The following is a 288,358-nucleotide window of genomic DNA, read 5'->3' as shown; positions in this document are numbered from 1 at the left end:
GAACTGCTCAACCAAGAAGTTTCAAGATGGAGGCAGAAAGGTCAGGAGAAGGAAGGAGAAGAAAGGCTGGAGCCGTCGAAGGCACGCATGGAGCCGGTCCCGAAAGATCAAGCCAGCCGGTCCCCGTGGAGGGCCGGACCCGGGCGGCAGGCCGTCCCCCCGCCTGACCTCCCTGCAGATCATGCCGGTGCCGGGACCTGGGGAGTCCAGCCAAAGAGGGGAGCAGGGAATGGCGATGGGCCCGCCCATCGGGCACCCGTGGATCTGAAGGGCGTCCCTAAGGGTGCTGGCTGCCCCGGGTCCCCTCCGAGTCCCGAAGGGGAACAGCAAGACAGAGCCAGACAACTGCAGGCAGAAAGGCGAGAGATCGCGGGGCTGACACGACAAATCCACAGCCTGCAAACCCAGGAGGCGTCTTTGCAGAAGGAAACTTCCCAGCTGGACAGGGAGATTCAGCAGCTGAGGCTGAAACTTCAGAACCCCCTGGATGAACAGGACCGATACATCCTGCAACTTCACAGAAAAATGTTTCAGGCGGAAGCTCAGTGCTTGGAAGTGAAGAAGAAACTGGCCGACGTGTGCAGAGAAATGAACTTCACGTGCGAGACGCACAACCTCTACAAGAAGATGGCCCAAGAGCTGCGCAAGGAGCTGGAGAGAACCACCTCCTACCATCGCAGGATGGTCCTCTTCCATCACGACAGAGTCACAAAAAGCTGGGTGAAAGCTGTGTTCAGAGAGAGAGAGTTCCAAGAGCTAAGGAAAGAGAATGATCGCTTGAGGCGGATGCTAGCCGACGCGGAGTCCAGCTGCCGGCCGGTCCCGAGGGACCCTCCGGGTCCGGCTGCTCCGCCCACAGCCCCCGCAGGCCGGGAAGGGTCGGGGGGTCCCTGGGGTCATCGGGCTCCCAGGGGGGAGGGAAGGCCCACCGTGAGGGCCCCGGGCCCCGGGGTCGCCTGCAGGGCTGACTGGGCTCAGGGCAGCTGGGCTCTGAGCCGCCACAGCCCGGCTCAGCATCTGCACAGAGCCCTGTGAAGAAGGTCTGACGGCTCTCTCTCCGGTGAAACGGCTACTATTTCGGAACTGACGCCACAGTGACTCTCCGCGGGAGAGCCGTGTGACCCCATCGCGGACTGTGCACATAGAGCTTCGTTCACATTGTCGTGACTACACAGCTTCCCGCCGGACGCCTTAGAACTCTAGGCTCTAGGTATGGTGTTCGGATTTATATTAATGCCACTGGGCCTGAGGACATCCTCTATCGTGGAAATGGATAGAGACTTTCAACAAGACCACTCCCGCGCTCTAGGACTAGGGTTACAGTTCCGCAGAAATGACTCAGTATTTATGTGAATAAAAAATGTGATTGCCTTAAAAAGAGAGAGAGAAAAAAACTTAACCAAAACAACATCCCACTCAAACTGTATAAAATAGTTAGTGTAGTCCTAAACCAAATTTTAGTCCTAACTCATATTTTAGTCCTAAAGTCAGATTTTAGTACTAAATTCAAATTTTAGCCCTCAACTCATATTTTAGTCCTTAATTCTTATTTTAGTCCTAACTTCATGGGATTAGTTTAATCTTAAATTTATAGATAGGAAACCATAAAATCTGCAACCATTTCTTCCTTGTTCTGTGATTTTTTTCTTAATCTTTATTATTTTGTTTAAGAAACTATTTATTGTTTAACATTTACGAATTTTAAGCTGTCAAAATACAAAGTTTTCTCCCGATGACAAGCATACACTCCCATGCACGTGGGCATGGGCACACACGCACACCCCAGGATGCAGAATCCAGACTATTGTAGTTGCTTTGTGAGTACCTGAAGATGTAAAACTAGAATTGACAATTTCATTAATTGCTTGTAGATAAATAAATTACTGAAAGGAAAAAAACGTGTGTGTGCGATGTGTAAAGAGAGGACAGGCTCCTTGATGTTCTGCACAGAGAGCAGAGTGTCCCGATGGACCAGGGAAGATCCCAGGTAGGAGCCCTTCTCCGACACGGGGTGCGGCGGAGGAGGAGGCCAGGGGACAGTCCCCAGCTGCAGCAGGGAGAAGGGCAGGACCAAGGAGGGGGCTCCCAGCCTCCATCCACAGGGGGAGGCGGTCCCACCCCTGGGCCTGCAGGGAGGCCAGGGAGGTGGCATCGGCTGAGCCCAGTGGGGAGCAGTCCCGGGAATGGGGCAAAGTGCCCCCCTCTGCCCTCCAGGCCCCCGTGGACTGCTGGTGCAGGGCAGCCCCCAGAGGGCCTGGAGAGCAGACAGGAGAGTCCGCCTTGGGCACAGGGCAGGCAGAAAAGGGTCCAGGAGCAATTTGGAGACGGACCCACACACACAACTCTATTTGACCCAAAGTGTGCCTGTGTGTGTTACCGCCTGCATTCGCACCCACATATGTAGTGAGAATCTCTGCAGCTTCTACGATGTCTCTGGCGCTGTCCTGCCGCGAGGGGCGAGGCCCGAGGACCCCCAGGGCTTCCGTCCTAGCGAGGGGCAAGGCCAGGGAATCCAGAGCAAGGGGACAAGGAATAGCAATCTCTGCTCAGCAGAGAATTCGAATAAGGTGACGGCTACCGGGGTCAGGGGCCACACCCAGAGGGTCGTTCAGGCTGAGATGAAGGTCACGGGAGGTAGGCTGGGAGGGCAGGGGGGCAGAATGTTCCAGGCAGGGAGCACAGGAGTATAAAGGCCGAGGCAGGGCTGTGCTGCCGGGGCTGGGGAAACAGGCACAGGTGACAGGGAAGGGGGCAAGCAGCAGGGGCCCTGCCCAGAGCTCTCCTTCGTGCAGGGTAGAGACACCGGGGCAGTGTAGACCTGGAGACAGGGGTGGTGGCTGGGCACAGGTGTGATGTGTGTTCTGCACAGATCTGCGTGGCTTTGGGGACAAGGGAACGAGGGGAGGGGGAGACGGGGCTGGATTCTGGGAGGGGGGTCACAGGGTCTGCAGGGAGCACCAGGGGCTGGCACTGGGGTGGTCATCGTGGGGATGGAGGGGGAGGACAGATCGGGGCTGTGTTTGGGCAGTTGAGGGGTGAGAGGAGAGGCAGGAAGAAAGACTCCCACCTTCTGTAAGATCGCTGTGTGTTGTCTGGGCGTCCTCAAGGAACCCTTAAAAAAATCTCTGCGTGGGGCCCTGAGGAGACTCAGCAAGGCATGGACCCACTGCACGCAGTGGGGAGCCCGCTTTCTGAGGGGTGCGGCGTGGAGCAGGCCTGTCCATCTGGGCTCCCGCCAGGTTTCCACCGTCCCCGATGGCCCTCCTGAGCAGGTGGTCTCACCTCCCAGTTGCACCCAAAACAGGGACCCCGGGGGCAGCTTCGGGAGGGGCTGGAGTGCAGGGGGGTGATTTCCAAGGGGGCGCACGTCCTACCTGATGGAGCCAACGCAGCTACCGGTGGGAACCACGACAAATTTCAAAAGAGAAATTTTAAACAGAGACAAAGAGAAAGATCGAAAGTGCATATGAATCACTTGAAGACCTTGTCACAGAAGATTCGGATTCCTCAGGTCGTGGAGCTGAGACCCTGCTCAGCCCCCATGTGCCGTCTATGCTGGGAACAGATGGGGAGTAGCCAGGATCCTTAGATGGTGATGGGATCAGAGTGGGGGCAGTCGGGGGGGCAAGGGCATTTCTGGCAAAAGGCCCATCACAGGCAAAGCCCCGGGGCACAAAACAGCCTAGTCTGGTGAGCAAGGCAAGGTTGTACAGTTAGCTTTCTGGAGCCCAGAAACTCAAAGCTGGGAGGGTGGGGGCAGGAGGCGGAATAGATGCACACCCTGTGCATCCGTACTGTTCCCACTTACCCTGTCCTCACGGGCAACCTTGTCCCTGGAACAATGCCCATTTCAGAGGAACACAATGAACCATAGACTTGAGATGCCTCTTGGGGAGGCCAGCCATGGAGGAACCACTTTGCTCAGGCACAGCGACAGCTCTGCAAAGAAGGAAACTCTTCAGCTTGAAGATATGTCAACACCTTCACACCACATGCACACACGCGCGCACACACACACACACACACACACACACACTCATTTGTCCCCTGAGCAGTGTTCTGATAACTCAGTGGGCTATGCACTTACGGACACAGCAAATGCAAACACAGCTTCTAAGGTTTTGGTAACAATGTATATTTTCACCTTTTGGGGTTAAGGAATATGTATTTTACTGTTGTCCACCTCAACTGAAGAGTAGAAATACAGATATTTAATACGGTTTTTGAAGCCTTACAAAATCTATATGCTTTCTCATTTCAAGCAGCAAATTCTCTGACAATTCCCGCAGGTACAAGTTTCAGGGACTGCTGCCAAAAAGACTGTGTGTACTTCGTAAAGTGTGATATGCTGGTTAGACTTTTATTTTTCATTCACTCACTTGCTCACTCGGGAATGATTTATGAAGGACCTTCTGTATGTGCCAGGCACCAGGCCGACTTGGGTACTGCTAAGAACACGACAGACAAGGTCCCAGCCTGAAGGAGTTGACCTTGAGCAAGATGCAGCTGGTGCCCCAGGCCCTTCCCGGGAGGACGAAGACCCCGTGCCAAGGTCCCTCTCCGGTTCGGGTTCCCGGGAGCTAGGGAGTACAGCACTGTCAGGGAAACTTTAATAATTAGGGTTTATTAGACCAGATTACAGAGCCGGAAGAATTGAATCACGGATGGAACAATGGAAACAAACAAATAGGTGAAGCCACGCATTCACCCAGTTCTTACAAAATTCCCAAGAAGGACTGCCAGGATGGAAATCTCCAGCTCGGGCTCTGACCTCAGGCTTCTTTCTCAGGAGGAGTCCGATCGATCGCGGCTCCTCGCACCCTGAGCCCAGAGCGGTGTGCACGAGGAGGCAGCTTCGCAGAGGCCAAAGGCACAGGATTGACTGGGGCCACATGACGTTCGTTCAAGGAGCCTCATTTACTTGCATGTGAAACCAGAATAAATCATTCTGGCCATGCAGGGCTGTGCCCAAGGGAGAAATCACACTTGTGTTGTTCTCCAAAAGGGTAACTTGGTGCCAGGCGCACCGCTGTGGAGCCCGGGCAGCAGGGAGAACAAGAAATTCAAGTCCTCTTTGTGTAAAATGTTGCCATTGTGCTCATCATGGGTTTTCTGCATAAATTTTCCTCTTAAAAATAATATTGCATGCAAATATTTATCTTGATTACTGAGTCTTCTTGGCATACCTTAAATTTTTATTATTATAAAATATACATATATAATTTACCATTTTACCTATTTTTTTAAAGATTCATTTATTTATTTTAGTGAGCATGTGCGAGTGGGAGTAAGGGGAGGGGCAGAGGGAGAGGGAGACAGAAGCAGAGAGGCAGACTCCCCACTGAGCATGGAGCCCAGCTCGGGCTGGATCCCAGGACATGGAGATCATGACGTGAGCCGAAGCCAAGAGTTGGAGGCTTGACCGATGGGGCCAGCCAGGTGCCCCTACCTGTTTTTAAGTGCACATTTCAGTGGCATGAAGCACATTCCCGTTGTTGTGCAACCACCCCCACCATCCACCGCCAGAACTGTTTCGTCCTCCCAGACTGAACCTCTGCCCCCAGGAAACACACACTCTCCTCTCCCCGCTGCCCCCCGCCCCTGGCACCCTCTATCCTCCTTTCTGTGTCTAAGAGCCTGACTGCTCCAGACACCTCATTTAAGTGGGATCACACAGGGTCCGTCCTTTGGGACTGGCCAGTTGTGCTGAGCGTGATGACTTGAGGGGTCATCCACGCCGTAGCAGGGGTCAGAATGTCAGGATGTCATTCTTTTTTAAGCCTCGGTAAGATTCCATGTGGGGCTAGAGCCACATTTCTTTCACCCACGTGTGCATCGACGGACATTTTCGTTCTTTGCCCCTTCCCGTTATTGGGAATGATGCTCCTGGACCAGTGGTGTGCAGGTATCTGTTTGAGTCCGGACTTTCAGTTCCATGGAGTGTGAACTCAGAAGCAGAATCACAGGATCCTATTGACAGATGAAGGGATAAAAAAGAGGTGGTATATATATATATATATATATATATGTATATATATATATATATATATATACACAATGGAATATTATGCAGCCATCAAAAGGAATGAGATCTTGCCGTTTGCAATGACATGGATGGAACTGGAGGGTATTATGCTGAGTGAAATAAGTCAGTCAGAGAAAGACATGTATCCTATGACCGCACTGATATGAGGAATTCTTAATCTCAGGAAACAAACTGAGGGTTGCTGGAGTGGTGGGGGGTGGGAGGGATGGGTGGCTGGGTGATAGACATTGGGGAGGGTACATGCTATGGTGAGTGCTGTGAAGTGTGCAAGACTGTTGAATCACAGACCTGTACCTCTGAAACAAATAATACATTATATGTTAAAAAAAAAGGAAGATAGTAGGAAGGGAAAAATGAAGGGGGGGCAGTCGGAGGGGGAGACAAACCATTAGAGACGATGGACTCTGAGAAACAAACTGAGGGTTCTAGAGCGGAGGGCGGTGGGGGATGGGTTAGCCTGGTGATGGGTATTAAAGAGGGCACGTACTGCATGGAGCACTGGCTGTTAAACAATGAATCATGGAACACTCTATCAATAACTAATGATGTAATGTATGGTGATTAACATAACAAAATTAAAAAATATTAAAAAAAAAAGATTCACGGGCTCCTATGGGAACTCCAGCTTTGCTTCTTTGAGGAAACTCCCTCCTGTTTCCCACAGCGGCCACCACATTTACGTTCCCGCCAGCAAAGGCACAAGGGTCCCAGTTTCTCCACATCCTCACGGACACTTGTTCCTTTCTGCTTTTGTTCTCCGATGACAGCATCACAATGGGCCTGAAGAGGACACCCTCTCAGACTTTGTGCCCGAGGTGAGGTGTCCCTCACCCCACCCAGCCACAGCTTCCTGTCTCCCATGGGTGGCCCAAGAAGAAGTCCCATCCCTGTTCAAGGATTCGGCTTTTGTCCTGATGGAACCCCAGAAAGGGGGCTTTCCTGTGCCCCCACAAGGACCCGCTGACTTTTTGGTACCTTGGCTAAGACCACGTCTGTGTCCCTGAGCCCAGTGGTCAATTCCCACAGATGTAGGTGAGCCATCGGAAACATGGGAAGGACTAGGGTCCTTCAAGGCAGGGCCTGACCTCTGACAAGCCGCACATCCTCAGTTTGGTGACCAGAGTGCCATCTAACAAACAAACTGCTGAACACCACTTAAATTAAAAAAACAAAACAAAACAAAAGGTTTTGAATAATATCATCTCGTACATGTCCTTCTGCAACTTGATTTTTGGCTCAGTCGTCTGTTCTGGAGAATTGTTCACATTGATGGATGTAGCTCTAGTTCATTCCTTTGAGAGAACTAAAGAGAGTCTTGTACACAAAGACCTCCTTTACCAGCCCCTGTGGGCCAGACGGGTTGTTTCTAAAACTGCGTGCCCTGTGCCCGACCCCCCCGGACTCTTTCTGGGTGGATTTGAGAGAGGATTTCCTCTGGGGACACGGACAGTCTCATGCGTGGGCACAGCGGAGACACCCCCAGCCGGGCAGGACAGACAGACGAGCTCGTTATTACCCTCATTCCATGCGGATGGGAGATGCACACAGGGGTGCGTGCCCTAAAACCGAAAACCAGAAACACAAACGCCTGAGGGATCAGGGCACAGAACTAAGACAGGAAGACGGGCAAGGGGGACTCAGGATGCTCTGTATATGTTATGGGAATGCGAGAACTCAAAATCCTGGCTCCCAAATTTGGCCCTGAGCTTTCTGGGCCCAGCAGAGAGAGAAACCCAACCAGGGAGAAAACACCCTTCCTGAAAGAAGGAGGGACTTGCTCAGGACTAGGCTGTCAAAGAGCCTCCCATGGGGCCCACACCAGAGACCCTGGTCGTCACGGGCTGTGTCCTCCTGTGATTCCTTCGTACACCCATCTCAAAGGAGGCATCCAGGACCCCTCGGGGACAGCCCTCGATAGGGGGATTTGGGCTCCCTGTGCTCCCAGCACGCAGGTCTCACACCCCACCACACAGGTCCCCTCTGTCCTCCATGAGGTGTCTGTCTGTCTGTCTGTGCTCAGCAGCGGCCCCTCTGAGGGCAGGAACTGGGCTCTGCAATGTGCAGGCCGCTCAGAAAGGCACAGCGCCCGCCCAGCGGAACCGGGGTTCACCCGCAGCCTGGAGTTGGGCTTCTTCTTGGTGGGGGCGCAGGGGGTGGGGGAGGGGCGACAGCAAACACCTCCGGCTGCTCCAGTCTCTCTGTCCACGTGGGGATGATGGGGTCCAGCTCCTCTGTAGGACGATTAATCACCGCCTCTCTCCAGCTCCCTGCTCCTGGTTAATCAGAGTCATAAAACATCTTAATGTTAGGCCACGTCCTTCTGCAATCCTGGGTAAGTCCCTTTGCAAAGAGAGCCTCTGCCAAGCCTCCTGACGTGGATGCCCTGGGCCTCAGGGGGGCTTTCGGCAACTATCCTGAGCGGAGCCGTGTGAAGACCCTGCCTCCCCCCTTGGCCATCTGGGCCCAGCAGCTGCCTGGTGAGCATGGGACCCACCTGGAGTCTGGGTGAGTCACCTAGGAAAGACGCCGTGCCCTGGCCACCAGCCTGGGGAACCGTGTGCCTTCCCTCCTGAGCTCCTGGTGATGGCGTGCTCTTCAGCCCTGGTCCCCGCCAGCGTGGAAATCAGAGGGCCGGCCCCACACCCAGGGCAGGGAATTTGTACCTGGCCAGGCGGCCGGGTCAGGTCCTCAAGAATCGGAGACCAAGGCGGCAATTTCACGGTGCTCCACCCACAAGGTGGCTCAGCCTTGTTTGTAGGGCCGTGCGTACTCTCCCAAAGGATGTTTGGAAAAGGAACTTGCTATCTGTCGTTTTAAGCTGTGTAAGTGAGGTTGCCGGGAAGTGACAGCTAGGGACAGAGTTGGGCCGGGTTTTTTCGGAAAGGACAGCGCCGCTGTGAAATGTGAAACCCAAGCTGTTGTTCAAGCTCAGGGATGGGAAGACAAGTGCAGAAATTCTGGACTCGCTCCACTATTTGGGGGTCGCTGTCAGGATGCGGAGCATGCCCACAGAAGGAGCGGGAATGACAAGTCACCCCTGCGGGACTGGGCCAACAGACGCTGAGGGGCACGGGCTCCTTGTGCCGAAAACCCCAGGGAGGAGAGGTGCTGCTGGCTCGCAGCTGGGTCGCCCTGGTGCTCTCGGGAGCCCCGTTCTGCCCCTGCTGTTGTGACGCCTGGCTGGTGGCGGCGGCAGGCGTGTGGTCCGGTCCACAGGACGGGGTGGTGTCAGGGGAAGAGCAGATGGAGAACAGGGAGCGCTTTTCGGTGGCGACACACAGACTGGGATAAGACGCTGAGTATGTTCTGTCCCTGAAGCCCAAGCCAGCAACGGCTCAGGTGCCAGAGGACGCCAGGCCCACATCCTCTGTGTCTCCGTGGACGGGCTGCCCACCTGAGCCAAACGCAGAGTTGACAACCCCGCGCTCATTTCCGAGGCAGGCGCAAAGGCTCCAGTCCAAGGCTGGGACACACAGCACGGTTCACAGAGCCGGTGAGGCCAGAGCAGGATTGGAACCCGCGTCTACGGAAGAGCGGCTCTGGGTCCCTTGCCTTCTCTGATTTGCCCACGCACGGGCCGTGTCTCCGCTGGCCTCCTGCCTCCTGCTCTGCCCTCTCCTCTCTCCACCCCGCTCACCCTTTCCTTCCTCGCCTCCTCTTCCCGCCTGTCTGCCCAGAACCCGACCCAGTCCGGCCCGGACCGAGCCTGGTGCCGGCGCTGTGCACTCGGAGACACCTGAACGTGCTCGCTCACTCGGGAGCACTTGCAACAGCCTCGCTAAGTAACACGAAAGAGGGTAACGCCCCGTGTTTCCCCTCAAAAATCAAGGGAGCGGAACACTTTACTCATCTCTCTTTGGCGGGTTTCCAGCTCCGGGTGACATTCACTTCATGATTTCTGACAGACCCTGCGCAGCCTGGATTCAGGGAGGGGGCTTCCGGAGAGAGGGGCCTGCTGGGGGTCTGAAGACGTGCTGGCGGGTGGGACGGTGAGGAAGGGGTGACCAGGTTTCCTGGGGTTCAGTTCCAAGTCGGCCCCTTGTTGTTCTGCGTCCCGGGCGCAAGGTGTCCGCTCTGCGAGCCTCCGTCTTTCCATCTGGTAAGTGGGGGGGATTGTCAATAGCGACCTGACGGTGTGGTCATGAGCGTTCCCTGAAAAGCACAGGGCAGACTCACGGCCCAGCCCGGCAGGTAGGCAGAGCTGCGGCTCCCTTCAGCAGGCCAGTGAGGCCCACGGACCCCTTCCCAGAACTGTATGTTTAGATGCATAAAGTAAAATCCAGAAGGATGACAAATAACATACAAATACCAAAATGGGTATTGAATTATAATTGCAGAAAGCAATGCATGTGCATCTTTACTAAAGCATGTGTAGTAAGATCCAGGGGCAGGTCTAATGACTGCTGTGATTTCAGAGCAGAGAGGAGCAGGGACAGAGGCTCCAGATCCCATCACAGTAACAAGGTGCTACGACATTTCTCTGATTCCCCTGGTGAGGACACCCCCAGGCCTGCTAACGCTGCTGTAGTTTGTTGCTTCTGTTCCATAATGAAAGGAGATGCTAGACTCCAGCTGGAAGCTCGTGAAAAAATAAAAACACAGCTTTTCCCACCCAAGTTCACTCACGGACCTTGAGGAGCCACTTCTCTGGGCTCTGGGTGGCCCCCCAGCCTGAGGCAGCAGGGTCTGGACGGGGAGAACTCACGCTTCGTCAGAGCTGGGAACCTCGTGGGCAGTGACGATGTCAGAGAGGAATTCTGCATTTTGCTTCGTTTTCCTTGCTGTTCTCCTAAGAAACACGAGCCAGGCGACCAGCCTTACAGGCCTTCCATTCCTAAGCGTTCCATTTCTCCACCTGAATAGTAAGTTCTCAGGTACTCTCAGGCCTCAGCAAAAAGACATGGGCGGAACGATCTTTGAAATGTCAAATCTGAAATGAATCTGCAGGATGCAGCCTGGAGAAAGCTCTGGGTTCTCCAGTAACAGCCTATTCTGGATGCAAAGGGACGTGCAAGCCCTTCCTTGTCACTATTTAGGTAACGTTTTCAAGTTTTCAGAGTTGTGAGGTTGTTGGTGTGCAGGGGTTTTTAGAAGCTCTTTTCTTTTTCCCTGTCAGTATTGCTCCTCGGCCTCCGCTGGTCCCTGTGTGTAAGCTATCACCAGGTTCCTCCGTATGTCGTCCCATCGGGGAGGCTGGTCTCCAAACATCCAGGAGTGAAGGCTGATGGTGGGTTCACCCAGCATCTCTGCCCCCTTCTCCTGCCTTCTGGGAACCACTCTCCTCAACGTGGGAATGACCTCCAACCCCGCAGTCCAGGGACAGCCGTGAGACCCCAGCAGGCCCAGGCCCAGGTCCCTTCACCAGACAAATACAGGCACTAAGAAAGAGGGGACTTCTCTCCTTCTGAAAGCACAGGCACCAAGAATCCTGGAATGCCGGGGTGCCAAAGGCCATGGTGTCCCTTTTGGAGATACTCTGTTTGAGCACTAAGTCACTGCAGAGAAAGCGGTAGAGCCAAAAGACAGCAAGGAACAAAATCTTGATACCTGGGCCCTTGATTCAGCTGTTCCCCAGCTTCTTTCCTAGTCTCAGAAAGGACCTAACCTGAGTCCCCTTTGAGGCTTAAGCAGGTTGAGATGAGTTTCTGCAACCTGCACGTGAAAGAATCCTATCGGTTCTATTTTATAACAATTCTGCTGGTGAGCAAACACCTGAGAACAGACAAGGAGAGACAGCTCACAGGTTCAGTTGGCCACACTCAGGCGCCTACCTTACAAGTATAAGGACGGTGACAAGCTTCCCTGTTTCTGGGATTGCAGGGCCTTCTCCCTCTGGGGTCCCCCACGGCCCATGACAGTTGTCCTCTCCCTGGGTGGGTGTGGGGACATTGTTGTGCTCTGCTTCCAAACCTCCCCAGGGGACACAGCAGGGGGCATGAGTTGAGGGCCCTTCGTTGGCCGCTGACCCAACCTGGGCTTGGGGTTCCCGAGCTCCTGTGTGTGCAGGGGCACCTCCCTCCCAGGTCAGCTTCTGAGAGGTACCACCCCTGCCCTGGGGAAGAAGGAGGCTTCGGGGCAAGACCCAGGCCTTTGCGGCCCCAGCAGTGACTCTCTGCATTTCTGAGCGAGGCTCCCTCCTGGGCCTTGTAACCCCAGACCCGAGGCCTCGCCTGTTCTGAACGTCGGGAGCCCGTGCCTCGAAGGGGCTGCACAGACAGGGCTGCCCGTGCCCCGCGGTCTCTTCCCTGGGCACCCCTGCAGGGCCAGGAGGGAAGAGGGAAGTGGGCCCTGACTGGCACCCCCATCCTCAGACTCCCGAAAATCTTATCCAGCCCTGAAGGAAAGGGGCCCCAATCAGCAGATCCATGGATTGCTCCTGTCCTCCGTGAGGCACTTTTGCGCTCTGCCCCCCACACCAGCCTCTGGTAAGCGACCATGGCAAATGCTCACGAGGGCAATTTTATCCTTAGATTCAATGGTGGCCCATTTGGGGCTGGTTGTGTTCTTTGAATTTTCTCTCCTGTCCCCACTGCTGATGAAATTTCCACCCCCAGGCCCTCCTTGGAAGGCACGGGCTGTAGATGGAGGGCCCTCTGAGGGAAACAGCCCGGGTCACTGGGTCGCCTGTACCAGAGTCACCCCGTTGCAGGAACACGTGCATTGAACACGGACAGGCTGGCTCCACAGAGCCCACGGAGGTGTCAGACCCAGCCGGTTCCGGTTGATTTCTCCTGAGTTGTTAGCACTGGAATCCTGCTCTCTTAGGTAATAGCTTTGGGGACACCCTCGGTCTCAGACCCACAGTGACCTGCCAGCCCACAGTGACCACACAGAGGAGGAAGGGAACCTAAGGGAGGGAGCACGTGGGACCTTTGCAGACAGGACCAGAGTCCTTGCAGCCCAGGGAAACTTCAGATCAGGAGAACGGGCCTCGCCCGGGAAGGAGGCCTGAACACTGTGCCCTGATTCTCTTGTGCACACAGACGGACCTGACCTGGCCCTAACTTGATCCCCCAGGTTTGCTGCTGGGCCAGGTGGGCCCAGAGTGCCTGAGCTCCGGGCTGGGATCAGCGCTTCCCACCTCCCCCAGGGCTTGTGTGATTGAGACAACTTTCTACTTCACAGCAAAGTCAGGGAGAACTGTTTTCTGGAACCTGGCTGGCCTCCCCCGGGTGGCCGCCCCTCCCCCGGCCCACCTACTCTGCCCTGGTTGCCGGGCACCGGTTGACCTCACAGCTGGAATTCTCCACAGGGTTCTGAGTGGTCAGTTGTGGCCACAGGACACTGGCCCTCGGAGGCAGAGCTGTGGAGCCCGACGCAGCCATGGAGGGCCCCCCGTCGGCCTCCGGATCCCTTTGCCAGCTGGTGTTGGAGCATCTGTGGGGGGCACTGCTGGTGATTTCTGGAAGTCTCCCCGTGTTGTCCTGGGCAGTGCTGGTATGGACTGTGCTGCTGGTTTTCCTAGTGAAGAGACGACTCACCCGAAGAAGCATGAAGGCGCTGGGCCACAGGGACTCTGCCCGCCGCGAAGTGTGTGGAGCAGGCGGTGAGGAGAGTGGCCCAACCACACAAGCCGAGGCCGCCCTCAGGCCACCCGGGGTGGTGGCCAGTCCTCCCCCGAGAGAAGCCCTGTGCTTGTCAGCAATGAGCACAGACCTGAGCAGGTTGGTGCTTTGGGACACTGTCAACTTTCCGAAGAAGGCACCGAAGAGCCAGCCTCCCGACCTTCCCCAGGTCACCGGGGAAAAACCCATCCTCCGAACATCAGAGAAGGATGGAGAGCAACTTCTGAGGAAAAGAACGAAGGATTGGCGTGAAAACACTCCTTTTCCAGAAGGACCAGAACTGCTCAACCAAGAAGTTTCAAGATGGAGGCAGAAAGGTCAGGAGAAGGAAGGAGAAGAAAGGCTGGAGCCATCGAAGGCACGCATGGAGCCGGTCCCGAAAGATCAAGCCAGCCGGTCCCCGTGGAGGGCCGGACCCGGGCGGCAGGCCGTCCCCCCGCCTGACCTCCCTGCAGATCATGCCGGTGCCGGGACCTGGGGAGTCCAGCCAAAGAGGGGAGCAGGGAATGGCGATGGGCCCGCCCATCGGGCACCCATGGATCTGAAGGGCGTGCCTGAGGGTGCTGGCTGCCCCGGGTCCCCTCCGAGTCCCGAAGGGGAACAGCAAGACAGAGCCAGACAACTGCGGGCAGAAAGGCGAGAGATCGCGGGGCTGACACGACAAATCCACAGCCTGCAAACCCAGGAGGCGTCTTTGCAGAAGGAAACTTCCCAGCTGGACAGGGAGATTCAGCAGCTGAGGCTGAAACTTCAGAACCCCCTGGATGAACAGGACCGATACATCCTGCAACTTCACAGAAAAATGTTTCAGGCGGAAGCTCAGTGCTTGGAAGTGAAGAAGAAACTGGCCGACGTGTGCAGAGAAATGAACTTCACGTGCGAGACGCACAACCTCTACAAGAAGATGGCCCAAGAGCTGCGCAAGGAGCTGGAGAGAACCACCTCCTACCATCGCAGGATGGTCCTCTTCCATCACGACAGAGTCACAAAAAGCTGGGTGAAAGCTGTGTTCAGAGAGAGAGAGTTCCAAGAGCTAAGGAAAGAGAATGATCGCTTGAGGCGGATGCTAGCCGATGCGGAGTCCAGCTGCCGGCCGGTCCCGAGGGACCCTCCGGGTCCGGCTGCTCCGCCCACAGCCCCCGCAGGCCGGGAAGGGTCGGGGGGTCCCTGGGGTCATCGGGCTCCCAGGGGGGAGGGAAGGCCCACCGTGAGGGCCCCGGGCCCCGGGGTCGCCTGCAGGGCTGCCTGGGCTCAGGGCAGCTGGGCTCTGAGCCGCCACAGCCCGGCTCAGCATCTGCGCGGAGCTCCGTGAAGAAGGTCTGACGGCTCTCTCTCCGGTGAAACGGCTACTATTTCGGGAACTGACGCCACAGTGACTCTCCGCGGGAGAGCCGTGTAACCCCATCGCGGACTGTGCAAATAGAGCTTCGGTCACATTGTCGTGGCTACACAGCTTTCCGCCGGACGCCTTAGAACTCTAGGCTCTAGGTATGGTGTTCGGATTTAAATTAATGCCAATGGGCCTGAAGACATTCTCTATCGTGGACGTGGATAGAGACTTTCAACAAGACCATTCCCGCGCTCTAGGACTAGGGTTACAGTTCCGCAGAAATGACTCAGTATTTATGTGAATAAAATGTGATTGCCTTAAAAAGAGAGAGAGAAAAAACTTAAACAAAACAACATCCCACTCAAACTGTATAAATTAGTTAGTGTAGTCCTAAATTAAATTTTAGCCCTAACTCATATTTTAGTCCTAAATTCAAATTTTAGTCCTCAACTCATATTTTAGTCCTTCATATTTTAGTCCCAAATTCATAGGATTAGTTTAGTCTTAAATTTATAGATAGGAAAACTTAAAAATCTGCAACCATTTCTTCCTTGTTCTGTAATTTTTTTCTTAATCTTTGTTTTGTTTAAGATACTGTTTATTGTTTAACATTTATGAATTTTAAGCTGTCAAAATACAAAGTTTTCTCCCGATGACAAGCATACACTCCCATGCACGTGGGCACGGGCACACACGCACACCCCAGGATGCAGAATCTAGACTATTGTAGTTGCTTTGTGAGTACCTGAAGATGTAAAAACAGAATTGACAATTTTATTAATTGCTTGTAGATAAATAAATTACTGAAAGGAAAAAAACGTGTGTGTGCGATGTGTAAAGAGAGGACAGGCTCCTTGAGGTTCTGCACAGAGAGCAGAGTGTCCCGATGGACCAGGGAAGATCCCAGGCAGGAGCGCTTCTCCCACACGGGGTGCGGCGGAGGAGGAGGCCAGGGGACAGTCCCCAGCTGCAGCAGGGAGAAGGGCAGGACCAAGGAGGGGGCTCCCAGCCTCCATCCACAGGGGGAGGCGGTCCCACCCCTGGGCCTGCAGGGAGGCCAGGGAGGTGGCATCTGCTGAGCCCAGTGGGGAGCAGTCCCGGGAATGGGGCAAAGTGCCCCCCTCTGCCCTCCAGGCCCCCATGGATTGCTGGTGCAGGGCAGCCCCCAGAGGGCCTGGAGAGCAGACAGGAGAGTCCGCCTTGGGCACAGGGCAGGCAGAAAAGGGTCCAGGAGCAATTTGGAGACGGACCCACACACACAACTCTATTTGACCCAAAGTGTGCCTGTGTGTGTTAGTGCCTGCATTTGCACCCACATATGTAGTGAGAATCTCTGCAGCTCCTACGATGTCTCTGGCGCTGTCCTGCCGCGAGGGGCGAGGCCCGAGGACCCCCAGGGCTTCTGTCCTAGTGAGGGGCAAGGCCAGGGAATCCAGAGCAAGGGGACAAGGAATAGCAATCTCTGCTCAGCGGAGAATTCGAATAGGGTGACGGCTACCGGGGTCAGGGGCCACACCCAGAGGGTCGTTCAGGCTGAGATGAAGGTCACGGGAGGTAGGCTGGGAGGGCAGGGGGGCAGAATGTTCCAGGCAGGGAGCACAGGAGTATAAAGGCCGAGGCAGGGCTGTGCTGCCGGGGCTGGGGAAACAGGCACAGGTGACAGGGAAGAGGGCAGGCAGCAGGGGCCCTGCCCAGAGCTCTCCTTCGTGCAGGGTAGAGACACCGGGGCAGTGTAGACCTGGAGACAGGGGTGGTGGCTGGGCACAGGTGTGATGTGTGTTCTGCATAGATCTGCGTGGCTTTGGGGACAAGGGAACGAGGGGAGGGGGAGACGGGGCTGGATTCTGGGAAGGGGGTCACAGGGTCTGTAGGGAGCACCGGGGGCTGGCACTGGGGTGGTCATCATGGAGATGGAGGGGGAGGACAGATCGGGGCTGTGTTTGGGCAGTTGGGGGGTGAGAGGAGAGGCAGGAAGGAAGACTCCCACCTTCTGTAAGATCGCTGTGTGTTGTCTGGGCATCCTCAAGGAACCCTTAGAAAAATCTCTGCGTGGGGCCCTGAGGAGACTCAGCAAGGCATGAACCCACTGCACGCAGTGGGGAGCCCGCTTTCTGAGGGGTGCGGCGTGGAGCAGGCCTGTCCATCTGGGCTCCCGCCAGGTTTCCACCGTCCCCGATGGCCCTCCTGAGCAGGTGGTCTCACCTCCCAGCTGCTCCCAAAACAGGGACCCCAGGGGCAGCTTCGGGAGGGGCTGGAGTGCAGGGGAGGATTTCCAAGGGGGCGCACGTCCTGCCTGATGGAGCCGACGGTGCTACCAGTGGGAACCACGACAAATACTACGTGTCCTCCCACAGAGTCCCAGGCAGCAGGAGAGAGAGGCTCGGGGACTGGAAGTGCCCCTGAAGGTGGCATGTGCCCTCATTGCTGGGCCACCCGGGCTCTCTAACTGTCCCTGCTGCAGGCTGGTGTGGGGTGGCAGGGCAGGGGGGCTCTCCGGAGGAGGAGGCCTCTGAGTTGAATACTGATAGATGAGCAGCAGTTCCCGATGGTGCTTTCACACTTTATAAAGCATAGGAATTGTGATGCCTGGGTGGCTCAGTCGGTTATGCGTCTGACTTCAGCTCAGGTCATGACCCCAGTCATGGGGTCAGGTCGAGTCCCACATCGGGCTCCCTGCTCCGTGGGAGTGTGCTTCTCCCTCTACTTGTGTTCTCTCTCTGTCAAATAATAAATAAAATCTTTTAAAAAATTAAAGAGCATATGAATCTTTTGGAGACCTTGTCACAGAAAGATGAGGATTCCTCAGGTCATGGAGCTGAGACCCTGCATGGCCCCCATGTGCTGTCTGTGCTGGGACCAAACAAGGAGTAGCAAGGATCCTTGGATGATGATGGGTTAAGAGTAGGGGAAATTGGAGGGGGCAGAGGATTTCCAGCAGAAGGCACAGCATAGGCAAAAACATGGGGCACAAAACAGCCTAGCCTGGGTGAGCAAGGCAAGTTTGTGCAGTTAGCTTTCTGGTTTCAGAGGTAGTTTGGAAGGACATATATTGTTAAAATGTTCTTGCTACCTAGATCAATCTACACATTTAATGCAATCCCTATTAAAATACCATCAATTTTTTTCACAGAGCTGGAACAAATAATCCTAAAATTTGTATGGAACCAGAAAAGACACCAAATAGCCAGAAGAATATTGAAAAAGAAAACCAAAACTAGGGGCATCACAATTCCAGACTTCAAGCTCTATTACAAAGCTGTCATCATCAAGACAGTATGGTACTGGCACAAAAACAGACACATAGATCAATGGAACAGAATAGAGAGCCCAGAAATGGACCCTCAACTCTATGGCCAACTAATCTTCAACAAAGCAGGAAAGAATGTCTAATGGAAAAGGACAGTCTCTTCAACAAGTGGTGTTGGGAAAATTGGACAGCCACATGCAGAAGAATGAAACTGGACCATTTTCTTACACCATACACAAAGATAAACTCAAAATGGATGAAAAACTTCAATGTGAGACAGGAATCCATCAAAATCCTAAGGGAGAACACAAGCAGCAACCTCTGTGACCTCGGCCACAACAACTTCTTGCTAGACACGTCTCTAAAGGCAAGGGAAACAAAAGTGAAAATGAACTATTGGAACTTCATCAAGATAAAAAGCTTTTGCACGGCAAAGGAAACAGTCAACAAAACTAAAAGTAACTTGTGGAATGGAAGAAGATATTTGCAAATGACATATCAGATAAAGGGCTAGAATCCAAGATCTATAAAGAACTTATCAAACTCAACACCCACGGAACAAATAATCCAATCAAGAAGTGGGCAGAAGACATGAACAGACATTTCTCCAAAGAAGACATTCAAATGGCCAACAGACACATGAAAATGCCCCACATCACTTGGCATCACGGAAATACAAATCAAGACCACAATGAGATATCACCTCACACTGGTCAGAATGGCTAAAATTAACAAGTCAGGAAACGACAGATGTTGTCGACGATGCAGAGAAAGGGGAACCCTCCTACACTGTTGGTGGGAATGCAAGCTGGTGCAGCCACTCTGGAAAACAGTATGGAAGTTCCTCAAAAAGTTGAAAATAGAGCTACCCTACTACCCAGCAACTGCACTACTGGGTATTTACCCCAATGATAGAAATGTAATGATCCGAATGGGCACCTTCACCCCGATGTTTATAGCAGCAGTGTCCACAATAGCCAGACTGTGGAAAGCGCCAAGATGTCCATGAACAGATGAATGGATAAATGGATATACACAGATGGAACATTACTCATCCATCAAAAGGATGAAATCTTACCATTTAAGTCATTGTGGATGGAACTGGGAGGTATTATGCTGAGCGAAATAAGTCTATCAGAGAAAGACAATTATTATATGATCTCACTCATATGTGGAATTTAAGAAACAAAGGGAGGATCATAGGGGAAGAGGGGAAAAATAAAAATAAAACAAGATGAAACCAGAGAGGGAGACAAACTATAAGAGACTCTTAATCATAGAAAACAAACTGAGGGTTGCTGGAGGTGTGGGGTGTGGGAGGATGGGGTAACTGGGTGATAGACATTAAAGAAGGTACATGATGTAATGAACATTGGCTGTTATATAGGACTGATGAATCACTGACCTCTACCTCTGAAACTAATAATATAATATATGTTAATTAATTGAATTTAAAAATACAAAAAGCAAACAAAAAAGTGCATATATTAAAATAAATTTTGTAACATTTATCATTGGCTCATAAAATTACAAATTACAAATGACATTTTTCTTCTCTGTGACTTTTTCTTAAAGTTTTTAAAATTGATTATTGGTAATCAGCAGAAAGAAATAGGCCCTGTATCCCTATAGGTCTTAGATAATAGCCCAGATTCTAAATCTTTGGAATATCCTAAAATAGGCTTCTTCCCATTTCTCATTTCTGAAGAAATAAACATGTAACAGTGAGCCCAGAATAGCAGGAACCTAGAGGGCATCCAACAATTATTGGTTTCTTTGCTTACTTCCCCAGGTTCTTAAGAACTACTCTCCTATCATTCCTTCTTATTAAACTTTCTCTTATCTGCTTTCTATGACTTGATTTCAATTTTGTATGTGACATTTGCTGTACCTCCGGCTTTGTCCAAGCTATTGACAGGCGGTCCCTGATAGACACTGGCTCCAACAATGAGAAGCAGACACATCTTTCTATAAGGGGGAAAGGAATAAAAGGAAGGTCAGCTCCAGCATTTTACAAAATGCAGTATTCTTAAGCCCAAGAAAACCCCCAGGATATATTAAAGCCAGTCAGGAGTTAATCGTTGCATCATACCCCTACTGTTCTATTATTGTACAACCTACTTTCTGATCACTGGATCTCCAAAGGGACTGGAATCACTTGCCCTGCAGCAACAAAGCAAGTATGTACACCATTCACAACTTTGTATATTAAATGTTTTGTCAAGAAGGAGGTCCAGACAGTGAGGGGTTAAACATAAGTAAATGGAACAAAAAAACAGAGGTCACAACTTGTCAAACCAGAACTTACCTTCTATATTTCTCTCTTAGATGCTACATTCATGGATACAACTGCCATTTTTTACAAATTGAGTTATAAATTCCTAGAGTGAAGTGAATAGCTGTTCATTGACTCCACGTATTTTTGTTGAATGTCTGCCCCCCATCATCTGCCTGAAGACAGCTCCTCCAAAAGGACCTCGGTCATCTTCAATCCCATCCCGGGAGTGTCTTCAGCAAGGAAGATGAACTCTCGTCACAGGAGACAAGAGTAGAAGTTGGCACCCCACCCAGACACGCTGTCCCAAACTGTCAGAGCCACCCCCCCATCGAGTCTTCTGAGGGTCCTTCTGCTTTCCTACAACTATTTGCTCTCCCCCAAGTTGGCTACACCCCTCCCCTTCCCCTATGAAGACATATATAAGCCTTCACATCTCACCCACTCTGGGGGATTCTTTTTTCCCAAGATGCCCCTGAGTGCATAATATTAAAGATGAATACATTTGCCTACCTTCTCTGCTGTTAATGTGCCTGTTGTCTGTTTATTTCATACACCAAGCTACAGAGCCTAGGAGGGTAGAGGAAAGTTCTTCCTCCCCTCCAGAAGAACCTCCAGGTTCCTGACTGTTGGTGATATCAGGTTACCTCTGTGGCTGGTGTTATTTCCTTCAAATTGCTGCAAACACTTTGTAAATTCTCTCTCAAAACCTGACAGAAGGAAGGCAGGAGAGTGGAGAGCACCCTGGAATAGGCATCGGGCGGCCTGTGTGTTACCACTCCCCCTGCAGTTACTGGCTCTTCAACTTGGGGCAAATCTCATAGCCCCTCTAGGCTGCCATTTCTCATCTGTGAGAAGGATGGGTCTGGGGTGGGTGGAAGACAGTGAGTCATCTCTCAAGTTTCTTACTGCTCAAAAACCTCAATGAGCCAGTTCCTGAGACATTGGTGGAAGCAAGAGATCCTATCTGTTGCATCACTGGTCCTACAGTCATACTGAACAGCTGGTTGGATACCTATTGAATTGGTGTTTCCCCATCTTCCTTTCTTTAAATGATCTGCTCTTGAATTGCTTATCCTCTTTTAAGTGGGTATTAGGGAAATATCCGATGTTTTCTTCCTTGGCTTAGAGCCATGGCTTCTTGTCCCAGAGTTTTCTGAGCCTGTGAATAATTACCTGATGTAACTTATGGATACCCTGAAGGTAATAACATAGATTACTCATGATTCAGTTTTGCTTATACTTCCCCGTGCAAAGTTCTCCTTGTCTAAAACACTCTGGAATGAGAACATTACCAACAATACTACTTACTTTAAATGTATACAAAAATTTCTACTAGAGTGTCTTTCATGTTCCTTTTACCAATGATCAGTGCAGTCTTTAGCAAGGAGTGAGGAAAAGTAAATATCTTCAGTAATGTTGGAAGGACTCTTTAAAACAGTTTTGTTACTTTTTACATTTCATTTCCAATTTTTTTGTGGCTAATATATAGAAACAATTGATTTTTGTATGTTGACCACATATTCCACAGCTTTGCTGAATTCACTGATTAGTTCTAATAGATTGTGTCTAAATTTCTTTGGATCTTCTATGTATATAATCATGTGTAAATAACACTTTTACTTCTTCATTGTCAAACTATATGCTTTTTGTCTCTTTCTCCTTCCCTTCTTGCACTGACTTGAACCTCTAGTATTATGTTCAATCTAAGTGGTCAGAGCAAATATTTTTTCTTCTCTGACCCCAGAGGGAAAAGCATTTGCTACTTCACAATTCAGAATTTTCCATATTAGCCAAAGGCCTTTGTAGATACTTTCACCAACTTGAGAAATATCCTTCTCTTCCTACTTACTGTTTTTGTGATTAAAGGTATAGAATTTCACAGAATGACTTTTCTGCAAAAACATCTACTTTGTTTTTTCTCCTTTATTTTACTAGTGATTTTTGGTTAATAAAAGCTTTTCAAATGTTAAATGTACTTAGTAATGATGTGTTCACCCTTTTATAAATTGTTGGATTTAATTTGCTGATGTTTTGTTTAGGATCTTAGTATTCATCAGGGATATTGGTCTGTAACTTTATCATATTTTTGTCAGTTTCTGTTACCAAAGTTATACTGGCCTCATAAAATGCATTAGCAAATATCCCTTTTTCCTCATTTCTGTGAAAAAGTCGTATAAGATTAGTATCATTTCTTCCTGAAATTTTTGAAAGAATTTACCAGTGAAGTCACCTGAGCCTGGAGTTCTTATAGAGGGACTATTTTTAATAACTGGGATTCCATTTCTTTAAAAGATATGAGAATATTTAGATATTACATTTCTTCTTATATCAATTGGGATAAATGGATTTTTTCAAAAAATTTCTCCATTTAATCTAACCTGTCAAGTTAATGTTGTTTTGAATTTCTTTCTATTATGTTCTCATATCTGTAGGATCTGTGGTAATATCTCAGTTTTCATTACAGCTATTGATAATTTGTGTTTTCTTTTTTTTTTACTCATCAGTCTGATAAATGTTATATTATTTTTATTAATCTTTTTTAAAAGACTAACTTCTGGTCTTGTTGATTTTGTCTATTGTCTGTCTATTTTTCTATTTCCACACTGATTTCTGTTCTTGAGTATTTTTTTCCCTCTATTTTTTTGGGTTAAATTTGGTCATATTTTTCTAGCTTTTTCAGGTGGAGGTTTAAATAATTGATTTTCAGTGTTTCTTCTAATTTATTCATTAAAGCAATAAATAAATTCTCTTCTGTTTTTTTTAAGTAGGCTCTATGCCTAACGTGGGGCTCAGACTCACCAAAAGTCACATGTTCTACCAACTGAGCCATACAGGCACCCCATAAATTCTCTTCTAAGCATTGCTCTAACTACATCCTCCACATTTTGCTAGATTGTATTAGTAATTATTATTTGAATTCAAAATATATCTAATTTTCATTCAGCTTTTTGTTTGATGGGTTAGTTGGGAATGTGTTGCTTAATATTCAGATATTACTGGTTAGTTTTTGTTATCAATTTCAACTTTAATGTCAGTATAGTTAAAAAATATTCTCTGTGTGACTTCAGTCCTTTGAGATTTGTTAAGAATTATGTGTCACTTTATGGCTCAGTATATGGTTTATTTTGATGACCGTTTTATGTGTGCTTGAAAATAGTGTTATTAGGGGTGCCTGGGTAGCTCAGCCAGTTAAGCACCCAATTCTGGATTTCAGCTCAGGTCATGATCTCTTAGTGGTGAGATGGAGCCCAGCATCAGGCTCCAGAGCATAGAGCCTGCTTAAGATTCTCTCCCTGTCCCTCTGCCCCGCCTCCCAATCCCCACCCCACCCCCACTTGCATGCGTGCTTTCTCTCTCCCACCCCCTGAAGAAAGAAAGAAAGAAAGAAAGAAAGAAAGAAAGAAAGAAAGAAAGAAAGAAAGAAAGAAAGAAAGAAAGAAAGAAAGAAAGAAAGAAAGAAGGAAGGAAGGAAGGAAGGAAGGAAGGAAGGAAGGAAGGAAGGAAGGAAGGAAGGAAAGAAAGAAAGAAAGAAGGAAAGAAAGATCATTCATTTCTACAGGATGCACCTGGGCTTGTCCCTGCCTCTCCCCTTGTGCCACTGTCACCATGGGGCTGAGCTTTCCTCCCCTGACCACCTCATGCTTCCGGCTTGGCCTCCCTGCATCCCAAGGTTGTCTCTGTCCAATTAATCCTGCAAACAGCAGGCTTCGAGCAATCTTCTGGAAATATAGGTTTTTTTTAATCATATTAAGCCAGTTCAGAAATCTTTGGTGACTCCACACTGCAAACATAAGAGTCCAAAATCATGAGCCTGACACTGACAGCCGGCACCCACCTTTCCCGTCATGTCCCTTGTTCTTGCCTCATGCAGTCTTCAGAACTAAACCATGGACCACAGCCAAATTCTCTTCATACTTTCTCACCTCTATTTCTTGTTCATATTGCTCTCTTTCCTGCCTTGAAAACTCCAAGCCCACTTGAAATTCTACCCATCTGTCAAGGTTGATTGAAACCCTAAATCTTCTGTGAAAACTTTCCCAATCATCTCTGCTCTGGTATTTTTTCTGCGATATATTAGCACTAATACTCACTTGACTTACCACCTGCATCATCTATCACCTATTTTAAGCATATTTTTTGGTAAATCGTAATTACACTGTAAACTCATTCAGGACAGGACACCTGTTCCATACTCCTTTCTAGTCTTCACAAGAAGCAGTACCACACCTTATTCATTGTAAGCTTCAATACTAACTAGCTAAGCAATTTCCCCATAAGAGACTTGACATATAAAACAGCATTTTCTAATACTTCCTAATCTCAGTGAATCACCCCATATTCTAATTGTAGTTCCTAATATGAAGAATCAAATATAATCTTGATCAAAGAATCTGTATTTTACTATTTCTACCATGACATCCCTTTGGGGGGAAGAAAAGAGCTTTAAATTATTTAAATGTAAAGGTTACATCTTATTTGTCAATTGGAGTGCTCTTATATCCTGCCAGGTGAGTGCTGTTAACTGTTTGACTCGACTGTTGGATGTCAGCTTGTGGCCAAGCCCATTGAACTTAAATGCTTGTTTTAAATGTTTTCATAATGGGGTAATGAATTTTATACTCAACATTCACAAAATACTCCATGCTCACACTGGCAAGTTTTCATTAATGAAATCTTAAAGCATGTTACCTTAATTTTCTTTTTTTTCCCCGAAGGGATAACTGACACATGGTCAGCCCAAGTCTTCAGTGGCCAGCTTGATGAATGTTCATACGTGTGTCTCCTGTTTGACCACCACTCAGATTAACACGTAGAGCATTTTCAGCACCCCAAAAAGCTCCCTCCTGCCCTCTTCCAGTCAATATCTGGGTAACCACCCTGCTCCATTTTCTGTCATGGTTTTGAGCTTCACACAGAATCATATAATCTGTACCATTTTTGTCTGACTTTTTCACTCTGTGCTGTGTGTTTCTGTAGTTTGTTGTTTTAGCATTGCTGCAAGTCACGTTACCTTTGTTACTGTCTACTTTTTTTAACTCACAATTATTTATTTTTCTTAAAGTTTATATATACGTATTTAAAAGATTTTATTAATTTATTTGACAGAGAGAGAACACAAGCAGGGGGAGTGGGAGAGGGAGAAGCAGGCTTCCCATGGAGCAGGGAGTCCAATGCAGGGCTCGATCCCAGAACCCTGGAATCATGACCTGAGCCGAAGGCAGACGCTTAACGACTGAGCCACCCAGGCACCCCTATATATACATATATAAATATATATATTTTTAGTAATCTCTACACCCAACGTGGGGCTCAAACTCACAACCCAGAAATCAAGGGTCATGCGTTCCACTGACTGAGCCAGCCAGACACCCCAGGCATCCTGGTTACTGTGTACTTTTTTTGCTGCAACCAACAAGTTGACTATATATTTATTTAATAAATATGTTGATATTTCCTTTACATTTGCAACATTTATCTAAATTTTATACATTTAGATGTACTATACTTGTGGGTTTAAAACTTCTCATTTTGGGTGGCTGGGTGATAGACATTGGGGAGGGTTTGTGTTGTGGTGAGGCTGTGTATTGTGTAAGACCGATGAATCACAGACCTGTACCCCTGAAACAAATAATACATTATATGTTAATAATAAAAAATAAATAAATAAATAAAATTTCTCATCTTACCCCCAGGTAACAGCAGCTGATCAAATGGATGATCCATAGCAGTTATGAAAAGCAAAATCTGGGACTATTTCAGAAGACATGAGCAATGGTTTTTACCTTAATGAGCCAAAAAGAGACTTAAGAATATTACTAATATGGCCTTTAATGTGTAATGTGAAATGCTGGTGAGTTTTGAGGATAGATTGTCTGTAGATGTTATCCTAATTATTGATTGATTAGCATTAACATTAAGCAAGTTAAAATATATAACTCACCTTCTTTCCCACACTTCTTATGTTTGGCCAGGAGAATGTAATATTTCTAGTGTTCTGAGCATCATAGAACAATCACCAAAAATTCAAATTATCATACTTGTTGGCTTTCACTAAGTTACGCTATAATAACAAATCACCCCAATGCTACAGCATCACTTTGTTGTAACAAATCTCAGTGTTTTGCTACAACTAATCGCTCCTTCATAATACGTGTCTGTCTTATATGGCTCTGCATCACATATTCTTTATTCCAGGACCTAGGCTAAAAGTGAGTCTCTATTGAGACACGCCAGACTCTAGATGGAGGGAAAAGAGATGTGATGGCTCTGAATGCTTCTTCTGTGTGACACACAATCCTTTGGCTGAAGCAAGTCCTATGGCCAAGTGTGCTATAGAAGGGGAAGGAAAATCTTCCTGTAGGATGAGCCGTACAGGAAAGGAGATGAATACATTGACTGAGAGTTCAGTCTACCTCAGGCAGTATCTCAATATCATCATCACGATCTCCACTACCATGCATGGTCTATGTCATGTGAGATTTTACCTGCATACTCATCCAAAAATCTGGAACTGCTTCATTAATGAAGACAACTCCCCACAAGGATGGATAATTAAAAGTAACATGTGGATACCCCAACATGTAAAAACATTAACTCATTTTCTTAGCATTTGCCTTTTCATGCAGGTGTACGAATCTTGGGTAAGCAGCCATTAAGGAGGACAATCCATATCCAAATCCACAACTAACACCAGCAACTGGTCTTTACAGAAGGAGAAATAGTACATTTGAACTAGCAGAGCTCCTACTGCTTATGTATTACCTGGCTATCGGTTCAAGAATAAATAAGTTGAATGAGTGAAAATGACTGCCAAATAGCCTAGAAGATGTTCCTGGTCAAATTGACACAAATCTCTCCCACAAATGGAGAGATATTTATGATGTTAAGGTGTGGAAAATACCTATACCACCTGTCCAAAGTGAGACTATCAGCTTTAGAGAGAATGAACTTGAGGTCACCTTGTTGTTTGAGATTAGTTGGTCACTAGCTGCTATGTAGAACTGATGGGTACCCTTGCTTGACTTTGTCTTGCAAGACACCCAGGCTGCTATGGATAATGGATGCCCTGTATTTGTCTAATTCCCAGGTTGACACCATGTCTTGGCTTTTCCGATTGGAAGCTATATTGTTTAAAAGGCAAAAAGAAGCACCTTTGAGAAATATTCAGAGATCCTAAGGTGTTGGTGTTTGTTATAAATACAGCAGAATGTACCTGGTCTTTTATCCAGTTGTATTTTCCTATTTTAAGTAAACCTTAGAAAGAAAGAAGAAAAGTTGGTATAAAACCAGTTGTGGTCTAAGATAGGGGTCAACAAATTTATCAGCAGAAGACCTGATAGTAAATATTTATGGCTTTGGGAGACAACCAGGCTCAGTCCCAGGAATTCAGCTCTGCCACTGGAGTATGGAAACAGTCAGAAAATGCATAAGCGAGAGGATGTGGTTATGTTAAGCAAAGAAACCAACAACAACAAAAAAAACACACACTTTATTCACAAAAAGAGGCACCAGGCCAGACTTGACTTGCAGGTTGTAGTTTACCCACTGTTGGTATAAGATAATGTATGGAGGGCCAGCAATAAGATAACCTTTGGAAGACAAAGTTTTAGGCAGTCTAGAACTCTAAAATAGGGAGTAAATGCATGAAAGGAACTCTGAGTCAAGTGAGGATGGTAGGTATGCCTCAGTGCTGTAGCCCCATCAAGAACACAGTCCAGGGACTACTCCTAGAAGGGAGAATACCTTTTCCCCACTTCTGTTTTCCATAATGAGAGATTTTCCCCTAACACTAAGGAGGTGGAGCTATTACTTTGATTAGCAAACTTAAGAAGATAACTTCGCATGCTTGGCTTGGCTCTGCCCTATCTCTTCTTGAGAGAAAGTTGCTTACAAGGACAAAACATTCTCTGCTGTGTTCTCATGCCTAGACAGTACCCCCCCATAGGGAGGTTCAATCCTATCCAGGACTACATGGTACTAGGTAAGAAAGTCTGCCTAATCTGAGATTTAATATTGCCAAGCTAACTTGTTGAACAAGTCTCAAGCCTTGTTTGCTAGTGTGGCCTGCATTATTAAAAAAGATAACAGTTTGGTCTTCTTTGTTTTTCTTCAAACTGTTTACAAGCTGAGTAGGGGAGAGTGGCATTTATTGGGCACCACTCAGAGGCCTCAACATATAAAACAAAAAATTTTAATTTAATACTCTCATTTGAGAGACAAATGAAATACTATAAGTCAGGTTGGGGACTACCAAGATAGAAAGATGAACCAGAGGTGGACTGAGTTTTATTGAACCTGTAACCCAACCCTGATCCATCTCAATTCCCAAATGGATTGTGACTGGTTCCGCACCCTGTATATTTCACATAGGGAAAATAAAATCCTCTGTGGTAGAAGAGTATATCACTTTTATATACAATGTCTGACATATAATTAAAAAATAATTATATATAAATATACAAATAAAAAATAATTAAAAAATAAATTTTCAAAGAGACAAGACTATCTAATTAATAACCGATAAAAATATAAATAAACAATTGAAGCAGATCAACAAATAGTCCAGGTATTGTAATTAGCAGACAAGGGCTTTAACTATGAATACTGTGTAAAAGTAAATGGAGGAAAAGATGGATAAAATGGGTGAAAAATGGATAAAAATGACTTTCAGTGTAGGATTCATTTTAGATTGAATTCTATAAAAAGAAACATGGACATTTCAGGACTGAAAAATATGACTGAAATTAATAACTTATGAGAAGAATTTAACAGAAGACTGGACCTAGCAGAAGACAGAAATAATAAAATAAAAGTGAGATCAGTAGAAAAAAATCCAAACTGAAGCTCAGGTGGAAAAAAACAATAGACCTTGACATAAGAGACTTGTGGGACACAGCAAAAAGTCTCCCAAATATACAACTGGAGTCTCAGATGGAAAGGAGAGAGAGAACAGGGCAGAAGCCATAGTTGAAGATATAATGCTTGAACATGAAAACATTAATCTACAGGTTCAAGAAGCTTAGAAAACTGCAAGCAGAATAAATACAAAGAAATTCATATTTAGTTACATTATATCCAGACTACTGAAAACCAAAGACAAAAAGAAAATACCAGTTAGAGTAGAAAAACAAAACAAAACAAAACAAAAAAACCATATCTTTAAGAACCTACAATTAGACTGACAGCTGATTTTTCAATGAAAATATGGAATCCATAAAAAAATAATGGAGACACATCTTCAGAGTGCTAAAAGAAGAAAGAAACCTGACAGCAGACTTCTATACCTAGTGAAAATATCCCTTAGAAATGAAAACAATGCAAAATCATTTTCAAACAAAAATGGGGAGACTTTGTCACCATCAATTCAGTATTCAATGAAATGTCATAGGAACTTCTTGAAATGGAAGGAAAATTATCACTGAAAGGAGACTAGAACTGCCAGAAGCCCTGAAGATCACTGAAATGGCTAAATAAAAGAAAATATAGGGATGCCCAGGTGGCTCAGAGGGTTAAGCATCTGCCTTTGGCTCAGGTCATGATCCCGGGGTCCTGGGATCGAGCCCCACATCGGGCTCCCGGCTCAGTGGGGAGTCCACTTCTCCCTCTCCCTCTGCTCTCCCCCTGCTCACGCTCTCTCTCTCTGTATCTCTCTGTCTCAAATGAGTAAATAAAATCTTAAAAAAAAAAAAGAAAATATAAAGTGTTGTTGACTGTATAAACCAATAATAATCCTGTCTTAGGGGTCCTCTGCCATACACAGGAGGACAGTACATGACCACAATAGCAACAAAGAGAGGAAAGTAGCACAAGAGTGAAGGTGTCATGAGGTTCTTGCACTGTTCATAAATGGGAAAAGTACGAATTCAGACTCAACTGTAATAAGTCAAGTCAAGGATGAATGATGTGATCACTCCCTAAAAATTATATAAGAATAGCTAACTTAAAAGATATAGAGGAGAAAAATGGAATATATGATGGAGATGATGAGTGGTTATTTCTGTTGGGAGAGGGGCACAAGTCAAGCTGATGGTACGCCGGAAATATTTTATATTTTGATCTGAGTGGTAGTTATGAAGGATATATTTAAATCATAAATGTATGTATGTTATATATGATATACATCCTTTATTCTACTGTATCATATATAATTTAATATATACAATTATATAAATTTTACAATTCATTATAAACATGAACATATATATGAGATATACTATTATATTTATATTACATATAAATATTATAATATGATGTGATATTTAATAGCATCAATAGAATAAATTCATTGAGCTGTACTCTTATGGCTTGTGTATTTTATTACGTTCAAATTAAATCTTAATAAAATTTTTAAAATATGTCAGGAAAATAAGAGAAATCTTGTATCCATGAAACAAGAATAGAATGCTTAAAATGGAACAGATTGGAGAATAAAAATGAGTTTTTGAAAACTATAAGTATGATAGATATAAATATATATAATAGCAAAAAAAAACCAGTAAAAGAGCTGAAAGATTAAGTCTAAGATATCTCTATGAAAGTAGAACAAAAAGAATATGTCCCACAGGAGAAAAAGGTAACAAAATTAGAAGCTCAATGTGGAAGCTGAATATCTGGCTAACAGGAGTCCCAGAAAGACCAGAGAAAATGGGAAAAAAAGGAAATTACTGAATAAATAGTTCAATGAATTTTCCCAGAACCAAAGAACATGAGTCTCCAAATGAAAACTTCCACTGAGTGTCCCTCACAATGAATGGAAAAAGACCAACATCAAAGAACACCATGGTGCAATGTCAGGACATCAGATAGAAGAAAATATCCCAAGAATTTTCAGAAAAAGAAAGAAGGTCACACACAAAAAGTCAGGAATTGGAATGGAATTCAACTCCTCAACAAAACACAGATAGCTATAAGATAAGGAGGCAAAAGAAAACACACGATCCAAGAATCGGGATCCAGCACAGGGAGATGCCCTGGGTATTCCCAGGGTGGTGATGGAGGAAAGTCCCAGTTAATAATTGTGCAGTAGGCCCGGGGGCATGCAGTATACACCAACTCAGGTGGTCAGAGAACTCCACACCAGGTGTCCTTACAAAGAAAATGCTACTAATAGAGATTACCCGGGGGAAAATGACAGAGTGGGATTTTACAGAGCTGTTATTTTTAGGTGAGAAAACACTTAATAGCTCCTAAAAAGCAAAGCAAATGAAGAAATAAAGCAATCAAGTCCAATATAAAAGGTAATTTTTACAATACAGGAACTGTAATCATTATATACTCTTTTGCTAATCATATATGGTCCTACCTGATTTAGTTATAATAGTGAAAATGTTGAATAAGGTACCTAACACAAAAGAGCTAACATTGTCACCTACTATACCAGAGGGTTATTAGATCTAAAATTGTAGGACTCGAGAACTAGCAGTATCTGCATTTATTTTTAAAATGGGAGGTGAACACCAGAATTAGCAGCTAAATAACACTGAGAGCAGGTATCCTGGGAAACAGGAAGTGGGTAGAAAGAGAAGACCACGTTTTTTGTAAGGAGACTTTTTACACTAACCTTTTCTCTTTTTTTATTTTGAAAATTTTCAAATCTCTATAAAAGTTAAAGAGTAGTACAAGGAATACCCCGGTACTCTTAACCTGGGTACCACATCAGCTTTATCTCTCCCTTTTCTTTTTGCTGAACCACTTGAAGTGAGTTGAAAACATCACAATGCTTTCTTCGTAAATACTCCAGCTGGTGTCTCCTGAGAACAAGGACATTCTCCTCCACACTCAGAATATCATCAACATATCCAAGGAAATGAACACCAATCCCCTGTGATCTCCTGTGTGGACTGATACACAATCCACAGTCAAATATCCTCAATAGTCCCCAAATGCTGTTTATATATATTTTTTCCATCAGGATTTAATCAAATTTCGGAGTTTGCATTGGGTTGTTTTATCTCTTTGAAATTTAAATTATAGAATAGTCCCCATCCCCTCAGGTCTTTCTTGTTTTTCTTGACACTGACTTTTTTGAATACAGGATGGGACTCCAGTTGTCTTGTAGAATGGCTCACATGCTAGATGCTTCCTCATGATTGGATTCAGCTTCCTATGGAACTATTCCCATGCACCTGCATTACTGTGGTAAACAAATTCAAATGGAAAAAAAAGGCGATGGTATTTGTTTACACTTACTGAGAAGACGACTCTTTCTCAGGTCACCTTCGGCTGGAGTTTGCTGCCTTCCCTGTGTTAATTGGGTCAGCAGGTGCTTACTAAGTGTTCCCTAACACAAGTCACTCCAGGAAGCAGGTTAAACACCTTTTTCAGAGAGGCATACATTTTCACAGCTTTTCATTTTAAATTTGTTCCCAATGGGGATTTTCTTCCCCTCATCCCCCCAAGAAATTCCGTGACTGAAAATTCATGTGTCAGTTATCTCAATTGCAAACGGAAGTTGTTTTTGCCCAAATCCCTCGGTAGCTGAATAGATTTGATTCTCCCATGTGATAAAGCAAGACCCAAAGACAGTGCTGCAGAGACGTGGGTTCTGTGCCCGGATCTGCCATCAACACCTAGGGTGACCTTGAGGAAGCCCTTGGCTTCTCTAGGCTCCAGAGTTCTTATCTATAAAAAGAAGGGGGCAGAATGTGTTGATAATGAAAGGTACCTTGCAAAGCATGATTCTGAAGTGAGCAGAGAGTTCAAGGACTGGTAGCCTTGGTGATGGGTCAGGGGGTGGCCCTTTTTACCCTCCTGCCACTCAACTCGGCCACCCTCTGCACCCAACAAGTTGTCCATGATGGGGAGACGAAAAGGTGGGGATGGCACTGAGAAGAGCAAATCAAGGGCAATGGTGCAAATTACCAGTGCTAAGGGGGACAGCAGAAAACCCCACTTCCAGGGGAATCTATGTGATGATAAACCAAGAGGCAGAAAAATATTCTGAGAAACAAGTCTAATGTTAAAAGTAAAAGAAACCTCAAAATATTCTTGTGACAGAGAAGTACTCAACAGATGCTTAATAAATTTAATGGCAAAGGACTTCAGGACATGCCACCCCAATACGTGCCGCTTTGGTACATTGATTACATTGAATTGAAGGCACTGGAAAAAGCAGATGCGGGGCGAGGTTCTCTCTGATCTCCCTCATCTGCCTGAAGACAGCTCCTCCAAAAGGACCTTGGTCGTCATCAATCCCCTCCCAGGAGTGTCTTCAGCAGGGAAGATGGACCCTCATCACAAGAGATGAGACTAGAAGTCGGCTCCACACCCAGACACACTCTGTCCCAAACTGTCAGACCCCCCTCAAGTCTTCTGAGGGCCCCTTCTGCTTTCCTACAACTATTTGCTCTCCCCCAAGTTGGCTACACCCCTCCCCTTCCCCTATGAAGACATATATAAGCCTTCACATCTCACCCACTCTGGGGGATTCTCTTTTTTCCCAAGATGCCCCTGAGTGCATAATATTAAAGATGAATACATTTGCCTACCTTCTCTGCCGTTAATGTGCCTGTTGTCTGTTTATTTCATACACCAAGCTACAGAGCCTAGGAGGGTAGAGGAAAGTTCTTCCTCCCCTCCAGAAGAACCTCCAAGTTCCTGACTGTTGGTGATATCAGGTTACCTTTATGGCTGGTGTTATTTCCTTCAAATTGCTGCAAACACTTTGTAAATTCTCTCCCAGAACCTGACAGAGGGAAGGCAGGAGAGTGGAGAGCACCCTGGAATAGGCATCGGGCGGCCTGTGTGTTACCACTCCCCCTGCAGTTACTGGCTCTTCAACTTGGGGCAAATCTCATAGCCCCTCTAGGCTGCCATTTCTCATCTGTGAGAGGATGGGGCTGGGGGTGGGGGGAGGACAGTGAGTCATTTCTCAAGTTCCTTACTGCTCAAAAACCTCAATGAGGGGCGCCTGGGTGGCTCAGTCGTTAAGCGTCTGCCTTTGGCTCAAGTCATGATCCCAGGGTCCTGGGATCGAGCCCCGCATCAGGCTCCCTGCTCAGCGGGAAGCCTGCTTCTCCCTCTCCCACTCCCCCTGCTTGTGCTCTCTCTCTCACTGTGTCTCTCTCTGTCAAATAAATAAATAAAATCTTAAAAAAAAATTAAAAAACAAAAAAACAAAAAACCTCAATGAGCCAGTTCCTGAAACGTTGGTGGAAGCAAGAGATCCTATCTGTTGCATCACTGGTCCTAGGGTCATATTGAATAGCTGGTTGGATACCTATTGAATTGGTGTTTCCCCATCTTCCTTTCTTTAAATGATCTGCTCTTGAATTGCTTATCCTCTTTTAAGTGGGTATTAGGGAAATATCCGATGTTTTCTTCCTTGGCTTAGAGCCATGGCTTCTTGTCCCAGAGTTTTCTGAGCCTGTGAATAATTACCTGGTATAACTTATGGATACCCTGAAGGTAGTAACATAGATTACTCGTGGTTCAGTTTTGCTTATACTTCCCCGTGCAAAGTTCTCCCTGTCTAAAACACTCTGGAATGAGAACATTACCAACAATACTACTTACTTTAAATGTATACAAAAATTTCTTTTTTTTTTAAAGATTTTATTTATTTATTTGACAGAGAGAGACAGTAACAGCAGGAACACAAGCAGGGCGAGTGGGAGAGGGAGAAGCAGGCTTCCCGCTGAGCAGGGAGCCCGATGTGGGACTCTATCCCAGGACCCTGGGATCATAACCTGAGCCGAAGGCAGACGCTTAATGACCGAGCCACCCAGGCGCCCTATACGAAAATTTCTACTAGAGTGTCTTTCATGTTCCTTTTACCAATGATTGGTGCAGTCTTCAGCAAGGAGTGAGGACAAGTAAGTATCTTCAGTAATGTTGGAAGGACTCTAAAACAGACATCTCATTTACTCCTAGACCCTAAAATTTTTCCTAGATCAGAGCCATGAAAGCCTGGAGAAAATAGAAGAGGAAGGAACTCAGACGTATAGCACTTTTTCAGGCAGAGGGTAAAATGCTGAGTCAACTACATGGTCTCTGGTTCTAGGTCAGACCTACTAGAGGGTGAGGACTGAGGAGAGAGAGATGTATCAAGGCAATGCCCCTAGATTTAAAAAGTCTTAAGAGATACATAATCAGTCACAATGAACGGACGTGTTTTTGGATCCTTATTCAAACAACGTGTTTAAAAAACAATATGATCAGGGGAATGGAGTACCGACTAGATTTTGGTGAAATTTAAAAATTATTTTTAAGATGTTATAATGATACTGAGGTTCATATTCTTTTTGAAAAGTGTGTATCTTTTAAAATAATTCCAATAAAATAAAATAAAATAAAATAATTCCAACTGGGGGTGCCTGGGTGGCTCAGTCGTTAAGCGTCTGCCTTCGCTCAGGTCATGATCCCAGGGTCCTGGGGTCGAGCCCCGCATCGGGCTCCCTGCTCCATGGGAAGCCTGCTTCTCCCTCTCCCACTCCCCCCTGCTTGTGTTCCCTCTCTCGCTGTGTCTCTCTCTGCCAAATAAATAAATAAAATCTTTTAAAAAAAAAGAAAATGAACAAGTTACATTCAAAAAATTAAAAAAATAATTCCAACTGAAGTGATAACTGAAATGATAATGAGGTCTGGTGTTTGCTTTAAAATAATTTGAGTTGGGGGACTGGGTGGGGTTATAGGTGGAAAAAGAGAGGCCAAAAGCTAGTGAGCATTGAAGCTGAGGAATGAGTCTAGGGAGTTCATGCTATAATTCTTCATTATCTGTTTGAAATTTTCCATAACAATTTTTAAATAACTACCAGGAAAACAGATCTTTTCACAACTGAACAATAAGAGAAGAAAGAGAAGTCGGATTGTGCATGTTCCATTTTACACTAGGCAGCCCCTTGGGTTTTTTGGGTAGAAATAAATTTTTGCATTTTAAGGTAAATGTAAGGAATGGAAATGGGAGAAGGAAGAAGAGAGAGTCCTGATGCTTTATTTTCCCCAATAATGCTAATATCGTTACACATTTTAATAATGTTTTATAATCTCGAAGTACTTTATATCTCATTTGATCTTGGAAAAAGCCTGTATGTATATTTGTTGTCATATGTGACATCTGATAAAATATCATTGTGTTTTCACGTTTGTTTTTTTTTAATGATTTACTTCAAACCTCTGAAAATATTCTTATTCTTTTATTAGTCTCTTAGTTGATACTTAAGGATTTATTTCCTGTTTGAGTTTTGCATGGAAAACTCAGTCTGAATGTCTATTTACAATATTAGAATTCTTAAATATTCCCCTATCGTGATTTGGAGCATTTTTATTTTTCCTCTTAGTTCCTATTTGGGGGAATGTACAGGGGAAATGCCATTCTTATTTCCTTTGAGTCCATCCAGCTGTTTTATTTTGTGTTCCCTTATTTCCCATGCTTCCAGCAGGAGTGTGAAGCCATCAGAAGTGTTCTGTTCTTTTTAATACTTTATCAGCTTTTCCTTTATTAGCCACATTATCCTTTATCTCTTTCCTGTGAAAGCTTTTAAAATACAAATTGATGAAGCCATGTCTTTTGTTATTTAAATATTATACACATCAACATTTACAAGTGTTTTACAAGAAGATTTAAACACAATATCCGACCCTAATTATGACAAACCCACACATTTTTTAAAAATACAACTTTCCTTTTTTCTTTTTTTGTGTACCTGGGGTTCCAGGATTTCACCCTCTTAGTGCATGAAACTACCAGAGGCTCTGGTATTAAAATTCCAAACTGGTCACAGACCTTGACAAGGTCAAGAGCGGTAAACGCCTTATCTTTATAAGGGCAACACATTCTTAAGTTAATAGGAAAGACCTAGCCGGCATTGGTCTTTATGCAATCACAGGACCACCATTTAAGGGTGCAATGAATTTATATGCCATACGAAGATTAGCCTTTAAGGGTCTCTAAGCCGAGCACTGGTAGAGAAGGGATCCTTTGGGTGAAGGCTTCCCTGGGCTCCAACAGGAGTCACTCTGTGACTCTGCAAGTATTAAATATAGCTACATGAATCACACTACAAAATTCCAGTCCCGAAATCTGGTGTCAGGCATAACAATTTGTTCTCTCTCCTTGCTCATGAATAACAAAGAATCAATTGAAGAAATTTGGGTCTGTATAAAAAATACTCTGATGCTTTTTTCCTCCCTATAGGAGACACATTCTGTATTTGACATGACATATGCTTCTCAAGTGTTATTTTGTGTTTATTAATCTTTGAACTAAATTGTCAGTCCCTGTAACTAGAAAGACATTTCCCCAGAACCCTCCTGACTCATGCTAAGGGTACACAACAGCTGATAAACTCTAGTGACCTCTGAAGAGACAGATGGGCAGTGTGGCTTTCAACACCCACATGGCTTTCTGGACCATGGATGACAGCATAACCCAGGTTAAAATGCTTGGCAAAAATGCTCAGACCTTTTTCATATGTATCAGGTCAATAGTACGGGTTGAATTACCTGTTCTATTGTTCTATCAAATCTCTTTATTTTACTTTTCTTTCTCATTTGCTTATGCCTGTATGCATTTCTCTTTTAATTTACAAAATAATCCATGCTCATTGCAAGAGTAACAAGAGCTAACATTTACTGATTGCTTCTAAGGTGCCAGGCACTCTGCTAAAAGCCTAAAACTCTTCTTCATTTAATCTTCAAAACTCTATGGGATAGGTAATATTATCACCATTTTACAGATTAAAAAAGCATGGACATACAGGACTCAGAAAGCTTATCACCCATTCATCCTCCTTGAAAAAATTTCCTTTGGGGAAAAAAACAAGGAATCCAAGAAAGGGAATAAAATCCAAAGTTTGTAAAAATGGTGAGAAAAATAAACGAATAAAATTTATACTTAAATCTTAAGGTTAAGACGTTTAAGAAAGAGTTTTTAAAAGATGAAAGACTAATGTGAAAAGAACTCTAGTAATAAACTGGAACTAAAATTTCAGATTATTGCTACAAAACATGAGTTGCTTTAGATCTTATCTTGTTCCCCCAAAAAAGTTACACTGACTCATTCTAAATGTTTGTAGAAAGCATGTTTAAAAGCTTTTATTAAAATTTAGGGCTATCTCCAAAAATTGTCAAGGTCATCAAAAACAAGGAGAGACTGAGAATCAGTCACAGCCAAGAGGATTCTAAAGACAATTGAGGAGCAGATAAAGGATATTTGAGAAAAGCTGAAGAAATATAAATAAAGTATAAACTTCATCTAACGAATGTATCAATATTGGATCATTAGTTTTGACAGATGTGCCATATTGAGTATACAGGAACTCTCTGTACTGCCTTTGCCATTTTTCTGTAAATCCAAAATTTTTCTAAAATGAAAATTTTATTAAAAAAAACAAAACCAACCTCGTAAAATTGTTGTAAGGATTAAATGAGATAATCAAAATAAAAAGACCTGCACAGAGACTAGAATATAGTAAGTATTCAGTAAATACAAATTTTTAATAATGATTTAAAAATTAAGGGCTGTCAGTAAAAGAAAAGGGATAGTATGTATACTTTTCCAAACTATGAGAGGAGGAGGAGATTTAAGAAAAAGAAAATTCAATCTATCCAATAAAAAATAGAAAAGTTAAAGGGCAAAGAAAGCAATGTAAATAAAAAACATAAAATAAGACATAAGGAATCAGTGACTATATTAAATGTGAGTTAAACTCGTTATTAAAAAGTAAGTTTCCACATTCATTAGGATGGCTACTATCAAAAAAAACCCCAAAAACCCACAAAAACAGAAAATAGCAAGTATTGGCAAATAAAGTGTTCTGTGCCCAGTTCCAATGTGGGGCAGGGTGGGGAGGGGTTCCAAAACAACCACCAACCGATTAACTCAATTCTAATAGTATCTCCCTGGAGTTAGCATCAGATCCCACAGGAAAAGGGTTCAGTCCCACAAGACTAGCATCCCCTCCTTGAGAAGCCAATCACAAGACCAGGTTGTCACCTGTACTTCTGATCTATTGGCCATAGATGAGAGGTTCTAATGACCCTCTCCTTGGGTTCTATTAATTAGCTAGGAGTGGCTCACAGAACTCAGAGAAACATTTTACTTACCAGATCACTGTCTTATTGTTAAAGGTTATAATTCAGGAATAGCCAGATAGAAGAGATGTATAGGGCAAAGTACCAGGAAAAGGCTCAGAGCTTTCATGCTCTCTCTAAGCATACCATTCTCCCCAAATTTCCAAGTGTTCACACGCTAGGAGCTCTCCAAACTCAGTCCATTTGGATGTTTAATGGAGACTTCATTATTAGGCATGATCAATTAAATCATTGGCCATTGGTGATCAATCAGTTCAACCTCTAGGCCCTCTCCCTTTCCTGAAGGGAGCTAGGGAGGGAGTGGAACTGAAAGTTCCAACCTTCTAATCACATGGTTGGCTCTACTGGCAACCAGCCCCCATTCTTAGGTGGAATCCAAAAGCCACTGCATTAACATAACAAAAGACCCCTTTACAGAGCAGAAAAGGAAATTCCTTAGGAAATCACTTAGGAAATTCCTGAAAAGGGGTCAAAGACCAAATATAAATCACAATATCACAGTGAAGATGCAGAAAATTGAAACACTTGGGCACTGTCATCAGTAATATAAAATGATGCTACAACTATGGAAAACTGTATGGCAGTTCCTTAAAAAACTGAAAATAGAATTACTGTATGAACCAGCAATTCTACTTCTGGGTATATACCCCAAAGAATTGAAAGCAGTCTCAAAGAGAGATATTTGCACACCCATGTTCACAGCAGCATATTCACAATAGTGAAAAGATGGAAGCAATCCAAGTGTTCATTGATAGATGACTAGATAAACAAAACACAGTATATACATACAGTGTAATACAATGGTTTATACATACAGAATTAAAAAGTAAGTACATTCTGACACATGCTATAATATGGGTGAACCTGGAGGATATTATGCTAATTATTATTCAGTTTTTAATTATTAATTATTCAGTGCTAAAATAAATGAGCTATTGAGCATGAACAGACATGGAGGATCCCCAAATGCATATTACTAAGTGAAAAGAAATCCAATCTGAAAAGGCTATTTATGCTATGATCTAAATATATGACACTCTGGAAAAGGCAAAACCATGAAGGTTTTGTTATGGTTATGGTTATGGTAGGTTAAGCTGGCCGTGCTGGGTTGAAGGAAACAGGATTATAATTCAGGAAGGCTGAAGCAAGGGAAGAGCACTGGATAGTGTGCCAGCAAACAAGACAGAAATGAAGTTGCCATTTAGGACCACCCCTGGAAGCTACACAGTAAAATTCTTCCACATTCTATTGGTCAAATCCATCCTAGACCCACTGGATTCAAAGGGAAGGATAGATCTCACCTCTTGATGGGAATACTAGCCAGGTCACATCATAGAATATCCTGTGAGAAGGAAGATATTTTTGGAGCTATCTTTGGAAAATACAGTATGTGACATAAATTAGAAATCAATAACAACAGAGAAGATTTGAACAATGCAATTAAAATGATGTAATTAACTTATGTAGATCATTGTATATATATGACTGTTAAGTACAAAATATCCACCTTCTGAAGTATTCATGATATCTTTACCAAAAGTGGTAATATGCTGAGCCATAAGGCAAATCTCAAGAAATTTCAGAAGATAATTATATAGAGAATGTGTTCTGACCCTCATGAAACTTATCTCTTTTTTTAAGATTTTTTTTTTTATTTTTAAGTAATCTCTATACCCAACGTGGGCTCAAACTCACAACTCTGAGATCAAGAGTCGTATGCTCTACTGACTGAGCCAGCCACCTGCCCCCTTGTGAAATTTATCTAGAAATTAGTAACAAAAAGATAACCAGAACATCCCTATATGTTGGAAAGTAAGCAACACACTTCTAAATAATTAATAAGCCAAAACAAGAAATCACAAAGGATTAGAAAATATTGTAATTTTTAAAATCTGAATCATTTAAATCATGATCTTAAAAACAGTGTATATCAAAACTTGTGAACCTTCTGCATTGTGCCATGAGGTAGTAAGTGGTACCAGTCTAGTCTTCCCATTCTACCATAAAGGGCTAGAAAACTTTAAAATATATATAAACCAAATGCTGTCAGATATCACACAACAGACCGTACTGGACTGTGAGCTCTTAAAAAAAAGAAAGAAAGAAAACAAGCTTGTCATGAACCATGGTGCCAAGAGGGGGGAAAGTAGGTTATGATGGGCTTGCTGGGTTGAAGGAAACAGGGATTGTAATTCAGGAAGGTTGAAGCAATCGGGAAGGACACTGGAGAGGAAGGAGCTATTTAGAGAAAGAACTCCTGAGATTTGTGTGAAGGCCTTGTCCAGTCTTTGTTGAGCACTAGACTGGATCCCCCCACTACACAAAGAGTGGCCAGAGAATTGTAATCTGAACCATGCCCAGAGCCCACACAGAGCTGGAGGACACTTCCATCTGGCCATCCAGATTAGAAATACCAGCAACATTCACTGCAGACATAAAAGTAGCATTGGGGCTGAACTAGTCCTGGAAGAAACCTAATCTACATAGGTCAAGCAAAGCTTAAAAACAGGCCTTGGAGGGTATGAGCTGATAGCTTCAAGTAAACTGCCTGCTGAAACAGTCTTTAAAGATAAGTCAATCCAACCTCTCTGTAATACACACAATAGCCACCGTTCAATTTAAAATAACATACGCAAGAAAAATGTGACCTAAAACTGGGAACAAAATCAGTCATTGGAGACGCAGCAATGACAGATACGAAGGAACTAATAGACGTTAAAACAGATAATATAACTAAGTTTAAGAATTTAAATGAAAAAAGTATATAATAAGTGAGAAATTTTAAAAAAGGAACTTCTAGAGGTGGAAATGCAATATACAAAATTAAAGTTTCACTATCTTGAATTAAAGCAAAATTAGACACTGTAGAAGAAAATAGCAGGAAACTTATGGACACAGAAACAGAATCCATCTAGAATAAAGTGTATAGAGAAAAAGATTGGGGAAACAGTGAAGTTTTAGGATCTGCAGGGAATATAAAATATAAGCCAGTTTAACACACATTTAATTGGAGACCCTGAGAGAAAGGAAAGTAGTGGGCTAAAAATACATTTGAAAAAAATAATGGCTGAAAAATTTTTTCCAATTTGAAAACGATTAACACATAGATTCAAAAAACTCACTGACCTCCAAACAGAATTCACACACACACACACACACACACACACACACACACACACCCCCACACACACTGAGCCAAATGCATCAAAACCGAATTGCTAAACACAAATGATAGAGGGAATATCTGAAATTCAGTCAGAGGGAGAAAAGACAAAGGACAGAAGGTAATATTATAGTGGACTTCTTGTCAGAAACTAGAAAAACCGGAAGGCAACTGGAAGACACCTTTAAAGTGTTTGTTTGTTTGTTTGTTTATTGGGGGGGAGGGAGAGCATGGGACAGGGGACAGAAGGGGGAGGGGCAGAGGGAGAGGGAGAGGAAGACGGAAAGAATCCCAAGCCGACTCCTTGCCGAGTGCAGAGCCTGATGCAGGGCTCAATCTCACGACCCTGAGATCATGACCTGAGCTGAAACCAAGAGTCAGACGCTCAACTGACTGAGCCACCCAGGTGCCCGGGAGGACACCTTTAAAGTGTTTTTAAGAAACTGTCAATGTAGAATTCCACATCTGGCAAAAATATGCTTCAAAAATGAAGGTGAAATAAAACTTTTTCAGGCAAATAAAAGCTGACCAAACTAGTCACCTACACACCCACATGAAAATATTTAAAAAAGAAAGCATTTCAGACTAAAGGGTAAGGATACCAGATGGAAACTGGAATCCAAACAAAGGAATAAAAAGCACTGGAAATGGTAAATATGTGGGTATGAATTAAATATGATTTTCCTCTACATTTAAATCTTCATTAAAAGGTAACTGACTGCCTAGAGCAGTGATTCCCAACTTTTTCATTACCACCCCCCTAAGTGACCTTCTCAGGTATTTTGATCTAATCACCCCCATGACAGGGGAGCAGCGTCACTCCTGTGAAGGATGTATGGTTTAGCACAAAACTAATAATAACATATTGTGGAGTTAATAATATATGCAGAAGCAAAATGCAGGACACTAAGAGCCCAGAGGATGGGAGGGGGGAATGGAAGCTTCTTTCACTATAAGTAAAGTGGCATAATATCAGCTGAAGGTGGACTGTGATAAGTTCAAGATGAAAACAGTGACCTTCAGGGGCCACTGGCTGGCTCAGTCGTGGAGCATGTGACTCTTGATCACAGGGTCATGAGTTTAAGCCCCACATGGGTGTAGAGATTACTTAAAAATAAATAAACTTTAAAAAAAGAAAAGAGGGACGCCTAGGTGGCTCAGTCAGTAAGCATCTGCCTTCAGGCTCAGGTCATGATCCTAGGGTCCTGGGATCGAGCCCCACATTGGGCTCCTTGGGGAGCCCAGTTTTTCAGTGGGAAGTCTGCTTCTCCCTCTGCTTTCCGCTTCCCCTGTTCCTGCATTCGCGCACTCTCTCTCTCTCTCTGACAAAGAAATAAATAAAATCTTCAAAAAAGAAAAAGGTAAGCTTCAGTAATCCACTAAAAAGAATGTATACGTTATCCAGAAATACATAAAAAGGGTAATATATCATTACTGGGTTTTATCACACAGAAATATTTTATCATAGTACATTCATCAGGCATAAGAGTAAAAATAGCTCTGAATTATATTTGGTGGTACTTTAAAATTTTTCATCTACAAGTATACATGATATAGGTCCACATATTTTTTTTACTCTTCATTCAGCTTTGAAATTAAATATAAGCAACAGATAAGAAATATCTTACGCTATTATAATTATAAGGAATCCTATGTGATCATGGAATGTTTAGATAAGTATTTCCCAAACTGTTTTGCTTTATAGACCAGTAAAATATACTGACCAAACATTGTTTGTATTGTTTGGTATTTGGTTATTAATTTTTACTTTGCCAGGTATGACTTCTTTTTTTTTTTTTAAGTAGGCTCCATGCCCAGCACGGAGCCCAATGTGGGGCTTGAACTCACAATCCTGAGATCAAAACCTGAGCTGAGATCAGGAATCAGATGCTTAATCAACTGAGCCACCTGGGCACCCTAGGTGTGACATTTTAAAAGTGATAACAATCACTTATATCTCCAGGATTTCATTAAAAAAAAGATATCTTTTAAATTTTAATTCCAGTATAGTTAACATACAGAGTTATATTAGTTTCAGGTGTACAATATAGTGATTCAACAATTTTATACATTATGGAGCGCTCATCAGACAAGTGCACTCCTTAACCCCCATCACCTATTTCACGCCTCCCCCTACCCACCTCCCCTCTGGTAACCATCAGTTTGTTCTCTGTAATTAAGAGTCTGTTTCTTTATTTGTCTCTCTCTTTTTCTTTCTTTGCTCATTTTTGTTGTTTGTTTCTTAAATTCCACTTATGAGTGAAATCATATGGTCTTTGTGTATCTCTGATTACTTCACTTAATATTATACTCACTAGCTACATCTATGTCATTGCAAATGGCAAGATTTCATTCTTTTCTATGGCTGAATAATATTCCATTATATATCTACATACCACATTTTCCATATCCATTCATCTACTGATGGACATTTGGGCTGCTTCCATAATTTGGCCATTGTAAATAATTCTGCAATGAACACGGGGATCTATGAATCCCTTTGAATTAGTGTTTTTGACTTTTGGGGGTTATTTACCCGGAAGTGCAATTGCTGGATTGTAGGGTAGCTCTATTTTCAGCTTTTTGAGGAAACTCCATAGTGTTTTCCACAGTAGCTACAGCAGTTTGTATTCCCACCAAGGTGCAGAAGTTCCTTTTTCTCCATATCTTTGCCAACACTTGTTTTTCTTGTGTTTTCTGTCTTAGTAATTCTGACAGGTGTAAGGTGATATCTCATTGTAGTTTTGATTTGCACTTCCCTGATGATGAGTGATGTTGAGCATCTTTTTAGGGGTCTGTTGGCCATTTGTATATCTTCTTCTTTAGAGAAATGTCTGTTCACGTCTTCTGCCCATTTCTTGACCGGATTTTTGTGGGTTTTTTTGGTGTTGAGTTGTATAAGTTCCTTATATATTTTGGATACTAACCCTTTATCAGATATGTCATTTGCAGATATCTTCTCCCATTCAGTAGGTTGCCTTTTAGTTTTGTTCATTGTTTCCTTCTCTGTGCTGAAGCTTATTATTTTCATGAAATCTCAATAGCTTATTCTTGCTTTTATTTCCTTTGTCTCGAGAGACACATTTAGAAAAATGTTGCTATGGCCAATGTCAGAGTCATTTCTGCCTGTGCTGTCCTCTAGGATTTTTATGGTTTCAGGTCTCACCTCTAGGTCTTTAATCCATTTTGTATTTATTTTTGTGTATGATAAAAAAAGACATGTTTAAAAAGATTTTATTTATTTATTTATTTGACAGAGAGAGAGAGACACAGAGAGAGAGGGAACACAAGCAGAGGGAGTGGGAGAGGGAGAAGCAGGCTCCCAACTGAGCAGGGAGCCCAATGCCGGGCTCCATCCCAATCATGACCTGAGCCGAAGGCAGATGCTTAATGACTGAGCCACCCAGGTGTGCCTAAAAAAAGACATTTTTAACTTCAAAACTTTTCACAATAAAAGACTATCCTTTTAATTGTCCTTTATGACAATTTCACTTTGGTGCACTGATTTTTTTCATTTTTTTACTAATAGGTGAAAACTTTGGCACAAATTGATAGTGGTTCACACTGCAGTGTTTGTTTCCTCTGTGTTTGACACTTCTCTTCTTTACCAATAAGCTGTTTAATTAGCCAGAGGTGGTGCAAGTGTCCACTGAAATGTACTTGTTCCCCCCAAAAAGTACCCTCCACCTTTGTAGATAGTCTTCTTGGTCACCCCCTACCTTTGTCCATGTTTCTTGAGCCTCACCTTTTCCTAGAGACCCACCTCACATCTTTTATTCTATCTTTCATGATCTTCTTTTCAAGAGATGCATTTCAGAGAGTCTCCACTCCAGTAAGCTGTGACTACTTGTATTCACCTGTCTCCAACCTTACAGCAGCAATTTGCCCTGTGTTGTCCCCTTTATTATGGATCCAAAAAGAATTGTTGATTTTCTAGTCTGTTCAGCTTTTTACTTATTAGGATGGAGTGGTGACTTCCAAACTTCTTACATGCAGAACTGGAAACTTTTAAGTCTCACTCTTACATTTCTAATATTAGTAATGTGTGTCTTCTCTTTTTTTTTCTTGGTTGGCTTGGCTAGAGGTTGATCATTTTATTAATCTTTTCAAAGAATCGGCTTTTGGTACTGTTGATTCTATTGTTTACTTGTTTTCAATTGCATTGAATTCTGGTCTATTTTTATTATTTCTTTTCTGCTTCCTTTAGGGTGGAAGCTTAGATTATAGATTTTAGATTTTTCATTTCTAATATATAGAGTTCATACTATAAATGTCCTTGCATCCCACAAATTTTGATAAGTTGTATTTCCATTTTTATTTTGTTTAAAATATTTTAAAATTTCTCTTGGGACTTCCTCTTTAACCCATGTGTTATTTAGAAATGTGTTGTTTAATGCCCAAATATTTTAGTTATCTTTTTTTATTGATTTCTAGTTTAATTCCATTGTGGCCTGAGAGGACCTTTTGTATGATTTCTATTCTTTTAAATTGGCTGAGGTCTGTTTTATGGCCCAATACATGGTCTATTTTAGTGAATGGTCCATGTGAGTTTGAGAAGAATGTATATCCTGCTATTGTTAGATGAAGCAGTCTATAGTGGGCTTAGAAATAACCCAAAACACGTGTGGTCAGTTGTAACAAGAGTGCAAAGTCAATTTAATGAGGAAAGAATAGTCTTTTCAACAAATGGTGCAGGGACTCTAGACAGCCACATAGAAAAGAATGACGTTAGAGCCGTGACTCACACCATACATAAAATTAACTCAAAATGGATCAAAGACCTGAATGTACAAGCTAAATTATAAACATCTAGAAGAAAACATAGGAGTAAATCTTCATGACCTTAGATTTGGCAATGAATTCTTAGATATGATACCAAAAACACAAACAACAAACGGAGAAGTTGCACTTCATCATCATAAAAAACATCTGTACTTCCAAGAACATTATTATGAAATTCAAAAGACAATTCAGAATGGGGAAAAAATACTTGCAAATCATATATCCAATAGGAGATTTATACATAGAATATGTAAAGAACTCTTAAAACTTAATAATAAGATAAATAACCCAATTTTTAAAGTGGGAAAAGGACTTGAATAGACATTTCTCTAAAGAAGATGTGCAAATGACTGGTAAGCACATGAAAAGAGGCATGACATCACTAGTCATTAGGCAAATGCAAATCAAAGCCACAATGAGATACCATTTCACATCATTAGGATGTTTATAATAAAAAAAAGGCAGGTAATAACAAATGTTAGCAAGGATGTAAAGAAATTAGAACCCTCATAATTTACCCATGGGGGAATATAAAATGCGGCAGGTGGTTTGGCAATAATTCAAAAAGTTCAACATAGAGTTATCATATGACCTAGCAATAAAGAGTTACCATATGACCTACCAATTCCCTTCCTAGGTATATGCCCAGCAGAAATGAAAACTATATATCCACACAGAAACTTGCACATGAATGTTCACAAAAGCACTATTCATAATAGCTGAAAGGTAAAAACAATCTAAATGTCCATCAAGTGATGAATGAAAAAAAAGAAGGTGATATATCCATACAGTGGAATATTATTCAGCCATAAAAAGGAATAAAATACTGATCCAAGCTGCAACATGGATGAATCTTGAAAACATGATAAATGAAAAAAGCCACATATTGTATGATTCCATTTATATGAAATGTTCAGAATAAGCAAATCCATAGAGACAGAAAACAGATTTGTGGTTGCCAGGAGTTGGAAGGAGAGGAGACTGGGAACTTGCTAATAGGTACCGAGTTTTTCTTTGGGGATGATGAAAATGTTCTGGAATTAGATCGTTGCAATAGTTGCACAACTTTGTGAATGTACTCTGAACTTCATTTTATTTATTTTATTTTATTTTTACTTTAAAAGGATGAATTTTATGGTATATGAGTTATAAAAATAAAATTTTTAACTAAGAAAATATACCTCTGGTAATTCTGTGTGCCTTACGGTGATCCTCACATGTATGGGACAGGAGTATGGAAAAGCAAGTGGTTTCTCTGAACTGTTTATTTGAGTCAGATTGTACTTCAACAATCATATTCTGACAAGGGTCTCTTAGAATGTTTTAGGTGGGTGGGAGGAAGGTATTAAAAAGAGAACAAGGAAATTTTTAGGAGTGATGCATATGTTCATTATCTTGATTGCGGTAATGGTTTCAGTGGATATATACTTAGGCTAAAACAAATAAAATTTTATACTTTAAGTATTTAGAGTTTATTGTCCAACCAGTTATACCTCAATAATGCTGTGAGGGGGAAAAAAAATAATGCTGTAAGGGGAAAGAAAGAAGAAATTGTCCACCACAGAGGAGACACTAAACAACCAAGTTCAACAAAATTACTCAGCTTGTTGATATTACAGAGCCTTTGTCACTGGTCACTCCAACAGGTGTGATGAGTGTCTTAGTTAGTTTCAGCTGCTATAACAAATTACCATAGGCTGAGTAGCTTAAATAACAAAAATTTACTTTTCACAGTTCTGGAAGCTAGAAGTCCAGGATCAAGGCACTTATGTATCCAGTGTCTGCTGAAGGCCATCTTCTTGTCAGAACTTCACATGGTAGAGAGAGAGAGAGAGAGAGAGAAAGCCCTCACGTGTCTTGTCTTTTGAGGGCACTAATCCCATTATAAGGGCTCCAACCTTATCACCTAACTACCTGTCAAAGGCCCACCTCCAAATATCATTACACTGGGAACTAGTCTTCAACATATGAATGTTGAGGATACATTCAATCCATAGCAATGGAATCTGAATAAGAGTGCCCCTTGCACATACGGAGTCTATGTGAGTCCAGTCTAGCTATTGAGACTTCTAAATGTCCAACTGCCAACAACAGAGGCCAATTCCTCCATAAGAGCAGCCAGTCTTCTAGGGAAAGTTGTCTACACCGGGTCCTGTCCACCTGCATGATTCATCCTCACAGCACAGATTTTATCCCGAATATGATGGGTTCACATTTTCTGCTGACAAGCCCCAGCCTGCATCACTATCTGGGAATACAATGGATCCAATCAGGAACCCACTTTACAGCAAAGGAGGTACAGTGTGGACCCATGAACATGGAGTCCAATGATAGAATCACAAACCACGCCATCCGGAAGCAGTTGGCCTGATAGAAATTGGAATGGCCCTATTGAAGGCGCAGCTGATGACCAGATCAGAGTCAACCTTCTATGAGACTGTTGAAAATGTAGCAGAGTGGCAACTCTCATACACGGTATCTAGAAGGAGTGTCAGTCACTTTACAGAGCAACTTATAGGAATATATGGTAAAGCTTATGATGCAGCTGTTCCACTAATGTGTGTATATCCCAGGAAAATTTTAGATTAGGTACAGAATGAGACATGTACAAAAATATTTTTGCAACATTATTTTTAATAATAATATATTGTCAGCAACTTAAAGACCCATTAACAGGAGAATGGATAGTAAAGCAAGGACTATTCAGACGGTGGAATACCATAGCGGTTAAGTTGAATGAACTAGAGCATTATACCAGTATGGGTAAATCTTAAAAACATCAAATTAGGAAGAAAATAAGTTGTAGGATACTATGATAATGTTTGTTTTAAACTCATGAACATGAAAACCAACGTTATATATTGTATTTTTATATGCAGTATTGTTATATATGGATCCATACATTGTAGTAATTATATAAAAACATGTATGGGGACAATAATCACCAAATGCAGAATAGTCCTTGCCTCTGGGAAGGAGGCAGATATACTAGACTAGGGAGAGGTACCCGGAAGCCTTTAAATCTAGCTACAATATTTTAATTTAAAAAATAATCTAAAGCAGATATGGTAAAACGTTAGAATTTTTCAAAGCATGCAGTGGCTACATGGGTGTTTGTTATCACTAAAATTTCTATGTCATTATTTGTTAATAAAGCAATTTTTTCCAAACCTCACATCATTTTGTTTAAGTGGTTTATGAAGTCAGCTGTGTGGTTTATAACAAAACCTTAAACAAAAGAGAGAGTATAATAGAAAAATGTCACAATATTTGGGTAAAAAGTTAAATATTGTCTTGTATAACTTTCACTTCAGGGTTTACTGTATAGATTTATAAAATGTATTTCTTTTTGAGGGTCCTAGACCAAAATATTCAAAAGCCATTTATTTAATATCTGAAGTTATTGTCCAAACATACTAAATAGGTGACACAAGATTTTTCTTATGTCTGACCTTAAGCAATTTTACTGTTAGTCTTAAACCATTAAATTATGTATAACAATATTAAACTTTGTCTCAAGCCAGTAACATCTACAGAAATACAACCCATAGAAGAAATTTTGGTTGAAAAGCATTCCTATTTTTCTTTAAAATATTTAAATTCATTTATTAGGTATTTAAATAAATTTAAATATTCAATATACTTAAATATTTTATATATCTAAATTTCTTTAAAACATTATTTTAAGGTCTGAAATTCACAATTTAACTAAAATTTAGCTTGGCTTGAGGATGAGAAATGATGGGAGGCCTGATCTAGGTTTTACTTACTGATATTACCTTGTCTATAAAAAAATATTTCACTGTGGAAAAATGATGCCAACTATTGATTGGTTTATTGATTCAGCTATATTATTTGCCTTATTTTTTTGTGGTGTAAATATTTCATATTAACAAAAAGATTTTTAAATGCCAACCTTGTAATTCTAAAGTTTTAGTTTCATTTAATTCACGAACACCTGAAGATGTAATGAAGTGGGTCATTAAGTTCTGGAAAGGAGAAATGGTTTTGTTTTTTAGTCTTGATGCATTTTGATGACAAAAATGTCTTTACAATGACTTCTTGTTTCCATGAGGTAGAGAGTGGGTCTTTAGTCTTTGGAACCAACAAAGCCACAACTTAGACCATAGAAAGCACTGTTTTGAGTACACGTGTGTTATCAGAGCAAAAGCCTACCATGGAAAGACCCATCAGGAGTGTACTGTTGAAAAAGTCCAATCAAAGTAAGCACCACCCTCGATCTGGGAAGCTGTAGATGCAAAAAAGGAGCAAGTGGGACTGATGGAGCAAAGGGACACCACCAATGATAAAGGAGGGGACATTCCGAGGCTAAAAGGGAAGCTGGGGACTTCTGGTCTCAGATGTGGGCCCCCCAATGTGTCCACAGTGTGAGAGTAATCATAAAATCAAGACCGCAATGGGTCATGCAAGGAGCGGTTGGTCCCCTTGGGTCCTCTGACAGAATATACTTTGGTTCCCTTGAAAATGGGTTGGCAAGGGAGTGAAATGGACAATACACTTAAAAGGAAAACTAAATATTTCTCCTCGGATCCACACCCCCCGAAAAGACACTCTTAACCATAATGAATATATAAAGAATCATCAGCCTCTCTTGAATACTCAACAAGCATTCTCCCTCCTCCTCCCTCCTACTCACTCCTCTAAATAAGAAGGTATGCACAGACACAGTGAGCTTTATGGAGACGGTGGAGAATTCTCAACATGCTTTATTTTCTGACACATGTTTTCAACCTATCTGGAAAATGTTTTACTTTGAGTGATGTTTCTTACTCTTAAATTCACCAAATAATTTTTAATAAAATAAAAACTACTAAGTATATCGTGCTCATTTTGGCAGCACGTAGACTAAAATTGGAACGAACCAGAGAAGATTAGCATGGTCTCTGTGCAAGGAGGACCTGCAAAACTCCTAAGTATATAGTTAAATGTGGTTTGTTTAAATTTAAAAGAAATCTATAGATCTTAGACTATTTTATTTTAGATGGTATCATCAGAGATGAGTTGAACACAAGATGCTATTTTCATTCAAAGGAATGGGGTCATAAGGACATGGCATGTTTTTATTCACATACTAGCTACATGCTGCATGAGACCCACTCCTGCCATGGGTGACTGACTTTAGAGTCTTACTTTTAGATCGCTAATTTAAGAAGCTTCTTCTTACTTTTGTATGTTGATAGTTTCATGTTATTTCAGAGGTATTCCCCTGAAAAATTTTCCATCCTTATTTTTAGAGTTTCTTATTATGGAAAAATTTAAATATATACAAAAGTAGACAGACTAGTATGAGGAACCCAAGTCACCCATATGCAACAATTATCAGCTCAAGGTGAGCCTTGTTTTATCTATGCCCTCACCTACTTCCTGCCCTCCAGTATTGTTTAGAAGCAGATTCTGACATCATATAATTTCAGGCATAAATATTTCAATGTAACTCTAAAAGACAAGGATTCTGATTCTTTTGTTTTATTTATTCAATTTATTTATTTAGTAATCTCTATTCCCAATGTGAGGCTCTAATTCATGACTCCAAAAGAGTTGCATGCTCTTCCGACTGAGCCAGCCAGGCACCCTGACAAGGATTCTTTTTCATTTTTTATTTTATTTTATTTTTTAAAGATTTTATTTTTAAGTAATCTCTACCCCCAGTGTGGGCTGTGAGCCCACAACCCTGAGATCAAGAGTTGTATGCTCCACCGACTAAGCCAGCCAGGCACTCCAAGGATTCTTTTTTACAGAAAACAAATCCATAGTTCCATTTTGCACCTAATAATGAAAAATAATTTTATAATTTCAAACATAGTCAACAGATTATATTATAGTCAGTGATTCACACCAAATCAGTTTTTGAGGAAAGCTCTCATTTTGTACCATAAGGAGGACAAAGTGGTTTGTCTTCCTGTCTACAGAAGGAAGGGATTCGAGTTAAAACAAGGATAGAGATAGGCAAAGGGAAATGTGATCGTACCTGGATGATACCTGGATTAGTGAGGGCTCTGACTGCAGGTCAGAGTTGGAATAAACCGTAAAAGAACCCTTATTTCAATGATACTGGAGCATCTGATGGAACCGAAGTGCAAGAGGTCAGCTGGGGCTCAGAAGTGATCTGAACTGGGAAATGGGATGGAGTCACCACAGGGGGACCCTCTCCATCGTACACCTCTCCTCTCTCTCACCTATATTTCGTTCCTCATGTGTGGGAAAAAGCTATGCTCAAGCCCCTGAATTTTCTCTACTTCTCTGTATAAGAAACCAGCCAACACTGGAATGGGAATATCTTAGTTATAATTGCAAGTTTCCAAGAAAAGGGGCTCTGATTGGGTCAGTTTGGGTTAAGTGTCCACTCTTGGTCCAGTCAGCAGTGATTGAGGGGGTGGGTCACATGTCACAAATATGGCTGTCAAAGTTTACCCATGTGGTCTGGTGAGGAGTCAGAATCTTCCAGAGAAAGCTAGGGGCCATTGCTCATGGGCTGGGTTGTTGCCAAGGAAGACTGAGAGCAGAAGCATCTCTGGAAATAAGTAGTCAATGGTGGATCACTGTGTGTAGGGTCTCACAGGCCGGAGGCATTCCTCTCTCCCCGTGCGACAGTGGACAGGTGTCCTCACTAGGGAAGGGGTTCCATTCTGGGCTGGGTTGTCAAATTCAGTCAACTCTGTGCTTCTCTCCCTGAAGGTTTTAGAGCACAGACTCCCCAGCAAGTTTTTTCTCCAGTGATCCCAAAGTGAGAACCACCCTATAGGCCAGTGAGCAAGCTAGGGTTAGTCTGCCTCTAGCTAGGTCTTGTCCCATGGCTGGGGCGTTGCAAGAGAAAACCTTTAAAACTAGGTCCCCCGTCCACCACAGGATCTGAGAGCAAGGCTGAGGCAGGTAAAGACGAAGGCACAGTATGAGATATAGAGATGAGACAAAGTTAGAGGTCTAGAAAGAATCAAAGACTAAATTCAGTTGAGGTGCTTAAGGCGAAGGCTGACTAGGTACATTCATCTTCATCTTCTTCGCTGGGCCCTCCTTATTCTTTCTCTCTTTCCTTCCTTCCTTGCTTCCTCCCTCCCTCCTTTCATTCCTTTTTTCTACTACTTTCTTGCTTGCTTTCCTTCCCTCTCTCTCCTCCTTTTTTCAATGTTCCTCCATCTGTGCTTTGAGGACCATCAGCACAAATCACTTCAGAGGCTCCTTCAAGATTCAGACTCTAGCCCTTGTTCCTAGACGTTCAGTTTGGCAGCCTTGGGGCCTGGCCTGGGAATCTGCCTTTTTCACAAGTCAGGAGATTTTGATACACACCCAAGTTTGAGCACCACTTGCTCTGAGCAGAAACATTAGTCAAGTTGACCCCAGAATATTCCATTCATTCCTGTGCCTTTAAACAAGATGAATTTTCCTAATATAATTTCCCCACATTTCTGTGGTGATGGAGATGTGTGTAGGCAGCATACCACAGTTGTTAGTGGAGACATTTAAGTCTACACCCTGAATACCTCTCCTCCTGCCCTAGGAGCTGCCCTAACAGCTGCCTGGTTCAAGAAAAGCTCACGAAGCTCTCCTGGGCTCCCAGTCATGCCACCATCACCCCAGATTAGGGAAGTGGTTTGTTTGCTTCCCTCGATTCAATAATGTATTCACACTCTTGACCATGGCATTGGTACTGTGAGTTGGCTAACAAAATAATAATTATGTTTACATAGAAATTGTAAATTCTAATTTTTAAACGTCACCAAGCCTGGTTTGATATAACGGTATCTAGATTCGTATGTCAAAGCGCCCTAATTGGGAGAGAGTCTCCCATGTGGAAAGTATAATAGCTACCATGTTGAGGCAACCTGGGGGTATAAAGTCATCTTGGGCTGGTCCTGAAAAACCATTTCTTATTTTATTCTTTATTTTTTTTAAGATTTTATTTATTTTTTTTGAGAGAGAGAAAGCGAGAGCAGAGGGTAGAGTCAGAGGGAGAAGCAGACTTCCTGCTGAGCAGGGAACCCAATGTGGGACTTGATCCCAGGACCCTGGGATCATGACCTGAGCCGAAGGCAGACACTTAACTGACTGAGCCACCTAGGCGTCCCCCATTTCTTATTTTAAAAAACAGCTTTATTCTTAGCCTTTTGGCTAAGATCTAGCATCTGTTCTTGTCAGTTTAATATCTGATATGACCTTTATCCAAGGACAATATATTAAATGGATTTGGGGAGCAGGGGGATGGAATAGAGCTTGCTCCATCCACTCCATGCATTGAGCTGGTACTGCAGTGCCTCCAGGAACGGGCACCCCCTCGGGGCTTCAAACTTGCAATGGTGTTGGGGTGCCTGGCTGGCCCAGTCGGTAGAGCATGTGAATCTCCATCTCAAAGTCATGAGTTCGAGCCCCATGTTGGGCATGGAGCCTTCTTAATAAATAATAATAGGGTGGCTGGTTAAGTGTCTGCTCTTGGTTTTGGCTCAGGTCGTGATCTCAGGGTCATGAAACTGAGCACCTCGTCAGGCTCTGCGCTTGGTGTGGAGTCTGCTTGAGATTCTCTCTCTCTCTCCCTCTGCCCCTCCTGCTCATGCTCTCTCTATTTCTCTCTAAGATAAATAAATCTTTTAAAATGATAATAATAATTACAACAATAAATTAAAAGCAGCTTTATGGAGATATAACTTACATACCATAGGGGTGCCTGGTTGGCTCAGTCGGTAGTGCATGAGACTCTTGATCTCGGGGTCCTGGTCATGAGTTTGAGTCCCATGTTGGGCACAGAGTTTGCTTGAAAAAAATTTACATACCATAAACTCACCCATTGGGAGGATATGGTAGATGCATTTTAGCGAATCTCTGTATTTACATATATATTATGAATGAATCCAATTTTCCAACACTTCCACCCAACCAAAAGGCTCCCTTCACCTGTTGGCAGTCACTCCCTGATCCCACCTGCAGCCCCAGGCAACCACTGATCTACCACTGATCTATAGAAATTTTCTATAAATAGACTCATACGCCATATAGTGTTGTGTCTGATTACTTTCACTTAGCGAAATGCTTCTGAGGTCCATCCCAGGCTGTTGTGTAGATCAGTAGTTCATCCCTTTTCATTGCCAAGTAGTATTCCATTGGGTGGATTATTTTAAGGCCTTAATTTAAAGTGTTTTCGCATTGATATAATTGGAACTTCTGTATGACTAGAAACTCCAAACCTAGACAATTTTTTGCTGTCTCTGTGCCGTCAGAGGAGAGGAAACCTGCAGGTCATTTCAATTCCAGTAGCTGGCAAAGAACACAAGAGGATAGTTTTCGGAATGTTGCTTCAACACTCAACTCGTGTTCTCAGATTTCAACCGATGATACCTATTTTTCAGTGAAAAAGCATTGCACGTCTTTTACAGGATGTAATTGTTGAATGCAGGTTTTTTCTGAAACTTGCTAATGTCATTGGTTAGGTAAGATTTATAATATGCTTGTGAGCTTAATCACAATTTTATATGTATTTTACTGTATAAGAAGATCCATGTAAAACTACATGATCTATTGCAAGCATACCAGTCTGTGGCACACCTGTTTTATAATTACCTTAATTCTTGGGTTCACAGGAATGGACTGTAGCCCCTAAATGTGATAAAAATGTGATATTCTGTGAATGTGCTCCATGCATCTATTTTGGAGTGCGTAGCCTCTGGTTCAAATATCTTTGTGTGTGTATTGCTTTGGAAATACTTTCTCAGCTTTGGAGGCATTCTACAAACACTTTCTGACATAGCCCACATTCCGGGGTATTTGCAGAAGAGCTGCCACTCTCCCCCCCACGATCCATTTCCGGATGCACAGCTGAGTGGCCCAAAGAGGAAAGAGTATCTAGTGGTTTGGAGAATTTAGTTCAGTGGGTCCTGAAGGTCTTTATTTTTAACAGTATGATTAAACAATATTTCTGACAGCACAGGAAATTAGACACATGTTTATGAAGTGCTTCTTTTGAAAAGGGCACAATGCCAGGGTATAAAACAATGATTTATATACTTCATTCATTAAAAAGAAATTTTAGCAGCAACTATGGGCTAGGTGTGGTGGGAGATGGGAAGTTGAGTAATTCTCATCTTCAAGCATGTACCATCTTAGGAAATACGACCTTGGTGTTATTCTTCAGGTGATCTGTGTTTGCTGATGAACTTTGGAAACCTATGTGCTTTCTTTGGCTGGGTTTGGCAGAAAAATAGTTTCTGAATTATTCTGGAGACAGAAATCTTTTGCTCCCGGGGTGCCTGGGTGGCTCAGTCATTAAGCATCTGCCTTCGGCTCAGGTCATGATCCCAGGGTCCTGGGATCGAGCCCCGCGTCGGGCTCCCTGCTCCGCGGGAAGCCTGCCTCTCCCTCTCCCACTCCCCCTGCTTATGTTCCCTCTCTCACTGTGTCTCTCTCTGTCAAATTAATAAATAAAATCTTTAAAAAAAAAAGAAAGAAGTCTTTTGCTCCCCCCCGGATACAAGTTTCTTTCCGATCCGAAGAGCATGAGTTAAGTGGATCCAATTGTTCAGTGAAGGTGCATCTGCAGCTTATGAGATCTTTCATCTTAACCTTGATGGTAGGAAACTTTTGTACCTGTCATGGAGGGGACACGGCATGTTCCGAAGGAGCTCTGACCCAGGAACCAGAACAACCTGGGTGCTGATTCTGGCTTTGCTGTTAATTAGCAGGGTGATCTTTGGCATTAATGTTGATTTCCCCAGGGTCTCGGTTGTTTCTTCTAGAAAAGGAGGACACTTGTGGCGATAAGTTTTTAGGTTCCTTTCAGCAAGAAAATTCCATGAGGCCTTTTTCACTGAGGAAGCAAATCCCTGGCAAGCCCTTGTCTAATAATTACTGTTAGGTAACTCTCCTAAGGGTTTATGACTTTTCCAATCTTCAGGTGGTACACATTTTTTTCTTTCCTTGGGTTTATGATGGAACAAAGTTAACAAGCATGTCATTGATACATATTGAGGTATTAAACATTAATTTTTGCCTGAGTAGTAATGAGAAAATTAACTTTTGTGTTTCTTTTTTTGGGAGGAGGTTATTGACCCAACGCCCTTTAAAGACTGATTTATTTGAGGGGGAGGAATAGAGAGGGGCAGAGGGAGGGAGAGTCTTAAGCAGACTCCACACTGAGCGCAGAGCCCCACGAGGGGCTCGATCCCACCGTCCTGAGATCACGACTTGAGCTGAAACCAAGTCAGACACTTAACTGACGGTTCCACCCAGGTGCCCCTAACTTTTGTGTTATATATATATATGTATACACACACACACACACACACACACACACACACATACCCTTTCTACCGTGAAAATGAGAAATCAAGTCATTAACATAGGCAAATTAGAAGTGAGACTCTGGAGTTTTAGTGTTATTTCTCCTGTCCTCCTCCAACCTCCAATTCCAAGACTGATAAACTATGAAGATGGTGACAGAGGTCATGTGACATCCACATCCCAATATCCTGCTGTTCTTAAATAAAGGAAGGATAAAATCCCTGTCTTTTTTATGTAAAAAGTAGTATTTGTTCATCTTTTAGGTTTTAATGATTATTTCTCAGTTATCTGCAAAAGCTGTGGTAAAGTCTTTATGAAGAACAAAGGATGTTCTTCATAACAAAGGACAACAGACACCAAAAACATAAAAATTAAAGATTCGGTGTTTATCCTGCCTTCTGGATACATGATGCGAAGCAACTACGCATAGGGAACCCTGGTATGTTTTGATAAAATTCAAATATCAGGTCTTAGAAAGATCTATGAGTCTTTCTTCTCACGAAACAAATAATCTGTTCTTCAATTTTAAAAAGGCATATCAAGAAAATTGACCTCAGAGTTTAGATACGAAGTTTAGGTGTTAAGTCAAATCTCCAATTTCGTTAGTCATGGAAAGTATGATGATCATATAATCAGAAAACAGTTCCTTCTTGTCCTCAGCTGAAAATGGAAAATAAAGTGCCTGCATGTGATACAGGCTTGGGACAAAAGGCCAGGGTTGGGGGGAGGCAGGATCTAGCCCAGACACACAGAGGCAATGACCAGGAAGGATGTGATAGTACATGGGTGATTTAGATTAAAGATGAATCTAGTAACCCTCCAGTGGGCATAGAGTTTTACAAAGCTATATGTAAGCAATATAAAAGTAAGTTTTAAAAAAAAGTAAGTTTCAAGCAAATGCTGAGATTAGGTCCTGCTGCAAATGACAGAAAACCCAAAGTAACAGTGGCTTAAACATGATTCAAATATTTTCTCTAAACAGTTGTGTGAAGGGTGCCCCAACCAACAGGAGCTCGGGTTCCTTCTACCTGGTTCCTCACATCCTCACCGTGAAGCTTCACCTTATGGGCCAAGACAACTCTTCAAGCCCCATCTAGGCAGCAAAATGAAAGAAGGGGGAAGAGAACAAGCTCCTCTATTTAATGATACTTCCCAGAAGTATGCTTACATCCTGTTGCCTAGAGTTAAGTCACATGGTCACAACTAGATGCATGGGAGTTTGGGATTCTGGTGGAGGTTGGGTTTCTTGATTGGGGGTACTTTGTGCTCAGTTAGAAATTGGGGTTCCATTGTTGCAGAAGAGTGCATCTCTGTGCCAGAGACTTTAACCTTGCCCAGATAGCAGTCTGGCCCTGGCCTTCCATTTCTGATAGGTTGTCAAGCTCCACGGGAGTGTGTAGACTGGGGACTGCCTTGTGACCAAGTCCATGTGATTTAAGGTCATTTAGGTTGGGGTCTTTGGGTCATGAGGTAGTAGTTGAGGTTCAAGTGGGGCTTGGGACTGAGATCAGATATATGGGAAACCAGCACAACTACATGATGGAGCTCCAACAGAACTCTGGTCCCAGAGCTTGGATGGGTTTCCCTGGTTGGCAGCACTCTCTGTATCTTGCCAACTCATTGATGCCAAGGGAGTATGCTGCCCATGACTCCATAGGGAGAGGACAATGGAAGCTCCACTTTGGGTACTTTCCTGAACTCTGCCCTCTGTACTTCTTCCCTTGGCTCATTTTAATCTGTATCCTTTTGTTCTAATTAACTGTAACTATGGGTACAACAGCTTTTAGTGAGTTCTGTGAGACTCTCCAGTGAACGATTGAAACTGACGATGGTTTGGGGAATCCCACAAACTTGTAATTGGTCTCAGAAGTGAGAGTGGTTTGATGCTACCTTCTTAGCACCCCAACCATTCCCTGGTAATGGCACAATGGAGCAAAAGGGCAGGGCTGCTTCTGGCCAGAGGCTCTACACATGCCAGGCCTTACCTGCCTGGCCTGAAAATAAAGGTTCTAATACCTGAATAAACTTGTAATTCAGTCAGGACATCCCAGCACACTGCAACAAAAGACATCTTCTATCAAAGAAGGGGAGAATGTTGGAAGAGAAAAGCAAGCCACCACAAAAGCAAACTTGTCCTTTCAGCCATCCAAATATCTACACACCTGTCTTCCAACATGTAGTACCAATTCATACCTTTTGCAAGAGCAACAACCCCAAAGTTCCATTCAGGCACATCCTTCAGCTCAAAAGGTGGCATCTTGGATGGTGTCCAGAGCTCTTCATCAGTGCAGAGGGGCTCCTTGTGGTCTGGAAACCCATGCACCTAAAGAAAAGTTCTGCTTCAAAATGAGCAATATACAATGGTTCAGTAGGAAAAATAGTTACAGCAAAAACCCCCATTTGGAAAGGGGAGTCATGGAGAATACCCAGCAGTCCTTGACCCACAACAGTGATCAAATCCTATGGGAACTGGAATGGCGAGGACCCCCTTCTCTGGTAATAGAGTAAGTTATTTGGTTGGCCCATCTGAATACCTCTGGCTCTGGAACAATTCTTCTTGCCCAATATCTTCCTGTCCCTGCCCTGTAGGAGGACTTCCTTGTCCCTCATCTTTAAAAGCCCCATCAGAAGTGAGCATTGGAGGGTATTTGCTGCCTGGGAGCTGAACAGATATAGGGTCCTAGGAGTTGCTTTAGGGATTGGTCAGTCACCTGCAATTTGGGGCTAGTTTGCAGTTTCTTTATCAATATGATTAATATCCTCACAAACCCCTGGGTTTCTGATATGCTTGTTTCTGGTCTGTTCCACTTTAGGATGGCCAGATTTAGCAAATCCTAAGAAAACACAGGATTCCCAGTGAAGCCCGAATTTCAGATAACCAGTGAATGATACTTTGGAAGTAAAATATTTGAGACACCCTTACCCTAAAAAGTTATTTGCTCTACTCTCCTACCCGCTTCTCTTCAATCTAATGACCACTGCCCTCAGACCATACAAGGCAGACTATAACCAACCCTCAGACCATACGAGGCAGACTATAACCAAGCCCACCATACGAAAGGGTGGGCTTGGTTAAGAAGATAACGCCCATATACAGATGTTTGCCTCTGGACTGGCTCTCACTGTCTATAGACAGAAAAACTGAGATAGGAAGCTCTTTGTGAAACCATGAGGCCTCAGTAAAACTGCTTACCCAGGCTGCCTTTGCTTGGAGTATAGGAGCTTGGGTTTTTTAATTCAGCAAGACTCCAGATTATCAGGTTATGAGTCAAATTACATTGTAGACTCCAGACAGAGAGGGCTTCCTTAGCAGAACAAATTCTTCATTCTGTTTCCAGGCTGCCTGGCTTTTTTCCCCGAGCTCACCTTTCTTTTGGACTTTTTAGGAAGTGGCAGGAAGCAGCTGAATGTGCCCCAGATTCTGAAATTTTCCAACCATTTTTTTCTAACGCTCTGCCTTAGTCAGCAGGCAGTATGCCTTCTAAAGCAGCAATGGGAACATGCGACCCAATGTCTCATGGCCATGTACTCAAGGTCATCATTTTTCCTACCTGCCTACTGAGTCCTTGGCATTCAACTGCTTGATCAGTGCACCATCTTAGGTTTTGTTAGGACTGGAGTTGGCTGCGGGCATCAGAAGTCACAAAATAATAGTCAGGTATATTAGTTTCTCATGTTACTGTAACAAATTGCCACAAACTTAGTGCCTTAAAACAATGCACATTTATTCTCTTATAGTTTCAGAGGTCCGACATTGGAAATGAGACTTCTGGAACTAAAGTCAAGGATCTGCAAAGCTGGTTGCTTCTGGAGGCTCCAGGGGAGAATCTGTTTCCTTGACTTTTCCAGTTCCTCTAGGCCACTCATGCTCCTTGGTTTACTATGTCCCTTCTTTCCATTTTCAAGGTGAATCCTTCCAACCTTTGCTGCTAACATCTCCTCCTGTCTCTGACATTTCTACCTCCCTTTTACAAGCACCCTTTTGTTGACCTGGGGCCAGGCCAGATCATCTCCTCTCTCAATGTTCTCAAATCATCTGCAAAATCCCTTTTGTAAGGTGACATATTCACAGTTTCCAGGGATTAGGATGTGAACATCCCTTTTGGGGGGAAGTAGGGAAGGAGTATTATTCTATCAACTATAACAAAGAAGAAGTTTATTTTTCTCTCACATAAATGGAGGTAGTCAGGGTCAGTATGGGGGAGGCAATGATCATGAGGAGCTCAGGCTCCTTCTACCTTATCCTGCTTCCGTCCTCAGCAAGCAGCCTCCACCCCATGGTCCAAGAGGACTCCTCAAACTGTAGCCAGCACATCCAAATTCTAAAAGGCAGGACAAGCAAGGGGAAAAAGAAGGACTTGCACCCTCTTTTCAGATACTTCCTGAGGGTTGCACTCTTGGCTTTCATGAACATCCCTTTGGCCAGGACTTGGTCATAAGGCCACACCTAGTGATAAGTGTGACTGAGAAATGTAGACATTATTCTGGACAGACACATGCCCATCTAAAAAATATTGGGGTTTGGGGCACCTGGTGGCTCAGTCAGTTAAGCGTCTGACCTTGGTTTCAGCTCAGGTCATGATCTCAGGGTCATGAGATCGAGCCCCATGTCAAGCTCTGTGCTCAGCGGGGAGTCTGCTTGAGATTCTCTCTCCCTCTTCTTCTGCCCCTCCCCCTACCTCTCTCTAAAATAAATAAATAAAATATTTTTAAAAGTTGGGGTTTCTACTGTTACAAGGGAAAAAGAAGATATCTTTTGGGGGACATCTAGTAGTCCCTCCAGTGTTCCTGACTAAATTTCTAAGATTGTACGTACATTTTGGGTGGAAAATGAATTTAATTCACATGCAAGTGTGCTAAATTCCAGAAGGCAGATAGTTCTTACCTAACTGCTACTAGTCTCATGCAGATCTTTGGAGTAATGTAGCAAGTTCTCTGTTGAGCAATGAGACCAATGTTCGAAAGAAAGAAAGAAAGAAAGAAAGAAAGAAAGAAAGAAAGAAAGAAAGAAAGAAAGAAAGAAAGAAAGAAAGAAAGAAAGAAAGAAAGAAAGAAAGAAGGAAGGAAGGAAGGAAGGAAGGAAGGAAGGAAGGAAGGAAGGAAGGAAGGAAGGAAGGAAGGAAGGAAAGAAAGAAAGAAAGAAAGAAAGAAAGAAAGAAAGAAAGAAAGAAAGAAAGAAAGAAAGAAAGAAAGAAAGAAAGAAAGAAAGAAAGAAAGAAAAGGGAGAGAAACATTCATATAAATACCTTCCAGGGAAGAAGACCATGAAATGGAAGTTCGATGTTCCAGAAATAAACAAAGAAGTTTTTCCTCCAGAAGTTAGAGTGTACTGAATGATCTACCGATTACCAGTGAGTGGGTAATTTCAGTTCTTACTGAATGCGTGTGTGGTGGCTGGAGGAGGCGCATCTCAGAGTAGAAGCAAGGCACCCGGGCATGGAGAAGCAGAAATTGGGGATGCTTCCCTGCTCTGACCATAAGTTTCATGAAGGCCACACAGGCACACCTGTTGGGAATGGGGTTTGGGTGAAACCCCATTGGGGATCCTGCCCCCTCATCTACAGGTAGAAACCCTCTTGCTCTCCTAACTCACACCCCTTCAATAATCAAATCACATTGGGACTAGGCCCTGAGATGTCCTCTCTTGACCCACTTCTTTCTTCCTACATTACTGCCATGATTATTGTCCAGTCACTATTATCTCTTGCTAAGATTTCTACAAATATTTCCTAACTGAGATGTTTAGTGAGATGCTACTCTCCAATACATTCTGCACATTGCAGCCAGAAGGATCTTTCTTGAATGCAAAATGATCATCTCATGTTATAGGTTGAATTGTGTCTCTGCAAAAAAGTTATGGTAGAGTCCTAACTCCCAGGAGCTCAGAATGTGATCTTAGTTGGCGATAGGGTCTTTACAGAGGTGATCAAAGTAGGACAAGGTCTTTAGAGGCCCTACAATAGTGACTCTTCATGCTGCTGGAATTACTCAACCCTCTCTTCCCTTCTAGGCTGTACGCTACATGGAGGGAAAACGTTTTCTGTTCCCCAGTAAGACCTCAGGATTTAGCGTGATATATACTTGGCACCCAGTAAATAGATGTGGGACAACTGATCAAATGAATGAATGATATATCTTCCGTGTAAATTTTGTATTTCTATTTCCATTTTTACCCCAACTTTTATTTTAAAACTTTCGAATATAGAGTTAAGTTGAAAAAAATATAGAGTGAACAGACATCCATCAAACACCTAGATTCTAGAATTAATGCTTGGCTATGTTTGTTTTATCACATGCCTATCCATCCACCAATCTCTCTTTTTTTTTTTTTTTTTTTTTCATCCACCAATCTCTCTTATTTGATGATGAGTTTCGAATCATAGATGTCCCCAAGGTCCCTGGCAAACATGCCTGTTCAGTTTAGTAGATAGCCCTAAGAGAGAAGACCACAAATACTACTGAAACCTATATCCTTAGTCCTTTGTGCTAATGCCATGATCATATGGATTTATAACTGGAATTTAAAGGTGGAGTTCTGTGGAATTATCCAGTGTTTCCTTTATTCTAGATCCTTACTTATTTCCAGATTAGGTGTATATTTAAGATTAATATAGAAACTGCCCAGGTAAACCAAGAAGAGCTCTGTGATGACAGAGAGGCTAAACCAATGGGTCCATAACTGAAAAGGACAGAGGACATCTCATCTGGAAGGTTCTGCCATTGTCCTGCTCAGCCAGGGTCAGAGAGGGTGAACCAAGTTGTGGAACTTCCCTCGGGGGCTGTGGTAGCACCTGATACCTTCTTACCACCCAGCCCACCTGGGATTCCAGGAAAACGCAGTAGTACACTCCTGCAGCTGATAACGGATACATCGTGGGGAGTGCGCCACCACCATGTCTAAACCGTAATGAGCCCCATCCCTGACATGCTCCTAGGCATTCATGAACAATGGTGGGAAACCAAGTCAATTTCCGTGATTTCCTCCCAGACATCATCTTGTTCTACTCTTTTCAGAGCTATTAGCCTTACTCCATAGTACACATTCTGGGGGGCTTGTTTTGCATAAGTTCTGGCTACTTTCACTTTGAAACCTTTTTTTTTTTTAGTGGATTTATACTTTAGAGTTTTGGGTGACTCCCGTACACAAACTCTCAAGGCACGATGGCCCCTTGGGCTTTGCTGCAGGAAGTTTACAGATGGCGCATGCGCAGTGTCTCTGTGGGAAAGATACCCCTCCTAACGGCAGATAAATAGCAAACAATACAACCCAGGAAAAGACCCGCGTGGCACCAAGTCTTCACTTTACCCACGCTGAATTATTGGAAGGCTGTGAAAATGAAATTAATGTAAAAGATAAAATATGTGGTTTTAACAAGTTTCCCTTCCCGCACTGCCTTTTTAATGCTGAAAGTGCTTATCATGAAGTATTCATCGATTTGCCTATTGGAGAGAGATTTAAAATGTCTGTCCTATGAATGGTAAGGATCTCCCGTAAGGAAGAACATCCAGAAATGAGTAAATTAATCTTGTATATAACTTAAAACAGCTCCGTCTTTGACTTCAGTTAGAAAAGCCAATATGTCCGTGGTTTTAAATTGGTTCCTGACTCTTGCAGTTGGAAGAATCTTGACTCCGCCCTTATGAATAAATTCCTCTTCCCTCTTCTAAAATTTAATGACAATATATATATGTAATATATATACATTTAACATTCATAGTAAATACTTTGAAGATTTTTTTTTTTTTAAGTAATCTCTATGCCCAGTGTGGGGCTCAAACTCACAGCCCTGAGATCGAGTCTCTTGCTCCACTAACTGAGCCAGCCAGGTGCCCCTTAACTTTAATAGTAAATACTTTAAATTTGATGGTAAATAATTTTGAAATCATGCATATTTGTGAGAAGAGCAAAGAAAAACAAAAGGTACCTATGTCCTAAATACCCCAGTATAGGCACTGTTGATAGTCCGGGGGCATTTGTTTCTCTGCTAGGTTTTCTGTGCTTTTTGTTTAAGTTAGAGACTTATGTTGCATGTGCTTTCTTTACTTGTTTGTTTGCCTATTTTTCACAGCAGTAATCATATAGATAAAATTCTGTATTCCGTTTAAACTTTGATTTTAACACAATCATTTTCTAATGTTAGAATACGATCTTCATAACTATACGATTTAGTTTTGAAGTCAACTTATGGAAGTATAATTTATACTATAATAAAATAAAACACATCTGGGATGCCTGGGTGGCTCAGTCGATTAAGCGTCTGACTCTTGGTTTCAGCTCAGGTCATGATCTCAGGGTTGTGAGTCGAGCCCCGCATTTGGACTCTGAGCTCAGCTCAGAGTCTGCTTAAGACTCTCTCCCTTTGCCCCTCCACCCTGCTCTCTCTCTGACTGTCTCTCAAATAAATACACAAAATCTCTTTTAAAAATAAAATACATCCACTGTATATATATATATACATAAATATACATAAAACATATATATGTATATATAAATAAAACACATCCACTGTGTTTGTGTGTGTGTGTGTGTGTGTGTGTGTATATATATACAGTTTTAAAACTATATATAGTTTTATGAATTTTAACACATGGATAACCTGTGTAAGTACCTACCTAATCAAGACATGGATTTTTCTATCACCTTAAATGTACCCTCCTGACCCTTTGCAGTCAGCTCCACCACAGCCTCCCCCCAGCCACCTGTCAGACATCCGCTCATCTGTTGTACATTACAATTCATTAGTTTTGTCTACTTGGAACCTAAACTAAGTATACAGGTTTTTATGGCTGGCTTCTTTTGCTCACTGTATCTTTGGGACACATCCATGTGGTTGTGTGTATCAGTAGCTTGTTCCTTTGTATTGATGAGTAGTGCTTTATTGTACGGACATACTACAATTTGTTTATCCATTCACCACTTGGTGAACATTTGGGTTGTTTCCAGTTTTTCTCGATTATAAATAATGCTTCTATGAACATGCAAGTATAAGTCTTTGTGTGGACATATGTTTTCATTTTCTTGGGTAAACACTGGGAGTGAACATGCTGAGCCATTTATTAATTAAGCTGTTTTATTATGGATTTTAAGAGGTTTTTTAGTATATTCTTATAAGTGTACTTAGTCAGATATGTGTACTGCTAATATCTTCTCCCAATGTGCTGCTTGCCTTTTCATTTTTTTAGTGGTGTATTTTGCTTTTTTGTTTTGTTTTGTTTTTATTTTTTTTAAAGATTTTATTTATTTGAGAGAGAGAGAATGAGAGATAGAGAGCACGAGAGGGAAGAGGGTCAGAGGGAGAAGCAGACTCCCTGCCGAGCAGGGAGCCCGATGTGGGATTCGATCCCGGGACTCCAGGATCATGACCTGAGCCGAAGGCAGTCGCTTAACCAACTGAGCCACCCAGGTGCCCTACTGGTGTATTTTGAATAGTGGAAGTATGATTTACCATTTTTTTTCCACAATTCAGAATTCTTATGTTTAGTCTAAGACTTTTTTTGTCTACCTCAATGTCAGGAAGATTGTTTTCTATGTGTTCTTTCAGAAATTTTATCCTTTTAACATTTAGGTCTATGATCTATTCCAGGTTAATTTTAGTATATGGTGTGAGGTAAGGGTTGAGGTTAATTTTTTTCAAATCAATTTTTCATCATTTTGTAAATATCTAGTTGTTCCAAAACCATATGTTGAAAAGATTTCCCTTTCCCCATCAAAATTACCTTGGCATCTTTGTTGAAATTCATATGATTTTGTTGACTACATATGCATGAGTTTATTTCTGGACTCTCTATTCCATTGATGTATTTGTCTATCTTTAAGCCTTGACCATTGTTTCATTTTTATTTTTAATTTTTTCTGACCATTGTTTTATACTAGGTTTTAAAGTCAGGCAGTATAAATCCTCCAACTTTGTTCTTCTTTTTCAAAATTATATTTGCTATTTTGGTCCTTTGCATTATCATATACATTTTTTAATCAGTTTGTCCATTTTTAACAAAAAGCTGCTGGGATCGTTGAATGAGATTGCATTGGATGAAAGAATGGACATCTTAATAATATTGAGTCTTGTACTCCATCAATGTACAACTTATTTTATTTCTTTCAGCATAGCCATGTTTTTAGTGGCAGATAATATCTCACTGAATTGGAGTTATAGTTTACCAAACCATGCCCATTTTGTCAATTAGGTTGTTTCTACTTTTTTATTATTAATAATTTGCTGTGAATATCATGGTGTTTAAAGATTTTTTTTTAAATTTAACGTTATTTTCTTGAGATAGATTTACAGCAGTTAAATTACTTGGTCAAAGAATATAAACATTTTACAGGCTTTGGTATATATTACCAATTTTTTTTCTCCTCTGTTCTCTACAGATTTATGATATCTTTTACCATATATTAAAATCTCATATACTAACAAATTGGAATCTGTTCTGAGCTACTCTGTCCAATTGATCTTATGCCAAAATGATGCTATTTTAACTTTTTTAGCTTTACTATGTTTTATGCCTAGTAGAGCTCTTTTCCCTACGATTAACTTTTTAAAAAGATATATCAATTCCATTATTTTTTTAAGAAAAATTTTCATTAAATTTCCTCATTAAAAATTACATTGAGGAATTAGTTAAGCCTAAAAATTAATTTTTAAGACTGGACATTTAAAAAAAATTAGATTTCCTCTTCAGAAATACTGTACATCTCTCCATTTTTCATATTTTATATTTCTTAATTCAGCCTTATAGTTTTATTCATGTAACTCAAACATATATTACATTCAAATTACTCTGAGTATTTTATATTTTTATTGCTATTGAACATACAATCCTTATTTTCATTTTATTTTCTAACTGTTTACTGCTCTTACATAAAAATGCCTATTGATTTTTGTATATGTAGCTGTTTTAAAATCTACAGGCACAACACATAAATGGTCAAAAAAGCTCTCCAGCAACCATTTCTTTTTTTTTTTTAATTTTTTATTGTTATGTTAATCACCATATATTACATAATTTGTTTTGGTGTAGTGTTCCATGATTCATTGTTTGTTCATAACACCCAGTGCTCCATGCAGAATGTGCCCTCTTTAATACCCATCACCAGGCTAACCCATCCCCCTCCCCTCCTCCCCTCTAGAAACCTCAGTTTGTTTTTCAGAGTCCATCATCTCTCCTGGTTCGTCTCCCCCTCTGACTTACTCCCCTTCATTCTTCCTCTCCTGCTATCTTCCTCTTTTTCTTTTTTCTTAACGTATGTTGCGTTATTTGTTTCAGAAGTACAGATCTGTGATTCAACAGTCTTACACAATTCACAGCGCTCACCGTAGCACATATCTTCCCCAATGTCTATCACCCAGCCACCCCATCCCTCCCACCCCCACCACTCCAGCAACCCTCAGTTTGTTCCTGAGATTAAGAATTCCTCATATCAGTGAGGTCATAGGATACATGTCTTTCTCTGATTGACTTATTTCACTCAGCATAACACCCTCCAGTTCCATCCACGTCGTTGCAAATGGCAAGATCTCATTCCTTTTGATGGCTGCATAATATTCCATTGTGTATATATACCACATCTTCTTTATCCATTCATCTGTCGATGGACATCTTGGCTCTTTCCACAGTTTGGCTATTGTGGACATTGCTGCTATAAACATTGGGGTGCACGTACCCCTTCGGGTCCCTACATTTGTATCTTTGGGGTAAATACCCAGTAGCAGCAACCATTTCTGCTGAGGGTGGGGGGAAAAAATCAATGTTACTATTTAGGTGGAACTCAGTTGATAGTATATTACATTCTCTTTTCACATCCCCATTCTCCTTCTTGCCTTCTCCCTGAAATAGTCTATCTAGGATGGGAAGAGGTGTATGGTTCAAAAATGCCACACATCTTGGCCAATATCCCAGCTGGAACAGTTTGCAGTCCCGTCCCAGCACAGGCAACACCATGCTAGGGGGTTTGTTAGAATAAGCCATTTCTGACTCAACCTGCAACTCACTCTTGCAGGGTCTTCTAATCCTCTGCTCTTTCTCTCAGGCTCTCTGCCTTTTTCTGTCCTTTTCTATAGCCTGGCCCATTCCCATCCTCAACTGGGATGGTGACTCCAGATGACAGGCAGCCAGACCCTACCCCAAGATGTACTTTGCTCTGCTCTCTTTTTGTGCCTTTTCCTCTAGATCAGACACATGTCATGTCTTTGGCAAAGTGCTCTTTATCACACATTTCGTGATCCAGGGCATAAATTTGATGGAGGGAAAGTTGGGGGGGGTGCCTACTAGGAATTACAGGACATAAAAAAAATACCTTGGCTAATATTTCAACAATATTGTCTCCTTCTGTTATGGAATTCGAACATACAGAAGAGCACAGAGAATAGTATAATAAAGCTCCATGTCCCCATCACATTCAGCTTCAATAATTATCAACATCTCTCACCTGTGGCCCTGCCCCAACCACACCTCCTCTCTCCTTTTTTCTTCCCTTCCTCCTGGAGTTAATTTAAAACAAAATCCACATATCATGTCATTTCACTGTGGCCAAATATTTAAAGTCTTTTCTAATAATTTTTCAGGGGATTTTTTCTTTGATATATCCCACAGGCTTTGGTATGAAGCATTCACACTTTCTTATTTTTAGTTGGTTACTGTATTTTTATTTGCTCCTTGACCTAATGTATTTGGGGGAGTTTGTCTAAATTTCTAAATAGCTAAAATTTGGGTGGTTAAAGGATCTGGACTGTACTTAGTTAATTGCATATGAGATTATCTTTGTGGCATAGTATGCAATCAATGCTTATAAATGCATACAGACACTTGAAAAGGTGAATATTTGTGATTCCATTATATTTAATTGTATCTCTTAATTACTTTGTTAAAATCCTCTATGCCTTTATTGTTTATGCACTCAATCTCTGACAGATTGCGTTGTGTTAAAATCTTCTACTAACTGTCCATTTATCTAAATATTTTTGTTGTATATACTGTTGTTATATATTACAGGTTGAATTGTGTCCCCACCAAATTCATATTGTGAAGTCCTAACCCCCAGTGACTGTAATTGGAAAGAGGGTCTTTACAGAGGTAATCAAGTCAAAACGAGGTCATTAGTGTGAGCCCTACGCCAATAAGACTGTGTCCTTATAAAAAGGGAGCACTTGGAGAGAGATGCCCATGCAGGGAGAACGTAATGTGAAGATGAAGACACATAAAAGGAAGGCAAAGTGAAGAGTTGCAGAGGAAGACAGCCATCTGCAAGCCATGGAGAAAAGGTGGAAGCAGAATCTTCCCTTGTAGCCCTTGAAAGGAACTGACCCTGACCGTGCTGACACCTTGTTTTCAGACCTCAGTCTCTAGAACCAAGCAAGAGAGAACAGTGTTCGTTGTTCTCAGCTGCTCATCTGCAGTACTTTGTGATGGCAGCCCCAGTAAGCTAATATGCCGTACAACTCTCCTATGGCTCTTACGGTGTGTCTTCACTATCAGTTTCTGTAAAATTGCCTTTGCCTCTAAGTTGTACCTCTGCTTGATTTTTACATTTGATTGGCAATCCTTTGTCCGGTCTTTTCATTAAGACGCTGTGTCCCCTTGCACTAAGCCCAGACATTTGTCATGTGCACATATGGAGCATGGTGATTGGTGATTGCACATGTGAGCTCTGGTCAAAATGGGTGGCTGCCATTTAGTTACTACATGGCTCTGGGCGAGTCCATTAATCCTTCTGTGCCTCAGTTTTTCCCTTTTGTAAGGTGAGGGAGCTGTAGTTGTCCTTATAAGGATAGAACAAATTAAAATATTTAAAGAGCTTACAACAGTGCCTGGCCCACAGCAAGTACTTAACATATATGTGAGTCATTATGAATCCTGTCAATTTTATAATGAAGGTACTGAGATCATTTTACAGAGGCTCAGAGGAGTTAAGTCAGGAAGCTGGTGTGACAGGATTGTTGAAGGTTGGGTTGCCAGGGGGGCAGGCCCTGAGATGGAGATTAATGTGCAGGAAATATATTAGGGGGTACGCTCCAGATCAACACATGTGGGGGTGGAGGTGAAGCAAGCAGGATTGGGTTGGGCAGAGGAAGAAGTTTAATTGTGATGCAATCACAGCAAAGGCTCCCCAGCCAATGGGAGCAGAGTGCCATGCTGTGAAGACTCCCAAGCAGCCTGTGGACAGTGAGAAACTGAGGGCTTCAGCCCATAGCCACATAAGGGTGCCATCTTGGAAGTGGACCCCAGCCCAATCCAGCCTGCAGATGACTGTGGCCTTGTCTAACATCTTGGCTGTGACCACCTGAGACTTTGAGCCAAAACTACCCAGGGAAGCTGCTCCTGAGTTCCTGACTCACAGACACTATGAGATTAAAAATGTTTGTTGTGTTAAACTACTAATTGTTGAAGGTAATTTTTTACACAGCAATAGATAACTAATATAGGGAGCTGACTTGTCCTTCAGAGTTGTTCCAAAGTGGGCTGAGGGGAAGAGGTCTTTATATCCTAAATTGACTGGTCATTAGATGTGGGCTGTCCCCCAAACCTCCCCCCCAGCCCGAAAGGACCATGACTTTGGGCAAAGCAGTTTTCTTCACCTAAGGGCAAGTTGTGAAGAGTGACTGAGCTGACAGCTCTTGAGAGCAAAACTCTCAGCAGCTCAGGAACATGTCCCTCAGTCCTGAAAAGTCTGGGCAGAGCATCACAGCCTCCACTGAAAGATGTTTAGTGGGATCTCTCCTACTGTCCTGAAATGGGAATTAGGCTCACAGCTGAAATAAGCATAGTGCCCTACCTTTTAGTGAAAGATGCCTACAATTGGAGCCACTTTCCCGCGGATTAATAAAAAGCTGCAGATCAAGCCCTGCTTCCATCAAATACTTACCAATCCTCTCCGATTCATTCTACATAGGGAGGGAGAGGAAAGAATGAAAGAAGGCAGTTGGCCTCGTGAGAGTGCAATGTTTCTTGTGGGAAGTGATGTAGAGGGGGAGGCTGCAAGGTAATCTCTCCTTGGTATTGGTTGGGCCTACTGGAAGGCAAGGTCTTCCAGTCACTCCTTGCAAATCTGTCTGGTCAGCATTCTTGCGGAGTTATTCCTGTCTGCATTTCAGGAGACAGCAAGAAGATTGAAGAGAAACAGGGTGGAGAGGAGAGGCCTTGGGGCAGCTTCCAGTCCAGCCCTTTTGTGTGGTAAGGATGTGTATTTCTCATGAGTCACGTGGACCCCGTGGAAGATAGACCGTCTTGAGCTGCCTGTTGAACCCTCAACAGGGGGTGATGGAAAAGATCAAGCTGGAGCTCAATCTCCCATGGAAATGTATGGAAGGGAAAAGGCCCACAAGGCCTTCTCATATGTGTCCCCTCAAAGTTTCAAGCAAGGGTCAGTTATCCATACAAGCAGGAACCAATTAAGAGAGAACTTTGGGCAGAGGCCAGTTAAGCGATGCTTGCCTCAACACAGATGCCAGGCCTGAAGAGGATGAAGTGTCCAAGAGCCAGAACCATGACTCGAACCTTCCCACCCCCACTAAGGATCTGGTCTCCCACTGAAGTCATGAGATTGGCACTTTGACATAGTCTGATTTTTACTAACTGAAATTGACCAGAAAGTTAGGGGTATGGTCTAAGGTGTGGTTAAGGGATGGGATTCAAAAGATTCAAAAGAGCAGTGATTGGAGAAAACTGGACTGTTTCATGTTTGGAAGCCATCACACAGAGAGGGCTCAGAAACTGATTACACTGATAATTGCTGGAATAAAACCTTTTTGCCCTGCACTAGCATTCCATAAAGATTGTGTACAACCTACAAAGATGAGTAAAACATAGCATACCTGACCTCAAGGAACAAGAAATATTCTGTTGTAAACTAAGTATAAAGCACGTTTGCTGAGCAAACAAGTCTAGAATGTGGATCCTTATGTTTCTTTTCCTGCTTCCCTGCATTGTCTACAGAGATTGATATTTTACCAAATGGAAATGATGGGTGAGTCTGGTGGAGAGGGATTCATTTCCTGAATTGCAAGTAGACTAGACTGTGATTATTAAATCCCTAATGAATTGTTTTAGAATTACTGAGTTTGGGTTGCAGGAAGACATCCAAGAGAGATTGAAGCCCTGAGGGCAGAGAGGAAGGAGCTGAAACCGGAGACCTGAATATTGCGAAATACCATCTTGTAGCACCCTTCAAAAGCAATTGTAGCTACAGCATCATCACTGTCGTCCTATAAAATGCTTAAATTCTCAAGAGGGAGCCACCGGTGATACTGACTCATGAAATTGTTTTACAGAAAATTTCTAATGTAATCCTAAAAGTGATGCACTCTAAAACAGACATCAGAACTAAGGAATTTAAAAACAAAAAGCACTTCTTCACCGCACTGTCAGTTACCAAAATAACGAAAATTTACCTATCTGCTTATTGCAAAAGTCCTGGTTTAAACATCTACAAGGAATTTTATTTCAGTCAAAGCAGTGTGTTGCCTAGCACTGTATTGCTGCCCTGCCTGGAGGCAAGTCTCCGCCCAAACCAAGCTAACGTCTTGCGTCTGGTTCAATCGGCTCTGGCCGGGAATGAAAAGGAGACTCGGCAAGTCCGCCCCGGCTCCGAGGTTCTCCCATCCACCGGCCGCCGGGACCCAGGGCCTGCGGGCCGCGCATTCCCGCATTCTGCGCACCGACATGAATATTCAGTACCGCGTTCCAGGGCGCGCGCCGGGGAAGTACCCACAAGCCCCCGCGGCCCCGGGGCTGCGGGGACCCAGCGCCGTGGCTCGGAGCGGGGCGAGGTCACCCGGCGCTCCCCGAGACCTTGGCCCCCGGCCCGGCGGCAGAGGCGGAGGCGGGCCGGCCGGGCCGCCCGCCAATCGGCGCCTTGCGGGCCCGGAGCGCGAGGCCGCGGGAAGGGGGGTTAGCGCCGCAGAGCCGAGGACGCTGGTCCTCAGAGCCCCCGGGAGAGACTGGTGGAGGACTAGAGATGACGAGAGGAGGGAGAGTGGGGCGGGAACGCAGTCACAAGCTATGACGGCCTTAACGCCAACTCCATAGCGCAGCGCCTGTGCACCGCACAGCCTGACGGGAGCCTCACCTTCCCGGCACAAGCAGGGCCCGTGCTGCGGCCTCGGCACCGCCCACCACCGCGGGGCACGCTGGGAGAGAGCCGTTTTCTCCCACCCTCCAGTAAACGAGGGAGAGGAGGATATTTCCGGTGGTAAGACCGTCTTTACGGAAAGGGTGGGGCCGGCCTGGTTCCGCCCCTCACGCCCGGCAGGGGCGGGGCGAAGGGTGACAGCTTCTCGGCCTGCGCTAAGGCCCGCCCCTGCACCGGAAGAAGGAAGGCGGGAGAGTCGATCTGGAATGGGGAGCGAGAGCTCCTGAAACGACTGCAGGCGGCGAGGAGAAAGGGGGCGGGGCCCGGCTCGGAGGGGCGGGGCGACTCGCCTTCCCCTCGGGTCACGCGCGGCAGGAAGTCGCGTCCTCAGCCGAGTATCGAAATGGGGACCTCCCTGGACATTAAGATTAAGAGAGCGAACAAGGTTTATCACGCCGGGGTAAGTAGGGTGGGCGGGTCTGCAGGGTCCGTCGTCTGCAGGGCCCCGCGCAGTTCTGGGTGTCCCTGGGCCGGGCAGAGCGCTCTGCCAGGTGGGTCCCCGCCAGGTGTGCCCCGCGCGCGGCCCGCAGCCCTTCGGAGGACCCCGGTCCCCGCCACGTCCTCGGGCGTACGGGCCGAGGGGCCGGCGCCTGAGCTGCAGCTTTAACCGCTGGCCCTTTGAACATCCGCTCGGCCTTGGGTCCAGAGCTTGAGCTGTCCATTGAGGGCGGAGGAGCTTGGTGTCCACATGCCCCGTTCCCTCACTCCCGACGTGACTGCAGAGGTCTTAATGAATGAAAGGCAGAATTCGCCTTGAAAAAAAAAATACGCCTTGAAAAAAAAAATACGTCAGCTCTAACACCATGGAAAAGTTTTTCGTTTTTTTACTCTTTGAATGATGTACAGAGGGCATGGCATATTAAAATGCAAGTACAAAAAAATAAAAATCTTGATGACGGCATTAACAAGTTTTGTGCTACTCTCCAATCATTTAACCTCCTCTGGCCTCAGTTTCCTTATTTGCAAAACGCGGATGATGCAAGGTTCCTGTAGCTCAACCCTACTCTGCATCAGAATCAGTCACCCTGGGAATTTTAAAGTATGATTGCCCGAGTCCCACTCCCAAAGATACCATTGTAATGTGCAGCCAGCGCTGAAATCACAGCTAGCTCACACTGGAATAAAATTGAGAGTAGTGGTTGGTCCCATAAATGCAGCGCAGTCTCAAAAGGGATTGAATACCAGGCAGGCAAAGATCATGAACAGATGCTAAACCCTTTTGAGTGCAACACTTCTGGGGAAACCTGATGTTTACACAGACTCAAATGGTCACCTCCCAAATTATTAATTTTAGAGGGAAAAAGCTACCTTCCTAATGGAGGAATCAGATCATCCATCACCAGTCTAGCCACGCTCAACAGTGAGCATGACCTCACTGTCACCACTAATGATACTGCTGACAGTATGTTCTGGCATGATCATAGAGGGTCTGGCCTGATGTGCTGAAAAGGGAACAACTCTTTTATGTAGTATTCCTACCAAAAAGGTTCAACTTAGATCAATTCATAAGGAAACAATCAGGCATTTCCAAATTGAGGAACACTGAAATAATTGGCCTGCATTCTTAAAAAATGTGAATGTCATGAAAAAGGAATTTTTCTAGATTAAAAGAAACTAGAGGGATATGACAACCAAATACAGTGCATAATTTTTGAGAAATAAGTTTGGGTATGGGCTATATATTAAATAATAGCTTTGTATTGAATTTCCCTAGTGTGATATTTGTATTTTGGCTATGCTATGTAGGAGAATAGTCCACATACTGAAGTATTCAGGAGTAAAGTATGACAATAACTGAATTTTGAATAGTCCAACCAGATTGTGTGTGCATGCACGTGAGAAGAGAGAGAGCAAATAGGGCGAAGTGTTAATAATTGACAACTCTAATTGAAAGCTTTATGAATCTACTTTATATTCTTTTTTAATAACAGTTTTATTGAGATGTAATTCAGATACCATAGAATTTACCCATTTAAGGTATAGAATTCAGTGGTTTTAATATATTCACAGTTGCTCAAATAATTACCACCATCTAATTTTAGAACATTTTGATCCACCCAAAAAGAAACCTTGTACCAATTAGCAGATATTCCTCATCCTCCTTACCTTTCAGCCCCTGGCAATCAGAGATCTTGCTTTCTGTCTCCATGGATTTGCCTATCCTGGAAATTTCATATATATGGCCTTTTGTGACTGGCTTCTTTTGCTTAGCATAATGTTTTTCAGCATAATGTTCATACCTGTAGCATGTATCAGTTCCTAGTTCCTTTTTATGGCTGAGTAATATTCCATTGTATGGATAGGCCATCTTTTATTTACCCATTCATCTGTTGATGGACATTTATTTGGGTTGAAAAATGAACTTTTCAGCTTTTATGAATAATGCTACTCTGAACATTCTAGTACAAGTTTTTGTGTGAACATATGTTTTCATTTCTCTTGGATATATGCAGAGGAATGGAATTGCTGGATGATATGATACTTTTGTGTTTAACTTTTTTTTTTAAGAGAGCCAGCACATGCATGAGCTGGAGGGGTGGGGTGGGCAAAGGGAGAGAGAATCTTAAGCAGGCTCCATGCCCAGCACGGAGCCCAATGAGGGGCTCTGTCTCATGACCCTGAGATCATGACCTGAGCCAAAATCCAGAGTCAGACACTTAACTGACTGAGCCACCCAGGCGCCCCGCTATGTTTAACTTTTTGAAGACCCATCAAACTGTTTTCCAAAGCACCTGTGCTGTTGTACATTCCACCAGCACTGTGTGCAGGCTCCAGTTGCCTTTCTACTTTGTATTCTCTGTTTCTTCTTTGTTAAGAGATTAACTTTTCTGTAGCTTGGATATTCAGAATAAGAACTGGGGGAGGCAGTGATAGGAGACTATATACATTTTGCTTTAATAATTATTATTTCATCAGAAACTCAACATACTCCATTCATAGATGTTCTAGGTGAGATGTTTTCTGTGGTTTTAAATAATGGTACAAGTAATGAAAAGTACACTGAGAAAAGGTGCAAGAACTGAAGTGGTAAAGTTGACCCAGCCGGAGGGCCTCGTGGTTGGGAGAGAGCTGAAGGTGGTGTCAGCTTTGCTCAACCAGTGCTCGTCCCTTGGTACCATGAATGGGAACAGAATCTGCAGTGGCTGGCTTATGGCTGTGTTTCTTAATCTTGTGTTGGGGGACCTTATATGGCAATTATGAAAGAAAAATCAAGGTAATTTCTCCTGAACAGATGGTTGCTATATGTCATTTAGAAGCCAAAAAAAAAAAAAAAATGTTACTAGACTGAAGTCTAATCAGTCAACAAAAGTTATGTATTTGGACCTATGTGCCTATGGCTCAGGTATTAGACTCTGTCATCTGTGGTTCAGGATAGGTGGAATAGGTGGCCAGCGCTGCCCTGGCTGCTTCCTAAGCTCCAGGTGGCAGGACCCTTGCTGGCCAGTTGCTTGGTGGTCTCAGTGCCTGTGAACGGTGTGTGTTGCAAGCATAGTTTGTGCCATGATTGTGCAAGGGGTGCCTCTCTTTTCCCATTCTCCCCACTCTTACTGGCTACAGGTGGAACTAATGCAAGTTTTCGATGTTCTCTGTACATCTTAACAGCATTGGTAAAGTTTCCGTTACTAAGGATTAGACTTCTCAGCGGGCACCTGTAATTGTCATAGTTTGACGTGGCTGCCACCCACGTTAGCCTGATCTTTAGGTCATAAGTGAGTGTCGTTCACGCGAAGCACGTTTGCCTGTGTAGCCACATAAAGCAATCTTCTCGGGACGCCTGGGCAGTTCAGTTGGTTAAGTGTGTGACTCTTGATTTCGGCTCAGGTCATGATCTCAGGGTCCTGGGATGGAGTCCCGCATCGGGCTCTCTGCTCAGCGGGGAGCCTGCTTCTCCCTCTTCCTGCCACTCCCCCTGCTTGTGCTCTCTCTTTCTGAAAAATAGGTAAATAAAATCGTAAAAAAAAAAAAGGAGTCTTCTCTTGCACTCAGAGGTGCTTGGGAAGCACTGGCGTAGAGTTGCGTTAGCCAGGCTGCGTCACTCCGTTTTACTAATGAGGAAACTGAGGCCTAAGCGGGTTGTGGAATTTGCCCAAGGCTTCCCAACTCAGACAGCCTGGATTCTAGCTCAGGCCAGACAGCTTTGTGCTTCCAACAATCTGTGATACCGCCTCCTTAAGAGTGGCCATTTTTGTGCAAATGGAAGAATTTATAATGTAGAAATAGTTGTTATCAATTTCCTAGGAGTGCTTTAAATAGCACTGTAATATTTCCATTTAAAAAGCTATGACTTTGGGATGCCTCGTTGGCTCAGTCGGTTAAGCATCTGCCTTTGGCTCAGGTCATGATCCCGGGGTCCTGGGATTGAGTCCCTCATCCGGGCTCCCTGCTCAGCGGGGAGTCTACTGCTCCCCCTGCTTGCGTGCTCTCTCTCTCTCAAATAAATAAATAAAAAAATATGTATTTATTTGTCAGAGAGAGAATGAGAGACAGAGCACGAGAGAAGAGGGTCAGAGGGAGAAGCAGACTCCCTGCTGAGCAGGGAGCCCGATGTGGGACTCGATCCCAGGACTCCAGGATCATGACCTGAGCCGAAGGCAGTCGCTTAACCAACTGAGCCACCCAGGCGCCCCAAATAAATAAATATTTTTAAAAAATTAAAAAATAAAAAACTATGACTTCTACTCAGAAAATGTACTGATTCTGTTACTATGCTTTTCAGTGTTTTAGTTGTCATGAAAGCATTTGAAAATGGCTTTCATTCTGTGGATACCAGAGAACCTAAGTTATACTTGGGTTTAAAATTGGTGTTTGGGTTTTTTCCTAGGAAAAAAATGCTTATTGACGAAATGATGGACTTGTAAAAAAATCACTGTTGAATCATTTAAAAAATATATAAATGTAATACATGCCGTGTGAATGACTTAACATTTTACAAAAGGCTGGAAAGTGAAGAGTAAGTTTTTCCTCCTCTTTCCCCGTTTTCTGTCCCTGGAGGTGTCCGCTGACACTTCGTGTACTATTCCAGGTATTTCCTGTGATGAATGGTGTACGTGTGCATACACACACACACACACACACACACACAAGCATGCGCGCACGCACAGCTTGTTCTTTCTGCTTAACGGTGTATCTTTATCTTGGACATCTGTCAATCTCATTCTTTTGTAGGTTTTTATTAAATCCAACCAAATTTACTCAGCCAGTTTCTGATGATCTTATGAAGCTTGCAGGTCGTAAAGAGAGACAGGTAAATACATAAACAAAAGGTGATCAAGTGCTCAAATAGGAGCATCTGTGGGATCTGATGAGCACAAAGCAGGGCATCGACATTTTGTGGGGGGAAGATAGGGTCCTCTGGAGCCTCACTGAGGTTGTGATGCTTGCACCTAGTTTTGAAATGTAAGCGCCAGGCTGGGGTCTCCCTCCCACCAGAGACCAGAGACGCACCTGTTCATTCCCAGCAGGAGGAGCAGACCCGGCGGCAGAGTGAACAGTCCGGGCCCAGTAAAAGCTTTTGTTTCCTTTGTTTCCCAGGCTTTTCCAGGCACTTCTAGAATCTCATTTGGCAGCAGTTTTTTAAAGGGATTTCACTTTATCATCTTTCCAGATATTTATTCTCTTTTCCTTGAATTTATTCGGCTCTTTTCCTGTACTTCTGTTTTACCTTCCTAAGTTGGCTGTTCAACTTCTTAAATTGTAGCCTCCTCTTTTTTTTTTTTTTTAAGATTTTATTTATTTATTTATTTGACAGAGAGAGACAGCGAGAGAGGGAACACAAGCAGGGGGAGTAGGAGAGGGAGAAACGGGCTTCCCGGCGAGCAGGGAGCCCAATGTGGAGCTCAATTCCAGGACCTTGGGATCATGACCTGAGCCGAAAGCAGATACTTAACGACTGAGCCACCCAGGCGCCCCTGTAGCCTTTTAAAAATGCAGACATTTCCCTCTAAGGACTGCTTTAGCTGCATCCCGCCGGTCTTTTGTTTCTAGTGGGTTGGCTGGAGTTTCTGTAAAGCAGACACCCCTGTAACCCCACCCAGCTCCTGCCAGAGAGGGACAAGGCCAGGAGCGCCAGGGAGATGGGAAGAAGTAGAACTGCTCTGCCCATGAGCTGTCTGAAGTCGCTGCTCCAAAGGACCCTGCTGAGGCCGCCTGGTGCAGCAACCTCACGCTCTGTGGACATGGGAAGACCCCAAAATAATGCTCTACTTCCCTGTCTCATGAGATGTGACTTGTGGCAATTTTATAATTGTACTAAAATGTCTTCCAATTTCCATTATGGCTTTTTGTTTGACACCTGAATTGTTTAGAAGTGTGTGTTTTCATTTCCGTTATAAAAACAACTCTCGGGCGCCTGGGTGGCTCAGGTTAAGCCACTGACTCTTGATTTCAGCTCAGGTCATGATCTCAGGGTCGTGGGATCGAACTCCACATCAGGCTCCCTGCTCAGCGGGGAGCCTGCTTCTCCCTCTCCCTTTGCCCCTCCTGCAGCTTGTCACTCACTCTCTTGTGTGCACACTCTCTCTCTCTCAAATAAATAAATCTTAAAAACAACTCTCATAGACTTACAATAATGCTTACATTTAAATTTAAATTTTAGAAAATTCCTTATGAGAAGAGTACCTTGAACGGGAATGTGAGGTCACAGTGGAGCAGAGAAATGTCGGGTCCAGTGGTCAGGAGAAGACTTAATATCACGGAAAGTTTTCAGTAATTTGGTGGTAACCTGTAATACGTTAGCAACACATTTTATATATTCTTCTGTCATTGCACTGATTAAACTTGTAATTAATATGTTCTTTGAGTCTGCCTAACTAAAATACTGTTTTGTTTATATTTATATACCTAGGCCTATCAGTACCTGCCCACTCAGTAGGCACTCAAAAACTTTATTAAATGATAGTTGAAGCCTTAAAACATTTAAACAAAATTCATAAAGCTAATAGTTTTATAAATGCATTGATCAGAAAGGGAAAGCTAGGTCTTATAGGTATAGTATAGATTTTCCTTTGTAATTACAAATAATATTTTAGGCATAAATTCCAGACAGGTGTTGGTAAGATTCTTATTTTGACATAGCCCCAGAGCTACACACGAACCCCCCATTACTTGTATTTGCTCTAGGACAATCATTTTTAAGAGAATGATTCAGATAAATATGGGAATGGGGACTTCCAAATTCCTGTCAGTGTGATTCTCTTCAAATTCAGATATAGAAAATAATAGAAAACTGTCCAAAATTTGTTTCCTGGCGTCTTCACAATTTACACAGTTCAGAGTAAATAGACCTTCCTCAGAGCCTGAAGCATCCTTGCCATCCCACTCTGAGAGTCCTTCTCATTGAGTCCAGAAACTTGACTTGTGTTTCCAAAACCCCATGTATGGTACAAGATCATCAAAAAAAAAATTCCCTAATTCCATATTTCTAGTGCATGTTCTAATATCCCATGAGAGCACTTAACTAATATTGTTTTATAATAACATACTAGTATGGCCCTTTCCAACTCACTCCAGACTGCTTTAGCCCCCACTAACACTGAAGAATCCCCCCCTTCATTTTATGGTTCAGAAGACTGAGGATCAGAGAACTCACTGACATGCCAAGGGCACTGAGAAGAATAAATCTTTGAAATCACACTTCTGTATGCCTTCTCCAGGTCTTAATTTTTGTCATCTGGAGGATGGAGCTGATACCTAATGAAAGGTTTTGTTGTGAGATTAAATGAGATAATGTTTTAAGACATTTGATTGTAGTTAGCAGGGGCTCAGATGGTGAGTGTTGGTATCGGTGTGCTTTTCGGTAATGTCTATTCACTCAGAATTGCTGTGTCTGCCATGATGTGGATCCGGAAGTTAGTACACTGTCCAAGTAAGTGCCTATCAGATGCTTCTCAGATCGTCGGATGTCTGTCCACGGTGGACTTGGAGGAAGGAGGGCCAGTGCCCTGGGAACCCCGATAGGGAGCACCAGCGGGTTTGGTCACTGGGAGCCGAGTGTGGTTTGGGTGTGCCTGTATGCTTCTTGCATGGTGCAGGAGAGGTGTTCCTGATCAAAAAAGTTTGACTCAACTGCATCATAAAGTATGTTATGTTTTCAGTGGACCAGAGGAGCTTATTGGTTGAAAGAACCCTGCAGTAAATCTTTTTGTAATATAAATATGATTCATTTGTTTTTACAGATTCAGAATGTTTTACATTCTAAAATCCTGGCACATGTACTCATGAAAGTGACACTGTTAAATATCGTGTTTGTGAAAACCATAAATAAGAGCTTTGCTATCCAGTGTAACCAGGTTATGGTGATAAGGAATCTGTGCACAGTGGGCTGGTTACGGTTCCCACAAGAACCTCTAGATTTCCATTTTGGCTTATTTAGCTTGCATGTAATTTCCTGTTGAAAAATTAAATAGGAGGGCCGCCTGGGTGGCTCAGTTGGTTAAGCATCTGCCTTCAGCTCAGGTCACGATCCCAGGGTCCTGGAATTGAGCCCCACGTGGGGCTCCCTACTCAGTGGAGAGTCTGTTTATCCCTCTCCCACTGCCCCTCCCCCCACTTGTGTTCCCCCCTCTCTCTCTTAAGTAAATAAAATCTTTTAAAAAATTAAAGAGGAAAAATCCTATATGTAACAGTTCATTATTATGAAGAAAAATTGCAAAACCAGAGTGGTATGGAAAAAAAGCGTAACTATTGTGCTTTGTACTGTTGGATTCTTGATACATGAATGGTCAGTCCGGTGAATGCTGTTGCAAAGTGCTTAGGGTACAAAAATGAGCCAGGAGGGATCCCAAGATAATTTGGGGGAGCTATGAACCTTTTAGGAATCGCTGTCATCTTAACTTTGAGTGGGCCTCTTCTCTCTTGAATAATTGAACGCTCCTGAAAAGGCCTGTCTCCGAAATCATAACCTCACCCTGATGCAATGCAAGAGAGTCATTTTCAGAATTATCCAAGCCTGTTTGAAAACTGGGTGCTGTAAAATGAATCATGTAGTTCTCCGTTTGGTGTTTGTGACAGCACGTTTTGTACCGGCCTGAGCATTAGTAAAGCTTGTCTGACCGCTGTGGGCATGTGGGTTGCTAGACTCTGCAGCAGAGGGACCCTTGACTCCCAGCAGGCTGCTCTGACTCCAGCAGGGTGGTTGGGTTTCCTCTGCCTTCCTCTTGATGCTAGTCCCGTGTGGACCTCCCGACCTTGCAACATCCTGGCTCTGCCGGTGGAGCCAGCCACACCCTCAGCCTGCATCTTTGCATCTTTGCCCTGGCCTGCTTCCAGCGGGTGATTGTCCCCCAGCGCTGACCTCCTAGCAGTGCTGGTCACAGTCTGGGGAGCCAGTGGCACGGGCAGGTTTCGGGGAGATGGCGCCTCTCTTCTCCTCTTGTTCCCCCTCTTGACTCCTCCTCTACTACTGCCCCAACCTGAGTTGGCAGAGCCCCGCTGGTCTGTCCTACGGACTTGCAGTCGTGCTAACCCTCCTCCAGATGGTCCCTGCTCTGCCTCCCTTAGCTCGCCCGCTCCTGGTTCTCCTCCTGTGAATGGGGCGTCACTCACTGCCTCAGCTTTGGGCCACGCTGACCTGACTGCTTGGCCGTCCCTTCGCCCTGTCCTTGGCCCCTCCTGCCTCCATTGCTCTTCCTGCACTTGTGCTCACCCTGCTTGTTCTCCGCCCTCTAAGCACAGGCCTGTTCTGGAAAAGTTGTGATTTGAAGTCAGTTTTCCATTTGCTTTCCACTTTCGTGTCGGCTACACTTTGGGAGTTTTTAACCCCCTAACTCTGAATATCTCTTGTTCTCACTCAATGTTCTTTTTCATCAAGTAGTCGTGATATATAAATGGAATTCTTTCAGTAAACAGGTCTATGACCTCACCTCCACCCCTGCTTTGTTTTCTTGGCTTCAACTTTTGTTCAGAAAACAGTCATTTGTTGGGCGCCTGGGTGGCTCAGATGGTTAAGCGTCTGCCTTCGGCTCAGGTCATGATCCCAGGGTCCAGGGATCGACTTGGGAGCCTGCTTCTCCCTCTGCCTCTCTCTCTCTCTTTCTCTCTGTCTTTCATGAATAAATAAATAAAATCTTTAAAAAAAAGAAAAAAGAAAACAGTCACTTGTGAGCCATTGGGCAGGTGGGCTGACCTGTTTCCCCTCCCCGTGAGCAGATGAAGACGTGGAAGTTCCAGAAGAGCATTCTTAACAAATCAGCAACCGAGAGTATCATGCCAACAAGAAAAGCACAGTGTTCTGAAGCTCAGAAATAAACCATCTGGATGGAGAGGTTAAGGAGCCATCAGTTAGCATAGTGGCTTGCTTCAGAGCCACCAGGATTCCCACATGTGGTTGGAGATCCAGGGTGTTGGGCTCTCTGGTGTGTTGGGCACTGCTGCTCTCTGACTGTGGGGTTCTGGGTCCTTTCAGATGCTTTCCGTACAAACACAAACAGGTAAAGGGCCAACTTTTGTAAAAATACTTTCGTGAAGTGAAGAATGCCTATCAATTTCAGTTATTGTCTTCTACCTGAACACAAGACTTTCTGGACACATTTATATGGTGAGCAACTCTTTTTTTTTTTAAATTTTTTATTGTTATGTTAATCACCATACATTACATCATTAGTTTTGGATGTAGTGTTCCATGATTCATTGTTTGTGCATAACACCCAGTGCTCCACGCAGAACATGCCCTCTTTAATACCCATCACCAGGCTAACCCATCCCCCCACCCCCCTCCCCTCTAGAACCCTCAGTTTGTTTTTCAGAATCCATTGTCTCTCATGGTTCGTCTCCCCCTCCAATTCCCCCCCTTCATTCTTCCCCTCCTGCTATCTTCTTCTTTTTTTTTTTCTTAACATATATTGCATTATTTGTTTCAGAGGTACAGATCTGTGATTCAGCAGTCTTGCACAATTCACAGCGCTCGCCATAGCACATACCCTCCCCAATGTCTATCACCCAGCCACCCCATCCCTCCCACCCCCCACCACTCCAGCAACCCTCAGTTTGTTTCCTGAGATTAAGAATTCCTCATATCAGTGAGGTCATATGATACATGTCTTTCTCTGTTTGACTTACTTCACTCAGCATAACACCCTCCAGTTCCATCCATGTCGTTGCAAATGGCAAGATCTCATTCCTTTTGATGGCTGCATAATATTCCATTGTGTATATATACCACATCTTCTTTATCCATTCATCTGTCGATGGACATCTTGGCTCTTTCCACAGTTTGGCTATTGTGGTCATTGCTGCTATAAACATCGGGGTGCACGTACCCCTTCGGATCCCTACATTTGTATCTTTGGGGTAAATACCCAGTAGTGCAATTGCTGGATTGTATGGTAGCTCTATTTTCAACTGTTTGAGGAACCTCCATACCGTTTTCCAGAGTGGTTGCACCAGCTTGCATTCCCACCAACAGTGTAGGAGGGTTCCCCTTTCTCCGCATCCCCGCCAACATCTGTCGTTTCCTGACTTGTTAATTTTAGCCATTCTGACTGGTGTGAGCTGGTATCTCATTGAGGTTTTGATTTGGATTTCCCTGATGCCGAGCGATGTGGAGCATTTTTTCATGTGTCTTTTGGCCATTTGGATGTCTTTGGAAAAATGTCTGTTCATGTCTTCTGCCCATTTCTTGATTGGATTATTTATTCTTTGGGTGTTGAGTTTGATAAGTTCTTTATAGATTTTGGATACTAGCCCTTTATCAGATATGTCATTTGCAAAATTTTCTCCCATTCTGTTGGTTGTCTTTTGGTTTTGTAGACTGTTTCTTTTGCTGTGCAAAAGCTTTTTATCTTGATGAAATCCCAATAGTTCATTTTTGCCCTTGCTTCTCTTGTCTTTGGCGATGTTTCTAGGAAGAAGTTGCTGCGACTGAGGTCAAAGAGGTTGCTGCCTGTGTTCTCCTTTAGGATTTTGATGGACTCCTGTCTCACGTTTAGGTCTTTCAACCATTTGGAGTCTATTTTTGGGTGTGGTGTAAGGAAGTGGTCCAGTTTCATTCTTTTGCATGTGGCTGTCCAATTTTCCCAACATATATGGTGAGCAACTCTTAAAAAGACTGTCCGGGTCTTTTGTTATCTGTATTGAAGAGAAAGTCTACTTTCTCACTGACAGGTAGAAGAACATTCAGGCTCAGAGCAATGTACCTTTCTCTAGGTGATGGAAAATGTATATTACCTTTCATCTCGAAAACTAAAGTGAGTTTATAAACAGCTCAAGAAGATGAACAACATTGTTTAGGATGAAGATTTAAAAAAAAAATACTAAAGCAATGAAACTTTTTATTAAATGAAATATTATATAGAATTCTAATATATTAGGGTGCCTGGGTGGCTCAGTCGTTAAGCGTCTGCCTTCGGCTCAGGTCATGATCCCAGGGTCCTGGGATCAAGTCCCACATCGGGCTCCCTGCTCAGTAGGAAGCCTGCTTCTCCCTCTCCCACTCCACCTGCTTGTGTTCCTGTTCTTGCTGTCTCTCTCTGTCAAATAAATAAATAAAATCTTTAAAAAAAATTTAGAATTCTAATATATCAATTTCTATATGTGTTAAAATAGTCTGTCTTATAACCATATAAAATCAGAGCTTTTCCATTTGAAGCGATTCCCACCCTGCCTTCCCCGACTCATCCTCAAATCCCAAAGTGTCTGCACGGGCCTGGGGCCCAGTGGCTCACAGTTTGAAAAGTATTGGTTGTACGATGTAGTGACCGGCCAGAGCCAACAAGGTTGAAGTTCTTCATACCATCCCATTTTATTTTGTCTTATGCCAAAACTTAAAAAGTTCTCTTAACTTTCAGATACAATGCAGTGCAGGCAACCAAGCTGACAACACTTTGCTTTTATTCACTGGAGAATTTAAATCAGAAAAGATAGCCCCCTACTCCACACAGATTACCCACTCCACACAGAACCCACATTGTTCGTTCATCTTCTACCAGTTTCCTCCTTGACAACCTGCTCACCTGGGGTTCTTGGGCCGGGAGTCCCAGCAGAAGCTGGTGGGGTCTGACCACCCTCACTTTTGGTCTCCTTGTCCTGGGAAGGGCAATGTGAGATTGTCGGTAGCCCTTGATTCTTGCTAGGAACCTGTACCTGATCATGCTTTTCTGATCCCAGATGCTGATGCTCAGAAAGAGTGTGCCTCTGAGAAACCGAGGGCTTACACCAGCTGTCCTCCTGGCTATTGGGCAGGATCTCCTGGTGTGTGACATTGGCACGTGTGCTTCCTAATGATGGCTGGGTTCCATTCATCCTCACCACCCTGTCCTCTGTGCTAACATTCTTCTCTATGCTTATGGTTTTCTGTCACACACCTGGCATGATGGCAGCCAAAAATTGGTCTGCCCTTTGTTTTATCAGAAAAGATCATTTAAGGGCGCCTGGGTGGCTCAGTTAAGTGTCTGCCTTCAGCTCAGGTCATGATCCCAGGGTCCTGGGATTGAGTCCCTCATCGGGCTCCCTGCTCAGCGGGGAGTCTGCTTTTCCTTCTCCCTCTGCCCCTCCCCCCGCTCATGCTCTCTCTCTCTCTCAAATAAATAAAATCTTAAAAGAAAAGAAAAGAAAAGAAAAGGTCTTTTAAGACCATTACTCTAAAACCCAAATCACCATCTTTGGGAAAGGAACAGGAGTCCCATCAAAGAAAAGGGATAAAAGGGCAGAAATTCCTCTCTTCAGTAATAATCAGGAAAAAAAACCCACCTTTTTTTAATTTAAAAAAGCTCTAGTAGTGTTCATTTGATCATACTTTTCAGATTCGTTCTGTAAATTTAAAAAATGTGCATGTTTTCACTTGTTAAGAAAATTCAAGTAATCAGAAGGAGTATCAGATAGAAAGTAACATTCCCCGTCCCCCTCCTTCACTGCTCCATAAACACACTCGAGAATTGGCACTTGACATTCCCAGCCTCCCACAGCGTGGTCCTGGGGTCGCCATGGTCAGGGTGTCTGCCATGCCATGGGCATGGCGCCCGGGCGCCACTGGGCCACGGGGAGCAGAGGCTGCTGCCGCCATCCTGTCGGGCCGTGCACTCTCTCGTCCCCCTCCTGCCTGTCAGCAGCCCTGTGGGCTGTGCTCCACCCACCTCTGGCCCTCTCCTCCTGGGTCCAGGCTCTGCCTTGGACTTGATCTACTGTTCTCTTTCATACGTTAGTTCACTCTGCCCGGGGTGCACTTTGGTGGCTGTAGGAGCTGTTCATTATGTAAGTGGGTCGGCTATAACTCCCTGTATTCCACGGCCATTACTTTGGCATATAATTAGGGCAGCTCCCAGCCTCCTGTAATCGGAGCTCACCGAAACTCCTGGTTTATAGTCCCCAGTCTTTACGTTCACTTATGCCAGTAGTTCAAACAAATGTCAGTGCTCCAAACTTTCCATGAGTTTTATGGTTATTGAAATCTAAAATCCAGTAATCTCCGTTAACTCACAGTTTTGCTAATATGTAGTATCCAACCGCTGAAAGCACACAGCTAATGGAACAGGATTCTAATGGAACACTCCTGCACGAAAGACTCCATATTTACTTTTAAAAGTTTTACTTTTTGTGACTAGGACTGGCAATCTTATTTTGCCCCTTTGAAACTTTTACTCAGGGGCTCAGATTTCTTTTCCAGACTCTCAAGAAAGTTTCAGAACTGGAAATTTCAGAGACATCCACATTGGACAATTGCCGCAAGTTTTGTCAGCCCGTTTTACTTAGTATTTACACCTGTACTAATACGGTAGCATACCTAGGAAAACCTGCTGTCTCCCAGCAGAGTAGAACAGCATCAGAATGCAGTAGTGAAATGTGAGCCCCTAGGGGCGCCTGAGGGGCTCAGGCGGTTAAGCATCCAACTCTTGGTTTCAGCTCAGGTCATGATCTCAGGGTTGTGAGATTGAGCCCCCTGTTGGGCTCCATGCTCAGCGCAGAGCCTGCTTGGGCTTCTCTCTCTCTCTATCTGCCCCTGCACCCCTCGCACTCTCTCTCTCCTCCACCCAAAAAAATAAAAACAATAAATGAATGAATGAATGAATAAATCGAAAGTAAGCCCCTGAGAGCAAGGGCTTTGTCTCTTTTGTCCCCTGCCCTGTCCCTAGTACCTGGAACAGTATTGATATTTCTGCTGTTTTGGCGGTATGTGTACGTAAGCCAAACAAAATTAGTATCTCAGTATTTTGTTGCAGTTCTGTTGCTAGTGACCTGATTGATTTTCATAGATTTTTACTTAAATATTAACCACTTTCAGACTGTGACCCTGTTGTCAAGAAAGTAGAATGACTGTATTTCCTTCTATACTTGATTATCTCTGTGGCTTTCTTAACTGAGACCATCACATACAATACATTACTCTCCAGTGTAGAGTTCTTTTGAGACCATAACCACCACCACAATCCAGATGTGGAACAGTTCGGGCCCTCCCCGAAATCCCCTGTGTCCTCTATAGTCCCCTTTTCTTCCCTCACCGCCCCCCCAACCACTGGCAAGTTCCAATCCACTTTCAGTCCCTCTGGTTGCCCATTTCCAGAATATCTTGTAAGTGGCGTAAGTGTGATTACATGATAGGTATCCTTTTGAATCTGGCCTTACGCATAGCATAATGCCTTTGAGACTCATTCAAATTGTTGTGCGTATCAGTGGTTTGTTCCGTTCTGTTGCTGAGTTGTCTCCCCTGGGTATGGATGTACTGCTGTGTTCAGCCATGCGCTTGTTGGAGGACATTCGGGTGATTTGGAATAAAGCTACTAGAAACATTTGGGTACAGATTTTTGTGTGGACATAATCTTTCATTTCACTTGAGTAAAATTTAGGAATAGAATTGTTGAGTAGCATTATGGGTTTTAATGACAGATTGGAGATGATGCAGTCTCTTCAAAATTCTTTCTAGAACTTCGGTAAACACCACATAATATTGGTCATTACTGACTATGTGGAGAAATATTTGGTAATCATTTGTTCTCTTTTTCAAACAAGACGGAAAACAGTGGTGATACAGAATTGTGGATGTGGGAGTACCTAACAAGTTGAAATCTCTCTAATGTTTCTGATTTCTGTTTTCCAACCAAAATAGGTCTCTGAGTGCTACTAAGAAAGACTAGTGTTTCAACAATTGTCTTAGCAATTAATCGTTTGACTTGTGTTTGCCCACCCAGCTCACTGATTTACCCTGTGATTTTGTTGTGCATTTGATTCTCTGTGGGTAAATGAAGGGACAGCCCACTACTGGTGTACCAGATCTCCAGACCAGATGTAGTGGGAGAATCCCAGGTGATTCTGAGTACTGCCGCAGTGTTAGGAAGGCGGGATGAGTTTGGGTACTTGGAGGCCTCTTGAGAACAATGATGGCTCCTCTTGGTGCTGGGACCATCAGAAAGGAAAGATATTGGAGAGAGAAGGGCTGAGGCATTAGATAAGAGGCTTTTGCTTCTCTGGCAGTTGTGTTCAAGTTCAAAGCAAGAGATAATCTCCAGAAATGTGACTTTCTAGCACACAGTCTTTAGATCTTTTCCCAAGGCGAGCAGTATGCCCTTGGGTTATCAGAATTTAAAGAGCTTAGATCTTTGGACATTTAGGTCCAGAGGCCACCCATTCTGGGACTGATCTTACTTTAAAATTGATTTATTATTAATTATGTTAAAAGTTAATTCGCATGGTTTAAATTCATGAGTTTCAAGATGGACCCATCTTCCCCTCACCATCCATCAAGGTCCTCTCGATGGGGTAACCAAAAGCTATCAATTTCTTGTGATTCCTGCCAAAGATATTTTATGCATATATAAGTAAATATGTACAAATGGCAACAATGTTTTTTCACAGTGATGCAATATACAGCCTTAAAAAAAAAAAGAACATGTGTATACTAATGTGAATGATCATCAGGATATCGTTCAAGGGAAAAACCACCATTTTCCTATTGTTGGAATTTAGGTTATTACAGTCTTGTTATTACAAACAGCATTGCCCTGAATAACCATGTTCATAAGTCATTTCACCTGTACCAGTATATCTGAGGAAAATTCCTAAAATGGAATTGCTGGGCCCAGGTGTTTGTAAAATGTCTTTGGTATTGCCAGATGTTCTTTATGAGGTCATGGTATTTCAGACTCCCGCCAGAAACATCTGAGAGTACCCATTGCCGCCTCCCCTAACACAATATCCTCAAATATTGTGGTCTTGGTAATCTGTTAGGTATGATAGTTTTAATTGTTATTTCTCATATTATTATTGAGATTGGGCATATTTTCATATTTGCCTGTTACACCACGTTGCATTATTTCCCTAGTTTATCATTTATGTAAGTGATACCACTCCCAATCACTTTTAGGAAACAAACTTTATTTTGGGTTGTATTTGTAGTAGTATTTATTCAGAGTTTTGAGTCACTTAGCTATGCTAAAAGTCATCCCGAATGGTTTCTTCTAACATTTTGGTTGTTTGCATAAAAACGTTGAAGTCTTTGATGCATTGTGAACTATCCATGTATGAAGGTTTGCAGTATGGCTCCCACTTAATGTTTTTTTTCCAGTTCTCTGACCAGTTTTCTAGTATCATTTAGTGACTATTCCATCTTTTCCTGTGGACTTAAAATGCTACTTTTATCATCTGTTAAATTCCCCTACTATCTGGGTCTATTTCTGGTCTCCTCCATTTTGTCCTATTGACCTTTCAGCCTGTACGTGCCCTGTACCACACGTTGTAAATTATCGTGGTGATATAACATCTCATAGAGCTAGTCTCCTTTCTCTTCTCTTCAACATTCATTGACTATTGTATAAGAATTTTCAAATCAGCTTATCTGGTCTATATCACCATACCACATAGCACCAGAAAGAATTATTTTCCTTAGGATTCTGTTGTCTAAATTTATAGACTTAACTTGGGGCAAGTAGACACATCGAAGGTGTTAAAACTTTGTATTCATGGGCCCCTGGGTGGCTCTGTTGGTTAAGCGGCTGCCTTCAGCTCAGGTCATGATCTCAGGGTCCTGGGACCGAGCCCCACTGGGCTCCCTGTTCAGTGGGAAGCCTGCTTCTCCCCCGCCCCCACCGTGCTTTCTCTCCCTCTCTCTCTCTCTCTCTCTCTCTCTCAAATAAATAAATAAAATCCAAAACAAAAAACAAAAAAACTTTGTATTAAAAAACATGGTATGGCTTTCCATTTGTTTTATGCCTCTCAGCTGTGTTTTAAATTTTGTCTTATCAGTGTTTTTGGTCATTTCCTGTTAAATTAACTTATAATATTTTAACTTAGTTTCTTTTGAAAATAAAGACTTTTCTTCCAGGCTATTTTCTCATTGGTTGTTTTTTGTACATGATGCCTTATAAATTTCTGCACATTAATTTTGAACCCAACTGTCTTCTGAAATTCTTCTCTTCGTGTTGATAGTTTTCAGTGAATTGTGCGTTCTTTTAGGCATACAGTCATACTATCTGCAGATAATGACCATTTTACTTTCTCCCTTTCAATTTTCATACTATTTCTCTGGTTACATTAACTAGTACTTGCCGTCCATTAATAGTGGTGACAGTGTTCATCCGTATTTTATTCTTGATTTAAAGGCAGCATATCTCATTTCCCATCAAGTTTGGTGCTGGCTTTTGGGAAAGATCGATCTATTTTGTCGTGTTGAGGAAGTATCCTTCTTAGGTTACTAAGAATTTTACCAAGAACAGATATAACATTTTAGCAACTGACTTTTCAGCGTCTCTAGAGACAACTGTGATTTTTCTTTGGAGAGCTATTAATATAGTGAGTTGTATTAATAGTTTTTCTCAGTAATTGAGCTATCCATTCATTCGGGACTAAATCCCATGGGATACGGTGTGATATTCCTTTAAGTTGTTCCTGGATTGTATTTGTTAATATTTTATATAGGACCTTTGGATTGATAGTTATAAGTGAGAAAAATCTAGCTTTCTGTGGGAATGAGTATGTGTATAGATTTTGTCTTTTGGTGTCATTATTTTATTTGCTTTATTTTTTTAAAAGAAGCTCTTTTTCTGTGTTTTGGAGTAGTTTAATATTGGAATTTTCTGTTCTTTCTACATTTGGGGATGATCTCAGAAACTCTCTGGGCCTGGTGCTTTGAGCGGGGGCTTATTTATAACTTTCGCTACTTTTTCTGCAGTGACCAATTTGCTTAGGTTTCATGTCTCCTTTATAGTTAGTTTGGGTTAATTATATTTTCCTAGAAGAATAACTCACTTTTTTTTTTAAGATTTTATTTATTTATTTTGACAGAGAGAGAGAGAGAGAGACAGCGAGAGAGGGAACACAAGCAGGGGGAGTGGGAGAGGGAGAAGCAGGCTTCCCGTGGAGCAGGGAGCCCAATGTGGGGCTCAATCCCAGGACCCTGGGATCGTGACCTGAGCCGAAGGCAGACGCTTAACATCTGAGCCACCCAGGCGCCCCAGAATAACTCACTTTATCAACTTTTCTGATTGACTCACATGCAGTTGAACAATGCATTCTCTTACTGTTCTTTTAATTACTTCTGTATCTCTGCTATTTCTTATTTTGGAAATTTGTGTTTGCTTTCCTCTTTTTTTTTTTCTTGATAAGTTGAATAATTTGCTTTGCTATTTTTTTTTCCAAAAAAAAAAAAAAAAAGAACTGTTGAACTTATTTACAGGCCAGTTCGGTCACTTTTTGTGCATGAACTATGGACACGAAAAAGAGCACAGCCCCCCAGGGGGTGGGGTTCCACGTGTGCCATTAGTCATACCTTATTGGCGCGTCCTGTAGGTCCTTTATACCTTTTCTTCTTCTCATCCTTTTATCTGTCATGAGCTAACAGGGCAAATTAACATCTCCCACACCGATGTGTTTTCCTCAGTTTCTGCTGGTGTCCCCTGTAGTTTCTGCATGCGAGCGTCAATGCCACGTTATTCGATCGCAGGGAGTCGTGCCGTGGGTCTTCGCCGCGAGCCACACTGCTGGCAGTTGCACAGTGCCCTTCTTTGTCTCGTCCCGTCCTTCCCGCCCTGAACTCAGTCTTGTCGGATGTGCAGATTACAGCCTGTGATTGATTTCTTCGCTCTTGCTTCAGAGTCCTTTGCTTAGCCTTTCTTCTTCTTGTAGGTGCTTCTCTGTCATACAACAGAAAATTCGGTTTTACTTTGAGATAGAATCTGAATGTCTGTTTTTAATAGACATTAATTTAGCCCATTTATTAATCTGACGTGTTTGGCATGAGTTCTGTCACTGCTGCTTTGGTGTCACTTGAGGGGATGGTTTTTTAAGTAGCTTTTAAAACTTCTTCCTCTCTCCAGCCTTCTTTTCTTTGCTTTCTGTTGTTTATATGATTTTCTAATACTTTGGAGTTTTATTTGTTATAATTGTTACCCTTACAACTTTTTGTTGTGCCCTACATCTGCTGTGTTTTAGACGTTATTTATTAACCCCCTCTCGTGAGCAGTGATGAAATTATTGTATTTCTCCTTCTTTCCTTCCTCCTCTCTTCTTTCTACCAACTGGTCTTAGTTACTTAAAAATATCACCTTCACTGGTGTTTACCTTTGTGAAGTTTATTTGTACTCTGTGATTCGATTTGCTTAGGGCAGCACTGTCTAGTAGACCTCTCCGTGGTGATGTGTGTGTCCTGTTCATCTGCCCTGTCCGCTGTGACAGCCACTGGCCATAAAGTGGTTTTTAAGCACTTGAATATGTGGCTGGTATGACTGAGGGGCTGAACTTAAACTTTATTTAATATTAAACAATATAAATTTGAGTTTAAATAGCCACATATGGCTAGTGGCTGCCCTCCTGGGGAGCATGGGTTGTCTTTTTTTTTTTTTTAAGTTTATTTATTTATTTAAGTTATCTCTACACCCAGCACGAGGCTCGAATTCATGACCCCAGAATCGAGAAACACACGCTCCTCTGACTGAGCCAGCCAGGCGCCCTGGAGAGCATGGTTTTCATGGAGTATTTGTAAGCCCCAGCTGTGAGAGTCAGGGCAAGCATGGACATTGTGCTACCTCCCACGTTCTTGCTCCATTCCTCTCCCGGCTAGTGTTAACCTAAGTCACCTCTACACTGTTGGGCCTTGTATTTTGCATTCTGTTCTGCTGCCATCATCATCATGTTTCTCCTCGTCTTATTATTAGAGTTAAATGGATTCAGTCTTCACAAGTGGTTGTTTGTTTTTTTTTTTTTGACAGTTTTTCTAGCCATTCCATGGATGCTTATAGTTCACTATGTAGTAAATTCCTCAAGGAGGATTTTCACGGGGTGCTCCTTGGGGTTTGTTTCTGCACATTTAAAACTCCTTTATAGTGGAGTGACTGTTTAGATGGGTATAAAATTCTGTGTTCGTTGAGCATTGTAATGGCCATGGCTGTACCTTCATTTTGAATTCTGTCTTGCTATGGAGAAGTCTGGTTTTTCTCCCCTCTTATGAGTGACTTGATCTTTTTGCCTGACTCCTGAAGGATTCTTTCTTTTTGAGATAGAATAATTTTACTAAAATCTGTCCTTTTCTTGACCATTCCTGATTCATTTGCCTTTTCAGTATTTTTTTTTTTTTGTAAGATTTTATTTATTTGAGAGAGAAAGAGAACGAGTTGGGGGGAGGGGCAGAGGGAGAGGGAAAAACAGACTCCCCGCTGAATAGGGACCCCCCAGTGCAGGGCTCAATCCCAGGACCTGGAGATCATGACCTGAGCTGAAGGCAGACGCTTAACCAACCGAGCCACCCGGGGGCCCGACCCTTTGAGTATTTTAAAATTATTTCAGTGAATATGTGTTCTGTTCCATTCTTTCAGTTTCCTCATTTGGGAACTTCATTATGCACATGTTGGATGTTCCTCACTGTCCCTCATATTTGTCCCTTTTTTGGTGATTCTTTTTAATACTTTATTAAATTTTTATTTACTTTGTTTGCATTTTCTCACTTCTGCCTGTATGTACTTTTTGCCTCTTTCAGTTTCACCTCCTTTCCTGTGATGTTTTTATTTTTTTCCTTCCACTTCTTTCCTGAGTTTTTCTTCTACTTTTATCTCTTTCTGTGACCTCTTCATTTCATCATCCCTGAGCCCTTACAGCTCTGTTTTCTGTCCATCTTTTATATAAGCAATTTAAAACATTCATGGTGAAATGCATGTTCACAGTTTTCATCTGCTTGATGGTACTCTTTTTTTCTGGTGAATGGTCATTTATGAATATTGAATATTGAGTAATGAATATTCAGTAAGCATTCATCAGGGTCCTGTTCTCACAATCACTCGAACCTGTGGAGTTTATATTTCAGGAGTACAGGTCATCTATAAGAGATCATTACTTATGTATATTTTAGAAGGTGACAAGTGCTCTAGAGCAGAGTTGAGGAATGGGATAAGTGAGTGTTGGGAAGTGGGCAGTTTTAAAGAGGATGGTCAGGGAAGCCCTCACTAAAATGGTGTCGTTTGCACAATGACTTGATGGAGTTGAGGGAGTGAATGTTAAAGAAAAAATGATCCATGATACTTGTTAAAGACATCAGGCAGGCTTTTTCAAGGGGAACTGTTGTGGTGGGTGTGGAGACCTCTGCAGTGGGGCCTTGCAGTAGGAGAGAGAACAGACTCAACTCTGAGTACAGCGCGGGCAAGGAGCTGAGGGACCAGGGGACGTCAGTGGGTGGAAAATTACAGAGAGGAGACATTGGGGACAAAATCTAAGAGTGGATTCTGGCTAACCAACCTAACAAGATTCTTGCTGAAGGCAGGCCAGGGTGACCGACCTCATATGGGGCACTGGGGGAGGATGAGAAACCCGAGCAAGGATGATCAGATATAGGGGCTGGCTAAAGCAATTAGCAGAATTCTTGCTACAGTTGGACCATGCAGAGACAAACATGGAAGTCCAGACGTTTAGCCCTGGTTGAAAAACAGCTCTAGGAAGGCTGAGTAGCATTTGGTCAAGGAGAGAATTTTTGTCACAAGCCACGTGGGTACCTGCAGGAGGAGCATCCAGGTGGAGGGAAGAACACGTGCAAATGCCCTGGGGCGGGAGTTTGCAGGCACCTAAAGGATTAGCAAGGGGGCCAGGGAGGGAGGAGTGAAATGAAGTGACTGAGGGGGCGGGTTAAGAGATGAGGCCAGACTGGTCAGGGGAGGGGCAGACCCCCCCTTTGTAGGCCATCGAAATGACTTTGGCCTTTCCCCTGAGTGACATGGGGAGCTGCCATAAAGTCCCTTGCAGTAGAAGAGTGACATGATCTGTCTTGTGTGGCTCCCATCATCTGCTGCTTGGATTTCTCTCCCGTCCCTCTCTCATGTTTACATCGATTATGTCTCCTTCTTGTAGGCCTTGAACTTATCCCTCGACCAGGCTGACTGAGGTTTGATGTGTGGGTGTCTTTGTCCTTCACTGCTCTTCTGCTGTGGCTGAAGCAAGGGGGCGGCGGGGTTCACAGTGGGAGGGCCTGCATGCCTCCCCCTGCTGCAGAGGCTCCTGCTTCCCGCTGCCTGCAGGGACCTCTTGCTGGGGCTGCCTCCTCGGCTCCTCGGGTCCCGAGCAGCTCCATCCAAGCCTGCAGCCGGGGCCGCTGCCCCCGACGTGTGCCCTCACCCGCCAGAAGCCGAGTGCCACGGCCACAGGGCCTTGCTTCAGCTTTCTCCTGCGGGCCCCCGCTGGCTCCTCGCCTTTTTAGCAGGCCTTTCACCTTTTCTTGGTCCTCACCTGTCTCCTTGCTTCACCAAGAATAGAGGCTGTGGGATTATTTCTTGTTCTTTTGGGTGGCTTCCAGGAGGCTGGCACGGGGATGCCGACTTGACACCACCATCTTCAAACCCGGGGTCCAAATTATGGGCGTGGTATTTCATTCTGGGGAACCCAAAAGAAAAAAGTTGTGTTGTTTGGAAGTGGCCTTTTCCACTTAGAGAAGAATGAGGTCTCTGAATGGAGTTGGGTGTCGTTTCTGCCCAGAAGGCCAGTGTGGCTGAAACTGGGGTGCGACCAGTACCTTCTCGGTGCTTGTACCAGCCTGAGCTTTGGTTTGCAGCTCAAGACAGCTGCTCTAGGCCCTTCTCCAGACCTGGCTCCTCCGGGCCAGAGAGTCGAGCTGGCCCAGTCATGAGTCCCCATCAGCGGAGCCATGCACCTGAAGCAGGGTCTGTCACCTTGAGTCTTCTCCACGCGTGCAAGTGGGGGTCCTGCATCACTCACGTCTGTATTTCTGGGCCTTTCTCAGGCCCGGGGCCCCCTTGATGCTGTGATGACAGCCATGGCCCTTCTAAAAATTAGCACCTGTGCATGTGATATTTGTGCATCGTTTCTGGGATTTGCTCCCATCCTTGAGTCTATGAGTGACCCCTGCTAATGACGTTGGGTGATGTATCAGCACCATCCGGAGCCATAGTCTTACTTTCTCCCTGTTGAGAGTTCTAGATGAAAGTTGGGAGCACGTTCTTGGTGAGGTCTTGAGTTTTCCCTTAGTTTTAGTTATTCAAGCTCATTCTGCGCTCCTTTGCCAGAATTAATCAAGCATTGTCTGGGGTGCCTACAACTAATAAGGTGTTATATGTCAATTATCTTTCCATGAAAAACAAAAGAATCGGTTCCTATTACTATGGGCCTTACCTCTTTGTTTAACTGTCTTCTGTTTCTAAAATTCTGTTTCTTAAAAATAAATAAATAATAATAAAAATTTCTGTACCTTGGCTTCTTGGGCTACACTTGGACAAATTCTGTACCCCTTTTTTGTTGGTGGGGATTGAACAGACCTGCCAAACTTACCTACAAATGTTTCATTAATTTTGTAGTTCTACTATATTTTCTTTCCTTTTTTTTAAGATTTTATTTATTTATTTGAAGGAGTGAGAGAAAGACAGCGAGCACAAGCAGGGGGTGGGGGGGGGCGGGTGGACAGAGAGAGAAGTAGCCTCCCCACTGAGCAGGGAGCCCAATGTAGGACTTGATCCCAGGACCCCAAGATCATGACCTGAGTCAAAGGCAGACGCTTCACTGAGTTCCCCAGGCGCCCCTCTACTTATTCTTTCTTAATTAAATCAAAGAATGATGAAAGAGTCCCTTGGGTCATGAAATATTTACTCTGCTTCCTTCCAAGGCACTTTACTTCCTTTTCCTCCTTATGCTATAGGGACCAGGGAAGGAAGGGTTGTCCTGATGTCACGACTATAATATGCCGATCAGTGGTCAGCCCAGATCCGTTCCCATGAGATTAACTGACAGTGTGATTAGATAGGATCAGAGTGTCCCAAGTGCTGCCATGCTGCCATGTCGTGTAAGTGATAAAGTTCATGAAATTGTTTTGGCTCATTTTATTACTTGATATTAGTCAAATCAATTTTTAAAAATATACCAGTGAATTTAAATTTTTAAACATTAGACTTCTATTTGATTTGGGTTGTACAAGTAATAGAATTAATTTTAATTAAATTTAAAAGTTAAATTATTTCAGAGGACTTTTAGTCTAAATTAAACCATGAGAGACTATGGACTCAGAAACAAACAGGGTTTTAGAGAGGAGGGGGGTGGGGGGGATGGGTTAGCCTGGTGATGGGTATTAAAGAGGGTACATATTGAATGGAGCACTGGGTGTTATATGCAAACAGTGAATCATGGAACACTACATCCAAAAAAATAAATAAATAGGGAAAAAAATTATTGGCTTATGCACTTTTTATGGGGGAGAGGAAACAAAAACAAAATACTTGCTCATTTAAGGGACACAGACTTCTTCCTGCTCCCCAAATTCTTCAGACTGTGAGAACTTGGTACAAGTTCTTTCACTGGGTGACTAGAGGAAATAAGATTTAAACACCAATAGGACAGATGGTTTTTAATGCTTTGATCTGCAGGCCCCTTTTAATTTTGCTGTATTTCTTTTTTTTTTTTTTTTTTTTTGGTTTGGTTGTCAGTAATTTGCAGCCATCATATTACCATTTGACAGCAGTTGTGCTACGTTTCTGAAGGTCATTTCACAAACATGTTGTTTGAATTTATTGTGGATTCTCTTTCCGCTCTGGAGGACGCCGTGTCGTCTCCCGAACTTCCTTTTCCACCCCAAACCCCTGTAGCAAATTGAGACCGCCGAGTTCTATGGTGACAGGAAGAGACTGCCATCCAGGAGAGAGGATAATGTCCACATTCTGTTACTCCGTAATTATCTTCAGATAGATGAATAGATGATCTGTTGTGAAATCTTTCCTAAATGATTCATGATCCAGGGAAATCTAGGCTCGAATGTCTACAGAGAGAGCCGGGCCGTGGAGAGACTGGGGAAGACTTAGCGAAAGTGGTGGGGTGCCCTCACGTGTTCTGTGGACAAGCTCCAGACCCCTCCTCAGTGAGGCTTCCTGGGCCGAGGGAGCACCGGGCCAGCAGTTGTGTTACATTATGCATATGAAAACGTGTAGTCGTTTTAGCATAATTGAGAAAGAACCCAAAGGAAAGGGTTTTATTTTATTGTATTCTTTCTGAAGAGGTCATTATACATACTTGTGTATAATGTGGCCATGAACCTGCTATTTACCTCTGGCCCTGCTCTTTATCCTTTTTGGAATCATACATTTGTTGGGATTCTCCCAGCCGGGATTGCGGACGTGTCTGGAAAGCCCTGATGGCCTGAGATCCACTGCACCCCACCCCGCCCCGCCCCGTGCTCCCCAGAGGTCTGGCCCCGCCCGCATCATCCGCCCCTTCGGGACGCTGTGCTTGCTCCATCCCAGCATCCAGGTGTCTGGTCTGCACTAAGTGCTCAGTGAATGTCTGCATCTTTGAACAAATTGCTTATTAAGGAGACCTGCTTTTGCTAATAAACAAGGTGAATGCAAAGACGTGTTAATTTGACTGGTGGCTGTCTCTGCTCCCCTAGGAAGTGCTCTCGGGCGTGGTGGTCATATCTGGTAAGGATTCAGTCCAGCACCAGGGAGTGTCTTTGACAGTGGAAGGAAGTGTGAACCTCCAGCTCAGTGCCAAGAGTGTGGGTGTGTTCGAGGCATTCTATAATTCCGTTAAGGTAAGAACGCTGACGTTGCACATTTTTAGTTCATTATCCCGATGTGTGTGGTGGTTTTTACTTGTTTTCTGGCTTTATTGTTGTTACCTGTCGATACTTTGCAAGGCATAGCAGTGGTCCTACTTTTTAATACTTGCTAATCAAACCGCCAAAAGATTCAGGTATTTTGACTCTGAATATATCCTGCTATTGCAAGTCTGCCTGTTTTTATTCCTGTAAGATAGGATTAGGAGAACTATAAGTAGACTGAATTCAGCCTTTAAAGACACCAGCGCTCTTCTGAGGAGTGCCTGGCTTCTGGCACTGACCTTCCTAAAACAAAACTGTTATTTGGACTGTGTACGCGGCAGCTCTTGGAGTTGGTACTCAGGTAAGACGCAGATAGAGCAGTGGCCATTCTTTTCCTTTTTGTCATTTTGGGTAGAGGTGTGTGTTCCAGAATATAAACTCTTTTTCTGTACTTAGAGTTTCCTTTTCCGGAAGGACATATTAACTCTGAGTTTTGAGGGGGAAGCAGGTCAGAGGGAAGAAAGGGTCTCATTAACCGCATTCAGATTCAGGGCCTTCCCGTGCTCTTCCCCAATCTCCGTGTTTTCTTCCGGAAGCACTCAGAGACTCACTTCACAAGTGGTAGATTTTCTGAGTGATGATAAACCAAGGCTTCAAATACATGAACTAGTTAAGGAGTGATAGCTACCTTTGGGCAGGGTCCCAGTGTAACAACGGAGGCACCCAGGGCTGAGGACAGACCTGCTCCTCCCCATGCGGCGGGCGGTGGGGAGGCTCCCAGGAGGCTGGGGTCTGAGGCGGGCACAGGCTGGTGAGGAGCCCCCGGGTTCAGGTGGCAGCCCTCCTGGCCCAGTGCCTTGACTGTGGCACGTCTGCTGCTTTATTCTGAAGGTAGGAGTGCCTGGCAGGAGGGTTGTTAGGACAGCGAACAGAGCTTTTTGGGGAAAGGAGAGGAAATACGGCTTCGGATGTGCACCAAACATCTAAGCATCCGGTCCTGTGAATGAGCCATAATTGCGCCAGTGACTGGAGCCAGCTGGCTGCTCGTCTGCAGACCCAGCACTGTGCTGGCCAGGACACGGGGAGGGTAGCCTCCAAGGGCTCGGGGCTCGTGTCTTTCAGGAGATCGTTAATAGACACGCTAATTGGAAAATGCATCCAGAAGCCCGTGTTGATGGATGGAGTTGCTTTTTCTTTACAGCCTATCCAGATTATCAACAGTACCATTGAAATGGTGAAGCCAGGGAAATTTCCCAGTGGCAAAACGGAAATTCCTTTTGAGTTTCCCCTGCACGTGAAGGGCAACAAAGTTCTGTACGAGACTTATCACGGTGTGTTCGTCAACATTCAGGTGAGTTTCCTAATCCCATGCAGTTCATTTCCTGCCTGTCTTTTCCTTTGCAAAACGGCTCCGTCTTTCTTTCACTGAAAGTAAATAGGGGACCCAAGAATTTAATACTGTAATTATGCCAGGACCCCCCATGTATATTCTATTTTGATTTCTCATTTTGCTTTGCAGAACACATTTAAGGGGTGGCCATTATTTTTGATAGGAACCCCAGAGGACCCCTGCTATGCCTTCTTTTAAAAAATCCCGTTGTTTCTTTTGGGCCCTGTTCCAGCCACACTGACACCGTGAGGGGTGCTGTTAGTGTTTGGTGCGCATCTGTGCCCTCACTCCTCTCTGGCACCCACGCTGATTGTCTGTTTTATATGCATAAATATCTCTTTGTTAGATATCCGAAGGCTACTACTCTAACATAGGCTAGTATTCTTTATTGAACAAACCCTGTAAATGAGGGGAAGTGAATTTATGACTTCCTGTCTACCTCTGCTGGCCCAGGACGCCTTTAGCCACTATTGTCTCCAGCACAGTTTGGAGTCATGATTCAGAGGGAGCGGGCGGGAGAGAGCCTTTCCTTTATTCAGTGGAAAGAAAGGTACTTTTGTGATACCAGCTTTGCAGGACTCCCCTTGCCGCGTGAGACAAAACCATTTTGTCTTGCGTATGTGCAACAGGGTGGAAAGTTAGGAAGTTTCCTGATTTATTAACTTGTAGCTGATAATTTGGTCTCGGCAAGAGACCCTTCCTCTGCCTAAAACGCACCACTTATTTATTTATTTTTAAAGATTTTATTTATTTATTTGACAGAGAGAGACACAGCGAGAGAGGGAACACAAGCAGGGGGAGTGGGGGAGGGAGAAGCAGGCTTCCCGTGGAGCAGGGAGCCCGATGCGGGGCTCGATCCCAGGACCCTGGGATCATGACCTGAGCCGAAGGCAGACGCTCAGCCGACTGAGCCACCCAGGCACCCCTAAAATGCACCACTTTAAAAATACAGATCCTCAAAACACTTGTGAGAGTTTCAACTCAAAGTTTGCGTGCGAGTTCTACGAAGTGCTGGAAACATGGGGTGAGCAGAAGCACGGGTCGTGTGACACCCTGCACCGCAGTCATTGTCTTTCCACCCAGAAAAACTGCATCTAGTCCTTCATTATTGGTGCACCAGTTTCAGGCAATGTGTGCACTAGAGGCTTTGGACAGCACCCAGAAGGTGACAGGAATGACCAGCTTCCTAGGTTGGGAGTACTTTCACCGCAGAAGGCAGTACCTGCAAAATGCCTTCTTAGCAAGCCTGACAGTATCTCAGACGTCTCATTCAAACGTCATATTTATTCTCTCCCCAGAATCTGCATCGCCTTGCTTTCCTGACACAGTAGCTCTTTAATACTGTTTATTCAATAACGTGAGCATTCGTCCATGAGAAACCGAAGAGACTAGCATTCAGGTTTCACTGGTCATGCTTGTGCCTTCCTCCAGTGTTCGTCGTTCTTGTTAAGATACTAATTTGTTTCAAATCAAATTGGAGGGGCTCCTGGCTAGCTCAGTTGGTCAAGCACACGACTCTTGATCTCGGGGTTGTGAGTTTGAGCCCCACGTTGGGTGTAGAGATTACTTTAAAAAATAAAGTCTTTAAAAAAAATGAAATTGGAAATCTCACTCTTTTCCCAATATTGCCAAGAAGGGCATGCAGATGTGCAGTTGACCCTTGAACAACATGGGTTTGAACTGTGTGGATCCCCTTTACCTGGATCTCTTAGAGTGCAAATGTATGTTCTTTTCCTTATGGTTTTTTCTCTAGCTTACTTTATTGGAAGAATACGGTATACGATACATATAACATACAAAATATCTGATGTTACCTACCGGTCAGGCTTCTGGTCAACAATAGGCTCTCAGTAGTTATGTTTTTGGGAAGTCACAAGTTATACATGGATTTTTGACTGCAGGGATCGGCGCCCCCCACCCCACATTGTTCAAGAGTCAACTGTACATAAAAAACTGTACTTGTGTCCTGCATGACTGTGTGTAAATTGGAAACTCTTTAAAATGCAATTGGAGGGTTAGCAGGTGGTGAATTCTTCAGTACGGTGTATGGATCACCCAGACCCAACCTTTACTTTGGTCATCAGATTTTACCCCTTGAGGGTTAACTTCGGAATGCTACAACTTGAATTCTCTACCTCCCCAAATATCTCACAGATTTCTAAAAATGAAGAGATTTCTTCTCATCCTAACCTCCAATTTAGAAGAGCTTATCACCTAGATTGAACATTTATTAGAATTTTGCCCTTTTTGTTTCATCTTTGTTGATCTTTCCTGAGTCATTTCGAAGTTCCAGAATCATGACACTTGTTGAGCTACTTCACTGTCCATCTACCAAAAATAGAGACGCTCTCCTACAGGAACACAGCTGGTGTTTTCACACCTATCAAAATTAGCAAAAATTCTCAAATACCATCTCATTTCCAATTCATATTCAAATTTGTTGTTGCTCCTTTTGAGAAAACGTACTTCTTCTTTTTAGAAGATTTTATTTTTAAGTAATCTCTACACCCAATGTGGGGCTCGAACTCACAACCCTGAGACCAAGAGTCGCCTGCTCCACCCACTGAGCCAGCCGGGTGCCCCTTGAAAATATACTTCTCCAGAGAAACTAGGATGGTGGGTTGTTTTTTGTTTTTCTTTATCTGTTTTTCATTCATTGATTCGTTCAGTTTCTAGAGGGGTCTTTTGCTAGCCTCCTTGTTTTATAGCAGAGCAGATGGTGACGGCCTGGGGTCCCACAGGACGTTGCCCTCCATCGCACCCTCGCTTGCCGTGCTTACCCTGAAGACTCACGGGTACATTACTAGGGACAAAGTGGTGTTAAACCTGGTAACATCCTCTTTCTCCAATTATGTGGGCGCCAAGGCATTTTACATTGGTAATTTGAATTGTGTTGTAGTAACATAATGTAAACATAGTAAAAACCATGAGACAGAATAAAGGGTTTAAGGTGTAGCAAGTAGTATGTTTCCAGCTTGCAGGGTCTGGATTTCCGTGTCTCTCCTTAGACGGAGGCTTGGTGCCGTTTGGTCCTGTTCTTCCCAGGCGTGTTGTGTTTGTTTCTCACCTCTGTGGTTAGATCATGCGTACCAGAAGCTATCCGCTTTCCCCCAGTTGCCCTTTGTGCAGATACCTTTTCTTTTAAAAGTTACGTAAATCGTAGGCAAATTTTATTATGTTTGTTCTGCTCTTGTGGCCACAGGAGCAAGGTTTTATACTATAACCCAACATTATAGCAGTACCAACATGTCTGCAAAATTGTAATTCCGAATTAATTTATCCAGATGCTAGTCATTCTGTCTGAGAGTTCAGCAGATCCTTTCTAGGAGTCTGCTTCGTGTCTGTTGACATGCATCCTCCTTCTTTCTGTTGGCCTTGTGTTTACTGACGCTCATAAGGTCCAGTCCTGCACCTCCTCCTGGCACCCTGCTCAGTCTGACCTTCCTGACCCCCTCGGACCTCTCCTAGCACCTGGACCCTCCTTAGCAGTTGGGCAAGATCATGAGAAAGTAAAAAGATGTAGAGCTTTGCAGCAGGCAGATCTGGGCTTGAGTCACAGCATTGCGTAAGAATTCAGAGGCTGGGTTTTGGCAACCAGCAGGTGTAAATTCAAATCCCACCTCTGTGACCCTGAGCAGCCTTCATGACCTCTCCTCCTAGGAGATTAATGAGGTCTTGGCATGAAGAGCTTCGTTCGCACAGTGCCTGGCACATAGAATGCTCCCAGTACGTATTTGCCGAATGGCTGAATAAATGAGTTATTGGTGACTGTCCTTGTAATTCACTCAAATGGTACATGTGAAAGAATTAATGTCATTCACAGAACAGAACATCAGTGTGTTCCCCTCCTCTCCACCTTTCTCCCCACCCTCACTTAGCAGCTGCCCTGGATTACTGATTATTTCTTTCGTACTCAAAAACATTTCGTGACCAGAAGTTGATGCCTGTTGTTCTCATTCCTTTGCAAGTTGTAGAAATCCAGCTCAAACTGACTTAGCCTAAAAACAGATATCACAGATCACCAAGCTGGCAGCTCCAGGGAAGCCGGGTGTGGATCCAGCTCGGCCTTCTGCACAGACCTCGTTCTCAGGCAGGCTCTTCCCTGGCTGGGGCCAAGCTAAGCCGCTGCCTGGCAGGCTCACCATCTCCTGGTCGGCACACCCGGCAGAAAGAATCCTTCCCAACAGTCCCAGGAGCAGCCCCGCCTGGGAGGGCTCGGGGGAGGTCAGCCCCGCTAAACCCCTGAGACTAAAAATGAGGAAGGGGAAGTTGCCACTGGGACAAGGATCCAAGAGACCAGGCAAGCCTGAACAAAATGTTGCCCATGCTAGACAGCGTGTGGGCTGTACAGGAGAAAGGCGAAACACATACGTGCACACACATACACACAGATGTACTACAGGTATACGCACATGCGGGCGCACGCATACACGCAGATGTACCACGGGCATACGCACATGCGGGCACACGCATACACGCAGATGTACCACGGGCATACGCACATGCGGGCACACGCATACACGCAGATGTACCACGGGCATACGCACATGCGGGCGCACGCATACACGCAGATGTACCACGGGCATACGCACATGCGGGCGCACACACCTCTACGGATCTGATGGCACCAGGCCTCGCTGAGCTCATTGGGTTGGGGAGACCAGACAAACCTCAGAAGAGAGCGTGTGTGTATATATATATATACATGAAAAGGTCCTTGCAGGCAAGGGATGTTTCTTTTAAAAAAGTGTTTTAATCTCCCGGTGGCACCTTAAATGTCTAGTAACTTCTTATATAATGTATATAGGTTGTTCATAATAATGTAGCATCTTGAGTCAACCATGCATTTAGATACAGTCTCAGGTACATGAATCTTTATTTTTTTTAAGATTTTATTTATTTATTTGACAGAGAGAGACACAGCAAGAGAGGGAACACAAGCAGGTGGAGTGGGAGAGGAGAAGCAGGCTTCCTGCTGAGCAGGGAGCCCGATGTAGGGCCTGATCCCAGGACCCTGGGATCATGCCCTGAGCCGAAGGCAGACGCTTAACGACTGAGCCACCCAGGCGCCCCATACACGAATCGTTTTTAACAGTATTCTAAAGTTTTATCTGGATGATTAAAACAACAGCTAACTTTATTCAATATGGGTTATGTGACTTTTTTTTGAAAGATTAGCATTAAGACTATGATCACGCTGTAGAATTTTGTTACCAATCAGCGTGTCCGCCCACAGACAGGGGTGTGAGGGAGCAGCCCCGGGTCAGACGCTTAGCTCAGGGGCCAGCTCTGCAGAGGGGCTGGCTCTCCCTGTCGGGGGAGGTACACCGGCGGTGGCTCGTTCAGAAAACTAGCTCGGGGACGGCAGAGAGACCAAACACAGCTAGGTTAAAAGCTAATGTGATGCTACTTGCCTTACCTTGCTCCGTGGAATGCTAGATGCTATCCTGAGGCTCCTGGTCCTTCCTGTGTGCTTTTGAATCCTTGCTACAAAATAGCTGCTGCTTTACTAAGAGCAGCTTGCTGTCTGCCAGACTCTCACTTGGCTTGTGCTGCGAGCGGGTCTGAACATCCCCATTTTACAGAGCAGGAGGCCGAAGCCCAGACGAGTCGTCTCATCTGTCAGGGCTCCCACACCAAGATCGCTGGAGTTGAGCTAGCTTTCGCTTCTGAGTGCATGTTTTTTCTGTTCTGCCCACCCCCCTGCTCTCTCCCTGTGCTACAGCTAAGACCCTGTGCCTCTGTACCAGTGGGTCCAACTGTGGGATGGCTGTGGGACTAGGCTGAGGAATCATCTTAAAGTGTTCTTGGTTTTGGTCTTTTTATAGAAACGCCTTCATTTTGAGCATTGGCTCCCCCTATTATGTATATTAATTTCAAATAACACTGTAATTGGACCGAGTTTCCCTAAAGTACGTTGACTTACGTGTCTCTTTGAATATAATTCCATGATGCAAGCAAATCACCTAACGTGACACCTCTCTGACTCCTCCCTGCAGTATACGCTGCGCTGTGATATGAGGCGGTCTCTGTTGGCCAAGGACTTGACAAAGACCTGCGAATTCATCGTTCACTCTGCCGTAAGCTATATTGGGGGGCTCTGTGTTTAATCATAGGAATCTCCTATAGGGTCTGGTATTTTACCCCATTTCTAAGCTAGTACGTTAGCCTGGTGCTGTCGTTCCTGCTGGTGAAAGAGACTCCTGCACGGGAGATGAGGGATCTTGTTTCTCCCGGCGGGGTCAGAGCACCAGCATTGGCGTGTGCCTCGTCCCGCTGGGCCCAGAATCCCATGGGGCAATGCCGTGGCCCAGACGCCGCTGCATCTGAGGGGCTCGTGCCTCAGCCGAGGAGTGCCAGGCTGGGAGCCCACCTCTGCTAGAGCAATCAGTGAGCAAGTCAGCTTCAGAGTCACACATCCTTCCTCAAGGTTGCTCTGGCAAACACAACCCAGAGCAATGGCCTGGCCCAGATAAAGAAGGGTTAGACCTTACAGTCTTGGTCTGCCCAGCAAGGACACGCGGGGGCACCCAGGGCCAGGGTGGGTTGCCTCTCCCAACACCTTCTGCTCATATTTTGCAGTGACAGAATGTTCTTAAAAATTTCCTTTCATGTGTCAGCTTAGGGAACTGGGTCCCCTTCCCCATGGCTGTAGGCAACTGTGGGTGAATTCAAGGCAGAGTCCCCTGCAGCCCATCTGCTCTACTCCTTGGTCATCGTGCAGAACTTAGCAGTGACAGGCAGTGCCTGCTTCAGGTGTGACACGTGGTGACAGATGTCCACTGCACTGGAGTCCCCTGTTTTATCTCCCCGGGCTCTCCAGGGCTGGTATCGGAGCAGCTGCTGGGCCTTGTCCTCCCCTCCCTGGGCTGTGTGCGCACACCTCTGGTTCGGGGCTGGTCCTGCCCCCTTTCTCGGAGCCAATGGCAGCCTAGCTCCCTCCTTGAAGAGCCACCTAGCCTCAGAATGTGGTCCATCTGCCTTTGATTTAATTCTGAGCAGTTTGGGGACAGAAGAGAGCCAAACTGGGGTTCCTGGAGATGCCCGGGTGAACGGAACCTGGACGTATGTATGGATCCCATGGGGCTGCAGGCCGTGTCAAGGTGCCACCCAGACTGGACAGACACAAGGGCCACTAGCTTTCCTTCGCTCATGTACCCGGTGCAGCCTGTAGCTTTGTTGGCATTGAGCGGGACTCATCACCCTGGGGGCCCTGCACGGGTCCCACAGTCTTTGCCACGGGCCTTATTAGTAAGTGGGGGCTTCTCCAGAGCTCCGTGGTGAGGCAGCTTGGTGTTTGTGGAACATCTGCAATTGCATTTCTTTTCACTGTTATGAAATGTCCACAGGTGTCTTTTAGTAATGGTTCAGTAAAAACGGAAGACTTACGTCGCCTGTGTATAAGATTGGCAAAATCACTGATGTCCTTTATTTGCATCATTTTTGACTTTTTGGGACTTCCAACATTTATAGTTTTCCTCTTACTAATAATAATTACTCTGTTTGTTTCTTTTAGTGTTGAAATAGTTATCTTTTTTTGGAAGTGATGTGATTTAGACATTTTCCTTTTTTCTATCAAGGGTCTTCAAACTGAAGCAAAAAAAAAATTTTTTTTTTCATGTGGATTATTCCGTAGAAGAGACATACACCTTTTTATGTCTTCAGCAAAAAAAAGCCTCCAACTTTGTGAAGGAGAATGAGCCCAAGTTCAGCTCCCTGCCCACAGCTGGGCTCCAGGCCAGGATGCCCCTTGGCCCCGGACCCAGGGCCCACAGCGCACTCATGACTGCAGAGCCCCGCCGCCCGGGCCAGCTTAGGGTGCGCAGCAGGGACAGAGGTCTCGGGGCCTCCTCCCTGCTCCCCAGCAGCTTACCAACACACAGCCTCCAAGAAGTCTGTTCTTCTTTGTGAATGATTTCATGAGAAGGCCAAACCATGTGTCAGCTCTAGTTGACAAGTTAAATCCTTTAAATGCTGTGAGGAAGAATATGTTCCCTGAAGAGTGTGTTCCCGAACCTGTTAATAAGAAGAATATTGTAGAATACGCTTTCAGGAAATGAGTAAACTTGGCAGATCAGCCAGTGCCCTTCCTCCACCGCGGCCCCCCCAGCCTGTGGATCCTGGCGCCTGAGTGCGCCTCGCCAGGCAGGCCCTGATGACGCTTGGCCGCCCGGGTGGCTTCTGTGGTTATGTGATGTGGGATGACCATCATTCATAATTATGGTAACATTTATAGTTTAGATGAGCGAGCCTTCCCGGTGGACAGCTTCCCAGTGGCTAACAGCACAGTCGGAGCCTGGCCCCCTGGGTTTGAATCTCGGCTCTGCCACTGGAGAAAGCCATGTGGGCTCGCCGTGCTTCACTGTCCATGTCTGTGAAGTGGGACCAGTGACAGGAACAGCACCCCATAGCATCATCGTGCTGGTTTGGTGTCAGCTCTTGTTCTAAGAGGGGTTTAAGATAAATACCTTCCAAGAATGCTACTGTCAGTTCTTAGGTCTAACTTTTAATTTCTGGACCCAAAGGGGCCCCGAGAGATTAAGCAAGGGGTCCCCTCATTTTACAGATGAGGAAACTGAGTTGCAGGGGGTGTTTTAAATTTGACAAAGAACCCAACATAGATTTTTGGCAGAACTATGCTTTTAGACCCCACACGACCTGCCTCTGAGTACCAAGTCCTTCCCGGTTCATTATGCTGCCCTTCGTTTCTCTAGGAGGGGAAAGGGGAGTGTGGCCTGTGGAACTCTTGGCTTCAAGCAGCTGATTTGGGTTTTGCCTCCTGTTTTAGCCTCAGAAGGGGAAGTTGACCCCGAGTCCTGTGGACTTCACCATTACACCTGAAACCCTACAGAACGTCAAAGAGGTACGGTGCTCCTCAGCCCTGCGTGCCTCACCACTGCATCCCGCAGACACACTGTTGCCCAGTTCTTTATTCGAACATCAAGTCGCTGCAAGACGAAATTTCAGATTATCGTCTCTACCCAAAATAATCTGGATTTCAGTTTTGATTTCTTTTTAAACTCAGTAAGTACTGAGAAGAAGAATGCTTCTGAAAAGCTGCTCAAGGAGGCTGTCTGCTCACTGTGCTTTCCCCTCCCTTCTCCCTGGTCTATACCGCGTAGGGCTCAGAGCCCCTCTTCCCTGAGCCCCGGCCACTCCCGCCACCCGTCCTGGGAGCTGCACCCTTTTACTTCGTAGTTGGCCGCCTGCTGTCTTCACATCGAGGCCGAGGCCCATGGCGGTTCTCCTTGCTCTCCGGACCCTGTTGATCAGCAAGTCGGGGAGGTTTCCCACTCCCTGGGGAGGCACAGCTGAGGCAGGGGTGCAGCCTGGGGGGGCCTCTCCAAAAGTCCATTTACTGGAGGGGACGAGTCCCCCGCGGACCGGTCAGCTTGTTCTCTCACAGGGATTTAAACGTGACAGGAAGCATACCGGGAGCGTGGGTGGTCATAGGCATTGCAGCCCCGTGGCCGGGACCTCGCTGCCCTGCTTCCTCTCCGGCCTCGGCTGTTAGCACCCCATTGGCCCTCGTGCTCTTAAGTGGGTTTGTGTTTCTTCCTTCCATGAATCTCAATAACACAAAACTCAGTGACAGAACTGGAGTGAGGAAGAGGAGCGGCTCAAGTATGTCTTATAAAGAGCTCCTGGCTGGAGCTTGCACTTTGTTTTGTTCCTTGTATCTTGTCTCTGCGTTACTTTATTGTTTTCCTTTTTCTTTCTTCCTGTCCTCACTCTGAGGTCGTGAGGGTTTTTTTTCTGTTATCCTGCTGGCTTGCTCCTTTTTCCTCTCCCATCCTTTTTCTGTTTTCCTAATAGTCACCCCCAAACGTTCAAACGTAGAGACACTCGTGAGTTTAAGTAACAACACCAAGAACAAGAACCTTCTGCCAGAAGGTTTGTAACATTTTTGCATTTTCCTTCCTTCATCCCCTCTCGTTTGTTGAAATGGTCTGAAGTCTAAGTTCCAGTTTATCTGTTTTATTTTTCCCAGTATTAAGCCTCTCTTGGCTTAGAAACTATTTCTAATCGTTGCCCGAAGTATCACAGTCATGATTTGGCCACCCCTGAATTACTGGAAGTTTCACCGTGGTCATTGCTCACCTCTGCTTCCTCTCACCTTCTTTTCTTTCTTCAGTTTTATTTTTTGTGCTGCTGGAGTACATCCTAGAGTCATTCTTTCTGAACAGGTGAGGAGTGAACTTAACATCCTTGAGTGTCTAACAGACCCCTGACTTTGCTCTCACACTGAACCCTAGTTTGTCTAGGTAGATGGAAGCGTCTGGCTTCAATTTCATTTGCCCTTAGAACTTGGGAGAAGAGCTCCCTGGTTTTCTGGTACCTCGTGATACTGATGATCTGATCCCCAAATTTGTGTGAGCTCATCTGTTTCTCCTCCCTCTCCCTCCCCCCCAGTCCGGAAAATTCCAGCATCTCCCTATCCTTAGCGTTCTGGAATGTCAAAGCCCTTGCCAGACTTGGGTGTTTAATTAGTCAGTGCGCCTGCCGTCTTTCCTTCAGCTCAGTGAACTACTCTCAGGGTTTCTTAGATGTGTCACCGGAGAATCTTGGCGTGGTCTTTCAGCTCACTCGTTTGCTCTTTGGTTGGTATGCCGCCCAACTGTCGACATGTTCACTTTGGCAATAGCATGATTCATCTCCAAACACAGTTTCTTTTTCAAGATAGCCCTTCTTTTACTGCAGATGCACAGCCCTTCATCTCTGTTTCCTAGGGCTGGTTATTCTGTTCGTGGAGTGTGTACCTCTTTCTTGCTCTGATTTCCTCAACTGTTCATTGATTCTTGGTTGTCAGCTTATATTTATAGAGGAGGATCAAATAGGTATGGCCTTGCTGACTAGACTCTCTGTCCTTCGCCCAAATGATAGTCTGTCCTTCTGGTTGTAAATGCACACTCTGACAGAGGAGCTTTGCTGCTGGGGAAGAGGCCTTCGACCCCGTGTGCTTTCTTTCAGGGTGTTCGGGTAGCTCGTTGTCCTGCATTGTGGCTGTAAATGGCTGTAAATGCTTGCCGTGCCTCGCCCAGCCTGCTTTGGGAGTGTCCGGGGGTGGGGGGGGAGTCCCCTTGAGGGAAGCTGTGGTGGCAGCCGGGGCACCTGCTGACCCCAGAGGCCACTCACAGCCCCCCAACTGCCCCTTTCCCAGGTGGGCGCTGCCTCTGATCTCAGAGCTGCCCTGGGCCCTGCTGGGGATGCTCGTGTGCCCCCGACCTCAGGACGTGGTCCCCTGAGCTCTTGGGAGCCTCCCTGTACACTTTCATGCACAGAAACACTTCGCTGGGGTTGTCTCCGTGTGGCATCCCACATAGGCTTTCTCGGTGTAGTTTATTTTTATTTGTATATGTTAACATCACACCCCTGGGAGGAAAGGGTAAAATGAAGGTTCAGTCAGGATCTTAGGCCGGATGTGGAGAGCTTTTCTTTTTCATCAGTTGCCTAAAAGAATTTTAATGTAGATTGCTACTGCTTTTTATTTTTCTAAACAAATAGCTTCTTTAGTTTTAATTGTTGTTAGAACTTTGTCTTGCATCAAGGCTTTTCTTGAGCTCTCTGCCTCTGGGCCACGAGGTACAGAGCTCCCTCCTGTCCAGTTCCATCGCCCACGACGGGTGAACACCAGCCAGGGCAACCACTGGCCCTCAAGGTGTGGCTGGTCGGAGCCGAGCTGGGCCATAGATGTAAGGTGCTGACTGGATTTCAAAGAGGAAGAGAATATAAATGTAATTTTTTAATATTGATTACATGTGGAAGTGATATTTAGGATATATTGGTTGATTTTAGCTGTTTCCTTTTACTTTTTAAAATATAGCTACTAGAAAATTTTAAATTACTTCCGTGGCTCACATTTGTGGCTGCATTTTGTTTCTGAGACAGTGGTGCTCTAAACTCTAACCTAGCTTTAGCACCTAGGACCAGCAGGGTGACGTGTTCTAGGACAGTTGCTTCCCACAAGAACGTCATCATCTACCCATGACGGGGTTCCTAGGTCTACAGAGGAAAGGTCTCAGTCAAGCGTTGGTGAAAATTGTTCTCTTTAAATGTCCTTGAAATAAAAGAAGTGACTTAGCTTTTCAAAATTGCATAATTGGGAGCATTTTTCAATTGATTCTCTTTTTAAAAAATGTTTTGGGGCTGGTGTGTGACCGATTCCCTGTAAACACTCCTGGCAACTTCCTCAGGAGTTTTCATGTCGTATCGCTTGGTAAGAAGGAGCGTTCCAGGTCAGATCGAGGCAACCAGGAGGACCCTGTGGGAGCTGGCCGTTCAATCCAGCCAGAGTCGGCGCCAGGGATCCGCAGACAGTTGTTGAATAATTCAGTCTGTTCATGAACTTGACAGGAGATACAAGTACCATTGTCCCTTTTTCCCATTTTGTAAAATAGGGTCCCAGGGGATTTTATAAAAATCGCCCAACTTTGTTTTCAGTTTTTATTTGTACCAAGTGACTGAATCTGGAGTGATTTCCCTCGACACTTTCCATTCCCGATGTCTTGTTTTTGTTTTGTTCTAGAGAGCCTTGCTCCCCAAATTTCTCATCAGAGGACATCTCAACTCCACCAACTGCATCATCACACAGCCGCTGACAGGGGAGCTGGTGGTTGAGAGCTCGGAGGCCGCCATCAAGAGCATAGAGCTGCAGCTGGTCCGCGTGGAGACCTGTGGTAAGGGCCCACTGAGGTCGGCGTCTCACACGCCGCAGTGGAAGCAAAAGTAAGAGCGCACCCCTCAATTCCAAGAAACGTCTGTCTGGGAAGGTGAGATGTGGACGGGAGGGAACTCCAGACCCTGTAGAACCAGTAGCAAAGTGGTCACCGAGGGCCTCTTGATCAGGCTGTTCGGACGTTCCCTGTTCTCTGAGCACACGGTGCTTTCTGCCTTCTGCAGGGTGTGCAGAAGGCTATGCCCGAGACGCCACAGAGATTCAGAATATTCAGATCGCTGATGGAGATGTGTGTCGGAGCCTCTCCATCCCCATCTACATGGTGTTCCCCCGGCTGTTCACCTGCCCTACGCTGGAAACCACCAACTTCAAAGTGGGTAAGCATACCAGCTCCCCATGCCCGTGGGCCCGCCGGATTCTCCCATGATAGTGGGGCCCACAGAAGGGCCCCCGAGCACCCCCGAGGCAGACACACTGGTCTGCTCTCGGCTGGCTCAGCGCAGAGCACTGGGTCCTCCGGTTGCTCAAGAAAAGCTCCCCGAGAAGCTGCTGTACCCGTCCTGAGGCAGCACCACCCTGTCGGTGCGGACTAGGGCAGGGACAGTGACACCGCCAGGAGCAAGCCTGCAGGCAGCGTGAGGAGGTCAGGGAGGCTCCTCGGATAGGCTGGCATCTGAGCGGAGACTCAAGTGTGACAATCCCGTGTGAGCGCTGATCATCGCGAAGGCTTCCGTTCCACCAGCTCAGGATGTCTTGGTCATTTTCCATGATTAGTTATTTGTGGAGACCCTAGAGTGCTTTTATCGGCAATGTTGTGTCAGAGCAAGCACATAATGGGGTCAGGACATGCACATCAGGAGCAAAGAGGGGCATAGAGTCAGCTCTGCCAAATACCGACAAGGACGGCGACGTCTGCTGGAAGGCCGCACGGGGGCAGATCTGGCCCAAGCTAAGCTGCCATGACTGTTCTCAAAAAAGATGTGCATGATTATTATCGAACAGGTAGTCTACGCCCACAGTACAGGGAACGAGGCGCCAGGGGGCTAGAGCGCAGGGTGATGCCCTCGGCTGCCCAGGCACCCCCAGACCAGCCTGCCTCCCGCCCTCCCGAAGGCACTCGCACGGCGACCAGCACAGTGTTCTCAAGGCGGTATTTTACTTCAGAGTCCTTTGATTTCAAGTTAGAAGGGGGAGCTTATCTGTTGATTTCTCCCTTGGTTTTTCTACATAAACTTCAAGAGGACTAAACTTTTTTTTCCTGCTACGCTCTACTTTAAGCACCTAGATTTCTGCCTGCTCTTTCTATCAGATTTAGAAAGTGTCCACGTAACGTTGCTTGCAGTGCCTGTAATCAGTAATGCTCCTTATGCCTGATCCTTAGTTTCGTCCGGTTTGAGGCTCGCCACACAGGAGTGCCCGCGGCAGGGGGTGGGCACGATCCCAGAGCGCCGCGGCCTCCCGTGGGCCCAGAGTTGCTGTCCGCGTGGCCAGCCAAGGTTAGGCTCTGAGTCTCAGGTGGGGAGGTGGGAGCGAGCCCCAGGTGCCGAGTTACGAGCAGAATCCGCATGTGCCCCCTTCATCTCTGCCGGTGCCCACACCTTTGGTGCGCAGTCAGGCCCGAGGCCGGCCTCCAGCCCGAACCCGCCCAGAGTTTAGGGTGCCCCGGGGGAATGTTTGCTCTGCCATAAGGAAAGCCAGCACCAGCTCCCTAATGTGGGCCTTGCATGCCTGCTGGGCGTCCAGTCACACCACGCTCCCTCCAGGGGAGGACAGCAAGGTACGTGGGGGAATGGTGGCAGAGAATGGGGACCAGAATCCCAGAGGGCCATTCTAGTGTCATCACGATTATCAAAGTGAGCAAAGTAGGCCAGTGCTGCGGGCGCACGGCCTCTGTCATGGCCAGTGTTTGGAGGAGGCAGCCAGCCACACGCTGGGACATTGTCCTCAGGACTCCGGCCACTGGGGTCTGCGATGCGGTGACGCCGAAGCCCCTTCCACAGGGCTGAGCTGCTTCGGTGCTAGGCCTTCTCCCTTTGGCACGAAGCTCCCTGCTCGTGCACACCCCTTTCCTCTTGTCAACAAGAGATGATGTGTAAACAGGTGTCTCGGGTAAATGAATCACTACCCAAACAACAGCAATTAAACTGCACGCTGTTTCTGGACACTGTTTCTCATTTGGGGTGGGAGACGTGTACCCGGACGGCTGGGCCCGTCAGGGGTCGGCTCTTCTGTTAAGAACTGTCACAAGTGGAAAAATAAAGCAAGAGAGTCTGAAAGAACCGAAAGGATTTTAGAAGATTCTAGTAAAGACAGAGGACAAGGGAGGTGTGGTTGGGAAGCAGACCCCTTACTGTCCCAAAGCCAGGAGACACGTTTCCTTACAGAAAGCATGCCAGAGGCGGTCAGAGGCCAGTGTCGCTGTCCTCGCTGGTCCTCTCCTGGAAGCTTGGGGTGATATACCTGGGACGCAGATGCGGACACCCCACGGCACCCAGCGCCGCCTGCCCCCCAGCCTTTCGGAGCCTGTTCCGCCTGTGGTGCCGTTGGCGTGGGGTGTCTGTCGCTGGGGCAGGTGAGCATAACGCCCGTTCTTTCTCCTCTCAGAATTTGAGGTTAACATTGTTGTGCTGCTTCACGCGGATCACCTCATCACGGAGAACTTTCCACTGAAGCTCTGCAGGATGTAGCCGGGGAGCAGGGAGTGTGGACAGCGAGAGAGGCCAAGCGGACGTGCCACAGGGTAGCCGGCGCTCACGGGAGTTCAAGCCAGCAGCATAGGCTTATTTTCGAGATGATTCTGTATCAGAAATGAATCTGACCCCTCAGATTACAATCACTGTTGTTCCCCATTTCCTCGAGGCTTCTGCTTCCAGTGGGCACCTCTGATCAGACCCTGTCTCTAAACTTCATCAGGACTTCGTAACTGTTGTTGGCAAGATCGTTTCGCAGAAAGCAAAATTTCCTCAGACTCCTGGCTTAACTGGCCTTTTACAGAGCAGTAAAATGTAGCAGCAGTGAAGCTTGGCTGGGAAGGGAGGTCCTGGGGACAAAGGAAACCCGCCCCACCTGGCCAGCAAGGGTAGCTAAGCCTCTGGCAGCAAAGCAGCTTCGCGGGACGGTGGCAAGCCGACCGGTTGCTTATGATGTTTGTAGACAACCATCCAAGGAGGGTTGCACAGCGGCATCCGCTGGAACCGTCCAGCATTTTTTCCACTCTGCTCTGTAGTTCTTTTATCGCAGTTTTCACGATGACTTCAGAACGTTGAGCGTTCCTGGCTGTCGCAGGAGGAAACAGCGGCTGTCCGCACCTGCCGTTGTTGGGTGGGTTCCGAATGGCAGGAGACGGGTGCCCAGGGCCAGAGCTGAAGACCCCGGGCAGATGCCCTGGACCTGTGAACTTGGCCTGCCCCCGGGGTGAAGCCGTTGTGGCTCGTAGTGTATGGAGAGCCTGTAGCAACGCATTTCTGCCATCTGATCCTGTTGGTCCACAATGAATGAGGCCTCAGAAATAAGCTGTGTGCTTTGCACGCCGTCCGGCCTTCCCCGACAGTCCCTCCACCTGGGCTGGCCTGAGCAAGGCGGCCCGGCCGATGCCCCCCCCCGCCCCCATGCCCGGCTGTGCTGCCATCGTCCTGGGACCGTGTCTGAAGACACGTGACCCTGAGGGCAAACAGACCTGACTCAGGTGCTGCTTTATCCCAGGGCTTCACCAGTGAAACCGATACAGCGTATTCACGGAGTCGTTTCTGATTTGGCTCCCAGAGAATACATTTCTGGTTTATAAATCTCTTTTTATGCTCACATGACATTAACAAGTATCTGTCTTTGATAATGTGTTCAGAGGATCAGAAAACAAAGAGGCCATACTTTCTGGGACATTTCAAAGGTAGAAATCATTTTTAATGAAAAAAAAGGCTAAATGAGAATTTTGAGCAAAGGTTTGGGATGAATATTGCTATATCACTTCTTTAGTAAACTGCTTTTATGGATATAAATAAGACAAGTGTTCTTCTTAGGGAACAGCTATTAACTGAAGACCAGCCTGTGCCCTGGCTACTTTCATTTTCATCTCATTCGATCCTGAGTGGCCTAGACAAGGGCCTCGGGCTGGCCATGTCCTTCCCCTGCTTGGCCAGCACCTCCCACTGGGGCTTAAGGAGAACAGACATGTTTGGCTTTTGGGGCGGGGGCGGGGGGCGTCCACTGTTGGAGCCTCGGGGTTGTCAGATTCTCCCATTAGAGCAGCGGCACGGGAGGGGAGGGGAAGGAAGGAGTCTGAACTGCGAATCCGTAACAGTATCTTGTTCGGGAAATAAATGCCCTGTAGGCAGCCACACATCCCGGCTGTCCGAGCTCCCGCAGCAGTGGGGCCTGGCTCCCATTCTCGGCCACGTTGCAAGTTCCAGAGTAAAGGCAAGGGGTACATCAGAAGTCAGATGTAGAAAAGCTGAAGCGTTTGTGCCGGAATTCGCCCAGTTGGTGTCCCAAGCCTGCCGGCTCTGGTAGCTGCTGGGAGATGGAGCCCTGGTGTCCCTTCTGCCTCCATCATCGGCGTCTCTTAAGTCCCAAGGCCGAGTCTGAATTGTCCTCTTAAAACTTTGGGGGATAGGATTACCTCCGCCCACTGGCAGGGATTTGGGCTGCAGCAGATCGCTACAGTCTGGGATCCCACGGTCCCCTTCAGATTCCCCCTTCTTCTGAAATAAGGCTGTGCTTCCATGAACCCACGGCCCCCTGGCTAGGGACTGACTTCCGACTCCTTGGCTGCTGGGTGTGGTCCTGTGACAAGGACAGGAGCCCCTTCACGCGGCTGGACCAAGAACAGGCCTGCGACCTGGCCCAGCCCGTGCTGGAGCTCGGTGCCGTCAGGGATGGCAGAGAAGCAGGACACCCCCCTCCCCCAAACAAATGTGTAAGAACAGCTCACCTCCCTGCCCTGGGTTGTCACAGGAGAGAGAAAGGGGGGGACTTGTCTCCAGGCCACCGGATTGCTAGGGGTCTTGGCAGCCCAGCCCCCACCCCGGGGCTCCTGACCAGAAGGCCCGGAGTTCCCATGCCAGGGCCTAGTGCCTCGCAGAGCCTGAGGTGCACATGCGTGTAGAACCAAGAACTACTCCTCCCGTCTTCATGACCATCCTCTGAGCCGAGAAAGGACTTGCAGACTCTCAGGGGGCCGGAACCTTGCTGGAGCCAGCTGGTCAGGTGCCAGGGCGGGTGTAGGCCCAGTGCCCCCTGCAGCCACCACCACCCCCCGTCCAGTGGCCACTGGACCCAAGAGGACCCAGCCCTACCCAGAAGACCTTCCCTGACCTGAGTGGAAGGAAAATGGGCAGGTTTTCACTGGTACTAGTCAGGCAGCTAAAAAAAACGAAGTTCTTGGTTTTCCTAGAGACAAGTATCCATACTGAGAGTAAGTCCTGGGAAGACAACTGTGGTGCATCCCTTCTCCATCCTTCGTTTTGGGAGAAGAGCTGCAGTGGGTTCTCAGGGCGTCTGTGGAGGGGGAGGGGGGCACGCGCTGCCCTGCTCCAGGGAGCTCAGCTCCGCTGGTTCCAAGGTGCTGGCGTGTTCGGAAATACCAGCTACAGCTTTGGGTCCAGTGAGAGTAAGCTCCACGAGCATTCATGGTGGTTTGGGATCGGGCCCTGTCCTAAGTGCACGTATCATGTGACTGTGGGAATCCTAGGAGGAGGGAAAGGCTTACCCGCATTACTGCCGAAGGGATCGTCACCGATGGAAGGCACCTTGTCTGTGTTTCCACACACTTTCCGGAATCCAGGGGAGCTCGTTCAATGTGGTCCAGTTTTCCCAGCACCAAAGCCCAGGCCACCCTTGCCCCACTTCATTTGGGCTTCACTTTGCCTTGTCGGCGACGTGCTTTTCTGCTTGTTTCCTCCTGTTTCCCCGTCACACGTTGCCCATGCCACCATAGCTGTTGAGGGCAGCCAAGGGCTCTGCTACCTCTGTTCACAGTGATTGCCTCAGCTTTGATGAGATGAATCAAAGGAAGATGAAATCATGAGACAGGAAATCGTTTGCAGCTGGACGCAGCTTAGGAATAAGGTGAGTGTTTAAAGGCCCAGAAGTCCCAGGTAAATCACATTCTAATCCTGATTTCCTTTATTGAAAGTGAAAATATCAGGGAATGTTCTAGACCAACTCAGACCACTATAATGTCCTTTAGTAATGACCTCACAATAGCCTTGTGAGGGGGTTTTGTTATCCTCACTTCACAGCTAAGCAAGCTGAGGCACCGAGAAGCTGTGCCCAAGCCACATCGCTCTGCTGATTCCCTGGCCCAATACCCCCCCAAACAGCCCCAACTTCCCCTACCAATAGAGAATTAGAGTTAGGTAGCCATTGCCCAAGGTGCACGTGATCTTGTTCATGGAGCCGCCATTCATTCTTCATGAACCACTGCTGTCAGAGCCACTCTTCATAATTCCCACTGATTGTCCACAAGGTCAGAGAACATTTTATGTGAAGAAATATCTCCATGGTAAGGCTCATCCAAGCCAACGGATGTTGGGGCTCAAGATTTAGAGGTGAAAAATCACAACAACTGCTTGGGGAAATGCTCTGTGAAAGGAAGGCCAGTTTTGAGTATAAATTCTGTAACCCCAAGTGGTCAAAACTAGAGACGTGAGTAGAAAAAAAGTTACGCATGTGGGTCTAAGAAGTGGAGGTGAGAATGAGCCTCCTGGGTCAGTGTCTTCTCCCCTGTGACCACCCAAGGCTATTCATATTCAAGACTGTCAGAGTGGCTGAAATATTGAGAGAATGTGACTTTACTAAGAAACCTAAGGGCACCCAGTTTGTAGACTCAAAGTTGATCCAACTACCATTTACATAAAATGCAGTCAAATGATGGAGTAAAGGCAAACAGGAATGAAAACTCAGTGAGGGGCCCTGACACCCTCCAGTGCTTTCCTGTGAATGTTGCTGGTAAAATGGGGACACCTTGCAGCCCTGTCCAGGTAGACAGGATCCTGTGTTGTGAGGTTTTTCATACCCAAACCCAGCCAGTCCCTCTGAAACCTTGCATGTAACATACCAAGCAATACTCTGGAGGTTGTAAGTACTTAGAAGAGTACAAGGACATAATTTGCACCTGGGTCTGTAAAACTCTTGTCAGATTTGGGGGAGCACCTGCTTGACCAAGACCAAGGGAGCAGAAAACACCAAAATGTTTGGTTTGCCTATGATCAGCATCCACTGTCACTTCCTCCAGTGACGGCTCTGTTCAGTTCCCTCGACAACGTCTAGCAGGGGCGGGAAGCTAGAGTTCCCTGAGGCAGGGTTTGTTCAGCGAGGGCCCCACGAGGTGGGATGTAGTCACCTCCTTTCTTGGGGGTTGCCAGCTGGGAGACAAGGACCAGAGCTTCAAAACCATCACCTCTGCGTCTTAAGTGATGGAATGGGACCAGCTTCCTGTTTCAGATGAGCAGCCACTGATCGGGCCACCTGAAGGAGGCTGGGCCAACAGCCTAGACCTAACTGCTTCCTGATGTACTGAGAAAAGGATGCGCTCAGACTTAGTTGTGGAAAGGTGGTAGAAAAAAGCAAAATCAAGTATTCATTTTGGTTTTAAAATAGTTTTCAGTATCGATCTGTATTAAAACCCAAATTTAAAACCTAGTACACAAAAACAGATACATTTAAGAGATGAGTATTTACTTCCTAAAGTATCTATCACTGTCTTCCCTTATATCTTACAGAAAATACATATATTTTTTAATCCATGGAAAATTTGCAAAAATCAGTTATACATTCTTACAAAAAAGAAAATCTCAATAAAAATTTAAAAAGTAGAAACTGCCAAAGCCACGTAGTCTACCATATTGCTATTAATAAAATGAGAAATTAATACCAAAGGGAAAATCAAATTCAGTATAACCACTTGTAAATTTTTAAAAAGATTTTATTTATTCATGAGAGAGAGAAAGAGAGGCAGAGGCAGAGGGAGAAGCAGCCTCCCCGCAGAGCAGGGAGCCTGATACGGGACTGGATCCAAAGGCAGACACTCAACGACTGAGCCACCCAGGCACCCTACAACTTGTAAATTTTATAACATTCTTCAAAAAGGAAACCAAAACTTCATTTGCAGACCTTTTAAAATGTAATGAAAATGAATATATACTGTATGGCAAAGAGCTTTGCGCTGTGGCCAGTGCTGCAGTCAGAGGATAATTCATAGCCTTACGTGTTTTTATTATACTGGAGAGAATGAAAACTGAGTTAAGCACCCAAATGTCTAGAAAAGCAAGAACAAAAAAAGAATGACAATAAAAGCAGTAATTAACTGATAGGAAAGCAAAACTATTGGAAAATTTATAAATAATTCCATGAGTTGGTACTTTGAAAAGACTGATTCAATTGACACATCTTTAATAGAACAAACTAAACACAAAGAAAAAGAAATATAGAACACTAGGAACAACTTCAGATAAAAAGCCTGATAAGTTATATTACAGTATGTACCTCCCCTGCTAATAAATTTGCAAACTTCAATAAAATGCAAAGCAAAGTGACTCCAGAAAATATAGGCTATGAATAAAATAATAGCCTTGGGAAGAAACTGAAAAAAATTGGCAAGTATAGTGGGTTTTTTCTTTCTTTCTTTCTTTCTTTCTTTCTTTCTTTCTTTCTTTCTTTCTTTCTCTCTCTCTCTCTCTCTCTCTTTCTTTCTTTCTTTCCTCTTTTTTCTTTCTTCCTTTCAAGATTTTATTCATTTATTTGACAGAGAGAGACACAGCAAGAGAGGGAACACAAGCAGGGGGAGTGGGAGAGGGAGAAGCAGGCTTCCCGCAGAGCAGGGAGCCCGATGCGGGGCTCGATCCCAGGACCCTGGGATCATGACCTGAGCCGAAGGCAGACGCTCAACGACTGAGCCACCCAGGCGCCCTGTATAGCGGGTTTCTATCACAGCTTCAAAGGCTGGATAGTTACTGCTAAAGTTGAAAACCCCCCAGCGTATTTTATGAAGCCAGGGTAGCCCTAATATCAAAATCCGGCCTATCAGGCGGAATTGGGTTCAGCTGTGAGTGAGGGCGACCCACGGTTGGAGGGACTTAAACAAGACTCATGTAGATGTTCACAGGTAGGTAGCCCAGAGCTGACATACCAGCGCAGAGCCATGATGTCCTCAGTAATCCGGACCAATTCTGGCTCATGGTGCCACCTTGTCTTCACGGTGTAAGACAGTAACAGCTAGTTCCAGCTGTTCCAACAGGATTCCAGAAAGCAGGATGGAGGAAGGGGGAAGGGTAAGAAAAGGCAAAGGCCAGGTGCCACCTCTATTAAGGATGGCTTCTAGAACTGCTATATAACACTTCTGCCTATGCCTTATATGGCCACAAATAGTTGCAGAGAAACAAGAAACACATTATGCTGTGTGGTCATGTGCCTATAACTGGAAAATACTAGAAGTTTTACAGGAAGGGAAAACTGAACATTGACAAAGCAGGAAAAAACCCACAAATCTATATCACTTATCAATACAAGTTGATTTCTCAGTGTATTAAAAAACCAATATATCATGACCAGAAAGTGGGGGGGGGGGGGTTGGGGGTTTGTGTTTCAGGTATGAAAAGGCAGTTCAACACTAGGAAATCTATTAACTAACATCACATTAGTGGGTTGAAGGAAACCATCTTGATGGATGCCATAGGGTATATATTTTAACTTTTTATTTTGGAAATTTCCAACATATACAAAAGGAGAGAATCAGATAGATTATGTCATATCCAAAAGATATGCATTATTTTTGTTAACATCTTTATTGAGATATAATTTACCATAAAATTGACCCATTCACACTACGATTTCATGGTTTTTAGTATACTCACAGAATTGTGGAACCATCACCATAATCTAAATTTAGAACATTTTTTCACCCTAAATAGAAACCCTGAACCTATCAGCAGTCAGTCACTTCCTGTCTCAGCCCTGAGAAACCAGTAATTTACTTTCTGTCTCCGTATATTTGCCTATTCTGGACATTTCATATAAATAGAATCATATATTATGTGGCCTTTTGTGACTAACTTCTTTGACTTCACATAACGTAGTTGAGGTTCATCCGCATTGCAACGTGGATCAGTAGCTCATTACTTTTTATTGCCAAATAACATTCCATTGCATAGCTATACCATATTGTGTTTATTCATCAGTTGACAGGCATTTGAACTGTTTTTCCACTTTCTGGCAATTAAGAAAAATGCTGCTATGAACACTAATACACATACAAGCTTTTGTGTGTACATATGTTTTTACTCTTCTTAGATCATCTAGGGATAGCAGTTCAGGGTTATATGACTCTGTTTAACCTTTTGAGGAGCTGCCAGTCTCTTTTCCAAAGCAGCTGCACCATCTTACTTTCCCACTAGTAATCCATCAGGGTTCCGATTTCTCCACATCCTCACCATCACTTGCTATGGTCCATCTGCTTTACTGCAGTCATCCCAGTGGTGGGAAGTGGTATCTCCTTATCACGCTGGTTTTCATTTCTCTAAAGACAAATGATATTGAGCATCTTTTCATGTGTTTATTGGCCATTTTGTATGTCATCTTCGGAGAAATGTCTATTCAGATCTTTTGCCCATTTTTAATTGGATTATTTTTCTTGCTATTATTGAGTCATGAGAGTTCTTTGGACATTCTGTTTACAAATCCTTTTTCAGATATATGGTTTGCAAGTATTTTCCCCATTCTGTGGGTTGTCTTTTCACCATCTTAATACATAATTTGCAGCATAAAAATTTTAAAATTTGATGTAGTCTAGTTTATTTGTTTTTTGTTCTCTTGCTTAAGGTTTTGGTATCATATCTAAGGACTCACTGCCTGATTCAACGGCCATGAAGATTTACTCCAATGGCTTTTTTCCCCAAAACACTTGTAGTTTTAGCTGTTAGATTTATGTCTCTGAACAATTTTCAGTTAATTTTTTTGTATGGTGTGAAGTAGAGATCTAACCTCATTTTTCTACATCTGGATATCCCGTTGTCCCAGCACCATTTGTCAAAAACACTATTTTCCCCCATTGAATTGTCTTGGTACCCTGGTAAAAAAAATCAATTGACCATAAATGTATGGGTTTCTGGATCCTGGATTCTTTTCCATTAATCTGGATGTCTATTCTTATGTCAGTACCATCCCATTTTGGGTTACTATAACTTTGTAGTAAGTCTTGAAATTGTGAAGTGTGAGTCCTGTAACTTTTATTTTCATTTTTAAAATTATTTGGGGTCTTTTGCATTTCCAAATGAATTTGAGGATCAGCTTGTCAATATCTGCAAAAAAGTTACCTAGGATTTTGATAAGAATTACATTGACTCTGTAGATCAATTTTGGGAGTATTATCATTGTAGTAATATTAAGTTATCCAATCCATGAACATGAGATGTCTTTCCACTGATTTAGACACCATTTAACTTCTTTCAAAAATGTTTTATACTTTTCATTGTACAAGTCTTCCTTTTCTTTTGTTAAATTTATTTCTAAATATTTTATTATTTTTAAAGATTTATTTATTTATTTTAGAGAGAGTGTGAGTGTGGGGAGGGGCAAAGGGAGAGGGCGAAGGAGGGAAGCTGACTCCCCACTGAGTGGGAAGCCTGACACGGGACTTGATCTCACCACCCCGAGATCATAATCTGAGCTGAAATCAAGAGTCAGACATTCAACCAAATGAGCCACCCAGGTTCCTCAATATTTCATTATTTTTGATGCTATTGTAAATGGAATTGTTTTCTTAACTTAATATCAGGTTGTTCATTACTAGTGTATAGAATACAATTAATTTCTATATATTATTTTGTACCCAGCAATGTTGCTGACATTATTTACTAAAGAGTTAATTACTAAAATAGGCTAATTAAATACTAATAGGGGTTTTTTTGTAGATTCCTTAGGATTTTCTATATACAAGATCATGACATCTGCAAATAGAGTTAGTTTTACTTTTTCCTAATTTTGTCTTTTATTTCTTTTTCTTACCTAATTGCCTTGGCTAGATCCTCTAGTACAATGTTGAATACACATAATGAGAGCAGACATCCTTGTCTTGTTCCTGATCTTGTGAGAAATTTTGCAGTCTTTCACCATTAAGTATGATGTTAAATGTGGGGTTTTCATAGATGCTCTCATGGGGTTAAGGAGGTTCCCTTATAAACCTAGTTTGTTGAGTATTTTTATTCTGCAAGGGTTTTGTATTTTATCAGATGCCTTTTATGCTATTGAAATGATCTTGTGGGTTTTGCCCTCTATTCTATTGATACGATATATTACATTAATTGATTTTCAGATATTAAGTCAGCCTTGGGACAAGTCTCTCTTTTCAGTGGGGTACAATCATTTTCATATGTTGCTGGATTTGATGTGATAGTATTCTGTTGAGGATTTTTGTGTCCATATTCATATATTCAAAAAAACAATTGTTCAAGGCATCTATTTTTATTTTTAAAAACGCATTAAGCTGGAGGGGCACCTGGGTCGCTCAGTAGTTAATTGTCTGCCTTCAGCTCAGGTCATGATCCCAGGGTCCTGGGATCGAGCCCTGCATCCGGCTCCCGGCTCCATAGGAAGCCTGCTTCTCCCTCTCCGACTCCCCCTGCTTGTGTTCCCTCTCTCACTGTCTCTCTCTCTGTCCAATAAATAAATTCTAAAAATCTTTAAAAAAATAAAATAACTTATTAAACTGGGGAAATACAGAATTCTAAAAATGTGATAAAATGGATTTATAAAGATGAATCGGAAATACTCTGCATAACAAAGTTTTGGGGATATCTTGTTAATTTTTAGAGCAAGAGGGTATCTGCTTTCCAAGTAATTATTCAAATTTTCTGTTGAAGTTTTGGCCAATGCAGTAAGATAAAAAAAAGAGGGGCTCACTAGATAGACTAGGGAGCCTCTTAGTGATGGTTATATGTGTTTATAACAAAACAAACCCTTTTAATCTGGATTGAAGTGATTGGACCAGGTACTTGAACTAGGATAGTGCAGGAGGGCAGTGGCAGGTGACATAGTGATGTCAATCCGAGAGCCCCTCCGTAGGTTCATGCTTAGGGAAAGGGATGTAGACATTTGCACAACACAGGAGACCAAGTGGTCTAAGGGAGTGGGCACAGAAGATAGAAGTCCCTAGATTTCCTTAGATCCAAATAGCTTTTGCCTTCCTGTCTGAATGTATCCTTACAAATTACTTTGTTTTCCACTTGAGATAATCTGAGTGAGTTTCTCTTCCTTGTACTAGGTATGAACATTGCAAAGGAAGACATAAAGTTATTATTAGCAGATATTATAAAAAAAACCTAGAAATCCCAGAAAATCAACTGAATTAAAAAAGATTATAATTGTAAAGGCAATTCACTAAGATAGCCCATTACAAATATACATATATAGAATATACAATAGTACAATACAATATACAATACAATAGTATTACATATATACAAAAATAGCTTTCCAAAAAATAGAGGTAAACATTGATAAAATTTTATCAATGTTTCCATTCACAATAGCAACAAACTATAAAATACAAAGAATAATTTTAACAAAACTTATTAATAAGACACATGTAAGACCTTTTTAAAGGAATCTATATAACATTATTTAGGAATGCTTCTTAAAATTATAGCATATAAAAAGACTCAATTGTAAAGATATCGGTTACCAAATTAATTTTAAAATTTTAATATTTAACCTTATTCTAATACAATCTTTTTTAAATATTTTATTTATTTGTCAGAGAGAGAGAGCAGAAGCAGGGGGAGCAGCAGATGGAGAAGCAGGCTCCCTGCTGAGCAAGGAGCCCAATGAGGGACTTGATCCCAGCACCCCGGGACCATGACCCGAGCCTAAGGCAGACACTTAACTGACTGAGCCACTCAGGCGGTCCATTATTCTAATATAAATCTTAATGTAATATTTTCTTTGGATCTTAAGTTCATATGGAAGAGTAAATATGTTAGAATATTCAATAACATTTTAAAAGTGAAGGAAAAAATAAAAGGTAATACCAAACCAGATATTAAATAGTATTAAAAAATACAAAAATTATATCAGCGTGGTAGTTGTGTCAAAAGAGACATGTCGGGGCACCTGGGTGGTTCAGATGGTTAAGTGTCTGCCTTCGGCTCAGGTCATGATCTCCAGGTCCTGGAATCGAGTCCCACATCAGCCTCCTGGTTCAGCAGCAGGGTCTGCTTCTCCCTCTCCCTCTGCCTCTCCCCCGCTCATGCTCTCTATCTCTTTGTCTCAAATGAATAAATAAAATCTTTAAAAATAAATAAATAAAAATTTTTAAAAAGAGAGGTCAATTTAACAAATATAAAAGCCATAATTGGACTCAGGTGTATAAATACTTTAGTAGATGGGATAAACAAGGAACACCAAGTAAAAATGTCACTTCAAATCAATTGCAGAAGAACTGAAAATATTATGTTGTGTTAAAAATTATATTGCCAATAATCACGTCAAAAGGAAGTAAACACCAAAGGTATAAAAATGTAAAGTAAATAATGACCTAATACTACCAAAAGATATAGTAAGGGAAAAATCCATACATGAAACTACTATCACACTGTATGTTAACTCACTGGAATTTAAATAAAAACTTAAAAAGAGAAGATATAGATAAAATATAACTTTTATATGGTGGAACTTATACAATATGACAGCAAGGACAAAGGTCATCAGGAAAAATATTGATGGTAAAAACCTTCCATACATAAAAATTTTCTGTAAGTTAAAAGAGAAAAGACAGATTAGGAAAAATATTTATGACATAATGATTTGAAAGGTATTAATATCATTAACATATAGGAATACTCTTACAGATCAGTAAGAAAAATATGAATGCCCCAAAAGAAAATAGGTCAAGATATGAATAGACAATTCACCAAAGAAAAGCATGTAGCCAATAAACTCATGAAAAGAAACGGTCAGCCTTGTTAATTTCTTCATTTATGTAACATATCTATTAAGCAATACTATTTATCAGCCATTGTTTTAAGATACCTAGTGAAAGGACTAAAAAGCATGGTGTCTATGAAAGTTAAAGGTTCATAAGTTCTCTGTTTTAAGAGAAATGTGGAAACAAAATTATATAAGCCCTTTCTTTGATTCAGAAATATATGAAATCAGATATGTGAGAATCTTTTCATTTAAAGAAAAGTGGGATTGCCAATCACATGGCCTAATAATCCTTTGCTTGTTCAGGCTCTATGTTACAACTTTCTGTTTTTTCCTAACAATAGAAACTAAGGATACAAAATATTTATGACTCAGGGAGATAAACAAAGAACTTGTTGTCCATGAATCAGGTTGAAACAAGCAAGGAACACTAAATAAGCCTAAAACCTGGCTTGGCTCCATCATAACTAAATTTTCTGTGATGTCCCTTTTGGCTAAGGAGTGTTACAAAATAATAAATAATCTTTAAACACCTGCCATGTATTCTTTAACCCCTTGGCTTAAATCAATTGCTTGATATAAGAAAATATGTTTTTTTCAAATTTTAAATTTAAAAAAATGTAAATAAGGTAGTGTTCCTTTATGAATTATGTTTGTTATTTTCTTTTTTTTTTTTAAGATTTTATTTATTAGAGAGAGAGAGAAAGAGCATGAGCAGGGGGGAGGGGCAGAGGGAGAGGGAGAAGCAGGCTCCCCACTGAGCAGGGAGCCCGAAGCAGGGCTGGATCCCAGGACCCTGAGATCATGACCTGAGCCAAAGGCAAACACTTAACTGACTGAGCCACCCTGGTGCCCCTATATGTTTGTTATTTTCACCTAAATTATAAATGAAATCACATCTTTTCTCTTGCTTGCTTTGTTCTCCATTAAGCTTCCATTTTTCTGTGATAGTTTCTGTGATTTATCATCTCCCTTTTCAAAAGTATAATAGACATATTATAAAGAAATTAAAGTGTTTTAGGGGCACCTGGGTGAGTCAGTTGGTTAAACCTCTGCCTTCAGCTCAGATCATGATCTCAGGGTCCTGGGATCGAGTCCTGTATCAGGCTGCCTGCTCAGCAGGGAGTCTGCTTCTCCCTCATCTTCTGCCCCTCCGCCCCCAACTCGTGCCCTCTCTCTCTCAAATAAATAATCTTTAAAAAAAAGAAATTAAAGTGTTTTACACATTAAGCCTAAACATATCCCAGATCTTTGCTTACAAATCAACATGTATGTCCTCATGGGGTTTGTAATTACAGATAATGAAAGATGTAAATTTTTAAAATAGTGTATAGGAATTTCTGCTTCTACCCATGAAGGGGCAACTGGTACCAGACTTGCCTTCCTTTCATAAACAAATAGAAAATTGGACAAAATATAAGTGGCTGGAATTTGAGATTCAGAATACTGGAGAGGAGAAAGATACATAGAGAAAGAACTCTAGAAATCTGAAGAGTCCCCTTGAACCTGTTGCTGAAAACTTAGTCTTATATGTGTACAGTGAAATTCCAAAAGGCAAGGAAATACTAGGTAAGTATTATATATCTGTATATATTATATATATATATATATATATATATATATACAGTATATATATCTGTAAATCAAAATGTTTCCAGAGCTGACATAGGGCTGGGAGGCATGTGAATTCCAACCAGCTGGAGTGAAGATTCCAGAAGGGTCATGAATCATTAGCAGGGCTACTCTAAAGCCATCCCAACAAAGCTTAAAAATGAGTCTTAATGGGCTCAAGTTGATCTTCAAGCAGTTTAACTGTCAGCCAAAACAAACTCAACGCTCTTTAAAGGAAGCCATAGACTCTAGCCCCTCAGTAGTACGGTACACAATATCTAGTATCCAATCAAAATTACTAGACACTCCGAGAAGCAGAAGAATGTGATCCATAAACAGGAGAAAACTCAGTCAAAATCCAGAGATCCAGAATTGGCAGAAAAGGTCAAATTAGCAGACAAGGTATTATTTTATTTTATTTTTTAAGATTTTATTTTATTTTTTTGACAGAGCACAAGCAGGGGGAGTGGCAGGCAGAGGGTGAGGGAGAAGCAGGCTCCCCACTGAGCAGGGAGCCCGATGCGGGGCTCAATCCCAGGACCCCGGGATCATGTCCCGAGCCGAAGGCAGACGCTTAACCGACTGAGTCACCCAAGTGCCCAGCAGACAAGGAATTTAAAACAGCTATTTAAAATATGCTGAAGGAATTATGAGAAAACATAACATGATGAGGAAAGAAATTGAAGACATAAAAAAGATTCAAATGGAGGTGCCTGGGGGGCTCAGTTGGTGAAGCGTCAGCCTTCAGCTCAGGTCATGGTCCCGGGGTCCTGGGATCGAGTCCCCGTCGGGCTCCCTGCTCCGCGGGGAGCCTGCTTCTCCCTCTCCCTCTATAGCTCCCCCTGGGCTTTCTCTCTCTCTCTGTCAAATAAATAAATAAAATCTTAAAAAAAAAAAATCAAATGGGAAACACCCACCTGTTTACTAGAAAGGATGCTGGGGCCTGATTTGTGGATCACTGAATAAAGCCAATTACATCTTCAGAAAAAAAGAAAAAGGAAGAAACAAAGAAAGAGAGGGAAAGGAAATGAAGAAGGCCCCTCATGAACTGTGGGATCATATCAAGTGGTCTATCCTACTTATCACTGAAGTCCTGGAAAAAACGTTGACTGGGAGCAGAAAAATATTTGCATGAATAATGACTGAAAATTTTCCAAATTTGATGAAAATTGAAATAGTTAAATAGATTTTGTTACATCAATATTGATGTAATGTGAGGCGCCTGGGTGGCTCAGTCGTTAAGCGTCTGCCTTCGGCTCGGGTCATGATCCCAGGGTCCTGGGATCGAGCCCCACATCAGGCTCCCTGCTCTGAGGAGAGCCTGCTTCTCCCTCTGCCTCTACCTCTCTCTGTCTGTGTCTCTCATGAATAAATAAATAAAATCTTTTAAAAATATATTGATATAATGCTAGAGAGTTGTTAAATTGGATAAGGTAGATTTGTATGTACTTATATATGGAAAAGTCATATATATTATAAAGTGAGAAAAGCAAGGTATACAATAGTAGGTATAGAATCGTCCCATTTGAGTAACTTTGAAAAGGGCACACATTATCTTCTATGAAATGGATATGGAAGTATCCATAATTTATCCACAATAAACTTCTGGAAGTGGATTCCCCGGGACATGGCATCAGGGTAGAGGGACAGAAGAACAGCTTCTTATTTATTTTTAGTTGTCTTACTTTCTGTAGTATTTGAATGTTTCCCATATCCAGGTAATTTTTTATTTTTAAAACAAACTCAATTAAAAATTTAAAATATATGATGTGTTCTCATGCACTGCTGGTGGGACTGTAAATTGGTATATATGTACATATGTATACACACAAATACAAATACATATGTGACACAGATTAAGAAAAAAACAGAATCTACAAAAAAAGTTTAAGATTTTATTTATTTGAGAGAGGGAGCGAGAGATAGCAAGAGAGAGCACGAGCAGGGTGGGTGTGGGGAGATGCAGGTTTCCCGCTGAGCAGGGGCTTGATCCTTCTGAGCCAAAGGCAAACTGTTACCGGACTGAGCTACCCAGGCACCTCCCCCCCCATTTTTTTAAGGTAAAGAAAGTACATTGTGATAATTTTCTTATTACAGAGGAAATTAAATCTTTGCCAACATACGCAGTTCTTCCTGGGATGTATATAAACCTGCAACATGAGGAAGTGGGGTAGGGGCGCCTGGGTTGCTCAGTCGGGTAGGTATCCACCTCCTGGGTTTGGCTCAGGTCCTGATCTCAGGGTCATGGACTTGAGCCCTTTATTGGACTCCGTGCTCAGCGGGGAGTCTGCTTGTCCCTCTCGCTCTGCTCCTCCCCACACTCACCCTGTCTCTCTCTAACAATAGTTTAAAAAAAAAAAAAAAAAGAAAGAAAATGGAGTAAAGGCTCCGAGAGTACTTAAAAAACGAAGAGTTAGAAAAATGACTGAGACCCAAAAAGAGATTACTCACCCCCGAGAGCCCTTGGGGGGACTCAAGGATCGCCCCCCAGTGCCTCGGCCCCGGGCCATTACCCCTAAATCGGCCGCCACTTGTCCAGCCCACACCAGGAAGGAGAGCCTATGTCCACAGGAAGCCTCCCAGGCTAGCAGGGAGGATGGGTAAGGAGGACTGTCTCTTCTGCTTTGCTTGAAAGTTTCTGAAGGTAGGAGAGGAGACTCTCTCGTGTCTGACTTATTATCTATAATAATAATCGCTGACACTTATGGAGTGCTTACCATGTCGGTGCCTCATATTAGCTCTTAGTTCTCACAAGCCTGTGAAGAGAGTACTCTCATGCCTCTTTCTTATAGATGAGGAAACAGGCATGGAGAAATCAGTGTAATTTGCCCAAGGTTACCAACTCGCGGGTTGGAGCTGGTAGTCTCAGCCACTGCTGCTCCCTAGTTAGGGGCCTGACTGCAAGGCGAGAGGTAACCAGGCCCCCTTCCAAGGGGCAGCTCTTCCCAGGCCTGCTTGGCATATGATTAACTCCATTGCCCAATTGGCCAACACCTGCAATACCTTACCCCCAGGTGCCCTGGTCTTCCACTTTGACTGCATGTTGGAAGTACCCAGGTGGGGCTCTTAAAAGCCCAGAGGCCACAATCTGACTACTTATTCCAGTTACTGAGAAGAAAGGCCAATTGTGGCTCCCGTGAGCAGTCAGCGGGAGGGCCGCGACCTGGGCCAGAGCCTCACTCACTGAGGACCGTGCTTTCTGAGAGCTCTATAACCTGGCCCTTTTCAAGGGGAACAAGCTTCTCCTACTCTACCCCGGGCCCACCTCACCCTGCAGAATTTGAACGGCTTCTTGGAGTTTCCCGGGGCCTGAAATGGAGCAGGTATGCAACACATGTTTGTTGAATAAGGAGAATGAAAAACAGGGCCTGGAGAAAAGCTGATGAGATCACCAACCTGTGGTTAGTACCGTGAATTGGCCATTGTTTTGAAAAACAGACGAGGTTAAGACCTAAATTAGCTCAACCCATATTTAGTTAGTAATTGCATGTAAATCCCCAGGCCTGCCTCTGAAGCAAATAGAAAGATAAATCTTTCATCTGTAAAATATGGACAGTAACTCCTACTGGGAAGGATTCAAACACTTGGCACAGCGCCTGGCCCATAAAAAGAGCTGGGTAAATGTGGCCATTATTACTCCCTCGACCTGTGTAACAAGGAGGCAGTTACGAAGAGAGCGACTTCATCCACATCATGCGTTGCTCACTGGGTGTGGGGCAGGCACCGTGCGGGGGACTACTCCCTGGCCGAGCAGCCGGCCCCTGTCTTCACAGCCCATGACCTCACTCCGGGGTAAAACAGACTAGAAACCAGAGGTTGGGGGCCTGAGAATTTCCGAATTTGTGTTTGTAATCCTAAAAATAAAATACTTTGTCCTACCAGTTACTACATTTATACTCACAAGCAGTGTACTTTTATTTTTACTGCCATTGAGAAAAATGTAAAAGCCTCAAATGTACTTTCCTACGCGGTGCCTAGCAAGAGACTAAGTGGGTCTGTTGTGTAATTCCCTGGGTCTTCAGAGGAACCCGCTAACTGCTCCACCCAATCCTAAGAGCTCTAGAGGGAAGCTCTCAAAGGAGGAAACTCATGAGATGTTGGAAGTAATGGATGTAATTAGATTAAGACCAGGCAATAGATTTCAAGATGAGAGGATGAAAGGAGGTCCTGATATTTTAAAGTAAATATTTAGTATGAAAAACTGGCATTTAAAAAGTCATTTTACATGGTAGGAGATAATTTTCTGGGAAGAGCTTTACCTTTTTTTTTTTTTTTTTTTTTTTACAGGGAGAGACACAGCGAGAGAGGGAACACAAGCAGGGGAGTGGGAGAGGGAGAAGCAGGCTCCCCACTGAGCAGGGAGCCCGATGCGGGGCTCGATCCCAGGACCCTGGGATTATGACCCGAGCCGAAGGCAGACACTTAACAACTGAGCCACCCAGGTGCCCCCCTTTTAAAATAATCTGAAGGGGGCGCCTGGGTGGCTCAGTTGGTTAAGCGACTGCCTTCGGCTCAGGTCATGATCCTGGAGTCCCGGGATCGAGTCCCGCATCGGGCTCCCTGCTCAGCAGGGAGTCTGCTTCTCCCTCTGACCCTCTTCCCTCTCATGCTCTCTATCTCTCATTCTCTCTCTCTCAAATAAATAAATAAAATCTTTTAAATAAATAAATAAATAAATAAATAAAATAATCTGAAGGCATCATCGAGTTTTTTATAATCAGAGAACTTTGGTGTGTCTTTCATATAAAAAAGTGAATAAAGCAAATTATCTGTTCCTTTTATCCATCCCTACAATTGATACCACTTTTAGTTTCTATTCTGCTTCTAGATGGAGAGAGATTTAAAATTTAAATCTGGGCCCCTTCTCTGCTACAGGGACTCAAAATACAAATAACCAATAGTAGGAATGAAGAAGAACCTAGAGGTTCTTTAGATACTCAAAGGACAATAAAGAAATATTTTTAGAAAGCCTTATGCCAACAATCTAGATGAACTGGAAAAATTCCTTGAAAGACACAAATTACCTCAACTGACAAAAAGAAATGGAAAATTGGAATGGTCCTATATATATTAAATATATTCTCTACAAAAAAAAAATTCCACAGAGAAAATTCCAAATTATCCAACATCTAACAGAGAAATAGCACCCATATTACACAAACTCTTTCAGAAAACAGAACACTCTGCAATTCATTTTGAGGTCAACCCTGACACCACATCCTGACGAAGACATTCCAGCTGGAGATTTGCAGACTATTAATACCTCATGAACATAGAGGTAAAAATCTTCAGGGTATTATCTAATATAATGCAGCAATATAGAAATATGTACATCATGAATAAATAGGGTTTATCAGATGTGATTCACCACATTAACAGAAGAGAAAAATCATGTGATCACTAATAAAAACGGACAAAATTCAACATCTAGTAATGATTTTTTAAACTCTCAACAAACTAGGAATATGAAGGAAACTTCCTTAACTGGATAAAGGGCATCTATGGAAAATCCATAGCTAATGTCATACTTAATGATGGAAAACTAAATTCTTTCCCCTTAAAGCTGGGAACAAATGAGAATGTCTTATACTGGAGGTCCTAGCCAATGCAGTTAAGTCAAAAAAAACCAAAAGGTCTAAGATTGGAAGGGAAAGAGTAAAATTGCCTCTATTTGCAGACACAGTTGTCTACACAGACAATCTAAGGAATAAAAAAATACTATGAGAATTAATAAGAACATTCATCAAAGTTGCAGGATACAAGGTCAATACACAGAAATTATATTTCTGTGTGCCAGCAAAAAACACTTGGAAAATGAAGTTTAAAAATAGCATTTCCAGTGGTATCAAAATATGAAGCATACTTAGGAATATATCTTATTAAAGATACGAAAGACCAGCATGAAAAATATAAAACATTGATGAGAGAAATTTTAAATGATCTAAATAAATGGAGAGATATGTCATGTTTACAAGTTGGAATAATCAATGTTGTAAGGTGTTCATTCTCCTAAAATTGATCTGTAGATTCAATGCAATCCCAAAACACCCAGTAGACTTTATATATAAAATGATAACCTGCTTCTAAATTGTATTTGGAAATGCGAAAGACCTAGAATAGCCACAGTTATTTTGAAAAAAGAAAATGCTGATGCTGGATTATATTCATTTGCTCAGGCTGTCATGACAAAATACCACAGACTGGCTGGCTTAAATAACAGAGATTTATTTTCTCAGAGTTCTGGAAGTCCAGATCCCCAATTATGGCGTCAGCAGGCTTGGTTTCTCCTGAGGCCTCTCTCCTTGGCTTGCAAACAGCCGCCTTCTCACTATGTCCTCACATGGTCTTTCCTCTGGGTGGGCATCCCTGCTGGTCTCTTCCTTTTCTCATAAGGACACAGCAATTTTGGGGGTGGGGGTGGTTAGGGCTCCACCCTTATGACCTCCTTTAACCTTAGTTATCTCCTTAAAGGCTCTATTTCCAAATAAAGTCACATTAGGAGTTAAGGCTTCAACATGTGAATTTGGGGGAGACACAATTCAGTCTGCAACATGGATCTCACCCCTAAAGAGTCTGACTTAGTTGTGCTGGGGGTGCTGGTTATAGGATGCTTAAATGCTTCCAGGGATTCTAATGAGTAGCCACGGCTGAGAACCACTAAGTGAGGACTAAGGTCTCAACCCATGGAGGGGCTGAAGTCACAGAGGCTCTCCTGCACCTTGTGAACTCTGACTGATGGATGACATCAATTAGACACCTGGAAGGAGACTCTGTGATTGTCTGCTAGGAAAGAGTTCTATTTCAGACACGTCCCCCACCTTGTGTGGTCCTGGGATCAGCCATGTAACGAATTCAGCCCAATGTCAGGCCCAGAGTGATGCTCATTAAATAGAAGTCATTGGCCGGGCACCGAATTTCACATTAGCTCCACTCTTCCCACTATACCTTAGTGACTTCCAGGCTGTGAGGAAGCCTAGCAGTAAACGAGAGGGGAGAGCAATACTATTCTCGTATTATGTAGTCAGGAGCCCCAGTTTTGGATGTTAGTGGGTTTTATTCATTTTACAGCTTCTGTGTTTGTATGCTATTTTGGGGGGTGTGCTAACCCAGAGCCATTTAGTGACAATCTAGCCACCTCTTGCTACTTCCACTGCACGAACAGATGAAATTTGTCAGTGAGAACCAGCAAGAACCATGGAGCACCCTACAGCCAATCTAACATATACCTTAGAAACAAACACAGTCCATTTCTCCTCTAGTTGCTTCCTCAGGATTAAGGGGACTATTTTTAGGATTGGTGTGGTGACAACTGGCACGAGGCATGGAAGGGGCTTCTAGAATTTGCATCTACTTCATCTGAGCTCCAGACTCAGCTCTTGTGCTGTCCCCTTTGTCTTTGATATCAGGGCAGTGACTTGCAAGCTCTTCCCTCCTGCCCCCTTATCGCAGCTCTGTCCCAGTCTGGCTCTGCCTCCTCCACCCAACAAACTTTGGGCTGCTCCCTCCACAGGCTCCACCACTGCCCACAGCTCCTGTCCTGGAGTCCTAAGGCAGGGAGGAAGAAGGACACTGAGAGGCCGATGAGAAAGTCAGCAAGAAGAAAGGAAACCAGCCGGCCACCAAGCACCAAGGCCAGCTCTCCAAGCCATGGGTTCCCCACCTTCTCTCTTTCTTCACCATCCCCAGCTCAGGACTCTAAGGCTGCTCACACCAGAGATGGGCATGCCATTTTCACAGGGCTAGGTCCCCAGCTGCAGATGCTTCTTGGGACAGAGAAGGCCTACCTCTTACAAAGTCTGGCATGGGGAAAAAGTGTTAGGATATAAGAGTTTGACATTAGAACTTAAAACAAATCTAAAATCCTTTTGGCCACTTGAGAAAAAAATTGCAGAAACACATAGGCAACTATTCTCTTTTGCCTTTGAAGTAAAAACATAAACTTACTTCATTCACTTATTCATTATGTTTCTATGATAACTTCTTATCATCTTCTAAGTAAGATGCCCTTTTAGGTGCTGTGAGGAATAGAAGTGTAACCCAGGTGTCAGGAGGAGTTCTCAGACCTCTGAGTCAGAAAAGGTGAAGTTGAATCCTCTCTTCTTTGCCCTATGCTGTGAGAGTCTAAATTTCCCTTAAATATACTAGTAAGATCCAGGAGGCTTCTGTTCTTTCGACGAGCTCATTCTCCAAGTTTCTGCTCCTCTGCTCCACACCTCATGGAGTCATGAAACTCTTCTTCAATATGTACTTTTGTACTTTCCACAAAAGGTCAACTGACACAGAATCTATAATAGATTTCATGAAGAAGTGGGAGGGTTGAGAAGGAGGCACTTATATTACAAAAATGCTAACAACTTCAAATGGTGTATTGGACACCCTGTTTTTGAAATACCCTCCAGGACTTTCAGGTCTGGTCAGAACTGAAGAACAGGTATTGGACTTATTCTCTCACAATAAAATAAAACTGAACAAATGTAAAGCAACTGCTTTCAGACATTGGATAAAAGCCATTAGAGGACTATGTTCCCTGAGGAAAGTGAAACATTGAGTACCACATTCATCCTGGCTTTCTGCTTGGGGACACTTTGCTTAGCATCCTGTTCGTTTAGTTGAGATCCTAGAAAAAGTAGTCCTCATTGCTCCAGGGCAAGGCCACTCTAAGAGTTTCCTCAAAATGTATATTAGTAAAACTTGGAAGGTTAAGATCTATCAACAAATTAGCTGCCTTTCAGAATAAAATTACCCATTACTTAAGGGAAGACAACCAAATACAGACTCTCAAAAAAGGAGCATCCACAATATCTAACATATAATCCAAGGGAGTTAGTGTTTAATGAGTACAGAGTTTAAGTTTGGGACGATGAAAAAGTTCTGGAGAAGGATGGTGGTGATGGTTGCACAACAATTTTGATGCTACCGAACTGTACAGTTAAAGATAGTTAAAATGATAAATTTTACGTTATGTGTATTTTATCACAATATTTAAAAATACCCTCTAAGACTACTGCTTCCAGAAAGAATAAGGACAAGATGTACCATCTTGCTTGAAACACTAAAACACTAGAAAACAAACAAACAAAGAAACGAGGATATGCAAATAGTGGGCATCAGGCAGCACAGGACAGTAATCCTTCAGAAAGGGAAAACAAAAAAGTCCTACAATGTCTCCAATTTACTGTCTGGACAGAGTTTCCAGACTACAGCATTGGGAGGGGAAACCCTAATGGAGGCCAGTAGTTTCCCTGAATTGAGAAAATGGAGCTGGGAGTCAAAAGAGGCCAAAGCAATCAGAGTTGAGAAGGCAGAGTACATAGAGAGAAGAGAATCATGTAGAGAGGGGGTCCCAGAGATTTGCAGAGGGTCCCCTTGAGTCTTCAGCTGATTACTGATCAACACATGTATATGATGACACGAAGAGAGACTGGAGAAAGAATCACCCAAAAGGACCAGAGGGAGGGGAGCCTAGCTGGTTCAGTAAGTGGAGCATGTGACTCGATCTCACACATTGGGTGTAGAGATTACTTAAAAATAAAATATTTTTTAAAAAGGACCAGAGGGAATAATCCCTACACTTTACTCAGGAGCAGTAATGTTCCAAGTATCTAGAATACAAAGGTTTATAATTTACAAGTTATCAGATAGAATACCCAGAATGTATTGTTTCAGTAATGGAGGGGGAAAAAAGCCCCAGTTAAAATCTACTTGAGTCTCAACTAACAAAGGTTAAAAAAAACAATAAAAGTATCAAACCTTTTCCAAGTAGCTTAAATGTACTGCAGAACAAAGTTCAAGAATATTTATAGAAAAATATCTGCCACATAAGATAAAAATTATGCTGTCTAGCATTCAATCAAAAATTACCAGGCATGCAAAGTAGACAAATATGATCCATACTAATGAGAAAAATCAATCAAAAACAGAAAAAAAGAGGGAGGTAGATGATAGAATTAGTAGACAAGGACATTAAAACAGTCCTTATAACCATAAACTATATGTTTGAGAAGGTAGAGGAAATGTTGAAGCATGTTAAATAAAGACATAGAAATATTGAAAAGATCTAAAATGAACTTCTAGACTTGAAAATCACAATGTCTGAGATGAAAATTACACTTGGTGGGATTAATAACAGATCAGAAACTGTAGGGACAAAAATCAGTGAATTTAAGAATACAATAAGACTACCCAAAATGAAGCATAGAGAGGGTGGAAAATGAAAAAAGAAGTGACTAGAATATCATTGAGCTGTAAGATAACTGCAAGTAGCCTAAGATACCTGTAATTGGACACCACAGGAAAAGTAGGACAAGAAAAAGATTTGAATAAATAACAGAATTTTCCAAGTTTGATGAAACTCATAGGCCCACAGGCCCAAGAAATTCAATGAACTATAAGCACAAGAATCATGAGTAAAGTACATCAAGGCATATCATAATCAAATTGCTCAAAACCATTGATAAAGAGAAAATCTTGAAAAGAAGTCAGAGAAAAAAGGCACATTACATACAGAGAAACAAAGATAAGAATGACGTGAGACTTCATATTGGAAACGATATGAGCCCAAAGACAATGGAACAAATAGACAGCATTGAAAGTAAAAAGCTATCAACCTGGATTTCTATGGTCATCAAAAATACCTTTCACAAAAAAGTAAAATAGTTTTTCAGACACTGAAAAGGTGAATGAATTCATCACCAGGAGACCTGATCCACAAGAAATTTTAAAGGAGGTCCTCCAGGCAGAAAAAAAGTAATAGATGGAAGATGGAAATCTGAAAGGGTACTAGAAATACTACATATATTGATAAAAATGAAAGCAAATTTTCCTCTCTATTAAGAAATCACCTTAATAGATCATTGTTAAATTTTAAAAGTTCTCACCACAAAAGTAAAAGGAAGGAAGGAAGGGAGGGAGGGAGGGAGGGAGGGGAAAAAAATTATAACTACATGAGGTGATGAGTGTGTTAACTAAACTTATTTTGGTAATCACTTTATAATATATACATATATCAAATCATTACACTGTACACCTTAAACTTACATAATGTCATATGTTGGTTATATCTCAGTAAAATTGGGGGGAAAGAGGTCATTGAGATGCACATCATTAGCCATTAGGAAAATACAAATTAAAACCACAATGAAATACCATTTCAGACTCATTGGGATGACTATAATAAAGGAGATGGGCAACAGCAAATGCTGATGAGGATGTGGAGAAGTTGGAACATTCATATACCGCTGGTGGGAATGCCAAATGGTGCAGCCACCACTTAAGAAAATAGTCTGGCAATGCCTCGAAAAGTTAAATATATACTGTATGACTGAGGGATTCCACTGCTAGGTATATGCCCAAGAGAAATGAAAACATATGTCCACACAAAAACTTGAACGTTTATTCCAGCATTATTCACAAAAGTCGAGTAGTGGAAACAGGCAAAATTTCATCAACTGAAGAATGAATAAATAAAATGAGGTATATTCATACAAGGGAATATCATTCAGCAATAAAAAGGAACAAAGTTCTGGTACATGCTACAAAATAGATGAACTCTGAACACTAAGTGAAAGAAGGCAGTCATAAAAGACCACATGTTGTATGATTCCATTCATACCAAATGTCCAGAATAGACAAATCTATAGAGACAAAAAGTAGATTAGTGATTATCAAGGATTTAGGAGGATAGAGGGAATGAGGGTGACTATTAACATATATGAAGTTTATTTTGGGGATGATGAAAATACTCTAAAATTGATTATGGTGATTGTTGCACAACTCTGCATATACTAAAAACCATGGAATTATACACATTAAATGGGTAAATTGTATAGCATGTGAATTATATCTCAATAAAGTTGCCATTAAAAAGATAACTGTTTGAAACAAAAATAATTGCAATATACTATAGGGTTTAAAATGTATGGCAATAATAACACAAAAGCCAAGAGGAGAAAATGAAAGAATACTGTTGTAAGATTCTTTTTTTTTTTTTTCTTTAAGATTTTACTTTTTAGTCAGAGAGAGAAACAGTACAAGCAGGGGGAGTGGCAGGCAGAGCAGGCAGAGGGAGAAGCAGGTTCCCCGCTGAGCAAGGAGCCCGATGTGGGGCTCAATCCCAGCACCCTGGGATCATGACCTGAGCCGAAGGCAGACGCTTAACTGAGCCACCCAGGCGCCCCTGTTGTAAGATTCTTATACTATAAGTAAACTGGCATAATATTACTTGAAGGAAGTTAAAGGTGTAAATTATAAATAAATCAACCACTAAAATTTAAAAAAGAGATAGCTAATAAATCAAAACCAAAATTTTTAAACAGTTACTCAAAAAAGATGGCAAAAAAGGAAAATAGAAATGAGAAGATACTGCAAATAAAAAACTAACAGCAATATGGTAGATGTACACTAAACTACACCAAAAATTACATTAAATGTAAATGTCCAGACACCCCAAATAAAGGCATAGCTTGTCAGGTGAGTTAAAATGTAATAGCTGCTTATAAGAAACCTAGTTTCAGGGTGCCTGGGTGGCACAGTTAAATGTCCAACTATTGATTTCAGCTCAGGTCATGATCTCAGGGTCATGGGATTGAGCCAGCGTTGAGCTCTGCACTCAGCATGGAGTCTGCTTCACATTCTCTCCCTCTGCCCCTCCACTGCATGTTCTCTCTCTCTCTTTCTCTCTCTCAAATAAATAAATAAATCTTAAAAAAAAAGCCTGGTTTTGAATATAAAGACACAAATAAGTTAAAAGTACAGGGATGGGAAAAGATATACTTTTCCAACACTAACCAAAAGAAAGCTGGAGTAGCTATATTAATATCAGATGATGTAGATTTCAGATCAAAGAATGTTACTGGAGACAAAAACTGGTCATTTCATAGTGGTAAGGGTCAATTCATCAAGAGGACATATACTAAATACTTATACACCTAATAACACAGTTTCAAAATACACATAGTAAAATCTGTTGGAACTCTAAGAAGAGACAAGGCCACAATTATAGTCAGAAGTTTCACACTGTAATTGGGAGAATGAATTGACAGAAAATCAGAAAGTATATAAAAGGCTTGAAAAATACCACCAACGAATTTCATTTGTTGATTGACCCTTCATCTACCAACAGCAGAATACACATTATTTTTTAAGTGCTCATGGAACATTTGCCATGATAGACCATATTGTGGGCCGTAAAAAACTTAATATTTTAGGGGTGCCTGGGTGGCTCAGTTGGTTAAGCACCTGACTCTTGGTTTTGGCTCAGGTCATGATCTCAGGGTCCTGGGTTCAAGACTTGCATCTGGTTCTGAGCTCAGCAGGGAGTCTCCTTGAGGATTCTCTCTCTCCATCTCCCTCTGCCCCTCCCCTCATCTCTCTCAGATAAAGAAATCTTTTTAAAAACTCTTAATATTTTTAAAGGATTCAAATCATACAAAGTTTATTTCTGACTCTTAGAATTAAATTAGAAATCAGTAACAGAAAGATATCTTTAAAAAAACCAAGTATTTGGAAACTAAATAATATATCTTTAATAACCCATAGGTAAAAGAGAAAATCAAAATCAAAATGAAAAAAATATTTTGAACTGAATCAAAATGAAAGCACAACATTACATTACAGGGCTTAGTGATGAATTCTACCAGACATTTATTAAAGAAATAGTACCAGTTCGGGGCGCCTGGGTGGCTCAGTCATTAGGCGTCTGCCTTCGGCTCAGGTCATGATCCCAGGGTCCTGGGATCGAGCCCTGCATCCGGCTCCCTGCTCCGCGGGAAGCCTGCTTCTCCCTCTCCCGCTCCCCCTGCTTGGCTCCTTCTCTCGCTGTGTCTCTCTGTCAAATAAATAAATAAAATCTTAAAAAAAAAAATAGTACCAGTTCTACACAAAGTCATTCAGAAAATCAGAGAGTACTTCTGAACTCATTATATGAGGCCAAATATTATCCCATTATCACAACTAGGGAAAGACATTACAGAAAAATATATTATATACTAATATTCCTCATAGACATAGATGCAAAAATTCTAAAACAAGTCAGAAAATTTAACTCAACAATAATACAAAAAGAGTGGCCAAATGAGATTTATCACAGGAAAATAAGATTGACTTAACATTTGAAAACCAATAAATATAATTTACCGTATTAACAGGCTAAAAAGGGAAAACAATAAAATCATCCAAACTGATGCAGAAAAAAACATTTGACAAAACCAACACTGATTTCTTTAATTAATTTTAAGTTGAAGTATAACTGACATAAAATATCCTATTGATTTCAGGTGTACATCATAGTGATTAAATATTTTAATACCTTACAAATAATCCCTATGATAAATCTAGTTACCATCTGTCACTATACAAAGTTGTTACAACATTATTGACCATATTCCTTATGCTGTACATTACATCCTCATGACTTATTTTTTAAGTGGAGATTTTACCCCTTAATCTCCTTCACAAATTTTGCCTACCCTCCAACCCCTCCCCACTGTGGTAACCAAAGGTTTGTTTCCTATATCTATGAGTCTGTTTCTGTTTTGTTCTGTTTGTTCATTTGTTTTTTCAGATTCCATATGTAAGTGAAATCATATAGTATTTGTCTTACTCTGTCTGACTTACTTCACTTAGCATAACACCCTCTAGGTCCATTCCTGTGTCAAAATGCAAAAGGTTTCATTCTTCTTTTTGGCTGAGTATATTCCATTGTGTATGTATATACCACATCTTCTTTATTCATTCATCCATTAACGGACACTTAGGTTTCTTCCATATCTTGGCTATTATAAATAATGCTGCAAAAAACATAGCAGTGTATATATCTTTTCAAATTGGTGTTTTCATTTTCTTTGGATAAACACCCAGAAGTGGAATTGCTGGGTCATATGGTAATCCTATTTTTAATTTTTTGAGGAACCTCCATACTGTTTTCCATAGTGGCTGCACCAATTTACATTCCCACCAACAGTTTAAGTGTATGAGGGTCCCCTTTTCTCCACATTCTCCAACACTTATTTTTTGTCTTTTTGATAATAGCCAGTCTGACAGGTATGAGGTGATATCTCATTTTGGCTATGGCTCCCTTTGATTTGCGTTTGCCTAATAATTAATGATGATTATCTTTTTATGTGCCTGTTGGCCATCTGTATGTATTCTTGGGGGGAAATGTCTATTCAAAACTGTCTGCCCATTTTTAAATCTTTTTTAGCATTAAGTTGGGTAAATTCATTATATATTTTGGATATTAATCCCTTATCGGATGTATGATTTGCAAATATCTTCTCCCATTCAGTAGGTTGCCTTTTCATTTTGTTGGTGGTTTCCTTGGATGTAATTCCATTTGTTTGTTTTTTTGTTTCCCTTGCCTGAGGAGACTGGTCTGAAAAAATGTTGCTGAGATTGACATCAAAGAGCTTACTCCCTGTGTTTCTTTCTAGAAGTTTTATGGGTTTATGTAAGTCTTTAATTGATTTTCCATTTATTTTTGTATATAGTGTAAGATAGTGGTCCATTTTTTCCCAACACCATTTATTGTAGAAATTGTCTTTTTCTAATCGTATATTCTTGCTTCCTTTGTCATAAACTGAGCGTATATGCAAAGTTTTTTTTTCTGGGCTCACTATTCTATTCCATTAATCTATGTGTCTGTTTTTGTGCCAGCACCATACTGTTTTGATTACTATAGCTTTATTGTATAGTTTGAAGTCAGGGAGCATAACAGCTCCAGCTTCTTTCTTCCTTCTCAAGATTGTTTTGGCTATTCAGGGTCTTTTAAGGTTCCATACAAATTATAGGATTCTTTGTTCTACTTCTGTGAAAAATGCCATTGGTATTTTGATGGGGATTGCATTGAATCTGTAGATTGCTTTGGATAGTATGGATATTAATATTAATAATATCAATCCTTCTGATCTATAAGCACAGTATATCTTTCCATTTATTTGTATCATTTTTAATTTCTTTCATTAGTATCTTATCATTTTCAGAGTACAAGTCTTTCACCTCCTTGGTTATATTTATTCCTAGGTATTTTATTCTTTTTTTTCCTAAAGATTTTATTTATTTGACAAAGAGAGACACAGCGAGAGAGGGAACACAAGCAGGGGGAGTGGGAGAGAGAGAAGCAGGCCTCCCGCAGAGCAGGGAGCCCGATGCGGGGCTCGATCCCACAACCCTGGAACCACAACCCGAGCCGAAGGCAGACGCCCAACGACTGAGCCACCCAGGCGCCCCTAGGTATTTTATTCTTTTTCATGCAGTTGTAAAAGGGACTGTTATCTTAAATTCTCTTTCTGATAGCTCGTTATTAGTGTACAGAAATGCAGCCAACTTCTGTATGCTAATTTTGTGTCCTCTGATTTTACTGAAGTCATTTATTAGTTCTAGTAGTTTTTTGGTAGAGTCTTTAGGGTTTTCTATATACAGTATTATGTCATCTGCAAATAGTGAGTTTTACTTTTTCCTTTCCAATTTGGATGCCTTTTATTTCTTTTTCTTGCCTAATTGCTTTGGCTAGGATTTCCAATACTCTATCGAATACAAGTGGCAAGAGCAGGCAACCTTGTCTTGTTCCTGATCTTAGAGGAAAAGCTTTCAGATTTCCCCACTGAGTATGATGTTGGCTATGAATTTGTCATATACCTTCATTAGGTTGAGGTATATTCCTTCTATACTCATTTTATTCCATTTTTATCATAAATGGATGTTGAATTTTATCAAAAGCTTTTTCTGCAGCTATTGAGATAATCATATGATTTTGATCTTTCATTTTGTTAATTTGGTGTATCACATTGGTTGATTTACAGATACTGGACCATCCTTGCACGCCTGGAATAAATCCCATTTAATCATGGTGCATAATCCTGTTAATGTATTGTTGAGTTTTGTTTACTAGTGTTTTGTTGAGGATTTTTGCATCTATCTTCATCAGGGATATTGGCCTGTAATTTTCTTTTTGTGTGGTGTGTTTGCCTGACTCTGACATTTCTGATTCAAAAAAAAAAAACAAAAAAACTTCAGCAAACTAAAAATATAAATGAACTTCCTCAATCTAATCAAGGGCATCTCTGAAAAAACTACAGTTAGCATTATAACTAGTGGTAAAATACTGTGTGCTTTCAGCATAAGAAGAGGAATAGGTAAGGCTGCCTGCTCTCACTACTTCTATTCAGTACTGTACTTTACTGCATTGTTTACAGTTCAATCAGACAAAACATAAAAGAAATCCAGGGTAGAAGGGAAGAATTAAAACAGTCTTTATTCTCTAATGACATATTTATCTATGAAAATTCTTCAGTCTATAAAAAAGCTACTAGAATAAGTGGGTTTAGCAAGTTTGCACAATGTAAAATAAATATACAAATATCACTTGTATTTCAGTATCCTAGTTATAAATAATCAGAAATTGACATTAAATAAAAGTCATTACCAACAGCATCAGAAATAGAAAATACTTGCATAAACTTGACATAATATGTGCAAGATCTGTACTCTGAAAACTACAAAACATTCCTGAGAGAAATTAAAGAAGACATGAATAAATAAATGTACCATGTTCATGGAGTGGAAAATTCAATATTGTAAAGATGTCAAGTCTCCCCATATTGATATAGGGGTTTAATGCAATCCATATCGAAATCCAAGCAGGCTATTTTTGTAGAAATTAACAAATTGATCCTAAAAAGAGTTGTAAACCCACTAAGAGAAAAACATGCACTGAGGAAGGTATGGGTCCAATCCAAGAGAGCAATAAAGGTAATTCTAGGATGGAAGCTGGACAAAAGCCTGAGAAAATAGGCTAAAGGCACATGATGGAAGAAGAGAGGACCAAAGAAAGAGGGAAAGAGAGGCAACCAAAATTTTCAGAAAAAAAGAATAAGAGCCTGGTCTATTTAGAAGTCAGTGGGCTCCAAGAAAAACAGAGTGGGTTCCCACCCACAGATAAGATGAAAATAGAATAGGAAGATATCGGGGATTCAGTGAAGTTCCTTTCCAACAACACAAGTGACACAAGGGTTGTAGCATTTCAACTATGGAGAAAGCCATGTAACCATGGGACACCATTTGTGTGGCCTCAGGAGGTAGTACGAAGGGGATCTCCACTGCAGCTGTGGTGTAGGTGCATGCAGCAGGTGAAGTGGGCATTCCAAGGATTTTGTAGTCTACATGGTTGGAGGTTTTATTGGGGTGTGGGAAGCTGTTTTGGCTGAAGGGGGAGTGGCCAGCAGATGAATGGCTTGAGCAGAGTCCTGGCCTAGGAGGTACAAATCCTGACTCAGACATTTCCAGCCTTGTGATCTTGGTGAAGTTATTTAACCCTTTAGATTTGTTTCTGCTTCTGGAAAATGGGGGTAAAAGTGATCTCTACTTTGTAGGGTACTTTGAGAAATTAAAGGCTGTGATGTTTGTGGTCAGTGCAATAGCCAGAACATTTTACTACACTTGAGAAATGGTCATTTGTAAAAGGAATGTTGGGAGACAGTGACAGGCAGAGCCTGTGTTGGGGGGATTGTGAAGAAGGGGAGATGGAGGTTGGGGGCATTGGACTTGGAGGCCAAACAGCCAGTTTGGGGCGTGTGGCTCTTATCCTGTGGCTGCAGTGGTTTTAAAAAATGTTTATTGGGCAGCTACTATGTGCAAGGCACACTCATTTAATCCTGGTTGTATGCATGTGAAACCAAGTTTCTAAGAGGTTAAACAGTTTATCAAGGCCACAGTACTAAAGGCATTCAGGGAGCGGGGCATGGCACGATGAAAGGGGAGGTCTGGGTGTCTTAGCCGACAGTAGGAGCCCTGGAAGGGAGTGACTGTAGGTCAGGGGCTGGTTTGGGTTACAGGTGTGAGAAGTGAGAGTGAGGCTGATGACCTGGAGTGGGGGCTGGGAGTGAATGAAGGGGCTCAGGCCCAGATATGTGAGCCCACTGGTACACCTACCTGCAGGCCTGCTGTGCAGATCCACTGAAGGTCTGTGGGGCCTGATTGGATCCAGAATCTCAAGTGACTAGGGGAGAGTGGGAGGGTGGCAGGGGTGTCGAGGGTGGAAGCAGACATTGTCAGGAGCCTGATAAAATACACTTCAAATTGCATCGGAAATGCCTGCTGCCTGCACCAGGGTCAGTCCCTTGTTAGTCCAAGGCCTCTCGTAGGACTGATATTTAATGAGGGCCTATCGGCAAGCTCTATCACCTTGCCAAATGTTGAAATACCTCCACATCGGTGCTCTCAAGCCCAAGCCTCAACTCCAAACCCCTGCTCCCCATTGCCCTATCTCTGCCTTGGGGACCTCCTGCCCCTGCACAATCCACCAGAACAAGGGGAACGCTGACCTTTTTGCTCTCCTTAAACACGCAGCAGGTCCTCCCTTGGCCGGCTTTGTTCTTGTTTTAGTTCTGTCTGCACTGCCCAGCCCTTCTCCCTCACCTCCATCCGTCCTTCGCCTGGCTCCTCAGCGTTCCACTCAAATGTTCCCTTCCCTGACCCCTCTAAATCTGTGACCCCTAGCCTCCCATACACACCACCTCATCCCTTTCCTGGCTCTATTTTTCTCTGGTCTACCATATATATTTACTATCATAGTTAATGCCAGTCTCCCCTATTGGAACGTTGAAGACTTGACGACAAGCCTCTCTGTTCCCTGTAGTATCTCCTGCACTCAGAACAACACCTGCACATGCTAGACATTCAGTGAGGGTTTGATGAATGACTGCATGAACCAATGAATAGTGGATGTGCTGTGGTTCAGCAGCTCATCAGTGACCAGGGCCATGGGGCTTACTCCCAGAAGGCACAGCTCGGATGCCCTGAAACTCCTTGGGAGAAGATGGACAGGCAGACAAGGTCCTTGTCCTCCAGGAAAGGTCCCTAGTGGGACAAGGAAGAGGGAAGGGAGGAGACGTAGGCTCAGCAGTCTCACAAAGGCCCGGGACGCAGGGCCTGATGGCCATGTCTCCCCCAGGGAAGGCTTGCAGCAGGGGCTGTGCCCTGGCTTTCAGAGGTCCTGGCCAGTTTAGAGGTTGTGGTAGTTTTGAAACGAGAAGCAAAAGCAGTGTGGCCTCCGATGAGGCCCCAGTCAAAGCTGGAGTTCTGCTGGTGCTGCGGTAGCGGCCAGCCTCTGGATGCACAATGTCCAGCTGTTCAGTTGCTTTCTTTTTTCGGAGGCTGTTGGCTCACCCCGCTGGAATGGGGTGGCACTTCAGGACACGAAGCGTGGAGCTGGTGGCAGGTTTCTTGGAACTGGGGGCAGGGAGATCTAAATTAGGACCTTTATATCACACCAAATAAATAGAAGCTGAAGTAGAGGGCCGAAGGAATTAGGCAAAATGCCTTTATACATAACTTTTTGAAAAATGGAGGGGCGAAAAGTTAGAAAACAGAAAGGTGTTTATTCGCTCAAGTCCCAAGGTATTTGCCGAAAACAATGGCATCTCTGTCTGCCATGAATGCACATGTTAGAAAGAGCCAGCCTTTCTCTTTGAAGCGTCCCGCCACAGAAGCCTGGGTAGTAAACTCCAAGCGCTTTGTTGTGCAGGTTCTTGTGGAAGATTGAGGGCTGGCCCAGTTTCAAGCTGCCTCCTGCCTCCAGGGAGGTAAGTGGAGCCGCCCGTGGCCGGGGGTCATCCGCATGGTTGTTTCTCGTCTGGGATCCCTGAAGCACACCTGCTGTGGATTTACCAGTAGGCTCCTGGGGCGGGGCCTTGTTTCTCTTTGCAGAGGGGGACTCGCCGCAGGGCCAGGTGTGACGGGGAACAGTGGCCCTGGGAGGCGCTGAGAAGGGTAAGAGGCGACTCCACCACACACGGTGGCCTGTCTCTGGGCCCGCGTGCCCCAGGCACTGTGGCGAGCAGTCTTCTTCCCAGGACGGCAGTGGAAGGGGAGGAGCCCACGATGGGGCCCAGGACGGGCAGACAGAAGGCACCTTGGCAGTGAGAATGAGGACCTCACCAAACAGAGCAGCCAGAAGGAACTCGCTCAGCAGAAATCATCTCAAAGGGCTTATGTATTAAAATCCCCTAATCACCGTGTCAAATGTGAATTGAGAAAGGCATAAAGTGCCCCTTCAGCGCCATTAGACCAACTGTTTCTCCTACAGACAAAACTCCCGCCCCCCGCCCCCAGCTTCTCCAGGAGTGGAGGGCAGTAGGAAGCCTCAATACGGAGCATTTGCCAATTTCTACCGTGTAAATACTCCCAGCATTGAATAGAGTTAGGAAGGGATGCACGGAATCCCACTATACAGTATTTCCACCATACAGATTCTACATACATCAGTAATCCCAAAAGCATGAACTATAGCAATCAGGAAGGAATTACCTTTGCTTTTTATGTAACTGGTAAATTCACACATTCAATCTTCAATGGTTGTGCTGAACAGCCAGCCCACAAAATCCCTGAAAACTAACAATGGGTTCTTGCTACCTGGGCCAGTGGAAACCGAAGCCAGTGTCTCAGACCTCCCCCTAGGCCAAGGAAGATGGCAAAGCTGGTCCTTGCAGGGAGAATGGTCTTGCTTGCCAGTGCCAGGCAACTCCAAGACAATTTGCACTACCTTCCCAGCAAGGTGTGGTCTTTGGCTTTTTTCTCTCAATTCGGCAGCAGTTATAAGTTTGGCATCAGGCTCATATTCTCTACTACCTTCCTGAAGAACCGCTGGCTGGCTGTGGTCATAACTGGGAGGTGGCGGGAGCCCGCAACCCAAGTAGGGAGCACCTGTTCTTGGGGGCGGGGGTGTAGGTCAGCCCTAGGCCTCTGGTGGGAATTTAGTCTGTCATGGGGGCCATGTGTACAGATGTGTGATGAGCCTTTCTAGGAGCTTTGCCCAGAGACCATAGTAATCACTATGCCTCCTGGGCTCAGGTTTATTATTTTGCTGTTGTTTTTCTTGTGCTCTTGTTTAGTTTTATTGAAAATAACTACAGAAAAGTGCACACATTTTTAAATATACTGCTGCATGAATCTTCCAGATGATCTATTCAGGGAAGCGTCATTCAGCTGAAGAGACCCATTTCCAGAGCCCTGGTGGACAACCTCGTGCCCCTTCCCCATCAGCAGCCTCGCCTCAGAGGTAACCGTGACTCTGACCTCCGCTGCTTTGCTTTCTTGTTCTTGAAATTCACATATATGGAATTCTATTCTGGCTGCTTTTGCTCAGTATTCTGTTTGTGCGGGTCAGTGTTGCTGTGATAGTTCCTTCCTTTCATTTCTGAGATGTAATCCATCGTATAGATTACTGCAATTTGTTCATTTGGGGTTGTTTCTAGTTTGAGGCTATTAGGAACAAAGCTCATATAGAAATACTTGTACTATTGCGTGCATTTAAGTGTATGTGAGGGAGTGGGATTGTGTCAAAGGGTACCAGAGCGTTAGCTTTAGTAAATACTGTTATGGTGGGTGCACCAATTTACACTCCCAATGATAGTGTATGAGAGTTCCCGTCGCTCTTCACTAACACTCGGTAGTGTCAGTCCTCTTTATTTTACCCATCCTACAGGGATCTAGCAGTATCTCATTCCGGTCTTCACATTTCCCTGATGATGGGTATTGAATAAATTTGGCTATTAAAATGCTTATTAACTATCTGGATATTTGTGAAGTGGCCAAATTATTTGCTCATTTCTAAATATATTGTCTTTTTATTGATATGCAACACTTACATGTTCTGGGTCCTTTGTTGGATTTTTTTTCCCACTTCCTGGCTTGACTTCTCTCTCAAGGGTAATCTGATAATGAGTTAATTGTAGTGACATTCAATTTATCATATTTCTACCCTTATGGAGTTGTGTCCTAATAAATCTTTGCCTATTCCAAGGCCAGGAAGATTGTCTGTTTTCTTCAGAAGCTTTATTATTTTACTTTCCATACTTAGGACCATGATCCATTTGGAGTTCATGTTTACATATGGTGTGAGGTCAAGGTTCACTTTTTTCCATATGTACATCCAAAATTATTTTTGATTATTGATGGTTGTCTCGTTAGGGTTTTGCAGTTCCCAAGTGTTAATTCTTACATTTTTGCTAAATATTTTATCTTTTTTCCCCCTTTTCTTTCACTTTTCAGAGAGTGTGCACACGTGTGAGCAGGGGGAGGGGCCGTCAAAGGGAGAGGGAGAATCTTAAGCTCTCTCCACGCCCAGTGTGGAGCCTGTTGGGGGCTCGATCTCATGACCCTGAGATCATGACCTGAGCTGAAATCAAGAGTCAGACACTTAACCGACTGAGCCCCCCAGGTGCCCCCCTTTTCTTTCACTCTTGAAGAGGAAATAGGGAGAGACAGTCTAACCTGGAGGCAATGAGAAAGTGATTGAGCACAGTTCTCACCCGAAACCAGTAAGTCAGGATCACACACCATCTCCACTAGAATTAACCTTGCCTGGACCCCTCCCATACTCCAGTACAAATACCCCAAGTGAGCCAACCATAGAGCTCTGGTCCTCAACCTCAACTGACCAGAAAGGCTGCCTCAAGACTGCTCATCCAGGTAATCTGTGGTGAAACCCAGAGGTTAAATTATCCTTTGCTGTATCATCATGATGTCCACAGTCATTATTAGGGAGATTTCAGGAACAAAGCTGTATTTTTCAAATGACTGAGGTGAACTGATTTCTTCTGCTCTCTTGTCCACTTAATCACATTCCGCAGTCTGGGCTACACTGAGGAATTCTACTTCCTAATCTAACAAAGCCCTTCTTATATAGGACCACCAAACTCTCCCTGTGCAATTTCCAGGCCCTAATCTTTTTTTTTTTTTAAAGATTTTATTTATTTGAGAGACAATGACCTGAGCTGAAGGCAGACGCTTAACTGAATGAGCCACCCAGGTGCCCCTCTAGGCCCCAATCTTAGGAACAGTTACTAGCTTCCTTTTATCAAGGATTTATGTTAGGCACTATGCTAAATACTTTATGAGATTATTAATATTACTATTAATCTATATACCTACTTCTTCAAAGCCTTTCTTACCATCAGGAATCACACCATATATTGTCTATTTAGCTGGAAAACAAATTTCAGAGTCCTGGTTTCTTGTTCACTGCTGTATCAAAGCATCTAGCCCAGGGGCACCTGGGTGGCTCAGATGGTTGAGAGTCTGCCTTCGGCTCAGGTCATGATCCCAGGGTCCTGGGATCGAGCCCCATGTCTGGCTCCTGGCTTGGTGGGGAGCCTGATTCTCCCTCTCCTCTGCCTCTCCCCCTGCTCATGCTGTCTCAAATGAATAAATAAAATCTTTAAAAAAAAATCTAGCCCAGTGCCCAGCACATAGTATGTACTCAATACACATTCATTTTCACTGGTTTCCAGGCCTTGCCCATCCCTTCCTTCCCAGGAAAGCACTTAAGGTATATGGTCACATGAAGGCAGACAGCCCCTCTCAGATCCTTGGCAGAGTGAAGAGGAGAAAATAAAAAAGGGATTAGACATGGCTGATGATCAACTGTTTTTACAACTGTTCTTTTAATATAGTTTGATTAAAGTTTAGAACACCTAAATGTACTTCCTATTTCTTTCACGAAGGACCCTACTGGAGATGTTTTTGTCCTTGTTCTGACAGACTTTACTGTCTGCTTATCAGTCTCATCACTACGTACCTCTTGTGGCAGGAGGACTGTCCACCTTTGCTCCTGTCTCTTCTGCCAGTGTCTTTTAATCCGTGTCTTCAGCGAGGGTCAACTGATTTAAATAGTTTTGTTGCTTCAATGCCGTGGTGTCAACACTTTGCGCACCTGCCTCCACTATACAGTCTTAGAAATTACCTTAAAAATATAGTAACATTTTGCATTGCTAGGGCACCACTTCAATTTTCTATTCGATTTCCCATTATTTATAGCATAGATTAAGCTGCTCTGCAGAGAAAACAATTAAACTCTTAGGAATAGTCATCGTTTTAAGTTATATGTTATTTTGAATTAAATGCTATCAGATTAAAAACATATACTGATAATACTCACTTTCTTCAATCATCTCTTAGTGCTCACCAGAAGATTCTCCAAAAGAGAAACCCTACTGCTTGGCCTCAGTTGTCCATGAATCCACAAGTGCCTCAAAGGAAAATGGATACTGAGGAATGTAATTTGATTACCTTCAACATTCTTATATGTGTTCACATGAAATATCTTACATTAGCTAAAGCAGTAAACTATCATCTGTGTATAAACTTTCTATTCACAAATTAAATAGCCAATCATGTGAACTTGAGTTTAGCAACCTTTATTTAGGCACAGAGGCATGTTTTGATCCAGGCTCTAAAATTTTCTAAGATCCTTGGTTAGACTCTTTGGATGTATCATGGCTCTTCTTTTCCAAATGAAGATAATATATGTGTCTTGAATTTTCTAGTAGTATTCTTTTTAAAAAATACTTGAGAAAAATTGACAAGCATGACAGTAAACGTATTATTTTAGAATGCTCTTTATTTTGAAACTTACACCAGGACATGTATAAGGCATGTTCACAATATTTGTTTGATGCACAAAACACATTTTCTCACCCTCCAGTTGCTCTTCTTTTCCTATACACCTGCTGCTCCCTAAGTATCTTCCTATCTACAGTTCTCAGTTGTTATGAACATGGAGACAATGTTTCAGGGACCTGCAAGGAGAATCTGCCTCAAAGTACAGAGTGAGCATCTATGGACTAAGTCACTAAGACATCAAAACTCACAAGGAACCAAGGCTGAGGAAGGTGACCAAATTAACTCACGAACTTGGGACTGTGAGCTTCCAGGGGAACAAAGAACACAAAGAAAAACATTTTTTTGATGTCTGAGAGAAATGGAATGTGTCCAGAATTCATGTTTGTATATTCACCACTGTCTACAACTCACTGAAGAGATCTAATATTTTAACAGATTCTAAAGCAGTTAAAGTTTTGTTCTCACACCACAGTACAAGAGTGCATGCATTACTTCACACAGATGTCAAACACAGAACAAGTGAGACAGGGACACCTCAGGATTGTCTAATTACACAAGTGCCTCTTTCTGTGGTGGGATAAGGGAGGGGAATGATGGTGACTATTTCCCTATGGCACCTACCATGTGTCAGACTGGGATACCCACACATTCATCATCTAACTCGTGAAGGAGCTGCTAGTAAGAGTAAAATATTCAAAGAACAAGTTCCCAATGGGGCATGGGGATGATGAACGTGTAGCCTCCATTTTCGGGGCAAAAAAAAGTCTTGGCTGACACGAATAAGAAAGTATTTGTAATTGATTTTCAAAAATCAGATTATATCTTTTAGGTGATGAAAAGTAAGCTCTTTTATAAACAGCCATTTATTCTACTGGGGGGAATAAAACAACGAAATGAAAAAGAAAATCACATGGTGTTTCATGAAAAGGAGATTTAAATCTTTTGGTTTAAATCAGCCAATATGTTACCATTTACTACAGATTATTAAAATGTGTTTGCTTAAGCCCATTTAAATGCAGAATCTTTGAGGAAAAATGTAGGCATGTTATAAGGAATACTGACTTGTAAAAATTTTAACCTGGGGCACTTTAATAGGTCAGAATACTTTAAATTCAAGTACTGCTTTGAGGTGCTCCTAACACTTCCCAAAAGAAGCCTTCCATCTCAAAGAGCACCTCTGTAAGAAGCCCCAACAATTTAGGAATGTGGCTACACATAATTTTATTAACCACTATTTGCTATTATCAAAGTGTTTAGTAAAAGCAGGGAAATTACTATCAACTGTATTAAAGATTTCCATTTATTAGCACTGCGACACACAGTGCAAAGAATCTCAAATGTTTGCTTTTTATACCAGAAGTAATATATTGTTATTCTTCCAATTCAACAAACCAGTAAATTACTCTTCAGTGAACTGTGACTACCTAGAGAAGCAGGCTGGCCTCTTCCAGAAGGTGCCGGCTACTCTTCTTACAGGAGATCCTGATCAAGGCAGGCTGGGCAAGTGCTCTGCCCTTTCAGCCACTGCTTAAAGCACTGAAAATGAGAAAATGAAATCAGTCAGTGTCTTCAGGAACATGTGGAGCCTTAGCTCTCCTGTGCTGCTCCTCAACAGACATGGTTAAGTTCACCTACAAGTCTGGTGGCACCTGGAGCTGCCCAACACTCAGGAACACTGAAGCCTACTCAAGCAAGGAGTGTGCCCCAAGCCCTAGGAACAAATCATTTGCCTCAGAATCTGACCCATGGACTCTGGGCCTCTGACCTAATCTCAGGGGGATGGCCTTGCCCCTACACTCCAGCTTCATTCTTGTCATTTCATTCCAGGGATCGGCATTTTCTTGGTCCTGGGACTCACCCAATTTTTAACCGATCCTCTCTCTGCCTGGTCTTGATTCTTATACATCCCACCAGCCTCCACACCACAGCCTTGACTGGAACCTGTCTACCATCGTGGTCCCAAGTTGCTTGTGGCTGCCTGTTGCTGCTAAGAGCTGCGTGTGTGTGTTAAGTCTGAGAGCCCAGGCACAACACCCCGATACCTGCAGGACACAGGCCATGCAAAAGACTGCAAGCTGTCTCAACTCCTCCTCCTAAGTGTGTTGTGTCTATCCCTTTTTCCAAAGGATTAATACACTGACATGGCAGAGACCTGACCTATTCTAACCAGAAGCAGGGGTACAGAATGAATGCCCACAGCACCCAAAATATTTACCCAAAGATCGTGCAAGGGTACAAGCCAGAATCTCCCAGGATCAGGCACAATGGACCCAGTTAGGTTTAGCTTTTCTCCTTTAAAATGTTAAACTTACTTCATATACTGCACTAAATTGACAAAATGCTACACTGTGCATCTATTGAGCCATGTGTGTAAGAAATTACCTTTTAAGAAACAAACACTGTTTTGAATTTCAGCACCAACATATTTATATTTGAGGGAGCCGACTAGGACTGTTCTCCTCCACCCATGACGTGATGGATGGAAAGGACAGTGTGCAAAACTGCACACCCCAGACCCCAGGAGGCCTCTCCCCCTTTCCACAGCAGCAATCTTTGGAAAGGGAGACAATGAACACTGGCACAAGGAGGCTTATACAGAAAATACTCTGAAAACACAAGTACTGACACCTATGAAAAAAAGTCCCTTTTTGGGGCGCTTGGGTGGCTCAGTCGTTAAGCGTCTGCCTTTGGCTCAGGTCATGATCCCACGGTCCTGGGATCCAGTCCCATGTTGGGCGCCCTGCTCTGCGGGAAGCCTGCTTCTCCCTCTCCCACTCCCCCTGCTTGTGTTCCCTCTCTCGCTGTCAAATAAATAAATAAAATCTTTAAAAAAAGGTCCCTTTTTATTTTCAAAATACTTAATAGTCGAAATTCATGATATGAGGATGGCCAAAGAGAATTCTTACCCCTTTGTGAAACTTGTGCCCACATTTTAGCACACGCACATTTTTGGATTTGAATACCTCACGGCATAGTTCACAGGAAGCTGCACCTGATGCCTGTGGAAACAAATGTATCCCCGTAATGAAGAAGAGCTAAATTCCTTTTTACTACACAAGCCCTTCCTACAAGTGGCCTTTATACACTTTTGTCATTAAGGTGGCAAATTACTCCCAATTACTGCTAAGCAGGCTGAGGGAGCAACTTAGTTTTTAATAGCATTTCTTAAGAAAAATTACAAACATACAAAAGAAAAAAATACACCTTTAAAGTTATAATTTTCTCACAGAAAAAAATGTTTTATATGGCTAATAGGTTCCCAGGAAATGATTACAAATTTCTAATTATCCCACCCCACACCCAAACTATGGTATGAATATTATAAATTAATCATTCATCTAATTATCTAACAGTTGGGGACAGAAACATAAATGATGACACATCCACACTATGGACTATTACGGGGCTAAGTGAAATCATGACGGAAGTCCACAATCCCTGACACAAAAAGGTGGTGACGACAATCCTCTGAATAAAAGCAGGTTACAAAACAGTACATATCATATAGTCACATAATTGATTTTTTGAAATAAAGATAACGGCTGTAGAGAGAGATACCTTGTAAAAGAGCCTGGAAAGATATAGAATGTGAACAGCAGTTACTTTCAGTTAAGAGATTTAACTTTTTTCTTTGCTATTTTCTAAAGTTTCTATGGATGTGGATTACGTGTGCAAATCAAAACAAAACAAACTGATGGCTCATTCAGCAAACATCCGTGGTCAGGGATTGTGCGGGGCGCGAGGGCACAGAGCTGAATGGGAGAGTTTCTGGCTCAAGCAGCACACAGTCTGGTGAGCACAGACAGCATTTTCTGTGAAAGCAGAGCTGGAGTGCCACCCAGGACACCAGGCACAAACTCCCCCTACAAATCACAGCACCTACCCACGCTGCACCATTATTTTCCACTCCTCCTCCCCTCCAAACTCTGAGCACCCTGAAGGCAAAGAAGGAGCCCTGTTCATCTATATCCTCAGCAAATGGCAAAGAACCTGGCTCCAGAATGATTCTCCAAAACTGTCAGGCGAGTGAATGAGAGCAGCCCTGGCCATGGGATTAAGGTCAGGGATGCAGATGGGGACAGTGCCTAAAGGCTCTGAAGACCCTGAACTGCTGAATGGGGTTTTCTGTCTCTCCCCTAGCATTGATGGGGTAGATACAGTAGAATGAGAGGCTCTAGCTCCACTCTGCGGCCCGATGGGAGGGTCAGGGAGCAATGGAAGTGTCAGTCCCAGGGAAGGGCAGATTAAGGCCTCTGCAAAGCTCAGAGCTAGGTTTGGCTTGAAAAACCCAGTTAACTTGACTTATTTTTATTAGCATGAAAAGATGGGCACATACATTACTAAGTGAAAAAGAAAAGGACACAAAAAGTATTTATAGTTTTGACTAAATTCATATATACACACACATACAAAAGAGATTAGAAAAACACATACCAATATCATAATACTGGTTACCTTAGGGGGTGAGTGTTGGGGTTCTTTAAAGGCTTTTTATTTGTATTTCCTACTATGAACATGTACTGCTTTTGTAATTTGAAAAGATAAAGAAAACTACTTTTAATTTTTAAAAAAACTACCTATAATTATCAAACTAAGTCCCAGTTTGAATACATATTTTTCTTAGAAGTCAGCTTTTACAACTTTATCATCATCATCAACGACCATGAAGCAGAAAGTAATCTCTCCCCTGAAGGTGACTGCATTCCATGTGTGTGTTGGGGGGGGGGGGCGGGTGTTGGGTGTCGGTGAGGATGCTCTCAGCATTTGGCCTGCTCGGAGGACCACCCAGCACCTGGCCAGTCAGCAGCCTGGGGAGAGGGAGGCACTCCAGCCAGGTCTTGCAGGAATGCTCTGTGTGCTCATAAGCTCTCTCACTGGAGTTAGATGCTCTGGGAAATGAATATATATGGTTTGGAAAATAGCCAAAGAACAGCGGAAAGTGAAAATGTACAGGAGGAATAAAAACGTTAAGTTCACACAAAGATTCACTGCTTAGTTCAAGTCAGCAAACAAGTACTCTGTGCAATCATGCATCACTGACTCCACTATGGGGCCAGAAACTCTTCTAATTTTCATTTCATCTAAATTCTGATACTAGGGCGACTGGGTGGCTCAGTCGGTTAAGCATCTGCCTTTGGCTCAGGTCATGATCGAGTCCTGTACCGGACTCCCTGCTAAGCGGGGAGTCTGCTTCTCCCTCTCACTCTGCTCCCCCCCCACCCTCGTGCCTGCTCGCTCTCTCTCTCAAATAAATAAAACCTTTAAAAAAATAAACTCTGATATCACAGTTGGACAAAAGGGAGAAACATGCTTTACACCAGCACTCAATCCGGGGCCCACAGCCCTGAATGGCCTCTTTCAACCACGTTTGGTTCCTACTACACAGTCCCTAGCATCGGCTGGCTCCATGTGGTGAGGATTAGGGAATTACATGCTACAAACCCAGATCAAATGAAGGAATGCTGGCAAGCTGCATCAATCATCTGTGCCTCAGTTTCTTTATTATAAAATAAAGACAATTAGAATACCTTATCAATTGAGATCATAGATACTACAGTATTTTATAAAAAGATCTATGTAAACGTAACATTCTTATTGTCCAAAAGAACAAAAAAACATTTTAAATCCATATATCAAATTGAGGCAAGTTTAGCCCGTAAGATCAAGTGTCCAGTGTCCCCCCTACCCCCTCTAGGCACTCAAGGGGAGAGAGAGGAGAAGCAACCAGACTTGCATGAATACAGAGCTTGACCCTGGTCATTCTATTCTAGCGCTTCATCCAGACAACAGCCTGAACAAGCAGATATGATCTGAGCTCACAGTGTTACCAAGTGACAGAACTAAGTCTGGGATTCCAAAGCCCATGGTGACATGGAATAAAATGATTCAAAAATCATTTTCCCCAACTATTCAAAATATCACTCTTACTATAAAAAATTAACTTGTATTTGACTGCCAGTAGGCCCAGTTCCCACAGTGTGGCCAGAGCTCTCCTGGTCTCTCTAGTGCAGGGGCTTCTCCCAACAGGGACCCACAGGTACCCACAAAAGCAGAGATGTTCTAATGGGACACTTAAGTACATCTAAATTTGGTCTCTAGTATTCTTTAAAAATTTATTTATTTGAGAAAGAGAGCGTGCACACGAGTAAGGGAGGGGGAGAGGGAGAGAGAGAATCTCAAGCAGACTCCCTGAGAGCAGAGCTTGTCAAGGGGCTTGATGTCACCATCCTGAGATCATGACCTGAGCTGAAATCAAGAGTCCATGCTTAAGTGACTAAGCCACCCAAGCACCTCTAATTTTTTTTTTTAAAGTAGGTTCCATGCCCAACATGGGGCTCAAACTCACAACCCCAAGATCAAGAGTTGCATACTCTACCAACTGAGCCAGCCAGGGGCCCCTGGTTTCTAATTTTAAGATCAAATAAATTAGGTCTAGAAATGAAAAGAATGGGGCTAAATCATGGATTAACTATTTTGTCTCCTTCTTGTTCATTAAAAAAACATAACTGACTCCACCGTCACACATATAACACTCACAGGGATATCTTCTGTCTTCTGTCCCTTGGTTTTGGGTGATGGTCCAGCAATTATGGAGGGTGGGTCCTGGGAGGCCCTGGTCACAGAAGCAGCAGAGCTGGGCTCAGACAACTTCTTGTCTTTTCCTGAATTTGAATTTGGCTACAGAGAGAATGTGGGCAGGGAGAGAAGCAAGTTTAGTAAACCCAAATCTTCTGTCTTTACTGAAGTGCTCTCCATATTTTGGTTGGATGCATTTTTTTTTTTTTTTTGCTTTTTATAATTCTCATATTTTATAAATAAAGTGGACCATTTTATTGTGTTATTGTATCTGGATGAAACACTGACCTTTTTCTTTTTCTGTTCATCTAGAATGTGTTCTGTCACTCTTTGGACAATTTCATCAATACTCAATCCTGAGAGCGAGTTCTTGTTCTTGTTTCGCACTTTTTTAATAAAACCAGCAAGCTCGGTGCTAAAAAGAGGAAGTAGAGATAAATGACAAGAGAAAGTCAGTTTTCTACTGTGGACAAATATTATGTGCCAATATTAACCCAACAGCTATAAGAAACAAACCCAATACATACAAAATTAAACAATAGCAACTGTATATAAAGGCAAGAGAATCACTCTTTCCAAGTAGTTATGAAAATTCCAATACTATTCCTAAATATTTATTTTACTAGAAATTCAAAGTAACAGAACAGTTTATCTGCTAGATCCATTTGGGATATCCATATCTACTTTGAAACCAGATTTTGTATAGGCTGGATGTATTGTAGCTTTATGCTAAATCACTGATTGATCAGATAACGTTGGTTCTGACTTGAAATCAATAAAATCTCTTTTTACCTAAAGGGAAACTAGATTTGTTGACTGCCTCCCTTAAAAAAACCTAACAACAAGGTTTTCAAGGCCTCAATGTTTCACAAGTACCAGTGGATGGAATTAAACCATTAATCAACAGGAACTTGATATGTGGAGGAGTACTAATACCTCAAATGTTTTCATTTTCAGAAAATTAGGATGCATTTCTATTCGGTTGTTTAAACTCTCCCAAATTTAGTCAGGATTGCAAACCATTTTATTTGTAAGGTACTTCTGGTAATTATAATGAGCATTTTTACAATTAGCTTGGGAACTGCTACTGAGGGAACTTACAAGTTTCTCAAACTTAGGCAGGGCTAAATATGCCCATGGACATATACTTATTTTCAAATAAGCAGGGCTCCACAACAGATGCAAAACATTAATTCTGGCCAATCATAATTTAAACACTACTTTGTTTCAAACGTATAATTTCAAAACTTATAATATCATATCAAAGACAGAAATAACATGGGAAAGAGTACAGAGGGTCATTCTGGGATGGGGATTCCTCTCTTCCTAGCTGTATCCCTGAGGTACTGCCTTCACTGCTTCTCTCCTTGGCTGAGACAGGGAGCATTTCTGATCCCTCATACCAACCTGCAGATCGAGGTCAGAGGTTGCCAGGCAAACGCTTGCTGGCTTAGATAAAGCAGCGTTCCCCACCCTCACAGGACCCTCTGTAACACACCCACAGTCCTGACTCACTATCAAATCACACCTGGTCATTCCAACTTCACACCTCTAACAAATCAGAGGTGCTATTTAGCAAGGTGTAAGTTCTTGCCGCCTTCCTTGCTAGCTGGTATTTCTTCCCCCAAATGATAGGAAACTAGTGTTTTGCAGTTTTGTTTTTCATTTAGGGATTGCATACTAGGACTGGAGCATGTTATTCATCAATATCTCAGCAAATTGCCCTGGGTTCTGATGAGTGTGGAGTAACCAGGAGTCAGTGTTTTCAATCTAGAAATGCATATCAAAAGTTGGTTTGAAAATGCTCACCTCTATGTTTACAAAAAAAGAAAAAAAGGTAACACTTGTCTTTTCTGAGTAAAACAACTATGGAGTGGTTTCCACTTCAGCCCCTAACTGGCCATAATGTTATCTGATCAGGAAACCTCAGTTCAATAAAGTATTTAACAGAGTCACAGACATTTTATATCCCTACCTGTTGTAACATGGGAATACCACTGACAGGTGCTCGATAATACTATTGAATGGCTTTTTTGGAGACTGGCTTGAGCGGGTAACACGTCCTGGAAGAATAGGTGGTTTCTGATCAGCCACAAGGCTTTGTTTTGGTGGAGTTTCCTGGCCCGTGATCTTACACTCTCGCAGCTGGATGACTTCGGGCTGACGGGAGAGCGATCCTGTTAACGGTGGAGAGGAAGCCCCCACTGGGCCATCACTGGCAGAGGCCAGACTTGAATCCTTAGGAACTGCTGTTTGGTTTCCAGTCCCATGACTTGTAGAAGTGGAGGTTCCATGATCCTCACGACCTGAAGACTCTGGAAGTACCGGAGGAGGAATCTGGGAAGAATATACCATAGTCCTTGGATCACTAAGAGAAACATCTGTGGATAAAGACTGACGATTAAGCAGACTATAATAAAACCTGGGTGCTCAAGTGCACAGGAAACTTGAATACAATAAATTAAAGTTTTGTGTTTAAAAAACTGCTAGTCACCTTCACTTTAAAATGAGCTTTACTGGGCTCCACACACCTCCCTCCCACCTCTCTGCAGCCCCTTCCCAGGCTCTCCCTGCAGTTCTTAATGCTTGTCTGTGCCTTAATGTGGACACTCCTTAGGATGCTGTTGGGGGGTGGAGATTCATGTTCTTCTCCAGGACATTTCACATTCTTTCATGCCTCAGTGACTGTGTGCTTAGTACTGATAATGCCCACTTTTTAAAAGATTCTAGTCTTGAATGTTTTCCTGAGATCCACAACTGCAAATCCAAACTTCCTCTTAGGCAAATCCAAGGCCACTTAAACTTGTGTCTTCAAAATCAGGCTCAGCTCAGTCTCCGATCCTGCTCTTCCTTGGGTGTCCACCTCACGGACAGAAAACCAGATTTGTCCTAACTCCCCAAAATACACACACCGTGCCCCCCATCTCACAGGCAGTACAGTTATTTCCACTGTTCATCCTAAAGACCTCTCAAATCCAGCCCAACTCCCACTGTCTAATCTGGGACACAGTTGCTGACAGTGAGCCCTTCTCCCGTTCTCCATACTGTGGGCCAGCTGATGGCATCTCCTTACTTGAAACCTATATTGGTTTCTTAGTGACCTCAGGAAAAGTCAAACTGCTGAACACACCTTACAGAATAAGTAAGGCTCCCTTGGTTCTGGCCCCTGGGTACTTCTATGATTTTTCTCACCAAAGCCCCCCTCTATCATACTGAACTTCTTTTATATCCATGAAAGAGTGTTTTCTGTTTTTCTAGCCTCCAAATATGCTGTTTCTCGCATTTGAGATACTCTGACCCTCCAAATATCACACTGTCTACCCCTTCTCAAACACATACCCGTGTCTTCCTTTTGCCTGGTTAATTCCTATTCCAGATCTCTGACTCACTGAGACCTCCAACAGGGAATCTTCTGCTGAGGCCTAGACCTCTAGGTTAGGTTAACCCCTCCTAATATATGCTGCTATAGCATTTTATACTCCTGTGAAAAACCCTGGCACACTTTACTTATAATTATGGGCTTAATAACTCTCTTTTCCCAAACCCATATGCCCTTTGAGGGAACAGACCATATCTGATCTTGATCACCACTAAATACCCAATGAATGAATGTGGGAGAAATAACACACAAAGCTAATGGTTTTTAGGGATACTTATTACTTAAGTTCCTGGAACCCTAAGAGTTCCCAAGGCTTAGATATTAAAATTTTTTTGTGTATTTATAAAATTACATAAGCTACAACTAAAAATTAATAGCAAATATTCTATTGAGATCTCATATTTTTTTCCCCTTCCATGTCTGCCATAAGAACTTAGAAACACACTCTCTCTCCAAAATGAAAAAAAAGAAAAAAAAAGAAAAAAAAAGAGAGGGTGCCTGGGTGGCTCAGTCAGTTGAGCATCTGACTCTTGGTTTCAGCTCAGGTTGTGATCTCAGGGTTGTGAGATATAGCCCTGCCTCAGGCTCTGCATTCAGCACAGAATCTGCTTGTGACTCTCCCTCTGTCCCTCCCCTCCACACACTCTCTCAAATAAATAAATCTTAAAAAAAAATAAAGAACTCAGAAACATTATAAATGAAAAGTGATCTTTAATTCTACATCAAACTCTACTTCTTACTCAGTTCAATGGAGAGAAAAATGTGTTTCTATGGAGAGAAGAAAATGGATCCCAAAAGAGTATTTTACTCAGTTCAAGGTGGCCAATCTTTTTTTTTTTTTTTTTTTTAAAGATTTTATTTATTCATTTGAGACACAGAGATACAGAGAAAGAGAGAGCATGAGCAGGGAGAGAGGCAGAGGGAGAAGGAGAAGCAGGCTCCCCGCTGAGCCAGGAGCCCAACGTGGGGCTCAATCCCAGAACCCCGGGATCATAACCTGAGCCGAAGGCAGATGCTTAACTATCTGAGCCACGCAGGTGCTCCCTTTGTAATGTTTTAAAAACATTTTTTGGCAGGTGAAACCACAGTAAGCTTGCATGCTTAGTATGCAAAGTACTGGCTAGAGAGAGACTTTCAAGATCAGGCTCCTGAGTGTAGTCACCTACATTAAGGAGACTGAATGCACATCACAGAAGGGTTACAGGGTGAGGCACAAATGTGGGCAGCTTTGACTGGGCTTTTAGGAAGAGGCAGAAGGTGGAGAGTGAGGTTGGTGTTCCAGGCTGGGGAACATCCCAGATAAAGGTCTGGCAGTGGCAGAAAGATGCAAATCAGGACCTAAGGAAAATAGTCTCCTTATAGCAGACTAATTCACAACCAGAAGTTTTTAATGTTGTGCCAAAATATTCTGAAACCTACCTCTAATCAACTCTTGAATAGAGTCCTTCTTTAAATTCTTACAGTCTGATCTCCTTTGGTCTTAATTCTTTTCAATTTGGTATCGGCTGAGCAACTGCTCTGTGTCCAAATAAGAAATATGTACCCCAGAATACAATAAAGTGATACTAAGTGGAGCCCTATTTTAAAGTCCACAATACAGAACTAATGTTTTTCTTTACTGTGCTGCATATTTTAAAATACAAAGCGAGGTTTGGCAATCACTATTATTCAAAAGATTCAGCAAATACCTCAAACTAGCAATAAAATATGACAGATCAGACCAACAAAACCTTTGTATGTCTCAGATATAGCACTTTTTAGTCTGTATTTGATGAAAAAACAAATCTTAATTTTGGTCTTATGCCTGCAAGTATCTAGGAATAAGACTATATTTTAGGTGGTATTTGTAGAGAGAGCTGGTCTAAATCACAGGCAACTGATCCTCTTGGATTATTCGTTCACACGCAGAAAACACACACCAGCATCCTTAAGAAAGCAATGTACCAGCCCTGTGTTTACTTCAGTCCCATCCTCAGACACTGAAGCAGAAAGACTCATCCAGTTATATAAGAATGTTTATTATTAAGCTTAAAGGGTTAACCAGTAGCACCAATAATGAAAACATTAAGGTAACTTATTAATCCATCTCATCCCCACTCCTAGAATACAAACAACAAAAATCTACTCTGGCCAAATAAGAAAGAAACTATGGTTTACTATTGTTTTCTCTTCTTCACACACACAAAAAGAAAAAAGAAAGAAAGAAGCTGTGACAGACTTACTGTGCCACATGTGGGAAATGAAAGCTCAGGAATCTGCACTTTAGGAAGTTCACTGAGCCGAGAGCCATTTTTAACTGCCTGTATTTGTTCTTCATACTGAGACTGTAGGTAGAAGGAAAAGTGTTAAGTTCTTCTAATAAATTCCCAGAAAGAATCACAACTGTCAATTCTTTTTTCTTACTATATATTTACAAATGGTCAACAATCTTTCAGGAAATATAACAGACACGCAAAGTATCAGAACAATTATTTCTTGAAAGAAGTTCAAAATAAGACCTCATTAATAGGAATGCTCTATAGTCTTATCAAATATAACTTCTCTAATTTTCTCAATTACAGGCAGAGTTTAAGACAGCTAATTAAGAAAACAGCATTATTTTCAGGAAAAACTCTTAATAATTACAACAAAAAAATATATATTGCCTTTAACAGCTCAACAAATAGTTTCAGTGACACTCATCATCATTATCGGTTTTGACAGAATTACAAAATATTTTATAACGTACCTTTACTTTCACGATTTCTTTTCTAACCTTAGAAAGAAATAATTCCCATGAATGTACATCCGACTCCATATCAGGGTAAGTTGCAGAATCACTGAAAAAGAAAAACATGGAACTGCTTAATGTCTACTTCAGGTATGTTTTTAAGAGTTAAAAACACTACAGTGCAAATGAAAACACTTAAACATGAGAAAGATATATATATATATATATATATATATATACTTAAAGATTTTATTTATTTGATAGAGACAGAGTGAGAGAGAGAGAGCACAAGCAGGGGGAGAGGGAGAGGGAGAAGTAGGCTCCCCGCTGAGCAAGGAGTCCAACATGGGGCTCAATCCCAGGACCCGGGGATCACGACCTGAGCTGAAGGCTGATGCTTAACCAATTTAGCCACCCAGGGGCCCCAGAAAGATATATTTAACATGATCACACACACAAAACTATTTTTTTAAAAGATTTATTTATTTTAGAGAGTGCGCAAGAGTGCTCACATCTTGGGGGAGGGGCAGAGGGAGAGAATCTTCAAGCAGACTCCCCACTGAGTGTGGAGCCCGACAGGGGGCTCAATCTCACAACCCGGAGGATCATGACCTGAGCAGAAATCAAGAGTTGGATGCTTAAAAGACTGAGCCACCCAGGTGCCCCACACACAAAATTATTTTTAAAGAATTATGTATCTTACAGACTCACCAATAGAAGCACTTTAGGAAATCTTAATTATTGATTAACCAAACTTCCCAGGCTGGTGGGCAGAGAGTAAATATTCTCCTAAATTTTAATTTCTTGCCCTAACTTTGAAGATTTGACCATTTTTCATTTAACATCTTCATGTTTAACATCAACGGCTGTTTTTACATTAAAAAAATAAAAAGGCAACATGGAACACTTAAACATTCCAATAAAAAACCTCATTCTCGCCTTATGGTAAAATAAAGAGTGGGGCCTAACAGACTGTGATAAGTTTATACCTCAGCACCTTTACTGAAAGTGACAAACAAGCTTTCCACTCCTAACTGGGAAGATCAATAACATTATCAATCCGTGACTGTGTCAGTTCTCATTATATATCTTAAAGAAAAACCAGAACATTCCTTTTATGTCTTTTCTCTTTCGCTATCCTTTGGTAGAAGCTAAGAAAAAAGCTACGTGTACTATGAGGCTTAATGAGGAAGTCAACACTATCAGACAAAAGGTCTGAGAGCTCTGTTTCCCAGAGATGCCATAACATATGGCCCACAGCAAGATGAAACACCAGCCTTTCGGCACCACTGTTTCCACTTCAGCTGTACCAGTCTTGTAATTCGAATCAGCATATTAGTTTTCTCTCATTAGAAAGGTTTTCTCATGTGAAAAAAAACAAAATCTTGAAAAATCAAGAAATAAAAACTACCTTAAAACCTTTTCCATGACCCCAGAGAGGGTCAACACCGAGGGTTTGAAGTGTTAAAGCAAAAAGCATAGGGAAGGATGAAAACTGACTGTGGAATATGATAAAAAGACCAGATGAAAAGTAATCCCTTGTGTGAAAATCCACACAGAAAATGCTGAGGCTAGACTGAAGAAGACCCTCTAAAATTCCCAGGTAAACCTTATTCCAAAAACGACGTCAAATAAAAACAAGAAAGATGATGGAGAGTTAAAAAAAATGACCACAGGTGAATATCTTTTGAAGTGACATTCCATTCTTAGTCTACCACTAAGACTGTTAAGTGACTGTTCTTATATAGAAGGTAATTTTTTAAAAAGCTGTGATCTTCATTCCAGAAATTTATTGCATGGAAATGATTAGTAATATGCATAAAAATTTAGCTATAAGGGAACTCACTGAAATGCAGCTTTTATTAACAGAATGTGCAAATAACCCGACTATACCATCACAGTGTTGTTTAATAAATCACGACACATTTGTATGCTGGAACACTATTCAACTTTGCAAAATTAGGTTAGAGAAATGTAATTATTGATATGAAAGGAAGTTTCCTATATATTACTTAGTGGGAAAAAAAACCACAGATTTTCTTTTTTTCAAACACTTACTGATTTATTCCAAAATACTAACTAGTTACACATCAATTTAGAATTATGGATAATCTTTACCAGTTTTGTTTGTACGTTTTGATTTTCCTACAACTGAACATGTATTGACTGTATAACTATTAAAAATAAAATGGTCTTGGGGAACCTGGCTGGCTCAGTCAGTTAAGCGTGCAACTCTTGATTTTGGCTCAGGTCTTGATCTCAGGGTCATGAGTTCAAGCTCCTTGTTGGGCTCCATGCTGGGCATGGAGCCTACTTTAAAAAAAAAAAAAGTCCTGTCTAATATAAACATTTTTTTCCCTCAAATCAGCTCTAACTTGGATTTACTAAATGACATGCCAGAAAGAACATCTGTGATGCCACACAGTACCTGCTCAGGAGCCTCAGGTTCTTAAGATACCCTTCTGCCTGTGAGTCCATGATCTGTAATTTGTACACATCCATGTCCTTCCAGTTTTCAAGCACAGATACCTAACATTAGATTAGAGAATGTTTAAGTATTTTAAGATGATGAAACTGAAACTATTTTAGGTTAAAACTTAAACATTTTGAACTACTTTCAAGTTTCTCCTTAAATGACCAATGATGACAGAATCATTAGAACCTGATAATACTGTAATTTCACACAAGTGAACATGAATTAAATAAAACTTTTGGATTTGAAAATAGAACAACATAATGACAGTAAAATTATTTTACCTTAAATGATACGTTTCTCAGATATGAAACTTTCCACATGGCTTATCGCTTAAGCCATGTACAAGCACAGAGCCAGGTTACCTACACGTATACGCCCGATGTGTATTATCTATGGTCCTGTTCCTGGTGAGCAGAGGGCCAGGGGCCTGAAGAATAACCCCAAGGCTGCACCCTCACAAATTTAAAGGCCTCAGAGAAGTTGTTTTCAGTACGAACTTCAAAAGCCTCTGGGGCAGGTTCTTAAAACTTTATAGACTCTTTAGCTTCCCAATAAGCCTACTGGCCATTTTCATTAAGTCATTATGGAAATATAGAACTGCTTTGTTTTAATGCAGGTGTTAGTCCCGGACCCACCAGGCAGACGGGCAGGCCAAATGGTGGTAAATGGGACCTGAACAAGCTTATGAATATAGATGTGGGCACAGGACCCAAAAATATATGTACTTTGGCTTTTTTCCTCCCTTCCTTTCCTTAGAAGCTGCTGCACAGTCAATATTTAATCAAAAGTCCGTCTGTGGACTACATAAGCTAACCCTTTTAAATTTCCCAGAAAAATCACAGATATATAAACCAACCAAGAACATTTCTTCTCAATTGGAAAAACAAAGACAACCATGTTTTGGGAACTAAATAAAATACAGCCAGAGGTTGTGATTTTGAATTTTGTCTGAGTAGTGTCTCAAACAGTATATTGACATTAGTATATATTCTTCTGGGGGAAGAAGAGAGCATATTTTTTTCTGAGAGTGTATTAATAAATGGAATATTTTCAAGTTCTTCTAGTATTGGCAAGTATGTTTTATGGTTGGCTACTTCATGGCGTAACATTTGACTATATATGATGAAGCCATTCTAAGTGTAGAGCATGGAAAATGAATTAAAATAATAAGTAAAGCAGACTGCAAAATTTGGTGTACACTATGAGTACAGATACATAACACAATGTAAGCTTAAGGGTAAAAAAACATTAAAAAGTGATAGGCAAGAAAAAAGTAGCTATTTCTGGGAGGTAGGATCATGGGTAAGAGGATATCCCCAGCCTCCACACCTTTTGGCAATGCTGTTACGCCTCACACGTAACAACACAAAGCAAATGTATGTCGCCATAACTGTCAGTCGCCAAGTGTCTCAGACTCACCTCAGCAGCCACAGCTCTTTGAAGATTCTCTTCATAATTCTCCTTCCCTTTCTTTATATATCCTTCTACTTTCATTTTCTCATTTGTAAATGTATTACTGCAAATATTGAGAAAAAAACTTCTTGGGGGGAAAAAAAAACCAGTGAGATAGCCAAAGGCCTAGCTCTGAATCACACCACAGAAAGACTAACATCCTCTAAGGTCCCTTCTTGCCTAGTATTTGACTATTTACTACACAGACTCATATGTCCTTTTTGCGCTTCACAAATGATCAAAGGAACATATAAAATAAAATTGAGTGTTTGGTGGAAATGCTGAGACTCTGGTTCATCATTTTTATGAGGACAGGTGGAGTACAATCTGGCTGTATTACTAAACTTTATAGAACATCCCTCATCCTTTCAGTCAGAAATTCTATTTTGACACACATTACAAGGAAATAACACAAAGGAAAACAGTGATCTGTACCAAGTTTTCATGGCAATATGTTTATGAATTATGATGTGAATGGAAATGTGTATGTGAAACAATATTCAACAAGAAATGCAGAACGCAAATGCTAAACTACTGGATATACTGGCTACCAGTATGTAAACACATTATTTCCATTAATAAAGGTTAAAAGGAAGCTTTTTATAAGTTCATAATAAAAACTTCAATAAACTTATAATTATAGAGCCACAAACTACCATAATAAAGTTGAGATTGTTATTTTAAGTAACAAAAAAGTTTTAAAAACACATTTAGTTTCAGAATTCAAAAGAAAAGAGTAATCAATAATAGTAAATTCAGGATTTTTATACTGACAATGTGAAATAAAGTAGTAGGAACATCATAAAATAAAAATACTCAAAAAATAAACTTATTTAAATATTAATTTAAAGAATAAAATAAAAACAGAAATAAAGAACAGACACACATAATTATTCTAAAAAAACAGACAAGCCACAACAACAGACTTAGAAGCCTAGTGTGCTGGTGCCTCTGGTATTAAAAGTATAATAAGACAGTAAAAACAAATGTAAGCTTAATTTGCCTGATTTCAAGGGACTGATCCAGAAGTAATTCATGTTCCTTATCTTTTTCATCATTTTTCTGGGCATATCTATGAAAGAAAATCACCAAATTTTAATCAGTTTTCAAATATTTTTAAAGACACAATCCCTCACAGTAAATTCTACCTATATCCACGCAAACATTTTTTGAATTCTTTGTAAATTTCTACATTTTGATTTCATTTCTATATCTTCTAAATAGGCAAAGAATCCGGGTCGTTTTTCTTTCACGCCTGGAGGGCAGAAATCTTTCCTTCACCCTAGGTCATATGCTTGCAGTGCAGACCACCCAATCTCAGTTCACTTCAAGAAGTGCCTCCCCGGGGGTTCAGTGTGACACAGAAGAGTGCAGGTGTTGTCAATCATCATCAGTATAACCAGCGAGCTCATTCAAAATGAAAACAGCCTTCTAGTCTTTAAAACAGAACTTAAAAGCCCAGTTAACACACACATCCAGTCTGATAACCCTGCAAAACCAAATGTGTAAATCTTTGATTTTAAAGCAAAACCCTGCAAAAGATGGACTCTGCCTCTTCTTTCATTCTCTCCCACACAACTTTTTGTCATCTCTACTTGCTAAAAATTCCAACATTTCCATTAAGAACCTAAATGTTTAAATGCCATTTTCACTTCTTTTGTAAAATATGTCCTCCTCTAAGTACTCAATACTGGACAGCAATCGTTTCTCCTATCTTTTGTACTTCTCTGAGAGATCTAAAAGGCTTTAAGATTTTACTTTAAAATCTAAATATAAAAATTTAGATTTAAATCATTTATCTGGAAGGTGTAAAAAATAATACACATAGAGAAGTCTGTAGCTTATCTTTAAAATGGGAGAGAAAAAGGCAAATTAATGAAGTGGAAAAAAATCAATAAAAACTTTATTCCTCAACAGAAAGTTAATTTTTATGCTAGTACAGAAAATTTTATAATAGCCTCATTTATTTTATCTAGTTTTGATAGTACACTTGAACTGAGCATACAAAAATATATATTAAATATAAATATTCCTTTATTTTTGAATAACTACTGGTATGCTCAAATATTAAGAGGCACAGCAGTCTCCCTTTATCCATGGAATGATAGGTTCCAAGACTGACCCATGGATGCCTGTACCAAACCGGTTTCTTCCTACACTTACACACCTATGATAACGTTCAAGTTGTGAATCAGGCACAGTAAAAGATTAACAACAATAACTAATAATAAATTAGAACAGTTGTTATGGGAATGTGGTCTCGCTCTCAAAATTCTTATAGAGCATGCACTGCACTCGCCCTTCTTGCGATGAGGGGAGACGATGAAATGCCTACGTGGTGACACGAGGTGAGGTGGATGGCACAGTCTTAGGCTACTACTGACCCCTGACAACATGTCAGAAGGGGGATCATCTGAGCTTCTGGACTGTGGGTGACCGCGGGTAACTGAAACCACAGAAAGTGAAAACTACGGGGAAGTGGAGGGGATACTGTAGAGTTTTATCATTTCCGTAAATGTGTTCTGACAGAACTACTCTACTCTGAGCATACTCAAAATGACGTGCCATAGGCAGTGTTGTATATGTCATCATTCTTTTAAGGACTACCTAAAAACTGCCCAAATGTAATGCCAGCAAGACTCATAATAAAAGCCGTCTGATCATATGGCATGGCAAATGATGGAAAAAGCACAAATGTCCTGAACGGTGAGTGTGGTAGTGCGGCCCCAAATGAACCATGCCTCCCATTCTTCATGCCCTTAAATCTAAAGTAGACCTGCCACTTGTTTTAAACAGAAGAATGTGGTGGAAGGGATGCTCTGACAGTTCTGGGCCCAGACCTTCAGAAGACATGGCAGCTTCCACTCCTGTACCCTTGAAGCCCTTTGGTACCACATAAGGAGTCTGTCTACCACGCTGGAGACCAAATGCCACATGGAGAGACCATATAGATAAAAGTCACATGGAAAGGGAGCAACCCTGAAACTACATGGAGAGAAAAGGCCAGGACATCCCAGGACATCCCAGCTGCACCTAGCCTTCAGCCAACTCCCAGCCACATGAGGAACCACTGGCAAGACCAGCCTAATAGCCCAGTGGAACTCAGCCCAAGTTCCAAGATCAGGATCAAAAAAAATGGCTGTTAATTTAAGCCACCAAGTTTGGGTGTTTTGTTACACGGTGGTAGGTAACAATTAAGCTGGGGAATCATATGACATATCAATTTTTAGGGAAGAGAGGGGTTAGGAATGGATCACAGAGAATCTCAAAACAAACGTGGCCCATCTGACAACTGTATTACCTGTATGTATTTATTACCAAATGCTTCATACCACAAGACCGAATTTTAATAATTTAAAGATTCAAGATGAAAGTAATGATAAATAATCACCACAGAATCCTAGTGCAGGAAAGAAACTTAGATTTAGACCAAGCCCCTCACTTTACAGAAAAGGAAAAAATGGGTCAAAGGTAATGTTCACAGTAAGGGGTGGTGTCCAACTAGAATCTTTGCTGATTCAAAGTCCCACTTTATCTGTCAACAGGGTAGATTTAAGAAAAGTTTTAGTTAAGATAATTCTCCATTGAATGTTCTCTAAAATGAGATGAAAACAATATTTAAGTTTGTTCTTTACCTGACATAGTCTGAAACTGAGTATCAAAAATGTTAACAACCGCCCCCTCAAAAGCAATAAAAATCATTGCCTTTCAGTTGTTACTTACCTCTCACTGGCATTTAAAACCTTTCTCATTTTCTTTGTTAGTGCTTTCAGACTTTCTTGGATTTCTTTTTTCTCGTGTTGCCATTTTTTTATTTCCTTTTCCAAATCTTCAAGGAACCAATCTAATTCTGTCTTTGAGATCTAAAAACATGTTTAGAAAGTTCTTAAATAATAGGAAGATTTACTTAAAAAAAAAAGAAAAGAAAAAAAGAGTCCCAAAGACCAGAACTGTGGTGGTGGTAGCTTAATCGATGCCTCCAGTTTAGCAGAACATACAGCTCTGGGCCTCATCTACTCTCACTGATCAGGGTGGTGGGGGGAGGCTGTCAAATAAAAAGGCACAGAGGCATGACAGACTCTATGGTACTGGAAAAGGGTTTCTCAAAATCAGTGATTTCTGATTTCTGTCTTTAAAGATGAGATGCCAGGGGCATCTGGTGGCTTAGTCGGTTAAGCATCTGACTCTTGGTTTCAGCTCCGGTCTGCTCTCAGGGTCATGACATCAAGCCCCGAAGTCAGGCTCTGTGCTCAGCGGGGAGTCTGCTTGAGATTCTCTCTCCCTGTTCCTCTGCTCCTCCTTCCTGCTCTAAAATAAATAAATAAATCTTAAAAAAAAAAAAAAAAGATGAGACGCCATGTGGAGAGTGGATTCCAAGCAGTGGGAATGGCAAGGGAGAAGGATAAAAGAGTACGGCATGTCTGAACAAAAGCAAGAGGCACTATTATGTGGCTGGGATACAAGGTGGACATATGGAAGGCAGGGCAGGGAGAATGGTACCCCAAAATGCTTTGGGTTCAAATTATGAAAGGTCTTGTAAGCCATGCTAAGGAGGGTGGATTTTGTCCTGCAGAGCACGGGGAGCCAGTGAAGACTCAAGCAGGGCAATGAGATGATGAGATTCTGGTTTTGGAAAAAGAGCTCTGAAAGACACAGAGATGGATTAGGATTGGGTGAAGGCATGTGAAAGCGTTAGACCAAAACAGTGGCCTTCACATCTTCTTGACTGTGACCCAAAATAACAAATACATTTTAATAACGATCCATAGCATATGTACATAATATACGTAGGTATGTATGTACACACACACAACTGAAAGAGAATTGCCTTTACTTTTTGAGATGCTTTCTGATATTTCTATTCTATTCAATTACTAAAAACAATTCCAGTCACCATCATTAAACTGATTTCATAGCTCAATATGAATTGTAACCCTTAATTAAAAACTCTAGGTAGAAGAAGGTAAAATCTTTTTTTAAAAAGATACTTATTTATTTAGTTATTTATTTATCTGGAATAGAGAGAGAGAGAGCATGAGTGTGGGGAGGAGCAGAGGGAGAAAAAGAATCTTAAGCAGACTCAGTGCTGATCACGGAGACCAGACATGAGCTCGATCCCATGACTCCGAGATCATGACCTGAGTCGAAGTCATTAGCTGGATGCTTAACAGACTGAGCCACCCAGGTCCCCGAAGGTAAAATCTCTTAAAATCTCACTGCAGTAGCCCAAATGAGAGACAATAAGGATGAGGTGGTAACATTAGGGATGATAAAAAGAAATAGAGGAAACTTTAGAGAAGGGGATGGAGAAGAGACCATGTGTCTAAGTAGGATATAAAACAAAGCAGAAGTTTACAGAATTAAAGATAGGTTTCTACTTTCAATGAACAGCTAAAAATCCCATTAACAAAAAAGGAGAGCACAAATGATGTACTAGGCTAGGACATGAAAACAGAGATGTTAACCTAGCTTCGGATGTCTAAATAAATCTATGAATAAACAATAAAATATGTGAGAACTCCGTAACTTTAACCCTGCAGTCATTTTGATGGGACAGAGCAGAAATTTACAAGTGTTTGACAGAGACAAGATATCAAAGGAAAAAAAATAATGAATTCAAACAGCTTTCAACAAAACCAGTTAGAGAGGAACATGCTTCTAAGTCATGTTTCTCTACACAACAGGCACAGATTAGCACATGATCAAGTCAGGTGTGCTTTGCTCCTCAAAACAGACTTTCCCAATATGGCCAACTCCCACTCTATCCAAAAGTCCGCCGAACACTTGGTTGGTTGTAACTTAGAATGCATTTCCCCATGAAAAGCCGTGTTAGAAATGTCTGTTAAACGTCCACCAGTTCCTTCCAGGAAGCTCCTGGTTACAATGGTAAACCGGACACAAGGAGGGTTACAGAGTTAACAGGGCAAGTCCCCAGACCATGAAGAGTCTATCTGACTGTATAAGACACAGTCTTACCCTGGGTGCTGGGGAAAGAGATGTGGTGCAAGGGAAGGCAAAGAGGAAAGTTCAGAATTTCCTCTGAAACCTGCTTGAAAAGATTCACGTCTGTCTGCAGTAGCTTCCCTCTTCTTTTTGGCATTCATTTCGTCCTCCAAGGATCCTTCTCCTGCAACACCCTCAAGCTTCACCTGACCCCTCATTTAAACACCCCGACCCAGGGCATGCCCGCCTTCCAAACGTATGCTTTAAACATTTCTCCTCTCCTTCATGTCTCTCAGCATTCAGAGCACCTGACTGCACTAAGGGATTCTGAAGAACCCCCTCAGCTTGCCTAGAAGTGTTCACACTTCACTCTTCAGCCAGAGTGATTCTCTAATCTAGAGATAGTCTGCATACATTTGGCAAGTCCAATAGTTGTTTGCTTTTTAGAATATAAATGTGGTGTTTCTGGCCTGGCCCCAGGGGCCTTTGGGTCGAGATACCCACCAGAATTTCAGGCAGTGTGACAAACAGAAGTGAAAACCTGTATTCTGAAGCAGGGGTAGTTACCCTTCCCCAGATGATTACGTAAAACACCACATGAGACCCAGCCTTCCTTGTTAGCTTTCTTATGAAGGTGCTGCTTTCCGAAACTTCTTCTGAACCTATACATTCTCTCAAAGTTTTATGTCATTTTTCAAAGTGTCATCCATTCAGTGCTGGCAGAGGTATAGGTGGGGCACACGCTTGTAAATACACGTCATTTGTAAGTAGAATGTCATTTCTAATAATATGTGAATCAGGGAATAGAGCAATATTTACAAGAAACAAGTTTAAATTGTAATATTTTCCAGTTTGAAATTCCAATAATATCAACAACTGCTGAGAATGTGACCAGGTTACTGAGGGTATAGGTTCAGAAACAGAAACTGGGGGCCTCCTCCCTCAAAGAGGATGGTGTACCTGAAGCCAACCGACACAGACTCTGTGGGAAGTGATGGTCTTCCAGTCAAAGACAACACCTACTTAGAAAAAGGACATTTCTCCCTCTTAAGCTTTAGACACCAAGGTTTGTGATGTTCCTGGGTGACAGATTTGCTAACAGTCCAGGTCCTTAAAGACTTCCAAGTCCTACCACAGGGGTAGGGTTGATTTCATTGGCTTTGAGATGCATAGGCCAACTGTTTTTAGGCAGAAGTTCAATGACGTTTCAATGACATTCCCTCTAGCATGGGGACAGTTTTACTCACATATTCCTTGCTGCTACACCGTGAATCACTGAATCATTACTGTCACTGAGGTGACCACCATGTCTACTCTACTTACAAAATCCTGTATTGCACCTGGTTCACTTCTACTACCATGACTAATGTCCATATGCAAGCCCTGCTGCTGGTAACCAAGCCAACCTTGTATCTCACCTATCCTGTGCTTCCATTCTGAGCCAATGATTTCACCTCAGATTTAGCCCCTTGGCCAGGAGATGATGTCTAACCACAAGGTTATACTGGGGCATAAGAACCTACTTGGCAACAAATACCAAAAGGAGTTCAGTATCAAAAGGCACAAAGTATTACACACACACAGCTCAGCCACAGAAGATGCTACATAAGTCATCTGCTGTTTGAACTAACCACCCTTTAATGACACAGCTGCCTCACAATGCTAACTAGGTCAGCTGTCAGCTCCTGTCTCTGACTACATGAAAGAGAAGGATCTGAATCCTTTTCTTTGAAACACTAGAATAAAAGAAAAAACAAACTATACACAACTCTATCTTCTATATGCACAGCTTATTGACATAAAGAGTTTCTGATGGCTTTTTTTCTTAATTAGAAAACATTCGGTTTCCATACCTCTTTTTCTTAAACCTCAACTGTGTTCCAAAATAAATAACTGAGGTACCCTTTACTGTATATATGTGTGTATTATATGTATCTATAATATACATATAGTTTAAAAAGACAAAAGAGGGGCACCTGGGTGGCTCAGCTGGTTTAGCATCTGCCTTTAGCTCAGGTCATGATCCCAGGGTCCTGGGATGGAGCCCTGTGTCAGGCTCCCTGCTCAGCAGGCAGTCTGCTTCTCCCTCTACCCCTCCCCGCTGCTGGTGATCTCTCTCTCTCAAATAAATAAAATCTTTAAAAAAAAAACAAAATAGAAAGATTGTGAAGTAGGTAAAGAAAACAGAATAAAAAGATAAAAATGGTAATATAGAACTAGAAGTGAAAGCAACATAAAAATGAATGGCATGGGGAGCCTGGGTGGCTCAGTTGGATGGGTGGCCGACTCTTGGTTTCAGCTCAGGTCATTATCTTGGGTTTGTGGGACTGAGCCCCGCGTCCGGCTCCATGCTAAGTGCGGAGTCTGCTGAAGATTCTCTTTCCCTTCCCCCTGCCCTCTCCACCACTTGCCAGTGTGCATGCACTCTCCCTCTCTTTAAAATAAATAAATAAAGATCTTTAAAAAAAATTGAGTGGCATAAGGCCCTAACCATTCTTTAGAAATAGCTTAAAACTTTTCTGGTAAACAAAGTCAGAGGAAATACAGTGAGCTATATCCACAAAATAAAAACAAATCTGCTGCACAAAGAAGCCCAGGTAGTGAAAGCAGAGAGAAATGACTTCTTAGGATCTCATAAAGAGGATGCTGCATAAAGTCCCAGAAGACCAGCACAGAGCTTGGCTTATTCTTTTTTTTTTAATTCTTTATTTAAATTCAATTTAGTTAACATATACTGTATAATTAGTTTCAGAGGTAGAATTTAGTGATTCATCAGTTGCATACAACACCCACTGCTCATTCCATCAATGTGCCCTCCTTAATGCCCATCACCCAGTTACCCCATCCCCCCCACCTCCCCTCCAGCAACCCTCAGTTTGTCCTCTATAGTTAAAAGTCTCTTATGGTTTGTCTCCCTCTCTGATTTAATTTATTTTTCCTTCCCTTCCCCTTTGTTCATCTGTTTTGTTAAGGTCCACATACGAGATCATATGGTATTTGTCTTTCTCTGACTGACTTATTTCACTTAGCATAATACCCTCTAGCTCTATCCATGTTGTTGCAAATGGCAAGATTTCTTTCTTTTTAATGGCTGAGGAATATTCCATTACACACAAACACACACACACATACACACACACACACCCCATCTTCTTTATCCATTCGTCAATGGACATCTAGGCTCTTTCCATTGTTTGGCTATTGTGGATATTGCTGCTATAAATACTGGAGTGCATGTACCCCTTCGAATTACTACATTTGTATCCTTTGGATAAATACCTAGTAGTGCAATTGCTGGGTAGTAGGGTAGCTCCATTTTTAACTTTCTGAAGAACATCCATACCGTTTTTCCAAAGTGGCTTCACCAGATTGCATTCCCACCAACAGTGTAAGAGGGTTTCCCTTTTTATGAATCCTTGCCAACATCTGTTGTTTTCTGAGTTGTTAATTTTAGCCATTCGGACTGGTGTGAGGTGGTATCTCATTGTGGTTTTGATTTGTACTTCCCTGATGCCGAGTGATGTTGAGCATTTTTTCATGTGTCTGTTGGCCATTTGTATGTCTTCTTTATAGGGGAGCATCCAATAAATTTTGTCCAATGAAATAATGGATAATATCAACAACATACTAGCAAGAAATCAAGCAACAATCTTCACAGAATGTGCAGGCCTAATGTCCTCTGATGTAGGTGGACACAGAATATGGTGATCCCACATATGTGAGCAAGCACAGCCAAGAACAGAGCCCCAGCTGACCCAAAGGTGAAACAGTCCAGCCAAGCCCAACTGGGATAAACTAACCCACAGACTCACAAACTTGATGTTTACTGTTCTATGTCACTGAGGTTTTATAGGTGGTTGTTACTCAGCATTATTATATGACAGCAATTAACTGATACCCCTATCCTCCTCATGAAGTGCTGAGAAATATTTTTCAACTGGTTGTGGAACTGACATTCTCTTAAGGGAGGACAAAAGCAAGGGATCTAGAGCCTGACACTCATTAACTGTTCTGCCACTTAGTACTGGTATGACTTCGAGCAAGTTGCATTAGCTGCTCCTGCCTTCATTTCCTTAAAAGTAAAATGGAGACAATACTCGTGTACTATACTATAGCATTAGTATACTATGATTCTTTGATATTAAACAATTCATGTAAAAAATTTACAATTGAGTATGGCACATAATGAGCTCCATAAATGTTAGATTAAAAATGGCTGAACTTGGCAATGATTGTGACTGAATAGGAAAACCCCACCGCTACACAGATGTGGGCTGAGAAATATTTGGCAGGCAGGGCCCAAGATTCTGTTTTAATATAAAAATAGGACAAAGTTCCAAAATTCTTCTCCATAAATTATTCTAGGCCAAAATTATTTTGACTGTGTTTTAGGAGTCAAAGTCAACTTAAATACCCATCTCAGCTATAAGAAAATCTCATTAAAGCACCTTGAGAACATATGTCCTAGGAGAGATGAGAAGTGATTGCTTAACGGGTACAGGGTTTCTTTTTTGTGCTATGAAATGGTTCTGGAACAAGGCAGTGGTAATGGTCATACAACATTGTGAGTCTACTGAAAACCACTGAATTACAGACTTTGTAATGGTTAAAATGGTAAATTTTATCTTAATAAACTAAAAAGAACATACACCCTTGAGCAATACTGCGATCAGTTACAACCTGCCAGTTACAAATTGGAGGTACATTAAAAACAACAGGACACTCTGGCTTTAGACAGGTATTCTCCTCTGACAGAATAGATAACTGGCCTATTTGTCTATTAAGGCCATTCCTAGCTCATAATAATGAAACCCCATTAGCTATATAAAATAGCTAGCTCAGATTTTTATTGATGCTTTTATGTGCTAAGCACTCTTTAACTGCTTTGTAAACACTTTTTCTCAGGAGGGGTATGAGTGTCATTTTAAGTGGGACAATTCTTCCTTCTACTATACTTAGTATCTTTGGACAACCCTACCCACCCTTGTCCAACCATCGCTGTGAGGCCTCACAAACCTATGAAGTAGAGATTTTATTACTAATGAGGAAACTGAGGGTAGAAGAGATTGAGTAAACTAAGGTCACAAAGGTATTGGATGATAGTGCTGTAGTTCAACCTAGGCAGCCTGACCGAGGCCTGGGCTTGCCTATCTCTTCTCTACGGTATGAAAGGGTATTGCATCTAATACATTCATTATGTAGTATCAAGCTATTTTCAAGTAAAAGTATTAGCTGGTAACCTCAGGGACTAGAGAGTCAAAGGCCAGGGAAAGATCAATAAAAGGCAAAAATTTCTTTTTATGTTTATAAGATTCCTCCACAAGCTAATTATGAACATAATCATGATTAAAAAGAAATGGCCACAGCTACATCTCATCTGCTCCTGTGTGGACAACCACCTAAAAACTCAGATGAGCAACTTATCGTGATAGGAAATGGGTCTAGAATTTATATGGGAAGTCTAACAACCCAACAGGTATGAAATTTGGGCACTAAATAATGGCTATTTTAAAAAACAAACTGACTACACTCTTAAGAACAACAACCTAAAAGCAGACCCAGAGCCTCAGTGAAGGTAAAAAAAAAACTGCATCAGAAGGCCAGTCCCAGTCAGAGCTGTGGCTCCCTAGCAGCCCCCCTCCCTGGGCGCCTGATTAACTGCGAATTTCTTGATCAAGTGTACAAAGATGTCTTGATAAACTGCACAAATACAGGACCCAGTCAGACCAGCAGTTTATATAAAAAGTTGAACAAGCCTCTGCCAGAGAGAGGGAAACCTCACTCATCAGATGCCCACCTTCAGTGGCAGTCTGAAAATCTGCTCTCCTCACTTAATTGGGCAGCCATAGGCATTCTTATACGAGTTTAGTAAAACTGAATTTACTGAGGCAATAGAAAGTTTATAAAAATATTGTATTTTGTTAAGCCCTCCAGGCAGCTTATTCAAATTAGTGTTCTATGAGTCACTGTGCAGAGTTTTATTTTTGCTCATTTTCTCCTCTCCCAATTAGGAAGATCTCATTCAACCAGGCAACTGACCAGAAAGTCTGGTTCCTTTTAATTCCTCTCATCCTTCAAATCTCCCCAGTTCTATCCCAAGTGAAAACAATTATAACAGGAATGCTATAACTATTATAATAGAAATGTAATAACAGTGACCTTTACAAACTGACCCTTTTCTGCCGGGTGTACTTAAATCTCAATAAATGAATTTCCTGATGAAGGTCCAACCTAAGCAAATTTTCTTCTATTTAATATGGTACCCCAGCTACTGATCCAGACTTCTGGAACAAATTCTTCTTTTTTTCGTTTTTAACTTAAGTGTAGTTGACATGCACTGTTGTATTAGTTTCAGGTATACAAGACAGTGAATCAACAATCCTGTATGTTAGACAATGCTTACCAGAGTAAGTGTAAATCCTTCCTTCCTTAAATTAACTAACATCCCTTTGTTACATCTGTACAGAAGGCCTCGGTTTTAAGAAAGAAACACACTATGATTCCCTTACATCTATAATTCCATTTCCCTACCAATTCAATCTGGCCTTGCCACTAATTAATATTACTCCAATAGCCAGTTACATGTAACTGTAATCCATCTTAGCTAATGGAACTCAAGATCAACAGACTCAAACAAGATGGTCTAAGTGATTTTACAGATCTAATATGCCTAAAGCTCCATGTGTTATTCTTATACTTCCTTAACAGTAAGATGAAGACAGTAGTAGGAATAGTAGTAACAGTGGCAGGCAATACTTACAGAGCCCCTATTATGCACCAGGCAGTTTTAAGTACTTTACGAGTATTAATCTAATCCCAAGAAATGGGAGCTATTATCACCCAAATTTTCCAAATAAGAAACTAAAGCACAAAGAAGTTAGCTAACTTGTCCCAGATGAGAACTAGTATGGGACTCAGCTTACATCTGAACCTAGTTGGTCTGACCCCAAGACTCACACTATGGACTACTAATGCTATACTGCCTCTCAATATAAACAAGGATTAATGCAAAAATTTAGTCACCAGAAAACAGGTTTAGTTAATGAAATAAACTGAACTAAAAATAAATGAAAACCCAGATTCACAGCCCTTTTCTTAAATGGCAACATGTAGAGGTTCTAAAACACTGCAAAAACACTGCCACTTTAATATGTCATAGAGAAATTTAAATAGGCATTAAGAAAAAAATCCTTTGTTCAGCCAACAATGCTCCTGATCATGCCACATGCTAGTACAGCGAAGTTTCAGAGAGGATTACCTTGTTTTCTTCTAAGTTCCTTTTCAACTTTTCTTCCAGGTCCCTGGTCTCTTCTGAGCCCTCGAGTTTTCTCTGCTCATAATTTTCGCATGCCTCCTTAAGCTGCTCTTGTAAAACCTGGTACTCCTTCTCAATCTGTAAAATATCTCCCTAAAGGTAAATTACAAAATTATCTATTAAAAATAGTTTAAAACGCCTATTTCTGGTCTTGTTCTGAATAGTCTCTTAAAATAAACAGAGGAGAATAAAAGGTAGATGAAAATTTACAAGGGAAACATCATGATAATTCATTCTGACTTACCTGTTGTGCCTCAAAAGGATCATATGGCTCAGTATTGACTTCTTGATGTCTTATATTCCAAGACACCTTTGGGGCAAAACAAACACTTAAATTTATCTCAATTGCTCTAGTAAAATAAATCCATCATGTAATGACATTTTAAGGCATGCCCACAATTTTTTCAAGGTTTTTTTTTTTGACAATTTTAATAATGTTGTATGCTTTCTACAAATACTTGTATTAGGAAAGAGCTATCATATAGAATTAGTAAAAATAAAAATGACTTTGGTTCATTACTCTTAAGTTCTTTTTTTAAGATTTTATTTGAGAGAGACAGTGAGAGAGAGTGCGAGAGAGAAAGAGAGAGCGAGCACAAGTGAGAGAGCACGAGCAGGGGGAGGAGCACAGGGAGAAGTAGACTCCCTGCCGAGCAGGGAGCCCGACACAGGGCTCCATCCCAGGACCCTGGGATCATGACCTGAGCCGAAAGCAGATGCTTAACCGACTGAGCCACCCAGGTGCCCCTTAAAATGTTCTTTCAAAGCTTTCTTAGAAAACAGAAAATATGAGGAGGGGGATAATCCAACAAGGAGTTAATGAATTCAAACCCTATAGAGTGAACTATGGGAGAACGTCAATTTATTCTATGCTTGTTAGGAACTTTTATTCGCACCTCTCATTTCTCTCCACCTGTTATTTTGTTTTGTTTTTAACTCTCCCATTCCTCCCCTATTTTGGTAGGAGAAACTGGTCACACATAAAGCCCAGACTCTGCTTTTTTGGGCTGCCTGTGCAAAAAGCACTTTTCCTTTCATTCTCCATGCAGTAACTCTTGTGGGGCAAGCACCCCAAGATGGGAGGCTTCCTAGGTCCGGCACTACTGTAACTGGGTGGGTGAGCTGGTGCTTCAGTGTTGGGCTTCAATACTAGAACATCCAAGTGCTACAGAAACAAACCACATCATCCTTATGGCGCCATTATTAATTGTTAAGGTGATGTTTTGGCTCCATTTGCTGATTCCTCTATCTTATTTCTCAACTGGTAGAAAACTTGGTTAGGGAAGAAGTGTATTATTTACTAGACCCAAAAATTCTTTCTGGATTACCTATCATGCCCTACAAAAGGGTTCATATTTTTAAAAACATTTCCAGGCAAGAGATTTCATAACCATTATAAAGTCAATTATTGAAAAGAATTTTTGTAAATATAATGGCAATGAAAGATGAGAAGGAAAATTTAACTTCAGTATTAAGATGACTTTTTTCTATTTAAGTCTTACCTGTATGGCAACCACTTGTGTATGTGGAGTATTTGTTACTTCATCGGTATTTTCTGGATTTACTTCCCACTTGCTGGCAGAATTTCCACAGTGACCATCATATCTGTTAGACTCACTAAGGGCTGTATCAGCACCATCTGTGCTGCACTGTGTCTTTACTGATACTTCCAGAGAGTCCTGAAGGATCTGTGTTTTCGGGGCAATCTGGTTACCAGGGGCATCCTCAGCATTCAAATGATGACCCTCAAAACACACAGCACTTTCATCTGGTCCGTCACTGGCTATAAAAGATGGCACCACTGGAACTGATCTTTGCAGCTGATACTCAGAAGAAACGGCCAGAGGTGTGTAAATGTTAGTGTACTGGGGCACACTCGGTAACACATTTATATATGTTGGTGATGTCTGGGTAATGTCAAAGCCCCGAAAGGGGAGGTATGTACGGTATCCTGTGACCAAATGGGGCTGAGTCCAGTAGGTTGGTTTCACATCCTCAGAAGCTGGTTTGGGAGAATTAGAGGATCCTCCCTTGTGACCTTCATCCTCGGATACTGGTTTGGGAGGATCAGAAGAGACCTCTTTGGGCTTCTCATCCTCAGAAACTGATCTAGAAGAATTATCAGACACTGGTTTCGGCTTCACAGCCTCACAGGTTGGTCTGGGAGAATTCGCAGCTATAGGTTTGGGCTTCACATCCTCAGAAGCTGCTGCTGAAGATAAATCAGACACTGGTTTGGATTTTACATCTGGTTTAAATTCCCTAGCGGATGGATTCAGTGGTAGTTTAACTCGTAAATACTCCCCTGTTTTTGAAATTTCTTCCACTTTTGTCTTAATGTTTTTCTTCTTTCTCTTCTTCTTGAGCCGCAATGCAACTTTCTTCAATGCAATACAGTTGTCAATCACAACAAAACGAGGACATCCCAGGAGAAAAGATTTCAAACCTCCGGCTTTTTCTAGTATCTGTCGAGTTTCTTCTGGGAAGAATTCATATTCTTCAGAGAACATTTTATTACTCATGTCCAATGGACCATGCTCCTCCAACAACTGAGAGAAATAACTTGGAAAAAAATTATGTTTACATGTTATAAGGAAGTATACATGTTCATTTGAAAAAAATATATTCCCCAAAGTTCTTCCAAAGCAAAATACCATTTCAATTCCAACTGATCTCAACAGCTCCCCAACATATTATATTCATATTAAATCTGACAAAAGCTAATTGCAATGAATGATACTCTAAAAGCAAAATTTTGTTTACCCCTTGGAAAACAATCCTTAAAAATTTTTTTTGAAAAGACAGAAAGGGATTAAAAAGTTATTTTATAAATTTCAATTATATAATTACATAATCTATTTTAAAAGTAATGAAAAGAAAATTTATTATACAAGAATATCAGTAACAAGAATGTCAAATGAGAAGAAATCAAATTTCACTAAAATCCTATGGAATTTGTATCTAGTAATCTTAACATTTTTCTGTTTAAGAATAGGCAGTGATTTAGAGGTACTGAAATTAATCCCGTCTCACCAATAAACCAATACAGTACAGGATCAGACACACAGTAATGGGGCGATCCCTTAATCTACTTCCAATTCTGGATTGGGGCTCCCTCCAGTTCTGGGGCTATTTTTTTTCCCATTCTTGTGTCAGCCTCAAAGAGCCTTACTCTTCTATTTGAATTTGGTATACAGTCTGTAACAGTGGCATTAACTAGCCAGAAAGACACGTAACACACACCACCAAAAAGATTTGCTTTTTCAAGAGCAAAAATCTCTAAAGGGACTTTCTTAGTAAATTAACACTAACCAGAAAGACAACTTATTTAGGAGAAGGTAAAAACAACACTTTTTTGAAGCAAAAGAAACCTCTTTATGTACAGATGCTGCTACAGATAAAGGCATAGGACTATTTTTGCAAATGATTAACCTCTATTCAAAGTAACTGATACTCTGAAGGCTGAAGACGAAATGCCACTACTTTTCGTCAGCAATGCTGCTCTAAATACTTAGTGTTTTTCGATGACTACTTTCCCCTTAGAATAATCTCTATAATTGAAACTCCCCAATACATATTGTTTTTGCAAGGTAACAGGTTAGATTTGTTTTCACTTTAAGATTCCCATCAAACTTCATTTTTATTTTTTTAAGATTTTATTTATTTTAAAAAGAGAGAGCACACGCACATGGCAAGAGTGCACTCGAGGGGAGGGATCAGAGGGAGAGGGAGAGAAGTCTTCAAGGAGACTCTCCGAGGTTACGAGGCTCAATCTCAGGACTCTGAGATCATGACCTAAGCCAAAATTAAGAGTTGGCTGCTTAACCAACTGAGCCACGCAGGTGCCCCTCAAGCTTCGTTTTTAATGAGAAATCTCTAAAAGCAGAAGGGTTTGAAGGAGAGTAAGGTAAAAAGAAATCACTGTAGTCTCAGAAACAGTAACTCTTGTTGAGGATTTTGGCTGATTGGTGTAACTTTGGCTCTACCATCTCTCTGAAGAGAGATACCCTTCCATTTGATATTTAGCTGCCATTAAGCAACAGGAGAATAATTCATGAATGGTGTATGTGTATTTACTTTTTGCTCTCCATGATGAATACTAAAGAGAATCATTGAAAAACAAAGCTTTCCCACCTGGATTAAAACACTTAAATCCAAAATGGGATAACTAAAAATAGTCCACCTTCAAGGAAACCACTCTAATTCAGCAATGAAATTTCTTTTTTTCTTTGTTTTTAAAATTTTTTTTAAATTTATTTGACAGAGAGAGAGAGAGAGCACAAGTAGGCAGAGCGGCAGGCAGAGGGAGAGGGAGAAGCAGGCTCCCTGCTAAGCAGGGAGCCCGATGCAGGGCTCGATCCCAGGATGCTGGGATCATGACCTGAGCCGAAGGCAGACGCTTAACCGACTGAGCCACCCAGGGGCCCCAGCAATAAGCTTTTCAATAGCTAGCAATGTAAATGACAGTGCAGATCTGTGATGATTACCAAGCAACTAATAAAAGTCATGTTCTTGAAGAAGAGTCAGGATATGAAAAAATGCTCACTATGCATTTTGAGTGAAAAAAGGTTATGACAAAGCTGAGTGTATAGTAAAATCACAGTTTATAAATTTTAAAACCTGTGTTTTACACATCTATCTACATTTTAAAAGCCTGAAAGGATATACACCAAAAATTAACTGTGGTTATATCTGGGTGATAGAATTACTCATAATTTTTATTTTTCCTTTATTTAAAAAAATTCCATAGTAATTTATATTATTACTTTTACAATCAGAAATTTTTTTTTCAAAAAATTAGAGCCTCCACATTTTTTCCACTGGCTAAGTAGCAATGAATTTTTCAAACACCGAAGCAGAACAAAATTTAACACAGGTCCCTAGCCCAAAGAGAAACAGTATTATAACCATACTGTGAATAAAATTTTTATAGTCACTATTATTTGAAATGCAACACAAAATGAACTTTAACTCTATTTATACATCTTTTCTAGCCTTGAAAAGTCATCTCTGTAAGATAAACAGTGGATCCAAAATAGCATAAATATGATTTCTTAATAATCCAGTGTTTTACAGGGGTTAGAATCCATCCATCAATGCACACTCAACAGTGGAACTGATGTGGCTATTTAGCAGACATGAATGAAAGAGGTCAAAGCTCTAATGAAAGATGGTAGACAACAACTGAAATGGTGAGGCTGACTGAGCTTCTGCCAAGTTACACAAGATGCATCTCCTCTCTCATCATTGCCTGCTCTCGTTCAAAGTCTCAGACTCTGCACTTCAGGACCAGAGGCAAAAATGAGCACACTGCACATGACAGGAGTTAAAAAAAAAAAAAAAAGAAAAAAGCTAATTATATCAGAGATAGTAATAGTTCTTATGTTATGTATATATGTACATATATTTTCATAATTGGATGATGACTATTAGTGTCTGAAATGGTCATGGTTGGTCATCCCAACCATAGTACCATTACATGTCACTGCTGGCACAGGGGCAAGGGATAAGGATGGAGAAAACATTTCAGAAGGCATCCCCACCCTAGTATTATAGCTCTGGTCCTTTGAAAAAATCACTGTTTTGTACAAGCTCATGATTCTTATTTCAGAGTAATTTTATTTGCAATACACGGTGACCTGACCAATGATCAATTTAGCTCTCCAAGCTGCATGAAAGGACTGCATCTTCTACTTTTTCTGCAATCTTCCACAGGGCTTAACCACAAGTGGTTAATAAATGCTGGCCGACTAATTAACACCACTAATGAGGTGTTAGGAAAAGCTAAATGCAGAATACTACCCACTGAAATTTAATTTGCTTCAAATATCTAAAATCATAAAATATTAGAACTAGAAGGGCATTAGGTCAATTAAACTCCAATCAGTCTAATCACCTACTTCATGGTGAAATACTTAAGATAAAGTTAATAGCAGTTATCCCAATATTCTTGATTCCTTGTCTAATAATTTTTCTACTCTATACTCTTGTCATAAAGAAAATTGAGTGGTTTCATTTTTCTTTCTTTTATCCACTGGCCACTAAAATAAATCTTTTTTTTTTTCTTTTCAGAGTTTTTGTTTATTTATTCATTTAAGTAATTTCTACACCCAGTATGGGGCTTGAACTCACAACCCTGAGATCAAGAGTCACATGCTCCTCTGATTGAACCAGCCAGGAGCCCCTAAAAGAAATCATTCTTAAGCCCATCATCACGTCTACTTTTGAAAATTCAAAGAAACAACTGTTTCTGAGGTGTAACTTCCTGCAACTTCATGACTTTAAGTTCTATCTCAAAATACAACTCAGCCTATTTTTTTTCCTCATGAAGTTGTTTAATTTCCTCCCACTTATAATAGTAATAAATTCTTTAAGAAGCAAGGTCCTCAAAACAACACAGTTCAGCTTCAGTTTTGGATGCCTGAAGCAAAGCCTACCATATTTTACGAAATACTAGTGTAGTTTTATAGCTGTTTCCATATGGTCATCCAGGAAAGTTCTCTGGAAATATGATTTGCTCAGCATTTCAACTCTAAAGAAAAACCATGAAGAGGGACCTATGAGCGTAACTAGACTGAATAGGAATAATGCAACTGGGGAAAACAGAAGGAATGACTAAATTATGGATGAGTGACAGGTTTTCTGGGAGAATAGTTAGCTTTTAAATTAATTTTTTACTGCAGGTCTTATCCCTCAATTTTTCTTAAGGAAGATAGCAATACCTTAATAATACCAAGCTCAAAACGGTTAACTGCTTCCTAGATTTTCCTGAACTCTTTACTCCATTATGTTATCCACCCCACTCCAACTTATTAACTTGTCACTGGATTTATGAGATGCTAAACATCCGCATCCATCAACAAAGGAAGAGTAAGATCAAATAATCATCAAATAATCAATAACTACTCTTTGTCAAATGTGTAACTCCACCCTTATCCATGAGAGATATGTTCCAAGACCGTCAGGGATGCTTGAAACCACAGATAGTACGGAACCCTATATATACTGTTTTGTTCCTACGCACACATACCTTTGATAAAGTTTAAGTTATAAATTAGGTGCAATAAGAAATTAACAGCAGTAACTCATAATAAAATAGAACAGTTACAGTATACTGCAATGAAAGTCATGTGAATGTGGTCTCTCTCTCAAAATATCTTATTGCACTGCACTTGCCCTTCTTGTGATGATGGGAGATGATAAAATGCCTACATGATGAGATGAAGTGAGGTGAGTGACGTAGGCACTGTGATGTAATGTTAGGCTACTAATGACCTTTTGACAATAAGTCAGAAGGAGGACCATTGGCTTCCAGATCATGATTGACGGCGGGTAAGTGAAACCTGGGAAACCAAAACTAAGGATAAGGAAGAGTACAGTATGCCTTGGAATTCATGATAAAAGATTATGGCTGGGCGGGGGGCGCCTGGACAGCTCAGTCAGTTAGGTGTCCAACTGTTGGTTTCGGCTCAGGTCATGATCTCACGGGTCATAAGACTGAGCCCGGCGTCCAGTTCCACGCTCAGCTTGAAGATTCTCTCCCTCAGCCCCTCCCCCTACCCACGCACATGTGTGTATGTCTCTTTCTCTCTCTCACTCCAATAAATATATCTTTAAAAAAAAAAGATTATGGCTGGAAACTTTATGGGCCCTATCAGCATATACCAGGTCAGTTTTAGAAATAGAAAATATCTATATTAAGCAGTTCAAACTGACAAAACCAATAATCATCATAAATCATTAGGAGTCTAAATTTAATAGTTAAAAATACTCAGTTAACTCTGTGTAATACCCGACAAAAGCTGTAAAAATACTTTTCTTCCCCAGGTTTGTGAGCTAATAAATGATTCCTTTAATAAGCACAATCGACACAAACAATTTGAGATCTTTAACTGGCAGCATCAGTATAAAATAATACTTGTAGACATGTTAAACTACTTACTCATACAGAGTTGAACATTTTTGTTTTGGGTTAATGTCCCACAGCTTCTTATTACGGACAACATATTCACTATTGTGCTGCTCATAGATAGCTTCAAATTCTTCTACATCTTGCCGAAGGTGGTCAGGTACCACAAATGGGCCTGCAGAATTTGAATTGCATCTGCTGATAAAAAAAAAATTTTGTGAATCATAAACTTGTGAGGTGACCCAGAGAATATTTAAATTAAAATAAATGTAAAGATAGTAACATATTACTCAGCTTTACAATGCAAAAAACCACTACCAGAGAATTAAATGTAGAAAAGTTACCCTTCCACAATTATGTATCTTTGCCTGACCACTGAGTAAGCACTTTTAATTAAGTACCTACCCTTAGTCCCAAGAGCAAATTTTCTGAAACTCCTGGTTTTAAAAGTATCAATGTTACATTAATTGTAACTTGTTAAAGAGAAAAATGCAGGATTTTATTATAAAAAGATTTTTTTTTTTCTAAAATATAAGATTCTAGCATTTGTAAAAAGATGTGGTAGTTTCAGTGTGAGTTCTAAAACCAGATTCCTGGGTTATATTCCTTGGCTCTGCTATTTACAAGCTTCAGGTTCTTGGGCGCATCACTCAACTATACCATTCAACGATACTGTGCATGAGTAGCGTCCTTATCTGTAAAATGGACATAATAACAGTACTTACCTCTTAGGGTGGAAGAGTGGATTCAATGAGTTTATATATGTAAAGCTAATGGAATAGCACCTGGTACATAAGTGTTATCTAAGTATAGGCTATTACTATTTTAACTTAAAATAATTCCTCCACTTAAAGAATCCACGAAAATGACTGCAGGAAAGCAGCTGTTATGACAACTCCTTTAAGAAATGTGAAAAAAAAAAATTGTAGGTTTCTAGTCCATAAAGGAATATGACATAAAAAGGTCACTGCTACTCACTATTTTTATTTCTTATGTCTATTTGTTTCCTGAAAACTCAGTTTCAACAACCAGACACAACTGAAAATTGCTCATATCTAAGGTTAAACCGCAACATCAGGGGCGCCTGGGTGGCTCAGATGGTTAAGCATCTGCCTTTGGCTCGGGTCATGATCCCAGGGTCCTGGGATCGAGTCCTGTGTCAGGCTCCCTGCTCAGCAGAGAGTTTCCTTCTCCCTCTCCCTTTGCCTCTCCCCCTGCTTGTGCTCTCTGTCTCAAATGAATAAATAAAATCTTAAAAAAAAAACACAAAAAAACAAAAAACACAACATCATATACAGCTTCCGAAACGTCTTCCTCAATCCTACTATAGCAAAAATTCTAGCGATTATCAATAGGACACTCTTTTCACTGAACATTTTAAGGACGATTTTCTAGGATTTTCTCACAATATCTTGCACATAGTAAGCTCCCAAACTGATCTAATAAATGTCATTAGCCCAGTGATTTTAATGTAGTTTGTATGAATTCTTAATGCAGACAAACCATGCTGTAAATTCAACCAAGATGGATCACACCAGGTTGTCATAACAGATGCACATCTTTAGACAGTGAAGTTAGGGAAATAAAACACAAGTTTAATTTATGTTAAATTAACACCACTTGCTGAGTTAATACACTTGAGTTAAAATGAAGCAAAAAATTTTAATTGTACTTACTTATGGTCTTCACCTGAAGTGACAGTCTCATTATTTGTTGTTACTGAAGCTGTTCCAGACCCCACTAACATAGGCTAGTTTAAAAGACAGAAAAATGAAAATGATTTTCCACCTTAAAATTCTGAAAAAAATTAGCATTAAAAGTGATGAACACTTATATAAATACGCATGCAAACTGCCAATATATGACTTACCTAAATTTTTCTTATGTATAGGAACACATAGTAATAAAAGTTTCAACAGCCATAAATATGCCCAAATTAACATTTAGGTAGCTTTCAATGCTCCAAAAAAATTTTAAATGTCAAAGATAAAAAGACAAGTTTTAGTGGAACTTAAAAACAGCTGCTCTCATCCTCCCCTAATATTTGTTCCCCGTCTCAACTCCTGCCCCCCTGAGCCCCCACATATCTGACAGCCAAGGAGAACCCACCGTAAGATAAACAGGACCCTATTTATCTCACTGGATTGGAGCAAATTTTAGATTAAATCTTAAAACAAAAAAAGTCTTTCTCTACAAAATGCTTCTAAATATCCCCCAAAATTGGTTAATTCTAATTTATATATTCAATTACTTTATACAAGAATTGATACAGAAAATATACCTTTGAATCTTTTGGCTTCTTTTTCTTGCCTTTATTTTTTACCTTAGCAGAATTAAACTGGAAAAATGGAGGGGAAAAAACAATGAAAACTCAAATAACAATTATGAAGCTCAAAATAAAAATATCATACTGGTTTTAGCCATAAGTTGAATATATGTAACAAAAACAACAAAAATGCTCAACAAATATAACATTTAGTATGTTAGCCCTAGTGTTATGATTTATAATAGAACATAAGAGAAAGCTCAATTTTGACTGTTATAACTAAAATTGCTCCAACATTTTAAACTTGTTTGTAAGAAGGTTTATGTTATTTCAAGCAATTAATCAGTCTTTTAAATTCCAGTTATATGCTACTAGCGTTCTAATGACATTCCTTTTACTAAGCTAAACTAGACACTCTACACCTGGCCAAACTCTGGGGTCACAGTGAACTTAAAAGACATTTAACTTCCCACGGGTGTGTTATCTGTGTTTCCGTACTTAGCTGGGCAGTATTTAACAGCAGATTAAGACAAAATTTCAAGTACAGGTGACCTGATCCTAAAAATCAGTAAATAAGCATCTTTCTGTCTGAAAACTGCCACAACCTAAGAAAAACTCTGGGATTATTTTAACTTAAACTCAGTTTGGAGCCATTCAAAACAAAGTCTATTTTCCTTACAGAGCAAAACATTAAAATTTTAATCATTACAGATAACTTTTCATTTTTATGCCAGGAGATGATTCAACAACTCCTTCCCTATTTCTGAGATCAACATTTATTCGTTGCAAAACTTTATGGACACTGCCAATTTAAGCCTCCAAGTTTGCTGACTGTCACTCTAAGAGGAAAATTGGTATTAACTGTCTAATAAATTAGCATAAATCAGCCAGAAATCCTCCAGATTTGGTTCTAGAATGCCACTGTGATGTAAACAAACACTGGCCTGGGTACTCCTTTCTTCCTTTGGCTAACACAGATTAGCACACTACAGTTAAAGTGATCAAGTAACTTACCGGCACATCGCCACTGTCTTGTTTCCTTAATACAGTACAGCGGCTGTCTGTAGGAAAATACCAATGATTTGTGAGAAAATGAAGATTTTGCACTGCCAAACAACACATTAAGCCTTAAAGAGAACCACCCCAGATACTATTATCATCCACTATGTTCTACTCCTTGTTTGATTTTGACACAAATTTAGTTTAAGAAACCAAGAGCAAAAAGGCCAAATAAATGGAAACCGACACAAAGAACCACAAAATGTGAATCCAATTCAACATGATTTGAGTGTTTTCTGGGGGTCAAACTCTATGCTAGGTGCCAGGAATACAGAAATGCAGAGAATAGCCCCTGCCACAGACAGGCTTGTGTTTCTAAGCTTGTATTGTGCAAAATACACTAACAGGCAAATACTTGTAACCCAGTGTGCTAAGTGCCTCAACAAAGACAATGGAAACAAAACTGATGGAATAATAAAGTTTTCAAGGATAAAGGCCCAAGGAGAGGTCAGGGAGGGCTTGGAGCGGGGGAAGCAATATTAAAGTGAGACTTGAAATAAACAAGCAAAGGAGGAAGACATGGTTGGAGGAAATGTCTGAGCAAAGACACAAGGCAGGAAAGCACAAGGAAGGTCTGGACACTTTCAAGAAGTGAGATGTACAGACAGAGGGCAGATAGGGAGAGTGATAAACCCAGACAGATGATGTGAATTTAATGTGTAGGCAAAATGAAGTGTTTAACAAAATCATTACAGGATCAGATGTTCTAGAAGAGTCACTAGTGGCAATGTAAGAGGAAGATCTGGATGGGAAGGTCTAGAGGCAGAGAGACCAGTTTGGAGGCTACCAGGATGGTCTAATCACGGAGAGATTACTAAGGCTCTCACGCAGGGAAGTGGAGATGGACAGGAAAGGACAGATCAAAAATAAAGCTTACTGGACCAGTGACAAACTAAACACCGGGTAATAGGAAAAAGGAAGAACTGAGACTAATTTCAGGGTTTCCTGCTTAGATACAAGATATACAACAATATACAACAATATACAACAATGTTACTAAGAATAATTTAGGAAAAACATCTCTAGGGTTATAATAAGTGGGTTTAGCCACACTGTTCTTAAGATGCCTGTTAGCTGTCTACAAATAAATACTAATAGGAAGAGTATGCAGAGTTCAGGAGAGAGGCTGGAACTCCAAATTATCATAGCATTGGTGACATTATTGAATACTTTTATTTACAAGACCAGTAGATTCTGAAAAGTTTTAAGAAATATTATCATCCCTTTAAATGAAAAGGTATAGAACTGAAAATATCTGGGATGAGAGTGAGAAGCAGAGTTATTGGAGGGGAAAATCTGCTGGGATGGCTGGTCATTTGGCTGGTGGCTTCTGACTCTATGACTAAAAGCAGAGGAACAGTCAGCCAGATGGACTGCATAGTTGGGGTACAAAAAAAAGGCACACTAAGAGGGTGTCCTTTTTAGTTATTTTGTTGTGTGAGCCAAGCATCAGGTTCTATAAGCTCAGTTGCCAGATAGCATTGTATTACCAACAGCAGCAAACTGATGGCAATAAATTCAGGCTATCAAGTAGCATGTAGCCTCCAGTCACGGAGCTGTGTCCTGGAAAAATAAAGCCACCTATATTTGAAAGTGCTCCTTCCTAAGAACCACAGTAAAAGCAAGCTTTTTAGTTCCTTTTACATATGAACTTTGTAATGTGTGATACTTTTGTACAACGCCAGACCTTTTAATGTGCCCTTTAAAAAAAAGCATGAAATTTAAAAGTCTAACTCCTGACAGTCCATAAAGCAGATGCTGAAGAATGCTGAGGGAAAAGGGGGGAGGGGTATCATAAGACACACACTAAGTCCCAAAGATAAGAAGTTAAAATCAATTTAGAGGGCGCCTGGGTGGCTCAGTTGGTTGAGCGACTGCCTTCGGCTCAGGTCATGATCCTGGAGTCCCGGGATCGAGTCCCACATCGGGCTTCCCGCTCAGCGGGCAGTCTGCTTCTCCCTCTGACCCTCTTCCCTCTCGTGCTCTCTGTCTCTCATTCTCTCTCTCTCAAATAAATAAATAAAATCTTAAAAAATAAAATAAAATAAAATAAAATAAAATAAAATCAATTTAGAATCTAAGAATATTAGAATTCTGAAGCAAAATGGGACCACACAGACCATTGGCTCCAAATCCTATCACTTCAATGATGAAGAAACTAAGATCCAAGAGAAGCTAAGGAATTAACTACTAGTCACCCTATTCTGCTAAACTGGGACTCCATGCTGCTATCCAAACAGGTGACCCAACTCCTCTCAACCCCATGTCTCTAAGTCTGATGTCCACCAATCTGACTACATCCATGTTCACAGCTCGGACTCTAGCCCTGCACCAAGGCTTCATCTTCCCCAGGAAGAACACAAGTGCTTGATCCTCCATTTGAACCGCCAGCACTCTTTCTGGTCCTCTCTTACTGAGCTTATGTCCACATTAGTTATTTGTATATTCATCTTATTCCCTTTTCCACAATATAAGGTCCTTGAAGGCAGGGACTAGCATAAGCATTTCTGAGTTCCTGGCTAACACCCAGCTCGGGCAGGGGCCTTAAAGCAGTAATAAAAACAAGGTTTTTAGTGAACTGAATTAGGGAAGAAGCTGGGCCACAGCTTACTTTTCCTGATTCCCCAATCTAAGTTTTCCCACTACAACAGCTGTGCTATTTCTAGATTTTGCAAACATCACCTCCTCTGCAGGGAGATGTTTTCTTGAAGGTTACAATTTAAACCATTTACTGATAAATTCTGTCCATTTAATAATCAGCCTTTGCCATGATACTGTCAATGTATCTAAGATGAGAATAGTATGGTGTGTAATTAGTGTAACACACCCATCTGAGCACCCCTACAACACTTAGCTCAACAGAGTAAAAACATTTTATGACATAAAACAAAACAAAACACCACTCTTCTTAATCACTTACTTGCCCAAATAAGCAGGCTGTACCGTAATAATTCTCACCATTTTACCAAGTATTAAATAAGCTAGGTCCTTCACAGATTTGTTTTCCCCCCTCAGCCCAGATATAATACAAATTGAAACTCAGCTCACACACCCATTATGTCAAAGAACTCATCTAGAGCATTATGCAGTGCGGGGAACTTGTCTCTGTGCTCTTCTAGCAACCATATTAAACACCGCGCTTCCTTCAGTGATGTTGGCTCACAGAAGTAATCAAATTGCTTTCCTTCTATAGAGGCTAGTTTATGACCATATTTCTCATTCCAGAGAAAAGTCATGATGCTAAAATCAAGCTCCTTAAGAGACGCTCCATAACGAGAAAAAAAAGGTCCTGTGGCATCTAAACCTGTAAAAGAAAAAACAAAAAAACAAAACCCAAATCAGAAAAAGGGAAAATCATATACCATAAAATCACATTCAATTTTACATCTCTGAAAGCAGTTCAGTTATAGTTTGCTGACATTTTCAGTGAAAACACGTACCTGAATATACTCTTGTTCGAGCTATTTTGCATTTTAGGAATACCACTTAATGATATGCTAATTACAATAGTTCTTATCTATTAGTTGAATAAGGTGGGCCAAAGGCTTCTTACGTAATAGCTCATATATTATAAGCTTCTATGGTCATTTTTATTAGACTTTGGCAATGAAAACAGGGCATTAAATTCCTGTAAAAATATAACAACTCTTTTACTAATTCAAGATTTTCATTCTAATCAGTACAAATCAGCAAGATTTTAGTCCTTTTCTACATATATCCCATAGTAACAAGAATATGCAAATGATTCCCAAGAGCTTTTAAAACAGGAAAGGGGTAAACAAACCCCCCAACACCTCCATTAATGACTCCTTACCCTCCTCCAAAAATCAGGATGGTCACTATTCCCACTTTTATTCCACCTTCTAACAAATCAGAAAAAGAAGTGGCTGCAACCTCATACCACTGTTCTGAAGGAATGGTGAGACTCTACCCTTACTAACACAGCCACCAAAGGCAAAGACAGTTCTGGTCTATCTTCCCACCCATCTCGAACACAGCACAATCGCCTCTTATGTCAGCCATAGTTTCTCAGTCAGCATATGAAGCAGAATGCGGAGTCAACATTACCCTGGATGGCTGTTTCCTCCAGATGAAACAGTTACCTTGCAGAGGTCAATGCTGCATGAAAAATGTGCTCACTGAAGGGAAGGCAAGAGGTCAATTCTAGTATCAAAACTTTACTCTCCCCCACACCCCACATATAAACTGACCTCTCATGTTAAATATGCATATGATATGACCCTACAGTATAAACTTTTTGTTGAGAAGGAAGTAAAATTCCAGGAATTGGAAATTACTTGCCTTTCATAAATAAATATGAGCTTTACATCAGGGATAGAGTATAATCTTACTAATTAACATGCTTGAAGTCATTTTAGAACTTTTTAAAAATAAAAACTGCAACTTTAAATAGTATCTATATACTTATTAAAATACCTTTAATCTTCAGAATAAATGTGAATTATATCAAAAGGACCCATGAACATTTCCATCAGTGAGCTATAAGGCTTGAATACTACAGTACACTGAAAGAACTGTGGCCGGCACTCTTGCCCGCGTAAGCATAACCAGAAAGCTTCCTTCTCCTAAGTCTTATCTTCCAAAGCAGATTAAAGTTAAAAATAACATTATAATTTTTTATTTGATTGTTAATAGATGCAAATGACAACCTTATCACTTAAGAGTGATTTTCTGGGACCAGAAGCCCGTTGCAGACCTATGCTCAAAGCAGCAACACTTAGCGATCAACTATGCTGAGCTTCCTGCCATCTTACTTTGTTTCTACTGACAAATTTATCAATATATTCTCTGAAACTCTAGAATTCTAAGAGCTCCATGTCCCTAAAAATTCCAACAGGTGGGGGTGACTTGCAGAGGTGTGGCAGTCTCACCCTTTGGACTGCTCTGCTGTAGCTCCCACTGGCCTTGTAGCCAACAGCTGCCAATTGAATCATCCACTATCTGAGGCCAGTTACCACCACAGTCACCAAGATAAACAGTGCCCTGGTAGGTACCCAGAGAAACCTCAATCTAGTATTAGACCACAACTCTATCTGCAGCTGCTTTATGCAGTCCCTGCATGGCCTTGGGCAAAGAGCCTCCTTGGGGGGAGGGGAGGGTCTTCCTCCACCAAATTAGGAAAATCAGGAAAAATAGCAGAGTTTTATAATCATGTGATTCAACCTCAGCGTATTTTTCTCATAATCCTTAGATACAGATTTGCCTTCAGTGATCCTAAGCAATTAGTTCCATCCACTCTTCCTCTAAATTTTCCAAAGAATCTGACTACAGAACTGCACAATCCCAGAGGGCACTCAGACAGCCACCTCCAGGGGGCACTACTGACACATGACCTGCCTAGGATTCTCTTTGTTTACACATTTACAAATAGTTTAGCAAAATACAGGACTGGATTTTCTGACAAAACTTTCTTGTGTTTACACCTTTTAAAAGTGTACTGTAACCTATCTATAAAATAACCTAAATTGTGAGTTGGGAGGAAATAGTACTTTTATTTTTTTTTTATTTATTTATTTATTTTTTTTTTAAAGATTTTATTTATTTATTTGAGAGAGAGAGAATGAGAGATAGAGAGCACGAGAGGGAAGAGGGTCAGAGGGAGAAGCAGACTCCCTGCCAAGCAGGGAGCCCGATGCGGGACTCGATCCCGGGACTCCAGGATCATGACCTGAGCCGAAGGCAGTCGCTTAACCAACTGAGCCACCCAGGCGCCCGGAAATAGTACTTTTAACCATACAAATCTGTAGTCCTACATTTTAAAAAAAAAATCATAAATGATGACAGAAAAACGAAAAAGGGATCAGAGGCCGATGTCCACCCTTCCTACTAAGCCGCAGTTCTAGAACTCAGTGGCATACCGAAGCTGTTAAGTTTCTGGATCCAGGCGGCTAATTTTGGCTCCACTTCTTTAAGCTCGCTCAAAACATGCAGAAATATCCTGGTCTTTACTCTATTCTTTTCTTGAATCAAGTGACGAATGACATAGTCCACTGCTTCATTTAGAAAATTTCTGCTAGAAAAACAGGTTGTGTAGTCTTCTGTGCTTAAAACCTTCCAAGAAAGCAATTCTCTGAGAAGCTTGGAAGTGTTCAGAATACCAGATTTTATCTTGTCAGCATACTGCTTTATGCACTGCAGAATTCTGTCATCAAGGAACTGGCAACTCTGAACATTGTCTGCAGTTTCTAAGGACAAATAAAAGTGGTTAAAGTGAGCAATGGACCAATTTGCAAAGATATAAACTGAGAAAGAATAGAACATTATATAATATAAAATATGGTTCAGATAGATTCTTAATGTTTTAAATAAACTCAAGAAATTTTAAATTTGGAATATACTTAACAATACTTTTGAAAAGATATGAAAGTTCACATTAAATCAAATATATCAAAAATAGCTTATCTCCTTCACTCTATACCACTCATGGTAACATCTAAAAATTTAGTTCCTCTAAAATAAAGTTCAACAATCCTAACCCAGCCTCATCACTACCTAAACTTTTTTTTTTTAAGATTTTATTTATTTATTTAAGAGGGAGAGAATGAGAGAGACGGCATTAGAAGAGAGAGGGTCAGAGAGAGAAGCAGACTCCCTGCTGAGCAGGGAGCCCGATGTGGGACTCGATCCCGGGACTCCAGGATCATGACCTGAGCCGAAGGCAGTCGCTTAACCAACTGAGCCACCCAGGCGCCCCACTACCTATACTTTACATTCAGTAACTATGCTTAATCATTAAGAATGCAAAGGGTTTTTTTTCTGGAGTTGAAAGGATCATTTATTTAGTTATGAATTCAATTAATATTTGCTAGTTACTGTTTTACTCATCTTATTGTTGGATCCTAAACCATAGGATCCCACGGAGTTAATTCCAAGCTGGAAAATCACTCAGAAGTTCATCTTCCCAACCCAGGCATCTCCCTAATGGATGGCCATTTAGCATCTTGAAGCATCCAAAGTTAAAACACAAACATTTACCCGAGACTTTCCTATAGTAGGAAAGATAATTTTGACTGATCTGTGAAACATTAATGGAATACTAAATAAAAAATAAAAACAACAAGAGGAAGTATTTCATTTTGGGGATAGCCATCACAGTAGAAAATGAGAAAGAATAACTTCCTTTAACTGAAAACTAAAAGTAGTCCTGGGGATGTAATGTACAGCATGGTGACTACAGTTAATATTACTATATTGTGGGGCACCTGGGTGGTTCAGTTGGTTGGCTAAGTGTCCAACTCTTGATCTCAGCTCAGGTCTTGATCTCAGGGTCATGAGTTCAAGCCCTGCACTGAGCTCCACGCTGGGTGTGGAGTCTACTTTAAAAAAAAAATAATAATAAGGGGCACCTGGGTGGCTCAGTCATTAAGCGTCTGCCTTCAGCTCAGGTCATGCCCCACATTGGGCTCCCTGCTTGGCAGGAAGCCTGCTTCTCCCTCTCCCACTCCCCCCTGCTTGTGTTCCCTCTCTCACTATGTCTCTGTCAAATAAATAAATAAAATCTTTTAAAAAAAATAATAATACTGTATTGTATATTTGAAAGTAGCTAGAAGAGTGGATCTTGAAAGTTCTTGTCATGAGAAACCAAATTCTGTAACTATGTATTGGGATGGATGTTAACTGGATTTACTGTGGTGATCGTTTTGCAATATATACGAATAAACAATATATACATCATGTTGTACACCTGAAACTCATATAATGTTATGTCCTTTATTCCTCAATTTAAAAAAAAACCCTTAATTAAGAAAAAAACCTGAAAGTAAATATGTTCACAGGAACAGTATAATCACATTCCCATGATGATCAGAGAATAATAACAAGAGAAACGTAAAACAGAAGGCTGGGTTAGGTAATCTCTACAGCATCTTTTATGAACTGCTTCTTTATTTGAACTCAGCATTATTTCAGATAATTAGTAGCTAATTCACATTCAATGTTTTAGAACCTAAATCTGCATAGTGGAGTTTATAGAATACTATCAAACATACAATATGCATGTCAGCTATTATTTCCACCTTCACTTTGGTGATAACTGACACAGATCTTGCCTCAAGTTAGCGCACCGCTATCCCCGTGTACGTACTGCTTCCAAATTCAGTGCTCTTTGTGCCAAACTCTCCCCATCTCAGAGCAACACAAGAAAGTGATGGTACTAAAATACGAACTGAAATCTAAATTTCAATTCAGTAACAATATAATGCCCAATAAGATGGATATTTATGTTTATGCTTTTAAGGAAGAAGATATTACTCTCATCATGCCTTTGACTTCAGCATACCTTTCTGCTCTTCAGTTTTGGGTGGATTACTTTCCCTTAAGTCCTCTTCCATTCTTTCTTGTGCTAATTTTTTTGCTTCTTTTTTTTGGATCTTTCTCTTCAATTTTTTGTCTTCTTTCAGTCTTAGCTTCTCTAGGCTGATAAGCATTTACAATTAGTGATAATCCACCTTTGTTATAAACTCAATTAACTATCTGCCTATTACAGAAACCATTCTCCAAGTAGTAAGCTAGAAGTTTCCTTTTTAATTCAGAACTTGTCCTGCATCTTCTCTTTAATATCAAAAACCGTTGACACATGTTCAATTAAGATTAGGGTACTTATTTCATGAAAGCAAGAACTCAATGACTAACTTTTAATTAAGGGTGGCATGCACACATTGCACAAATGTTTTCATGTATATAAGTTACTGCTTAGGGTAAATAAAAATGGTATAAATTACACCCTGCAAGACAGTACATATGTACACTCATCTCAAAGAAAGCTCCTACAGTAAAATATTATTTTCACATCCCAATAATGACCCACAACACTGGAATTTGGTTGGTATGGTTTACAATGAATTCTCTTCAACAAATAATTCTGTTCATCTTTTCTTTTTTTTCTTGGTCACAAATGATGAAAAAAATCACTTCTTGGAATAGAGGACAAGAAGCAGGACCAAAAAGAAGAAGAAAAAAAGGACTGGAATTATTTGACTAAACAATATATACAGAAGTGAATATTTTTGACAGTATATTGAGTTTTTCAGGGTGAGAAATAGTCATTGGTTCAAAAATGTTTGCTGAAGAGAGATAAAAAAGAAAAATGCTTTTGGAATTAAAGTTTAACCAACGGAGAGCTAGGTATGTAAATTTAATCTAAATGCCAAAGCTATTAATCAAACGTCATTTCACAGCATCAAATGTCATAATTTTACTTAAAAATTCAATCGCCAAATAATGCTTCTTATTCAAGCTTTTAGTATTTAACCATAGGCGGTTCTCTTTAAGTTTTAAATATCCATAAAATTCATTTAAACAACACTTATTTGGATATGTGTATACAGCTAATTTAAAAAATAGCATAACTTAGAAATCTTCATTTAACAGAATTATATTCTAATAGACATCGTTAAACTACTAATTCATTGTTAAAAATCTTACCTAGAACATTTCTGTTTCAGAATAGGTCTTGGAGGAACCTTTTCTTTTATGACCTTGTGTTCAAACTTTAAATAAAACAAAGACAACCAAAATTTGTCTCATACTCATGACATAAAGCACAAAACCACAAGTAACAAGCAGTTCAGGAGCACACAGTCAATAATCAATTTGATAGAGAACAGGGATGATGTTCTGACCCAGACAAAAGCCCAGAAAATTTTAGCAAAACAATTTACTGAAAAGAGGAACAAAAGAGTAGACACACTTTAGGAAGCTCAAAAAAAAAAAAAATTAAGAGTAAGCAGATCAAATAAACTACAAATACCATTAGAATAACCCACCCCTAACATTCCCATATAGTGAAGTAAAAGGTAACCCTTCAAAACACTCTTCCCCCTTCCTAACAACTCCACCCTTGTCAATACCCATAAGTTTACTGGGGATTAAGAAAACAAGATTATCGAAAAGAATAAAAACAGTAAAACTAAAATGTAAAAAGTCTCCTCTTTTAGGAAATGAAAGAATGTGAGAATCCTTCACTGCAAAGATACATTATGACATCCTAATATTTCCTCCATTTTCTTAAATTAAAGATTTCTCCTGGAAAACACAAGATCTAAATTGTACAACCTCCCCAAATTTAAATCATATTTTAAAAGTTATAAACATTTTGGTTAACAATTTGGTAATATTTCCCCTCTATTAGATACTTACTTCACATTTAACTTGACCACCACTGCTGAAAATGATAATCTTAGAAATGATTCCTTCACAGTCAGGGGTAAGACAAATTCCTTGTAGAAAATCCTATTTGATTAAAAAAACAAGTGCTATATCTCAGAATAAATCTATATATGTATACCATTTTAACCATCAGGAATAGTCAAGATATGTCTAAAACCTCCTTTAGGGAGGCAACGAAAGTCCCTGCTCCTTGTCTTCTGACTTTCAGAGCCTCCCTTGTAGAAGGAATATACTCCCAGCTGTAGGGCTGACCACGTGACTTGCTTTGGTCAATGCAGAGTGAGCTAACATAATGTACATATATCCACGCAAAAGCTTTAAGAAACACTGAATGGACTGGCCATTGCTCTTTACTCTCTGCCACAGGAAGATGTTCCGGTCACTCTTCAACCTCAATTCAGAAACAACACAGCTACACAGACTAGAGCTGCTGGCCCACAGCTGCAGAACTCTAGGACAATAAACGTAAGCAAGAGATGAACTTTTCTTATTATAAATCAAGATATACTTGGGTTGTGTATTACTTCAGTATATCCTAGTGCAAGGTGACTAATTTACAGGGAGTATTTTAACTCACAGGAATGGTTAAGACCACTAAGGGTGCATGTGTAACTAGAGAAACTGAGTTAATGTCAGACAAAGACATAGCAAAAGTGACTCAATGGCAACAATTATTTGGTTATATCATTGTATCTTTAGTTAACTATGTGAAAATGCATAAAATGTGAGAATTTATTTCTACCAAACTTGAATAATTCCTTTTGCTAATAAATACCTAGCACAAGCACCTTACTCTTTTCTCCAACAAGAACAGGGGCTTACATGAGGCTAAGCAGTGTAGAAAATGGTTTTCTTAACTAATGATGTGCTACATGCTAGCTAATTGAACATAATAATGAAAATAAATTAATTAATTAAAAAAGAAAATGGTTTTTTCTTTTTTTTTAAAGTCCATAGCTTATAGGAATCAGAAACAAATGAATGCAAATAAGATTACAAAATTGTGCCTTTGCTCAAGGTATCTAGCTAATGGTAATTAACATTATTATCTTGCTAATTAAGAAAAACCACAATGAGAAGTGACAGTACTAAGTTTGGAGAACATAAAACATTTGAGACCCTAATTCTACATCAGAACATTAACATCAGACATTTAAACTTTTATTTTTGATAAGATTCCTAATATAAAAACTGGTTAAACAATTTATTAAAGGCCTCTATGGTTATTGCCCTTATGCCAGTATAAAATAAAAACAAAAACTGATTTTCTACTTTATCATTAAAGTTTTCATTTAAAACTTTTTAGTTATGTTTAGAATGCACAGAAAGGAACTTATATTCACTAAAAACTTCTCCTAAGATTCTCAGGGAAAAAAATCAACATAAATTAAGCACACGAAAAACAAACTGAGGGTTCTAGAGGGGAGGGGGTAGGGGGATGGGTTAGCCTGGTGATGGGTATTGAGGAGGGCACGTTCTGCATGGAGCACTGGGTGTTATGAACAAACAATGAATCATGGAACACTGCACCAAAAACTAATGATGTAATATATGGTGATTAACATAACAATAAAAAAATTAAAAAAAAAAATAAAACAAAAGATTCACAGGCAAAAAAAAAAAAATAAATAAATAAATTAAGCACACTACAAAATCCAGACTATGTGAACTTACCTTGTCAATTTTATCATTAAAAGTTGTTGTTTTCAACTTCTTCCAACAGTTCATGTGAAATTCTATTTTACAGTATTGGCAGCAGCTGATTCGTATAAAACCCTAGGGGTTTAAAACAGTGTTTAAATACACATTTAAAGATGTCTACACATACACACTCTTCTTTCACAATCACAACACACATATTAAGATAAAGGGAGAGCTGTCTGCATTAACCAGGCAAACATAACTAAATATCACATTCTCTCCCAGGGAAGTACAATACTTCTATACCCCTAAACGCCTAGTGCTAGAGACAGAGAATTTGACTGACATACTCATTTCCATAGTGTACAGACGTATTCTCCTCTACAGTATCAAATATTTTATAAACATTATTCATCTGATCTACTAACCAGGGAGAGCAGGCAATTACTATCTTCTTGAATAAACTAAGGCCCAGGAACTCAATTAAGTGCCAGACCCGGTTACAAACTTAGGTCTCCAGGAGCTAATTCAGTGGTCACAATAGCCTTTAGATTCCTGGACTCAAATTTTACAAGAAATTAAAATTGCAACCAGTCAGAAGTAATAATCTCATTTTCTTTCCTCTGCTGCTAAGAAATAGGCAAGTTATATGAACAGTGGCTAGAAAGGGGAAATAGAATTAGCTAGCCTGCCTTCTTAGGTGACTACCCCTGCACTCAGGGCTTACTTAGTGGCTTGTTCCCAAATGAGATGATGTAGACCTACAGAAGTCCAGGGGATAGGGTAGACCAAAGGACATAAAACTGCTGACAGCAGAGAACTTGAGTACCTCCAATTACAGAATTTGTTCTGAATCCATTTTAAGGCACAATTCTACAAGTTACTGTCCTACTGTACTTTCATCATGTACCTTGAAGTCTGGATCAGTTATATATATCTGGATTTTGGAATATCCACGGCACTTCTGATAGCAACAAATGGCATCTGGCACTGGAGGGAATCTGCATTCTTCAATAAATTTCTCTAACAGCATCTAAAACAAAAATAAACAAAAACAATATCACAACACTGATTTGTCAATAAAAATGCTTATGATTTCAATAACTTCTTGCCATCAAAATACTTTCAGCATAGGAATGAATGACAAAATGTTTTTTAGCAAAGAATAAACTACATATAACTTCTAAAGTTTTTCTTTTTAAAGATTTTATTTATTTAAAAGAGAGACAGAGATAGTGAGAGAGCACAAGCCAGGAGGAGAGGGAGAAGCAGGCTCCCCATTGAGCAGGGAGCCGAACCTGGGGGTTGATCCCAGGACGCTGGGATCATGACCTGAGCCAAAGGCAGATGCTCAACCAACTGAGCCACCCAGGCGCCCCTTAGTTTTTCTTTTTTAGAAGGAGGTTGATACATAGGGCACCTGAGTGGTTCAGCTGGTTAAGCGCCTGACTCTTGATTTCGGCTCAGGTCATGATCTCAGGGTTGTAAGATTCTCTCTCTCTCGCATGCACTCGTGTTCTCGCTCTCAAAAAAAAAAAAGGCTGATACAGAGACATATCCAGAGAAAAAGTTGGAAAAAAAAGATTGAACGGGAAGTTTCAGAATTTCAGAGTCAGAATCAAAACCTTATCCCGTGTTATTATCATCAAGCCTCACTTGACAAGGTATAGCTCTTAGAAATGTCCTTTAGGCACTCAGAGGGAGTTAGATGAGGTAGAAAAACCCTTAGGAATCTACCCTTCTCCTCCTTCCCAGTGTCACTTCACCTGGGATCCTACCATCCTGATTCATCTTGTGCATTCCTTGAAGAATTATCCCACTGCCACTGAAGCCCCCAAGACACTTGTGCCATGCTTCCAGTGCTGGCTTTTTGTTCTCAAGAGCTCCTCTGTCTCCACCCCAATCTACTATAAAGAGAACATCAGTGATTTTTTTTTTTTAGATTTTATTTATTTATTCGACAGATAGAGAGACACCACAAGCAGGCAGAGTGGCAGGCAGAGGGAGAGGGAGAAGCAGGCTCTCTGCCAAGCAGGGAGCCGGACGTGGGGCTTGATCCCAGGACCCTGGGATCATGACCTGAGCCGAAGGCAGCCACTTAACTGACTGAGCCACCCAGGCGCCCTCAGTGATTTTTTTTTTTAAACAGTTTTGTTGAGATATAATTCACATATCGTCTACGGCCATACCACCCTGAACGCGCCCGATCTCGTCTGATCTCGGAAGCTAAGCAGGGTCGGGCCTGGTTAGTACTTGGATGGGAGAGATATAATTCACATATCACACAATCTGCACATTTAAAATATATATAGTTCAGTGGCTTTCAGTATATTCACAGTGTTGTACAACCACTGCCTCAGTCTAAATTTAAAGTTTTATCACCCAACAAAGAAATCCATCCCCATTAGCAGTCCCTCTGCATTTTCTCCCAAACCCCAACCCCCTGAAACCACTAATCTACTTTGTCTCTAAATACAGACTTGCCTATTCTGGAAATTCTGGATAAATACAATCACACATGTGGCCTTTTGTGTCTGGCTTCTTTTACTTAGCATGTTTTCAAGGTTCATCCATGCTGTAGTACTTATCAGTACATTATTCTTTATGGGCAAATAATATTCACTTGTATGGATAGGCTACTGTATGGTTTTATGAATGGCTTATGAATGGTTTTATTTAACAACTCATCAGCTGATGGACACGTGAGCTGTTCCCACTTTTTAATTATGAATAGTGTTGCTATAAACATTCACGTACACATTTTTGTGAGAACATATGTTTTCCTTCCTCTGTATAAGTTTAGGAATGAAACTGCTGGGTCATATGGTAACTCTATCTTTACTCTACTGGGGAGCTGCCAGACCATTTTACATGTCTACCAGCAACATATAGGGGTTCTGATACAGAGACATATCCAGAGATAGGTATCAACACTTTCGATTGTCTGCCTTCTCGAGTACAGCCATCCTAGTGTGTGAGGTTGTATCTCATTATGGTTTGAATTTGCATTTCTCTGATAGCTGATGCTGTTAAACATCTTTCACAGGTTTATTGGATATTTGCAGAAATTCTTGGCAGACAGGTCTGTTCAGATCCTTCGGTTACTTTTTCATTTATTTTTTATTTTTTTAATTCCAGTATAATGGCTACTTTTAATCAAATTCTTTTATTATTGAGTTTTAAGCTTTTAAAAGCTTTAGCCAAAAGCAAGTTCTGTATACATGCCAGGGTTCCCCACAAGTAAAGGCCTATTCTAGTCAATCCACACATAATTTAGTCTTTCCAGAACTAGCAAAGCGTCCTATGTCTCTGGATATGAGACCAAATTTATATTTTCCAAGTCCTCAAGTGCCATCTTAATAATTAGAGTCACTATGATGAAACAACAATGCTATACCTTTCTCTAAGTACAAGCAGTAAGTCATACTACTTAATAATGAATGCTCTGAAATCAGAATGCCTAGATACAAGTCCCACCTCCACTACTTCTTAGCTGTTTAACCTTGAGCTCATCATTTAATGTTCCTAACTTAATCTTCCTCTTCAGTAAAATGAGAATAATCATAGTACTCATCTTGTAGAGTTGCTGTAAAGATTAAAGGTATGATAAATGGAAGCTGTGTGACTGGCACACAGGAAATATTTAACAAATATTAGTGATTCTCACTAGTCTTTAAAGGGAAACACGTGGGGATGCTGAGGACAGAGTGCCCCTACCTCTTTGTCTTCTGATACCCGAGTCAGTCAGTGCAGATGGGCTTTTTGAATTAGTAAGAAGGTCTCTGAAGAAATAAATGGTTACCTTTATTTTCCCCGGCTGAGTCTCTTCAATAATCACATTACTTGTGGGCCAAGTTAACACTCCAGGAAGACGACAAATCAAGGTTCTTGCTTTCTCAAAATGATTGAGAGCTTCTAGAAATCTAAAGTCATAATTATGAAGAAAGAAGGTATTAAAGCTGTGATAAGAATTTTCATTCCCCACAATAAAAGTTACAGAAATTTCAAGTTTACTAATAAGAGTACATTTGATAAATCACTGTTCAGAAATATTCAATGGAACCTCTATTTTCTTAAAAAAAAAAAAAAAACAAAGGCATGTTGAATCACTATATTGTACACCTGAAATTAATATAACACTGTATATTAAAAGAATTAAGATAAAGACTGAAAAAAAAAAGAAGGCACTATTCATTGTTTGTTATAAAAGTAATATAAACAACAAATCTGCCTGGACACTGGCTTTATTATGGTAGGTGCATACTAGTCCTTTTAAAGTTGTAATTTATTGGGACGCCTGGGTGGCTCAGTTGGTTAAGCATCTGCCTTTGGCTCAGGTCATGATCCCAGGGTCCTGGGATCGAGTCCTGCATCAGGCTCTCTGCTCGGCGGAGAGCCTGCTTCTTCCTCTCCCTCTGCTGCTTCCCCCTGCTTGTGCTTGCACTCTCTCTGTCAAATAAATAAATAAAATCTTAAAAAAAAAGTTTCCAACAATTAAAACAGAAAATTGAATAATCTGGTTGTTTCATTTTTGTTTCATTTACTAAACTAATTAGATTCCTATAGAGGAATGACAGCCCTTCACTTCAGCTAATTAATCATAAATATATTTTTTTAAACTCAACTCTATTAGGACATCTATTAGTAAAAACCACTCTTCTGAAAAAAATCTAAAGAGATCGTGTATGCTGGACATATTTCTTCAACCATAAAGCAGTAAAGTATTTTAAAAGAATAAATGTGTATGTAAATTGTTTTAACTACATGAAACGTTTTGGTTCTGATTCATGTTTTTAAAAAATGTCAAGAGATTCCCACAGTCCATTCAACAAAATAATATTAATACACTGGATTACAAAGTTAACCAAGTCTTTATTATTCTCTTCAGACTAGAGAAGAAAGGTTTCTTGCTTTCTCCAATCTTGAAATGATCTTCCAATTTAAGAACTTTTTTTGCCTATGGGTAAGAAAAATTCACCTGCAGAAAAGCTTAGACCACCATCAACCATAAAATGACAGATAACAGCAGAACTTTACCAGAAACTGCACATTACAACAGCAAAAACCAACACATCAGACACTGAACCCCACACCATATTATTTTGAAATTAAAATGGCAAAGACTTTTTCATTTACCATAGTTCCCATGATGTTACACATTTGTGATATATTCCTAGATCTTATGAATAATTACATGTGACTACTGCATTAAAAACGTATATCTTAAATAAGTTATGCCAAACTTTGAAATTAATTTCATTTGCTGTTCCTATACAGATGATTGCTAAATCCTCACTATCTCTCCCTCTACCTGATTCTTAATATAATTCAGCCTGGTCACACAGTAACTTCTCGAAGTAAAAGAACTTTCTTTAACCTCTAAAAAATCTATAAAGGAAGTTCTAGGCACATTCCAAGACTGGGTTCCCCAGAGTCCCAAAGGTCTGATAAAATTTCCCTTGGGAGCACCCGGCTGGTTCAGTCAGAAAAGCATGCAACTCTTGATCACAGGGTTGTGAGTCTGAGCCTCAGGTTGGATGTAGAGATTATTTAAAAATAAAAATCTTAAAAAAAATTTCCCTAAAAGGACAGATGAAAATTCAAGATTAAAAGCTATGAATGATACTCAGTCAATAATTATTTATTTATAAAGTAATCTAACACACCTACCAATATACTGGGTGTTAAGTGCAGGAACAGGGAGATTTTTGGTTTTCTTTTTGTTATTGTTGTTTTAGAGTTAATGATAGTTTTATTGTGCCAAAAATATGGAACGCTTCACAAATTTGTGCATCGTCATTGCACAGGGGCCATGCTAATCTTCTCTGTATTATTCCGATTTTAGTCTATGTGCTGCCCAAGCAAGCAGTGAACAGGGGAGTTTTTTTTTTAAAGCTCAATGCATAATCCTATCCCCAAAGGGTCATACAGCAATTTGGGAAGATAAGACAAGAAACACTTGCAAAACAACTACATACTAAACTTTGAGTAGGGATTCCAACTATAGAAAAAGTTCTGAGAAGAGATTCTCATTCCTAACTCATGATGTCTTTGAACAGGTATCTATGTCATATTAAAACCATATTCATACAGGTTTTTGGGTGGAAACAGATATTTTGGTAACCAAAAAATTGTACAATCAGACTTGTAAAGCATTAATTTATATCAATTCAGTCACCATTTATAAGGACAAATACTAACAGAAAAAATACAAAATACTTTGGGTCAAATCATTTTGTTCCTGACTTTCTTATGAGATTGAAAATAAGGAAGCACTAGGAGCTGAACTGACCGGCCATATTTTTTTTTTTTACGATTTTATTTATTCATTTGACAGAGAGAGACAGCGAGAGAGGGAACACAAGCAGGGGGAGTGAGAGAGAGGGAGATGCAGGCTTCCCGATGAGCAAGGAGCCCAATGCGGGGCTCGATCCCAGGACCCGGGATCATGACCTGAGCTAAAAGCAGACGCTTAATGACTGAGCCACCCAGGCGCCCCTGATTGGCCATATTTTAATAATTAATTATACAGAAATGCTGGTCCTCCAAGCAAACAAGATGATAATAGTTTGCCACAGAGAAGATAACAATATAATTCCAGAAAAGGGACCTCCACTACAACATTAGACTTCAACTGAGTTATCCAACCTGAGTGTAAAAGAGCATAGTTTCTACTAACCTGTTCTTCTTCAAATATACTTTTCCAATTCCACAGTAGGCCAAGCAATCAAGTCCCTCATTGGGGTAGTGTTCAATCATCCTCTTAAACTGGTTTTCAGCTTCAGATAATTCCTTCAGTAGCAATAAAAACAATGATCACTTAAACTGCAAAAGAAACACTGGAACAGATTTTATCTGAAGGTCGATATTTTGTGTAATATTTGTGTAATATTACAAACAACTGTATATCCAAAAATTTCTATGGCAAAATTAAACCTTCTGCATTTTATTTTCTTAGCAAATATACAAATTTTGACATAGGATATACAGAGACACAACCAAAGTGATCCAGCTTGAGAATGAAAAATTGGTGTGGAACACATCAGACAACAAACCAAATGAGCATTTACTAATACACAGAGAGGGCCTGGTATGTGTTGGCTAACACTAAAGGGTGTGAATTCATAATAAAAACACTGACTAAATGCAAGCACTCCATAACATATATCCTTGCAAGTGCTGCTCCCTTGGGATATAGGCACTCCAATAATGTTACCCACAATGTTTTGTGGCATACGAAAGATAAATGCTTTGTTTTAAGAACAGTGTTTTAGCAAAAGCTTTACAGAACTTAGAGTACATTCTTTTGAATATTCTCAATAGTAGAAACTTCTGTGCTTAGAATGAATTGTTTTGGAAAAAATCCAGAAGAAACAGCTCAAGGTAACCCTGGTAACCCCATTGTGGGTGAAAAGGGAAATGTCACTACAAAATGGGAGTTTATAAGAAGCTTTGAGGCCAGTTCCAAAGAAGGCATTCCAAAAATGTTTTAAGCAAGAGCTGTAATGGAGTAAATACACTGCTTACTTCGGGGGCTACTCTGAATGATGACATTCTTTTAAATGTCCAAGTTCTATCATACCTGTTTTTTTTTTAAATCAGTCTCACTAATTCAAAGTAAATCACAAACGTAGTGAACTATTTCTTCAATTCTGATAAAGCAAAACATGATATTTATTATCACTCTGCCAAGAACAGAAGAACTGAGATCATGAAGTCCTGTCTCCAACAATCTATTAGAAAACAGAATTAGGCCTTAATGGAACACATTCATCTGTCACCTCAAGAACAAGGAAAGAGGCATGTAACAAGGAAAATGAACCTCGGCCACTGTAAACCACTTTGAGAGTGGAACCTAAAAGATGATTAACCTTATTAGGTTAGGCAGCAGTTAGGGTTAAGCCTTCATTTAGCCAAGGAAGCTTGGAGGCCAAGTTGGCAGAAAGGATGTATTATACCTGAGGTAATTCTAGAGCAATTTTAACTTTTATTGAAAATTGAAAACCACAGAAAGCAAATTATAGCTCACACCTGAACAATGCAGGGGTGTGGGGTGCCCCATGCAATGGAAAATACAGGTATAACTTTGATTCCCCCAAAACTTTACAACTAATAGCCTACTTGACTAGAAGCCTTATCAATAATATAAAGAGCAGATTAACACATATTTTATATACGTATTATATACTGTAACCTTATAATAAAGTAAGCAAGAGAAAAGAAAAATCGTAAGAAAGAGAAAATACATTCACAGTACTATATTCTTTTTAAATCCATGTGTAAGTGAACCCATGCAATTCAAACCGGTGTTTTCAAGGGTCAGCTGTATAATGCCGTGCAGTGCAGATAGGCACAACTTCCAGGAGAGCACTGAAGGACCATGAGTGATGGAAACCATGTGTGCTCACACCTATACGCTGACTGTATGTGGTTATGGGAAGTCTGCACTCTAGAAGATAATAAAATACCCAAAAACTACCACCCAGAACTAAGAGATCTTAACACAAAGCTGAACTCTCCTTTCTTAATCTCCACAGGCCCATTCCTTCCTTCCATCACTAAATGCAAGCATTATCTTAAACTAGGCTAGCCTGTGGTTTTTTTAACCTTTACAAGAGGCAGAGATAGTCATAAAGAATATATGCTATTGTTCTGTTATGTTTTCCAAATTGTACATAAGTGGTTATCACAATGTGTGTTATGTTCTCCAACTTGTCTTTTTCACTCAACGTGTTCTCTTAAATCTGTGATAATACAGATTTAGTTTTTATACAAGGGAAAAAATTCCAGGCTCCTGGGTGGCTCAGTTGTTAAGTGTCTGCCTTCAGCTCAGGTCATGATCCCAGGGTCCTGGGATCGAGCCCCACATTGGGCTCCCTGCTCAACGGGAAGCCTGCTTCTCCCTCTCCCACTCCCCCTGCCTGTGTTCCTCTCTCTGTCAAATAAATAAGTAAAATCTTAAAAAAAAAAAAAAATTCCTACTGGTTGTCTGGCATAGCTATTTTATTACTGGATCACATTTTCTTTTTAATAAAAACAACACAAATTAAACAGGTATTTCAGGAGTGCCTGGGTGGCTCAGATGGTTAAGCATCTGCCTTCGGCTCGGGTCATGATCCCAGGGTCCTGGGATCAAGCCCCATGTCCAGCTCCTAGCTCAGCGGTGAGCCTGCTTCTCCCTCTGCCTCTCCCCCTGCTCGTGCTCTCTCTCTCTCTCTCTCTCTCTCTCTCTGTGTCTCGAATGAATAAATAAAATCTTTAAAAAAAAAATAAACAGGTATTTCAGAAGAAATTATCAGAAAGAAATAAGCCAAAGAGGCAAAACTATTTTTTACCTATCTTCTAAAATTAATGGCATATTTTAACTGTTTATTATCTCTGTTACAAATCTTACCTCAGGCTGTCCTATTCCAAGGAGAGAAATAGCAAGTCCGTAGACTACTAAGACATAGTTAATCATGGCCAGGTTCAATTGCTGTCAATAAAAATGCTCCAGTTAAAAATCTGAACATAATTTTGCCCAACTTGCATCATACCCACCTATTAGCCACAACAGAAAAAAAGTGTAATAAAATCTCTCTAATCACTATGATTGGGACAAAGGCCAAACAGAATTAGAAAATGTATTTTATAAAGATAATGGAGTTATACTAAAATCAAGTATTTAAAACACAGAACCATTGTCTCAGAGTTCCTTGAAGGGGTGGTTCATAGCAAATTAGAATAACTGAGTTCGTCACGTTCTTTTGCACAGAAGTGGGTACTAGTGACAGATTAAGACATTTGCTTACAATCCTGGATAAACTATTGACCTAGCTAATTCTTTCTGGATGAAAAGATGTGACTAAAGCCAAGTCCAAAACCTCGATTTAGTACTTTTGTAGAAGAAGCCAAGCGTTCTAATGCACACCAAGTAGGGAGCAAGGAGAGTCACATACCGAGTGCAACCATAAAGACTGAATCAGAGTGTCACCTGCTTCTCACAACCTGGGGCAGATTCAGCTAATCTCAGGTAGGCCTAAGGTACATTAATACAATGATGTTAAAGCCTTGGTTCTCTTCTACATTCACCTGAAATGCACCTGCACTGATAAACTGTGAGACGGCAATTTTACCTTTATTTTTTGAGGATCTAAACCATTGAGCAGCTCCGTGAAGGCCTGCGCAGCACTGCGGCAGCGCTGCTCCAACAAAGCTGTGTAACCATCCTGGATTAAGCTTCTCAGCATTTTCATTATATTAGCAAAATCCTGCAAAAAAAGAAATTCTATTACGTCATCCAGAGCTACGTGTGTTTAGCCAAAAATTTAAGATGCAAAGTTCATCATAGGGCAGTTATATTTTATAACTGATCATAAAATACGTAAATAAATACCCAAAGCTGCCCTTTATGTGTCATATTCCCTTCCCTACACAGCACTTTTCCAGTGAAAATTGAAAGGTCCTGCTTCACCATCTTATGTCCAACATTCCTACTGCTACTCATGACAAGAAAGGGTAGTTCATTTTACACTACATGGTTCTATGCCTTGCTCACTTTTCCAGATAGAAAAGACAGCATTTAGAAGTTTTAACAGCACAAACAGCACAGAGAACACCAGCCACCATTTAAATAACTGTATGGCTGACTAGAATTAAGAACAAGCAATCAATTTACTGATCACTATCAGATTTTAACATCTACCCTCGTGCTCTGGAACAAATCTTAATTTTCAGCAAGAGAGGATATTTCAATCTTTGGCTCTACTTCTGCCCAACATGTACTTGAATAGAACTCAATAAAATTATCAGGAAAGATATTACAGGTTAAATGTAAAGGGAAGAGCATAAGAAATAAAAAACAAAAACAAAAGTGCTATAATATACCTTGAATAAAGTGAGAAAAAAACTTTAGTTTTGGATAAATATGTGAACATGCACTACAATTTGAATTCAAGTTTTAGTTACATGGCAATAGCTATCAGTCACAAAAGTTCCATAAAAACTAGATAGACTACAGATTAAACCTAGATTTCCTCACTCCTTGCCATACATGTGTACACCATTCAGGAAAGCAGAAAATGCAAATATGCGTGTGATATTCCTCACTGTTCCTAACAGTAAAGATCCAAAAGGAGGCCCCATTGCACAAAGCACAGAGGGAAGAGCAGTTTGGTCACAATTAACAAAAGCTCTTTTACTGGTTTTCATCCAATGAATCAAAGTTTAGGAGAACTTTCCCCCAGAATACACATAGAAAAGAGCACCTCTCCCATAAACTTGATATTTACTATAGTATTCAAAAAGCTCAAGGATAGCTTATATTTATGTTAAGATATGAATTTTAAAAGTTATAGATGATGATGTGCTATCCCCACAAATAATAGTTATTAATCTTGAATGAACTGATTCCATTTTAATCTCTTTCACATTCTAGAAGAGAGAAACATAAAACCTCATGTTTTCATTAAAAATTTATTTCTCTCAGGGACGCCTGGGTGGCTCAGTCAGTTGGGCATCCAACTCTTGGTTTCCGCTCAGGTCGTGATCTCATGGGTCATGAGACTGAGCCTCATGTCAGACTCCGCATTCAGCATGGAGTCTGCTTGGGACCCTCCTCCCCTTCATGTATTTCACCCATTTCCCCTTCACCCTCTCTCCCTCTCCCTCTGCCCCTCCCCCCATTCATGGGCACATGCTTGCTCTCTAAAATAAATAAAAATAAATCTTAAAAAAATTATTTTTCTCAGTACAATACAAAAAACTATATAAAGTAGGCTGGGTTGCAGTGACATATACCCAATCTCTCTCAGACTTCAGCACAGACAGGGGCCTAACCAAAAGTGTGTTGAATGAACAAGGGAAGGCTCAAAAATAACTATCATACTTATTTAAATCACCTCTGATCTTCCCAGGTTGTCTTTTCTATTTAAGTCCTTCACAGTTTTGAGAGTCAGTAAAATCAATGTAAAAAGACTTAATTTTAAAATCTCCAAATGTCAGAAATTCTAAAGATGCTTTTATGCAACTGATTAGAGATCTGTTTTCATAAACTGCTTGAAACATGCTTCATTCCTCCAGTCCTCTGTAAGATATTTGTCATATATACCTAAAATAGTTAACTGAATTTTAAAATGACCTCCATATTAAAACAAGTATTATATTCCATATGCTAATATACATTTTTAGGAATGAAATTTAAATCCAATATTCTATTTTAGAAGAAATAAAACTGTGTTTACATAAAGGATTGTCAAAGCAGACGCCTATGAATCATGTTTACCCAAAAAAGACAATCTTTTACTTACTACTACATAGTCTACAAGTGTTCAATGACTAGAATAGTGACCAGCCATGGTTCTGTAAATTCTGGATTTCATTGAGGTTTCTATTTCTTCTTGAATCAGTTTTTGTTAAGTTGGATTTTTCTAGGAATTTGTCCATTTCATCTATATACATTTTCAAACTTCTTGGTATGATGTCGTTCATAATAGTATTTTGATGTATTTGTAATATTCAAGGATCTACAGTAATGCATCCTTGTTCATTCTTGAAATTGTTTTATAATGTTTTCTTTTCTTTCTTTCTTAATCAGTTGCAACACCAGTGTGTAAATTTTATTTATACTGGCAAAGAATCAACTGTTAGCTCTGTGGATTCTTCCTTATATGTTTGTTTCCAATTCATTATTTTCTACTTTGATCTCTATTAATTCCTTCCTTCTACTTTCTTTGGGTTTATTTGCTGTTTTTCTTTTTTTCTAGCTCCTGGGATAAATACTTCATTAATTTAGAAGTTTCTGTTCTTTTAATACATACATTTAGCTTGATAAATTTCCTTCAAAGTAATCCTTTAGCTGTATCCCTTGCATTTTTTAGAAGACTTTTTCCTTTTAGGTTTATAACAAAATTGAGAAGGAGGTACAGAAATTTCCATATACCCTTTGCCTCCTCCCATGTATACTCCACTATCAATATCACTCATCAGAATGGTGTATTTTACATCTCTATATTTTTTTAACTGAAGTATAGTTAACATACAATGCTATACTAATTTCAGGTATACAACATAGTGATTCGACAATGCTAAACATTATGCAGTGCTCACCACAATAAGTGTAGTTACCATCTGTCATCAGCCAGAGTTATTACAATATTATTCACTATATTCTCTATGCTGCATTTTTCACTCCATGGTTACTTATTTCATAACTGGAAGTTTGAACTTTTTATTTTTATTTTTTTTTAAAGATTTTATTTATTTGAGAGAGAGAGAGAGAGAGACAGCCAGAGAGGGAACACAAACAGGGGGAGCTGGAGAGGAAGAAGCAGGCTTCCTGCTGAGCAGGGAGACCAACATGGGGCTCGATCCCAGGACCCCGGTGTCATGACCTGAGCTGAAGGCAGATGCTTAACAACTGAGCCACCCAGGTGCCCCAAAGTTTGAACTCCTTAATCCCCTTCATGTATTTCACCCATTTCCCCTTCATCCTCTCCCTCTCCCTCCACACTGGCAACCACCAGTGTGTTCTCTGTATTTATGAGACTTTGTTTTTGTGTTTGTTCATTTGTTTTGTTTTTCAGATTCCAAATATAAGTGAAATCACATGGTATTTGTCTTTCTGTAACTTATTTCACTTAGCGAAATACTCCCTAGGTCCAGCCATGTTGTCAAGAATGGCAATATTTTATTCTTTTTTATAGCTGAGTAATACTCTATTGCATGTGTGTGTGTGTGTACGTACATCTTCTTGAACCCAGAATAGTATATTTCTTACCAAAGATGAATGACATGGATACATCCTAATCACCCAAAGTCTATAGTTTAACACAGGATATACTCTTGGTGCCATACATTCTACAGGTCTGGATAAATGTATAAGAACATATATCTACCATTATAATATTATACAAAGAATTTTCACTGCCCTAAAAATCCTCTTTGCTGTGGTTATTCATCTTTTCCCCCTTAACGTATACTTTCTAATTAACTTCCTAAATACCGTAGAAAGAATTTTATATACAAAGTTATCTGATTACTGTTAAATCATTCAAAGAATAGAAAGTTTGCTCTTTAACAGCTTTAAGGTAGGTGTAATAAAACTGCAAGTGCTTGAACCTTTTAAAATAATTTAAATCTTCTTACAATACTTATCTATTTTTTTAAATTTTTAAGTAACCTGTACACCCAACATGAGTCTTGAACTCATATCCCAGAGATCAAGAGTCGCAAGTTCTACCAAGTGAGCCAGCCAAGTGCTCCTTAAAGTATTTATCTTAAAAGTTAAAACTTTGGAAAGCAAGGAATCCCAAATCTTTAAATCTTTGGGAAGCAAACAATTCTGCAGTATCAAGCATTAGTTAAATTTCTGTTTAAAGTGATTATCAAGTTAACACCTAAATTAGTGATAGTTTGGTTTCTTAGCAGTCATATATAAAATCGTATGTCCATAATTTAAATTATAAAAAATAAATCTTAGAGATGTACATGATTAGACTTATATGAAAAATGTTTTGTTCAAAGACTTTGCTTTTTTTCATTAGAAATAAGCCTTTTCCTTTACCTGGTGTGCAGCTCTGGAAGATTTAGAAAACTGTTTTTCCAAGATGTTCTTCAAATCTACTGGTAAACTCCCTTGTGAACTAGAACTAATAGAGAAAAGTGTTGAGTTATTTTAAAATAAAATAGTCTTGCTTATATAAAGAATATATTTACTGAAGGCCATTTTTTAAAAACTGAAGTACAGTTGACATACAAACATTAGTTTTAGGCATACCACACAGTTATTCTACAACACTATACATTACACAAAGCTCATCATAGTAAGTGTAGTCACCACCTGTCACCAATCAACATTATTACAATATTACTGACTATATTCCCTATGCTGTACTTTTCATCTCCATGTAAAGGTCATTTTAAACATTGAATAAATGGAGTCCCAAGTTCCTACATTGAAATACTACCAAGAAGCTGATTCTCTCCAAATTAATCTCTAAATACAATGAAATCTCAAAAAAATCCCTATAAAATTAGAGATGGAGGGGGACCAGATGAATTGATTATAAAGATGGTATGGAAGAACAACTTGAAGAAAAAAAAGAAATTGGGGGGGATTTGCACTGATCATCAAAAGTTATTATAAATGTAGTCATAACAACATAGCCATGAAACAAGAAATGTGCCCAATAAACATGCAAAGACGCTCCATCTCATATGAAAATCTAATAATAAGATATAACTGTTTCAGAAAGTCTGACTCCCAATGCTGCTGAGGGTAAGGAAGATTCAGGTACCCTAGGTGGTATTTTCTGACACCAAATAATTGCCATTTTCCACATCAATTCTCCAACACCAAGTGTCCAACAACTCAATTCCATTTTGACACCAACTCTGGAGTTAACACAGGCCCCACGGGTTAAAGGCTCAGTCCCACAAGACTGACCCCACTTCAGAAATAATGCCCTTACCGCTATTGTCAGCCACAATGAGGTGCTTAGTCCTCCCACACTACTGCCTGATGGACTACAAACTCAGATGTTCCTGTGACCCACCCTCAGGTTCAACAACTCCCTAGAATGACTCACTGAACTCAGGAAAGTGCTCTACTTATCTTTACTAGACTATAAAGGATATAATTCACAAGAGCCCAATGGAAGAGATGCACAGGAAGGTACAGAGGAGGGGAATGCTGCAATGCTTTCATGCCACCCCAGATCATACCACCTTCCCAACATCTCCACGTATTCAGCAACCCAGAAGCTCCCCTGCCCCAGCAGTTTAGAGGTTTCTTCTATCAAGGTTTCATTACATAAGCATGAATAATCATTACTAGTCATTGGTGACTGAACTCAATTTCCAGCGCCCTTCCCCTTCTTGGAGATCAGGGGGTGGGGCTGAGAGTTCCAACTCTCCAATCACATGTTTGGTCTTTCTGGTAGCCAACCACCCCAATCCTGAAGGTGGGGGACCAGCCTTGAGTCATCTCATTAGTATAGGTAAGGCAGAAAGAAGCTCATTATGAAGAACAAAAGATACTCTTATCACTCTGAAAGTTCCAAGGGTTTTAAGTGCTCTATGCCAAGAACTAAGGACAAAGACCAAATATATATATATATATATATATATATATATATATATATTTTATTATACCACACTCTCCACCAGCTCAGGAAGAGTGTGAACAATGCTCATTTTCTGGGAGGACAATGTGACAGTATCTAGCAAAGTACACATCCTCTTTGACAGAGCAATTCCATTCTAGAAATTTCTTCTTCAAATACACATCTATACTATGAACTATCCTGTAGCCATGAAAATGAAGGATGTCGATCTCCATGATGTGATATGTGAAAATATGCAGATACAGATAGATAAAAGATAAAAATAAAAGCAAGCTATAGGCCAGAATGGTCCTAACAACAATGATAGTTCAAGCGTACTGAGCATTTACCATGTTCCAGGGCTCTAAGTGTTTCATGTAGTTACCCCACTTAATCATTAAGTAGACATAATCATATAGTAGACATGATCAAATAAGAAGACCTCAATTTAAAAACAAAAACAAAATATCGAAACATAAATTTTTCTTTAGAAGAACAGTTTAAAATTATAACTATGCATTCAAAGAATGACCCTGCATGTTTTTGGTTTCTTTTTAGGGTTAACAGGGGGAGGGGAAGACTCAGGATTTTTCTACTGAATAATAGAACAACACAGTATCTAAGCCCTTGCTTTAAATTTAATTTTTTTGTAGCAGCATCAAAAAATAGTCATATTTTTTAAGATGGGGCTTTACTAATATCTCGTAGTGCTTTGATATTAAAATTCTTCTCCTTGAAGCACCTATCCAGGAATCAGCCTTATGTGAAGAAAAGAGAGCTGACAGCTGGTCTAACTGTGGCAGAAATGGTTTTGCAGGGTCTCCGGCACCACTTTCCTTGACCTCATGAACTTCTATATTCATTGTAAGATTTACAATTTCACTTTGCAATCAGTATATATCTCTGTAGGCAATGGAGAGATTAATTATAAAGACAGTTGCATGAGGTCCTACTGTTAATTTTGGTGTGGAGGGTGTTTGACAGAATTAACTTTACAAGTGGTTGCTTCATTAATGAATACTTTCCTTTAATGAGAACTACTCAGAAGGGCCCCTAAATACACACATACTCATGCCTGCTTCCAGGTGGACAAGAACTTGTTAACACAGAGTTCCTAAAGGAAGCCACCAAAGAATCAATTGTGGGAAAGGTGAAATAAGGTGAGCAGGGAGAAGACGTAATTCTCACTTTACACTTCTCTGAATATTTTTTCTTTGTATGAGCATGTATTTTGGGATTTTTAAAAATTAACACTGATACATCTCATATTCCATGCTTTCCAGACATCTATTAACACCCAGGATTAATAATCCTTTAGCCAAAAATGACATTCTCCTAAAGATATGCCTTTGATATTTGAAAGGGATTTCAGTACTCATCATAGCTACTACTTGAGACTTTTCCCCCCTTTTACTTTTTTTCCTAAGAGGAGGCTATAAGGGGTGAAAAGCCACACAGATAAAAAACATACCTGAACTTCTCCAATTCATTGTTTCGAGATTTTTGTTTTCCTTTATATTTTGGAGGCTGACCTGTGAATACAAAGTATTTGTTCCTGAAATCTGTTCATAAAAATCAACAAGCCTGAAAGCAAATCAATTAAAAATATGTAAATTGGAATAAGCAGCAAAGGAAGCAATATTTTATGTGAGTGTGGGGGCGCCTGGGTGGCTCAGTTGGTTAAGCAACTGCCTTCGGCTCAGGTCATGATCCTGGAGTCCCGGGATCGAGTCCCACATCGGGCTCCCTGCTCGGCAGGGAGTCTGCTTCTCCCTCTGACCCTCTTCCCTCTCGTGCTCTCTATCTCTCATTCTCTCTCTCTCAAATAAATAAATAAAATCTTTAAAAAAAAATATTTTATGTGAGTGTAAGTACAAACAGATGAAAAACCAGCTACCATGATGTCCGTCTATGGATGCTATGACAGTATTGTGAACACTAATTACAATGATACTATTTAGGCCTAAAGTAGATACAGAGAGATATAGGCCATAGTTCCCATTCTTAGGTTGTTTATAATCAGATGGGAAGAAAAGACAGTCACCAGTAATTACACAACAACCATCTTTAAGAAGAGAAGACAGCATGTTGCTACTGACATATAAATTCCGTATTAACTGCTCTTATAACCCAGAGGTGGAAATCACTTAAGGTCGAGTGGCCAGGAAAAGCCTTAGTGGGGGTGCAGCATTTGTATTTAGTTTTAAGAAAAAAGTAGGATTTGGGGCACCTGGGAGGCTCAGTCGGTTAAGCATCAGACTTTGGCTCAGGTCATGATTTCAGGGTTCTGGGATGGAACCCCACAGTGGGCTTCATGCTCAGCGAGGAGTCTGCTTGTCCCTTTCTCTCTGCCCCTTCCCCCACTCATACTCGCTCGCTCTCAAATAAATAAATAAAAATCTTAAGAGAAAAAGAAACAAACAGACAAACAAGTAGGATGTGGATAGGATGGGCCAAACCTAAGAATAACATTCACTTTAAGAAGCACTAAGTAAACCTGTGTGATCTGGTGAGTTGGGTAAGAAGAGAAGGTTAGAAAGGGGCAGCGAAGGCCAGCTGGAGTGAGAGCTCACGGGTCCTTTGCTTCCAACACTCCAGCTCTGTGAGCCCAGCCTTTGTCCCACTGGTAAGAGCAAGGACTACTACGTACTTTGGAGTGGGGAGGGCCATGCACAAAGTTATGTGGAAAAAAGCACAGCAACAGGGACAGGGTCTTTTTGATGGAAGCTTTGGGAAGAGACAGCAGAGGCATGTCAGAACCTATGTATTAAGGAGGGGATCAGAGCCAAGCTGGTTTGGATGGCCTCAGAAAACAAAAGAGGCTTCCAGAAAGGCAGAAGAGTTCTAATTTGATTCCTACTGTCTGATTTCAGGCAAAACTACACAGCCCTAACCCTGGGACCTCAATTTCTTTGACTGAATACAGATGCTAAAGTGTGGATGGTATTTAGAGTACTTACTTAAATGTGCTATCTGATAATAACAGCCTAAGAAATATCAATAAAATAAAAGGTGTTTTACAAAAGAAAAGTTTTATCTTCAGAGATTTTTCATGTGCTATTTGACTTATTACATCAGGTAAGACAATGACCTGAGTCTCCCTCTTCATAATTTTCCAATATGCTAACCAAATGGGAATGGCCAGTGGTAAATAGCTGGATTTGTGGCACTGAAGCCTAAGAAAAGACAGAACTGCGGGAAGCAAAAGACAGAAATGGCTGACAGAAGCAGAAACACTGAAAAGAAAACAAGCCAACAAACAAGAAAAAGGAAAAGAGATTACTAACAAGATCACGAATCAGGTCAGCAATCTCACCCCAATAACCTCTGAAAGCTTCAAACAAAAAATCTGTACCCGACAGCAACCTCGAGTCATCAAGAAAATCTGTATTTTTCAAAACTCTGTTTCAAAAGTCCAGGAAGCATATCTACTTTAGAATGATTTTCAACAAAATCTGGTGATGTAAAGGGAGACCGAGAAGTAAATGGAACATGAATATTCGCTTCTCTGGACCCTTCATTTCCAAATGATGCCAAGTAAATGAAGTCCCGCTGTGTGTCCGTGTATCTACTAGATGCAGAAATAGACATATGCATTAAGCATGTACCAGTTAAACTAGTATCAGCCTAAAGCACCCATTCTCAACATCACCCCCAACCAGGGTGAAAGTTAAAAAAAAAAAAAAAGCAGAAACAACAACAAAAAATCTAACTTTTTTAATATATAAAGCACAGATGTACATACAGGACATAAACAGTTAAACAGTATCTGTCGTAGGAGGGCAAACAGGAAAAAAATACATCTAAAAAGCCTCCTGGGTCAGGGGGCTTTAATGAAATTAAAGTTGAAAAACACTGGCCTCACGGAAATTAGGTAGCAGACCAAAAAGAGTTTCATCCTCCCTTTCTATTCCATTTATTTGAATTTCCAAAATTAAATTTATTTAATATGAAAAGACTGAGCACTGATTTCAAGTAAGTATTCAATGTTTTCTTAACACAGAAGCATTATAAAGTAAAAGGAGAGTAACAGCAAATGTATGCAAGGCTCATGCAAACGTTGGGACTGGAGTTTTAGGAATGCTATATTAAAATTAAAAAAAAAAAGGAATGCTATATTAATTCAGCAACAACTTACATAAGGAAAAAACTTACCTGATGGTGGTAGAAATTCAGGATGACAGTCACAATCATCTACCTTCAAAGCTTCATCTACCACCTACCCATGAAAACAAAATTCGTGAGATTTTCAAAAAAATAAAGCCATAAAGAATTCAATTAACTAAATAATAAAAAAGAATAAAACAGAATTTACCCAAGTGCCTAAAATAACCAGCTGGTAATTAGGCCTAAATGAATAAACACACAAAAGGATAACTAGTGATAAGAGATTCTAATAAGACAAATTCTCTAATGGTAATTCTACTTCCAACACTTGGCATGATGCCTGACAGGTCTATTGTTCAATAAGTGTACTGAATAAATATTATTGCATCTTTCCTTATGCTCCTCTCCCTAACTGAATACAGCCTCTGAGATTTTCATTAACAATAAAAGGACTACACAGTGAGTTGGAAAAGCTCCCTTAAATGCCTACGAGCCACATACTCCAAAATACCATTTCCTTTTTTCCTCACAAATTCTGGAAAGAAATATTAACGTGGACTTGGTGATAACTGCCAAGTTTTTAGTATACTACTGTTCAGAGAAAACTCAGATTCAGGTCATTTGGGATACCAATCACAGAGCCAGGCTAAAAGGCCTAGAGGTGCCCTCAAAAACCATGAGGCCTGGGTGCTGGTGAGCACAGCAGGGAGTCAAGGCTGGAGACCACTGCTGCAGAAATGGCTTGGGCAGAAATGGGGAGGGTGTGCCTCCCCCCACACAAGTCAGGTGGACAGCCTCGTGCGGTGCCAGGCAGCCAAGCTGACTGCAAAAGGGAGGAAAAGAAAAATCCGAAGCACTGTAAGGAGTGGGATGACGTGGTCCCCAGACCCTGCTGTCACTCATTCCCAAGTGGCTGTTTGAGAGACATGTAAAGCAGGAAAAGCATACAAAGAGAACTATCCAAGTAGTAAAATGAAATTTAGAAAAAAAGTATTTTGAAAACACACCAATGTGATTTCAAAAGAAACTATGTGATATTGAAATATTCTCTTCAGGGCGCCTGGGTGGCTCAGTTGGTTAAGCGACTGCCTTCGGCTCAGGTCATGATCCTGGAGTCCCGGGATTGAGTCCCACATCAGGCTCCCTGCTCAGCAGGGAGTGTGCTTCTCCCTCTGACCCTCTTCTCTCTCGTGCTCTCTCTCTCTCATTCTCTGTCTCAAATAAATAAATAAAATCTTAAAAAAAAAGAAATATTCTCTTCATGTAGTTGAAGGAGGTAGTTGAAATATTTATTAAAAAGAGAGAATCATTCTTTTCATATCAGAGGCAAAAAGGGATTCATATCACCAAAATATTTAATTTCCATTATCACCGGAATACTACTGTAAAAACATGAGACTATCTATACTTGAAATCATTTAATATTAGTTTTTAACTGAACCTACCTTTAGATTCTGATTACCACCGTTTGCCATTTCGTGGTTAGTTCTTCTGGAATCTTTTTCGGTTTCCACAAAGTTAAGTGAAGTACTAAACGCAGGTGCTGATAAACTGGGTATATAGGCCCTGAAGGGAAATAAGAGAAATATTAATTTTATTTGTTGATTAGTATGCATTTTTAAAAAGTTATCCTTCAAATAAATAGGTTCCAGCAAATACTACCTTTTTTCCTTGAAAGCAGGGTAATACTGTTTTAAAAAGGATCTTCCTCTGAGATTGGGCTTTATACACAAATATTGCTTTAAATTTCATAGTAAGAACTCAAAACAGATTAAAAACAGTTCAATGTATTCTGGTTTCTAATATTAAAATAAGTAATTCTCCCTGATTTAAATTTAACAGCTTCAATATCTTAGGCATCTAAAGCATGTGGGGGGGGGGGAAATCTATTTTAATTGCCAAGCAATAAATGTAGAACCCTGGCTGCTATTTGTTTTCTTGTGAGCATATCGAATCTGTCTGTTGTCTATTTCTAACAGAAAGTGTTCTAGTCTTTGAAAAGATACTGGGAGGCTGGTGGCAGATGCTTCCAAGACAGAGGCTAAAGGTTAAAGGTACAGATTGTGTCCCTGCTCTCTGCTGCCAGGACGCTCATTGCAAAAACTACACCCAAGCACAGTGACATCCACTTAACATTTCACCCACCTTTTCCCATAGGCTTAGGCTACTGATCTCCCATTAAATACACATACAAATGGTTCAGTAAAATAGTCCACAAAACAAATCTGACAATTCACAGGTCACCTGATCTTAGACCCTCCCCAACTTTACTGTGGTTGCTATTAGCCACAAAGCATCAGATACAGTGATTCTTAAACTTACCGGGAAAAGCCATCCCACGTAAGACCTACTGATCTGATTGGCATTAACTCACCTGCTTTCATAGAAGGCTTTAATTGGATTTCTAGTTGGTGTTCGACCTATAAAAATCAATCACACATGCAAGGTAATCAGTGCATTGGCAACACATACTTTGAAGAGATTTTCAAATACCCCTTAAGCTGACAGTAAGAACATCAAATTTATAGAACTCAAAAATAAACCTAAATAATTTTATATTTTCAGATGTTTTGAGTTTTAGGATGGCTTCAGCAAAATGTTACACAGCCTCATTTGACATCCCATTACATGTGATCATTGACTAGATACAGCAGTATATAAATCTGAATCAGAGATGGTACCTGTCTTCAAGGAGCTCACAATCTTATAATCATGTTATGTTGGATAATAACATCTCAGCTTCCTGAGACACTAAATACCCCCCCCAAAAAAACAAAAAAACAAAAAACAGGAAAGGCCTATATGCTGAAAGTATAGAGTAAGGGAATTTCAGGCATTGGAGAAAGCAAAATACTCAGGAGAGAAAACAAGAGAATGAAAATCTAGAATTCCTAGCCCACACAGCTGATTTCTGACATATGTATATGTACCCACATACAGATGTACATATGCAAAAATGTTCAGCATGCTATAGAATGAGCCACACACTTGGTGCAAAAACATTAAACAACTCTACTGAAGAGTCTTTTCTTTAAGAAATAACCATAATGGAGGAAAAAATTTTAAACAATTTTGTTTCCAAAGTCTTCACTTTACCCAAAATCTCAAGGTGGCATATTTCACTACAGAAGAATAAATAATAATTTGTTGTTTCAAATAAAAAATACAAATCATTTATAATTACCTAGTGGAATATAACACTAACGTACTTCTACATAGACAGAAATGGAAAACTTCAGTGACTTGACCAAGATAACGTAACAAAATAAGCACAAATCACCTGAGAGTTGATTTATGGTCCTCCATTAATCCAAGAAACCCACCTTCAAAAGTTTTAAAGGGAATTCAACTGTAACCAAAGAATCTTAGGTGAAATACCTTGCAGGTCTTCTATTTGTTTTTGTAACTTTACATGCTGCTGAATTAGATCCTTGATTCCCTCAGGGTCATTTTTACAGAGTTTTTGAGCTTTTATGTTTGCTTGTAGGGCCCAGTCATATTCCCCCAGCATAGAAAGAGCAGCACAATAACGATAATGACCCTGTTCCAAAAGATAAATTTAATTTTTTTCTCAAAAATATGCTTAAGTTAAAGAAAATAGATAAGGAAAAATATTTTGCTTGAAAACTGATTACTTAAAATGTTAGATTAGGAACCTATCAATGAAAAATTTTTTTAAATGTTAATACCTCTCAGGAAATAAAATTACCTAAATGAGCTAAAGTGAAGTTATGAATAAATAGTATTTATAATAATTTTAACTAGAGATCAGTATTTTTGCTTAAGAGATTTTTGTACCCCAAAGAAAATAATTCAACCTTTATTATATTTTACAAGTAAAGAATGAAATAATTATTTTGTGCCAAATAAAGTAACACAAACCATTCATTATAAATAAGCAACTTGATTTTTTTCAAAATATTTTAAGACAGTAATAGTCTCTAAGTCATTACATTCCCTACACTTTGGAAATCAAACAAATTTTAGAACTGGAAGGAACAATCAGCTTATACAGTCGTTTTCCAACCCCTCTGAAAAGCATGGTCACAGATAGGGGGTGCATCTAGGCTAGATCTTCCATTCGGCTTGCTCTTAATCAGCTTTTAATTATTTTATTTCTAAGCATAGTTCTTGGCTTTAAGAAAAGGTCTGAAAACCACTGATTTACTCAATTCCAATGATCAGGGCTTTTTATTTTGTTTGCTACAGAACCACAGTCCTGGCTGGCCCCATTTATGCATTTTGGGAAATCTTCTATCTCCAGGATGAACGTTTTAACCTAGAAAGCTAGCATTACCAAACCTGGGGCTAACTCAACCACCCCCTCTTCTAGCTACTCACAAACTGATCTCCCATTGTAGGCACAGTACCTCCACTTGAGAACTGACTTACCTGTGAGAGAGGCTAGAAACTGGCCCAATGTCACACTTACTTAGAGGCAAGCCAAAGAATCCTGATCTTACGACTCCAGATCCAGAGCTTTTGCCTCCTTACTACAGATTTTACAAAGAACATTCCCATTCTCTGAGAAACTGCTAAATCAGAAATAAGTGACCCTTTTAAGAAAGATGAGCTTTTCACTAAAAAAAAGGCCAGGAACAACCATGGGGACCTTTGTTTATGCAGGTTTGATACACATATAATCCTGCTCTTGTGCACCAACCCAATCTGTGAGTTCTGAAACATTTTTTTTTAGCCGGACTATTTAGATTCAGATCAAAGATCCCAATGCAGATTGCATTTGCTTAAACTTTGCTTTTCCTCAAAAGGCATATGAAGACAGATCTCTCAGATATGCTACAAGACCAACATCCTATCACCCAGGACTATTCCAACTTCAAAATTAAGGTAACTACATAAAAAAAAAACACACACACAGCATAAGATATATGATAGATTATAAACCGTACCTGCTAAATTTCTTTCTCTTCCCCATCCCCCCTGCAACCTCCCACCTTCCTCATCTTTTGCCGGGTCCTTTTCCCTAAATTCTGTAAAACCTAGCATGAAGTCTATCGGTTGAAAAATGAATTTATTCAGGTCTCATTGCTGAGGTTATTTGAATGAAACTTAAATTAAAAGGTATCTCAGAGAATTTTCTGAACCCAATTACAATACAAAGTTTTGCTTTTCTTTGACATTACCTCATTCTCTATCACATATATAGAAATTCCCTGTTGTTCGTCTGCCTAGCATCCCCTCCTTTTGGTGCCACCATGTGCCTACTCCACACAGCAAGGGCAAGACTGGGACTAGTGCTCCCTCTCAAAAATGACTGGGGAGAAGCATATGACCCAGGAGACTGACCAATCAAAATGCACCATTTTCCAGGTCATAGGATCAATCCACTGGTGAACACATGGCTCAATCAGGATCAGTCTTGAGGCATCCTTAGGTGTACTGTATAGATACTAAAGGAGATTCTCTTGCCACTAGAATTAACAGTTATTAAGGATAACAGTTTGGGGTTCCCACTACATGGTAAAAGTCTTTTTCAAAATGAAGCCAAGAGAGCCCACACTCTAACTACCACTTGTGGTCAAGATGAAGTTAACAGGGATTTGGATTTACACTCTTGCCTAAAACAAACAAGGACAAAATATATGAAACAAGGTTTGCAAGACATTGAGTGACTATCAGGCAACGAAAGAGAGTGACCCTGGAGAAACACAACATAAGCCCTGAATGGAATTTTCAGCTTATTGAAGAATTCTAAGCCATGGCACAGGGAGAAGGAACACAGGCAGGGACTGCAGTCTCAGTTCTGGAGACAGAGACAAGAGACCAGGAGAGCCAAGGCAGCTCAAGTTCACAGGGCAGAGGACCAGAGAGGAGACTGCAAAACAGACACCTCCAGAGATCCTCACACAGTCCCAAGTTGAGTCTTGAGGTGAGTACTAATCAGTACATGCATGTGGGACAACTACCCAAAACCCAAACCAGGGAAAGAACCACTCGAAAGACTAATAAGGAAACAAGAGTCAGCACTCACACAGGGCCAGGAATAATTCCTGTTTCCACCAGGCAGAGTGGAAAACATAATTCATGGAGTAACAGGCAGAGTATTCAGAAGCATTTTGCTTCAGATGTGAATAAAAAGGTAGCCGTTGACCTAATACCACTATGGCCCCACCTATCAAAGCTTAAAACAAGACTCCAAAGAATTACACTGTTTCCAAGTAACTTTACTGCATCCCAAAAGGAAGCTCAAAAATATTTAGATACACAAAAACATCAGTATCACAAACAAAAGAGTCCTAATACATCCCTCAATATTAAAAGGTTCTTATGGACATCTGTGAGGCTACTGGTTTGTATGCTATATAACAATATCAAAAGGCAATGCACAGAGAAATGTCAACAAATGTCTACTGATAATACCATAAAAATTCCCACCCTTTGGGATACAATGACACACCCTCTCTTAAGCCTGAAAGCAGTGTAGGGCAGTTGGCAATGTACCAGTCTTCTCTATCTGGAAAGAAGGGAGAACAATGGCCCACCCTCACAGAAATTTACAGAGAACTTTCTTATACAGGCTTATATCCTAGAGGCATGACTCAACAGGTTTAGGCTCATAGTTAATCTCAAGTAGAAGTACAGAACTTCTTCTGTGCAACTTGCACAGTTCACCTTTGCTTCTGAAGTTTAAGCTACCTTTTAATGAGCACTTCTTTCCAGTAAAATAAAATGAAAAAATAACCTAGATGTAGTTACCACATTTTTTAAATACTTACTAGGATTTGTGTTTTGCATCTATACAAATATTTCTGCAATCATCACAAAACATCCCTATCTAAATAAAGTGAATGAACCCACATAAATATAGTCAACAAATCTTTGACGAAGATAACAAAGGTAATACAATGAAGTAAAGACAGCCTTTGCAACAATGATGCTGGGGCATCTACATGCAAAAAAAAATGCATCTAGATATTATATTCTCCATAAAAATTAACTAAAAATGAATCACAGACCTAAATGTAAAATGCAAAAAATGGTAATGACTTTTTAGATACCATACCAAAGGCATGATCTATGAAAGAAATAACTGATAAGCTGGACTTTAAAATTAAAAACTTCTGCTCTCTGAAAGCTGCTGTCAAGAAAATGAGAAGACAAGCTACAATCAAGGAGAAAATATTTAGCAGACACATCTGTAAGGTCTTAACAGACACCTCATCAAGGAAGGTATACAGTGGCAAATGAACATATGAAAAGATGCTCCACATCATATGTCATTAGGGAAATGCAAGTTAAAACGAAATACTACTATACACCTATTAGGAATGCCAAAATTCAGGACACATGCCATTAAAACAACACTACAATGACCACAAGAGACAATACCAAATGCCAAGGAGGATATGGAACAGCAGGAACTCTCACTTGTGGCTGGTGGGAATGCAAAATGGCATAGCCACTTTGGAAAACAGTTCGGCATTTCCTTAAAAAACTAAACATATTCTTGGGACGCCTGGGTGGTTCGGTCAGTTAAGCATCTGCTTTCAGCTCAGGTCATAATTCCAGGGTCCTGGGATTGAGCTCTGCGCCAAGCTCCCTGCTCAGTGGGGCGTCTGCTTCTCCCTCTCCCCCCTGCTCATGCTCTCTCGCTACCTCTATCCTATCTCTGCCTCTCTTTCTCAAATAAATAAAATCTTAAAAACAACAACAACAAAAAAAACAAAACTAGGGGCACCGGGGTGGGCATCTGCCTTCAGCTCAGGTCATGATCCCAGGATCCCAGGATCGAGCCCCACATCAGGCTCCCTGCTCGGTGGGGAGTTTGCTTCTCCTTCTCCCTCTGCCCCTCCCCCCAGCTCCTCTCTCTCTTGTCTCTCTCAAATAAATTAAAAACAAAAACAAAAACTAAACATAGTCTTGTCACATGATCCAGCAATCCTACTCCTTGATAATTACCCAAAAGAGTTGAAAACATGTCAACACAAAACCCTGCACATAGGTATTTATATCAGCTTTATTCAAAATGGCCAAAAGTTGAAAGCAACGAAAATGTCCTTCAGTAGGGGCTCCTGGGTGGCTCAGTTAAGCATCTGCCTTCAGCTCAGGTCATGATCCAGGGATCTTGGGATCGAGCCCCGCAATGGGCTGCCTGCTCCGCGGGAAGCCTGCTTCTCTCTCCCCTCTGCTTGTGCTCTCCCTCGCTATCTTTCTCTCAAATAAATAAATAAAATCTTAAAAAAAAAAAAGTCCTTCAGTAGGTGAATGGATAAATCAACTGGTGCATCCAGACAATGTAATGTTATTCAGCATGAAAAAGAAACCATTATCAAGACATGAAAAGACATGGCAGAAACTTAAATGCATATTATTAAGTGAAAGAGAAGGCTATCTGAGAAAGCTATATACTGTATGATTCAAACTCTGACATCCTGGAAAAGGTAAAACTAATGGAAATAGGAAAAAGATCAGTGGTTGCCAGGGGTTTGGATAGGCAGATCAGAAGATCTGGGGGAACAGTGAAAATACTCTGTATAAATCATAATGATGGATAAATGTCATTACACATTTGTCCAAACCCACAGAATGCGTAACACTTAGGGAATGAACACTAAGATAAACTATGGACCTTGGATGATTATAACGTGTCTGTGTAGGTTCATCAATTTTCAAATTATACCACTCAGCTGGGGGATACTGATAATGGGGGAGTCTATGCATGTGTGGGGGTTTATGGGAGATTACCTTCCTCTTAATTTTGCTGTGAACCTAAATCTGCTCTAAAAAAATAGTTTTTTAGAAAGTGAAAATTTTCTGTTCAATAAATCAAGCCAGGAATAAACATTCTACACGAAGTCCTCAATGCAATTCAGAATATTTTAGTACTCCTTTTTTTCTAAATTGATAATAGAAAATTCAAAGGTAACTCTAGAAAACTAACTTCAGGGTCTGGGTTTCAGTATTAAGAATTCTATCATCCATAGAATAAGTATTTATGGAGCAAGTGACAAATGCTAGGTTCAGTGATCAACAAAGATTCTGTATCAAGCACAACAAACTGATCACTCTCAAACAGAAGCACATCCAATGCTGGATTCTAAATCCAGTTTTGTCTTTTACTTGCAAAAGTCACTTTACCTTTCTGGGACTCAATCTCTTCATCTGTAAAATGGCATTTAAAACATTTAAGTCATAAAACATTAAGAGACATTTAAAAACGGACTCCAAAATCTGGATGCAGGAGTCCACCTGGGGAATTTCACAATCCCCAGACTCCTCAGCCACATGAATCATAATTTGGGGGAGGGGCTCTAAAATTCTATGAGTAATACTCACTTTGATTTAAAAACAAATTATGTAAAGCCAGGAATGAAGTCTGAAACATGTATCTTTCTGTGTCTTATCTGAAGCTCTACTTTAAAAAAAAGTCGGGTATTTTGTGATTTAGGAACATACAGTGATTAATATCACAAACACCCAGAATTAATTGCTAACATTTTGCTGTATTTGATTTAGATTCTTTTTTACTAGAAGAAATAAAACCATACAGATATGGCCGAAATAGTCTTTGTACCCTCTCTAATCTTTCCTTCTCTAACTGCCCAGAAACAAACATTATCATGAGTTTGATAGGTATCTTTGTGGCCTATAATACGCTTTTACTGCTTTTTTTCATTCAACACTATTTTTTAAATCTATAAATGCTGATAAACCAGTTAACTTATTCCAACTACAATCTAATATTCGATTCGTTCATTCACTAAGTCAACAAATATTCACTAGTAAGTGCTTACTATGTGCCAAGCAGCTTGTCAGGCAGTCCAGATTCAATAGTGAACCAACCAAAAAGATCCGTCCTCATGGATCTCACGTTGTATGGGAGGACACACAGTAATAATACATACAGTATGTTCAATAATGTTAAATGCCAAGAGGAAAAAAGTGAGCAGGGAAAAAGGGTAGCAAATGTCTATACAGGGATAGCCTTGGCATTTTAGTAATGTGGCCAAGAAGTTTTCACTGAGAAGACTTTCAGTAAAACATGAAAGGAAGTAAGGGAGCTAGCTCAGGCTCTGGGAGAAGGCATTCTAATTCTAGGCAGAGGGAAGAACAAGTACAAACTGGGAGTGGGCCTGGCATATATAAGGAACAGTTGAGGAGGCCAACAGGTCAACAAAGAGTGAACAAGGGAGAGAAGGGTGGGAGTGAGGTCAGAGACATAATGGGTGTTTAAGGAAGAGGGAAAGATCAGATCAGAGGCACAACTCTGACCAAGTGAAAATACCGTATCCATCCCTGCTTTATCAGTGGACATGTAGGTATCTGCAGTTCTATGCCGTTAAAACAGCATTGCAATGGCCACTTTGCATATCTCCACATGGGTACATATTGCAAGAATGTCTGCATTCTTAGAATCACACACTTAGAATCAAATAATTATAGCATATGCACATCATAGCGCTCTCCAGGTTGGTTGCAACCAATTCTCACCCACTGGTTTATGGAAGGTTCCTGTTAGTACACACATCCACCAATACCTGGGACTACTGGTCTCTTTAATTTTTGCCAATCTAAAGGACCTAAACGATATCACATTGCTTTACTTACTTAGGTTCATGTAGGTCTGTTTGGAAGCTCTCTACTCTGCTCTCTTGGTTTTGTTTTTCTAACTGTATAATTTTAAGTGTTATTGCACTAGTTTATTTCTATTGCCCATTCAGGATTTCTCTTCTGTGAAATGCTTGTTTATTCACTCGCCCATTTTCTACTGGGTTTATTTATTATAGCTCTTTGCATATTCTGGATATAAATCCTATCAGTTATATATGTTATCTATATGACAAATTATCTCCTCCCAGATTATGATTTCATTCATGGCGTCTTTTGACATACAGAAGTTTTTCAGTTGGATATAGTCAAATTTACGTGCCCCCCCCCACACACACTGATTTGTGCAATGTATGTTATTTAATAAATCCTTTCCCACCTCAAGGTTGTAAAGACAGTCTCCTATAACTTTTCTCCTAAGTTTTAAGTTTCATTTTTCATAGTAAGTCTTTAACCCATCCAAAATATGCAGATGCTGACATCTTAGTCACTAAGGTACCCTCCAGCTCCTCAACAATTCTACGTGCTACTTGTCCTGCTCAGAGACACATGGCCTCTCACTGCTGTGTTAAGTCTCCTTTCTGATTATGGAACTGAAGATTCCCCTCTCACATTCTTGAGCTTGGCATAATTTTATCCAGCATTTTTACATATAAATTTACATCCTGTACACAGATTTTTCACAAAGTTATATGGCGTTACCTGCCCAATGTAAAGATAAAAGCAACTTACCTTTGTCCAATTGCTCTTCAGGATAATGGCTCTCTTTCCATCACCAAGTGCATTTCTAAAAAGAAAAACAAGAAATATTCATTTTTATTTTTTCATAAAGGCATTATAAATTGTGTATCTATTTGTACTTCTTGAATTTTCCAGATATAACCTAGTTAAAAATAACTTTTTAATTTTTAAAAATCCATATATGTCCATTATAGGAAATTTGGAAAATACAGAAAAGTAAAACAAAAGGAAAAAGTCACCCAGAGTCACAATCACAACTACCCAGGAATAACTACTTTTCATATTTCTGGAGTATTTCCTCCACATATCTTATCTACATCTTACTTGTTATTATCTACCTAGTTTTTCTGCACTATTTTTGCACATCAGCAAGACTTCTGATCTCCAAAAAGATAACTCCCAGATCTTGCACACATGAGCTAAACTGCAGTGGACAGAGCATAAAAGTTGAGACACAGATGGGAGTTAAGTTCAATACAATCACTAACTCTTCTCGGGACTGTTTAGGAAGTTATTAACCTCCCAGGCCCACTTTCCCATATGTAAAATGAGGATGATAATTCTAATTAGTTTAAGCCAATCATGGCAATCTCACTCTCCTTTCTACTGACTGGTTTGGGGGTAGTCATGTGACCCAGTGCTGGCCAATGAGAGCTAAGAGGACTCATCACTCTTAAAAATAAGATTACAAGGAAGAAAACTAGGTAACTTACACTACCAGACAGAAGTACCTACTAAAAGACTATATATAGTTAAAAAAAAAAAAAAAAGTCTATCCAAAGATAGATGACCTGACCAACAGATCTGGATAAGCAGATCAGAAACAGATGCTTACATACAGTTGCCTGATCTATATGACAAAATGAAGTGCATGGAGAAAACATATTCTCAAGAAAGAGTGATGAATCAATTAGACATTCATACCCATCTTGAATCCTACCTCTCACTAAACGCAAAGTTAAACAATCAAGCTTTTAAAAGAAACATAGAACATTCTGGTGATGTTAGAGAAGGCAAAGATTATAAACAGAACTCCAAAAGTGCTTATCATAAAGGAAAAAACTGATAAACGGTACTGTTAAAATTAGCATCAACCATTTGTAAAAAAAAAACAAAACAAAACACACAAAAGTGAAAAGGCAAGCCACAGAACGTGAGAAGCTATTTGTAATGTATATATTTGACCAATGGCTCAAATCCAAAAAAAATTTTTTTTAAACCTAATGAATAAGACATTCAACTCAAAAGAAAAAAAATAGCAAAAGATCCAAACAGGCACTTCACAAAAGAGAATATCCAAGTGGTCAATAAGCATATGAAAAGATGCTCAACTTAAATATCCTTAATTGACTTAAGGAAATCCAAATTAAAATCACAGCACTGTATCACTACATACCCATCAGAATGTCTAAATGAAATGACAAAAAATAAGTGTTAGCGAGGACATGGAACTGAAACTCTCATATGCTGCTGGCAGGAGTGTAAAACAACACAACCATATAGGAAATTATGTAGGAAAGCTGAATATAAGCATACCTTCGTCCCAGCAACTCCACTCCTTAATTAGATTCTCAAAAGAAATGAATACATATGTTCACAATGATACTATCTGTAAAAGCCAAATACTAGAAACTACCCAAATGTCCATCAACATTAGAATGGATAAAATGTGGTATATTCATGCAATAGATGAAAACTGTACAACTCCATGCAACAATATGGATCTTGAAAACAATGCTGAATGCTAAACATAAAAGAGCACATACCATGACTGTTTACATTACACAAAAACAGGCAAAACTAACCCATTGCATTGGAAAATGGGATAATACTCAACCTGGGGAAGAAGGTGGGTAGACTAGGAGGAACAAGGGGGACCTTCAGGGGTACTGGGGCTGTGATCTGGGTACCAATAACATGTGTAAGGTTTCTGAAAATTCAACCTATAAACTTAGGAATTGTACACTTTGCACTATGTGTACTTTTTTTGAAGATTACAAGAGTCATTCTTTTGCTGGAGACTGTAATGTCCAGTTTAATATCTGAATTACAGTAGCCAGAGGAGGCAGCCTGAGGTCCAAGTCACACAGAGGCACTAGAAAAATCCTAGGTCTTTGATGACATTGTTGAGGCACTAAATATACAACCCTAGAGCCACCTTCTTCTGGACTTCTTGAATGAGGTTAAGTTTCCTTCACCATTTAAACAGGGTTTTCTGTTATTGGCAACCAAACACATCCTAATACAATGGCACACCTCGTCTCCCCACTGCTTCCCTCCACGAATACTTTTAACAACTGCCTATACTGTTTCCACTTCCTCTCATCTCAATCCACTCCAACCCAGGATCCACAAGCTTCCCATACACAGCTCTCCCTATGGTAACTAAAAGATGTCCATATTGCTCAGTCTAAACTCCATTTGGCTTCTCAGCAGCAACAGACACTACTGGTCACTCTTTCTCTTCCTTCAATGATGTCACACCTCTAGTTTTCCTCCTACCTCTCTGGCTACCTCTTAACCGTCTTCCACGCAGGTTCATCTTCCCTTATATGGCCACTGTTTGTGTCCCTCAAGGCTCAGTCCTAGTTTTCAGCTCACCCTTGCTCTACACAGTGGGTCTCAACCTTGGTTACATATGAGTACCATCTGGGGGGGGGTTGGGGCTGCTAGAAGCCTAATGCCCAATTAATTAAATCAAAATCTCTTGAGTTGGGGGTATTTCTCCCAAGGTCAATTCCAGGGTGCAGTAAAAGTTGAGAACCGCCTTCCCAAGCAATCTCATCCACATTTGCAACTTCAAATCATCTAGGTTAACTATCCCAAATATGTGTCTCTTGTTCAAATATCTCCTTGGAGTCCCAGACCCACATAATTCATTGCCAATGTGAAATTCCAACTGGGATCCTTCAAGGACACTTCAACTCAGGATGTCCAGGAGTGAAGTCAAGTTCTACTTCCTACAAATGTGTCTCTTCCAGTGATCCCAGTGTTAGGGAGTGAGCCTATAATCCATGAAGTGGCTGAAGGCTGAAGTCCAGGAGTGAAGTCAAGTTCTACTTCCTACAAATGTGTCTCTTCCAGTGATCCCAGTGTTAGGGAGTGAGCCTATAATCCATGAAGTGGCTGAAGGCTAAAAATCCATCCATTTTACCTCCAAAGCATCTCAAATACTTCCACTTCTCCATTTCCACTACCATTACCCTGCTCTAAGCTACCATCCCTCTGGCCTAGAGTACTGCAACAGCCTCAACCCAATTCATGCTGCATCTCCTCCAAACCCATTCTCCTCGCTACAACTAGATTGATCTTTCTAAGGTACTAATCATGCCATCTCACCTCAATTTAAAATCCTTTACTTACTTCTTGATGCTCTTCAAGGCCACAGTTATGTAGCCTACAAGACCCTCCTCGGTCTAGTCCCTGAGTACCACTCACTCCCCTCCTTCTCTGTATTCAGGCCACCCAGCACACTATTAATTCCATGAATGCAACATCCTCCCTTCCACTGCTGGCCCACTGTCTAGAATACAGGAGCTGTGTCTGGTTTTGCTCATTTCTGACATAGCTAGAAGCAGAACTCCAATCGTACTTACTGAATCAATGTTAAATGTTATTGTTATAATATACAGTACAATAACCACTATGATAACTGTAGTTACAATCAATACATTATAAATACCATACATATTAGTGTGTGTATACACTATATAAATAAAAACACTAACGTATTTTCACATTTACTAGCATATGACCACATCCTCCTACTAAAACAAAGTAGACATAATAAATGACATGGTGTGATTGCTCATCCAACCCAGTGCAGCGGAGGTGTACATACTCTGGAGAGCAGGTATGACTTTAGCAACAGCGATACATCTGTACAATACATCTACGAAAAAAGGAAAACTCAAGAGATGCAAATGGTTACTTACTCCTGAAGACTATGTGACAAAATGGTGAGAGTACTGAACAGAGGGCAAGAAAGAATATTCTAGCCTAGATGCTCCAATGGAATACATGTTACATGACGAAGTATTATTTCTCCAACCCTCTCACCTATTTCTTCATATATGATATGGCACATTTTGCCCCAAAATGTTAGGAGTGAATACATATTTCTCCCTCCTCTAGCTTCCATGTGGATTTGCTAGATTAATCATTTTTGAGCTCTCTCCTTTCCCACCCCTAACTTTTCCCGAGGATGAAAAATGGTGGGGAGGGGCGCTAATCCTATGTGGTTTAGCCTCTTCTTTTTCTCACTCTTTGGAATCTTACACTGAACACCATAATACCAGATCCCCTTTTCCTCCAAGCTTAAAGTTCACAAAAGTCCCTGTTGCCAGTTCTTTCTGTGACCATGGGTGAACTAACAAGTCAGTTGGCTATCACACTGTTCAGATAAGGCCCTACTCTCCACTGTGTCAGCACCAGAGGCAAGACTAGATCACCATCTGCCTTGTCTTCCGTTTCTATTTCTTAACTGATTCTGGACTTGGAAAGAAAAGATGCTATTTACTCACTCTCTCAAACCACAGTATATATAAGAACTTCACAAGACATAAAAGGATTATCACTTTTTTTCTTCCCTATTGTAAATCAGCACTTTTAGGGCCTGACCAGACCAACAAAGAAATAATGCTACTCCCCAGATTCCTAGATCTTACAATGAAGCAACAAAAGCAGAATTCAGATGTAATGGTCAGTTACTACCAAATATGCAGTGACTGATAACCATCAAATGAATAAACACATAAATTTAAATCAAAAGTTAGTGTCTGGAATTAAAATTACATAAGCTCTGGGGCGCCTGGGCGGTTAAGCCTGCCTTCGGCTCAGGTCATGATCCTAGGATCCTGGGATGGAGCCCTCCATCGGGCTCCTTGCTTGGTGGGGAGCCTGCTTCTCCTCTCCCTCTGCCTGCCGCTCTGCCTACTTGTGCGCTATCAAATAAATTTAAAAAATAAAATCTTAAAAAAAAATTACATAAGCTCTTTCATCCAAGTAAAAGCAATCAGGAATTTATCTACAGATATACTTTCACCTGAGTGTAGAATGTAAGTAAAAAGATAATCATTACAAAGCTGTAATTTTTTTAAACTGGAAATAATTTATATTCTAATACAAACTAACCAAAGCAGGAGTAATCCATTGAGTAGACTATGGAGCCGTCAATCAGAGAAAGACATGTATCATATGATCTCACTGATATGAGGAATTCTTAATCTCAGGAAACAAACTGAGGGTTGCTGGAGTGGTGGGGGGTAGGAGGGATGGGGTAGCTGGGTGATGGACATTGGGGAGGGTATGTGCTTTGGTGAGCGCTGTGAATTGTGTGAGACTGTTGCATCGCAGACCTATACCTCTGAAACAAATAATACATTATATGTTAAAAAAAAAAAAAGACAGCAGGAAGGGAAAAATGAAGCGGGGGAAATCGGAGGGGGAGACAAACCATGAGACTATGTACTCTGAGAAACAAACTGAGGGTTCTGGGGGGGGATGGGTTAGCCTGGTGATGGGTATTAAAGAGGGCACATACTGAATGGAGCACTGGGTGTTATACGCAAACAATGAATCATGGAACACTACATCAAAAACTAATGATGTATTGTATGGTGATTAACATAATAAAAAAAAGCTAAAAAAAAAAAAGACTATGGAGCCATGAACATAAATAAGGGTATATCTCTATATACACTAATATGCAACAAGCTCCAAGATTTAAGTATTTTTTTTAAAAAAAGCAAGAAGTACAACATTATGTACAGTATGCTCCCACCAATGTTAAAAAATACACACACACACACACACACACACACACACACACACACACACGTATATACACATTACATTGAATCAAATGAAACTGCCTACATTCTGGATTATAAAAATAGTAACTTCATTTGGTTCAACATACTAAGTGCTTATACAGGCATAAGATATTATGGAAATACACAGAACACTCACACTGAAGCTCCTCCCACACACTAGGATTTTTTTTTTTAAAGTAGGTTCTGCATCCAACATGGGGCTCAACTCCTGACCCCGAGATCAAGAGTACCACATGCTCTACTGAGCCAGCCAGGTGCTCCCCACACTAGAATTTTTTAAATTCTCACAGGAACATACAATTGCCTTGATTTATACCTCTGGGCCTCAGAGAAATTCAGAAAAACACAAAACGAAACAAAAAACCAGAAGTCATTTAAAGTCTATCTACCTGCTATTAATCATAAGTTGGATTTAACAGAAGAGAATATCTTATGATGGGTAAACACTGAAGGTCAAAGTAAATGCCAAGTTTAAAATTCCATAATTTTCCAAAGTAAATTAAAAAAAAATCCAAGGCTAAGCTTTCCCTTTTTCCAATTCCATTTACCCTTACACAGTTTATCACATCCCATCAAAGAATTCAAATTTCCACATTTGAGTACCAGAAAAAAGAATGAAACAGTAAAGAGGCACAGTCTGATGATACACCTCACATAAGTGCTGTAACTACAGAAGCCATAGATACGCCTAATTACTTTAGATTCTCTTTTAAAAATATCTGATTACTTCAATTAAAACTACCACTCTAAAATTCCCTATAACTGCCAAGTTGTATTTGTGAAGTGAACTTCTGGAAGACCTGAATAAAGGACATCTCGGCCACGACCGGCATTTGGGATACACTGCACACAGTCCCGAGCCTAAAGGATTCAGCAGAAGCTGTGGCAGGAAGTAGCATATTTCCACACAGCCCCCCAATCCCATTCCACAGATTTCCAAAGGGGGACATCTGGAGGTGCACACGTCTGAGGAATGTTAAAAGTTCAGATGGGCTCTTGGCCTCACATACATTCACCCAAAGGTGGTACAAACTGTGACTACCTGGCATTACCACCACAAGCACCGTGACCACTTCTTAATGAAGCACTTTCCCCACGCATACCTCACCTCGGGCTCCCCACCATTGGTCTTAAAACACTTATATTTCTCTTCTTTCGAGATTACTTTCACTTATTTTATCTTTGATGTTTTAGTGAACACTGCTTTTGTTTTTTTTTCATCTTATGTGCATTTTTAATTTTACTGTATCACTTTTTATCACATATTTCAAGTATACATAAAAGTACAGAGAATAACATTAATATAGTCGACACCCATGTACCAGCTTAGCAAGATCTTAACATTTTGCCGTATTTACTTCAGATCTTTTGCAGAACTGTTATAGTCGACAACCGCTGTGTACCACTTTCTCATCTCCAATCCTTTTCCCTCCTTCCCTCCCCAGAGATAGCCACTCCGCTGATGTTTAACATGCCCATGCATTTGTAAACATTTTTAATACATACTAGGTATTAACTATGATATGTTTGTCATTTTGCATATTTTGACATTATATAAACCGCATACCATACAAATCATTCGGCAACTTGCTTTTTCACTCAACATTGTCATCATTTTAACTGCTGCATAAAATTCCATTGTATGAATATACCATCATTTATTTATCCATTCCCCCATGGATGGACATTTAAGTTGTTTCCATTTCTTTACTCTTACAAACAATGCTATTGTGAAGGCTTGTACGTATCTTCTTGGGTACACATTTGAGTTTGGAGGATAGGAGCCTAGAAGTGGGCTGCAGAGTATGCACATCTTCACCTTGCCAAACTGCTGTCCAAAGTGATTGCACCAATTTACACTTTCTCCAGCCGAGTATGCAAGTTTCCTTTGTTCCACATCCTCTCAAACACTTGGAATTATGAGGTTTTTAAAATGTTTGCCAATCTGATGGACATGAAAAAGAAACTCAAAGTTTGTAATCTGCATGTCCTATAAGGATACTCATGTTTATTGACTATTTGAACCATTTATTTTTTAATCCTTTTTTCAGCTTTCACATTGCCCTTTCCATCGGGATTAAGAGTAGATTAAGAGTAGAAACTCTGCATCCAGGCTGCCTGGGTTCAAATTCTGGCTCCATCACACCCACCTAGTTTCTGAGGATACTTTGCTTGACCTCCCATTCCTGTTTCCTCATCTGTAAAGAGATAGCAGCACCCACCATGCAGGGTTGTTGAGGGTTTTTTGAGCTTGTATGCATAAAGTGCTCAGAACAGTGCCAGTGTGTTACCCCCAGGTGTCCCACAGCTGCTCAGCCAGATTCCCATGACAGATCTACCAAACCTCAGATGTGAGAGCTTCAAAACATCTCAATCATGGTAACTCAGCTAAAGGGCATGGGTCCTTCTGTTTCAATGGCACGAGTGAATCACTGGCAACGTGTTCCTTTCTGAAGTCACATTATCTACTCACTTGGTCAGGAGTGAGATGTACTGTAAACTCAGAAAACATTATCCCTACATTACTGAATAAGTCATATAAACAATGTGCAAGAAGGTGGGAAACACCATCAAAGCTGTGTGGCACAATGTTTCTGACATTACATTGGCATTCAATACATATCGGTGATTGCCTGAGAAGGAAATGTTGCTGACCTGCCTCTAGTGAAAACTTCGAGGGGTGTTGAACCACAAGCTAGACTCTATCAGGGAGTAGGTACAAGGATTGACACACAACCCTGCTCTTGACCTTTTCCTCACCAGGCTACCTGGCTTCTGTATTTCTACTTTGATGCACCTCCTTTGCAGCGCAGTTTTAAGAGGATCCTCCTTGAGTGTCTAGCATTCAACACTCATGAAAGCGGGCAGAAACCCCCCGGCTTGCCTCTCCACTCTCAGAGCTCCCCTATGCAGAGTGGATGACCTTTCTCCCAATCAAGGTTTCGATTTTCACAAGAGGCTAGCCAAGTTGCCAACCTATTCATCTTGAAAGCACATAGATTCACCATCAAACAGCATAGGATATCTGCAATTCTGGACCTAGCCAGACGCAATAACCTAAGGACATTTGCAGCTCATTTCTTGTCAGAACCAGTTGAGGACAGTGGTATTGATGGAAGACTGTGTCCAGCCCATCCATTCCTCTAGTCTAGATAGCCTCGCTTTATCCACGGCTTAAGCCATCTAAAAGCTGCATAACGTTAATACAGCGGTATTCTCCGAGGTGGTTGGATTACTGGTGATTTTTATTTTCTTCTTTTTAAACTCTTGTATTTTCCAAATTTTCTACCATGAGAATGTGTTCTGTTTATAATAAAAGAAAAACAAATGTTATTTTTAAAAGCTACATACTTGGAATATACTCTCTTCCCCACTCCCACCCTCCCGCATCCCAACAATAAGTACTTTAACTAAAAACCACTAGTATCAGACTCTCTATTTGATCAGAAAACGCCACAAAAAAAATTTATTTGTGAAACCCAAACTGCACTTTCAGGGAGTTTTCTGCTTTGAACAAGAATGTGCCTGAGGTTCTTCTCTACTCCATCACCCAGTCCATGTTACTTGTGAGCCATATAAGACGTTTCTTCCAGAACTAAACATCAGGAAAACTGCTTCACCTGAGCAACTTCTGTCCTCTTTCTTCATGGACAGTGAGAATCATGTAACTTGTCAGGCTTTCTCCTTTTATTTTAGGCAACAGAAAGGTCAAATACAAATATGAATGTAACTAATAACTGTGCAGGACCTTATCCCTATAGAGCTTTATTCTGAGGATCCCCAGCTCTAAATTGGTTTTTTAGTTTATTTTGTTGTGTTTTTAATATTCTTCTACCGAGCAGATTTATTCCTGAAGCCACTCTAAGCCCTTCTTACGGTGAGGCAAGACACGATTAAATGTAACAGTATACACTGCTCAATATTAATGCTTGTAATTTATATCCAAAATATTTGAAACTGAGGGACAACAAAGTCATGGTGCAGTGTCAACAATCTTTTTCAACTAATAAAAACTCAATGCAACATAAGAAACGAAGAATTAATTATGTAAGAAATTAAAAGAATTAATTATGATTTCACTCTGATGGTTAAACCATTAAATTTTTTTTCTTTCACTTACAAATGAGATTTACTTTATTTTTTATATCAACATATAGAAAACAGCAAAAATTCTTCTAGAATTATACAGATTAATTAAGAGAGCAAAAGGAGATAACACAGGTATTATGAACAAAGACTTCAACATCACCAGGTAAGATCTGTGTTCAAATCTTGACATCACTACTTATGAGTAAGTATGAGTCCGCCCGAATGTAAGTGTGGAGAATGACATTACCTAGTGAGTGGACTGTGAGAATCAAGGAACAGTGTAAAGTACTCGAGACAGCACATAACATGTTATCCACTCAGTCAGAACAGCTGCCGCTGCTGTTGTTTGTATAAAGCCTACACAGCCCCTTTAACCATTCAACTACATCCGACAAAAAACTACTAAAGGATTTTCTTGTATACCTGCAAAACACAAACATTTCTCAAAAATGGGTATTTAGCCTAACAGCTCAGTGACTGGAGTACTCTAACCAACTTACCTAAACTGTCCAGTGCGGAGAAAACAAAGAGCTCGGTTACCGTAAAGAAGATGATTTTCAGGTCTTTAAAAGAAATAATGTTTAGTCAGTAAAGTACATTACATACAAGGCAAATAAAACGCACACAGAGAGTGTAAGGCACGAAGGAGGCTTCCGCAGCCCTTGCATCTGGGCAGCGGCGCGGGAGGGATGGAAGGCGCCGAGACCTAACGGGCTAGGCCCTGGTCCCTCTACTCCCCACCAGAGTAACCTGGTTCGCGTCAATCCACACTCACTGTGTGCGAAACGCCCTACTTTCTCTGCCTAGCTCACAGGGATGTTGTGAGGGTCAAATGAGACGTATTAAAAAGCTAGCGAATCGTAAGTATGGTGTAGGTATAAAGGACAGAATTATACTTATGTAAGTCAGGACCATACCACTTTGACAAAGAAAGTCTGTAAATTCCAACAATTTAAATAGCTTCATTTCAAATTTTGTCTTTTCTAGCTTAATCTGTTTCCTTCCTCAGAACAAAGCAGGAGCCTTCCAGATGTGGTGTGCTCCCCTGACTCACTCATGCCCCATGGAGATAGGCAAGGCAGGAAAGAGAGCAGCCGTCTACAGCACACCCTCCAAAGACCGCTACGATACCAGACGGCCCAGGTGAAATACCAGTAGGAACCAAGTATGAAGCACACATGTAGGGACGCTATGAAATTCCAGCAGCTGAGCAAACAGAAGATGAGGTAGAGAGAACACACACTCTCGCAACAATTCCAACTATTATACTTTAAAAGTTCCCTCTCAGAAAGCAGAAATTCCTGAATGGGTATTAGTAACTAGCCCTTTTTGATTAGCGAATAATTTGGAAGGTATTAGCTGAAGGCAAAATGAGAACAAGAAAAAACAGGTGGGCTTACACTGGAAAGCTTGAGAGAAAACGGGGCAGGGTAGAAGCAATATTCACAATTCTGCCTGACTTGCTTAAATTCTACTACTCAGTTATTTCATCTACCCAGGCCATCCCTAACACTTCTAATGCCTAGGGGCGAGAAAATCTATTCTACATAGCAAGTTGAAGATCCTCTCTCCAATTCCTCGCCTTGCTTTTATTTCTCCTGACTAGCATTTCAACTTGATCCGCCACACAATAAGGATCTCATTGTTCTATTTTGCTCTTACCTATATTCAATGGCTCTGGTGTAATAGATAATAGCTATATCAAATCTTTCTTTTGAAAACTCTTCATTTCCTTTCATTTTCATTAGCTCTCCTTGCTGAGAAACCAAGGTGAAAGAAGACCCATCAATTAAAAGCAAAGACAATCAAGAATGCCAGTATCTAGGAAAAATGGTACTGGGCTTTTATCTCTGATAACAGAAATAAGCTAGGAGATTATTTATGTAGAAAATGAGAACCCAGTATCTAATATTTTGGTATATTTATTTTAAAAAATCTGTCTCTGATGACTCAAAGTTAACTTTGTTAAAGGAATATTAAAAAATAAACAAAACCAGCACATTATGAGTAACAACTAACAATTTATCCCCTTGTGTACAGTATTTGGCAGGCCCACTTTTAAAAATACCTATTGAGCCTGTCATATAGCAGGGAAAAAAAGAGATGCAAGGTAAAATTTTCAGTTAGAAGATATGATATTATTCAATAATCCTGAGTGCTTAAAAAAAATATATATATATACACAAATTGGTAGCATAGAGTCAATGTTGAATAGATTAACAAAAATGAGGCAGCAAAATTAGCAAGAATGAAATCAAAGATGCTACAGATATAATGGAAACTGTTCACTTCAAATATTCAAATTTTCAAAATAAACAGATCAAAATAAACTGGATCCTGTAAATGGCTTTAGTAAGTGAATTAAATAGAACACTAAATATTTTCCTAACTCCTTCTTTAAAAATTTAGTAAAAATCATATTTCCCAGGGCACCTGGCTGGCTCTGTTGGTGGAGGAATGTCACTCTTGATCTCAGGGCTGTAAATTTGAGCCCCGCCTTTGCGAATAGAGATTACGCAAAAATAAAATCTTTAAAAAAAAAATTTCCTTTGAGTGAATTCTATGGCATATGAATTACATCTCAATAAAGCTGTTACCAAAGAAAATTATATTTCTTTAACTAATTAAAAACCTTAGTTTAAAAAAATCAAATTTCAATTAACTCTTTTAAAATACATATATTTAAATGTTTATTATTCAGTATTCTATAAATTTACTTTAATAATATATATATTTGAAATACATATGTAAATTAAAAAATTCTGATCAAGATGTTGTTTTCCTCTTCCAAAAAAAAAATTCCAATCAAAATTTATTAAAATTTTCCCTCAAACGTGTTAGTGAATTTTACAACAGTTCCTGTGTGCTGACAGACAGCAGTTTTACTGAACTTTCTCTGAATGTTAATAAAAGTTCTAACAGATAAATTTTAAAATATACTTACAAGTAAACATTTATTCTCACCTCTATACATTCCGCACAATTTTGAGTTTTAAATTCTTCAAGCAAATTGCAGTTTTCTGTTACAACTTTAGTTATGTGATACTTGTCTAAATTTTATTTTCAGGAGAGAGTGAGAGAACATTTGTTTAAAAAAAAAAAGCAAACTGGTATTGTTAAAGTTCTAAAACTTAGGATACGTAGGTCAGTCCATAAGGTCAACTAATTATTATACTTTCTCATATTTCTAATAACATGTTTCTTATAATCTTTTACATGTATCAAATTATACAAATTAAAGTGAACAAGTGATAAAATGTTTTAGAACACATTAGATTCATTGCATGTGAATCTAACCTATTTTAGTTCTACCATTAAAAAAAACACTTATTATTACATTAATTCTAACTGTAGTTAAAACAAATCCTCAGTCATAATATTCCAAATAGGCCTCATAATTACTCAAGTTAGTTCAACAAACCTTACTGAGAGCCTATGCTGTACCTGGCACGATGTTCAACAAAAATGTCTAAAAACAAAAACTTGGAAAACTCTCTAAAATATACTTAATGTAACAAAGAATTTTAAATATCTTATTTCAACATTTTGATTCTCATGAATGAAACGTGAAAATGTTATTTGAAATACTATGCTTTTAAAAATTTAATAAACTAATTAAAATGCAGTAGGTAATAACCAAAATTTATGTTAAAAGTTTATCAGACCTCATTTTCTGTATTTTTAGCAGTTTATAGATTTAAATGTTAACAATTTTATCCCAACAAAACTGTAGTTAAGCCTCTAGCCAAACACATACATTTCCAAGATGAATAAAGTATCTAAAATCTAAATTTAAGGAAGAATTTCAGACGTTCACCAAATAAGGTAATTAATAAGGGACAGAGTAAGATTACAGGATTAAAAACCTGGGCTTTGAAATCAGGGAGACTTGACTTCTCATCTAGGTTCTACTACTCAGTAGACTGCAGAAATATCACTTAACCTCCCAAAGCCTTAGTTTGCTTATTTCTAAAATAGGGACAACAGCAGCTACCTTGTAACAGCTACCTTGTAGCTTCTTTACAGAGCAACTGTAAAGAAGAGAACAGAGAGAAAGAGAGAGAGAATATGTCAGAACCAAGCCCACATGGGTGCCCAATACATGATATTGGTCCTCTACTTCTACCATAAAATCTACCCTATAATTACAGGCCTCCAGAACAATGAGGAGAACCACCCCTACCGACATAATACAGTCCAGTATGTAATATCAGGAAAAACCTGTCTCCGTGTTTAAGCTTAATTTCTCTCTACCACTTAGATCAACAGTATAAAATCTGACCTCTTCTCAAGTGGTGATGGCAAATTACTCGTCATCAACTAAAGAGCACAATATTTCCTGCTTCAAGATCCCTACAGCTGTACTATTAAAAAAACACTGCTAACATTCAAATGCTTTAGAGAAACATATTTCACAAAGTTAAAAAAAAATATAGAAGGCAGTTTCATTATACGAAAGAATAACAGGGTCATCGGGAAAATGAAAATTATAATCTTAGCTCTGTTACTTATTTCTCTTTTGAAGAAGAATACATGAGGCCCCAGTTGTGGATTCTTTTCTTGGGTATTATAACTTACGGCATTCACTTGGTAGGATTTTTAGAAGTGTGACATCATAGAAATTATTAAGACAGGAAATATAGAATAAAGCTACCTATGAGGTTACAGTTCTCTTATTCAGGCTTTTCTCTTCTTTACAATAGAAAAAGATTTTTTTAAGAGAAAACATTTTTTAAAGTCCTAAGATAAATAAGAAATCACATAACCACACATTCCATTTTCCTAAATAATGCCTTTAAAAACTGAGTCAAGTAACAATTTAATGCATTTATACTTACATTCAGTAAAGAAAATACTTAACATAGGCCAACAATTGTCAACTGCTCCTAATTTAGGTAGAATTGTTACATCGCCTGTGTATTTCACCCAATTCAAAGCTTCTTCCATTGCCAAGATTTTCTGTATCAAAAAGATGGATGAAGAATGTGATTTGGGTATTAATTTTAATTGTACATGTGGTACCATAAATTTAACATACAGTATTTCAGATTCTTAATAAAAACTTAACAAAATCTTGCATTTTCATTACTCACGCAACTAGAATAGCTGGACCCCAACATTTAAGTTAACAGATACCAGGGACTCACATATGTTACATCTTCAAATAACCTCAGGCTACCCTCATAGGCCAAGATGCTGCTTCAATCACTACAGACCTAGAAGTTGAGGTTTACAACCTGGCCAGCAGCTGCCCTGGGTGCAATAATACAAGGTGAATGAGGGGTCTCAGATCTCATCTAAACTAGGACTTCCATCCTTACCACAAGGTTAAAGGTACAGATTAAGGTTCCTGAAAGGGACTATGTATTTTAAATGGTCTATGGCAAACAGAAGAGTAAGGAGATAAACAGGAGGAGAGTGCAGCTGTGCAAATAAGCACTCAGTGCAAAGATCTTCATGAAGAGGCAGGAGCTCACAGGAATGTTACTCGTACTTCTAGTCTGAAATGACTTCAGAAGTTAAGTAGAAGAGTTATCGATGCTCATGTCAGGCTTAAGGGAAACAAGTAGATGTTTATGTTACCAGTAGCATTAAAAACTGGCTTATAATTTTATCTGGAGATTATCTAATAATTACATATCAAAAATGTTCATACCAGAGACCTAATAATTTCATTTGAGAGAATATATGCCAGATAAATAATCTAAAAAAGAAAAAAAGAATCAATGTGTAAAAGCAGCCCGGGGGTGCCTGGGTGGCTCAGTCATTAAGTGTCTGCCTTCGGCTCAGGTTATGAACCCAGGGTCCTGGGATCGAGCCCCACGTCGGGCTCTCTCCTCGGCGGGAAGCCTGCTTCTCCCTCTCCCACTCCCCCTGCTTGTGTTCCCTCTCTTGCTGTCTCTCTCTGTGTCAAATAAATAAATAAAATCTTAAAAAAAAGAAAAAGGGCAGCCCAAAATTATACTACATATACGGGGAGGAGGGAAGGATGCAAACCCCCAAAATAAGGAGACTGCTTAAGGAAAATACAGATATCAATACTAGCAACTACTACATGTAAAACACTAACTCGTGAACCCAATTCATGGAGCAATGAGCAGTGAGACAACTGCCCTTTATCGGCAGTGGTTGTGCTTGCTTCCCGCATTTAATACTTACATTTTCTATTTTATAACCAATTCTCAATAAGCCTCCGATAAAGAATGAATCATTCTGCAAAACAAAACAACAAAACATGAACCATCTTCAATCAGTTACACTTGAATTTTCCAGTGGACAAAAAAAAAATCCTACATTTCAGGAATACTGCTATGTGTACAAAGAGTCCACCTCCCACAAGCACTTTCATGCCCAATTTACCTCCTAAGAACCCTAAAACAAGAATTCAGAAGTAGTCTTACATTGGCTTCTAATAATAAAATGGCTTAGTGTAACTTTTAGATGTATGGACTTTAAAGTTCATTACATCAAGATTTTTTTATGAAACTACATTGACTGATACAAGGAATAGCAAAGGAGGGGCGCCTGGCTGGCTCAGCTGGTTAAGCGTCTGCCTTTGGCTCAGGTCATGATCTCAGGGTCCTGGGATCGAGCCCCGCATCAGGTTCCCTGCTCAGTGGGGAGTTTGCTTCTCCCTCTGCCTCTCACTCATTCTCTCTCTCAAATAAATAAATAAAACCTTAAAAAAAAAAAAAAAGGAATAGCAGAGGCTCATCAGCAGGAAATAAACACTTGGCTCCATAACTCCATAACCAACTGAAATAAGAAAAATGATCAAACGGCTTTCAAGGGAAAAAACCTTCAGTATAATACAGGGCACTGCCTCAAATACTATATAATAAAAGTTTACCCCAAAGATCAAATATTTGTTGTGGTGCTGCTGCCAGTGGCATGATTTCACAAGAACCCATCACTTTCAGTGACAAAAGCTCCTATGACAAAAGTTCCTATGAGCTTTCTTTCATCTGTGACAAATTCCATTTTCTATCCTTTAATGATGGGAATGGTCCTGGATCTCATCATTCATGTCAGAACCAGGAAGACCACCGTCTACATCATTCATGTCAGAACCAGGAAGACTGCCGTCTACCTAATCTCTCAAACACATAGCACAAACTCACGGGTAGTAGAATAATCTCAGGTTCAATCAAACTCAAACCATTACCCACTATAAATGAGTAACATGGGCCTGACACCACATAAATTATATTCTTTAGATACAGGGGGCCAAATACACATTCCACCACTTACCACAACTTTCTTTGCCAAATCCACAATATCTTCCATCAATTCCAGATGTTGTAATTTCTTCAAACTTATCTCAGAAGCATGAGAATTGCTTAAATACAAATTCATTTTTAAAAAAATTAGGTTCTCATACATAAAAATTCATTGAGCTTTACACTTTATGTTATACCCCAATTTAAACTACTTGAAAAAAATTAAATTCTCTTACTTCACTCTAGGTAACTATAAGTTGTTAAGTGGACAAAATACCTTTTTCTCTCTTCTGTACTACAATGCTGCTATTTATAAACAAGCATATTAATTTTCCTTCAGTTTCAAATCTACCATCTAATGCTCCTCAGAGGTTCACTCATCATAATGTCACCATGATTAGTCATTCATATCCAAATCCAAAGCATTAACTTTTTCCATCTTATTACGTAAGAGTCAAGTTGAACAGTTTATACAAGAATAAAACATAAGCCTTCCCCTGTACTTGGCATTCCTCAGTAATGGGCAACATGCTTATCATCACTGTTTACACAAAATGAATGACGTGTAGTAACTTACGTGGCCTCCACACAGGGGTGCAACCGTGATATTATAGAACTGTGCTGACGTTGAAACAGAAGTGGCCAGAAGATGTATATTTTAATGGCATCACAGTAATCTTGCAGGACAGAAACTGGTTTACTACACCACATATTGCAGATGTCAAATTCTTTATTAAAAAAAGTTTTAAATTAATATTTTATGCCTCATTTTGGAATAAATCAACACTGTTAATAGAGAAATGGCTACAATGGATGTGGAAAGGTAAGAAAGAAGGGGATGAGCAAAACAGACGAAGGGGACTAAGAAGTAAAACTTCCACTTATAAAATAAACAAATCACGGGGACGTTAAGTTCAGACGGCATAAGGAATATAGTCACTAACATAGTAATAACTTCATATGGCAACAGATAATAACTACACTTATCATGGTAAGCACTTCTCAATGTATATAAATGTCCAATCACTATGTTGTACACCTGATACTAATATAATATTGCATGTCAACTACACTTCAATTAAAAATACATTAATCAAAAAGTAAAAAAAATGAAAGATATGTAGGACTGCTTTGTTGATGTGAATGGATGAACCTCCCACAACAGTCTCTCAACAAATTAAAATACCGATGTACTCACCTAAGTTTCTCTCACTTTGAGTAAAATCTTTATACTGCATACCCTAAACAGAAAAAAATTCTTTTGATTTGTATCTGGTGAAATGCAAAAATACAGTTTTCAATTTTTAATGTAAGGATTATCAGTACTAAACTAACAAATTTTTCAGTGCACATTTACTTATACACTTTGATTACAATATCTTCGGCCGGTGAGTCCTTTAGGCTTTTTTTTTTTAAGTGTTTCCCCCAAGTCTGCGTCTACGGCTATCTCTTGAGAGTATTCTAATCTCTAGTCAGAAAACCATCTTCCAGGGCACCTGGGTGGCTCAGTCGGTTAAGCGTCTGCCTTCGGCTCAGGTCATGATCCCAGGGTGCTGGGATCGAGCTCCGCATCGGGCTCCCTGCTCAGCGGGAAGCCTGCTTCTCCCTCTCCCACTCCCCCTGCTTGTGTTCCTGCTGTCGCGCGCTCTCTCTCTCTCTCTCTCTGTCATATAAATAAAATCTTAAAGAAAACCATCTTCCCTTATCACCCATTCTCTGGTACTGAACATTCTTGTTGTTGAGGCACCATTTACTTTCTCTTCTGAAATCGCATTTGAAACTCCCTGTAAAAACTTTTACCCCACAAAAACATCTTTACTCCCATAGCTCTAAATCAAAAAAACCTTTAAAATGTAGACATTAAGTCCTCAGAATAAAAAAAGATCTGTAACTATGAATGGTGATGGATGTAGTTTTTTTTTTTAAAGATTTTATTTATTTATTTGACAGAGAGAGAGAGAGAGTTAGCAAAAGCAGGAACACAAGCAGGGGGAGTGGGAGAGGGAGAAGCAGGCTTCCTGCTGAGCAGGGAGCCCGATGCGGAGCTCAAACCCAGGACCCTGGGATCATGACCTGAGCCGAAGGCAGACGCTTAACAACTGAGCCACCCAGGCGCCCCAATGGATGTAGTTTTAACTAGACTTACTGTGGTGATAATTTCACAACATTTACACATTTCAAGTCATTCTGTTGTACACCAGAAACTAATACAATGTCATGTCAATTATATCTTAATAAAATAATAAACCTTTAAGACACGATGTTAAAACAAAAAAGCAACAAATCTTACCACCCCATCGCAGTAAAGTTGAGTCACACGAACATAATCACTGGACATAAATTCAGGAGCAAAGACACAATCATCCACATAAGGGCAATCTTCTAACAAGGCATCATCTGCTACAGTGAAATCTCCCAGGGCAAAATCGTCCATGCTGTACCATCCTAAGGAAACAACACAAACCCAAATCAGTAATTAAATCATTTGAGATAATATGAGAAGCAGTTTTCCTGGCCTCTATGGTATATTAGAAAAATCCTTCGAACTTAGGCTTCCCCAAAATAACCAGTAAGAACACTGAGTCTGGAAGATTCTCATCCTCAGTCTGCTGCTATTCTTTCCCAACTCTCTTCAAATACCAGTTTAATCTTTTTTTTTTCCTGAAGCTCACATAGTCACCATCTCTACTCTGAATTTATCTGTTAGATGTCTCCTTTAGATGGAAGATAATTAAGGGCATCTTACTCACTTCTGTATGTGCCCAGCACATGGTAAAGCCCTCCAATAATTGTTTGCTGAATGAACAAAAGACATCTTTCCACTGCTGCCCTTTTACCCCAACTGCTTTTACTGCATCCTGAGAAACAATGCCATTTCACCACACACAAACTCCGCCATATTCTCAACCTCCTGGCCAGAAGTTAATCCTGACCCCACTGAGAAAATGGTTTCTTATTGGCTGCTTATATTTCCCTATCCATCCATCCGTGTGTGTTCCTGTCTTGGGCAAAGGGGCTGAGCTGGAATGGTACGGGGCAAGCTTGTCAATCTCCTACCTCCCCACAGCCGCACCCAGACTTCCATCCTCCTAACAATCACTGCACCTGGCGCTCTCACAACTACCACAACACACAGCACTGCTAGATTGCAAATGTGGGCAAAAAGCCTCACATTACCAACAGCCTCCTATTATCAAACATATTATCTATGTTTTAAAAAGAATTATTTCAATGGGGGAAAAAAGAAAATTAGGGCTGGAGTTTCAGACTAAGGGTTTTTTTCTGGAAGAAAGTTTAATAATAAAAATTTATCGCCATCAGAGAATAGCCACAAAACATAAACATCATTAAAAAATGCAGCACGGTAGTCCTTCTAACTCTTGCCCAAGTGATGGCCTTCTTTTCGTATCATCATCACCACCACTATTAACACCACTTCTTAGACTTTTCCCCTTCACTACTGCCTGGCCATTGTCAGTACAAACCAAATTTCTTTTTTCCTAAGCAAGACCACCATCGGTCCTCGAAATACAAATCTGTTTAGTTCTTATTACGTCCAATTTGCCGTACGAAAACCTCATAGTATGAGAAGAACAATAACAATCCTCCTAGCTAACTATTCATACTATTTGTCACACATCATACCAAGCATTTTTACACGCATTATCTCGTTCATCCTCTCGGCAATTCTCAGGTCCAATCATCATCACCTGCAGTGTACAGATGGGAAGCATTCTGAATAAAATTAAGTAACTTGCTCAAAGTCACCAAGCTAGGAAGGATTCAAACGCAGATCCTCTGATTCCATAGTCTCTCCTCTCGCTCTATTTCACTGTATCTACCTTTGCTTGTCATTGCTACCTACTTCGCTCTTGCTTGTCCTGTTTAAGAACACTGGCCATTAGTTCACAGTGTTCCCAGCTCTCCTCCAAACTCTCACCATCCCAGCCACATCAAGGCCCATGTAGACAATGCCTTCAAGACCCCAGCCCTGCTGTTGACCTCCTTGACTAAAATGATCTTCACCACCCAATACCTAGGCTCTTCCTTCCCAAGGCTACACCTCAGATCACAGTGCAGGTCTAAACCAGTTTTTAAATCTTTAACTCTGATTAGCTCCTCTGACCGCAACCAAGAGTCATACGACTCTTGCATCCTCCATCTCCTACCACAGACATTCTTCATCCTCATCACAATTCTTCCTCCCTTCTCTCCCATTTCCTCCATTCTCATTCACTTTCAGCTTTCTGCAACTGGGTTTCTACCTCTGCCATTCAAGGGAAACTGCTCACGATAAGGTCATTAGTGACCTTCTACAACAGGTTGGTTATCTATCATGTCTGGAACGTGACCTGTTCTGGATGAACAGAGTTTAGGGAATTTAACTCCAAAAGTGAAAAACCAGACTAGGACCCAAAGTATGGAATGTAAAATGGGACACACGCTATCTTGGAAATAGACACACTTTTAAACTCATTTGCCTTACAAACATTTTTCGTATGTATACACAGAAAAAGCCAAAAACTCTCTGTCATAGCCCACACATCACCATCATGGCATTGATTACAATCCAGTTAACGTGCTCATACCCAGCAGACCGAGCCACTGTGACATCATGCTGGTCATTGTCAGCCTGGCAAACCTCACTAGCACACCCTACACCAACTACACTGTAATTAGACACTGGTGTGATTTTTATTTTCTATTTTGTTTTAACCAGAGAGGTGACTGGCACAGGGGTTAATTAAGAGCATGGACTCTGAAATCAGATTGCCTAGGATTGTATCCTGGCTCCCCCATTTCCTGAGTATATGATCTTGGGCAAGTTACTTTACCTCTCTGTACTTCATTCAGTTCCTCATGTACCAAATGCAATAGCAATACCACCTACCTGATTAACCAGTTAACACATCTGTAGTGCTTAGAATAGTACATGGCATATAGGAAATGCTATAAATATCACCTATCATTAACATTAGTATTAGGTGAGTATTTTTAAAAATCCACTGTTTGGATGCTTCCAGCTAAATGGTCTACCTTAATTGCTAAGTCCAAAGAGCACTTTTCAGCTTACAACTTACTTGACGCTGTTGACCACTTCCTCCTCCTCAGAACTCTTCATTTGGACTCCAAAGACCATCTTCTCCTGGTTCTCCTCCTATTCTTCTGGCTGCTTTTCCTCAGTCTCCATGGGCTCTTCTTCTCCATTCCCCGCCACCCAAATGTCAACTCTTTTCTTTTCAGGCTTACTCTCTCCTTGGTGACCTTACCCACCACACCCATGGCTTAAAGCAGCACTTTCTGAACTTCCATTATTTGCACAGCTTCACCATGATTTTTGCCGTTTCCACACATCAAATGTATTTTTATTTACTTAGTATTTCTCTTTTATTGGGCTCACTTGGCCTATGGGATAATATCCATGACATCATAGGTTTGATGCACAACTAATAGCTTTCATACACATTAAATTCTTAACTATTAAAAAAATCTATGTGCCACTTTAAATATTTCATACTACACAATCGTAGCAAACAATCGCTGAAACACCCAAATGCTGAAGAGTCTCTAATTTCTCCAGGCTGCATTGCATCTCTATAGTTATTGGATCAACTGTTACTGAATCTTAAACAAGATGTCCCACAAGCCTCTCAGATTCATCACGTTCAAAAATGAACTTATCTTTTTCCTCAAAAACAAACAAATGAAACCAAGTCCCTTCCTCTTTCTGTATGCTATCAGTCAATTGCTCTACGTGCCACCTAGTTAACCAAACCAGCAACATGGGGGGTCAATCTAGACCCCCCAGTCTCTTTCAACATTCCTATCCACCTGACCACAAAGTCCTACCCTTTCTCTCCACCTAAGAAATCTAAAATGAAGCGCACACACACCTCTTCGTGCCAGCAACACTGCCTTAACTGTCACTTCATCTTTTCTCCTCTGAACTAACTTAACAAGCAGCCTCCTAGCTGGTCACTTGCCTTCAACCTTGGCACTCCCTAAAACTCTGATCGTAACATTTCAGGGCTCAAAATCATTCAATAGCTTCCCTTCACCTTCAGAATAAAGTACAAACTCCCTACCATAGCATGGAAGGCCTTTTGTAATCCTGGTCCTGCTTTTATTTCCAGTCACTCCACAACATGCAACTTAGAAGCCATTCATACTCAACTGCTTCTGATTCATAAACAAACCTTATTCTGCAACCACCTAATGCCTACCAGCCCTTAATACTCCATTCTGGGAAGCATTTCTTGATCTTCTCACTACTACCAATTTTCTTTCTGCACCTTTTCTCTGTAAGACCAGAGCACCCTGTCCATATCTTTTTGACAGCAGTTCTCACACTGGTCATCACGGGTTTATCTTTGCAGGCCCAGAGGGTACACTGTGCCCTACTCATCTTGATTCCCTAACTCAGTATTTCTCAAATTTTTTATTCACACTCCCCAAGTAGAAAACCTTGTAAAATCCACTTGCGACCTATACTACTGTTATTCAATATTTTTTCCTTGAGAATAACTCAACTTCTAACTTCAATGTAAACTTGTTTTAATAGAAAATTTGATATCACAAGAAATCTTACATTTGGTAGGACAGGTTTTATTTTTCTAATACAAACTCAAGTAAACATATTGCTAAAATTAAACATTAATGTAAAGGACTTCTAATCCCATCAGTTACAATGAACTAATGGGGGACTCTCACTGAAAAACAAAGTAGATCCTAGATTTTAAAAATTTTTAAATTTTGCTGAGCTCATAGGGAACATTTAAAGCCACCCTTTCCCCCCGAAAGGAACAAACCCCTTGCTAAAAACTAAAGCTGACAGTCAAGAGCTACAAATAATAATGCCAAGAGCAATAATGGACACTGAGCCCTGGGCCCGAAGCAAAGTGAGGAAACTGAGCCATGTAATGTAAACTCCCTGACTCCCAATGGAAGCTGATAACAAACCCTATCAGAAGAAAAGCACCCCCAAATCAAACTCTCAAGATCCCACAAGGAAAGATCAATCAAATAGTTCACAACCAAAGATCATCAAGCAAAGGAGGTGACAACCCACCATGAGGCAGAGACAACAGAAAGAACAAGTCATAAATTTAGACCCCTAAAGACATCAGACATTGGGACTACCAGATACAGTCTACAGACTACCCATGGATTCAGAAAAACAAGCAAGCAACATGAGACTATAAAAGAAAAGAGTTGGTGTGTCTCAAAAAAGAAGTGGAACTTTGAGAAATAAGGAATATAACTTAAAAGTAAAAGGAAAAAAATGGATGCACTTAAGAGAAGATTAAGCACAGATAAAGAGAAATTGATGAACTACAAGATGTGTCTGATAAAAATTACCCAGCATTGTAAATTCTGGTAAAGAAACAAGAAAATGAAAACGTTGAAAGATGAAAAGTATTGATCTGGAAACAGTTCAATACATATACATCCAATTAAATTTCCAGAAGGAGAAAATAGATAAAAGATAATATTTATTATAAGGCTCAAATCTTCTAGACCTCATGAAAGACAAAATTCAGAATCAAGAAACACGTGTATCCAAAAGAGAATAAATAAAAAGTAATCTCCATCAGACTTAGAAGGGAAATGACATAGCACCAAAGACAGAAAATCCAGTGCAACCAAAAGAAAAAGTATTTTCTTCAAAGTAGTAAAAATAAAACTGGCAGGAGGCTTTGTGTGTAGAAGATTTTTACCATGCGGACAAAAAATAATCTATCAACCTAGAACTATATACTCATCGGAACTATCAAGAACAAGGATAAAATGAAAATAATTATATTTTTTTATTTTTTTTAAAGATTTTGTTTGAGAGAGAACACGCGCACACACACAACAAAAGGCAGGGGCAGAGAAAGAGGGAGCAGACTCCCCACTAAGCATGGAGGCCAATGTGGGGCTTGATCCCAGGACCCCTAAGCGCCCTCAGGCACTTAACCAACTGAATCACCCAGGTGCCCCTGAAAATAACTTTACATAAAAACTGAGCTACCAAGAGACTTGAACTAATTCCTAAAAAAATATCAATTAAAAGACATAAACTGTCTGACTAGATTAAAAGAAAAATCCAGGAATATATTCTTTATTACAGACATCTAAAATTTAAGGACATAAAACAAGTGACAGTAAAATAAAGGAAAAGGATATTCTAGGTAAATTACCACCAAAAAAAAGGTGGGATAGATTAAATAGATACTAACACAGAAAGCAAAATTAGGCATAGAGAGGATGAAAGCATAATAGAAAAGGTTCAATCCACGAGGAAAATAATGTTAAACTTTCACATATCTAATCAAAGTCTCAATATACATAAAAAAAAGGTTGTTAGAACTACAGAAAGTCAGTTAGAAGGTGGTAGTGGGAAACTGCAACACATCTCTCTCAATTAAGACAGGTGAAACAAAAATTAATAAAGACAGCCTGAACAACATAATTTACAGGCTTGAGCTAACAGATACATAACAATTAGAAAATACATACTTGTCACAAGTACACACTGAAAAGTTATAATTCACGATGTACAAGGCCCTAAGTCTAGGGAAAATATTTTTTAAAAGATAAAATACACACTACATTCTCTGATAACACAATTTAAAAGTGAGTAACAGAAAGAAAAAATGTTAATGTAGATATTTTGAAAATTAAACATATTTCAAAGAAAAATTTAAACATGTAAGTCAAAGAAGAAATCAAAATGAAAATTTAAAAAGTACTTAGATTTGAAAGTTAATGAAAACACAATAAACTAAACAATGTTAGATAAACTGAAAATAAATTTTGAGCAAGTTTACAGCCTAACATACTTACACTAGGAAATAACAATGGCTGAAAATTAATCAGTTAAGCATGCAATTTAAGTTAGAAAATGACATACGGCTAAGTCCAAAGAGAGAATAAGTAAATAAAAAAAAAAAAAAAAGAATCAATGAACTAAAACACAAAAATGTAATAGAAAGAATTAGGTCAAAAATTAATCGCGTGCCAAGATTAGTAAAATAGACAAACTTTTGGCAAGATTAATCAAGAAAAAAGAGAAGCCACATACAAATAATGTTCACAATGAGAAAAGGAACATTAACTACAGATAAAGCAGAAATTAAAAAGGGAATTAAGAAAATACCATGAACTTGACACCAATCAACTTAAAATTTTTGTTGAAAAACAAATTTCTTAAATTTACCAAAATCGATGAAAAGAAATAGAAAAAAATCTGAAATGCTACTACTACTCAACTGCTAATCACTACTAAATTATTAACAATTTACAATCCATCTACAAAGAAAACATTAGGTCCAAATGATGATAGAGGTAAATTCCACCAAACTTTTAAGAAACAAATCACTCCAACCCAAACTGCCCAGAGAACAGAAAAAAAAGAGCTATTCTCTAATTTGTATAAGGCCAGTATAACCTTAATGCCAAAATCAGACAAGGTAGTCTATAAAGAAAAATGATGGGTGATTTCACTCACAAACAGATACAAAAATCCTAAATAAAATATTAGCAAACTCAATCCAGTAGTTCACGAAACTACAATTCACTAAGATCAATTTGGGTTTATCTCAGTGAAGAATACAAAAGAAAAATAAGAATTTTAAAATATATAAATTGAAATTTATTACATTTAACAGATTAAAAAAGAAAAACCACAAAATATTTTTTTCTGTCCCATGCAGAAAAGCATGTGCCAAAATTGCAAAGACTTCCCTAACTTAATAAAGAGAATCTACAAAAACTTAAAACAAAGATTTTTAATGGGGAAACATTCCCTTTAAAATCAGGAATGAGACATGTATGCCCACTATAATCACTTCTAAAGAACAACCATAATCAATTCCATTGAACATAGATGTAAAAGTATGCCAGCATATTAAGACCAGAAAAAAAAATTTTAAGGGAAAATAACTGAAAGAACCAAAAGTGTCAGTACCTGCAATGACATAATTATTCACACAGAGAATCACTGAAACTATATTAGAAATAATAAGAGTTTATCAAGTGATGGCTAAACATTAATATAAAAAATCCATTAAATTTATATTTGCTAACAATAAAGTCAGAAAATAGAATCTTAAAAAATAATACCATTTATAAAAGCAACAAAACTACTAGAAACATCAGAATCAATCTTTTAAAAGTGTTAGATCTGTATGGAGAAAATTACAAAACTACATTAAAAGACATTGAAAACCTGAATAAATGGAAATACATACCATGTTCTCAGACAGGAAGGTTCAAAATCTTAAAGATTTCAATTCTCCCTCAAATTGATTCAATAATTCCAATTCCCAAAGAATTTTTCACGTCACTTGACAAGTTGATTCTTAAAACAAGAACAAAGGTCCAAGAACAGCTGAGACTCAAGACCCCTTGCCCCAAATAAGATTTCTGGTAAAGCCGTAGGATTAATAATTATCACAGTGTGGTATAACACAGAGATAGTGAAGCAGACAAGTGGCACAGAAAGGGGAGTCAGAAACAAACCCCTGCTGGTGAACAGAGGGCCAATTCCATGCATGGTAGGAGGACAGCTGTAGCCACGTGGAGGAAAAAAATGAATGTGGATCACTGCCTCACACTGTACACAAAAATCAATACCAGATGAATTATGAATTTAAATGTGAAAGACATCATTTTAAAATTTCTAAAAAGAAACCCAAGAGAATGTCTTTCTAATTCCAAGGCCAGGTAAAGCTTCCAATTAGATTACATTAAAATTAAGAACTTTTGTTCACCAAAACACACCATAAAGAGTAAAAAGACAAGCCATGAACTGGAAGAAGATATTTACAATGCATATAATCAACAAAGGATCAGTGTTACCAGTTTATTAGTTTTAAAAGACAACCCAAGAGAAAAATGGGTAAAAGATATGACCAGGTAATTCACAAAAGGGAAAACAGTTCATAAACATATGAAAAGATGCTCAAACTCATTAACAAAGAAATGCGAATTAAAATCACATCATTTCATACCCATTTGATTGGCAAATATTAAGAAATCTGATGATAATAAGTGTTGGAGTAGATATAGATCAACTATAACTCTTATACACTGCTTATCAAAGTATATAAAAATTGACAAAACTGCTGGTCAAAGTACAAGGTGGTACAACCACTTCAGAAAACAATTCGGTAAAGCTGAACATTCATACCCCATAATCCAGCAATTTGACTTCTAGCAAATAGCTTACCACAGTAGTATTCCAACCATTTTTTACTCACAAACCACTAAAAATTGTTTGAAATCATTTTCACACTAAGATGACATCTAAAAGTGTTCAGCCCAAGTTTAAATAATCGCAAATGATGAATTCTTGTGACTTAAAAATAAAACTGACATATCATTGGTTTAAACTGTTATAATTATTATAGCATAGGATTTATCAAAAATAACTATATACGCTGATAATTAAACATAAAATGTGAAATTGTATTGCAAATGCAGCTCTTGAGATGAGAAGTACCTGGATTAGAAAAGGCTTTCTCTAACACTATATATATACTGGATTTTAAATTATCTGTCTTCCATGGAGTTTTTCTGCTTGAGACAATGCCACAATTCCATGTGGGCAAGTGGTATGCCTTCCTTACCTAAGGCAGAAGTGCTACTAGGAAAGGTAAGGTAGAAAACAGAACCAGCAGGCGGCCTCTATCACAGGCCTCGGGCATCACCAGCTTTAGGAGTACACACGGAATGTAATGGTCTGGAAACTGACTCATGAATCTCACGCCTGTCCAAGTACTCCCTAGAAGTAGCTTCATTACTCCCCTGGGGATCATACACCCCAGCATGAAAACTAGAGAAATTCTTGCAACTGTGTACAAGATACGTACAAGAATCTTCATAACAGCAAAACCTAGAAACAGCCAAATGTCCATCAAAGAAGGCATACACTGTGTTATATTCACCTGTGGAATATTACACAGCAGTGAAAATTAATGACTTACATCCATACTCAGTATCAGTGACTCTTAGAAACATTGAGTGAAATAAGCAAGTCTCAGAAAACTGTATCCAGAATTCCTTTTTTTTAAATTCAAAAACAAAGAAACCATACAATACATTGTTGAGGGATATACACATATCTGACAAAATTATTTTTAAAAAGCAAAAAATGACACAGACAATTCAGGATAGTCACTCTGGAGATAAGCACGTACAATATTGGTCATTTTGATTCTTGGATTGAGTGGTGTATTGATTGGTGTTCACTGTATTGTTTTGCTTCACAACCTGCATATATATTACATAGATTTTATTTTTTATCATTTTACTGTTACATATATTTTGATATCAAATATTACATTAAAGAGGAAAAAAGATTTTTCAAAACCATTCATTATATTTTAAAAAGTAATTAAATCACCTCAACTGCCACTAAAGAGGTACATAAAACATACCATGGAAATTACTATCTTTACATCAACCACAGGTGCAAAATAAATTTTTACTCGAATTTATCTTATGAAGACCACATGAGATAAAGACTGAGCCAGTTAGCTGTGAGAGATGAACCCATCTGACACAGGGCTAGAGCAGAAGCCAAGGTGGCTACAAGCAAATTTAGCCATAAGCTAAAGTTACAAGGAAGCTGGTCAGTAAAGAGAAGGCAAAAAAGTAAAAGTCTAGTAAAGTATTAGCAAGGATGTGAGGAAATGCGTGTCCTCACTCAATACCAGTGAGAGTGAAAATTAGTACAACCACTTTGAGAGCTTCTGTGCTATTTAGTTAAGCTGAAGATGCACATATCCTAATATCCAGCAACTCTACTACTAGGTGTATTTCCTAGAGAAACTTCCAAATGTGTGCACAAGCAGACAAGTACAAAGATGTTTATTGTAGGATTGTTTTGAGTCAAAAAACCAGAAACAACTTCAAAGTCCGCCGACTGGGAAATGGATAAATTATGGTATATTCATACAATTGGATTCTATACCCGCAATTAAAATGAATGAACCAAAGATAACACAATTATCCAATTCATTCGTATATAAATCTCAAAATGTGATACTGATCAAAAAAAGCAAGTTGCAAAAAGACATATATCATTTAAAACCATTAAGATTTAAAACACATACCACCACATATTGTCTATGGATTCACTGTGAACCAACTATAAAATATGCAAGGGAATGATATACACAAATCTGAACACGGTGGCTACCTCTAGGGAAGGAGGGACAGGAACTCGGAGTGCCTCCAACATCTGCAATTTTATTTCTCAAAATAAAAAAGGATCTGAAGTAAATTTGGCAAAATAATTACATTTGTAAATCTGAGTCATGGGTTGGTGAGATTCCCCCTGTGTATTTTATATGTGAAATATTTCAGAAATTAAAAAGGAAAAGGGAAATTAGGCAAAAGTAAGAAAATTGAACAAATGAACAGAAAGACACACCAAAACACAGCCTTTGAGCGAAGAGCATGAACCTTTGAGCAAGAAGCAGCGTAGGAGGTGGATCTTTAATCGGTCTGAAGTTCCCTTCCCTGGGTATCCTTGTAATAAATCCCATTTCCCTTAGGATAAAACGCAAATTTCTTGCAATAAAAAATGTTCTAACTAGAGCTGTAACTATGAGAAAACTGCTGCCAAGGGAGGAGTAAAAATCTGTACGATGTCTACCTTGAGTCCCCTCGCCAGGATGTTGGGCAGAATCAAGAGATAATTTACGTGAACGCCATAAAACACTACATGAACCGTTACGCATTATCAAGAACGCCCAGGCACAGCTAGAACGTATTTGCCCAGTTGGCGTGTATGCGTATTTTGGAAGGAGTCTGCAATTGAAGGGCTTTGGGCGTCTACGCCGCTTCTGGAAAAGGCACTCCGCACTGGTACCAGCCAAAATTCACCTACGCCTTGGCTCAATTTTTGGCCCTTGGCTCCCCCCTCATTGTCCCCAGAATAGGCCGGCTCGACAGGCCACACCTAACGTCGTCAACACTACGGAGCAGCTGTCCAGACCCGCCTCCGTCTCCCCCTTCCCACTCGCGTCGCGGGAGGGAGGATGCTCCCGCGAGGAGGGAGGGGGAGCGCTGGGTTGATTTTCCCACCCCCGGTCCCCTCCTGGGAGGGAAGCCGCCCCCGGACTCGACTGCCATTCTCACGAAAACAGGTGGCGCAGACGTAAGGCACACAAAACAGAGAACGGGGCGCGCACGAACGTTCACGAACACTCGCGAACGAAAACGCGCACAAGGGAGATCATACACTCGACAGGACCCAGGCGCGGCACGCGCGCAGGGACACGCGAGGACGCACACCGGCGCGGGAGATGCTCCAGGATGGGAGATGCTCCAGGACGGGGTCACGACTGCAGAAGCGGGGGACGCGCGCCCCCCGGAGTGGGGCGGTGACACAAAGGGGGACCGCCCACGCCGTCGCCAAGAACGGGCGCGACACAAAGAAGCCGGCAGTGGAAACACAGGCGCGTGCCCGCACGCCCGGGCCGAGGGACCCCTCGCCTCTCAGGGGTGTCACCCTCCAGACGAGAGTGCGCGGGCGGCAGGGGGATGCGCACACAAAGGGGCTACTCCCACCCTCGCACAGACGCCCGGAGGCGCCCAAGAGGGCTGAAGGGGCCCGTTAGATAAAGGTGACACATCCACTGGGGGCGATAAAGGCGGCCACACCCCCAGCGCACCGGCACCCCAACCCACGCAGACACACCGGGGGCACCACAGCGAGCGACGCGGGGCGACGCGCACACACTCACCACACACCCACGGAGGGGGTGTGGAGGGCCCCTCTCCCCGGGCATCTCGGCTGCAGCGCGATAAGGTGACACATCCGGGAGCCCCGCCGCGCGCCAGATGTGCACTCACCGGGGCCCGCCGCCCGCGAGCCTCGGACGCGGGCCGCCGCCGACGCCGCCGCCTCTGGCCCTCCACGTCAGCCAGCGGGCAGGCGGGAGCTGGCGGCGGCGCAGGCGACAAGCGCATCACGTGAGCAACGCACATGCGCAGCCGTGCAGCCCCGCCCTCTTCCGCGGCGGCGAGCGGAGCGATCAGGCAGTTCCCGGCGCTCGCGCGCTCCGGGACGGCAAGGGTCGCGGTACGCATGCGCCTGCGCCTGGGCGGGAGCGGAGGGGGCGGCCAAGGGGGCGACTTAGAGACTCGGCCTTTTCTTTAGTTCTTCCCTTTCTCGCCCCCGCGGAGGCTTTCTGGAAGGGGCCTGCGCGGGGGATTTGGAGCTGAAGTGGCCGAGCTGTCAGGAGGGTCCTGGGTGAGCGCTTCGAGGCCCCAAGGTCAAGGGCCTCCCCCACCCCCCAACCCTTGAATAGGAAACTGAAGCTGCCGCGAGAGGGCAGGGCCGGGTCCCGGGCGCCGTGGCCCAGACCTGGGGAGGCGCGCGTTCCCCGAGCCCCGCCCTGCCAAGCCCTTTCCGCGGGGGAGGCGAATCCTGCAGGGCAGGGGCGGCGTCCGTACTTGCCGTGCTCTCCCCTCCCTTCCGCTGCAGGGTGCGCGCGCTCTGGCATGTGCGCGCGCACGCGGGGTCTGGGGCTCGTTCGCGCGTGCAAGCGGTGTGTGTTGGAGGTGTGTGCACAGGGTGGCGATGTGCATTGGTTTAGGCTAGGAAAAAAACTACAAAGGCTGTGCCCATAGCAGAGCGACGAGGCTACAACAGACCAGTGATGAAGGGGAGTAAATCACGGACGATGATTGTGTTTCTTTCCCACAGATTGTCTAAAGCCACAGGGAAAATGGTGGAAAATTCACCGTCTCCATTGCCAGAAAGAGCGATTTATGGCTTTGTTCTTTTCTTAAGCTCCCAGTTTGGCTTCAGTAAGTACTTTCCTGATGGATGGCCAGGGCCTCTTTTCTGGTGTTCAAGGACAAGAATATTACTGCATTTGTTCTTAGAATGTGCACATATGAGCTGTGATTGTTTCTACTTATGCCTCTTTCTAGGAAAACCTGAAGGGAACTTGTGTTTGGTATTTCATATGCCCGACACTAGTGTAAATAATCTCAACAAATATTTATACAGCACCAGACAGCAAAGTGAATAAAACCTGGTCCCTGTGGTCATAGTCTTCTGGACGAAACAGACAAAGGAATCTACAATTAACCGTGAAAAGAGGCATGAGAACCCAGTAGAGAAACATGAAATCAGACTGGGAAACAGGGTTAGCTTTCTCCCCGACAATAAGAAGGAAGGCAGTAAGAAGGAAGATGTGGGAAGGTTTTGAATGAAAGGTTTAGAATGAGTAAGTTGGTGCAGGTGCAGCCTGTAGGAGCCAGGAAGCCAAGAGAATTAGGCTGGAGAAGTCATGTGCACTTTAGAGTCTTAGATCTGGCTTAGTTCCTGGAAGACCCTGTTTTAGATAAGGAAACCAGTGCTCACTGAGACACTACTGTGCCCAGGGTCACACAGCAGGCCCCACATCTCTCCTCCAAAGGATGTCGGAATTAAAAGGAATACAACGGAAAAAACTGGGTGGCCCCATCCAACTTTTTGGAATTTCGTGGAAACCAGGGAAGTGAGGGAGTGGTAGTGTCTCTGAACCCTGACTGCATTGGTACAACCAACCATTCTGTTGGCAAGGGTAGTGTATGGAGTAAAGAAGTTGTGACTTGAATTCAAATCTTGACTCTTCCAGGGACTAGCTCTGTCACCTGGCACCATTTGCCCATGCTCTTGAACCTTCAGGTTCTTCATCTGTAAAAGGGTGGTGGTAATGTTTATTGAATGCTTATTATGTGCAAGACAGTCCTGTGTGGTAGGTATTGTTATTACTATCCTCATTTTACAGATGACGATCCAGAGGCATGGGGTTTTAGGAATGTGCCCAGGGTACCCAGCCAGAAACTGATAGAGCTGGAATTTGAACCCAGACACTGGGTTGACTTCACTGTGCTGCCCTTTAGAGCTGTTGTGAGGATTAATTGCTTGATTCATGCAAAGTGCTTAAAACAATACAAAAGATTGATAAGTACTCAATAAATGTTGGCTGCTATTTCAGTGTTACCATTGTTTAAATCCCTGTTCTGTAGGGTATTTGAAAGATTAGAAACTATATGAATAAATAAAGGCAATGACTTTAATACTTAAATCCAGTAACACCCACTATTTTTAACCTTTTGAGGAACCACCATACTGTTTTCCAGAGTGGCTGCACCAGTTTGCATTCCCACCAACAGTGCAAGAGGGCTCCCCTTTCTCCATGTTGTCGCCAACACCTGTTGTGTCTTGTGTTGTTAATTAGCCATTCTGACAGGTGGGAGGTGGTATCTCATTATAGTTTTGATTTGTATTTCCCTGATGTTGAGTGATGTTGAGCATCTTTTTACATGTCTATTGGCCATCTGTAGTCTTCTTTGGAAAAATGTCTTCTGCCCATTTTTTAAATTGGGTTATTTGTTTTTCGGGTGTTGAGTTCTATCAGTTCTTTTTATGTTTTCGATACTAACCCTTTACCAGATATGTCATTTGCAAATGTCTTCTCCCATTCAGTAGGTTGCCTTTTAGTTTTGGGGTTTTTTTAAGATTTGATTTTATTTATTTGACAGAGAGAGACGCAGCGAGAGAGGGAACACAAGCAGGGGGAGTGGGAGAGGGAGAAGCAGGCTTCCCGCTGAGCAGGGCACCCAATGCGGAGCTCGATCCCAGGATGCTGGGATCAGGACCTGAGCCGAAGGCAGACACTTAACCGACTGAGCCACCCAGGCGCCCCTGCCTTTTAGTTTTGTTGATTGTTTCCTTCACTGTGCAGAAACTTTTTATTTTGATGACGTCCAATACTTTATTTCTGCTTTTGTTTCCCTGGCCTCTGGAGACATATCTAGTAAGAAGTAGTTATGGCCCACAACCAAAAGTTAATGCTACAAATTTTTGAGTGCTTACCACATGCTAGGCACTGATATAGGCAAAGGAGGAGCAAAATATTTAAAAATGTCCTGCTCTCAGAGGGTTTTCATTCTCGTAGAAGGAGATAGCTAATGAACAAATTAAATAAGTAATATATATATGATAACATGTACCATGGGGAAAAATTAAAGGAGGATAAGGAACGGGAGGCGGTTGCTGTTTTAAAGACAGCAGTCTGGAAGTGCCTCACTGAGAGATGAGATTTAATCACAGACATGAAAAGTGCAAGTTAGCCATGGAGCAGTCTGGGGAAAGGGCTTCCCAGACAGAGAATGGACGGTACAGAAGCCTTTAGAAGAGCATGCCTGTGGATTCAAGGAACAGGTGGAGGTCAGTAAGGTTGAAGTCTGAGAAGGTGAGGCAAGAAGTAGTAGGATAGAGGTCAGAGACCATATGTAGCAGTTATGATAAAACTAGGTAGTGGGTGCAGGAGGGTTGCAGGATTCTCTCTCCGTTTAAATATTTACTGAATTTTTTTAAAAACAAGGCAGCTTTCTTAGTCTGCTCAGGCCGCTGTAACAAAATGCCGTAGACTGGGAGGCTTAAACAATAGACATTTCTCATGGTTCTGGAAGCTGGGAAGTGTAAGGTCAGGGTGCCAGCATGGTTGGGTTCTTGGTGAATGTTCTTGCAAACCTTCTTCCTGGTTTGCAGACAACCACCTTCTTGCTGTGTCCTTACATAGTAGAGAGAGAGTAAAAGGAAGCTCTGGTCTCTGACTTTCCTTAGACGGGCACTAATCTTGTCATGCGGCCCCACCCTCATGACCTTCTCTAAACCTAACTACCTCCCAAAGGCCCTACCTCCAAATACCACCACACCGGGGATTCGAGCTTCAACATACGAATTTGGGGGACATGCAAACACTCGGTTCATAACAGTAATTATGGATTTTGATGAAAGCTTTGAAGGAAATAGAAGGAAGTGATAGGGAGTAAGGAGAGTGTGGTAGGTGGGACATAGTTGGAGTATCAAGTGATGGGGAATGCCTCATTTAAGAAGGTAATATTTGAGCTAAGACATGATGGAAGAGAAGGAGTCATCCATTGAAAGAGTCAAAGGAAGAACATTCTGGGCAGACAGCACTCACTGTAAGTGCAGTGGCCCTGAGACACTGTCTGGAGCTAGAGCATAGTGCACCAGGACTAGAAGTCGGAGAAGTGGGCAGAACATTTAAGTCCTTGCAAGCCATGGTAAGGAGTTTGGATTTTATTCTAAAGGTATTTAGTTTATTCTAAGGGTTTGGGCAAGTCAAGTGATCTGGTCAAATTTATATTTTTGGAAGATCATTCGTTGCTGTGTGGAAAAGGACTGCTCGGATATTCTGTCCTCAGGCTTGAAAAAAAAAATTCTTTTTGACAGAGCAGGGGAGGTGCAGAGGGAGAGAATCTCAAGCAGGCTCCACACCCAGCGAGGAGCCAATCCCACCACCCTGAAATCATGATCTGAGCCTAAATCAGGAGGCAGATGCTTAACCTGCTGAGCCCCCCAGGCGCCCCAAGGCTTGAAATTTCTAGACACCCGCTCTAAAAACCTGGGAGCTGTTCTTCACTTAACAGTCTTTCTCCTCCTAACTCTTTCCTCCGCTCCTGCCACTGAATCTGGCAGGCTTCTTACTGTCTCTGCCACAGATACGTCCTGGACACAACCATCCCAGCTCTCTTTGGATCACGGCAGGGAACACCATTTTCTCTTATTTACTTCTGTCCTCGTTCATAGGCCCCAACCGTATATCTTTCTAATCTGGCTAATCCCCTGACTCCTCTGCTTAAAACCTCTGGTTGGGGTAGGAATGGTTATTTCTCTTTGTAGTTTGCTGTGTCTTTAAAGTTAAAAACAAACAAAATACCTAGTTCTCCCCATTGCCTGGAGCATAAAGTCCAAGTTTCTTGTACAACATATTTCATGATCTGGGCCCTGTTTGCATTTCCAGCTTTATTTCTCAGCATTCACAGCCTCACGCTTTATGCCCCATTCACTCTAAACCACTTAAAGTTACCCCCAGATACATCACATCCCTCCTCACTTGTGTGTTTTTACTAATGCTCTTGCTGCTGCCTGAAACCCTAGTATGAGCACACTGTCTGGGTTCACATTCCAGCCCAGTAACTTTTAGTGTAAGATCCCAAGCAAGTTACTTAAATTCCCTACGCCTTGATTTTTTCAAATCTGTGGATCAGGGATAATAATAGCATGCATCCCAAAGGGTTTGGAAGGGGTCGAATAAGCGAATGCATGGGAAGTTCCTGCCACTACGTTTGAGTCATTTCTGTCTCGTACACTAGTTTGTGAGAATAGGGTCTGTGTCTTATTTCTATATGGCCTTAACTTTTACATAGTGCCTGGCATATAGTAGGTGTTCAGTAAATGCTCATTCATTGAATTAATTAAAGTCAATCACTTCCATTTATGAATTTATATTATGTTTTCCCGCTCTTTGTATTTCATTCATCTTAAAAACTATCACAAGCTGCAAGCCTGTCCCATGCCACCTTTTCTCTCTACCATCTAGTCACACCAGATCCCTCACGTTCTCTCTGTGGATCATGGCAGCGAACACCATTTTCTCATATTTCCTTCCTTCCTCATCTGCAGGCCCCAGACATATACATTTTTAATCTGGCTAATCCCCTACTGCTTATTTAGGTCCCAGTTTAGTCACTTCCTCCAGGAAATCTTTCCTGACCATTAACATCACCTCTATCAGCACTAGAGTGGGCTAAGATCCTTCTTATGTGCTCCTGTGTCACCTTTTATTACACATTCGCACTTACCACAGTGTAATGAAAATATCAGTTTACTCTCTTCCCCTCCCCTAGATTTTAAACTTGGGAAGGCCAGAGACCATGTCTTTTGGATTCACCACTGTTTCTCCCGCTCCTGATGTAGAATATGAGTCCTTCAACATCACTGATACAGATAGTTTGAAATTTGTCTGTGCCCCTTACCTTGGGCAGAGGATGTAACATTTCAAAGATTTCATTTACTACTCTGTGGAAATGGCATACATATCATAGGATTGTTTTAAGGATTAAATTAAATAATGCATGTGAAATGCTTTGAAGTGTGCTTAGCCCACAGTGAGTGCTTGGAGGTTAGCTGTTGTTTTTACAAATTAACAATAAAGGGTTCCACAAAGACTGGACTTGAGGGAAGTAAGATTGTATTCTGGGAGATGAGGCAGAAGCCCATCTTGAGGTGGATCAGAACAAGGGTAGATAAATTCACCTTTAAACAACCAGTGTCTATAATCATTTCAACCCTGTGGGAATGAAGTGTTGAATAGCTACTATATATAAAGCAAATTGCTAGGTGCTATAAGGATCCCAGTAATTGCTAAGATGTGATTTCTGCCCTTAAATTGCTTAAACTACAGTATGAGAGTTAAGACGTGTTTTAGAAAAAAGACTAACGGGGGAAACGGAATTGTTTAAGTTCTAGAGATCATTTCACAGCAATGCAAATATACTATAAGTGTCATAAATATTATAAGAATGATAGAAATAAGGAGCTGGGAGATTAAAAGGAAGGAAAACTCAATTCTGAGGTGATCAGGGAATCTTCAAAGAGCTTTTTGGTTTTTGTTTGTTGTTGTTTAAATATTTATTTTAGAGAGGGCTCGAGAGAGCGCGCATGAGCAGGAGGGTCAGAGGGAGAGGGGTAGGGAGAGAGAGAATCTTAAGTAGACTCTTTGGTGAGCACAGAACCTGACAGGGCTCCATCCCACAACCCTGAGATCATGACAGTCTCAATCAAGAATTGGACGCTTAACTGACTGAGCCACCAGGCGCACCAGGAGCTTATTGTTTTATCTGAACCTTGATAAACTAGATGCATGCCTTACTGCTCTTTTTTCTTGTTTTTGTTCCTCTCTGCAGTCCTGTATCTCGTGTGGGCATTTATTCCTGAATCTTGGCTAAACTCCTTGGGATTAACCTATTGGCCTCAAAAGTAAGTTTAATGTTTTTCTTAAATAAAAATGTATTAATACTGTTTTTAAGGATCATAGTTTTTCCTTGAGACTACCCAAATCGTAAATATTTATCCTCTTAAGATCCATAAATAGCCATATAGAAATTTAAAGCTTTTCAGAGGTCGTTATTAATACACCTCTAATTCAAGATGGCGGGATGAACACACATTATTGTCTCCATTTCCTCCTAACATCTTGCTAAGATAACACTATACAAGAGAAATGTTTAAGGTGTAAACCCACAGGAACAAATAATGGGATAGCAGATAAGAAGTATCTGAAGAATTCAAGGAAATGGATTGCAGACAGGTGAGAGGTAATAGTCTGCACTTTTTCCATGGTGCTACGGTAGGGAACGATGCAGGATTGCAGCTTTTCATTACAGGCCTTGTAGAACGATTTGACTGTCTTTTATATACATGTATTATTTTAATAAAAAAATCAGATTTAAAAAGCATGTTAACTCGGTGATGGACTCTTGAGAATGATGACTTTATAGCAGTTTAATATTTTCTTCTACAGATACTGGGCAATTGCATTGCCCGTCTACTTCCTCATTACTATAGTAGTTGGTTATGTACTCTTATTTGGAATAAACATGATGAGTACCTCTCCACTCAACTCCATTCATACAGTCACAGGTAAATGTATATCAAACGGAAGTGCGGGGGGATGGAAGAGCAAGGTGTTAGCTGTTTTATCAAGAAAAGCAACCCAGAATAGGCTGTAGTAGGTGACACATGTCAGCACAAGAAAAAGAACCTAGGAGAAATAAATACAAAGTGATATCAGAGGATATGTTTATGTGGCAGAAATAAATTCTGATGAATATGCTATTTATAGCACCAGTCAGCAGGTGTATTTTCCCATAAAGACCACAAGTATATAATATGTTTCTTAGCAACTGTGCCTGAGAAAAACATTTTATCCTAAACGGGCAGTGTTGATCAAACAATGGCAAATAGGTCCATGCAGACCTTGTTCAGTAGAGGGATTTGAGAGTGTGCATGCTCCTCAGGATCCTTGTATACACCTGACCCCAATTGTGTAGATAGAAGAGCCACGGCATGTTTTTGTAGTTTTTTTTTTTAATTCCCCTGAGTCTAAAGATTAAAATAAATTCCTGACCTTGCTTAGATTCTAGGAAGTGAAGGGGTTTTTTAAGTTGCTTGGTATGAATTTTTTTTTTTAACTTTTCAAAGCCTTTTTTCATGAGCCTATACAATGTATTTTGAAAACCAGTTCTAGTATTTTTATATTTCTTTCTGATAAGCTACTGTATTCCCTGTCTTCTTGCCTAAAATGACAGCAAATAGACAATTCGTGCAATGAGGGGACATTGTTAAGTTTGCATGAATGATTGTACCAAATGATTTAATAGTTTGAGGGTGTCGGATTAAATATATTTACTAAGCCTTCATATAACTCTGTCCCTATGAGAAATGTGCAGATGGGACTTTAATCATCATTGTACAGTTGAATGAATGAAATATTTCTTATCCTAGAGATGCAGAAAGTACCTTCCTGATTTTTATTCTAATTGGGACATTTCTTCTAAAGAGAGAATTTAAGTAGTCTTAACTTAAGAAGTCTTTTAATTATGTTAAACATGGTATTTGTCATTATGCAAATATTAGCCTAGTAAACTATGCAGTGGATCTCCGTAAACCACAGAAATGGTAGAAGAGGGGCTCCTGGGTGGCTCAGTCAGTTAAGTGTCTGCCTTCAGCTCCCGGTCATGATCCCAGGCTACTGGGATTGAGCCCCGCATCAGCCTCCCTGCTTTGCGGGAAGCCTGCTTCTCCCTTTCCCACTCCCCCTGCTTGTGTTCCCTCTCTCACTGTGTCTCTCTCTGTCAAATAAATAAATAAATTTTTTAAAAAAAGAAATGGTAGAAGAAATTGTTTGGGTAAACAGAGCTTTTTGTCCTCTTCTTACAGATAACTATGCTAAAAATCAACAGCAGAAGAAATACCAAGAAGAGGCCATCCCAGCATTAAGAGATATTCCTATTAGTGAAGTAAACCAAATGTTCTTCCTGGCAACTAAATAACTTTATGCCAAAAACTAAATTGTATGGAGACTAACACCGAGCGTTTACTATAATTTTTTATATAATAATTTTGACCATAATTATTTTGACTCTCTCTCGTACCCAGTATTGAAATGTAAACAAAGTAAGTTGATTCTTTTAGATTAAGTTATATTAATATTATAAAAGTTCTTGAGTATTAGTTATTAATGAACAGAATAAATAAAATACTGCATTACCATATAGCAGACTTGTTAAAAAAATAAGTATCAGTAAAAACAAGAAGTCCCTCCAGAGAAGCATTCATGTTATGATTTTTAAATGGCAATTTTGTCCTTCCTGCTGTTTTTTTCTTAGAGGCCCAGAATTCAAACTCTTAGATTTGGGAGAAGGGTACATTGAATTTGTGTGTTCTTGCATCATATTTGTGTCTAAGAAAGAAACATTTGTTGAGTACTTACTACATACCAGGTATTTTTCTAGATGTAGCAATGGTAAGATTCTTTCTGAAAGAGCCTACATTTCAGAAGCAGATTGAGACAGACTAAGCAAATATTATTTGATGAGTGCTATGCAGAGAATTAAGATAGCATAATGTTCTAGAAAGTAAAGGGATGACTACTTTAGCTTGGGTGGTCCTGGAAGGCTGTTGAGAGAGAGACAGTTGAGGTTGAAATTTGATTAGCAAAAGACAGGAGCCCATCAGAAGGATTGGGAATGTGGGAGAGCTTGCAGGTAAGAAGCAGCCGGGGGCAGAGACCTCCAGGTGGGAGGGAGGTCAGTGTGGACAGAAGGCCAGCAGGGGGCCTCGAGCACACTGCCCCGGGGAGTGTGGTCTGAGGGGAGCCTAGAGAGGCGCAGCACCACCGCACTGCCGCAGGGGGCTTTGTACGCCAGCATGGGAAGTCTGGAATTAAGTGTCAGTGTGATGAGTTGGAGGCCCTTTAGATTCTGAGCTAGAGGGAGGCTTTAAGGAAAGGCATGGCCTGGCCCAGTGCATGTCTTGAAAAAGTTGCTCAGGCTGGTGGATAGAGGATGGATTCAGGAGGAAGAGTTGGGGATGGGGCAGGAGTATGTATGTAAGGGGGGCGCTCTAAGTGGTGGCAGTGGTGCTAGGGATGGGCGGGTCTCTCTGCAGCCTTGGTCGGAGACACAGCTGATGGACAGGGTGTGTGTATCTGGTTGTGCGGAGTGGGTGGCTGCTGAGAGAAGTTGTGATTGAGGGGCATTCCTGGGGTCTCGGGATCGATGAGCTGAGTAGATGGTTATGCCTTTTACTGAATTAGACAGTATTTGGGGAAGTTGAGGGGGTTGGAGGTTTCAGTATATGAATTCGTTTGAGTGACTGCTCCTTGTTAATATCTAGTTGTGTCCATGTGAGATTGAGAAGCTTGGATAGAAATAAGTTTTAAAAACAAACCATATGGGGTGCCTGGGTGGCTCAGTTGTTAGGCATCTGCCTTCGGCTCAGGTCATGATCTCGGGGTCCTGGGGTCGAGCCCCGCATTGGGCTCCCTGCTCAGCGGGAAGCCTGCTTCTCCCTCTCCGTCTGCCTGCAGCTTTCCCTGCCTGTGCTCTCTCTGTCAAATAAATAAATAAAAAATCTTTAAAAACAAAAAAAAAACTAAACAAAAACAAACCATAGGTAACTTAGCAAGAGTGTACTAACAGTTGGCCAATGAGACCAAATCTCAACTCCTCAAGCATTCGAGGCCTTCTAACCTTTGACACCCAAAGTCTCTGTACAGGAATGGAGCCACACATTTTTGTGCAAATTTAACTATACCTCCTGTAAAAAGAAAAAGAAACTATTAATTTTAAATAATTGAGAAAACTAGGGTTTCCATTTTTCTTAACCATATCCCCGCCTTGTAAGCATAAGACAGGTGACATGAATCTGCTATTTCTAGTCTGTCGTTTGTCCCAGCTCCTGTATTTCTAGGGTAAGAGCATGTCCCCACACTTCAGTTTGAGAGGACCAGTTGGCTCCATCCAGGGTAGAATGGTAAATAAAAAATATGTTTATACAGTGGAAAACTGGGGCACCTGGGTGGCTCAGTCGTTAAGTGTCTGCCTTCGGCTCAGGTCATGATCCTAGGGTCCTGGGATCCAGTCCCTCATCAGGCTCCCTGCTCCGCAGGAAGCCTGCTTCTCCCTCTCCCACTCCCCCTGCTTGTGTTCCCTCTCTCGCTGTGTTTCTCTCTGTCAAATAAGTAAACAAAATCTTTAAAAAATAAATAAAATATACAGTGGAAAACCACACAGCCATGCAAACAAGAACAAATCACTGCTCTACCTAACAGCATGAATGAATATCACACACACATGTTGGGGAGAAAAACAGACATAAAAGAACATATAGTGTAAAATTCCATTTATATGAAACTCAAAATCAGGAAAAACAAACCTTTGGTGATAACTATACAATAGCAGTATTAACCAGGAGAGGCACGAGGGAACCTGTTGGGAGGTTAAAAATGCCCTGCATGTTGATCTGGGTTATAGTTACTTGGCTATAACAGAAGCATACTGTTAATATCACTTAACTTGTGCTTTTTAAAATTGAATCATAGTTGACATAACATACTGTCTTAATTTCAGGTGTACAAGGTCGCCGCTTGATATTTTTATACATTACGAAATGCTCACCACAATAGGACTAGTTACCATCTGTCACCATATAAAGTGATGACAGTGTTATTGACTCTATTCCCTGTGCTGGACCTTACATCCCTGTGGCTTATTTTGTAAGAAGTTTGTACCTCTTAATCACCTTTAGCTGTGCCACACATCCCCCCACCCAAGATCTGTGCCCTTGACGTAACATCAATAAAAAGGTAAAGAACGGTGCCTATGCCCCATCCCCAGAAATTTTAATTCACTGGTCTGGAGTGGGGCCCAAGGAGGGGTAGCTTTTAATGACTCCTGGACACTGAGCAACTTGCAGCCAGAACTGAGAACTGCCTGCCTTAATCCATTGGATTTAACAACCTGTGGTCAACCCGGGAGCAGCAGTTTCTTTGGAAGAACGGTCCTTATCAGAGCAGTCCTTTCACCTTTGTGAGACTCCGTCCCAGATCAGCATCACCCCTTTGTATTCCCCTCAGGCCAATGATAGGCCTAAGAAGATTTTGAAATGGGTCAGAAAAGGCCCTTAACTCCAGTACCCCACCTAACCTCAGGCCTCCTATTAGCTTTTCATTCTGTTTCCCAACCACCGTGTTCTTAGAGCTCCTGAAATACTATGTCAGTGTTTCTCGGATTATGGGCTGCAATTCTTTCCAGGGTCTTGCTCAGTTTAATGTAGCGATTCGCACCATTTTTTAAAATCTCAGGACCCGGGCCGGGAAGATGGCGGACGTTCAGACAGAGCGCGCCTACCAAAAGCAGCCAACCATCTTTCAAAATTAGAAGAGGGTCCTGCTTGGAGAAACTGGCAAGGAGAAGCTCCCGCGATACTACAAAAATATCGGTCTGGGCTTCAAGACGTCCAAGGAGGCCATTGAGGGCACCTACATTGACAAGAAATGCCCCTTTACTGGTAATGTCTCCATCCGAGGGCGGATTCTTTCTGGTGTGGCGACCAAGATGAAGATGCAGAGGACCATTGTCATCCGCCGAGACTACCTCCACTACATCCGAAAGTACAACGGCTTTGAGAAGCGCCACAAGAACATGTCTGTGCACCTGTCCCCCTGCTTCAGGGATGTCCAGATCGGCGACATCATCACAGTGGGTGAGTGCCGGCCCTTGAGCAAGACTGTGCGTTTCAACGTGCTCAAAGTCACAAAGGCTGCTGGCACCAAGAAACAGTTCCAGAAGTTCTGAGACGAGACATCTGTCCACACCCCTGAAGAAAATAAAGTTACTTTCCCCCCCCCAAAAAAAAAAAATCTCAGGACCCCCTTACACTCATAAAGAGTGTTTCCACAAACTTTCATATATGTGGATTATATTTAGAAATTAAAATAGGAATTTTAAAAACATTTGTTTATAAATACGAAACCCATTATGCTTTATATATTTAAATAACATTTTATGAAAAATCACTATATTCTCTAAAACTTAGCGGCGAGACCAGTAGAATTGTTTCACATTTTTGCAAATCTCTTTAAATGTCTGGGTTACTG

At 41.2% G+C, this 288,358-nt stretch overlaps 2 protein-coding genes, 1 long non-coding RNA gene, 3 other non-coding genes and 1 pseudogene across 13 annotated transcripts; 5 read left to right on the top strand and 2 right to left on the bottom strand.

The window, feature by feature from the left end:
- Window positions 1-52,285: 52,285 nt before the first annotated feature.
- Window positions 52,286-52,393, top strand: LOC113919061. Its single transcript, XR_003518800.1, has one exon. It is a non-coding gene; the product is annotated as a U6 spliceosomal RNA (small nuclear RNA).
- Window positions 52,394-55,550: 3,157 nt separating this feature from the next.
- On the top strand, window positions 55,551-55,734 carry LOC113919139. The gene has a single exon (XR_003518866.1). It is a non-coding gene; the product is annotated as a U2 spliceosomal RNA (small nuclear RNA).
- A 19,727-nt stretch (window positions 55,735-75,461) lies between these two features.
- Window positions 75,462-120,894, top strand: VPS26C (VPS26 endosomal protein sorting factor C). The gene is made up of 8 exons (XM_027587751.1): window positions 75,462-76,254; window positions 102,634-102,777; window positions 103,988-104,137; window positions 110,176-110,256; window positions 112,965-113,039; window positions 116,703-116,853; window positions 117,077-117,229; window positions 119,457-120,894. Exons 1-8 carry the CDS (start codon window positions 76,198-76,200, stop codon window positions 119,537-119,539), a joined length of 894 nt encoding a protein of 297 aa, XP_027443552.1. The 5' UTR covers window positions 75,462-76,197; the 3' UTR covers window positions 119,540-120,894.
- Window positions 120,895-148,720: 27,826 nt separating this feature from the next.
- Window positions 148,721-158,398, top strand: LOC113918144. The gene is made up of 4 exons (XR_003518453.1): window positions 148,721-148,821; window positions 153,895-153,952; window positions 155,327-155,427; window positions 158,328-158,398. It is a non-coding gene; the product is annotated as an uncharacterized LOC113918144 (long non-coding RNA).
- Window positions 158,399-158,751: 353 nt separating this feature from the next.
- Window positions 158,752-275,272, bottom strand: TTC3 (tetratricopeptide repeat domain 3). 7 transcript variants are annotated; one of them, XM_027582290.1, is made up of 46 exons: window positions 275,178-275,272; window positions 262,618-262,772; window positions 261,526-261,568; window positions 260,905-261,055; window positions 260,359-260,446; window positions 259,267-259,320; window positions 257,946-258,066; window positions 256,072-256,157; window positions 254,770-254,864; window positions 253,608-253,670; window positions 243,176-243,230; window positions 235,253-235,415; window positions 234,249-234,294; window positions 233,320-233,440; window positions 231,923-231,986; window positions 229,239-229,299; window positions 226,228-226,312; window positions 221,801-221,935; window positions 221,080-221,160; window positions 218,365-218,477; window positions 215,488-215,608; window positions 212,596-212,718; window positions 211,719-211,820; window positions 210,015-210,107; window positions 209,301-209,365; window positions 208,156-208,292; window positions 205,736-206,062; window positions 202,909-203,160; window positions 199,812-199,858; window positions 198,813-198,869; window positions 198,208-198,281; window positions 196,565-196,729; window positions 190,125-191,184; window positions 188,867-188,932; window positions 188,566-188,715; window positions 179,088-179,227; window positions 176,368-176,436; window positions 175,332-175,428; window positions 173,865-173,965; window positions 171,455-171,545; window positions 170,949-171,050; window positions 167,323-167,684; window positions 165,636-165,762; window positions 165,309-165,449; window positions 161,678-161,770; window positions 158,752-160,307 (listed from the first exon to the last, which is right to left on the bottom strand). In XM_027582290.1, exons 2-46 carry the CDS (start codon window positions 262,759-262,761, stop codon window positions 160,242-160,244), a joined length of 5,997 nt encoding a protein of 1,998 aa, XP_027438091.1. In that variant the 5' UTR covers window positions 262,762-262,772; window positions 275,178-275,272; the 3' UTR covers window positions 158,752-160,241. The 7 variants fall into 7 exon arrangements, with proteins under 7 accessions (XP_027438091.1, XP_027438088.1, XP_027438089.1 ...); XM_027582287.1 differs by having other exon boundaries at window positions 275,069-275,192; XM_027582288.1 differs by having other exon boundaries at window positions 196,565-196,726; window positions 275,069-275,192.
- Window positions 217,448-217,550, bottom strand: LOC113919028. The gene has a single exon (XR_003518773.1). It is a non-coding gene; the product is annotated as a U6 spliceosomal RNA (small nuclear RNA).
- On the top strand, window positions 275,133-288,103 carry LOC113916267 (annotated as a pseudogene). The gene is made up of 3 exons (XR_003517897.2): window positions 275,133-275,406; window positions 282,102-282,174; window positions 287,564-288,103. The product of XR_003517897.2 is annotated as a 40S ribosomal protein S11-like (transcript).
- Window positions 288,104-288,358: the final 255 nt, after the last annotated feature.

The sequence above is a fragment of the Zalophus californianus genome, chromosome 1 (assembly GCF_009762305.2).
Source record: "Zalophus californianus isolate mZalCal1 chromosome 1, mZalCal1.pri.v2, whole genome shotgun sequence".
NCBI lineage: Eukaryota > Metazoa > Chordata > Mammalia > Carnivora > Otariidae > Zalophus > Zalophus californianus.
Note: the sequence above shows the minus strand (reverse complement) of the source record. Positions and strands in the feature narration are given on the sequence as shown.

Excerpts from the sequence above, each read along its gene's own strand:
- TTC3 (XM_027582290.1), bottom strand. The coding sequence starts at position 262,761 with ATGGACGATTTTGCCCTGGGAGATTTCACTGTAGCAGATGATGCCTTG. Across the intron at positions 234,295-235,252 it reads ACAAATAGAAGACCTGCAAG|GTCGAACACCAACTAGAAAT; the intron begins GTATTTCACCTA and ends TGATTTTTATAG. Across the intron at positions 198,870-199,811 it reads AAGACAGTGGCGATGTGCCG|TTTAATTCTGCTAAGGTAAA; the intron begins GTAAGTTACTTG and ends CCATTTTTCCAG.
- VPS26C (XM_027587751.1), top strand. The coding sequence starts at position 76,198 with ATGGGGACCTCCCTGGACATTAAGATTAAGAGAGCGAACAAGGTTTAT. Across the intron at positions 113,040-116,702 it reads CCCTACAGAACGTCAAAGAG|AGAGCCTTGCTCCCCAAATT; the intron begins GTACGGTGCTCC and ends GTTTTGTTCTAG. Across the intron at positions 116,854-117,076 it reads GGTCCGCGTGGAGACCTGTG|GGTGTGCAGAAGGCTATGCC; the intron begins GTAAGGGCCCAC and ends TGCCTTCTGCAG.